The 253762-nt window shown below is 45.6% G+C and overlaps 4 protein-coding genes across 8 annotated transcripts; 1 reads left to right on the forward strand and 3 right to left on the reverse strand.

The window, feature by feature from the left end:
* The first annotated feature begins 14222 nt into the window (after positions 1 to 14222).
* On the forward strand, positions 14223 to 117198 carry PPP4R4 (protein phosphatase 4 regulatory subunit 4). Of its 5 annotated transcripts, none has more exons than XM_045451946.1 (25): positions 14223 to 14504; positions 15920 to 15993; positions 49984 to 50086; positions 69445 to 69592; positions 70095 to 70168; positions 72690 to 72796; positions 73613 to 73720; positions 80629 to 80750; positions 83185 to 83307; positions 84356 to 84525; positions 84862 to 84981; positions 87300 to 87377; positions 88357 to 88440; positions 89032 to 89214; positions 92460 to 92565; positions 94086 to 94233; positions 98071 to 98215; positions 100368 to 100409; positions 100497 to 100571; positions 106670 to 106739; positions 107171 to 107257; positions 107616 to 107709; positions 108782 to 108852; positions 112760 to 112907; positions 116052 to 117198. In XM_045451946.1, exons 1-25 carry the CDS (start codon positions 14385 to 14387, stop codon positions 116074 to 116076), a joined length of 2625 nt encoding a protein of 874 aa, XP_045307902.1. In that variant the 5' UTR covers positions 14223 to 14384; the 3' UTR covers positions 116077 to 117198. The 5 variants fall into 5 exon arrangements, with proteins under 5 accessions (XP_045307902.1, XP_045307903.1, XP_045307904.1 ...); XM_045451949.1 differs by lacking the exon at positions 49984 to 50086 and adding an exon at positions 66100 to 66202 and having other exon boundaries at positions 14470 to 14504; XM_045451947.1 differs by lacking the exon at positions 100497 to 100571.
* A 3599-nt stretch (positions 117199 to 120797) lies between these two features.
* Positions 120798 to 127459, reverse strand: LOC123583752 (protein Z-dependent protease inhibitor-like). Its single transcript, XM_045450843.1, is given in 6 exon segments — positions 120798 to 121054; positions 121056 to 121145; positions 123094 to 123198; positions 125736 to 125999; positions 126557 to 126665; positions 127404 to 127459. Coding segments are annotated over 6 exon segments (783 nt in total). The 3' UTR covers positions 120798 to 120895.
* An 8842-nt stretch (positions 127460 to 136301) lies between these two features.
* SERPINA6 (serpin family A member 6) lies at positions 136302 to 156678 on the reverse strand. The gene is made up of 5 exons (XM_045451951.1): positions 156574 to 156678; positions 148643 to 149271; positions 142159 to 142429; positions 138055 to 138202; positions 136302 to 136725 (listed from the first exon to the last, which is right to left on the reverse strand). The coding sequence occupies exons 2-5, from the start codon at positions 149250 to 149252 to the stop codon at positions 136540 to 136542; spliced, it is 1215 nt and encodes a 404-aa protein (XP_045307907.1). The 5' UTR covers positions 149253 to 149271; positions 156574 to 156678; the 3' UTR covers positions 136302 to 136539.
* Positions 156679 to 204507: 47829 nt separating this feature from the next.
* SERPINA1 (serpin family A member 1) lies at positions 204508 to 213679 on the reverse strand. Its single transcript, XM_045451952.1, has 5 exons — positions 213561 to 213679; positions 208516 to 209174; positions 206867 to 207137; positions 205429 to 205576; positions 204508 to 204761 (listed from the first exon to the last, which is right to left on the reverse strand). The coding sequence occupies exons 2-5, from the start codon at positions 209168 to 209170 to the stop codon at positions 204525 to 204527; spliced, it is 1311 nt and encodes a 436-aa protein (XP_045307908.1). The 5' UTR covers positions 209171 to 209174; positions 213561 to 213679; the 3' UTR covers positions 204508 to 204524.
* Positions 213680 to 253762: the final 40083 nt, after the last annotated feature.

Raw genomic sequence — 253762 nt, forward strand, 5'->3', positions numbered from 1 at the left:
TTAGGACTCAGATCCAGATCCGGCCCATGGTGCCGTGCCTGTGGAGAGGTTTCTGGTTTGAAACCTGAACCCCCATATATATTGTGACTCATCAAGCATGGTGGCCAGAAGGTTCTTAGGTGTCTGCGATGCGTGTTATCACTCCCTTACCGGCCAGCATCAAATGGCCATTGTTCTGGCAGACCCTACCTCTGGGTCAAGATGTGGGAGGGAATAAAGCCAGACCCTAGACCCTACAGGACCCACTGCCTGCCACTCACTGGTATTCTATTAGTATTGCTGAATGAATGCAGGAGTGAATGAATGAATGAGTGAGTGATTCTAATTTCATTCACAGCCGTGGTTTACGCCTGCCATGCAAACTGGAGCAGAACATAATGGTTCCCATTACCCAACACTTGGGAGATTATTTTGCTGTAAACAACAGCACTTTTGCATTGTCACCGGAGAATTGTAAGTTCTCATTGTTTGAATTATTGTTCTCAATAATTATTGTGGTGCCACAGGGAGGGAAATGGAGCTGCCCCCTCTTATGAAACAGTGAGCCAGCGTGAGTCAGGAAGGAGTATTGGTGCGTATTGTTGCAAACAGGTGGCAGTGGACCGCCTCCCTCTGTCTGCCAAGACAGACGCTATCATGGTGCACAGCGTGAGAGATCCTTGCACGGTCTGGCTGAGAAATTGTGTAAAGGCATTTGACACCGGCTGAGTCCATTTCATCCTGAATGTGAGCCATTCTCATGGGGGCTCACTGCTGAGGTGCTCCGAGTCTTTTGGGCCACAGCATCTATTTATAGCCGGTCTCCAAATAGAAATTAACAAAAGCTCGGCTTCATCTCCCCACCCAAACCCTCTGGAAGCACCTCGCTGTGCATTCTGTATCTCCAATTTGTACCTGAATGCGAGATCTAGAGAGACCCTTGTGCTAGCGGACCATTATTCACTGTCTCATTTGTGTCCTTTCATTAAGCGTTTCTATTTTTTTTCTCTTCTGATAGATACTCATCATTTTTTTTTTGCCAAGTGCCAGACACGCTGGGAGATGCAAAAATGAATGTCATTCTTCACGGTGAAGAAGCCCCACTCACGGGACACAGTACCTTTGTCTGGGGGAAGGACAGGTTTTATTTAAGGTTTATTGGCAGAGGAGGGGCCTCTTTACAAATCAGCAAAGCCAACAACTCAACACTGAATATTGGACGTCACTGTCTTTAAAAGTCTTTCCACTATCAGGCCTTGTGTTTTGGCCAGCCCTTCTCTCCCCTTTCTCTCAGAGGGGGAGACTTTCATTCCTACTCCCCAAATAATTCCGGGAATACCTTGGATGGCTAAAGATTCATTGATGCAATCTCCATGAACGGCAAGCATCCACCAGGGGTCTTAATCCCTCTGCTCCCTGTCTTTCTAAGGGGAAGGAGTGAGTAGCATAAAGATTTGATTTACCCATGGATGTAAGTTACACCACACACTCCCCGCCTTTACCTTAGAAATAACTCTTGAGTGGGGCACCTGGGTGGCTCAGTGGGTTAAGCGTCCGACATTGGCTCAGGTCATGATCTCAAAGTTCGTGGGTTCGAGCCCTGCGTCGGGCTCTGTGCTGACAGCTTGGAGCCTGGGGCCTGCTTCGGATTCTGTGTCTCCCTCTCTCTCTGCCCCTCCCCTGCTCATGCTCTGTCTCTGTCAAAAGTAAATAAACATTAAAAAAAGAAATGACTCAGGGCGCCTGGGTGGCGCAGTCGGTTAAGCGTCCGACTTCAGCCAGGTCACGATCTCGCGGTCCGTGAGTTCGAGCCCCGCGTCGGGCTCTGGGCTGATGGCTCAGAGCCTGGAGCCTGTTTCCGATTCTGTGTCTCCCTCTCTCTCTGCCCTTCCCCCGTTCATGCTCTGTCTCTCTCTGTCCCAAAAATAAATAAACGTTGAAAAAAAAAAAAAAAAGAAATGACTCTTGAGTGACTACAATCAGTTTTGGCTTTAAAGCGTATCATCATGGTCATTACATGAAGCTGCATTTAGCGGTTTGCACATCCTGTTTCTCCTCGTAGATCATAAGCTCATCCAGGCAGGGGCTTCATCTGTTTTGCACCCCTTTCTTTCTCTTTTAGCTCCAAACATGGTGTTAGACGAGTATAGAGTTGCTTTCTATGTGTTCCTGTTGGATCAAACACATTTTTCACATTGGGTATTTGAATAAAGGAATCACTTCCTTTTATGCAACAGAGAGGATCATGCAGGAGAGGCACCAAAACCCGCTTTCAACTCTGTTGTTGAAGGAATAAACCCGAGGTAAAAACACAGCCCAGTAACAAATGTGTACTGTGGCCAGCTACCCTCCCACAGGGAGTGACGAGACGAATCAAGTGGCTGGTCCTGCTTCCCTGCGTAGCTTTGAAATCCAAATAACAAAACAAAACAAAACAAAAGATTGTGCTGGCCAGCAAACACAGAACCCCGACCTCAGAAACCAACGTATGAGGGAAACTTGACTTCATACACGACGTATCGGCTTATCTGCTCTGCTCTGCTCTGCTCTGCTCCTGTGCATGTGCTCTGGTGTGTCATCGGATTTAAAAAAAAAAAATTTTTTTTTAACATTTATTTATTATTGAGAGACACAGACAGACAGAGCAGGAGCATGGGAGGAGCTGAGAGAGGGGGGAGACACAGAATCTGAGCTGTGATATGGGGCTCGAACTCACAGACCGCAAGATCATGACCTGAGCTGAAGTCAGACGCTTAACCGACTGAGCCACCCAGGTGCCCCTGAATGTTGTGTCTCAAGCACAGGCCTCATTAACCAAAGCTCAATTATGGAGATTGTTCTGGGACCCAGTTACAATAGTGGGGGCGAAGGGCTTCCCTCATACATCCACCAAGCAATTCTCCGCGGCACCCGCTGAGTGTCCTACGATCCAACTCAGTTCCGACACCGTCTACCTGGCGGTGGCATCAGATCCTACAGGTGAGGGGCTTAGTCCCACAAGACAGTTCTCCACTTCAGACGCCCGTTACGAGTCCAGGCTGTCACAGCCCTTCTCACCGATCAGCTATAAATCGGAGGTTCCCACGAGCCCCTTCTCGGGTTCAATTCATTTGCCAGAGAGATTCACAGAACTCAGCAAAATAGCTTACTTCTATTTAGGGGTTTATTGCAAAGGCATGTGATAAGGGATACAGATGAACAGCCAAGCAGAAGAGGTGAGTAGAACAAGGTGTATGGGAAGGGGCCCGGGGTTTCCAGGCTCTGTCTGGCTGTGCCAGTCACCCTACAACTCCTCCGCCTGTTGGCCAACCAGGAAGCTCTCTGATCCTCCTGATTATGGGATCTTATGGAAGCTTTCTCACCTAGGCGTGATCAGTTGTCCATTTCTATCCTTCTGCCCTCTCTCCGGAGGATGAGGGAAAATTCCAAGCTTCTAACCGTGGCTTGGTCTTTCTGGGGACCAGCTCCCACCCGAGAGCTTTCCAGAAGCCCACCCAGAGTCACCTGAATAGAACAAAAAAGGCTTCTAGTGCTCTTATCACTGAGGAATTTACAAGGGGTTTAGGAGCTCTGTGCCAGGAGCTAGGGGCAGAGAGACCAATGCATATAATCCCTAAGAACTCGCAAGCGTCTTTTAATGGCAGACCGGAATAGAAATATTAGTCTCTCGGATAATTTTTAAAAAGGACCTCTCGGCCCAGAGTTTTAATCTCTTTTTCTTTTATGACATTTGTTCACCAGCTGCAATACCGAGCAGATTGGTTTAATCAATTCTGTTCTTTGCTAGAGAGAAGAGGTCCTCAAGAGAGAAGAGGGCAGGAATTGATGGGACATGAAAAATTCATAGTTGGGGGAAGCAAGTCCCTGCAAAGGAAAGATTAATTTTTGTGGTGTATAGAATTTGATATATTAATAACCACCGGGCTATAATATTGCAGCCCCATCTCGGCTGATTCTCACACCGCTGTGAACAAATTTGTTGGGGCAAAACCACTTCAAAACTTTGAGGGGCTGGTGAGTTGTACCTGCATGCCCTGGGCATTCTTGCGTATGGATGCCAAGGTGAATACATGCCTTGGAGAGAGGCTGGATTACAGTTTTCCTAGAGGGAGTAGGTGGGGAAGACCGATGCCTGAAGTCCCGATTTCCTTTTGCCTCACTCCTTTTAAAAAAAAAAATTTTTTTTCTTAATGTTTATTTTTGAGAGAGGGAGAGAGGCAGAGCGTGAGTGGGGGAAGGGCAGAGAGAGAAAGGGAGACACAGAATCCGAAGCAGGCTCCGGGCTGTCAGCGCAGAGCCCGATGCAGGGCTCGAACACACAGACCGCGAGATCATGACCTGAGCTGAAGTCGGACGCTTAACTGACTGAGCCACCCAGGCGCCCCCACTTTGCCTCGCTCCTAAATGAAGCTCACTGTTGATAAAGAGATGCCAGAGAATCAGGTTTATATCACATGTACATATTCATTCAACCCCTGTTTGTCGGGCGCCTACTGTATGCCAGGCGTTGTGTTGGGTCCTGGGGCTTTGAAGTGAAATTCAGCTAAATCCTCATCCTGGGGAAGCCCTCAGTTTCTCCTGAAATGCAAACCTGGTGGTCGGGATCGGGGCGGGCATGGGGCCCTCCCGTTTCCTGGTGGTGAAATGACCGTGCACGTCCAGAGCCCCCAGATGCTGAAGGAAGTCACTTCGCCCCACAGAGGTTGGTAAGCTAGGAGTTGCCATGGCAACAGATTAACTGGGTGTGCGCGCCCCAGCTGTGAGTATACCGTCTCCTCCTCTGCCTGAGTCCTTGCCTGGGGTGGCATCGTCTTCCTGCATGTGGAATTTGGCTGGAGAAGAACAAGCAGATGGAAGGGGGCTGCCAGGGACGGGAGAGGATAGTGGAGACACTACGGATTGAGACACCACGATAAGCTAAGACGCAGAACACTCATCGCGGGCCAGGCACCGTGCTATATGCTGCGGCCTCATTTCAGCTGATTCTCACAGTCCCGCTGCGTCCTTCCCCCATCGTGGAGGCAAGGAAGCAGGTTTCGACGAGCAGAGCTAACGTGAGCATCTGGGTCTGTCTGATTCCCACGCCTGTGCTCTCAACGCCAAGCGGCGGTGGTTCTGAACCACAAGGGCAGAGTACCTGTGGGCGTGGCTAAAATGCAGATTCCCAGGCGTAGCTCCAGACCTGCTGAATCCGAATGTCTGGTGGCGGTGGTGGAGGGGGGGACACCGGAGAATCAGAACACAAAGGGCTCTTGGAGGTTGCCGGGTCTGCGTGAGGCCCAGAGAGGAAGTGACTTGCCCCAGGTCCCAGGGCCAGTTGGGATTAGGATCCGGGTCTTCTATGCCAGCCTAGGGGTGCGGAGGGGGTGCGTGCACAGAGAACTGGAAGAGGAAACGGTGGGCCCAACCACTGAAAAAGTTGTCCTTCCTTTGTGATGACAAGGTACCATCTGAGCGGTGCTCCAATCAAGACAAGGAAAAGAAAGAGCGAGAAGCCCTAACTGCTGCTTATTCTATTTTCTTTCCAGCATCTCTGCCTGCGAGGCCAACCCACTTCCTAGCCCGGTCACCAGGGTAACCATCACTCCCACCTTGACAGTCAAGTGCGTACACAGCTTCTCGCACCCACATCCAGGGCCACAGGACCCAGCCCTATAATCAGCCTCCCGCTGCCTCTCCACACAGCCAGCAGCATCGGCTCCCCGCTCTCTGGGCCCGTCACCCCATCACAGCTCTGGAGACACCCCTCCCCACGCTCACACGCCGAATTCTGCTTTCCTCGCCCACTGCCTCCCAGGAGACAAATATGCAATCTGCTCTCAGCGTGTATCATCACCTCTGGAGGGAGGAATCTGCCCTCAAGTTGGGACACAACCCAACGCGCACGGCCCACACAGGAGGAAAATCACCCCCTTCCAGAGGAAGGGGGCTGTGGCAGCGAACGCCCTCTTTCCCTCCAGAGACAGCTGAGGGGGCAGCTGGAATTTAGGAATAGTTTCCCAAGTGATGATCAGGAGAGGGGCTGCGGTGGCTAGGGAGGACGAGGGGAGCTGGGTGCCCAGAACCTGTTGCTAATGAAGCAGCTCCCTGCCTACCAAGCGCAGGGGATCTCTGCCTGGGACAACAGAGCCCCCCCCCCCCCCCCCCCCCCCGTCACCACAGACACTTGGAGTCTGACCCTGTGGGTGATGAATTTGGGTGTCCTTCTTCAAAGACCCCATCAGAACAGTTTCACGAGGTGGGGCTGCTGGGGTCTTGGGTCCCTGTTAGGACTTCGAAGGGACCGGTTCCATCCTGGGCTCAGGGGCCCTCCCAAGTGCCCTGCCTGTCAGGCCGAGCTCCTCTGAGCTCCTTGCTCAATTGCTGGAGCTGATCAGTTTCCTGCCAGCTCTATCCTGGCCTCTAGGCCAGACACTCCAGCTTTTTCCCTCCTCACTCATTCCTTCCCTCAGCCCTCCTGTCTCACCTGTCTCCTAGGCTCTGAGCCACTTGCTGAGCCCTAGGGACCAGGGATTGTTGTCCTGATTACCCTCCTTTCTCCTTTCTCTGCAGCCTGAGGCCACCCCCTTCAGACTCCTGACCCATTTGAAGCCTTCCTCCTGAGGGCTTGGGATCTGGCTCCCCCAGAGGCTGCTGAAATGAGCCAGGTGAGACCGTTAAAAGTGCAAGAGAGTTAACTCCCCAAGAAGCCAACTTTGACCAATAGGAAGCAAAAGGCAGGAGGAAGCCTTACTGCCCCCTTCCCATGGACAGTTCCCAGTACCTCCTTCCCATTAACAGTTCCCAAGGTTGGACTTCTGCCCAGCCTGTCCGGAGATGTCCTGGATGGGGCCTTTTGGGCCTCTTTCTGGATTGGGAACCAGCCTGGGGGCACAGTGCTGTCCGTGAATTTGCTTCCCATCTTGTCCCGCCTCACCTGCCTCTCACTCTGGCTGCCCTGAGATTGCACCTCTCAAGGAAGTGTTAGCACTTAGGCATCCCCTCAGACTTTCCTAGGGAATCTGGGCTAAGTTGGCACTAAGCTTCAAATAGAGCAGAATTCTTATTCTATATTATCTAGCCTACTTCCCTCATTTGACAGAGGGAGCCGAGGCCAAGAGAAGGTAGGTAACTTCACCAAGTTTACAGCCAGTTGATGGAGATTCATTACTTTACTATTCATTACTTTATGCCTATTCATTATTTTAACAAGTAATTAAAGAGCCCCCACTAGATAGCAGGCATTATTCTAGGCACTGGGAAAGTGGGGGTGAATAAAATGGACAAATTCTCTGCTTTTATGGAACACAACATTTGAATGGAAGATTGGAGAAGAAAAGAACCATAAATGAGATGAAGACGTAAAACATTCAGAATGTTAGACTAGTAAGTGCTGCTGGTGGTGATGGTAGGTGTTATGAGATGAACTGTGTCCCTCCCCCCAATTCATATGTTGAAGCCCTAACCCCCAGGACCTCACAATGCTACTGTATTTGGAGATAGGGCCATCAGAAGTGATTACATTAAAATGAGGCCATTGGAGTGGGCCCTCATCCAATATGACTGCGGTCCTTATAAAAAGAGGAAATTTAGGGGCACCTGAGTGGCTCAGGTGGTTCAGCATCAGCTTTTGACCTCGGCTCAGGTCATGGTCTCCCAGTTTATGAGTTTGAGTCCTGTTTCAGGTTCCATGCTGACAGGGCAGAGCCTGCTTGGAATTCTCTCTCCCTATTTCACTGTCCTTCTGCTGCTCTCTCTCTCTCTTTCTCAAAATAAAGAAATAAACTTAAAAAAAGAGGAGGGGCACCTGAGTGGCTCAGTTGGTTAAGCATCTGACTTTGACTCAGGTCATGATCTCACGGTTCGTGGGTTCAAGCCCCACATCGGGCTCTGTGTTGACAGCTCAGAGCCTGGAGCCTGCTTTGAGTTCTGTGTCTTCCTCTCTCTCCGCCCCTCCTCTGCTCACGCTCGTCTCTCAAAAATAAATAAATATTAAATTTTTTTTTTAAAAAGAGGAAATTTGGACACACAGAGACAGCAGGGATGCACACACAGAGCAAAGACCATGTGAGGACGTAGCAGGAAGGCAGCCACGTGCAAGCCTCAGGAGAAACCAAACCTGCTTCAATAAACAACAGACAATACATTTCAGTTGTTTAAGTCACTGAATCTGTAGTATTTTGCTATGGTGGCCCTAGTAGACTCATACAGTGGGATCTCAATTTCATAAAAGGCGTCCCGAGCTGGCCTTACCGAGAAGGTGACATTTGAGTAATATCCTGAAGGATGTGATAGAGTGAGTTACCTGAAAATCCAATGGAAGAACATTCTAGGCAGAGGGAGCAGTAGGCTCTGACTTGGATGAGACCTCGAGTGTTTGAGGAAGAGTAAGGAGGCCAATGTGCATGAAGACAGCAGAGTGGGAGGGGGAGAGAAAACAGGAGGACGAGATGAGAGGCAGGGCGGGGGGGGGGATGTGGGAGGGCATCCTCTGTGTGACATGGGGAGTTATTGCAGAGGTTAGAGCAGCGGTTCGGTTCTTAATTGGGGGCGAAAGGGCATTTTGCCCCCAGGGACATGTGGCAACATCTAAAGACATTTCCATTTTCCACCACATAGTGGTGGGCGGGGAGAGGTCAGGATAGGATACTGGCATCTAGTGAGTAGAGGCCAGGGGTGTTGTTAAATATCCTACAATGCACAGGACAGCATTTCCCTCCCTTTCCCCAATGAAGAATTATCAGGGCCCACATAGTAACAAGGTTAAGAAGCCCTGCTTTATTTATTTATTTATTTATTTATTTATTTATTTATTTACTTTTTTTTTTTTAAATTTTTTGTTTTTCAACGTTTATTTATTTTTGGGACAGAGAGAGACAGAGCACGAACGGGGGAGGGGCAGAGAGAGAGGGAGACACAGAATCGGAAACAGGCTCCAGGCTCTGAGCCATCAGCCCAGAGCCCGACGCGGGGCTCGAACTCCTGGACCGCGAGATCGTGACCTGGCTGAAGTCGGACGCTTAACCGACTGCGCCACCCAGGCGCCCCTATTTATTTACTTTTTTGAGAGCGAGCGAGAGAGAATACACAGGAAAGGCAGAAAGAGAGAGAGAGAGAGAGAGAGAGAGAGAATCCCAAGCAGGCTCTGCACTGTCAGTGTTTAGCCCGATGTGGGGCTTGAACCCACAAACAGCAGGATCATGACCTGAGCCGAAATCAAGAGTCAGAAGCTTAACTGACTGAGCCACCCGGGTGCCCTGAGAAGCCCTGTTTAAATTAAAAAAAAAAAAAAGAAAGAAAAGTTTTTATTTATTTTTGAGAGAGAGAGAGAGAGAGAGAGAGAGAGACAGAGCATGAGTGGGGGAGGGGCAGAGAGAGAGGGAGACACAGAATCCGAAGCAGGCTCCCGGCTCTGAGCTGTCAGCATAGACCCTGATGCGGGGCTCAAACTTGCAAGCCTTGAGATCATGACCTCAGTCGAAGTTGGATGCTCAACTGACTGAGCCACCCAGGTGCCCCTGACATCTTTATGTGGTCTGAGGTAGTAATCTCATGCAAATATTTTTCTCATAGACAGAATTGCTTAGTTTTAGTTCTGCTGTTGTAGAAATTACCACCCATCTAAGTGGCTTTAAAACAACACAAATTTATTACCTTAGGGTCCTGGAAGTTAGAACTGGGTTTCAGTGGGCTGAAATCAAGGTGCCATCAGGGATGCATTCCCATCAAGAAGCCTTAGTAGAGTTTCTTTCTTTCTTTTATTCCTTTTCCAGCTTCTAAAGCCTGTCCACTTGTGGGCCCTTTCGTTTTCAAAGCTCACAATGGCTGGTCAAGTTTCTCTTGCACCATATCACTGTGATGCTGGACTTTCTGCTTCCTTCTTCCACTCGTAAGGACTCTTGACCATCACATTGGGTTTAGCTGATAATCCAAGATAATCCTTCTCTCTCAAGGCCCTTAAATTAGGCACATCTTCAAAATCTCTTGTGCCAAGTTAGGTTACAAAATCACAGGTTTCAGGGGATTAGAACGTGGGCTTCTTTGGGAGAACATTATTTTAGCTACCACAAGAATCAACAGATTGAGCATAATTTCCTGAATCTTCTCTGAGCCTGGGTACAGGGAACACTGGTCTCGTAGTAATAATGCTTGCTATGTGCCAGGAATTTCTCTAAGCATTGTGGGCATATTATCCCATTTAATTCATATAAGACTTTTGCTGGGGCGCCTGGGTGGCTCAGTCGGTTAAGCATCCGGCTTCGGCTGAGGTGATGATCTCGCGGTTCCGTGAGTTCAAGTCCCACGTGGGGCTCTGTGCTGACAGCTCAGAACCTGGAGCCTGCTTCAGATTCTGTGTCTCCCTCTTTCTGTCCTTCCCCTACTCATGCTCTGTCTCTCTCTCAAAAATAAATAAACGTTAAAAAAAAAAACGACTTTGTGCTGAGTACTACTTTTAGTCTGATCTTAGAGAAGAGTAAAGTGGGGAATGAGTGACTAAGTACCTTGCACAATAGGAAGTAGGAGAGCCAGGATTCCAGGCAGTTGGCCAGGGCCAATCAGGCAGTTCGGCTCCGAAGTCCATGCACTTAACCACCATGTTCTTGTTGAATGAATAAATGAAATGAATAAATCTAGCTTCTCTTAGCTGTGTGCTCATGCCTGAGCCATACAACTTCTCTGAGCCTCAATTTCATGATCTGTAAAATTGAAATAGTAGTGCATTTCTCCTGTGCTTCACAGGAGTGCTTCTAGGATGCATTGAGACAAGTCGTAAGAAAAGCAGTTCAGATAAGAAAACAGGGCTCCAAGACTCCGCCCACTGCATGTCACTGGCAGGGCTGGCATTGGGACGAAGGTCTCCCGGCAGCCAGGCTGGGGCAGGCTATCTCTCCTACAGGGTGGTAACTACAGCTACAGATTCTAGTCACCAAACTGAACAATTTCCCTTCACCAGTCTCTTAGCCTGTAACAGCCAACATCAAAGCTATGCCTGTGTAGTCAATCAATTTTTCACTGAAGGCTATCAAGTCTCAAACGATGATGGTACAAAATCTAAATAGGAGACGATACTTTGCTGAAGCAGGGTAAAGTTTACAAATCTTATTTAGAATCGGTTGTAAACGAGGGGGAAAGAGGACAGTTTTGGAAATTGGCAGGAAAGGGGGGCTGCAAGGTGCTGCTCAGGAAAATCGGCACCCCCGCGTCTTTGCCTCTTCTCCTGATCTCTTCAAGCTCCGTTTTCCCCTTCATCCCTCCTTCATGTGGAGCAGGGATCAGAATACCTGGGTTTTAGCCACTGGGTAACCACTGGCCATTTTTGCTTTGAACTTCAGAGGCGATATTGAATAAAAAAAAGAGCAAAGCGTGGGAGGATTCATCATATATTAGGACATGCAACAAAAACAGAGCAGTGGAATCAGTGCAGCACCGGTGTTGGAGCAGAGCTGGATCAACAGAGCAGAAACGAGAGCCCAGAAACAGAGACGTGTGTCTGTTAAGACTTGGTGTAGCACAGGGGCACCTGGGTGGCGCAGTCGGTTAAGCGTCCGACTTCAGCCAGGTCACGATCTCGCGGTCCGTGAGTTGGAGCCCCGCGTCGGGCTCTGGGCTGATGGCTCGGAGCCTGGAGCCTGTTTCCAATTCTGTGTCTCCCTCTCTCTCTGCCCTTCCCCCGTTCATGCTGTGTCTCTCTCTGTCCCAAAAATAAATAAACGTTGAAAAAAAAAAAAAAAAGACTTGGTGTAGCACAGAGACGCCAGCACTCATCGGTGGGGGAAAGGACGGATTGTTTGGTGGGTACTGCTGGGCAAACTGGCTCACTATGCAGGGAAAATAACATTGTATTCCTGGTCATGCCATATGTCAGGTGAACTGCAGGTGAATTAAGATGTAACCGTGATAGGTAAAAGTGTGAAGCTATTAAATACGGGAAGATGTAGGAGAATATTCTGAGTAGGAAAAGAGTCTTAAATAAGACCCCCCCCCCAACACACTACACAAGGCTAAAATGAGATGCATTTGTTGACATCAAAATACGGATTTGCCCTACACCATAGGATAGGAAAGGGCAAGCTAAAAGGACAGGTGAAAGATTGGGACAAAGACATACAATGTCTAAGACTGACAGGAGATTAATATTTAGAACAGATAAAAAAAAAACCTCCTTCAATTCATTCAGAAAAATAATAGGAAACCTAGCAGAAAAATAGACAGAGGCTGCAAATAGGTAATTCACAGAAGGAAAACATTTCAGTGGTTCTTCAGTCTATGGAAAAATGGGTAACATCACTTATCAACAAAAAAACTCAATGAAATTACAATGTGATCCTACTTTGTTAAGAAAAAATTTCTCTTTAATGTTTATTTATTTTTGAGAGAGACAGAGACAGAGCTTGAGCAGGGGAGGGTCAGAGGGAGACGGAGACACAGAATCTGAAACAGGCTCCAGGCTCTGAGCTGTCAGCACAGAGCCCGATGCGGGGCTCGAACCCACGGACAATGAGATCATGACCTGAGCCGAAGTCAGACACCCAACCGACTGAGCCACCCAGGCGCCCCTCAGTGTGATATTACTTTGCTGATATCAGATTGATATAAATTAGGACATTGGATAATACCAAAGGTTAGCATACAAAGTGGGAAAACAGAACTCTGTCTTCATGTACCACTGCTGGGATTGCAAACTGGCAAAGCCACTCTAGAAGGCAACCGGGCAGAGTGAAAACAAGCAGTGTCGACTCCATGACCTGGCAATTTCATTTCTATCTTATGCTCTATCAGGGACACGTCTAATACCATTCAGTGTTGTCTATGGTTACAAGGAACGGCTGGCAACCTAACTGTCCATTTTAAAGGAATTGCTAAGTAAAATGAGTTAGATGTACAAACTGAATATTGTTAGTGGTCAGGACTAATGAACTCCTAGTATACATAGATAGCCCCATGGATAAATCTCTAACACATTATGTTGAGAAAAAAACAACAAAAAAGAGTTCTTAGCAGAGTATCTTTCATGATACATAAACGAACAGTATCTTTGGAGGATATATACATATATGGGAACATATCTTAAATATAAGAGAGAGGGTGCAGGGTGCCTGGGTGGCTCAGGCAGTTAAACATCAGGACTTGCAGGGGGTTCAAGCCCAAGTCATGATCTTGCAGGGGGTTCAAGCCCCACGTGGGGCTCTGTGCTGAGAGCTCAGAGCCCGGAGCCTGCTTCAGATTGTGTCTCCCTCTCTCTGCCCCTCTCCCACTTGTGCTGTTTGTCTCTTTCTAAAATAAATAAACATTAAAAAAAAAAAAGAGAGAGAGGATGCATATGGGGGATAGAGAAATGGGAGTGTGGACAGGACATGGGTGGAAAATAACATAAAATTAAAAAGGGGATTTGCTGCTGAAGAGCCTGATCAACACAACTTTTGTCCCCCAAAGTCCAAAAAATGGCCCCGATCCCTTTCCCATGGCTTCCCATTCTTAACAGAATCAAATGCAAGCGACTCAAACGTGCCTGGCCAGAGCGGGGCCTTTCTCCATAAAGGACCTGCCTCTCTCTTCCACCCACTTTGCCAAGCAGTCGCTTCCCCTGCACTCCCAGCTTTACCTCCCACAACCAAAACACGCCCAGACTTCTATCCGAAATGGGCTTACTGTTATTTCTTTAGGAAAGTCTTACTGATCGTTTAAGATTCAGTTCGTTTCCCTTCCGGGAGTCCTTTTTGGGCCGCTGCCCCACCCAAATGTTAGACTCTCCAGGACTGTATTCCCCCATCACCCCATCACCCGGGCACACCCCACGTGGTAACTGCTCATTTTGGGTACACATCCCTCCCCCAGGGCTACAGCTGAGCTAGGATGGTCTCCGAGTCCATAGTTCGCCTGCTGGAGTGGGCGATCACTCGAGTGATCACTCGAGTTACTCCATCACGTTGAACACCACAGCAGCCCACCTCCCTCTCTTTCGCGGTCCGGGTCACCAGTTCCGCCTCTCCGCTCCGGGTCCCCGCCCCCAGCCCACCTCCGCAGGCTGCAGGAGGTGGAAGGCTCTGCGCACGCGCCACGGGGCGGGGCGCGGGGAGAGGAGGGCGCAGAAGGGCGGTGGGGGCGACCACAGCTTGGCGCGGCAGTTGCGTCCGGCTCGCGAGCGCCCGGCGCCTGGGGGGGGGGGCGGGGCCGAGGCAGGCTTGTGGCCCCTCCCCCGCCCTTGGCCCCGCCCCCACAGCCCTCCCGCGCGCCCCGGCCCGCCCCCTCGCTTTGCCCGCCCCGCCCCCGGCGGCCGCGCTCCATCTCCCGCCGCCAGCCAGCCTCCCGCCGGGCTCCCGCGGCCGAGAGCGGGAGAAAGTCCTGCTGGTGGGCGGTCGCGGGGCTGCGAGCGTCCGGCATCCCGGGGCCGCTCTGGCCCGGGCGGCGAGGGGGCCCGGCGGTCCATGCATCCGCCGCCGCCCGCCGCCGACGCGATGGATTTCAGTCAGAACAGCCTGTTCGGCTACATGGAGGACCTGCAGGAGCTCACCATCATCGAGAGGCCGGTCCGCCGGAGCCTCAAGGTGCGCACCGGGGAGGAGGAAGTGCCCGCAGGGCGCCTGGCGGCCGGCCCGCGCCCCGACCCCGTCCCGTCCCGTCCCCTTTTCCTTCCCGAGCGACCCGGGACCCTTTCGGAGTCGGGCTGGCCCCTCAGTCCTCCTCCAGTCGCCGTGTCACCCTAAACCGGCCCCTGCCGGTGCCGGTGCTTCGACGCAGCCCCGGTTCTCCCAGCTCGGACCTCAATCCCCGAGGGACTGGCCCCTCGCACGCACTGGGCTCCCCAGCCCCCCGCCCCGGACCCCTTTCCCAAGCCGCCCCAGGGACGGCCGGCCCAGCGGTGTCCCCCGAGCCGCCCCTCTAGGACAGCCTTGGCCCCTCATCCTTCCGCCCTGCGGGAGCTGCCCCTCCAGCCGCCTCCTGGTCCCCTCCTGAGTGGCCCCCCACCTGTCCCCGTCCCACTCCTCAGTCATCACAGCTCCTGCCCCCCCCTCCCTGAGACACCCCGGATCCCGCTCGCCCCTTCCTCCATCCGAGCAAGCTCGGTCGCCTGTGCCCCCAAGTCAGCCAGGCCTCCCTTCACCTCCCACCCAGCACCCATGCTGGAGTCGTCCTGCTACCGATCTTCAGAGCCCTCTCGACCCTTGGCCCCCATCCTGAGTCACTGCGCGTCCTTTCTTCCCAGCCCCTCCAGGACTCCAGCTGGGACCCTGATCCCCACCTGCCTTTAGGGAGTCAGCCTTCAGTTTTCTCCCCCACCCCGCAGAGTCATCTTGGTCCCAGCCTCCAACCCTCGCTGCTGGCAGACCTACTTTACGGACCACCCCCTCCCCCAGCCGTCCTCTCAATAGCTCCCTTTAGCTCCTCTCACTCCCACCTGCCGCAATATCGCGAATCTTTTGATTTCCTTCCAGCCCCGGAGTTTATTCCCTTCCCCCACTCCACATTTCGTCTTTTTTCATACTCACTCGGCTGCAGTTTGCATCCATTCCCCCTTTGAGCGTTTTGTGGGGTGGAAAATGCTGGAGAAACCGCCTTGGGGTATTAGAGATTAAAAGTACGTATAGATATGCATATAAAATCGAGTTCTAAACTCGATTAAACTCAATTAAACAGCAATGTTCTAAAGCCACAATGTAATTCTCAAGCTTCAGTCTAGAAGCTAGAAGAGTTTAAAAAAAGAAAAAACAACGACAGAAAAAACAAAAACAACCTCAAACTCCACCAACCAAACCCAACAGTTCAAGAAAATTAGAGACCTCTGTGGTTGAGGTCGGCATGTAGAGTCCTTGATTAGTTTTCAGTGATAATGTTTAATTGTGAAACTTTTTCGTTAGTCTCTACTCATGTGGGGTTCCCGGAGGGTCACGGGGGGGAGGGGCGAGACTGATCCATGTTTGTGTGCGTAATTTGTATTTTATTTGTATTTTACGCTTGACAGACACCCGAAGAAATAGAAAGATTGACCGTCGATGAAGACCTCAGTGATATTGAAAGGGCTGTTTATCTGCTCAGGTATTTCCCGAAGTCTTTCTGTGAAATTGTTGCGGTTTCCCTGTGGCTGCGTGGATGAATGCCGTTGTGAAATGTCAGGTTACAGGTTCTGTTCAGATTTACTTGAACAGGGTACTTTGGCATGTGTAGCACTTGATTATGTTATACGGTTTTGGTATGGACTTAACGCATTTGAGAACTGAGATCAAATAAGACAACCAACTTACAGAATATTCCTTGGAGCAGGAGGAATAGAACAGCCAAGGGTTTGAATTTGATCTCATCCTTATTTTCTGGCTTTGGTTGTTCTCCTACAGATCCACAAAGTTTAGATGAGACTTAAAGAATGTCCAGTGATCAATTTTAAGTTACCCATAGAGTAGGACTGTGATGTGCTATTTGCTATATAGAACCCCCCTCCCCCCCCATACGGTAGTTCAATTGGTTGCTCAGGATATCCTGTTTTATATTACTTTTGCTATGTAAGCTTCATCATTTTGTCTGAAAGATTTTAAAATGGAATTGAGCCTACTCTCATTTAAGTTTAATCTCACAAACTCTGCAGAATTGCTCAATGCAAATGGTTATTAGAAATATTTACCAAATTTCAACTGTTTAAAACACTTTGGATTTAGCTTCCTAAAAGCTAATGCAGTGAACATTAATGAATTTAGCTGTGAAAATACTTCAGAAGCAGAAATTTTCCTAAGGTAGTTTGTGTCCATTTGTTTTAAAACTTTTCTTTAACTTGCAGTGACATGTTTTCCCCTTTGGCAAGTGAGTTTTCACTTCTGTTTTTTAGAATCAGATTTTGAAACCTGGTGTTATTTACCTGCCCAGATATTTATCATCCTTGTTTCCTTAGCTTAGGTCAGCTTTGCCAGTTTCAGGTGCTGGCAAGTTTCCCGTTCTCCTTTCTAATTTATAGGTCATGTGTCTGGTCCCATGTTACTCAGTGGAGGATCCTGTCTAAAAAAAAAAAAAAAAAATCCCTCCCTATGTCTTTCATTCTCTTAATTATTCTTTAGCCTTTTCGTGGCCTCTTGGGTTTCTGCACTCAGTCAGAATTGTAGCATGCTTACTATTTAGACGTTCTCTCTCATAATTCTATCACTTGAAAATCTTTCTGGATATTAGACCTTATGTTGGTGTTATTTCCCCTCATTTGGTGATCTTTGGTAGCATGCTGTCATTATTTCTCCCTATTTATTTAAAAGAAAACTTTCATTTATGTATGAGTTAACTATGTGTTTTTGGTGTTTACACAGAATAATTCCATGTTTAACCTTTTTTTGATACTTGATTGTGTTATAGTTGAAGTACTTTATTCCTTAGTAATTAACATGTCCAATATGGTGAACAACAGTTGTAAACTTCTGCCTTTTCCCACGGTTTTTTTGTTTAGAGTAGGTAGACAATCGGTGAGAGTTTGCATAAGCATCTGTTAACATATAGCAGTTAATGATTTGTAATAATTTCCTACTTCTCTCCTACGGAATTCTCTTTCGCATGACTTCTGGCTTACATTAAGAAACGGACAGCCTTGCTCTACTTACTTGTGACAGCAGATACCTTATTCTAGATATCAATGACAAGGCTTCTTTTTTAGGAGCACCTACTTGTACTTGTTTTCTATGTTGCTTTTATTGTTTGCTAGTGAACCGCGGTGTCTTAAGTTGTCTGTATTTCTTAGGCACAGAACGTAAGTTTCATCCAGTTCTGGAATTTACAAAGCCCTTTAGAGACAGATGGGTCCTCTCATTCTTAGACAAAGTTTTAAAAGAGATCTGATGTCTCCTTTAGTTTCTTGTGGCTCATCTACCTTGAAGGAGGTTTGCAAGGTGACTCCGAAGGCGAACACAGGTTTGGTTGTGTATAGGTTCTCCCTCCGACTTCTTGGATTCCTACGGCCTTACCACCCCCTGGGGGAAAGTGGGATTTCACCTTTAGGACAGCTTCTGAAGGAATAACAGCACACTGCCTGAAAGATTTCTTTCTTCCCTAGGATTCAGGGGAGGGTGTGGGATAAGTTCTGTTACAGCCTCATCTGCTTATATTGAGCCTTTTATTTTTTCATTGTACTTTCCAGTGGTATAGAACTTCCTACCGAGACCTGTTTTTTTTTTTTGTTTTGTTTTTTCTTTGATTTTCAGCTTTATTTTCGAGTACTTTACCCTTTGTATTGGATCTTTAATATCCAGATTTTTTTTCCTCCCTCTCTGTCTTTGAATATCAGATTTGTTTCTTCAGCTGTCTTATTTTGTATATTAAAACTGTTTTGGAATATTATGTTACATTAGAATTCAGACAAGTTTGTTTGCATCACACAAGCTGTATAACCGTGGAGGTTCCGGTAGCATTGGGATTGAATCTAATATCTGAAACATTATATACAGAGGACTGTCATCCAGTGAAAAACAAATCACACTGTTCATTATCTTACCCTAAAATATGTTAGATCAATTGTTAATGCAGTTTTCGTAATTAAGTTTAGAACATTACGGTATTTGAAGACATGACACAGATGAATTTGTGGTTTTGCATAAATACGATGCTGATCCATCCATCTGTGGCATTTAGTGCTGAAGCAAAACAGCTTTCCTAATTGTCACAGCTTGTGGCTTAGTCAAAATCCTATCACATCATCTTTTTCCTGTTCTCTGTCTTCTTCGTGATTTTGGCATATATTTTAGAAACGTACTTGAAATATGTGAATAATTTTGCTAGAGAAGAGCCCTAAGTTAGTACACTGTGCTTTCATTTGGTAAATCTTTACTTAAATACCTCCAATTGCCTCCAGATCAGTTCTAGACCCTTAAACTTGGCAGAAGTGGCTCCCTCTTAGCTGTGCAATGTGATGTTCCACCAGGCCCTCGACTTTTTTTTTTAATGGCTTGATTGAGACGCAGTTCATTTGCCCTACAATTCACCCATGTCAAGTGTGCAGTTCAGTGGATTTTAGTGTTTTCACAGAGCTGTGCAGCCATCACCTCAATCAGCTGTAGAACATTTTTATCATCCCCCAAAGAAACAACTATACCTCTTTGCAGTCACTCCCCGCTTCTCCCCCCCCCCCCCTTCCCGCCTTTGGGAATCACTAGTCTACTTCCTGTCTCTATGGATTTGCCTCTTCTGGACATGTCATGTAATTACACAGTATGTGGCCTTTTGTGACCAGCCTCTTTGACCGAGCGTAATGTTTTCAAGGTTCATCCATGTTGTAGCGCGTATCAGAGCTTGCTTTCTTTCTGTTGCCGAGTAGTATTGTATTGTGCGGGTGTATCACCTTTTGCTTGTTCATTCATCGGTTGATGGACACTTGGGTGGTTTCCACTCAGTCCTTTACTTTTTGAAACAGTCCTGCCTCTTCGCTGTTACTCATAGTCATCATCTTCGTCCTTAGCTCTGCTTGTCCCTGTCCTGCGATACCTTTCATTTCACCGGCTCAACGTTTTCCATCCCCAGGATCCAGCTATGATCTTGCCTCTAACGAGAGCCTTTATTGACTGCTGAAACCAAGTGGAGCCCAGGCTTCTGTGAGCTCCCTTATCACTTATTGATGGCTTCCCTCAAGCGGTGATTAATCACTACATTGTATTCCTTAGCCTGTGTGTGTGTGAACATTTTCTTTCATTGTAAGCTCCCAGAGGGCAAGCCGTCTTTTATGTTGTTGCTGTTTCATTCTTTCTGGTTCTGTGCTGTGATATAAACATATACCTCTTCATAAAGTGTATTTATTTATTTTAAGTTGACCAAAATGCCAGATGAGTTAAACAACTTCTGATTTTTTTTTGTATTGTGGATGGTAGAATCAGACAGATTTAGATTATAGCTTATTCTACTATCTATTATCTGTTTGACCAGGAACACATTTTGCGGTCTCTTTTTTTCATCTGTAAATTGGAAATGGCAATTCCTGTTTCCTAAGGTTGTGTAATGTGGGGAGCCCTGATACAGAATAGGTACCCATTTAATGTTAATTTCCTTCTGTCTCTTTTCCCAGTCCTTACTTCCTTGTTACTTAGGTTCTCAAGGTACATTTCAAACTTTTAAGAAAGGATAACAATATTAATTTTGCCATCCAGTAATTTAGTAAAGTATCTGGCAAGTAAAGTATGTCGACTGAAGTTTGTGATAGATACCTATTAACTTCCTTTACTAATAGGATTTATCAGAAACCAGGACCTTCACAAATTCTAATTAAACATTTAAAAATTTTTTTTTTTTTCAACGCTTATTTATTTTTGGGACAGAGAGAGACAGAGCATGAACGGGGGAGGGGCAGAGAGAGAGGGAGACACAGAATCGGAAACAGGCTCCAGGCTCTGAGCGGTCAGCACAGAGCCCGATGCGGGGCTCGAACTCACGGACCATGAGATCATGACCTGGCTGAAGTCGGACGCTTAACCGACTGCGCCACCCAGGCGCCCCTAATTAAACATTTTTAAACTGAGTGATAAGGTCAGCCTGTTTTACAGATTTATATTTTTGTACCAAATGACTCTATCTTAAGCAATGTTTGCTCTTAACATTATGCATAAATTATATTGATTGGTTAATGTACCTGACCTCACTTTTATGTTTCTGTTTTTCCAGTCGCTTTACACTGTGAGTTTTAAAACATTTTGCACTTTGTCTTCCAGGGACAGTCACCTAAAGTGTGCGTCTTTAATTAGGAAATTTTCCCCTTCCTAATCACCACCCCCCACCTTTTTTTATTTTTTAAAGGAGTAAGTGCTCCCCCTAGTGATATCTCAGAGGAGATTTCTGCCGCCAAATCTGGAAATTAACAAAAGAACCAAAGTGCTGTAAACTCTGGCTACCGCTGATCGCATCTGGGAACTCTCCCATTCAAGACCAGAACAGGACAGCAGTAGGATAGGGGGGGAAGAACTTCAGTGATGAGCTTGGCTATGGCTAGGGTTTGACGGTTTTACCTTTAATTTTTTTTACGTTTATTTATTTTTGAGAAAGAGAAAGAGAGACAGAGTGGGAGCAAGGGAGGGGCAGAGAGAGAGGGAGACACAGAATCCGAAGCAGGCTGCAGGCTCTGAGCTGTCAGCACAGAGCCCGACACGGGGCTCAAACCCATGAGCTGTAAGAGCATGACCTGAGCTGAAGTCAGAAACTTAACCAACTGAGCCTCCCAAGTGTCCCTGGTTGTTTTATCTTTCAAAGTACCTATCCTGTTTGCTGTGCAAATGTGAAAAGTTGTGTGAAGAACTCCTTTGTGTGTCCTTATTTCTAAGATCTTCTACATCCCCAGACTTCTTTCATCTTCACTATTAATTTCTTTTTTGGATGCCTTTCTGCGTTTTAGTACTGTTTCAGTGAGGTGGGTGTTGAAGGGTTGTGTGTGTACATTGAGAGAGACTGTGTGTGTATATGTGCGGTGGGCACCTGAATGTCTAGTTTGCTTGCCCAGTTTTCTTGAGTGATGTACAGAAGAGCCTTTTTAATACCTCACAATTGGAGTAGACTGTTGGCTAGCTAATCCAAAAAAAAAATTGGTCAACCTGGGGACTCATCAATGTGGTGCCTACATTCAACGTTTTCTTTTAGGGAAAAAAAATTCGAATTTGTTTACCAGTCTTTTGTTGTATGTCTACTGCCTTTTCTTTGAGTATAGGTCTGATTACAGTTCAGGGTCTACATTTATTTATTTATCTATCTATCTATCTATCTATCTATCTATCTATTTATCTATCTATCTACCTATCTATCTATCCGTCTGTCCATCCATCCATCCATCCATCCAAATTAGTTAGCATATGGTGCAACAATGATTTTGGGGTAGATTCCTTAATTCCCCTTACCCATTTAGCCCATCCCCTCTCCCACACCGCCTCCAGCAACTCTCTGTTTGTTCTCTATATTTAAGAGTCTCTTATGTTTTGTCCCCTTCCTTGTTTTTATGTTATTTTGTTTCCCTTCCCTTATGTTCATCTGTTTTGTCTCTTAAAATCCCCATATGAGTGAAGTCATATGATTTTTGTCTTTCTCTGACTAATTTCACTTAGCATAATACCCTCCAGTTCCATCCACGTAGTTGTAAATGACAAGATTTCCTTCTTTTTGATTGCTGAGTAATACTCCATTGTATATATATACCACATCTTTATGCATTCATCCACCGATGGACATTTGGGCTCTTTCCATACTTTGGCTATTGTTGATAGTGCTGCTATAAACATGGGGGTGCCTGTGCCCCTTTGAAACAGCACACCTGTACAGGATCTGCTTTTTTGTATAGATTACCCCCATAATGCACTTAAAACGTCAAGTTTATGTTTCTTTAAAGCTGAGTGAGAATTCAAAAAGTTGGCTTATGAAGAATTTTGAAAGCATGGTCCTAGATTTTTGTGATTTTCTACTCATCTGCAAGGTGTCTTATTCTTTCTATTTCAATAGCAATTTTCTTTGGGAACTTATCTTTATTGAGTGTTTCTAAAACTTACAATTTAGCTTTCATAGAAATGACTCTTTCGGCATTGTATTTTTATGCGATATTTAATTAAATTACGTAATTGCAATGGCAAGTGAAATTGGGATAAACTGATCTGAGAACAAATGAAATGTAGGTGACTCTTGGTTACAACTCAATTAGATGAGCAGAAGCCTGTGAGCATTCTAGAAAGCAGCCTATTAGCCGTGAGCTTTCAGCCTGCCTTTGACAAGGAAGTGGAGAGTGTTGTTTAGTTGGGAAAATCTTTAACACCATGCCGAGAGAGACACTATCCTTTTTCAAAGCTGGCACTGTGATCACCTTGTTTTGTCCTTGGATACCCAGGCCGTTCCCCTTGTTTCTGCATTCAGTTTGGCCGATGGTCTGGTCTGTTATTCCTTCACTTTTGTATACAAAAAAAAAAAAAAAAAAAATTAGTGAGCTAGGAATCTCAGTTAAAGAAGTACTTTTTCATAGGCATTTTTTTTTAAATTAAAAAATTTTTTTAATTTTTTATTTTTTTTTTTATTTTTGAGAGACAGAAAGCAGGAGCTAGGGAGGGGCAGAGAGAAGGAGACACAGAATCCTAAGCAGGCTCCAGGCTCTGAGCTGTCAGCACAGAGCCCGACGTGGAGCTTGAACCCATGAAATGTGAGATGATGATCTGAGCCGAAGTCTGAGGCTTAACTGACTAAGCCACCCATGTGCCCCTTGTTTTTTAAAACAAACTTTTTGGACATCTGCAGAAATATGCACAGATCATAAATATGTAACTTGTTGAATTTTCACAAGCGAACACACCCATGTAACCAGCACACAGATTAATAGAACATAATCTATCATATTAGCCTCCCTTGTACGCCTGCCAATTTCCTCATATTTCCTGCAAAGAGTAACTACCATCCCTTTAAAAGAATGTATTTTTTTAAGTTTCTTTATTTATTTTGAGAGAGAGAGAGAGAGAGAGAGAGAACACCAGCAGGGGAGGGGCAGAGAGAGAGAGAGGGAGACAGAGGATCCAAAGTGGGCTCTGTGCTGACAGCAGAGAGCCTGATGTGGGGCTTGAACCCGTGAGCCATGAGATCATGACCTGAGCTGAAGTTGGATGCTTAACTCATTGAGCCCCCCAGGCGCCCCTACCATCCAGACTTTTAACATCGTAGATTAGTTTGCCTGATTTTGAATGTTGTATGGTAGGAACCATGGAATGTACTGTTTTGTGCTTAGTTTTCGCTGAACCTTTTCAAAAAGAGATTTGTCCGTATTATTACATGGAGAAATAGATTGTTCATTTTCACTGCTGTAGAGTATTCCATTATAGGCCACAATTTATTTATTCATTCCACTGTTGACGGGCATTTGGCTTGTTTTCAGTTTTTGGCTATTCTGATTAATGCTGCTACAAATGTTCATGTACACATTTCTTTCAGTTACTTTCACAGGAGTAGAATTATTGGTCATCAGTATATGCATATCTCTAGCTTAAACGATACTGCTGAAAAGTTTTCTAAATTGTGCCAATTTAGGGGCGCCTGGGTGGCTCAGTCGGTTAAGCGGCTGACTTCGGCTCAGGTCATGATCTCCCGCTCTGTGAGTTCCAGCCCCGCGTCGGGCTCTGTGCTGACAGCTCAGAGCCTGGAGCCTGCTTCAGATCCTGTGTCTCCCTCTCTCTGGCCCTCCCCCGTTCATGCTCTGTCTCTCTGTCTCAAAAATAAATAAACGTTAAAAAATTAAAAAAAAAAAATAAATTGTGCCAATTTAAACTGCTGTCAGCAGTGTATGAGTGGTCCCAACCCTTATATTTTAGGAAACAAAGTGTCAAACTTTATAGTATGTAAATTTTCTAGCATTTTGATTAAGAACTGCCTGCTTAATAGCCTGAAGAGGTTTCTGTTTTCCTGTGCATGATTTACTTATGCCATTGAACATCTTTCTTTCCTTACAAGAGTGTTTCTGTAAGTTTTTCTAGTTAGTCCTTATGCTACTAGGCTGTTTGGTTAGAAGGTCTTCTAGAAGTACCACCTTCAGTTGCTGCCCTTTTAGTGATTCCAAGAGGTCCCATTAAAAAAAAAAAAAAATTGCCCAAATAATCATCCTCTGTGAAGGTGATGCTCAAATGACTTCTGCATAGAAATAGGAAGCATCTTTACTTCCATGTTTTGGGATAGAGGGATCAGTGTTTCACGTATCAAGAGAGGCATATAATGGATTCCAGCTAAATATATGTCTTACATTATTGCTTAGGCCACATTAGTCCTTGGCAGACCTTGAATTTCCTGTTTTGGAAAAGTACTGGGTCACTGAATATAAGGGGTTTGGTGATTATTTCCATCTCCTTTTCCTTGTCTTTTGTCATGAGAGTAACAGTGGCATCTGCTCTTTTTTTTTTTTTCCTATTTACTGAAGCTTCAGAAGGCTCCCTCTGTGACATCAGTCGAAAGCAGAAGGCTCTCATGGGAACTGTAGAAAAAGCTTTAAAAAAAGTAAACTGGGGCGCCTGGGTGGCGCAGTCGGTTAAGCGTCCGACTTCAGCCAGGTCACGATCTCACAGTCCGTGAGTTCGAGCCCCGCGTCGGGCTCTGGGCTGATGGCTCAGAGCCTGGAGCCTGTTTCCGATTCTGTGTCTCCCTTTCTCTCTCTCTGCCCCTCCCCCGTTCATGCTCTGTCTCTCTCTGTCCCAGAAATAAATAAACGTTGAAAAAAAAAAATTAAAAAAAAAAAAGTAAACTATTGTCATCAATGTAAAAGTGACCCACATCATGTCATTGGGAAGATCTGGAACTGGCTAACATGATGTGATTATGCAAGATTTGGGCCGTGTTTATCTTGTGAAGTAGAGGCCGAGATACTAACAATGGAAAAGATTTGTAATGTAACTAATAGTTACTTGAGAATAAGTCTTAGGAGTTTAAGTTAAAACATACAGAATATTTATTGAGTCCTTGTTATACATTAGGCATCACCTGGGGAATGAATGACATTATACCAGCAGATACTTGTGTTCAGGGAAGTACTCGTTTAAGGAAGCAAATGCATTTTTCTTAGAGTTCAGTAGAAGATAGAGGTCATCCCCAGTTAATAAGTATGTTGGGTGTCGAGAAGGCGGGACATTATGTCAGAAATACTTTATAGTGTCAGACCAGATTTATTCTTGGAAGCTGGGGCTCACTCATTTACTTACTGAGAGACCTTGGGCAAATTGCTTAGCTTCTCTGAGTCCAAGCCTCCTATTCTAAAATGGGAATAATAATACCTACGCTGTAGGATTGTTAAGGTTAGAGGAGATGTATGTAGAAGGCACAATGCTTGGCACAGAGTGGTGTTTAGGAAAGGGTAGTTGTTGGTGGTCTCTTTTAAAAAAATTTGTTTTTAATATTTATTTTTGAGAGAGAGAGAGAGAGAGTGTGAGCAGGGAGGGGCAGAGAGAGAGGAAGACACAGAATCTGAAGCAGGCTCCAGGCTCTGAGCTGTCAGCACAGAGTCTGACGTGGGGCTCGAACTCATGGAGTGTAAGATCATGACCTGAGCCAAAGTGGGACGCTTAACCGGCTGAGCCACCTGGGCGCCCCAGCCATTGATCTGCTTTACAATGTAGACATATGTTTTCATATCTTTTGGATACATGCCTAAACACGGGATGCTGGGTTATATGGTGAATGCATGTATTTCCATTTTTATAGTTTTTTGAGGTATAATTGATTACCAATAAACTACACATATTTTAACTGTACAATTTAGTGAATTTTGATACACACACATATATGACAAATATATAACTATGTATGTATAAAAGAAAGTAACTTTGTGTCCCTTTTTAATACCCTCTCCCTTTCCTCTGATCCCCTCTCTCACTCTAGGCAACCACTGATCGACTTTGTGTCACTATGGCTTAGTTTGCAGTTTTTAGAATTTTATAGAAATGTATCAGAATATCTATTTTTTTTTGGCCTGGCTTCTTTTGCTTAGCTTAATTATTGTGAAGTTCATGTATAATGTTGCATGTGTCAATAGTTTATTTCAGTTTATTATTGATAATTACTCCCATTTTAAGAATATAACCTATTTTGCTTCTCTGTTCATCCACTGATGGACACTTGGGTAATTTCCAGGTTTTGGTTACCACAGACTTAAGTGGCTGTGAACATTCACGTACAGATCTTTGGTGGACGTGTGCTTTCCTCCTCTGGGATACAGCTAGGAGAGCAGTGGCTGGGTCATGTAATAGGTACATACTTAAGTTTTTAAGAAACTGCTAACCTGTTTCCAAAACAATAATTTAACATTTCCAGGCAGAGTATGACAGCCTTTTTAGTTCCAAGGTATTTAGTGGTATTTCTAGTGGTCCAATGTGATGATATTTCATTGTATATTGGATTTCCCAATAATTTGGGATTTGGATTTCCCAAATGACCAGTGGACATTGAACATCTTTACGTGAGCTTATAAGCCAGCCATATGTCTTGTTTGGTAAAGTATCTGTTCAAAGCTTTTGCCTGTTTGTTGGATATATGTTTTGGAGACATTTTTTCCTAGTCTGTGGTTTTTTTAATTTTTGTCAAAAGTATTTTTTAAAGAGGAAAGGTTTTTTTTTTTTTTTTTTTTTTTTTTTTTTTTTTTTTGCTTTGTTGTGGCCTAATTTGATGAGGTCTAATTTATTGATTTTTTTCCCCTTTATAATTGGTATTTTTTTTGTGTTCTGTTTAAGAGATCTTTGCCAAGTTCTAGCTCATGAAGATTTTTTCTTTTGTTTTCTTTTAGCAGTTTTAAGGTGTTAGCTCCTAATTTTAAGTCTGTGATCTATTTCCAGATAAATTTTCCAGATGGTTGAGGTTAATTTGTTTGCACATGGCTATAACGTGCAATAGAAAGGGCCAAATTTGCTATTTGTTAAAAATAAGGGGGTGTGGCATCTGTGTTTGTGGCCGTATTCAAGTCGCTTGGGTTCTTCAGGCGCCGCTTCCCCCTCTTCCCTTCATATAATATAATGGGTTGGGCCTGATAGAATTGAAGGCTCAGTCCTGCTTTAGCCGAGTAGCCTCAATTCTTAGATACAGGGAAGTTGTTGAATCCCAGTTTATTATTTCATCCACTAGGTGGTGCTAATGGGCATCCCTGTGGGGCAGAAACTCCTTGAAGAGGTGAACAGTTTCACAGCTTTTTTTTTTTTTTTAAGTTTATTTATTTTGAGAGGGAGACAGCGAAAGAACGAGTGGGGGAAGAGCAGAGAGGGGGAGAGAGAATCCCAAGCAGGCTCCAGCTGACAGTGTGGAGCCCGACCGGGCCCAGGCGGGGCTCTAACTCACCATCTGGGAGATCATGACCTGAGCTGAAATCAAGAGCTGGGTGCTTAACCGACTGAGCCACCCAGGCACCCCCATTTTCACAGCTTAAAAAAAAAAAAGGGTAACTTGTAAAGTAAATGGCCATGATTCAGAAAGTGCCTGTGTTTCATTAAGGATTGGATGCAATAATATTACAATTAAAAAATACTGTTCATTTTGCGGGACTAAAAAATATCAGAAAATATTTTTTCTCTAAAGAGTTTTGCACATCGTAGATTTGGTTTGAATATGTTTTGGGCAGGATGAGAGTTATATGTTCACATACGAAAAATCAGACTGAGAAGTCTGGCTGACTTAGAATTGTCCTATAAATTCTCTTGTAATAAGTCTATAAACTGTATTTATTTAGAAATTCTCTTGGTAATAAAATTATAAACTATATTTGCTTGAAAAGTGGATGGTCTTAAGAGGGAAAGGATTCACAAAAGTCCACAGCCTGGGCTTGTCGGCGAGAGGACACCTCTCCTTGCTGCTCGGATAATGGTGGGGAGGAGGAGGATAGGGGGATAGTTTACACGTGGATGGTGTATCTGTATACCTCACATAATTTTCCAGTTATTTGGGGGATTTTACCAGATACCTTTCTAGTTTAATTCTGTAGTGGTCACAGAACGTACTGTGTTTGACTTCAGTTCTTTCACGTTTGCTGAGATTTGTTTTACGGCCCAGAAAATGGTTGATCTTGGCGAATATTTCTTACGCACTTGAAAAGCATGTGTGTTCTGCGGTTGGGTGTGATGTTCTGTAAATGTGAATTCGGTCAGGTTGCTTGATGATACTTTTCAGGTCTTCTGTATCTCTAAAGTTATTTTCTATCCACTCATGCGAGTGATAACAAAGAGTAGAGTACTGAAGTCTCCACAGAGGTGGATTTGTCTCTTCTTTCAAATCTATCAGTTTTACTAGTAGCTCAAGTATTTTGATTTCTGTAGTTAGGTGCATATACAGTTAGGGTTGTTATGTTTTCTTGGTGATTTAACTCCTTTATAGTTATGTCATATTTGTCTTTATCCCTAGAAATAGAACTTGAAGTGTACTTTATCTGATATTAATGTACTTGAGCTTTCTTTTGGTTAGTGTTTACACGGTATATCATTTCCTGCCCTTTTGCTTTTTAAAAAAATATACTTTGGGGGAATTACTTTAGGTTTTCAGAAAAGTCACAAAAATAGTTCAGAGAATTCCAGCATACGTTTCACCAGTTTCCTCTAAAAGTAATATCTTACATAACCTTAGTATATTTGTCAAAACTAAGAAATTAACAGTGGTACATCACCATTAACGGGACTATAGACTTACTTGGATTTTACTGGTTCTTTTACTGATGTCCCTTTACTTTAGGATACCACATTGCATGTAGTTGTCATAAGTCCTTAGTCTCCTCTTGGCTTCGACACTACCCCAGTCTTCCTTTTCTTTTCAAGATCTTGATAGGTTTGAAGAGTGCTGGTCAGGTATTTTGTAGCATGTCCTTCAAGTTGTATTTGTCAGACGTTTTTCTCATCATTAGATTGAGGTTATGGGCTTGGGAAGAATACCATAGAGCTGAAATACCTTTCTCATCCCATCATTTCAAGGGGTACATGCTATTAACACGATTTATCACCAGTGATGATAGTCTTGATCGCTTGGTTAAAGTAGTATCTGTCAGGTCCCTCCCCTGTAGGAGTGGTGAGAGAGGACCTCTGAGCCTAGTTCTTGATCTCATGGGGGGAAGGCATTCAGTCTCTTGCCATTAAGTATGATGTGAGTATTCCTAATTTGCTGACAGTTTTTATTATGAATAGGTGGTGAATCTTGTCAAATACTATTTTTTCTGAGTCTCTTGATATGACATAGGGCTTTTCTAACATATTTTTTTTATTATGCTAAATTACATTGATCAATATTCAAAGGATGAACCAACCTTGCATTCTTGGGATGAAATCTACTTGGTCATGATGTAAATATTTCTGGGCCCTGTTTGCTGGTATATTTTTGAGGATTTTTGCTTCTAGAATATAATGAGAGATACTGATCTGCAGTTTTCTTTCTTTGTAACATCTTTTCCCAGTTTTGGTTTTAGGAGAATGCTCATGGAATGACTTGGGAAGTGGTTTCCTATTTTCTGGAAGAGATTGTATAGAATTGGTATTATTTCTCCTTTAAATGTTTAAAAAAATTTTTTTTTTTTTTAAGTAAACTCTACCCCATCTTTTGCCCTTAAATGTTAGGTAGAATTCTCCAGGGAAACCCATCTGAGCCTGAGATTTTCTCTTTTGAAAGGTTTTTAACTAAAAATGCAGTTATTTAATAGATAATAGGGCTATTTGAGTTATCTGTTTCTTCTTGAGTAGGTTTTGGTAGTTTTTGTCTTTCAAATTCTTAACTGTATTTTATCTAAATTATTGAATTTATGGGCATTGAATTATGCTATGCTAGTATTCTCTTTTAATGTTTGTGGGCTCTGTACTGATGTCTTATTTTATTCCTAATATTGATAATTTGTGTTTTCTTGCTTTTGTTTATTTAACTTTTTTCTTGTTTACATTTGAGGTTTATCAATTTTAATGATATTAAATTTTTTTTTTTTAATGTTTCTTTATATTTCAAGAGAGAGAGAGACGGAGACAGAGTGTGAGTTGGGGGAGGGCAGAGAGAGAGGGAGACACAGAGTCTGAAGCAGATTCTAGGCTCTGAGCTGTCAGCCCAGAGCCCAACTTGGGGCTCGAACTCAATGAGCTGTGAGATCGTGACCTAAACTGAAATCAGGAGTTGGACACTTAACTGAGACACGCAGGTGCCCTGATCTTCTGTTTTATTTTCTTAATTTTTGTTATTTTATTTTATTTTATTTTATTTTATTTTATTTTATTTTATTTTATTTTATTATTTTTTTAAGTCTTTCCTGATGCCCATGATCCATCTTTTTTTTTTTTAATTTTAAAATTATGTTTTTAATGTTTATTTTTGAGAGAGAAAGAGAGAGAGAGAGAGCGAGCACAAGTGGAGAAGGGGCAGAGAGAGAAGGAGACACAGAATCAAAAGCAGGCTCCAGGCTCTGAGCTGTCAGCACAGAGTCCGACGAGGGGCTCGGACTCAGACACCAGGACCTGGGCTGAAGTCGGACGCTCAACTAACTGAGCCACCTAGCCGCCCTTGCTTCTGTCTTAATACTTGGATTTTAATGCTATATATTTCCTTCTAGGCACTGCTGTGGCTGCCTAGCTATACAATTTTGATATTTTGTGTCTTCACTGTCATTTAGTTGAAATAAGGAAATTCTCTCAAGACTTCTTTGGCTTATGAGTCATTTAGAAGTGTGTTGAGTTCCAAATATTGGGAGGTTTTCCAGGTATCTTTTGGTTACTGACTTCTCATTTAGTTTCATTACAGTTTGTGAATGTACTTTGTCTGATTTCTGTGACCTCCTCCTTCCCGACGACAGCTCTGATTTCATTTCCTATTCCTTTCTTTGCTTAGTGTGTTAAACACACCAGGTACACACCTACCTTAGGGATTTTCCACTTGCTTTCCTTCTGATTTTAAAATGTTTTCCTCAGATATCTGCACTGCTAGGCCTACTATTTCCTTGACATCTTTACTCATACGTGGGTTGGTTGTTTATCTCAGATACATGGCACCATCATCTGCTTAATGTCACAGGTTAAAAACCTGGGAATATCCTCAATTTTTCCTGTTCCTCATCTCTGATATTTAAGAGATTTAATCTTTCTCTTACAAAATAGAAATATTCACAAGATTTCTGTAGTTTTCTGACATACATATTAAAAAAAGCCCCACATTTGTTTATTCAAGATGGTTCTCAAGTACTGGATTAGTAGAAACCTGCCGAAGGGTCAGAATTCCGGTGTTTTCGTTATTTCTTTTGGTACATTAGTGGGTAAATAGATGTGGCCTTTTTTTTTTTTTTTTCCCCTCCTTCTCCTTCAGGAGAAATTCTCTTAATGTTCTAAAACAGCATATATTTTATTATCTCAGCTCTGATTTCTTATTTATTGTACAGAAATATATATATATACGTATATATATAGAAATATATATATGTATATATATAAAATTAGCCAACACTAGTTTTGTTTCTTTTTATTAGGCAGTGAGAGCTGTAAAACTTGTGTTTTTCTTTTAATCCTTGTTGCTAAGAAACGGTGCAGCTTCTAGCCAGCTGTGTGACCTTGAGAACATCATTTAGCTTCTATTCTCTTAGTGAAGTGAGGGAGATGTACTTACTAGTCATGCTGTTAAGACCCTTTCTTGTGCTGTGACTGTATACTTAATCTAGTGCTCACTGCAGTTACCAACTTACCTCCATTTTTCTACTTCTTCAAAAATATTTTCTTATCTTTAGTTTAAAAAAAGCTCAAGGTATACTAGTCAGCTCTGATTCTTTTGACTTGTATTTAAAAAATATATTAGAGTGTTCAATATGGCACGTTTAAATGTGGCTTCTTTAAAATCCTTTTGTGGAGGTAAACGGCTATAAATTACAATGACTTGTTATTTCATCAGATCGTTATTTTGTGGTAAAAATCATTACATACTGTGCTTTAAAAAGTCCATTTTACTGCTTGTGTCTTGATGATTCTCACATACATACATAGCATGTGGACCTAGTTTATGGACAACATACTAAAATACTTTAGGTAAGCTCTATATCATTATTTACTCATATATATGAGTAAATTGGCTCACATGTATCCATATTTACTCATTCAATTACGTGTGGTATAACTATATTTCCTTAGACAGTATTTTTCTTTCCTTTATTTTTAATTTTTAAAAAATTAATTCATTTTGAGAGATACAGAGTACGAGTGGGGAGGGGGAGAGAGAGGGGGACTATCCCAAGTGGCCTCTGTGCTGTCAGGGTAGAGCCCGATTCAGGGCTCAAACTCACAAACCTTTGAGATCGTGATCTGAGCTGAAAACCCAGGAGTCGGACGCTTAACCCACTGAACCACCCAGGTGCCCCTACAATATTTTTCTTTTAAAATACCTAGAGGACTGGTAATTCATACATTTCTAGAAGGAATGATAGGAATGTCTACATTAATTCTTTAAGGGACAGCAGGGAGAAAATTGACTTTGTTTCTCTCTCTTAAAGAAGAAAATATATACATGAAATTAATTTAAATTAATAGCTATTGAGGAACTCATAAGAAATCCTGTAGGAGCAATAGTTTTGGCTTTGTTTTATTTATTTATTTATTTTAATTTTATTTTTTGTTTTTTAAAATTTACATCCAAATTAGTTAGCATATAGTGAGACAATGATTTCAGGAGTAGATTCTGTAATGCCCCTTCCCCATTTAGCCCATCCCCCCTCCCACAACCCCTCCCGTAACCCTCAGTTTGTTCTCCATATTTATGAGTCACTTCTTTTTTGTCCCCCTCCCTGTTTTTATATTATTTTTCTTTTCCTTCCCTTATGTTCATCTGTTTTGTCTCTTAAAGTCCTCATATGAGTGAAGTCATACGATATTTGTCTTTCTTTGACTAATTTCACTTAGCATAATACCCTCCGGTTCCATCCACGTAGTTGCAAATGGCAAGATTTCATTCTTTTTGATTGCCAAATAATACTCCATTGTATATATATACCACATCTTCTTTATCCATTCATCCTCGAGGGACATTTGGGCTCTTCCCATACTTTGGCTATTGTTGAAAGTGCTGCTGTAAACATGGGGGTGCATGTGTCCCTTCAAAACAGCACATCTGTGTCCCGTGGATAAATGCCTAGTAGTGCAATTGCTGGGTCATAGGGTAGTTCTATTTTTAGCTTTTTGAGGAACCTCCATACTGTTTTCCAGAGTGGCCGCACCAGCTTGCATTCCCACCAACAATGCAAAATATATCCTCTTTCTCCAAATCTTTGGCAACGTCTGTTGTTGCCTGAGTTGTTAATGTGAGCCATTCTGATGGGGTAAGGTGGTATCTCATTGTGGTTTTGATTTGTATTTCCCTGATGATGAGTGATGTTGAGCATTTTTTCAAGTGTCGGTTGGCCATCTGGATGTCTTCTTTGGAGAAGTGTCTATTCGTGTCTTTTGCCCACTTCACTGGATGATTTGTTTTTTGGATGTTGAGTTTGATAAGTTCTTTGTAGGTTTTGGGTACTAACACTTCATCTGATATGTCATTTGCAAATATCTTCTCCTATCCTGCTGTCGGTTGCCTTTTAGTTTTGCTGATTGTTTCCTTCGCTGTGCAGAAGCTTTTTATTTTGATGAGGTCCCAGTAGTTCATTTTGGCTTTTGTTTCCCTTGCCTCTGGAGACGTGTTGAGTAAGAAGTTGCTGCGGCCAAGATCAAAGAGGTTTTTGCCTGCTTTCTCCTCAAGGATTTTGATGGCTTCCTGTCTTACATTGAGGTCTTTCATCCATTTTGAGTTTATTTCCGTGTATGGGGTAAGAAAGTGGTCCAGGTTCATTCTTCTGCATGTCGCTGTCCAGTTTTCCCAGCACCACTTGCTGAAGAGACTGTTTTTATTCCATTGGATATTCTTTCCTGCTTTGTCAAAGATTAGTTGGTCATATGTTTGTGATTCCATTTCTGGGTTCTCTATTCTGTTCCATTGATCTGAGTGTCTGTTCTTGTGCCAGTACCATACTGTCTTGATGGTTACAGCTTTGTAGTATAGCTTGAAGTCTGGGATTGTGATGCCTCCTGCTTTGGTTTTCTTTTTCAAGATTGCTTTGGCTATTCGGGTTCCATACAAAATTTTCTTTTCTGGGTTCTTTTCTGGTTCCATACAAATTTTAGGATTATTTGTTCTAGCTCTGTGAAGAATGCTGGTGTTATTTTGATAGGGGTTGCATTGAATATGTAGATTGCTTTGGGTAGTATTGACATTTTAGCATCCTTTCTTGGTAAAAACCCTCAAGAAAGTAGGGATAGGAGGAGCATACCTTGAGATAATAAAAGCCATATATGAACGACCCAACTCTAATATCATCTTCAATGGGGAAAAACTGACAGCTTTCCCCCTAAGGTCAGGAACAAGACAGGGATGTCCACTCTCGCCACTGTTAATTCAACATAGTATTGGAAGTCTTAGCCTCTGCAGTCAGCACAAAGAAATAAAAGGCATCCAAATCGGCCAGGAAGAGGTCAAACTTTCACTCTTCGCAGATGAGATGATACTCTATATGGAAAACCCAAAAGATTCCACCAAAAAACTGCTAGAATTGTTGTTTTATTTAAATTAGATTCTTGCTTTATAGAGATACTGTCCTGACCCTGACAGTGATACCTGGTTGACTTGAACATCTTCCATAGTCTTTATAGATGTTGGTTTCTTGATTGTCACAGTGTGAGGAGGTGAATTATGTTTCCACAGATTTGGAAATTATGTCCTGGGGGTGATCACTGCTTTCTTTAGGCCCTCTTCACTCCAACATACTCCATTCAGTCCTATCATTAGCATTAGAGAAAAGGCACCATTTCAGGCAGCTTTTGCATATTGATTTTGGGTGGACTGAGGAGCTTTTAAATTTTATAACTGACTTGTTTGTGTTACATTTCCTCCAATTTGGTGCCTCATTTGCTGTAATATCAGTCAAATGAGCCAACAGGAACCCCTGTATATTGTTAGGGACTCTCTTTCCAGGTCATATTATCCACCCCTAGATTTCCGTGATCCTCTCCATGACGTAATTTCCAAATCTGTGGCTGTAGCCTTGGGCTTTTCATGTGAACTATAGGCCGGGTCTCTTTGCTGAGTGTGTCCACTAGGATGTCTCTTCCAGAATGGCCTGCTGGCTTTTCAAACTCAGCATGCCCCAAACTGAATTCATCACCTTTTATCTGAATGTGCCTTCTCTTGTTACTGGAGCCTGACCATCCTTTTAAATCATACTGGAGGGAAACCTGGGAATGATTTTGTACTCTTCCTCAGCAATTGGTTTTGTCTCAAGTCCTGTTGATCTTATTTCTGCAAGAAGCCATTTCTTCTTTTTCCACTCTAATTTAGCTACACAGAATCAGAGTGCTTGGTTTTTGTTGTTTTCTTTCTACTTCCAGAGCACAGTGACTGGCAAATCGTAAGTGTTCGGTACATCTTTATAAATAAACGATTGAATGAATCCCATCTAGCAGGGAACCTTTGAATATACTGTTCCCTCTACTCTCCCTTTTACCTATTTCTACCCATTTTTGGGGTCTCAGCTCTTCAGGGAAGCTCCCCCTTGGCCTCCAAGTTAAGTGATGTTCTCAATAGTACTCTGTACTGTTCCTTCATAGATCTTGACACAGTTGAGATGATTGAATGTTGTTTACTACTTGTCTTCTCTGACTGCGAAGCTCTAATAAGGCAAGGGCCGTGTCTCCTGTACCCACCATATGCCTGTCAGGGCTTTGTTCACTGTCCAGTGTATAATAAGCACTTAATGTTCGCTGTCTGTGGCAAGGCAGAAAGCGTCATTAGGTGATGTTGGAGAATCCGGAACCAGCAGGTCCTGATTATAAGTACTTCCTGAATTATTGAGCATATCAGTCCTCCTGTGTTCTATAGGTTAAGGAATCAGGTCTCTTCCCCTTCCTGTGATGGCTGCTTATCATCTTTTCTTCCTGTAGGTGCCAGGGATTTGGCCTGCTTTTGTCTCGTTTTACTATTCTGTTTTCCCTCTCGGGTTTCTTGCTTACTGGGTTGGCAGCTATATAAACCAGCTGGTTCTCTGCTATCCCTTCTCCCCTGCTCTGTCCTGTTATGTTTATATATTCCTTAAAAGTATTTTTAAAAAGAGTTTTACTACTCTGTTAATGGAGAAGTAGAAAGACCGATTGAAAAATAATTTGTGAGATTACATTGTTCCCAGAAGTCTTTCAAGTTTGTATAGTTATTCCTGAACTCCTATTTTGCATACCTTTCAACGCATCTGCTATAGCTTATTTATTTAGGGCAGACCTTTGTAATCTGTCCTCTGTGGAGCAATCATTTTCTACTGTTTTTTTTTTTTTTTTTTTAACATGACCCATAGTAAGAAATACATTTTAAATTTGTGACCTGGCATGCATACACGTTTTTGTGTGTGTATGTATTAATATATACACATGTGTGTGTGTGTGTGTATATATAAAACTGAACCTAAATTTTAATAATATTTATGTATAATAAAATAAAAACATATCAAAGTTAATGTCATATATAGTCTCGATCTAGTTAATAATTGCCCCTTAATAAGTTCTTTCCCCACCAGGACAAGTAAGGATAATGCTCATCTTGTAAACTGCGTGAGATCGGATGTGGGGTGTGAGGGAGAAGGGGAAGTGAATGTAATCCCAAGATGTATACCTGGGGAGTCAGACGGCTGTTTGTCCCTCTGTTGGTAGACCAAGGGGAAGGGAACTCTGTTGATACATGAAGCTGGAGAGCCACTCAAAAGGAAGTACTCTCTGTAGAACTGGTAGGACTTGGTTCAATCAAGAGAGGAGTTTGTCTCTTCTTCGCACTGAACACGCACCTTCTGCAGGCTCTGTTGATGTGACATTGTGATAGTAAAAGAGAGTGGAAATTGTCAGTTAAAGAATTTATTGTAACATGAGTATTGCTCGGTAAATCACGTGACTTTTTCTCTTGCAGCATTATCAACTTGGAGACATTTTTAGGCTGACGGGTTAGCCCCTTCTTATGATGTGACATTATCCTGGGTCTAGCAGCCATAGGTTAGGTTTGGGCTTAGAAGTCATAGGTTGGAATCTGACCTGGCTCTAATCTTCAGTAGTTGGTTGACTTTGGGTAGGTTGCTTCCCATCCACGGCCACTCCCCCCCCCCCCCCCCCCCCCCCCGCCCCCGCCACCGGCCTCAGTTTTCCTCATTTGTAAAGTAAGGATAGAAATATATTGCTCCTACATCGTGAAGATTATTGTGATTATGTGAAGTGTCTTGCCTGGCACATAGTAGATCCTTAAAAGTTAATTTTACTTTCACTCTTTGTCTGGTGCTATTAAAAAATACAATATGTTTCTATGATTCTAAGCATAATGACTAAGCAAGGTTGAATGGTTCCCTAACTATATAAACCTTTTAGGTTGATACTTTGAAGGTATAACATTATTAAGGATTCAATTTTATGGTGCTAACATATGAAAATATGCCACATTTGGAAGATTACTGATATTGTGGGCTGGTATTGTGCATTTTCTGCTTTAGATTCCTGAGTCATCTTTGTCTTAAAAGAAGGTTTTGTCTTTCTTGGAAGTTTAATTCCCTGAGCTCATCATTTAATTTATTTTGCTGTATTCCTTGAAACAAATCGTTAAATGATTTACCTTGGGTAAAGAAATAATTAAATGTCAACTACGTGAAGTTTACTTTTCATTGCAAACTGAAAACAAGGCCCGTAAGGCATCTGCTTCCTTGTTACAAATTCAAACACATTATCGACAGCTTCTGTGTTATATTTTTGAGTTTGAAATGAGAGCTGCTAGGATTAGGATCACAGACTGTGTATATACAAACCATTTAAGATCCTACACGAAGTTTAACAGCAGCGAAGCTAGAGTTCTCCGATTAATTTCCTCTAGTAGTGACTGATCGTGTTATGTCATCAGTTTTTGGGTAGCTTCCCTTCCTTCCCCTCTCCCTTTCTCCAGTGGTTTAGGATCAAATACACAGTGAGGGTTGGCCAGCTAGGAAAAGAGATAGGAGTTTTTGCTATATTGTCAGAATGCTTAGTGTGTGCATCTGTCTTCCTCATTAGATTTTGAGCCCTTAGAAGGTTGAGGCAAGGTGGTATTGTCAGTCTCCGGATCTCTTCTAAACCTGTGGCTCTATTCTTTGTGGAAGGGTATGGGTTTATTTTTCTTTCTTTCTTTTTCTTTTTTTAAACGTTTATTCATTTTTGAGAGCCAGAGACAGAGTGTAAGCAGCGGAGGGACAGAGAGAGAGGGAGACACAGAATCCGAAGCAGGCTCCAGGCTCAGAGCTGTTAGCGCAGAGCCCGACGCAGGGCTCAAACCCACGAACCGTGATATCATGACCCGAGTTGAAGTCAGACACCTAACTGACTGAGCCACCCAGGTGCCCCAGGGCATGTGTTTCTTAAACTAGCACAGATAGTCTTATTTTTGGAGACCCAAGATAATGTTCATGAAAGTGGTTTGGGCAATACAATATATTAAGAATTTCTGGTCCTTTTTTTTTTTTTTTCTATAATGGTGAGGAAATACATTTTTTTTCAAACTTGATTTTCTCCTATATAACATAAAATCTGTGGGAGATAAGCTTAGGAAACCCCTGGGCTTACACCAGTGGGTTGATAAGGCATAAAGAAATATAAAGTCATAAAATGCTCACACCTGAGTTTAGGTAAACCAGATTGGCACCCCAATAATAGGGGGGTGCAAAGGCACCCCATGAATAGGGACGTGCAAAGGTGCCAGGATTAGGGAGGTGCAATGGCACTCCAAAATAGAGGGGTTGCAGAGCCCCTAAAATAGGGAGAGCCAAAGGCCTAAAATATAAATGGCACAAAGGTGCCCAGTACATAGGTATATGAAATAAACAAGATTAGATATTCAAGATGGAGGTACCCCCAATTTAGTACTAAAGCAGAAAAGCTGCTTTCACAGGAGAATAGGGCCAGGTTAGGTAAATTGGTGAATTGGAGTATGGACCACTGTGCTGCAGGCAAAGCAGCCCAGAGTAGAGATGGTAAATGAAAGAAAAGTTGCCTTCTCAACCCTGAGGTTACTCCTCATATCTGTCTTATCCTCTAGGCTAGCTAAGATAAACAGAAGTGCTGCCTCATGTCTGCTTGCTTTTTTTTTATTTTATTTTATTTTTTATTTTTTAAAATTTACATCCAAATTAGTTAGCATATAGTGCGACAGTGATTTCAGGAGTAGATTCCTTAGTCCCCTTTACCCATTTAGCCCATCCCCCCTCCCACAACCCCTCCCATAACCCTCAATTTGTTTTCCATATTTATGAGTCTCTTCTGTTGTGTCCCCCTCCCTGTTTTTATATTATACTTATCTTTCTCTGACTGACCTTACCCTTCAGTTCCATCCACGTAGTTGCAAATGGCAAGATTTCATTCTTTTTGATTGCCAAGTAATACTCCAGTGTGTGTGTGTGTGTGTGTGTGTGTGTGTGTGTGTGTGTGTGTGTATACTACATTTTCTTTATCCATTCATCCATCGGTGGACATTTGGGCTCTTTCCATACTTTGGCTATTGTTGATAGTGCTGCTGTAAACATGGGGGTGCCTGTGTCCCTTCGAAACAGCACACCTGTATCCTGTGGATAAATGCCTAGTAGTGCAATTGCTGGGTCGTAGGGTAGTTCTATTTTTAGTTTTTTGAGGAACCTCCATACTGTTTTCCAGAGTGGCTGCACCAGCTTGCATTGCCATGGTCCTTTTTTTGATTTCCCACAAATGATCACTCTGTTTCCCTCATCATCGAGGATCAGCTTTTTTTGAAATCATATGTTTTAAAAAGCATTACACAACCTAGTTATGCAGTTTCTCTAGTAATTCTCCACAGTTTAGGGGCAGGAATGGGACGGAGAACACAGATGGATGAGTTTGGTATTGGCTGGAGGCACAGGTTGGAAGAGAGAGGCAGTGTCGTGCGTGGGTTTTGGAGTTGAACAGTCTGGGTAACTCTGTGCGGTAATCTTTCTAAATCCTACTGACCTCATCTATAAAATGGAGCTAATAAAAGTACCTAATCGACCTCATGAGATTGCGAGAGTTAAATAATACGACTGCGGGTGAGGAGCTCATTGACCATAATGCGGGGCAGGCAGAGTATTAGATACTATGTTTGTTGTTGTTGCTGCCAGGGAGGAGGAGAATTGAAGAAGGAGGTGATTGGTGAGAGTGTACGTAGTTGGAGTAACAGCCAGGCAGGTTCAGGCTGGGGAGAAAGAAAGAGACACTAGGAGAAATATTAGAAACTGGAGAATTAGAAGGAATCAACAAGTTAGAAGTGGGATGAGGGTGAAAAATGGATTTAGCGATAGAGATATAGAAAAGTAAGAGTTTATGGGCAGCAAGTGAGATCCCAGGGTTTGAGACTCTCTTAGAGATGAGCATTTCTAGGTAAGGGTATAAGATCCAGCCTGTGACCATGGCTGCTGATGTGAAGTGGAGACAAATTCAGTTTAAATCAACAAATATTTATGGAGATTTTCCTGCGTGCTAGATATTGTGCTAAGAATTGGAGAATGTAAAATTTGGGCGGAACCTCATTGGATTAGAGGGGGTCAAGAACTGGCTGTTTGCTATTCCCCTGAATGCTAAGGTTACCCATGACAATGGCAGGAGCTTGGTGACCAGGAAGACTGAAACTATTACACCAAAAAATGCTTGAGTGGATTGGCTTGTTTTTCATTGGTTGAAGATGGGACTATAAATGGCTCTTTATAATAGGCACATCTCCCAGTGGGACTATGATAATTAGTAACATTAATTTAGAATTTAGAAGATAGCTGTCCTAAATTCATTTATTTAACTAGTCTTTTTTTTTTTTCCTTCCTCTTTCCTTTTTAGCCACTAGTGTATATATTAGATGATTAACCCAGTTCTTTTTAGTTTTAGGGGAATGGTTTGCTGAGTGGGCTTGTGTCCTCTTTGTTTCGGAGTGAGTATTCTAGAAAGGGAACATGTGCCAAAGAATAGTACAACTGGGGCAAGGAGGAACAGCTCATTTTGTAGCCAGGATGATGGTTCCTTGTGCCTTTCAGTTGAAAGTTGTAGGTTTTGAAGTCTAGGAATCTTACTTTGTAAAAAAAAAAAAAAAAAATTATAACATCGATGAAACATTTATTTTAAAATTACATATCCTATATCAATAAACCGAATTTTATGCTGGTGACTTAAATCTGATTGTCTTTGGGCTCGTTCCAATCAGTGAGGCTTGCATAGATCCACGCATATGTGGTTTATTCATCCGGTGACCAAAGTCAGCAGGGGACAGTGGCAGGTGCACAGCACCCAAGACATTTCCAGGCATGCAAGCTCAGTATCTCACTTTAGTATCTGGCCAAGTCTACTCTTGGCTGCGTCTCCTGTGTCTGATCCACATCCCCGTCCCACGCTTCTCCGCGTGCTTGTCTCTAATGCGCATTTGAGTAGACTACATGTTACTCCACGGCGGCTAACTGTTGGCCGCCACGTCACTTGGAACACTCTTACTGTGAAGAGGAGCCCTGGTGCCAGGACTGACAGCGGCGGTGAACAAATTACTCCACATCAGGTGGGCCTTCTGCTTCCTTTGGGCAGACCGCGGCTGTGCCCTTGGTTTATTTCACTCAGCGAGTCTAAAAAATGTGAAGGATTTTGCAGTGTCCTCTTTTTATCGTTACTATTTTTTTGAATTTTTAATTCTTTCTCTATCATGGTAGCTCTCCTGGTTTTGTCTCCAGAGCAGCAGCATCAGCATCACCTGGGAACTTGTTAGAAATCAGGTTCTCAGGCCTCACCAGGATCTACTGAATCCTCATCCCTGAATGGTAGGGCTTAGTTTTTTTTTTTTTTTTTTTTCAACGTTTATTTATTTTTTTGGGACAGAGAGAGACAGAGCATGAACGGGGGGAGGGGCAGAGAGAGAGGGAGACACAGAATCGGAAACAGGCTCCAGGCTCCGAGCCATCAGCCCAGAGCCTGACGCGGGGCTCGAACTCACGGACCGCAAGATCGTGACCTGGCTGAAGTCGGACGCCCAACCGACTGCGCCACCCAGGCGCCCCAGTAGGGCTTAGTTTTAACAGGTGCCCCAGGGGGATTCTGGTACACGGTAAAGTTTGGGAACCACTGCTCTAGCATATTGTGGTTACCAACCCGTACACACTTCCTCGAGGTGTTTGACTTAATATATTCCTGCTGAGCTCACTGTATAAATTGGAAACATGAAATCGCCAGTGTTGGAAGCCAGTAATATCTAATGTTGGCAACCTCGTATGGTTCAGCTAATAGTTACTTTGTGTAAAGTAGGGTTTCTTACACATTTTTCTCCTTGAGCGGGAGAAGGAGCAGACATAAGTTATCTGTAGAAATTAAGTTGAGATTTTATGTGTGTTAGAGATGATGGTGCTTACAATGGGGGGTCACTTTCTTTGTATGTTTTCTCACTTCCTATTTACGGTAAGCAGTGTTACCTGTAGGCTGTTAATTTGGTTTTCTAATACCTCACTGCTCTCAAAATGTAATGGCAATCTGATTTTATTTCTGAGTAACTTGGTGATGTTGCCAAAGGATTTTCTTTTGCTTTAAAGTCCAGTACATCTCAGTGTTGGTTATGCTAGGTTGATTTTCTCAGGTAAATGGTGTGCTCTTTTGAATCTTTTTTTGTTTAAAAGAAGTTTTATAATTTTTTCTTTTTGAAACACATCCCTTACTTTGGATTTTTTCTTTGGGGACTCCTATTAAAAGTAGGAGTTGGGTCTTCTTTGCCTATCTTTTATATCGCTTTCTCTCAAATCTTTTTCATCTTCTTGTACTTAAAAATTTTTCTTCTTTCTACCTTATATTTTTCTGAGGGCATTATCTAATGTATTCATGCACCCTTGTGTTCTTTCTAGTTTAGTGTTTTTTGAAATATTTTCTTTCATTTCTTTCCTGAGTTCTGTCACCTGATTTTGAGTTTTCATAATTATGAATGACATGTTTTTTTTTTTACCCATACCTTACACATTTTCTTTCTTTCTTTTTTTCTTTTTTGCTTGCGGAGAAATAGTAGTTTATAGTTAGCTGTTTGTGGGCATGTCTGTCTTTCACTGTCTTTTTTTTAATGTTTGTTTATTTTTCAGAGTTGGGGGGAGAGGGGCAGAGAGAGAGGGAGACAGGATCGCAAGCGGGCTCTGCGCTGACAGCAGAGAAACTGATGCGGGGTTCAAACTCACAGACCTCGAGATCATGACCTGAGCTGAAATCAAGAGTTGGATGCTTAAGCCGCTGAACTACCCAGGCACCCCTTGGGGTAGTTTTTCTAATTTCAGGATTCTAGAGCTCCCTCATATATTTCTAGTTTGTGTTCAAAATAGGATGCCTTACTTTCTGAGGTTTCTGGGCTCCATGCCTCTATGTTTATTTGGACCTTGTCTTCTCTTTGTGATCTGTTTCTATTTTGTTGAGTTCAGATTCTATTTCCTAGAATTTTTCTTCAGTGTGGGCCTTTGTTCTAGATGTTTTGAGAACTCATAAGGATAAGACTGGGTGAGCTCTTTCAGGTATTATTATGGACACATTGAGCTCATTAGGTACTGGCTATTCAAAATCGTTCATAGTTTTAGCTGCTGTCCATATGTGCATGTGTCTTGGGTTTATGTGGGAAATCTTATCACTTGGTTATGTTGTGCATGAGTTTTTTTATTTTACTCTCCTAGTTGCTCTGTTTTTATGGTGAATTCAGGAAAATTTTAAAAACTGTCTACTGCTGCCGTCTTCCTAGGTGGCCTTCTATCAGTCTTTTTGTATTTATATCCTTTATTTTGTACAGATTTAATGAAGTGTTATTAGCATGCAAAGAACTGCACATATTTAAAATGCAATCTGATGAGTTTTGTCATAGGTATGTGCCCATGAAATCTTCACCATGATCAAGATAATAAAACTGTCCGTCACCCTTGAAACTTTTCTCATGCCCCTTGGTAATCCCAACTTCATTTTTTCCCCCATTGTCCAAGCAATGGCTGATCTGCTTTCTGTCCCTATAGTTTAATGTGCAATCCCTGTAATTTTATATGAACGGAATCATACAGTAGTATGTGTTGTTTTTAACACGGCTTCGTTCATCCAGCATAATTGTTTTGAAATTCATCCATGTTGTGTGTATCAATAGTTCATTCCTTTTTGTTGCTAATAGTATTCTGCTGTATAGATATGTTAGAATTTGGTTATCTGCCTGCCCTTTTAGTGAGCATTTGGGTCGTTTCATTCAGTTTTTGTCTATTACAAATAAAGCCGTGAGAAGTATTCGTGTTCCGGTGTTTCTGTGAATACATGCGTTTGTTTCTCTTGAGTGTAAATACCCAAGAGTGGAAAATCTAGGTTGTTTGGTAGGCGTACGTGTAAGCTTTTAAGAGATTGTCAAACTTTCCCAAAGTAGTTGTACCGTTTCCCATTTCCATTGGTAGTAGATGAGAGTTCTTCTTACTCTTGCCAACGTTTGGTATGTTCAGTCTTTATAAATGTAGTCATTCTGGTGGATGTGCAGTGGTATCTTTTGTGGTTGTAATTTCAATTTACCTAGTGATTAGTTTTGTTGAGCACCTTTTTGATGTGATTGTTTGCCATTTGTATAGTTTCTTTGGTGAAGTTTTGAGACCTTTTGTCTGTTTTTTATTGGATGTTCTTTTTGTTTTGTTTTGGATGTTCTTACTATTATTTAGTTTGAGTGCTTTGTATATTCTAGGTAGAAGTTGTGGTTGGAGATACATCTTGCAGATATTTTATGCCAGTCTGTGGCTTGCCTTTTTGTTTTTGTGACAGTGCCTTTGAAAAGCAAATGTTGTTAATTTTGGCGAAGTTCTTTTTATTTTTTTCTTTTATAATTTATGTCTTTTGTGTCCTATTTAGGAAGTATTTGTCAAACCCAAGGTCACTAAGATTTTCTGCTAAGTTTTCCTTTAGAAGTTTTATAGTATTGGCTCTTTTTTTAAAAATGTTTATTTTTGACAGAGAGAGAGAGAGAGAGAGAGAGAGAGAGAGAGAGAGACAGAGCACGAGTGGGGGAGGGGCAGAGAGAGAGGGAGATACAGAATCCGAAGCAGGCTCCAGGCTCCAAGCTATCAGCACAGAGCCCGACGCGGGGCTGGAACTCACAGACCGCGAGATCGTGACCTGAGCCGAAGTCGGACGCTCAACCCACTGAGCCACCCAGGCGCCCCAGTGTTGGCTCTCACATTCAAGCCTGTAATCCACGTTGAGTTAATTTTTTATATATTGCTTCAGGTTGGGGAGAGTTTCATCATGCTGTACATATGGTTATCCATTTGTTACAACATCATTTGTTGAAAAGATGATCAGTTTCCTCATTGAATCATCTTGTCACCTTTGTCAAAAATCAATCACTTATTTCAATTTGGGTCTATTTCCTGGACACTTTATTCTTTTTCATCGATCTACATGACTATCTTTATGCCAGTGCCATAGTATCTTGTTTATTGTCGCTTTATAATAAGTTGTGAAATAAGATAGTATTAGCTCTGCTACAACCTTGTTTGTATTCAAATTTGCTTTGGTTATTTCAGATCCTTTGCATCTCCATATAAATTTTATTTTTGCTGTAGACGATCATGTTGTCTGTGAACAAAGCCAGTTTGACTTTTTTCTTTGCAATCCATAAGTCTTTAATTTCTTTTTACTGCTTATTGCCCTGGCTCAACACAAACCTCCAACACAATGTTGAATAAACGTGGTAATGTGAACATCTTTCTCTTGTTCCCGATCAGGGAGAAAGCATTCATTCTTTTTCCATTAAGTGTGATGTAAGCTGTAAGGTTTTCATAGATGCCCTTTATCTGAAGGGCATTCTTCCTTTCATAGGATTTTTTGGTTTGCTGATAGTTTTAAATCACTAATGAATGCTAGATTTGTCAGATTTCTACATCTTTTGAGATGCTCATGTATTTAAAGAATTCTGTCGTATCGATTGATTTTTTAAAATAGAACTCTTTATTTTGAGATAATTGCAGGTTTATATACTGTAGTAAGAAATAATACAGTGATCCCCACATACCCTTTACCTGGTTTCCCCCATAGGAACATCTTGAAAAACTATAGTACAATATCACAACCGGGATATTGATATTGATATGATCAAGATAGGTAAGATTTCTATCACTGTATAGTTATGTTCATTTCTCTCCTACCCTATACCCATCTTTAACAAACCCTGGAAACCACTAATCTGGTTCTCCATTTGTATAATTTTTGTCTTTTCAAGAATTCAAGTTACTTTGCCTTTCCATATAAATTTTAGAAATATCTTGTCTACGTCTCCCAAAAATCTTGTTTAGATTTTTGATATAAATTGTGTTAAACTCATACTTTTGTTTTTCATTTTCCAAATGTAATGTATTTATAATTTCAGTGTTCATGTGTTGAATTTGGTCAAATGTTTTTTCTGCATCGATTGATATGATCATGCGTATTGTTCTTCTTTAACCCATTAATATAATAGATTACACTGATTTTGGATAATGAACCAGCCTCGCATCCCTGGAGTAAAACCCATTTGATCATGGTTTATAATTTCTCCTTTTACATGTTACTGTATTTTGTTTGCTAATATTTTGTTAAGAATTTTTGAGGGGCGCCTGGGTGGCGCAGTCGGTTGAGCGTCCGACTTCAGCCAGGTCACGATCTCGCGGTCTGTGAGTTCGAGCCCCGCGTCGGGCTCTGGGCTGATGGCTCAGAGCCTGGAGCCTGTTTCCGATTCTGTGTCTCCCTCTCTCTCTGCCCCTCCCCCGTTCATGCCCTGTCTCTCTCTGTCCCAAAAATAAATAAACGTTGAAAAAAAAAAAAAAAAGAATTTTTGAATCTGAGGGGCACCTGGGTGGCTCAGTCAGTGAAGTGTCCAACTCTTTTTTTTTTTAATTATAATTTATTGTCAAGTTAGCTAACATACAGTGTATACAGTGTGCTCTTGTTTTTGGGAGTAGAGTCCCATGATTCATCGCTCACATAGAACAATCTAGTGCTCATCCCAACAAGTGCCCTCCTCAATGCTCATCACCCATTTTACCCTCTTCATGTCACCCCCCCATCAACCCTCAGTTTATTCTCTGTATTTAAGAGTCTCTTATGGTTTGCCTGCCTCTCTGTTTGAAACTATTTTTTCCCCTTCCCTTCCCCCATGATCTTCTGTTAAGTTTCTCGAACTCCACATATGAATGAAAACATATGATATCTGTCTTTCTCTGACTTATTTCACTTAGCATAATATCCTTCAGTTCCATCCACGTTGTTGCAAATGGCAGGATTTCATTCTTTCTCATTGCCAAGTAGTATTCCATTATACGTATAAACCACATCTTCTTTATCCATTCATCAGTTGATGGACACTTGAGCTCTTTCCATAATTTGGCTATTGTTGATAGTAAGTGTCCAACTTTGATGTCGGCTCAGGTCATGATCTCACTGCCCATGAGATCAAGCCCTGCCTCGGGCTATGTGCTGACCATGGAGTATGCTTGGGATTCTCTCTTCCCTCTCTTTCTGCCCTTCCCTCACTCATGCGCTATCTCTCTCTCTCTCTCTCTCTCTCTCTCTCAAAATAAATAAATAAACTTAAAGAAGGTCTTGCATCTGAAAAAAAGTTAAAAAAATTAAAAAAACAAACAAACAAAAAAAACCAACAGAGATTTAGTCTCTCATGGGTTTGGAGGCCAGAAGTCTGAAATCAGTATCACCAAGTTGAAATGTGGGTGTCAGTGGGGCTTTAAGGAGAATCTGTTGTTTGCCTCTTCCAGCTTCTGGGGGTTGTTGGTATCCCCTGACTTGTGGTGGCATTGTTCCCGTCTCTGCTCTGTGATCAGATTTCTTTCTCCTGTTCTGTCTTCTCTGAGTGTGTCTTTTAAGGACAATTGTTATTGGGGTTATGGCCTAGTTGGATCATCCAGGATGGTCTCTTGGTCTCAAGATCCTTTTTCAAATTAAGATAACATTCACAGGTTCCAGGGTTAGGCTGCAGACATGTCTTATGGCGGGCCACCACTTGACCCACTAGAAGTACAGTTGATCCTTGAACAACACGAGTTTGAACCGCACAGGCCCGCTTATATGCAAAATTTTTTCAGTACATACCTTACAGTACTGTGAATATATTTATCTCTTCCTTAGGAGTTTATGAAGAATATTTTATTTTCTCTAGCTTAATTATAAGATTATAGTATATAATATATATACAAAATATATGTTTATCAACTATTTATGTTATTGGTAAGGCTTCCAGTCAATAGTAGTTATGTTTTGGGGGAGTCAAAGTTATATGCTGATTTTTGACTGTGTTGGGGGAGGGCACTCCTAGCCCTCATGTTGTTCAAGGGGCACCTGTAGTATATGCAACTTTAATTTCCCTTTTTTTGATCTTCTCATCTTGGCCTAGGTCCCCCATTTCACTCGCTACTCATTTCCTTTTTGGTTTTTTGTCTTTTAAAGTATTCACTTTGAGAGCGTCAAGGATAGTGAAAGGATTGTGCTGACCTATATTTCACTCCCATATTGCTACGGGGGGAAAGCTATTCTTCACAATGGGGCAGCTCCGGGTAGAATCAGAATATGCTTCTTCTTAACAGAACTTCTTAAACTTGGCAGCCCATAAATATAATACTGTAAGAAGTCCCTTTAAGAAACCATGTTGAGGTCTTACAGATAATCAAAAAAGTTCTGTTTGAAGAGATAAGTAAAAATCATTTCAATTAAGATGAATATCATGGCATCAGCAATTAATTAACACGTCACTTGGTATCGGGTAAGAAAAAGGGGCATTTCCATATGAGGTGATGCCACATTTACTAGTATCTTTTTAATGCATATTTCAGGTACATGCACATGTTGCTTAGCTAATGCTTTAAATACAAAGACTTTTCTGCACGGAAATTGTTTTTCAGAAGAATCTGAACACCCTTAACAAGCTAGATAGGCCTGTAGAGTGTCACCGAGATTATTTTGGTAAAGGCTTAGTGACCTAATGAATGTTATATTTAAAAGGTACTGTATAAATACATCTCACTGACTTTTAAGGAAACTGAATATATCTTTCAGAAGTTTCTGGCAACTCTTAGTGTCAGCCTAGTGCAACAGTGACTTCACTGTGCCAGAAAAAAGTTGTGTGAATCTGCAGTAGTCTATTTTGTTGCTATCCCTGCTCTTGTTATGGTTAATACTTAACCATGGTGAAAATTTACATCTCTGTATTTTTTTTAGAAAGTAGAGTAAACTGGCAGATCACAGGGAAAAATGAGGTAGAATTTTAAAGTAAGTATTTAAAAATTGCCTCAAGACTTTTAGATTTAAGACATGTATGTAGAGAGAGAATCACGTTTTAGCATAAGCGTGATTAATATCTTCATGCGTTTGTTATAAGATTTGCTTAATGAAATTTCGGTCTGGTTTTCCTTTTATAACTAAATGCTGTGTTTCAAGTTTAAAACTTTGTCAAATGTCTGAGTGTTTATCATGAAAAGCAGATTAATCCCTGCCTTTTATGGTTGTAACCCAGGCATTTGGGTTGTAATTACAAATTTTAAATCTGTGTTTTCTTTGTAAGTGCTGGTCAAGATATCCAAGGAACAAGTGTGATTGCAAATCTTCCATTTTTGGTGCGACAGAATCCTGCTGAGACACTTCGGAGAGTCTTGCCGAAAGTTAGAGTAAGTTGGTACAAAATAAGATTCGAATTTACCGTTTTTCCAGTAGCACAGTTGTCGTTGTCAGGAAATTTCAGAGCTTTGGATGGCTGATCTTTTGTGCCTAATCGCGGAGTGGAGGACGCATTAATATACACATTTTGAATTATGATGACAATATTTAGGGAAATTAACTGATGAAAGCGGGGGAATACAGACCTTAAGTTGTAAATGTTTCTTAGTTATTTTCTCAGCAGAGACATTTTATTTAATAGAGTTAGGTTTTCAGTAGCTCAAAAATACCTTAATTAGTCTTATGAAATCATAGCTGTCTTATTTGGTATTCTGTTGACTTAAATTTATATTAATAGTATTTCTACAACACTGAAAATGTAATTTAACTATTATTCCTAATAGTTACCTTCTGGTGACTTCTACAGAATCACCAAATAAAGATTGAATTGTGGCCATCACATTTTTAGTTTTATACTTACTGCTTCCTATATTCCTTCAGAATTAAGTTTTCCTGCTTTAAACAAAAATCTTTGATCAGAACATTCTTTTCTCTAATATCTATTGATTATTAATATATAATATTAAATATTTGATGCATAGTATTTGTTATTTATCTGTAGCTGTGTGCAAAGTGTTGTTCTTATCTGTAAGAACCCGAATGAGCAAAACAGACAACAGCCTGTATGTCCTCAGGGAGCTTATCTATTCATGGGGTCAGGGAGGCTATATACCAATGGGGACCATGGTTGCTAATAGTGACTTTTGTATACTTTCTTTGTCTTTCTGTTTGGTTATAACTTGTTTGTAATTTTGTAATTAATTTATATGTATTTAAAATACTGCAGTTATTAGTGTATTCTTGAATTTTATTCTTAGGCATATGTAACGTGGTTCTAGTTGCTGTGATTTAGGTCAGGGATATAGCATGTTATTTTTACAAGATGCCCACATTTCTGTGCAGGCAATATGAATTTTTTTTCTGGGTACAGTGGTGAATTGAGAAAATGCTTATTTTGGTTTTGCATGTGATTCAAAAATGAATCAGACTTTTCCATAGCAATTTTCCCCAGAATCATGCTGTAATTTCAGTGGAATCAAGTCTGCAGCATCCCAGTTTAATTTCACATTCAGTTTCAGTGACAGTAACTACCTAAGCTTCTTAGCATGACACCTGGAAGTGGCAACTAAACTATGGTAGAAGGGATCGGGGGGTTAGGTCCCCTGGACTAAGAGATTATTGTAGGTAAGTCAATTAGATTTAAAGCTAAAAATATCAAGCATCCAATGCACTCTGTGTTGAGCATGCTAAATCTGGTTCACGGACAGCATACTGAGCATTCACGGTTTCATAAAGCAAGAATAAAAGATGAAGGGTAGAGAATAGTGACCTTTAGAGGTCTCTAAATTATTTTGAAAAAATACTTTTGTTAATGAGTTCACAGTAAAGTCCTGAAAAATCTTAATTTCGTGGGACTGCACAAAAAATATTGCACACTCATATATGCAGTGTATTTATACAAAGAATCAAATCTGCTAAAACTATATAACTGAGTTATAGAAGGTAAGATTATAATAAGCCTTTAAGGTAATTAAAGTTAATCCATAATATAGAAGGTTAACTGAATAAATGGATATAAAGAAAATGTATACTAATGAATGTGTACTAAGAAATAAGAAAGCCTTTATTTAGTGCTGATTTTATTTAAAAAAAAAAATGTTTATTTTTTTTTTGAGGGAGGAGGAGAGGGGCAGAGAGAATGAGAGAGAGAGAAAGAGAGAGAGAGAGAGAGAGAGAGAGAGAGAGAGAGAATCCCAAGCAGGCTCTGCACCCAACGTGGGGCTCAGTCTCATGACTGCAAGATCGTGACCCAAGCCGGAATCAAGAGCCGGACGCTTAACCGACTGAGCCACGCAGGCGCCCGTTCACTCATTTCTTTAGTCAACAAGTGGCCGTTTATTTAGGACTCTCATTTATCCTGTTTTGTCCTGAAAAAGATACCAAAAGGGTGGTGGACAGTCCCAGATAAGATTCTATGTCAGAAGGGCCTAAAGACTCTGGAGAACAATTAAAGAACAATCATAGGAGACTATTTAATAGTGTGATCCTGACTTTATGTAAAACTAGTGAAGAATTAAGCATATTGGGCTTTATGAGAGCAATAATAATAATAATAATAATATTACTACTACTAATAATTAGTAATAATGGCACTCATTCATTCCCGAGTATCTCCTGAGTCCCTCCCATGTGCCAGGCACTGTTCTAAGGCCTGAGAAAATGGAGGTGAGCAAAACAGAGAACTCGCCCTCAAGGAAGTTACAGTCCAGAGTGGGGGAAACAGACATTAAACAAGTAAGTGACTATGAAAAACAGGGTAAAGGGACAGGATTACCTACTGTGCCTTGGGAGGTCAAAGCAAGCCTCTTTGAGGGGCTGAAAACCAAAGGGATCGGAGGAAGCAGCCATTTGAAGAGGCAGGAATGAATGGTCCAGGCGGAAGAGGCAGCAGATGGCCCTGAGATGAAGGAACTGGTTGGGGCTGGAAGAGGCACACGTGGTTGGAATGCAGTGGGCGATGGTGGGGTGTGACTTGAAAAGAGGTTAGAGAGATGGTCAGCAACCGAGCGCGTAAGAGATGTTCTTCCTTGGGACAGTGGAAGGCCATTGAGCAGAGCGGTGGCTTGTCCCATTTACATTTCACAGTGATCATTTTGATAATCGTGTGGAGAGTGGCTTGGAGCGGGAGAATGAGGACTGTATAGCACTGGTCCTCATGATAGGTGAAGGTGGCTTGGATTAGGCCAGCTAGCTGGGACAGAGGAGAGTAGTGGTGGTGTTTGAGACACAATGATTTAGGTAGAATGAACAGAACAGAACTTCCTAATGGGTTGGGTGTGGGAAGTGAGAGATACCTTCCGGATTTCTGGCTTGAGCATCTGTATGGTTCTGCTGGGTTTGCGTATCTCGGTTGGTCGTTCACTAAATCCACAGGGAAGAGTCATTTACATACTTACTAATATTAATCTATGAATGACTTACTTTTAGAGAATTTAAAGATAAGTACAATAAATATTCTGTGTAAGAAACTAATCATTCCTGAGATTGTTAGCACGTTTGCAACAATAGTATAAACTTTTAGAGCTCCCCCTTTACCTTATCTTTACCATAAAGAGCATCAGATACCGTGATAATGAAGATTTCTCTGGTCTTATTTAATATAACATTTTACCAATGATATTTTAATTTCTTTTTGTTGTATTGCATTTGCATGTCATCCTTACAATAATATATTAACTGCAAAATCGTTTTTAAAATAATTGCTCTTTTCACTGTCTTAGGGATGAAGGTAGGTTAAAAATGGTAGAAATAGAATCAGATTTGAATTGAGCTGATCTGTAGTATTTTTACAGTTCGCTTTGTAAATTTTATCCAAAGCGTACAACAAATGATAATGCTATGAGGTTATTTATCTCAAGGTTAAATTTATGTATGTATGTATGTATTTATTTATGTAGGGATGTATGTTTATTTTGAGAGAGACTGAGACAGTGTGAGTGGGGGAGGGGCAGAAAGAGAGGGAGAGAGAATCCTAAGCAGGCTCTGCACTGTCAGTGGGGCTCGAACCCACAAAGCTGGGGGGATCATGACCTGAGCTGAAAAACCAAGAGTCAGATGCTTAACCGACTGAGCCACCCAGGCACCCCTCAAGGTTAAATTTAAGTAAGAATCCAGAAAGAAAGAGTATTTTGACTTCCAACTTAAATTTCCTAGATTGGAAACACTTTTAAATACAGTTGTTACAATATATTCACGTTATACGACTTAATTCCTAGGGTATCATCTTTTGAAAACCAGTAATTTTTGTCTGCGGTCTTTACTGATTAAGTCTTTTCCACAATAAATTGGGATCTATTTAAATGTTAGATTTCAATATTTGACTTAAACTTCTGGTTAGCTAGAAGTGAAAGAATTTGATTGTTAGGATACATTTCTAAAATGCTCTGGTCCTTTCTAAAATTAAAGTGGTAGTGATGTAATTGCCCCATATAATAATAATTACATGGGCTAATTACTAGTGACTCTTTTTATAATGAATTGTAAAAAATGCCTCTGCCTGTTGAGTTATTGAATTCTTTTGTTTTTCCACTCATTTGGGGACCCAAAAATCTACTGCATAACATTATATGTTAGAAAACGTGCAATATCAGGAACGAATAAAAATAAGTATAGCTAACATTTGCTGAAGTCTTACTGCGTGTCAGGCACTGTACTCTGTCAACACTTTGTGCATTTTTAGTTTTTTGATGACTCCTAGCAATTCTATAAGGATCACTTGATAGAAGAGGAAACTTTCACCTTACTTGACTAACTTGCAGAAGGTCACAGAGCTAGCACGTGGCATAATTGGGTTTGAACAGGAAGTCTGGCTGCTGAGTCCCCCCTCTTAACTGTTACACAACCTCCTCATTAGCTTATCATGATTGCAGCAGATATATAATATATAATTTTACTTCTCAAGCCTCAGTCCGCTCTCATCTGGTTACACATCAGCCTCCTTGCTGGACCTATTGTTTCTACTTTGCCCCCCCCAGCCACTCAGCCATAGAGGCTATTTATTTATTTATTTATTTATTTATTCTGGGAACAATCTACAATATTTTTTTGACAAACAGAATTACATATACAGTGTACCAACGTAATGATTTAATATATGTGTACATTGAGAAATGATTACCACAGTCAAGTTAATTAATACATCCATCATCTCACATAGTTATTTTTGTTTCTTCAGAGAGATCTTTTCAAAGCATCAATCATATCTTCTTGCATGAAAATTGCTTAAGTGGTGTGGTAGGCAGAATATAGCCTCCCAAAGAGATCAGGTCCTAATCCCTGGGACCTAAAAGTGTTCTCTTATTTGGAAAAAGAGTTTTTGCAGATGTAGTTAAGCATCTTGAGATAGGGACATTATCCTGGATTATCTGGGTAGGTCCTAAATGTCGTCACATGTATCCTTGTAAGAGGAAAGCAGAGGTGGATTTGACCCAGACACGCAGAAGGCCATGTGAAGGAGGCGGAGACTGGAGGGATGTGGCCACAAGCCAAGGAATACCGGCAACTACCGGAGGCTGGAAGAGGCAAGGAATGGATTCTACCCTAGTGCCTCCAGAAGGAGCGTGGCCTTGCCAACATTTTGATTCTGGTTAAATAACACTGATTTAGGACCTTTGGCCTTCCGAACTGTGAGAGAATACATTTCTGTTGTTTTAAGCCACCCAGTTTGTTGTAATTTATTACAGCAGCCACAAGAAACTAATAAAAGTAACTTCTCACTTCAGGTTAGAATAAAACTCCTTACCATTCCATAAAATGATCCTGTCTAGCTTTCTTTTCTTTCTTCCTTTTCTTTTTTATTTTTTTAACGTTTATTTATTTTTGAGACAGAGAGAGACAGAGCATGAACGGGGGAGGGTCAGAGAGAGAGGGAGACACAGAATCGGAAACAGGCTCCAGGCTCTGAGCTGTCAGCACAGAGCCCGACACGGGGCTCGAACTCACGGACCGCGAGATCATGACTGGAGCCGAAGTCGGACGCTTAACTGACTGAGCCATCCAGGCGCCCCGATCCCATCTAGCTTTCTGAACTCATCACCTGCCTTTCTTTTCTCTTTCTTCCTTTAAGGGTGGAAACTTTGACAGTCTGATTTATCATGGTACCCCCAGAACCTGCAACAGTGCTTGGCAAACTAATAGGCACCCAACAGTGATTTAAAAATGAGCATTGATTGAACTTCATATTCGGAGACTGTAAGTGCCTGCCTGAAAGACCAATGATATATTGGCCTGATCCACTGATGGCATTCTTGGATGAGAAGTAAAAACAGACTGTCAGTGGAATGGTATGATGCTGCTTTGTGGTCCTGGAGAGAGCTTTTTTGGGGGAGTGGGAGAGAGATGCATAGTAATGAAAGGATAAAAAAAGACGTAATTAATCAGTATGAAATTTAGTCATTTGAGATTAGCAGATGTGGTCTACCAATCTGATTCTCGAAAGATTTATTAGTTTTACTGTTATTTTACATGACATTATTTTCATTAATGGAAATAATAGAAAAAATACAAGTTTCTGCCAATGTGATTATTATTTTATATCTACTGAATATAGGTAGATTTAAATTTTGTTTTAATGTTTATTTATTTTTGAAGGAGAGAGACAGAGCACGAGTGGGGTAGGGGCAGACAGAGAGGGGACACAGAATCTGAAGCAGGCTCCAGGCTCTGAGCTGTCAGCACAGAGCCCGACGTGGGTCTCAAACTCAGGAACTGCGAAATCATGACCAGAGCCGAAGTTGGATGCTTAACCGACGGAGCCACCCAGGTGCCCCTGAATATAGGTAGATGTAAAAGAAAAAAAAAAAAAAGATTTCATTTTCAAAAATTTAAGTGAATCTTTTCTGTGTAAATATAGATGTATGTGAATAAAAAGCTTAGCTTTACTGGGGTCCCTGGGTGGCTCAGTCGGTTGAGCGTCCGACTTCAGCTCAGGTCATGATCTCACAGCTCGTGAGTTCGAGCTCCACATCGGGCTCTGTGCTGACAGCTCAGAGCCTGGAGCCTGCTTCGGATTCTGTGTCTCCCTCTCTCTCTGCCCCCAACCCACTCACATTCTGTCCCTGTCTCTTTCAAAAATAAATGAACATTAAAAAAAAAAAAAAAGCTTAGCTTTATCAAGTCTTATTTCAGGCGGTAGAGATGTGTGGATAGCCGATGATAATTAGAAGGAACACTTTCTGTGGGCCAGGCACTGTGCTTAATACTTTAGGCACATCCTTTTAAACGTCTTATAACAACTCTACATGATATATTTATTCTTATTTCACAGTTGAGAAAATGCAGGCTTAAAAGAGTCAACGTATGACTATGAATATTTTGTTGGGAGGTCTCTAGGAAGCATGAAATTACATAACTTATTTGTACAGTTCACCAAGAAAAAGAGAGTCGTAACTAAAGGTATTAAAGAGGATAAACAGATGATACAAGTTCCTTTTTTCTTTCATTTGCAGCTCGAAAGTAAAAGTACGGGTCTTCCTCACTGTAGGTCATGTTTTCTGAGATAAGTTAGAAGTTCCCTCCTGAGAAAAGCAAAAGGATTTTGTGCAAGCAACACGTTTATAAATAATCAGAACATGGTGTTCCAGATACCGTACAGGTCATAAAAAGCCCACTGTTAGTACTCTATTGACAGGCTAAGGATTTAGGGACACTCTAATGTGAAGAAAGAAAATGAAAGAATTCCTGTAATGGAAGCTGATGAAAAACAACCCATAAGGGTTAGAATTGACCTACCTAGGAGGTTTTATGGGTTAGGAAGCATAAAATTATATAATATTTTTTCTAATTCACTAAAAAAAAGAAAGAAAAAAAAGAGGCAATATTAACTAAAGGAATTAGGGAACATGAACATGATACAAATTACTTTTTCTTCTGTGGTTTGTAGTTCAAAAATAAAAGTACATTGACCCATATGCATTTTGAAAATAATATTTATGTTATGTCTTTTTATCTACTTATGCTTACAGACAAAACAGATTAACGTCATTAATTATTTTACAATAATTAAATTCAGTGGAAACATTTACTGAGTACATAGTTTTTCTGGGCATGCATAAAATGTTATATTAGCTAATATTCCGAATACCTGAAGATATTTCCTTTCAGTGAATTCTGTTGAAGACCAGTGTTCTCCCATGTGCTTCTTAGTCATTCATTTGTTATTTTTACCCTACCATAAAAATCAGCCAGAACTTTTGAAATTCTTAATTAGAAGATCCTTTATTTCTGTGATAGTGCAACCTCTGTTACTACTTGGATATGGTTTCTGATGTAAGGCATTTGAGTGATATGAAGGATCATTTTTAGACATTTTTGTTTACAGTCCTTGCAAAATTATAAAACAAGGCAGGTATTTCCATACTATACTATAATAAAGGTGTGTCATCTTTGATGTAAAGCTTTATGGATTAAGTAACCTTTTGGCAGTGATGAACTAAATATCCTAGAAATTTCTCAAATCAGAACATCTAGAAACTCTAAGGTACAGCAAGCATTCATTTAAATATTTAGGTAAGCTTATAAGAGAGGAAGGACTACTCAGGGCTCAAACACAAAAGCCGTCAGTTCCACTTGTACTTAGGGTGTGGAAGTGCGCAAGAAAGCATCACTCCTGCCCAACAACAATAGCTTAGTCACAGAGTCCATTCAGTCACCAGTTCTTTTGAACCTGTCGAAAGTGGTCACAAGGCAACCAAGAAAACCACATTCAGAAGAGCAGCAGCTCCTCTGAGAAAAGATGGGACACAGGGACACTGACTTTTGACTGACTATAGAAGAAGTGACCACCACATAAGGTTGTTAGAAAAAAAAAAATCAGCTGAAATTGTGACAGGTTTTGAAAGGTTGAGCGTGGGCAGCATATCAGTTTAGAATAACTTGGAGCTCCAGACACAAGGGAACTTTGCACCCACTTGCAGTCTCTTTTCCACAAGCCTCCTTGCCTTAGGGGTCAGGACAGGAGATTGGAGAGACTCTCCCTTGCTGATGCCAGTGTGGTGATGAATGGCTGCTGCTTGGGGAAGGGAACGGGAACACAACACTGCCCATTTCCTCAGGCTATCTGCATGGACACACAGAGAATTTCAGCAGAGATGGAAGCTATAAAATGATCAACTGGAAATGCTAGAAATAAAAAGGATGATGGAGCACCTGGCTGGCTTAGTCGGTGGAGCACGTGACTCCTGATCTCGAGGTTGTGAGTTCGAGCCCCATGTTGGGTGTAGAGATTACTTTAAAATCTTTATTTTTTAAAAAAAGATAACATCAGAGATGAAGCATTCCTTTGATGGGCTCATCAGCAGTTTGGACACAGATGGGGAAAGAATCAGTGAACTTGAAGGTAGAAATTATCCAAACTGAAACACAAAGATAGAACCAAGTAGAAAAAAACAAAACAAAACAGGAGAGAGCATCACATGGCTTTGAGATAATGTCAGGTGGTCTAATATATGTGCAATTGGAGTCTCAGAATGAGAAAAGAAGAACTATTTGAAGAAATAATAGTCAAGACTTTTCTGAAGTTAATAAACAACAAACCAAAGATCCAAAAGCCCAGAGAACCTGAAGCTGGATAAACACACACTCTACCACCACCATCACCACCACCAGGCGCATTGCGATCAAACTGCTGAAAGTAAAACATAACAATCTCGGGAGCAGCCAGAGATGAAAGAAACCTGACAAACAGAGGAACAAAGGTGAGAGTAAAGCAGACTTCTGGCCAGAAATAGTGCAGATTAGGGGACAATGGAGTGTTAGAAGTACTAAAAGCAAGAAAAAAAATGTCAATAAGAAATCTGTACCCCGTGAAAATACCTTTCAAGGATGAAAGCAAAATACTATTTAGGCAAAGAGAGATTGAAAAGATTCTTTGTACCAGACTTATTTTACAAGAAATGCTAAGGGAGATATTTGAGGCAGAAATGATGTGATAAGAGATGGACATTGGGTTTACATGAAGAAATAGAGTACCAGAAATGGTAAAAATTAGGGTAAATGTAAATGAAATAACAATTCCACACAGATTCATTTAGAAAATAGAGGAAGTAAGAACAAGTCATCTTATGAGGCCAGCATCACCCTGATACCCAAATGAGACACAGACATTACAAAACAAACAACTACAGATGCATATCCCTCATGAGCTTACATGAAAACATCTTCTGAAAACCAGTAAATCAAATCAAGCAACATATAAAAAAGGATAATCCATCATGACCAGTTGGAGTTTATTTCAGGAATTTAGGGTTTGTTAAACATTTAAAAACGAATCCATGTGAGTTATCCTATCAACAAACTAAAAAAAAGGAAAAAGAAAAAAAATAACACTACCTTTTAATCAACTCTGTAGATTTAGGAAAAATATTTGACAAAAGCTTAACAGTCATTCCTGAAAAACAAAACGAAGCTTAGCAAAACTTAGCAAACTTAGAGAGGAGCTTCCTTTGAAAAACACATAGGTAACATTATACTTAAAGGTGAAAGACTGAATGCTTTCCCCTAAGTTCAGGAACAAGCCAAGAGTGTCCACTAATACTACCTTGTTCAGCATTATACTGAACGTTTTAGCCAATGCAGTATGGCAACAAAATTAATGAAAGGCATTCACTTGCAGAGAAAGAAAGAAGTAATTGTGTGTTTTTTTTTTTTTTTTTTTTTGTCAGATAACATTATTATCTATGCTGGAATCTACATAAGAAAAATAATGGAATTACTAAGTAAATATAGAAAGGCTGGAGGATATAAGATCAATATACAAGTCAATTGTATTTCTATATTAGCAGCAAACAATGGACATTGAAGTTTTTCTTAAACTATCACAGTAGCATTGAAATATGTAATTCTTGGGGTTCAATCTGATAAATGATATGTAAGGTCTGTATACTGAAAACTGTAGAACATTGCTGAGAGAAATAATATGAGAACTAAGTGAATGCAAAGGTATACCATGTTCATGGATCAGAAGACTCTATACTGTTATGATGTCAGTTCTTCCCATATCAATCTATATATTTAATGTAAAATAATAAAAATTCCACCATGTTAGGTTTTTGTTTTTATTCCTTTATTTTTGATAGGAAATGACCAGCTAATTCTAAGATTCATATGAAAATATAAAAGACCAAAAATAGCCAAAACAACTTTGAAAAAGAAAAGCAAAGTTGGAGGATTTTTTGCTACCTGATTTTGAGACCTAATATACAGCTGCAGCAATTAAGACTATGTCATATTTATATAAAGACAAATCAGTGGGACATATACGAGGAAAAATAAGTCTTTTATATACATTGCCGGTTGATTTCAGCATAAGAGCAAAGGCAGTTCTGTGTAGAGAGGATAGTCTTTTCAACAAATGGTACTGGGTTAATTGGGAAAAAAGTCCATACTTCATACCATACACAAAAATTAACTCAAAATAGATTGTAAACCTGTTAAAAACTAAAATTATAAAACTTCTAGAAGAAAATGAGAAAATCTTTGTGACCTTGGGTCAGAGGTTTCTAACATATGACACCAAGGCATGATCCATAGAAGAAAAAAATTGGTATTTGACCTCATGAAAATTTTAAGCTTTAGCTCTTCAGAAGACACTGTTAGAGAATGAAAAGAGAAGACCTAGAATGGGAGAAAATACTCGTGGAGCACATATATGATGAAGGACATGCATTCAGAATATGTAAACAGGTCTCCAAACTCAAGAATAAGGGAGAAAAAAAAAAAACAATTTTAAGAAATGGGCAACAATTTGAACAGCTGCTTCACTAAAGAAGATTTGTGGATGTCCAGTATGTATAAGAAAAGATGCTTAGTATCATTAGTCATTAGATACATACAAATAAGGCTATACACTTGTCAGAATATTTGCATTAAAAAACCCTGACCATTATCTTTTCAGATATTTTTCTAATGTGCTTCTTCCTAATCCTCTGTTTTTCTTCTAGGACTCTAATTTCACATATATTAGACCTTTTAATGTTTAATCTTCTATGTCTTTTCCCTTATTTTCTCTTTGTGACTCATTTTGAGTGATTTATCCTGATCATATTACAGTTTACCAATTCATTTATGTCTAATTTTGTCGCAGACCAAGAGTGTGGAGTTTTCTCTTGTCCAGCAAGAGAGTGGATGCAGAATTGAATACTAGAGAGGCTAATGTCCGGGAGGAGACAAGAGCCCTGAACAGGGGTTTCCTCTCCATATTTATTGAGCTCTCAGGATCTTACACACGTGGTGAACGTGGAGAAACCAGTCAGACAGTAACTTGTGTAAGAAGCAAAGGCTTTGGGGGGTGGGGGCAAGTGGAGTTTGTGATCAAAGCACAATAGCATATTGGCGCCAGATGGAAAGGAATTTCCTGCAGGTGATATAACAAGTTACTCATTGTAGTGATCTCATTGTAGTGTGTCTTGCTAACTGACCTTGGGTGCATTTGCCCGGTGGTGGAGGCTTTCCACCCTAAGCTTTTTAAACCTGTTTCCCCACATAATCTGATTTTGATTATCTTACTTTTCTGGTCTGGAATTTCTAATCTTTTTTTGAAAATCTACCACGTCCCCTTGAACCAGGTATGCATCAGATCGCACCAATACCCGGAGCGTGGTGCATTTCTGTTTTATATTGCTTCTGCTAGATCTCACTCGTAATTTCTTATCTCTTCATGTGCCTGCATATTATTGATTGTATGTTTGACCTTGTATTTGGTAAATTATTTGTAGAAATAGATTGAGCCTTAGGGTGGTCTCTTCCTCTAGAAAGGAATGTGTTTTCTTCTGGGAGCCACTTAACTGCACTGGCAGTAAAGCCTCAGTTAATCCAGTTTCAGGTACTGGATGTTGTGAAGCCGGGCTGCTCCTCTGGCAAAAGCCAGTCGGCTTCAGGATCACCCTTATCCTGTCCCAGGGGTCTTACTGGGGACCCTCTGCAAGACTGTCAAAAAAAAAGTCACTTAAGCTGTCAGCCTCTCAGGAGTCTTTTCTAGAATTAGCAGATGGCCTCAGAGGAAAAAGAGGCCCCAGATTACATGCTTACCTTTCTGGAATGCCTTTGTCTCTTAGATCTTGGATGGGTAATTAATCTAGTAATGAACAATGTAGGACGGGTAATTATTTAGTTTTGGATGGGTAGCCTTGTTAGTTTCCATATGCTCTTACACAGATGACTTTTGTATTTTGTCCGGTTTTGTAAATTCTCCCCATCAGGAGAGCTGATTAGGATTATCTAGTCTTCCGTTACTGAGAGGGTAAGTTCCCTTTCCTTTTATTTTATTCTTGGTTTAATCTTGGAATGATTTTAGCCCAAAATGCATATACCCCTTCACCGTGGCCTACCATCACCCTTATCCCCACACAAAACAACTGATTGTTTTCTACTCATGTATTAGGAATAATTTAGCATTTTAAATTAAATATTCTGCCAAAACATTTGTGATAGATGTCTTCCTTTAAAACTTTGAGTTCTTCAACTCCCTTATTTTGTTGGGGTAATATTACGTTTACGGTGGCAGATTGCCACTTTTGATCTGTTTTCTGTGTAGGCCATTTCATCTACACCCAGGTCTTTATATATTATCTATATAAATTGCATGTATTCTATGTAAGTTTTCTTATTTACAGCATGCCTTCTCAGAGCATCAGATCCGTGTGTACAGTTTTCTGTTTGTAATCTCCACTGGGATGCCGCAAAGGCCTCTCAGGGTTTACAAGTCCAAAACTCAGTCCTGCTATTTCCCCTCGACACCTCAGGTTCCTTTAGTGTTCCCCTGTCCTAATGTGTAGCACTATCATCCACTTGGTTTCCAAGGCAGGATGTGGGGAGTCCTCCTTGATCCCATCTCTTCTTTTGCTCCTCGCTTATGCAGTCCTGTTTATGTCATGTCTTAAATATGTTTTGAATCCACCCACCTCTCTCCAACCACACCCCCTTCACCCTAGTCCTGGCTACCGTGAGGGTTTGCTCAGATGAGGGTCATGGTTTTCCAAGTGGTCCCTTCCCACTACCTCCCTCCCGTTCCACCCACCTCTCTATTCTCTGATTCACTTTCATCGTAGTGGTCTGCATGCTGTTTCAAAGCATTTAAGACTAAGATTTGAGTGTTCTCTTACTGAGTGCATCTGAGGCCCTGCGTAATTGGGGTTCTTTCTGTTTTCCCCAGCCTCGGCCCCTCCTCTCGCGGTGTGCTCTAGTCTCACTGGCCTTTTGGTTCCCGAGTCTGCCAGGCTCCTTCTTATTTCTCAGTGCCAGAAGCGCTTGCCCTCGTACTCTTCGTGCTTATCCAGCTTTTGTCTTGTTATCTCTTTCTCTTTGCGCAGGCTGGGTGTCACTTTTCCGTGATCCTGTCTCCTTGGGAGAGATCAGGTCCCCTGTCAGGTGTTCTTATGCCATCTGCGCTTCTCATCCTTGGTTCCTACTACAGTCTTAACTGTGGCACTAACAGGTGCACTGCTAGTCCTGCTCATTGCTAAGGCTCTAGAACCTGGCACAGCCTTGAATGTAACTAAACATTTATTGAATGTTTAAATATATGGAAGCAACAGGGGTCCCTCAAAGGTAGGGAACAATGTTTGACTTTTCTCCAGCTTCCCAGTACACTTAGTATGATGCTTAATTAATAAATAGCTGTGAATGAAATTAAAATTAAATTATCAAAATTAGATCTTCATTGGGCTGCTTTAGACAGAGATTAGAAGGGACTAGATTAGGACAGACTGACTAGAAAGAAAGCCCAATTTCCACTTGGTTATAGACATTTGGTGTGCTTTCCAACGCTGATTGCCCCTCCAAGAAAACAGTTTATCATTTTATCAAAATGTGTTCAACTAATTAAATATGGCTACAATGGATCGTTTGATATGGTTACTTTCAGTGCTGTATCGAGCAGATAGATGTTTCTTTGATAAGCATATCTTTTCTTTGCAGTGTTACATATATAGCTTTTTATTTACATTCTCGGCCTAAATCATGAGATTACATGACTCTAACATATTATATGTCAAAATGACTGGGCGGAGTAGTCTAATTAGAAGCTCAGTTTCAAAACCATTGTCTTGAAATGTATTTATTTGTTTGGTGTTGTCATGGTTTTGTTTTGTTTTGTTTTTTTTAAATTTTTTTTTAACGTTTATTAATTTTTGAGACACAGAGAGACAGAGCACGAATGGGGGAGGGTCAGAGAGAGGGAGACACAGAATCTGAAACAGGCTCCAGGCTCTGAGCTGTCAGCACAGAGCCCGATGTGGGGCTCAAACTCACGGACTGCAAGATCATGACCTGAGCCGAAGTCGGCTGCTTAACCGACTGAGCCACCCAGGCGCCCCGGTGTTGTCATGATTTTGCATGGAAGGACACTTCATTGCACATCTACAGTAGTGGTATGATAGTTACCATTGGTATTTCCTTTATGGAAAGAGATCTTTGGGATATTGTTATGTGTACCTCCTCATGAACCTTGCTAATCACTGAAACACAGATTTAAAGAAGGATAAAAGACATCCCTTTTGTTCTTGTTCCTGTCTCCACTTTATTTTCCCCCTTTCCCTCTCGGATTTTGACTTTCAGGATTCCCAACTAGTTCTCCTCACCCTTTATTTTAGTGTAGAGCCTGGCGGTCAGCGATAGGGGAAACAAATGAGGTATAGTGAATTGTTAAAGTATCTGAGTTGGTATGTTCCAGTTATTCACACTTAACTCAGCTTTAAAGTCTTATAAACGTCACCATTTTTATAGTGAAAAGAGCTGCTTACCGTTACTGTTAGTCACTGAAAATTCTCACAGTTGTGACCCTCGGAACCCCAGATATTTTATGTGTCCTAGGTCTTCAATGTTTTAATATTTAAATCCCTATTATTTAACTTCAAAATGATCAGTGATAGTCTCTCTACAAATCTACAAAGATATTTGTAATTTTAGTTCTCCTTTACCTTTAGCCAGTGCCATTTGTGGTAAATATGTTTACCAGTTTAATTCAGTAAGTTTAGTTTCCAAATGTGTGAATCCAAAATATTTTGTTCTTTGGAATAAGCCAGTGATTTGTGTAATGCTTCTCTGTGTTGTATATAATAAAGAGCAATATCTTTTGAGGTATACCATGTGGGCTTATTGGAGACAGAGCAGTTTCCCCCTAGGCCAGGACCGTAACGTGTCGTACAAAACGCTTTCTCGTACCGTTGATGCTAACCAAAGAGAGGACTAAAGTTCATGCTAACTTGAGCAGAGAAGTGTCTAGTACATTTTCCTTCCTTAAGCGGGAATAGTTTTTTAAACTTGGAAATGTACCATTAACTCGTTTATAAAATGTCTCATTTCGTTTTTGAGGAATTCAAGTTGGAATGCCAGCCATACAGTAGCATATAAGAGGAACGTAACTGCCACTAAGGCATTCACTTAAGCAATAGAGGAATTTACTTTTCAGTGTCTTCCAAGGTCCATGAGGATGCACACTTATTTACCCAGAGAGTATGGATCTCACTATGTTTGTCCAGAGGGTGTGACTCTGTGGAGGAGAACACTTACTGGTAAGTATCAAATGCTTATTGTATTATGTTTCAGAAAAATATGCTTAGGAGTCAGTTGATTTTTAGCAGTGATAAAATCTCTTAGTCTGTGCTGGTTTCTTAACAGTGGACAGTCCCAGATGTTGAAGTCAGCACAACAAGAGAAACACCCAAATCCTGATAAGACTTGAGGATTTTTCGAAAGTTAAATGCAAAATAGTTGGGGCAAATGTTGCTGCGGGAGTCAAGACTAAGTAATACAGTAAGAAGATACGAAGTTGGAGAGCTTCCCGCGTTCTTCTTTTGCATAAAGTTTGCATACGTACAAAACCCAAGACTCTAATGACTTTAAGAGGGGGCAGGATGACATCTCTTGGAACTTAAAACAGCAGACTCATGTGAACCGGAATGAACATGGTGGCCCTCACAATACATATTGATATTTCCTTGCAAAGTAGTTTCTGTTGCTAAATAAAAGCCGTGCGTTCTGAAACCTGTAAGTGATGTATACCGGCCACGTCAAATCTTGTAAGAGTGTTTTTACCGGCCACGTCAAATCTTGTAAGAGTGTTTTCCAAATCCAAAATAGTTAGTGTGGAACACGTGTTTGTTTTGGAAACAGTAAAACGAGGGGATATGGGAGGGCTGATTTCAGAGACCAGTCGCTGCTTTTGCTTTACGCCTTATCATTCCCTCTCTTATTCTTTTAGCCAAGAACTCTTAAGATACATAATTGACTATTGGCTGCGGAAACTTGTAAAATAACATTTGTGTGTGTGATACAAAAGTTTGAACGTGCCGTAGGTTTTGTGGGAATTAACCATACCGTTTGAACGTTTGCCACAGTGAAGCCGCTGCCAGGTTTCCCACACTCCCACATGAAGGTTCGGGATTGATTTGAGCCGATGAATGGGATGATGAATGGAAGTGCAGAGTCCATGAGGAAGAGTTGAGTACTTAGCTTTGGCATCAGGCAGAAAAGGAAGGGTTAAGTCTTACAGGTGCCGATCGCTAGCTTGCTGGCCCTCGGCAGGGTACTTGACGACTCTGAGTCGGTTTCTTCTGCTGTAGGATGACATGTTATCTCCCAGAACGATTACTGGCCGTGGTCCCACCATGTGAATCGAGAAGGCTGGATATTTGGTCTGCATCCTGGTTGCACAGATGCTGGGGGAGAAGATGACAGGAACATCCCCTTATGAACAGGATGGAGGGTTGAGAATGCATTTCTAGTGATCTGTTTTTGCTTTGCCTTGTGTCTAATTCTGCCAATCCCTAATCTTTAGGACTCACCTCAGCATCTCTTGAAGTCATCCTTTAGGAGATGTGGAAAATGTGTGTGAAAGGACAGAGCGCCAAGAGCAGAAACTTTAGGTGAAAGGGTAAGGGATACTCAGTCACCTGGCAGTCGCTTCCTGAATGCCTGCTGTGTGCTAGGAGGTGGGGTGCAGCGGTGAGCGCAACAGCCAGAAACTCTTGCAGTCCTGCAGCTTGTATTCAGGTGTGGGAGACGGACCACAAGCATATGAGCATGTTGGACAGTGGAGATGATAGACCTATAATATAAAGGAGGTGATGAGAGCTTGAGCGAGGGAGTGGCTCTCAGTATGAAATCAGGTCTTCAGGGAGGAGCTCCTTGGAAAGGTGATACTTGAATAGAGGCTCAAGAGAGATCAGGGAGCCAGTCATGTGGAAGGTCTGGGAAAAGTGGCCAGTGGGAACAGATCTGGGAAGTCATTGAAAGGACTGACTTTTGCTTTGAGTGGGATGGAAGCCACTGGGGAGTTTGAGCTGCTAAGTGACGTGATCGGACTTGTGTTTTATAAGAATCTCTCAGGTTATTGTGTAGAGACTAGACAGTAGAGTTGCCATGATGGCATCCGGGACTAGTTAACAGGTTCCTGGGGTAACTCAGGCTGGAGGTGATGGTGGAAAGTGGTCAGACTCTGTGTCAGGATTGGTTGGCCATCTGTGGTGAGTGAGAGGCTGAGAGGGGCTAAGGGCCGGCCCCAGAGTTTTGGGGCCGGCGACCAGAAGGGAAGAGTTGTCACTCACTGTTTGTGGAGGTAAAGATGGGAGGAGGAACAGGTTTGGGGGGAGAGATCAGTTCAGATGTGGACAAGATGAGATTCCTATTAGGTGGCCTCATGTAGAGGAGCCCCGTGGATGGCCAGTGGTCATGACTTAAATGCCCAGTGTGCACAAGTTGGTAAGTCGTGCAAGCTCTGTTTAAATGATTTAAATCTCTGAGAAGATGGTACTAGAATTCACATTTTCTAGATTAGGAAATAATACGGAAAGATCAATTTTCTTAAGGTCACAGATAGGAAACCTTGTTGTTCCTATCTGTTCCACGTTATTCTACAAACTTTACTATGTTAGTTATAAAGTAGGCATTTAAGGGAAATTCCCATAATTGACATAACTGATTAAGCAGCAAAGTAATGCTTTTAGCTAACACACACACACACACACACACACACACACACACACACACACGAGCTCTCTCTCTCTCTCTCTCTCTCTCATGGAGAAGTAGAGGTAGTATCTTTGATGAGGTTTAAATGAAAGTTTGTTTTTGTTTTTTTTTGTTTTTACTTTTTGATGTGTTGAAAATTAGTATCTCATGTAGTCTTTAACTTTGAACATATGTTACAATTTTTTTTTTAAGGAGTGGCTATGGATATAATTAATTTTTAGAAACATTCTTCTATTTAAAAAATTCCTTCTTTTAAAAAGAGTTTACTTCATGGTAATTTATAATCTTGTCAGTTATCTAAAGGGGAAGACACATTTACACAATCTTAAGTGTATTCCTTTTTTATAGTAGAATGTTTAATGTTTATTTTTTGAAATAGAAATACAGGTAATGAAAACCCTTGACCTTTGACATTCCTATTCTAGGTATGATGGTGAACTGTACAATGCAATGCAAAAATAGAAATTGAAATCTATCAAAAATCCCTATTCCATTATTAAAAGGTTTATATATATTTATAATTTTCATTTAAAAAAAACAACGGAATGTTATTTTGTGAGTGCCTACAACATTTAAGCTTTTTGATGGTCTAATGAGTTAAACAGTAAGGAGCAGATTCATAATAGTTTTCTTAAAGTAATAAGAGGAAGTGCATATCCTTAAAGGTCAGATATAGTTATTTTGTGGAATCTGACTGTGTTTGGTTTCTATGACGTTGGATTTTTAAAAATTAGAGTTTCTGATCTCGCCTCTGTGTAATAGCGAACTCTTTCTGATTACACAGGAAGTCCTGCATGTGGCGGGAGTGGAAATGCAGTTAACGGCTGCGGTGTCGTTCCGGACCATTCTACAGGAAGAATCAGTGTCAATTCATACATATGCCCACTCCTTCCTCCAAGTCATTCTGCTACATCTGGAGCACAGGGATGCAGGTCAGCAGCCTGGCTTGTTAGTTCTGTGCTTACTGTTTCCTGGAGGTGGCCGTAAGGCCTTTGGGATCTCGTTAGCCTGATGAGCCTAAGTGAATGAGGCTGTCCTGCCCAAGATTTGACCATGAGTATGACTAAAAATAGCCATGGCTGTTTCCTTACAAACCCCGCAAAGTTTAGGATCCTAGAAAGCTGAAGTCGCATTAATTTATCTTATGATCTGTACTTACCTCTTAGAATTTTTGAATTTTACAATATTTATGTTTGTGTTATTGTACAGCAAAAATGACACATTTTGGCTGAAGGGTATTCCCTCCCCCATATTATTTTTAAAGATCTAAATGTTTTCTAGATGTTGGCTAAAGCAAAAAAGAAAATAGAGGAACTTCTTAAAATAGTAATAAAAATAATTATACCCCATTTTATTAAATAGTGCTGTCACTTGATGGCTGAGTTAAAACTAATTTGTGAGACTTTTTTTTTTCTTTTTCCTTGTGTCAATCAGGTGTCAGCAATGCATGGTTGGAAACTCTTCTCTCTGTAATAGAAGTATTGCCCAAAGAAACCCTAAAACATGAGGTAATGCAATACACACACACACACACACACACACACACACACACACACACACATTTTGGTAAGTGCTATTAAGTAAGTCACTCCAGGGGTTTTGTTTTTGTTTTTACTGAAAAGTGGTATTTAAAAAAAAGAATAAGGTCATTTCCCACTCTGAAAGCAACACATGTTCATTATAGAAAGTATGAGCAGCACAGAAAGTAATAGGAAGAAAAATCGTGGTTCTGTACTTAGCCAAAATCTGAAAAATCATTTCAGACTTTTTCCCTGTATATGTTTTTTGTTTGCCATGTTCATAATCATGTTGAATGTATATGTGGTTGTTTTTCACTTAGGATTATTTTCCTATGTTATGTTAAACTCATTTGGTAGTAGCTACAAAATATTTTACTTGTTAAACATTTAAACCTGTTTTCAGTATTTTATTAATAAAATGAGGCATTAGTAAACATCTCTGTAGAGCTTTTTCTGTTTTTCAGATAATTGTCTTTAAAAAAATTTTTTTTTATGTTTGTTTTTGAGACAGAGACAGAGCACGAACAGGGGAGGGGCAGAGAGGGGGGCACAGAATCCAAAGCAGGCCCCAGGTTCCGAGCTGTCAGCACAGAGCCCGACGCAGGGCTCAAATTCACAAGCTGTGAGATCATGACCTGAGCCGAAGTAGGACACTTAACCGACTGAGCCACCCAGGCGCCCCTCAGATAATTTTCTTAACTGTAGCTTCCAAAAAAGTGGAATTACTGGGTCAGAGGGCATTCAGATTCTTAAGGCTCTTACTGCAATATGTGAAAATGCCTGTCTCTGGACTGTTCTTACCAATAGCATTCCAGTGTAACTTGATGAGCCAAAAAATGGGATTATATTTTAATTTGAATTTTTTTTTATTATTGCGCTGTTGAATATTTTCTCATATGTTTATATCAGTTCTATTCTTTTGGAATTGTCTGGTCATATCATTTGATCACTATTTATATGTACTATTTTTCAAGGTTGCCAATCCTTTGTTATGTTTGTTGCAAATATTGTTACTAGTTTGTTTGCTTTTTAATTTTTAACATTATTTAATATGTTCTCATCTCAAAGTTCTAGTAAATTAAAATGGGAGAATAAGAAAGTTAGAAAGTAAATTTATTCTGTAATGAAATGATTTTTCACTCTTTGAACATCATCCTTAGATTCTTTTCAAATATGTCCTGGTTGAAAAAAGTAGCTCTCCGTTGAGGAAATGTCCTCTGTGTATTTCATGAAGTGTTTTCGTCCTTCCTTTGCTCTCGTACAATTTGCGGTCCTATCTCAGTGCCAAAACACTAGCTTGAAAATGGGAAGATTTACCCCATTATGAGGATGTTTGTATACTTAGTGCCAAACATCTCGGTGATTAACAGATATTTAAATGTCGAACGTAATGTTGACATTTGTTGCTTCTATTTTTTGAAGAGTGCTATGTAGTAGAATGCAGTTTTTACTCCCGAATGCCATATGTTATTTTATGTGATGTTTACGATTTTAAGCATGCAGTTTATTTTGTTTCATTCAGCATTTCTGGCTTCTTTGTGGAGAGGAAAAAAACCAGTTGACCTTTTTATTAGAGTCATGGAGTTTCAGAACTTGGAGGGACCTTAGGGTGACAGTTTAATTTCCATTTTAAGTAGATGAGAAATCTTGGGATGAGAAATAAGAAACAGCAAGATTACTTGGACAGATTAAGAGTAGGGGCCAGAATCAGGATCTGATCTTCATAGTTCTTTATAATGTGTCATGCTGTTGAGTTTTTGGGTGCCCGGTGTGTACGCAATACAATATCACACTTGGGTTACTGCAGATGTCAGAATTACTTAATAGAATCTATTTGAAGCTATAATGTTTTGTATCCCTTTAGGGTAAATATAAAAATTAATCTGTATGGAACACAAATTTCAGGCTGTCTGGTAATTTGCTTATTTTTCTTTTGAAGATGTGCATTTCAGTAATTACACTTTATGTGTACACAGATCATTACAGAATTCATCATAAGCTTTAATTCAGGTTTTGTGTACCTGCTTGTTGTTGTTTTTTAATTTTTTTTTTAACGTTTTTATTTATTTTTGAAAGAGAGAGACAGAGCATGAGCGGATGAGGGGCAGAGAGAGAGGGAGACAACAGAATCTGAAGCAGGCTCCAGGCTCTGAGCTGTCAGTACAGAGCCCGGTGCAGGGTTCCAACCCACAAACCATGAGATCATGACCTGAGCCGAGGTCCGACGCTTGACTGACTAAGCCACCCAGGCACCCCTCCCCGTTCCCCACCCCCCCCCCCCCCCCCGCCCCAGCCTGGTTGTTTTTTAATTATGTAATTTATCATCATCTTCCCTTTAATAACGCAGAAGGTCAACAAGGTGATTCTGGTTATGAGACACCTCAAATTATAACTCAGGTTTCTTAAAAACACTTAGGATCTTAAAATATTCCTTGAGGAAAATAGCTGACATTAGTGGCAAGAATATATAAAACTTTGTGAATTTGTTCTCTAAATATTTTCTCTTTAGATTTTGAACCCACTTGTTTCCAAGGCACAACTTTCCCAAACTGTCCAGTCTCGTTTAGTTAGTTGTAAAATTTTAGGAAAAATGACCAACAAATTTGATGCCCATACGTGAGTATTTGTATACAATTTTTTTGTCTACTTTATTCAATTAAATCGATTTAAAATGTATGATGGTCGTGTGATTTACTATTATATTAGACTTACATTATGTTATTCCATACTACATACAAGTTTAGCTGTTTTAACTCTGTAGAATTCTTATAGTCTACTTAGTCTACTATTCAGATGCATTTCTTCTGATCTCATGGCTCTTCAAATCAACACGGTTAACTTTTCCTATTTCTCATCTTAGCCTTCTCTGTCACACACTGAGTGTAGTTTTGAGCATAAAATGGTATTATTCTATAGACGTCAAAAACTGTCCAACCGTACATAAAGATAAGACTTTCTGATTTCTTCCATTATTGTTATAAATTCATTATTTTGGATAATTTCTCTTATTTTGAGGCTTTATGGGGAATGTTTATAATGTATATGCTCCTCTCTGCCCAGATGATAAATAACCAAGTGGAAAGATTGGAATGTTATATAATTATGGCACAGAATAAAATACAAAGTTGAAGAGTATTTTGGTAGATAGTTGCTAGATATTCCACTTGCCTGTGTAACCTTTTATCTTAGCTAAGATGTTTAATTGTGAATCGAAAATTAACCATTATTTTACAAAGATCCAATCATGTATATGATTTGCAAGTAACAGGAGATAACCTCCAAACTTTAATGACCTGTGAAAATCCATTCTAGACGATAAAGCTTTATATTAAAATATATTTGTTATTAGGGTAAGCTAAGATTTTGATGATAACTGTTTGAAAATTTTAGTCTAAAATACCCACTTGCACGTTCCTTTCTTTGCCTTCTAAGCATTAAAAGAGAGATACTTCCTCTGGTAAAATCACTCTGTCAAGATGTGGAGTATGAAGTTCGATCTTGTATGTGTCGGCAATTAGAGAACATAGCTCAGGGCATTGGGTAAGTATCATTTCAATTCCTTGTGTCATATACTTACTTCTGGATAGTCAGACATGCATATGCTGTGCCTGTGTGTTCCATGAAAGCATGCTTATTGAAGGGCTAAAATTTATATGAACTTTAAAAATGATTGTAACAACAAGTACCTCCTGATGTGTCTGGATTAAAAGAGATTAGATTAAAGTGAAGTTGCTTAGCATTTATTTCATGTTAATTTCTTTCTTTCTCACCTTCACTGGCTTTAGTTAACATCCAGATACCTAGATCCGAGAAGGGAAAATGTCCCAATGTAAACCACGCTTGGACTATTGCAGTAGCATTCCTTTGGGCGAACGACATATTATTGGGTCCTCTCAGATGGGCTTACTCAGTGGAAGTCTTTGTTTCCTGTACACCTTGGCATTTCCACTGTCTTTTCTTGCCTTTTGGTTGTGTGAGGTTCAGGAAGGAGATGCCTAGGGCTGATAGTCTCCTCTTCACCCATAAAAACTGATCTCATTACGGTAAGATATGGTATTAAAGGAAGTTTTATCTCAGAACCATCATGGGAAATAGTTTTTTTTTTTTTTAAAGGATCCTAAATTGATAGAAAAAACATTGAGACCTCTTATTTTTTAATAGAAGTTGCACTGTTTTCACCTGGTTCTTTGTGTCACAAGCAGGGACAATCAGGTTGTTGCCATTTATATAGTTCTTAACAACAACAAAAAAATGGGGGCCAGTATTTAAGGCTTTGGGATGACTTCAGAATGTCATACAGATTCAGGTCCTCTGTCCTGTCCACCTTGCTGAATCGGAGGATTTAAGTGTTGTGTTAGAAGCTTAACAATGTAACAGAGTAATCCTTTCTCTAATTTTGATTTCAGAACTAGCTTCTTTCTGATAGATCTTCTTAGGCTAGGCTGACTCTGGATCATTGTGGACCATAAATAATTCAGTCTTGCCCAGTTCTGTGCTCCTTAATCACGATCAGAACCTATCAGGAGAATATATCATTGTCTTTTTGTACTCCACGTTTTGTCACCTGACATTTTGCCACTGTTAAAAACAGGCTGGTCAGATGTGTTCACATTTGCCTTCTGAAAATTAATATAGAATTATTGCTTAAGGATTGATTTACAAAAGCAAAGCTAGAATCTACCTACCTTGTTAACTTAGAATTCACTCAAAAAATTAATTTGTCTGATTAAATTCATTTAATTTTGAATTCTCGTGTACTATTAGAATATAATCATAGGATTTTCATGGTGTCATGGCTAAAAACTACTATGATCTGATTCATACTTTTTATTCTCTCTTTGATAAATATATAAAACTAAAGAGATGTATACAGTTTTTTTCTTTTGGCATTGGAAATTAGGACTTTTGTTCAGCTCTGATAACCACCAACAGGAATTTTCTACACGCAAGGCTAGGAGAAGCCCTGAGATGAGTGAAAGGAGGTGGGAAGAGAGATTTCCGAGACTGCTGCTGATTTAAGAGAGAGGCTGCCCACTACTGTGCTGGGAGTTGTGGTCTAAGGCACTTGGGAAGAGGAAGTATGGGAATAGGGCCCAAGAACAGTACAGACTTGGGTTTGTAGTTTTGTGTTTGTTGTGGCTGGCAGGGGAGCAATTACTGACCACTTTAGTTCAATCAGAAATGAGCGCCAGAAATTGTTCTTCATTTAATAAGATGATCAGGAAGAAAAATTAAGAGATTCTTGTCCAGCTGGCATATCCATAAGAACTGAAGTCTGCATAACACTAGAAAACTAACTATGGATTGTGCACTAGCTTGGGATCAAAGAGGACAGTTCTTAGAATAATCAGGTTAATAGTGAATAGTATAACGAAGAGGTCGTGCACATGTGTTTGCAGGAAAACAACCGTATGGAATAGACCTCTCTTTATACAGGGATGACTAAAGAGAAAAAAGAGACAAATGTGGAATCTACAAAAAGATTCTTCAGTGTTGGAGGGAAGAACATACAGTGCTCAGATAGGAAATAAAGAATATGCTTTTGTAAATGAATTAAAATTTTTTTTAACGTTTATTCATTTTTGAGAGACAGAGAGCGAGTGGGGAAGGGGCAGAGAGCGAGGGAGGCACAGAATCCGAAACGGGCTCCAGCACAGAGCCCGACGTGGGGCTTGAACTCACAAACTGCAAGATCATGACCTGAGCCGAAGTCAGTCACTTAACCGACTGAGCCACCCAGGTGCCCTGGAAGAATATACTTTTGAAGAAATTGATCAAATTTCTGGTGACATGACAAGTAAGATAACCTGAAAATGCCCCCATTATTAACGTATGACAAAATTTCAACATCCGTTCGTGATAAAAACTCTCAGGAAGCTAGGGGTGAAGGGGACTTCCTCAATGTGATACAGGCATGTGTGAGAAACCTACAGCTAACGTCATAATTAATGGTAGATGTTGAATGCTTTTTCCTTAAGGTAAGAACAGGTCGAGGATAGTTTTTATCACTTCTGTTCAACACTGTATGGGATGTCCTAGCTATTGAAATAAGGCAAGAAAACAAAAATCTTAAAGGTCTAAAGATCTGAAAGGAAAAAGTAAAATGATTTCTACTTGTAGATGACGGAACAGTTTACATAGAAAAATCCTCAGTAATTTACAATGATTTCTACTTGTAGATGACATCACTGTTTACATAGAAAATCCTCAGTAATTTACAAAACAACTATTAGAACTAATTAATGGATTTAAAGATGTTTCAGGATACATACAAAAATAAATACGGATAAGTGGAACAGAAGAGAGTACAGAAATAGACACACATATATATGTGGCCAATCGACTTTCAACAGAATGCCAAAGCAGTTCAAGGAGGAAAATCTCTTCAAAACACAGTACTGGGATAACTGGATATTCATGAGAGAAAAAAAAAAAAAACGAACATTAATTCTTATCTCACCCTGTACATAAAGACTAATTTGAAACTTATCACATTCCTGAATATTATCAAATCAACAACCTTCCAATCTCCCATGATATAATACTGCTAGTTGGCATTTACTTCAGAGCTAAACATCTTTAATATGGCCTAGCCATTCTACTTTTAATTATTTACCCAAGAGAAGTGAAAATATATCCATAACAAGAGCTGTGTTAGATACACATGTTTATAGTAGCTTTATTTGTAACACCCAAACTGGAACAATCCAGATGTCTACTGATCGATGAAAGGAAAAATAAAATACGGTATGTCCATACAGTGGAGTACTATTTAGCAAGAGAAAGGAATGCCATGCTGATACATGTAGTGTAACAGCATGGATATGTCTCCGAATCAGTATGTTAAGGGAAGCGAGCCAGATACAAAAGGAGTATATACTGTAGGATAAATACAAACTACAGTGACACAAAGCAGATCCATGATTGCTTTTGTCAGAGGCAGATTGTAGAATTCAGACATAATGGGACTGATGATTGGTTCTTGTCCTCTGCCCATGAGTCTTGTCTTCTGTCAGATTGGAAGGGCGTTGATGTAGGGGAGGGCTAAGCAACTTTATCTTCTTAACAAAGAGATGGAGATGATTGGGTCCCCAGTATTTCTTTCAGCCTAGGCTCCTTAAAAAGGCCGGTGGAAAAGGCACAAACAGATGAGAAGTTTCCTTGAATTGCTGTTGCTGACCTGGCCAACCGTGGAACTCAGGATCATCCTTCATCGGTACTTAGTTTGATCAGGCTGCTACCATCAGGTGGCACCAAATCATGGCCGGCACCTGGGTAGATTTGGATCACACAGCGAGACCCCAGAATTCCAGGTTGGCCATCTGGGCAAGCTTGCTTATTTCATTCATCTTGCTATCCCTCACCCTGTATTTTACATACCCTGCCTTCTGATGTCATGGAAGGGTTAGGTTATAATTATTAGCATGTTGGCTGATAAGACTGGACTCCTACACAACTAATAGAATCAGGCCGTCCCCAGATTTTTGTTCCGAATCCTTATATGCCAAAGGCATTTTTAGTACAAAGGATAATGACCTACAATTCTGCCCTAGCCAGAGTGGAGTTTGCATATGAAGTCAAGAAAAGGATATTCTCATAAATATACCAGCACAGGCAGTGTATAGCCCACATCTGCTTCTTGAAGAAGGTACTCAGCCCTAATCCAGCTTGTTTAGAGGAACTAATGAGAGAATATTTGCATCTTACATGTGTGGGTCTGCCACGATGCCTTATTTTTACTTTTATAATGTGACAAACGGGCAAAGAAAACAAATAATATACTTCATAAAGAAGAAATGTAAGTGTCCAATAAATGTACTCAGTCTCATTGTTCAACCTCATTAGTTGTAGAGAGATCTATGCATTTAATGAATATGCATTGAGCACCTACCATAAGCTGTGGGTTACATATGGATGATGTAATAATGAAAAAGATACAGTCCTGTCTTCCAGGTGCTTGGAGTTTGACCAGAGATGTAGTCAAGTAGACAGACAGTTATTGAATAATATGTGATATTTACAAAACAATAGTGAAATGCTCCTTTTACCAATGAAATCGGAAAAGTTAATGATAAATCTTTAGTGCTAGCAAAGGCACAGGAAACATCTTTGTGTCCTACTGGGAGAAGCATAAACCTAGAATCTTTTTGAATTCTATAATATACACAGAATTTTTGCTGATATTTTACCTGTATTATTCCATTTTTAGAGATAAGTATAAAGAATCAGTGTATATCAAAATTTATGAATAACATTAGTATACACTTAGATAATATTTACCATGTGTGAGACACTCTTCTAAGCACTTGTGTGAGTTTAATATCCTCACAATCATCTGTTGGATGGATAGTAATTGTTCCTTTTTTACAGATGAGGAAGCTGAAGCCCAAAGAGGATGTATATAATAACATCAACAGGATAGAAGCCTGGAGGCCGTACATTATCAGAAACTTTGAAAGTTTCTTTAAGTAGAGGGTTATAGGTTATCTATTTTTATATAGCACTTACGTTTTTTAAAATTTTGATAACATATAAAAGCGCTCTTTTAATACATAGTGCCATAGTGTTTAGTGGCTTTAACGTAGTTGAAAATGAGAAATCCCCGTTGGTGTTGGTAGGTTGAAACAGACATGTCCTTATTACCACTGATGATACACAGATTTGATTTTTTCACTTTGCCTTTTCAGCATTAAGAAATCATTGTGCAGCTATTAAAGACCTTTTGATTCTGATTGTTTTTATCTTTAATACCCAGATATAATTAAGTTGGGTTTCCATCAGTATACCACTCTTGGGGGGAAAAGTCATTTGAAAGATTGAATGGAAGTAACTTTTGTCTGTAAATAGGGACGAGATCTTTATCTTAAACTACCGTCTTTCATTCTTAATAAACTCAAGGTTTTCAACAGCATACAAATACGTCCTGAATTGATATAAAACATATTAGTTTCATGGGTACAACATGAGTCGGTATACATTGCAAAACGATTATCGGAGTAAGTCTGGCTACCCCTGTCCCCTTATGCAGTTACAGAATTTTTTTCTCTTATGACTTTTAAGATTTACTCTCTTAGCAACTTTCAAATATACAGTACGGTATTGTTAACTATAGTCACTATGCTGTACAGCACATCCCCATGGCTTATTTATTTAATAACTGGAAGTTTGTACTTTTGACCACCTTCCCCCCCTTTCATAGATTAATTTCTTAGAAACAGTTTTTGGCTCTCTGATCGCGCAAGTCCTTAGAGCCGGTACTCTCCAATAAGGCAGCCGCTAGCCATGTTTGGCTATTTAAATTCAGTAAAATAAAGTTAAAACTTCAGTTCCTCAGTTATGCTGACCTTATTTTATTTACTAAAAAAAAGAATCTTTTTTAATGTATTTCTGAGACAGAGAGAGACAGAGCATGAGCGGGGGAGGGGCAGCGAGAGAGGGAGACACAGAATCCAAAGCAGCTCCAGGCTCTGAGCTGTCAGCACAGAGCCCGACGCGGGGCTCGAACTCGCAAACCGTGAGATCATGACCTGAGCCAAAGTCGGACGCTCAACCGACTGAGCCACCTGGGCGCCCCTACTGACCTTATTTTACATGCTCAGTAGCCACATGTGGCCACGATACAGTTTGTAAACATTTCCCTCATAGCAGAAAGTTCTGCTTGACAGCGTTCTTTTAGAGTCTTTGTGCTCTGCCCTAAATCTTTTCAGGTTTTCTGCAACTCCCCGTGACTTTCTCATTCTCTATCAAATTATAATTCGTGCCGTCTTCCATCACGTGTCTAGGAAGGACACATGATAATGCATCGCATTATAAGTCTCCCTTATCAGCACGGGTCATTGTAGTAGCATCTCATTTTGGTGAGTAAGCAGTGGCTGATTAAAGTATCTAATGAGAACCATTGGTGACTGTATTATAAATGTTGTATATGTCCTGAAAGCATGGGTATTGTGTTTCATTCTTTCAGAGAGAGCGTCTAGTGTCCTGTATCATTCTTCTCTGTAGGAATTAGTTACCGTAATGTTGTATTTTAGGTGAATGAAAAAATAATGCATCCCTTGAAATCTAGATAAAAAGATTTTGTTAAGGTTTCTGTGGTCGCTACTGTTAGGTTTTTCTGGCTAGTCCAGATCATTTGCTGAAGTTGCTTAAAATGGAAAACTTTTACAATATATAAAGTTTAATATAAACTTCTAGTCATTAAGATCTCTGCAGGTAATAATGTTATCCTGGTGGAAGTAGAATTGATTGAAGTAATTAGACAATTACTGTTAATGTTTCTTATGTTTATATCATGCTTTCCAGCCAGATTGCAAGCTTCTGGAGAGCAGGAGCCGGATCTTTATGATTTTTCCTATTCTCTGCAGTACCTGGCCCCATGACTTTCACTTCATAAGTTCTTGCTATAATTCATTGAATTGATTTATTTTCTTCTATTGCTTCTTGTGCAGGACAGAACTTACAAAAAGCGTGGTGCTCCCTGAGCTAATAGAACTCTCCAGGGATGAAGGCAGCAGTGTGCGGCTTGCTGCTTTCGAAACTTTGGTTAATCTGCTTGACGTGTTTGACACAGGTAAATCTTCCCGCAGACACACCTTTGCTTCTGAAAGCAGTGTTTTCCCCTGTTTTGTAACTGATAGGGAGTGAAGAAAGATAAGGGATGGAATTCCTTATGTTGTTTTATGATGAACATTAAGCCTCCCTTCCTCTCTGTCTCTTTCTGGTTCTTTCTCTTGTGGCACCTTCTCTGTGGCTGCTTTTACCTTCCTGGCACCCTGTGTTACTGCATGTTCCAGACCTCTCTCTTTTCTCTCATCCATGTTTAACTGCCTTGTGTGGGGAGATAGGAATTGGTTTGGTAATTAGCCTTTAACTTGCTTAACTAATTGACCCTAGGAAAGATGTTGACTAAAGCAGTAATATTCCTTCCTTAATATTTTAATGCTAGAAATCTCATGGCCGTGGGGAGGAAAACTTTGGGATGAGGTGTTTGAGTGGGAATGGGTAGGGAGGTATTTCTTCGTGTTGTGCCAGTCAAATCACAAAGACATCACAGAGACAATTAGCTCCTCTGTGAGTATATGACTAGACTTTTGACGAATGCTGGACATTAATTTATCAGTAAACATTAACCATTTTGATGTGGTAAAATTTGGAGGAGTAAATGTCAAGTACTTGGGTGCGAAACTCTATTGTGTAATTATAGGATTATGTTTACTTGGATGAACAACATTTTACCCTGAACTAGGAGAGCCTCTTAAAGATTATTGCAGTGTGGCCAATAATTATGTATGATTGTTCCAGAATAATCATTCAGCCTATATGATGAGCCAGAGGAGTAAGAACTATAGTACGTGAAAATAGATGAGTGAGTGAATCTCCTTGTCCTGATGATGGGGCACCCCTGGGCATTCAGTCTAGGAGCCTTGGCCCCCTCCTTGCTCTCTCCCCTCACTGTCCACACTCGGTTGTGAACAGATCTGGGCGTAACCTATGTTCACGGTTTTCCCTGCCATTCCTTCAGGGAATGTCATTCCAGTACCACTTGTCATTCCCTTAGCACGTGAAATTCGCTCACACCTCCAGCCTTTCTGCATATTCATTTTTCTCCCTGTTTTTTCTCCCTTCTGTTTTCCTCCTAACCAACTTCCTTCAGTGCTCATTGCAAATACAGTCTCCTCTCTGATTATCTCTGTAAATGTCTTATGCCTGGGGTACACCAGCTGTGGTCTGCAGGCCAGATCCTGCTGCTGCCTGCTTATGTAAATAAAGTTTATTGGAACCTAGCCATGCCCACGTGGCTCTGTATTGTCTGCAGCTGATTTTGGGCCCTAGTGGCAGAGTCGTTATGACAGATACACTGTGAGGCCTAGAACGTTTACAAAAATTGCAGACCCGTGCCTTATACCAACTATGAGAATAGCGATCATGTCGTCTTGTGATAGTTTTTGTGTTTGGCTTCTTTGCTGGTGTGAGTTTCTCAAGTTCAGACCGTTTATTACTCATCCCTCTACTTCTACATAGGATAATGCATGTTCTGTACGGAATACAATGAATGTCTAATAAATGTCATTTAGTTAAAATGGTAGATGTGGTCCTGAAATGTAATGATAGTAACAGTCATAATAATACCAATAAACCTGTTGCAGCATTTTGCTTAGTCTTGTCAGACCCTTAATAGCGATTCCTTTCTGACAGTTTAAGAGAATTATGGGAAATTCAGAGTATTTAGAATCAAGATGTAAATGTCGGTGGGATATATGAGAAATTTATAATCTAAGCAGACACACTTAAAATATGGATTAACTTCTTAAAAAAAAGTTTTTTTTAATGTTTATTGTTGAGACAGAGACAGAGTGCAAGCAGGGGAGGGGCAGAGAGAGAGGGAGACACGGAACCCGAAGCTGGCTCCAGGCTCTGAGCTGTCAGCACAGAGCCCGATGCCGGGCTCGAACTCACAAACCGTGAGATCGTGACCTGAGCCGAAGTCGGATGCTCAGCCATCTGAGTCGCCCAGACGCCCCCACAATATCAATGAACTTCTTAAGGAAGTGCCATATAAGTAAAAGTGGAGAAATTCAATAAACAGGATATATTATAAGCTAACAATTTCAGTCAGAAAAAGCTGCCCCCTGGCGTGAGTTACGCGCTAACACGTGAGACCTGCGGCCTGAGCCTGCTGGTCCTCCGTTCACGTCCGCGGTGTTGGGGTTCTGTAGTTATTCGGCCTCAAAGCCTCAGTCCTCAAAGCTCTTTAGCCTGTAAGCACTCTTGACATGTGGTCCCGGTGGCCCTCGACGAGTCCGAGCCTCTGAGCCTGGCGTGAAAAGGTTTTGCCGATCTCAGCCCTCTTCTTGCTACTTCTGCGACCAGGGCTTGCCGACGTGTTCCGTGGCCGTGTGGCCAACCCAGCGACTTTCCTTTCTGGAATCTGTATGTATGCATTTCTCCATGTGCAGCGTGGGCAACTAGATCTAAAGTCTGTTTTGTTTTGTTTTGTTTTCCAGATGACAGAAGTCAAACTATCCTTCCCTTAGTGAAATCATTTTGTGAAAAATCTTTCAAAGCGGACGAATCCATTCTTATTTCCTTATCTTTCCATTTAGGAAAACTGTGCCATGGACTCTATGGTATGATACACCCTGAGAATTTCAAGATCGTGGATAATTTTTTTCCTTTGTCCTCTGCCTCAGCCACTAGACTGCAGCTCCTCAGTTGTGAAACCTATCCTTTAAGGGTGTAAAATCTTAAGAAGTCTTAGATTTTTGGTAGCATAATCTAGAGCACATTTTAGAATGACTTTTTCCCTAACAGAACCTATTTGAAAGAACAGTGACCGAAAGAAGTAGTCATGGCCCTTTAAATTTCTGAATATTTTATATTCATATAAAATATCGTATCGGTTGGCATATGATGTAGTTATATTAACTATTGGTGCATAGCAAGTATACACTTATTAACTATTTGTTGGGTAATTAATATATCATGTGAGCAGTTCAGCTTAGAATTTAGAATAATACTCATAACCTGGCATTTTGAACATATTACTCAGTTCTTAGCTTCCTATAATAATGTAAGCATAAATTAAGTTATAGCCATCTGCTATACGAAAACATTTTTCAGCAGGTATATTATAGACTTTTAATTGGCCGTTGAAAATAAGGTTGGCAGTATATGATGAGTTCCTTGCTCTCTAAGATAATTTATTAATGTGGAACGAGTCTGTGGATCAAAAATATTTAGAGTTTACTTTGCCATCTTTTAGGTTGAGTTTTTAAACTCTTTTCTCTGCAGATACACATACATGTCTTTTCTGCAGGCAATTTTAGAATATTTACCAGAAGTAAATTGCAGTAATGGTCCTTATATATTATTATTGTAGTGACTCATCAGTGGTCTGTAGTGTGATACGTGCTGCAGACATTCAGTCGTCATTCCTGCATTGCATAGTTTATACTGTTAAAATTAAAGTGTTATTAAAATCAACATAAGGTGAAACAATAGACCCATTGAATTTCTCCATAAGAGGTACCCTTTCCTCACTGTTGCTTCTATTTATGGTCTTTAACGGTTTACTTGAGTATTTGGTTCCCGTTACATAAGTGTTGTATTTTGCTTTTCTCTCTCTATTTTTGTTTTCAGCGAAAATGTTGAACAAAGGTTTTACATTTGTTTTAGGAATTTTTACTCCAGATCAACACTTGCGATTTTTGGAGTTTTATAAGAAGCTGTGTACGCTGGGTTTGCAACAAGAAAATGGACACAATGAAAATCAGATTCCACCCCAAATCCTAGAGCAGGAGAAGAAATATATCTCAGTACGGAAGAACTGTGCTTATAACTTTCCGGTAATAGATTATGTATTTGTACTGACAAAAGGTTTTGATGATAACTTTAAAATATCTGAATAGATAGCATTAAAAACCATGGCCATTTATGACCCTGCTGCTTAGCCTTATGTGTGGTGTAGACAGTAGGTCCTGAGTAATATTAGTATAACTTATATTTAACTTTATGTATAAGGTAGAGCCATATGCATGCATTTGGATCTTCCAAATGTGATTTCCACCTAAGTTATTATGTAGAGGACATGATTTCAGTTGAAATGAAATGATTGTAATATTAGGTATTGATGCACGTTTTTCTCTCCTTCCCACTCATCTTCTCCCTTCCACCTCCACCAGGCCATGATTGTTTTTGTTGATCCTAAAAACTTCCACATGGAACTCTATTCTACATTCTTCTGCCTTTGTCATGACCCTGAAGTACCAGTCAGATACACTATTGCCATTTGCTTTTATGAAGTAAGTGTGAAGAAGTATTAGCACTTGACGTTTGTTAATTCCACCTATGTATGCTAGATGAGTTTTGGATATTGTGTACACTTCTGTTTATAAAGGTTTATTATATGATATGGGCTCCATATCGCTTTCATATTTTAGTCCTAACTGTTATTTTAAAATTTCCATAATTCTCTTTTTAGTATGTTGACAGAATTCATTTACATAAGCACATTATATTCATTTACCATTTATTGATCCATTCATTCAGCGTCCCTCTATTAAGTGCTGACTTTAAGCCAGACATTGTGGTGTGAATATGGGTATCTTTGGTTTGGAAGTAAAACCAGGTTTTATATGCCTTACAATATTAATATTTAACTTTGCGTCTAAACTCAAGAACTTGAGAGTAAACGGAAAATCGAGTGACAGGTTATTTATTGCTTTTCGTGCAAATGGATCACGTTTTATGAACATACCTGTTAGGTTCAGCTATTATAACTCTCTTGAGTGGAAGAACCAAAAGTGAATTTAAACATTTCCGATGGATGTAATTAACTTCTTAACCCTAGAGGTTGAAATCTGGATACGTGTCTTGGGTGATCCCAGGAAGCACGTGTATGCTTACATAGTTGCAGTAGGCACGTATAAACTGTAAGTTATCAACTTCCAAATATAAATGTCTCTTTGTAAATGGCACAATAAAATATTTCCTGTCTTCACAAGAGGTATCTAAATATTCTTACTCTCAATGAGAATATTTCAGCCCCTTCCTTGCACTGGGTTCCTACATCAGAGCATTGTTTGATTAGCTATAAGCACACGAGGAGCCCGTAGCATCATGATTATGTTGCTTGAGACTCTTGATTGTTGGGTGATAGTATTCTTTTGAATAACACTTTTTCTGGGGTGAACGAAACGTTCATTGTGCAAAATCTAGGAAATATTGTCTTTCAATGGTGTAACTAATTAAAATACTTGCAGTGTTGCACAGTATGTTTTGGAAGATGGGACGGGACAGAGGGCACTGGCCGGCTGAGTGAAATCTCTGTCTCCAGTGCGCCTTAAGTGAGCATTTAGTCTTGGTTACCGTGCATGCTTGTAGTTATTAGATGAATGGTCCAGAGACGGTTTCATGAGATTTGTGTCTGAGAACACAATGTTTATGTGATATTAGAGTTTTTACTTATTTTTATCTTTATCCCTTTAAAATTTCATCGTTATTTGTGTTTTGTAGTGGACATCACATATTAGCACCAGAGAGAGAAACATCTTGAAATGGGTACATAAAAATATTTCACTGGTAGGAGTGAGTCTGGCAGTTATTGATCTAGCTATTTGCTGGGTGGCTAGTTGCCATGTTCCCTCAGTCATACCATGTGGGTAGGCTGTTCACGATCCTCTATTCCAAAAATGAATTGTTAGTCTGGGTTTGTCCTTTTGAGCAGTGAAAATCCACTGGTGAGTTTAAGTTTTCCTCACAGGGTTGTTGTTAAATTCTGATAATTACTTTCCTATATCCTAACTTTATTCTTGTTTTTCAGAAAAATAGTATTTTGAAAATATTCTGAAAGAGTCAGAAACCCTGTAGAGCAGAGGTTTTTAAAATACTTCCCCCCACCCCCTCCTGCCCATTGAAATCTTACCCAGAAGCCCAATACATAGAAAGAAAGAAAGAAAGAAAGAAAGAAAGAAAGAAAGAAAATAAGAAAGAAAGAAGGAAAGAAGTAGAAACTGGTGGCTTTATCATTGTGAGTTCTGTTTTTGTCTGGAGGAGGAAAAAAACCCACACCTGTTCACAGGGGAGTTTAGCTTAGACCCTTCCAGCTCCTTTTGTGCTGATCAAAGTCTTTGATGGGAAAAGTCTTTGATGTCTTGCTTGCTTGGGACTCCCCTCTGTCCCTGCGTCACACAGACCTTCCGTAGAACTTGCCCTCTTTAGGAGGTGCTGAGCCAGGGCGAATGCTCATGTGCCTGCACTATCCTGGGAGACCTTGTTGGCTGCTGTAAGACTTTAAAATATGAGCTGGAGGCATCCATGGGCTTATTGCTCATGATACGGAAATTATGACTCTGATAAATCCTTCCTACATTTGCTGCGCCCACGTGGGCACTTACTTGCCGATTCTCACGTGTCCACACTCCAGAGTGTCATAAAGGAGACTAAAAGGCTGGTTTTGTATGCAATTAATTTTTCTAGAAATCTAATTTTTATATGTATGTTGTAACCTAGTCTCATTTCAGAAGAAGTATCTAACAGGGATGTATTTTGTAAAATTATTATTATAACCTTTAGATATCTAGTAGTTTTAAATCTGAGAGACTTTATTGCTGCATTTTAGGTCTCTAAACTTCTGAATTCTGGAGTATATTTAATACATAAAGAACTGATAACATTATTACAAGATGAATCACTGGAGGTAATATCTTCTTACTCCTTGGTTTTTACTTCTTTTATGTTAAGTCTGAATATTTCAATGCCCTTTCCCCGCCTTCTTCTTAGGAATTGCATGAATTCTTCTAGCTGGCAATCCCCAAAAGTGTTAAGACAATGTACCATTGTATCATAGACTGGAAATTGAGATCTTTAAAAAAAAATACTAGGTTTTTATTTTTTTATTTTTTATTTATTTATTTTTTTAAATTTATTTATTTTTTTTCAACGTTTATTTATTTTTGGGACAGAGAGAGACAGAGCATGAATGGGGGAGGGGCAGAGAGAGAGGGAGACACAGAATCGGAAACAGGCTCCAGGCTCTGAGCCATCAGCCCAGAGCCCGACGCGGGGCTCGAATTCACGGACTGCGAGATCGTGACCTGGCTGAAGTCGGACGCCCAACCGACTGCGCCACCCAGGCACCCCAATACTAGGTTTTTAAAATACGTACATATATTTGCTTATTAAGGAAAATTTAGGAAATGCCAAAAAGTAGACAGACAAAAGAATACCTTTAGTTCCAGTTACTGTTACTGTTTTGTTGTAGTTTAAAAACTTCCTACTTTTTTCTGTGAAGAGGTTTTTATTTTCCACAATCGGATTCGTACATTCAATTTTATCTCTTTTTCTCTTAGCATTGTTTGGGGAGTATACTTGTGGAAACTTTGCAGTACTTTATGTTGATGATGCATTTAGTATATCCTGTTCACTCAAATGAGTACGGGCTTGTCAAAGCTCAACTCCTCAATATTTAGTCATTGCAGAGGGTGTTATCTAACTTCAGTTGCTTTTTAAAAGTCGAGAGGCAGGTTTTCAGCATGTTGGTTGTGTAGAAGTGGCTGTCTCCGGTCTAGACTATTTGAACAGTACCGAGAGACAGATACAGAGATGGACATATGAAACTAATCCAAGACTAGAAAAACAGTAATTGCCATAAAAGTAACCAATGTCTCTATTAAAAGGTACTAGATGCTCTCATAGATCATCTTCCAGAAATCCTTGAACTTATGTCTACCGGTGGAGAAAGCAGTGTTCAAGAAAATAAGGTAAACGTCCTGTATCAAAGAAGTTCCTGAATGTTACAAACATGATCTCACTCCGCAGAGTTGTTGTAGGGAACAAGGAGAGAACGGATGGAAAATATTTAAAGTAGTGTCTGCCCCATAGTAAAAAGTGCTTAGTAAATGTCTCTTGGAGCTTCAACAGCCTGAATTTCCTCTCCAATTCTTGTATTACCATGATTCTTACTGCCCTTGGAGGTTACGTTCACATTTTCAGTTTTTATTAGCATTAATTATTATTCCAAGAATAGCGTCTGGTGAGGACAGGAGAGAAGGAATTTGGAAGGTCACAATTTTCCAACAGTGAAGTAGAACACATTTTACTTTTGTCAGAGGGATTGTGAGTCCCATTCTGTATTTCAGAATTTCGTTTCCAGTAACTGTTCATTTTACTTACGGAATTTTTAAAACATACTTGAATTTGCCAGATAACGGTCTCCCTGTGACAACCGAGATCCTAAGTTGTGAAGTGAGCGAGATTGTCCCTCTCCCCAGTGTGTTGTAAGACTGAAGAATTTGCTGGAATGCTGTGGTGGATTTATTATCATCCATCCTCTGATGGGCTTTCTTTTTCAGTTGTCATCTCTGCCTGACTTGATTCCGGCACTCACGGCCGCCGAGCAGCGAGCTGCGGCCTCCTTAAAATGGAGAACTCATGAGAAGCTACTGCAGAAATATGCCTGTCTGCCACACATCATATCCAGTGATCAGATTTATTATCGTTTCTTGCAAAGAATGTTCACGATCGTGATGACAAATGTGAGCCCGGTACCTTTTATCTAATGCTTTTGAACTCTCACCTGATTTTGGAGTTACCAGATTCTTCACATTCTCAAAGTAGTACGACAAACTTCATTTATTCCATTTTGTCCTAGAAGGATGTTCTTTTGCCAGGTCTCTGAAGGGGGAACTTAAGTTTCTCTGTGCTTTTCCACCGATGCTTGTTTTTGAACATTGTCTGTATAGCTGGAATGAAGAATGAACAGGTGGTACCTTCACTTACCCTTTGTCCATATGTCGCCAAGGAGAGTGTGAACAGACTCACTTCAAACTTGATGTAGCTCTTCTCAAGAGGCAGGTTGGCAGGAGACTGTGATCTTGACTGCTAGGTACCTTCTGCTCTGATAATATACCTTTTATGTGTCGTGGCCTCAGAGCCTGCCTCAACTATGCCGTGTTGCCAAGGCGTCTTGTAAGCCTCTCAATCTTAGAGGAGTTACTTTTTCTTTTAAAGTATCTCTGAAAGATGGCTATGTAACAGATAAAGCTTATATTAAAAACATGGTGGCCTATGATGGATAGCCTTAAAATTAGAGTCAAAAGCAGGAAAAAAAAGAAAAGATTTGTACTCAAATCCCCCAGAGAGTGAGTTGTTGACCTTTGTTACAAAAATTTCCAGAGAGGTCTGCTGAGCCCCCGGTTCACTGTACATTTAATATGATGTCTTCCTACCATTTTTGAAGTAAAAGAAATTTCCATATAACGTATAAGTTTTAGAAGCTGCTAAAAAAAGTGCTTTATGTTCTCATTGTTCTCAATAAAAGGGAGATAATGAAATCTAATAGCCGTCTCAGAAACCCCAAATCCGTTTTAGCCTCAAAGATTAAAAAGAAAAATAACATGGTCGGTGTCATTTTCAACTTAAGTTAAAAAAAAAAAAATAGACATTTCCTGAACTACCTCTTCTACAAGTTCATTTCATTCATCAAAGCAAAGCCTAGAAGATGAAGGTTATGTTATAGACGTAACAGTCTTAAGAAATGATTTTGGCAACAATGACTCCTTACCAGAGGACAACGCGTGAGTGTGCCACGTAGGAAATTTCACATCAAATTGAGCAGAATTTATTAATTATTTTATTCAGAAATTACTTATTTGAGTGCCTGCTATGTGTCAGGCCCTGTTCCAAGAGTTAGGGATAAAGGAGTGAATAAGACAGAGTCCTGCTCTTAACAGAGCCTGCGTTCTACGGTGGCGGCGGCGAGGTGGATAATAAGACAGGCTGAGTAAACCTATTAACAGGGGCCGATAAGTGCTGTGAGGTTTGATCTTAATTGTTGACCTCAGTCTGATTATTCAGTAGGCATGTTGTGTTTCCAAAGCCAAGAATACATAATTATTCCATAGTTTTAGCTTCTCTTATCAGGAAGGAGAGACGAGTTGCAACATAGAGTATGAACAAACTACTTGGAAGCCTGAGAGATTCGTTTTACTATTTTCTTTTACAAGACAGTAACTCCACACTTCGAAGGAGATATGTGATTATTAGAACACGTTTTCCATGATCAAAGAGGACACGTTATTCTGTTTCAGTATTCTCTGGAGAAAAGAAAGAATTTGTATTTTTAATTCCATAGTAATGGTCATAGTATTCATTCCTTCAGCAAAATTAATTGAGAGCTTACTATGTGCCAAGCACTATTCTGGGTACCAAGATACAGCAGCCAACAAAAGAGATAAGGAACTTATTATCACGGAACCTTAGATTCTGTTGGAGACAGGCGGTAAACAAACATACGTATATAGTATGTCAGGGATGAAAAGTATAGTGAAGACCGGGAAAGCAGGGTAGAGGGTGAGGAACGTGACCGAGGGTAGTAGGATCTGTTGTGGAGATAGCGGTCAGGAAAAAGTCCTCTCTGATCAAGTGTGCTTCATGCAGAGGCTTGAACAAAGTACTGGAATTACTCTGTGGACGTCTGAAGGACAAGTGGTCCAGGCAAAGGGAATAGTGTGGTTGCGTGAGGACGGAAGCCATTGTAGAAAGTGGTAGAGACGTGAGGTAGAGGGGTGGCTGGGTCCACAGCACAGCACACTTTGAGGGCCATGATGTGGAATCCAGGTTGTATTCTCTGAAACAGGGGAAGTCTTTGGAAGGTTTTGAGTAATGACATAAGCTTTTTTCCCCCTACTTTTGTTGTGAAAAATATTTAAAGATACAGAAAGGCAGCAGTGTGCGGTTTTATTCTACTTGAATTTCAAGGATCCCCACTGTAATAGTCTGAACCTTTAATATTTAAATATCATAGTATTGATACATAAGCCAAGATGGTGTACGTGAATTTTATACTGGGCATAATAGATCTGGTTGAGAGATTTTTCTCTAATACGTAGTTGGAACCCAAACCCAGTAAAGACAGATGATTGAATTCATTTAAAATTAATGAATTCTGCCCAGCAGTGTGACAGAAATTCAAAGGACAAAGGAGTATAGAACATTAGTAAGAGTTATGGACATGGTGTCCCTTTGATTCTAAGTTTCATCTGTGGTGTGGACCAGGGATCTCAGTGATGACATTGAGTTCGAAGAGTCGGAAGCAAGCCAGAAGGATTGCAAAGTATATCTGATCATGGGATCTCTAAATTAATATTTTAGAAGTGGCACATTTTTGATGATGTATCTGACACAAGGTATGTTCTTGCAAGTATTTGCTGAATAAATGAGTGACAAGGTCCAGGGAATGGCTAAGAGAATGGGTGGCCGAGATGTATTTGGGGAGAATGTCACTTAAGATGAAGTGGCAAAGAAATGAGAGTCATCATATAAATCAGATTTGGATGATTTGGAAACTGTGCCAAACTGAATTAACTTTGTAATATGATACATTAGTTGATATGCCTGAGTGGTATTGACATTAAATTATGAGGGCACTTCCACAGTGATTTGAGAGGTGGACCACACTGTTCTTACTTTTTTTTTTTTTTTAATGTTTATTTTTGAGAGAGAGACAGAGTACGAGGAGGCAGGGGCAGAGAGAGAGGGAGACACAGAATCCAAAGCAGGCTCCAGGCTCCGAGCTGTGAGCACAGCGCCCGATGCGGGGCTTGTGGGGCTTGAACCCACGAACCGCAAGATCATGACCTGAGCTGAAGTCGGACGCTTAACCGACTGAGCCACCGAGGCGCCCCAACACTGCTCTTACTTTTAGCCGCAATCGAAAATTGGTTTGTGGAGCAAAAGTGTATTATTATATTGGTTTAATTGTCTTTCTTATTTCTTTAAGAATGTCTTACCTGTCCAAAAGGCAGCTTCACGAACGCTATGCATTTTTCTACGTTATAATCGTAAACAAGAACAGAGACATGAGGTCATTCAAAAATTAATTGAACGTAAGTAATCATTGCCTCTCACTTTGAAAAACGGAAAGTAAGCAAAGTGGCCTTAGGTAGTTCTGACTTACTGCATGTATCATTTTGCCATGAATAGTTAGGCTGATGTTGGTAGGTATCTGGAGTGTGTTTGTATTTGAGTTTTCTAGGTTAATTTTTGGGGGTTGTTTTAGAAATCTTTAAGATAGGATTATTCTGTGATGAACAAAAGTAATAATTACTCTGGGTCTGTTTTAGTGAGTTTCCACACTTGAAAAATTAAAATAATGTTTCTTTATGGAGAAAGTCCAGTTTCTACCCTGATGAAATAGCATTTGGAACTAAAATACGAGTTGAGTCTCCATGAATGTAGCATTTTATGTTTTTATATTAAATATTAGCAGAATGCAAGGATTTTTTTTAGTTCCCTTGAATAGAGTTGATGCATATGTGACTATGAATCTGGTAAGCCTATGTGGTTCATAATGTTTTAAAAAATGAAATCAGTTAACAAATGCAAGTTTTTTTTTTAATTTGCTAAGGGCTAAATCGAGACAGAAACCTTTAGTTAATGTGTTAATTCTAGAAAGAGTGTCACATACTTATATATACTTAGTAAATTTTTAATTATTGTATACTTGTTTTGACCATAGTGTCTTAATGCTTTTATTGAACTCTGTTATCCAGCGTAGGTAGTAGGTAATGGGATTTTCTGGTTATTGGACTTCACCATTTTAAGTTGGATCACCATTTTTCAAAAAATTAAGAGTGTATCAAATTCCATTTAAGAAAAATTATGCTCAGTATACTTTAAGCTTTCTCTTTTTGACTCTGTTTTAATTTTCATTTTTCAGGGGTACGACCTCACATTTAGAATCAGTTTTATTTTGAAAGGAGATTCCGCTTGGCTTTAAATATTAAGAATTTTGCTTTTGAACACTTGTGGAATAAGGGAGAAAAACAATCCTTTAAATGTTTACCTGAATTATTGTCAGTAAAACAGTGTTACGTATGACTTTAACCACTTCAGAGCATTTCTATGGAAATGAAGAAAACAACGAATTTGATTGGTCAAATATAAGTTCAGAGTTCGAAGTTACACAGACTTTCATTTGCATTCCAGCACTACGCCTACCAGCTCTGTGACTTTAACCTCTGAACCTCCTCTCAGGAGGATAAATCTATACTTACCCCATTGGATTGTTTTTCGGGATTAAACGTGATAATACGTATAGAGTACTTAGCACGTAATGGGTGATCAAAAAATAGTAGATATAGTTATTTAGTACTTAATAAACGCTTATGGAATAGAATGCAATGTTTAATACATTTTTCTCTGGTTTTTGAGATGCTTTGAGATGTCCTTATTTTTGGGAGTCCACAGATCTTTAGTATTTATGATTTTTTTTCTCTTATCTCTTGTATTTGCTAAGCAAATTGTGGATATAAAAAAACTTGTCACGGGTTTTGCGTGTCTAATTTTGTCACATACAATTTCATGTAGGAAAGATTAAACTTATCTTTTTTGTTGTTGTTTCTAGAACTGGGCCAAGGAAAAAGCTATTGGAATAGACTTCGATTTTTGGATACCTGTGAATTTATTATAGAGATCTTCTCCAAATCATTTTTCTGTAAATACTTCTTTCTACCTGCTATTGAACTGACACACGATCCAGTGGCAAATGTGAGGTATGCTACCAATCCAAGGAAATACTTGAAAAAATTGTATGTTTAAATTTATCTACTATAATTTATCTACTTACCAACTGTAAAGAACATGCAAAATCTTTTTCATAGTCAATCAGAAAACAAGTAAATAATGTATACTTATTTTGAAATTCCTAGTAGTCTCAGTTGATGAGCCTCAGTAAGACTTGGAAGCTTTTCACGGTGTGTCAGGTCTTTTGTTTATTGGGTTGAGAGAGCAGTAGTCAAAGCCAGCCTGGCAGGCTTCTCTTGCCGCTTGGATACACACATTGGCATCAGGATTTGAGCAGATATTCATAATTTATGGATCTTCTAAGACTAAAGAAAAAATAATTCCAAGTTGGCTTGGGCAAAGATCTGTCCATTTTGAGAGGCAATCAAGAGATTGGTTTTTGTTTTATATTTTTAGTGTAAGAAAATACAGAAAATGCCACTGCATTGGCTTCAGTATTTTGTGCATCTTATCTGTGCTAAGTAACTAATGAATCTAACTTGCAAACATGTTGCAAATCGAAGTCGTGGCCCTAGAAAAGCAGCTCCCACTGTGATGAATTGTCACTTACTTATCAAGCAGTTGACAAAAATTATTTGAACGGCAACGAGGGGCACCTGGGTGGCTCAGTCAGTTAAGTATCTCTCTCTCTCTCTCTCTCTCTCTCTCTCTCTCTCTCTCTCTCTTTTTTTAAAACATTCTTTAATGTTTTTATTCTTGGGAGAGAGAGAGAGAGAGAGAGAGAGAGAGAGAGAGAGAGAGAGGGGGAGGGGCAGAGAAAAAGAGGGAGACCCAGAATGTAAAGCAGGTTCCAGGCTCTGAGCTGTCAGCACAGAGCCTGACGCAGGGCTCGAACTCATGGACTGCGAGATCATGACCTGAGCCGAAGTCAGATGCTTAACCGACTGAGCCACCCAGGCTCCCCAGGGAGACACAGAATTCTAAGCAGGCTCCAGACTCCACGCTGTCAGCACAGAGCCTGACATGGGGCTCAAACCCCCAAACTGCGAGATCATGACCTGAGCCGAAGTTGGACGTTTAACTGACTGAGCCACCCAGGCACCCCCTGACTCTTGATCTTGGCTCAGGTCATGATGTCACGGTTCACGAGTTTGAGCCTTGCGTCCTGCTCTGCGCTCACGAGGAGCCTGCTTCGGATTCTGTCTCTCCCTCTCTCTGCCCCTCTCCTGCTCTCTCTCTCTCGCTCTCTTTCTCAAATAAATAAAAAAACTAAAACAAAAACACAACCTGAAAGGAAATGAAATCATCTCTAACCCAGGTCAATGAGACTGAAAGCATAGAGTTGACCCTAAGAGAAAGCAACCTGTCAAGTCAAAAACCAAATGAAGACTAATTGAACATTGCTCTGTGAATTTTGGTTATTTTGGGGGTAAGAGATCATCGCACAGCAATTTGTTTTGGTTTCCACTCTTCTGCCTGGGTAACCGCCAGTCAAACAAACGGGTCCAGCAATACTAATACATATACTAATTGGCTTTTGGAGACGAAAGCATTTGCCCAGCTCTGCAGAGATGTGTAGATAGAACGAAAGCCGTCACAGGCAAGAGTGGTGGGGTCGTGCACTTAGGGCAGGGGTTTCTGGAGCCACACTGCCTGAGCTGATTTCCAGCTCTATCCTACCTGTGTGTCTTTGGGCAAGTTACATGATCTCTCTGCACATGGATTTCCTTAGCACCTAATTCATAAGGGGTCCCAAGGGATAAATACCCGAGATAATGTACATGAAGAATTTAGCTTACCAGGAAGGGCGTGTGATACCTAATCATAAAATCTTTATAATCTCACGGACCCAGGATTCTCAGAGTTAAATCACCACTTCTGTAGCTTTTGTTGAATGTATGTTTTCGAGACTTGCCTTGAGTTATGAAGAATGAAGTATGCATAGACTTCATTGTTTTTGTTTTTCCTTACGTCAATGTTTAAAACTTGCATTCACGGAGCCTAGACAATGTGGAGGCTGGAAAGACCGTTGGTATTCAACGGAGCCTTCCCCTTTGCCAGAAATGCAAATGATTCTCTTTGGGGTAACTGGGGCCCCTTAACTGAGAGAAAGCATCACCAGGATCCGTGGTGAGCTCAAATGAGTTCGAGACCATTCTTGCTATGAATGGAGCTGAATATTCTAGAGGAAGAGCCTCCTTCGCCTTTTCGCCTGAATAGAAAGCAAACTTTTTGTATGTGGAGAATCCTCGACTGCGGGCTCAGCGGACAGGTCGGCCTAGAAGCTTTAGGAATGGGACTTGGTTGTCTCAGGTTTGGCGTAGAAGTAAAAAAAACAGTATCTGGAGAGCACTCAGAGGAATGAATGAATACAGCAGCCCAAACGTAGGCAACTGCCTGGCATCGCTCTGTGAAAGCAGCCCCGGCAGAGCACTAGACTAGTAGCTTAGCAGAGCAGAGCACTTTCTGCACTGCCTCTTCCCGGCAAGGTTTTCTGTACTGCGCCGGATTGCCTCTCACCTCTCTGGCGTTCTTCCGTCTGTGTGTTGCTGCCTTATCCGCGCGGTGTAGACTGGGATGGCGCCTAGGCTCTGTCCTTTTGCCTCTTCTTCTCAGACTGCACTCAATGGCCTTGGCGAGCTCTCCAGTCTCATGGCTTGCATGTCATCTGTGTGCTGAAGTTTCCTGACTGTATGTCTCCAGCACGGGTGTCCTTCCTGTATAGGAGACGCGTTGAGCTAGCTGCCCACTTAGCATTTCCGTGGCTTGTCCAACAAGCGCCTCAGACTCGGTCTGCCCGAAAGTAAATCCCCGCCATGTCCCGCACCCACACCTGCCCTTGCTTCTTCTGAGGTCTTCTCCATCCGTGCACATAACCATCTCCTCTTGCCACCTGCTTGGATCAAAACCTTACCTCCTTCGTGCCACCCCACCACAGTTCCTCCGCACACAGAGCTGCTTGCAAAATACGTTGAATCCAAACACTTCTCGCTGCCTGACTGCTACCACCGTGGTTCAGGCGGCCACCGTCTCCTGCCTGAATGACTGCTAGAGCCTCCTCTGTTGTTTCCCTTGTGTCCTCGACCCTCTACGGTCTGCTCTCAAACCAGTAGTCAGGTGATCGTTCCATCATGTTAAGCCCGATCACTTCCCTCCTCTGTGTAAAACTCTCCACAGCTTCTTACGGTGTTCAAAGTGAAAGCTAGTCTTCGAGCAGTGGCCTCCAAGGCCCTGCACGAGCTGGCCTCCTGTTGCCACTTTGAGGTCTCCTGATGATCTCACCTTTGCTCAGCTCTACCCACTATAGCCTATTTGCCAGTTTGGGTCAATTTGCCAATTTGGGGTAACACCCAAGTCAGGCTCCCCCTATAGGTCATTTGCACATACGGCAGGCTCCTGTCCATCATGCTCTTCTCTGGATGTTCACGTTACTTACTCCCTACTTTTCTTTAATAAGTCTTTGATTAAATATTGTCTCTATAGCGAAACCTTCGCTGAAACTCTCTATGACCTCGTCTTTTAAAACTAACGCCGCTCCTCTGATACTCCCTTTTCTTTTCCTGCTTTAGTTTTGTCCATGGCACTTACCACTCTCTGACAGATACTTTGTTTCCTTATTCTTTCTTCCTTACCCCATGCTACAGGGTGAGCTCCAGGAGAGCAAAGAATTTGGTTGGTCTTTTTCACTGTGTGTCTCAGCACCCAGAATAACGAATGCTTGACTCCCAACAGCCACCCCGTAAGCATTTGCTACAGGCTAAATTCCCAGGCTCTCCGAAGTTTGAATTTTCTTTCCATTTCGCGCCTTACTGTTATTCTTAGTTATTGAACTCATTCAAAAGTAAGTACTGTTTAATTTATTACAGAATGAAACTTTGCTACTTGTTGCCCAAAGTGAAATCTACTCTGAAGATCCCTGCAGATAAGCATCTGCTTCAGCAGTTAGAAATGTGTGTGAGGAAACTCCTCTGTCAAGAAAAAGATAAAGATGTTCTGGCCATTGTGAAAAGAGTAAGTATCGCTCTTGCCACCCCAGTGGCGTTTCTTGCGTGAAGACAGTGTCCATCACAGCTTCCGTGTTTTAGCTTGACACGATAGCAATATGGTAACATAGCGTTGCCAGAGTAGTGTTGGTAACGGACTTGGCTGATGTGTGCTACGGCTGCTAAAGTTCCTTTCATGGGGCAGTTAGACATTCAACTTGTATTGCTAGTAATATAAGCACCATGAGAGCGCTTGGCCCATTTTAGGTGCTTAATAAATACTGTTCAACTAATAATGAATACTTCATCCACCAGACTTGATTTATAAGTGATTATAATCCAACTGGGAAAGTCACACTTCACAGAAATTTAGCCCTGGAAGGGCCGTCAAGATCTGTTTGATTTTGCAGAAACTCTAGGCCTAGAGATAGTAAATGTCTGCTTGGGATCATATTAGCAAGTGGCTGAGCCGGGGCTGGAATACGGATCTCTTATCCCGAGTGCATTCTTTTTTCAGGAATGTGACATCATGTCTTATGGGTTTGTTTGTTTCTTTTGTTTTTAGCATGGGCTCACATGGATTGTTTGCTGATGTTACAAAATGCAAACAGCAAAAATTTGGGGTTAGTGAAGTCATGCCTGAAAATACTTTGTAGTCTTTCAAAACTTTTTGCTGAACGTATAACTCATATTTTTGTAAGATTAAGTCAAATTTAAGTGGTTACTCTCAGTCGGAGTGTGAACTTCAGGATACATAGTTTTCTGAGCATTTCTTTACACTGAGAGGAATTAATTTATTAATGCCTTTTAACTTAGCATTGATGGTGCGGGGAAAAAAAGAATCCTTTATTTTATTTTTTTTTTTTTTTCCGTTTTTTTTCTTAGAGATCATTGCCAGATGTCACATGAGGAACTTTTTAATACAGTGATTTGATAATTTAGTAGTAATTAGTATACTCTTGTTTTACTGAAGTGTGAATTCCTCTTTTACCAGCTAAACCAACCAGAAATACCCAGGGTCTGGACACGCACCTAAATCTAAAAGCATATTATATATAGTATACGTATATACATGTATGTATGTATTATATGTATTTGTTTCTACCAGATATTTCTGTCCTTACCATTTAATTACAGAAGTTTAGGCAACAGAGTTAACTTTCACAATAATAAACATAAGAGCATGAGTGACTTTCTTGGCAGAATGTATTAACTCAAAAGATAAACTAACCCCATAAATAGGCACAAAAATGATTGAATAATTGGATTACTAATCTACAAGACTAGAGCTTACTGTAAGTGTGTGTTACATGAGGAAGTCATTCAATCCCATGAAAATTCTATAGTATAATGCTTATCAAACTGAGGGCTTGGAAAGGGAACCACTGGCTTCGGGATAAAAATGGCATGGCTTATACTAGTCAGTTTTTAAGGTGGGAAGCAATTTTATTTAAAAGGGATAATTTCATGGCATAAATTACAATATCTTCCTGAATTTCAGCATAAAAATCTTCAAATAAATATTCTGTGTGCAACACTGGCTTTGGGCATGAGTGTGTATAAATAGACTTTTATCTGGACCATCATAGAAGTGCAGTCCTCTGTCAGAGTCAGAATGCTGGGTCAGCTGGACCGCTGTTTGATTCAAATGATTTGTTTCAGACTAATGTGCTCTGAAAGAGAAATGCTAAATTGAGAAATACTTTCAGGGCGAAGTCTTCCTGAATGGTTAGAATGTCATAATGATCAAACATTTCTACGGAAAGGAACTAAGGGATTTTAACCCAAACGACAGTTTGCTTCATATATATTTAGCTAAAAGTTCTTTTAAAAAATTCAAAAATTATCTTGTATTTCTGAAGATTCAGAGAAGAGTGGCCCTGGGGTTATTAGAAGTTCGCTAATTTGTGTGTGTTTAGTGTCCAACGTGTCCCTCTAGACTTGCTCTCTTTAAGGTTAAAGTCTTTTACAAGCAGCGTAAATGGAGCCTGGCATTAGGAGGTTGGCTAAAAGTACCATGTAAAATTGGGAAGAATCTGAGAGGTTTTCTAATGTAGCCTTCCCATAGAATGGAGAAGTCTCCTCTTTGAACCTCCCTCTGGAAAAGGAGTCTTTTGGAGAGACGATTGTTTGGCTTAATTTAATTACTGTCGAATAATTTTTCACAACTTTGCTTTTAGACCGTGTTAGAGCTGGACAGGATGGAAATGTCTATGGATGCGGTAAGCCCAGGCTTTACCTTATGCTCAAAGAATATAAAAATTGGCAGGAACTCGTCGTAGTGTTTCGTAACTTCATTTTAAACTTAGTTTCAGAAAAAGTTTTATGAAAAAGATTTGTTGGATCAAGAGAAAGAAAGAGAAGAACTACTACTTATGGAAATGGTACGTTGTTTGCACGTGGGCACACACACACTTCTTTCTGTCCAGTGTTAGCTGTGCTTTGTTACGCAACCCAATAAATAATTTCCTGAGTTTTTGAAATCTCTGTTGTGAACTAGAACGAAAACTACATCAGAGAACCTTTAAAAATCAACTACCTTATTGAAGAATGATTGGCGTACAATTAACTGGATATATTGAAAGGGTACAGTTTGATGAAAACATCACCACAATCAAAATGCCAGCCATTTCCCTTCCCTCAGGCGCTTCCCCGGGCCCCTTGGAAACCATACGTTCTACTCAGCTCCCCCAAAACCATTCATCTAGTTTCTATCTATAAATAGCTAGCAGCTAGAATTTATAGAAGTTTGTTTACAAATAATGTTTTCTGTTCCTGCCTCTTTTTACCAGCATAATTATTTTGACATTTATCCGCGCTGCTGTATGTTCTCAGTCGTTCATTCCTGTTTATCTCTGAGTAGTTGTCCACATTCCAGACCTACCACAGTTTGTTTATCCACCTCTTTTTATTTTAAATTAGAAACCCCTTTTAAAAAGAAATGTTTATTTCTTTTGAGAGAGAGAGAGAGGGAGCGAGTGTGTGAGCAGGGGAGGGGCAGAGAGAGAGAGAGAGAGAGGGAGAGAGAGAGAATCCCAAACAGGCTCCACGTTGTCAGTGCAGAACCCAACACAGGTCTTAATCTCATGAACCATGAGATTATGACCTGAGCTGAAATTAAGGATCGGATGCTTACCTGACTGACATACCCAGGCACCCCGTGTTTATCCACCTCTTATGAGTACTTGGGTTACTTCTAGTTTGGGGATATTAGAAATAAAGCTGCTGTGACCATTTATGAAGACGTCTCTGGGTGGGCCTACGAAGAAGTCTTCTTTTGCAGAAATACCTAGGAATGGAATGGCTGGATTGGATGGTAGGGCTTGCTTAATTTAAAAACAAAACAAAACAAAACAAAACAGTTTTACAAGGTTGCTGTACCATTTTACATCCCCATCGGCTGTGGTGGAGAGCTTCAATTACCCCATATCCTCTCAGCTCGATAGGGCGGGTATATAATCGTGTCTCATTGTGATTTCAAATTGTATATCCCTGATGTCTAGTGATGTTGAACATCTCTCTGTTTATTGCCCATCCTTATCTCTTATTTGATGAAGTCTGTTTTCAAATTTTTTCAGTTTACGTATTCATTTTGAGAGAGCCCATGCCCATGCAAACAGGGAAGGGGCAGAGAGAGAGGGAGGGAGAATTCCAAGGGAGAATCCACTGTGCTGACAGTGCAGAGCTGGATATGGGGCTTGATCCCACAACTGAGAGATCATGACTTGAGCTGAAACCAAAAGTCAGATGCCCAACCGACTGGGCCACTCAGGCGCCCCTGTTTTCAGATATTTAAATGGGTGGTTGTCGTCATCTTATTGAGATGCGAGAGTTCTTTATACGCTCAGTACTACTCCTTTGTCAGATATACATTTTATGAATGTTTTCCTTGAGTCTGTGGCTTATCTTTCACTTATTTAATGGTGAAAGGTTATTTTATTTTGAAGAGCAGTTTTAAATCTTGATGAGGTTCCACTTACCATTTTTTTCTCTTATTGTTTATGCTTGTTTGTTCCAAGAATCCATTGTCTACCCCAAAATTACAAAGACTTTTTGTTGTGTTTTCTTCTGGAAATTTTAGTTGTAGGTTTTACAGTTAGGTCTGTGGTTCACTTCAATTAGTTTTATATGATTTTTCCCATCTGAATATTCAATTATTCTAGCACTATTCGTCGAAAACTTCCTTATTGAATTGCCTTAGCATCTTAAAAAAAAAATGTCCATATACGTATGTGTTTATTTCTTGACTCCCTATTCTGTTCCACTGATTTACACGTTTATCTTTTTGGCAATTCCAAACTGTGTTTATCACTGTGATATTATAGTAATTTTCGAAATAAGGTAGGTTAAGTTTTTCAACTTTGTTCTTTTTTAATTGCTTTGACCAATCTAGGCCCTTTGCATTTTGATATAAAGTTTAGAATCAGTTTATCCATTTACATAAAAAGCCCGCTGGAATTTTTTTTTTTTTTTTAAGCCCGCTGGAATTTTTGTTAGAATTGTGTTAATTATCCTAACAATGAATTTTCTGATCTCTGAACATTGTCTGCCACTCCATTTATTTAATCTTTACTTTTTTCCATGTAATTTTGGTAGTGTTAAGTGTAGAGTTAAAGGAGGTCTTATGTTCAATTTATTTCTGGGCATATTATGGTTTTTGGCATTATTATAAATGGAATTATAATTTTTAATCTTACTTCCTAGAATTTCACTGCTGTCAATTACTGTTGATTTTTATATATTCACCTTGTATTTGTTCTAGAGTTGTTTTTCGATTTAATAGGGTTTTCTACATGAGCCATTATATCCTCTTTAGGTACAACAAGATTACTTCTTTCTATTCAGTGTTTATGCCTTTTATTTCTTACGTCTGGTTGCAAAGTCTAGGACCTGCAGTATAACGAAACACTTCCAATTGAATAAAAATGACAGGAGCAGTCACCCTTGTCATTTTACAGATTTTAGGGGGAAATAGCTCGATCTTTAACCATTCGGCATGATGTTACCAAGAGGTTTTATGTGGGTGCCCTTTATCAAATTGCAGAAGTTGCCTCCTATATCTAGTCCGCTGAGGGTTTTTATGAATGACTATTGAATTTTGTCAGATGTTCTTTCTTCATATATAGAAATGATGTTTGCTTACTCTTCATCCTGTTAAGCCACTGTATTTTTTTTATTTTTAGTTATTGTTATCTTTTTTAAATGTTTATTTTTAAGTGAAAAAGCACGAGTGGGGGGGGGCAGCGGGAGAGGGGGACAGAGGATCCAAAGCAGGCTCTGCGCTGACATGCGGCGAGCCTGACGCGGGGCTCAAACTCATGAACCAAGAGATCATGACCTGAGCTGAAGTCGGATGCTCAGCCAACCGGGCCAACCAGGCACCCCAAATTACCTTGGGTTTTTAAATGCTAAATCAATCTTGTATTTTGGGGATAAACTCTACTTGATGATGATGTATTATCCTTTTCTCTATTGTTGGATTCTTGGCTAGTTTTTAAAGGGACTTTTGCATCTCTATTCACAGTGAAATTGGTCTATAATTTCCTTTTTTGTCATTTTTGGGACTTTTAAGTTTCATATTACAGTGTGGGCCTTATAAAATGAAATGTGTAGTATTACCATTTCCTCTTAATTCCTCTGTTTTCTGATGGAGTTTGTATAAAATTGGTTTTAATTTTTCCTTGAGTGTTTGATAGAATTCACTAGTGAAATTATCAAGGCCCAGAGTTTTAATTTTGAAAAGAATTTTGGTGATTGATTCAACTACTAATAGATACAAAGCTGTTCAGGTTTTTTATTTCTTCTTTTGTAAACTTGATAATTTGCTTCCCATACCCAGAATTCTGTTATCTGAGCTGTCAAATTTGTTCTCATAAAGTTGTTTATACTCTTATATTATTCTTTTAATATATATATACGATCCATGGTGCTAACTTCTGTCTCATTCTTACCTTAGTGGTTGGTGTTCTGTCTCTCCTTCCCCTTTCTTTCTCTCTCTGTCTCTCTCTTTTCTTTCTTTCTTTTTTTTTTTTTTTTTTGAATTGTTTTTTGGTGGTTTCATCGAGAGGTTACGATACACTTAACCCTTTAAGGTCTACTAAGTGTTAATAGTGTACTAATTCATTCAACGATGATACAGAGCTCTCTGCCCTTTATGTTACAGTTGTTACGTGAATTATATTTGTATTGAAAGCCCCACGAGTCAGTGTAATAATCTTTGCTTTAAGTTGTGATCTGTATCTTTGAAGAATTTAAGAGAGTAAACTCCTGTGTTTACTTTCTTATTTTTGCCAGTTCTAGTACTCTTCATTCATTGTTAAGCGTCTGAACTTCCCTCTGCTATTTTTTTCCCTTTGGCCTGAAGAACTGGCTTTGGTTGTTCTTGGGGGGGGGGGGGGCAGGTATTTTGTGGCATATTTTCTTAGCTTTCCCTTACCTGAAACATATTGTTTTTTGCCTTTGCCCCTGAAGGCCATTTTCACTGGGTATGGCATTCGGGTTGACAACCTTTCTCTTACTGTGCTTTAAAGATGCATTCTGGTCTCCATAGCATCCGATAAAATATTAGCTCTCTTTTGGATTATCATTCTGTGTGTAATGTTGCTTTCCTCTGGTTACTTTGAGGATGTCTTTCCTCTTATGCTTTGTTTTCAGCAGTTTGCTTTTGATGTGTTTAGGCATAATTTACTTCAAATTTATCTGTTTTGGATTTGCTGAGCTTTCCGAATCTGTAAACGTGTATCATTTCCCAAATTTGCGAAGGTTTGAGCCATTATTTTAAGTATGTGTTCGCTCTTCTACTTCTGGGTCTTCGGTCCCAGATGTTAGATCTTTTGATCTTGCCCCACTGGTCCATGAGGTTTTGTTCCTTTTTTTTTTTTCTTTCCTTACACTTTGTTATTCAGAGCAAATAACTTCCATTGATGCGTCTTCAAGGCCACTGACTCTTTTCCTGTCCTCTTTGAGCTGCTGAGCCCATCCAGTGTTTTTATTCCCAGTGCTGCATTTTTCAGTTCTCAAATTCCCATTGACTTCTTCCTTATATTTGCTCCCTGTGGAGAATTGTTCTGTGAGATTAAACACTTCAGTGGAGATCTGAAAAAGCAAGTGCAGGACTTCAGCAGCCTTCGGAGACAAAGATTACAGTTCAGGACGGCCAGCAGTAGAAACTGCAGAGCATAAGCAGGCTCTAAACGCTGAGTTTTAGAACTCAGTGAGCTGAACCCAAGACAAAAATCAGGCAATAGAAGAGCCACAGGTGATCCTGGCATCGGAGTTAGCGGACTCGAAGCCAGCTGTGACTAATGTGACCAAGATAATCGAGGAAAAGGTGGGGAAAGTAGCCAACACTACTTGAAACCCACTTAATGACCTTTGTTTTTCAGTTTTACGCATCTCATTTGCACTGCGAGAGTTTCCATTTGGTTCTTTTTTATGGAGACTGGTTCTAAGAAATTTTTTAATTTGTTGTCTGGTTTCTCCCTGCTTTTCATTACATGTGCAATCGAAAAGAATGTGTGTTCTCCAGTTGCCGAGTGTAGTGTTGTCTTTTGGCTTTTGGTTTTTGTTTGACTTTTAAGGAGGTTCCACACTCAGTGTGGGGCTTGAACTCATGAGCCCGAGATCAGGATCCTCCGACTGAGCCAGCCAGGCACCCTGGGTGTAGTGTTTTCTACATGTCAGTTATGCTAACTAAGTTTGCTCAGAACTTGGCATGTTTATTGATTTTCCTGCCTCCTTGTTCTGTTTTGGGGAGAAACTGAGTTTTGGTAACATTTTGTTTCTGGATCTGGAAGGTGGTTATATGTGTTCATTTTGGGAAAATTCACTGAGCTCTTCACTTTCTTTACATATGTTATACTTCAGTAAACCATTAAAAAATATCCCAACACACCATTTCTTTTTCTCTCAATCTTTTAAAGACAAGTATTACTTTGCCACTTACCCATCAGAAATGGAGATGACCATTAATAAGCAACATTTTGCCAATGAGAATTGGTACATACCTTCTAGAAGAGAAAAGCCCATTATAACAATGATACTAAACTCATTGTTTTAGCTTGACAGACCTCCCAGGGCACAATTCTATACCTGTTGAAAGAACTCAAATCTGAAAGAACCTTGACTTCTTCAGACAGTAGTTTGGAAAGAGAATTCTTTGCTAAGGCACTTTCGTGAACTGTATTTGTATCTGTAATGCTTGGAGTAATTTCTCAGAAGAGTGTTCGGGGCACCTGGGTGACTCAGTTGGTTAAGCGTCCGGCCCTTGATTTCTGCCCAGGTCATGATCTCACGGTTTGTGGGATCGAGCCCCACATCGGGCTCTGTGCTAAATGTGGAGCCTGCCTGGGCTTCTCTCTCTCCCTCTCTTTCTGTCCCTCCTGTGTCTCTGTCTCAAAATAAATAAACCTTAAATAAAAGAAGAGTTTTATCAATCTACTTATGCTTACCACTTCCTGCTAACACACTGTTTTGATAACAGGAACAATTAGAGAAAGAGAAGCAACAGAGCGATGGGAGGCCCATGAGTGAGAAAAGCTTTGAAAAGAAACGTAAGTAGTTTTCCCATGTCTCAACCGCTAAGTTACACGCTTGGTGTCGCGTCCTGGCGTGCTGACAGACCACGCCGATTTTCAGAGTTTGAGACAGAAAATTGGTCCACTTTCTCTCATTTTTTAAAAGGTAGTTTTCAAACATTGGCTGTTTCATGTGGCACCGGTTTAGGAATACATGAATAAATGCTGGGAGTCCGTGTGAAGGTTCAGATCCTTCACAGGGAAACTTAAAGTCTGACAACAGCAGTGCTGTTGTGAAATCAGTCACTGGACAGCTGAGATTGAAATATGTAGATATATAAATGCAGCATATTTGGGAAAGAGCGCTTCTAGCTAGTAGGACACATACTCTCTGTGTTGTCTTGCGTGCTTATGGAGATTAAGAGCTCAGAGGAAATTAACAGCATTGAAAACAGAGTTTGTTTTAGGTAGAGACACCAAGACACCGACGACTCTGCCCAAGAGCATCCCCATCTCTGTTCCCGGACCCTCCGGAACCAGCACCCCATCGACAAGTAGGAAACAGCCTCTTTTTGTGTCTCCTTTTCCCCTTTTATAAAATCAGTTATAGGGAAAGCCACGCCACTAGAGGAGATGTATTATTCTAAAACACCTTTTACCTTCTATCATTCAGTGTTTTGGGAGTTCTTGCTGAGCAGTAGGGGTAAGAGATACTCCAGTTAGCTCAACCAAGGAAAGGAAGCTGGACAAATCCGTGCCTCACGAAAGGGGGCGGGGGGGGGGGGAGTTGGCCAGGAGATGGGCGTAGGGCAGCCCAGGATGAACTGCTTTTTCCTTCTGCTTTTTCCTTCTGCTGCGTTTTCCTTCTGCTTTTTACTCCAGGCTGCGTTTTCCTTCTGCTTTTTACTCCAGGCAAAGAAATCAAGAAATCCAAACTGATCCGAAGCCAGTCTTTTAATAATCAAGCTTTTCATGCGAAATACGGCAACTTAGACAAGTGTGCTAGGTATGGCATGTCAGCTATTCATGTTCTAACCCAATTTGATTTTGCTAGTTACCTATCTTTACTTACGTGAAATATTTACATTATATAAAATGAGGGTTAATTTTTTTTTTTTTAATAGGTCAATAGATTGTAAGTGTTCTTCTGTAAAGATTTTATACGAAAAAAATTGTAGCCTGCCAGTTTGTATAACAATAGGTATTCTGGCATTCTAGGAGGACTTTCTGCCATGGTGCCGTATAATAGCATCATGGAATCCATACGCTGTTTTATGAGGGAGGCAGTGCTCTGTCATATGCACCACTCAACTTCTAAGTGGCTGCGGACGTGTCCCATTTGCTAAGTAGAGGTGGACGTCCATTTGCTGTTGATACTGTTTCCTTCTGTAAAGAAGCACTAGTGTGTTTTTGTGGCAAAGTGATCACAACAATTCTTCTGACGATAGATGAGTGTCTGGTTTCCCCTTTGGCCCCACGCACTGAATGATCAACAGTTAAGACGAGGAGAGAGTCAGCATAAATTCCGTGACCCTGACTTTTTATAAATGTTGTACACATACAGTATGTAAGAGCTGCGTATCCGTCAATGAAAGTAACTTTAAGTCAACGTAAATGTCCTTAAAAGCATTTGTCAAGAAAGATAACGTGGCATGGGAAAGATACGTCTTTCTTTTGTGAACGATAGCTTACTCTAGCTTTTCAGCTACGTTTTTGGACGTTCTCAATAGATCTATCTGGACTTCCTAATCAATAGAGTGATCTTGAGATGGACAAAGAGATTACAACTGAAGAGAAATTATTTCCAGGAAAATCGTATCCATATTATCTGTCGTAGTTGAGCATCAAAAGAAAAACTGATTCTGCTGTAGCAAGTTTAAGGAGATGCTTTTAAGGTAAAGAAAGAATAGTTGTTGTGAGGCATGGTAAGCAATAAATTGAGAAGTAAAAGTAGCAACTGTGCTTCCACCAGAGGTAGAGGAAAGCGTTCAAAGAGATTTAAAAAGACCAAGTGCCTAATGACTAGGGTGACAGAAGCCATGTTCTTGTATTTTAAACCAGTTCACGTTCTTTTCTAGCAAAAGTTCTACAGTAGGATATACACCTTCCGTCTCAGGGTTAGGAAAGACTTCTGTGGTTTCACTAACTGGTAAGTAGAAATCTGAGCTCTTTAAAAAAATAGTTGCTAAATTTAATGAATTACTGTTTTCTTTACATGACCTCTTTATTTCTGGAGACAGTGTTCCCCCTAAACTTGTATCTTTATCAAAGGCCTAAATGGTTAAACTTTTCCCTAGCAACTGAGAAAATTCTTGACTATGCCATTTTGTTTTCACCGTCAAGACTCAGAGTTCAATACTTTATTTTTTTTTTTTTATTATTTTTTTTAATGTTTGTTTATTTTTGAGACAGAGACAGAGCATGAACAGGGGAGGGACAGAGAGAGAGGGAGACACAGAATCCAAACCAGGCTCCAGGCTCCATGCTGTCAGCACAGAGCCCCACGCTGGGCTCAGACCCATAGATGGAGAGATCATGGCCTGAGCCAAAGTCAGATGCTTAACTGACTGAACCACCCAGGCGCCCCGGAGTTCAATACTTTTGAAAGAAAGAAAGGGCAATAATCGAGTAGGTTCTTCCGTAGTCTGAGGCCCTCCTGAGGCACAGATTAAAAGTTTTGCAGTGATTTTTAAAGAAGCTAAAAAGAGTAGGGCTTCATGGTGGATCATATGTAGCCAAACATTTACAATATTACATATTTGAATATTTATACCAGGGGTCAGCAAACTTTTTCTGTAAAGGGCCAGATAGTAAATATTCTAGGCTTTCTTGGCCACATTGGTTTCTGTCACAATTACTCAACTCTACTGTTGAGTAGAAGCAGCCATAAACAGTACATAATGGATAGGTATGGTTGTGTTCCAGTAAAGTTTTATTTACAAAAACAGGCAGCGGGCAAGATATGGCTTACAGACTTGTAGTTTGCTTACCTCTGTCTTATATAATAGAACACAATGATACCATGGATAAGGGAAAATATATTGCTAAAAATTGCTGATGACTGTAGAGTTGTAACTTTTTGCCTTAGAAATACTGGCTGAAAGTTATTGAGCTATGGTAATTTTTTAGTGTGAGGAATAGCAAATCGACTCAAGAGGTCAGAAACTTTTAAAAGTTGGGTCACATGTCCTTTTCAGGTTGTGTTTTGAGTATTCTGTCTTCCTCTTACTATGTCTTTTTTATTCTCATGAAGAATGTACACCCACTGGCTGTAAACAGTATTTTTTCATTTCAGAAGAGAAAATAGTCCCAATATTAAAGCACTGATATTCATATACCGTATATGTACTAGACTATGAGTAGCATAAGAAACCTGAAAGAATTTGATAACAGAAACTTGTTGAACTAAAATTACCAATGCTTCTTGAAGTGAGGGCCATAAATAATAAAACTATTCATTACTTTTATCTTTGCAAGTCAGCGATTTCTTTAGGAGATACTAAGGGAACATTAAGGGTTTGTGAACTTTTATTATATATATTATATACATATAATATATATGTTATATATACATATAATATATATGTCATATATATATATGTATGTGCATATATATATATATATATATATATATACATATACACATACATATATATATATATAGAAGTGGTTCTTCAAACTTGCATGGATCCCATCTAGCCTCTTGGAGATGACTTCAGAGGAGCATATTTAAATTTTTTTTAATGTTTACTTATTTTTCAAGAGAGAGAGAGAGAGACTGAATATGAACAGGAGAGGGGCAGAGAGGGAGGGAGACACAGAATCTGAAGCAGCCTCCAGGCTCTGAGCTGTCAGCACAGAGCCCATGTGGGGTTCGAACTCCTGAACCATGAGATCATGACCTGAGCTGAAGTCAGACACTCAACCAACTGAGCCACCCAGGATCCCATCCAGCATACAGCATGACGTAAATTCACTTGTCAGCTCACCTTAGGCTTTCCTTAGCTGTGACGGTTTCTTAGCCTTTCCTTGTTTTTGGTGACATTCCCAGTTTTGAGAGGTACTGGCCAAATATTTTGCAGGACGCCCCTCTATTAGAATTTATCTGCTGTTTTTCTTACAATTAGACTAAGGTTGTGGGTTGGAGGAAGGGTGACAGAGGTAAAGTGCCATTTTCATCACATCATACCAAGGTACACACTGTGACATGTTTTACCACATTTTATGTATTTTATCTCACTGTTTCATGACAGATCACTAGAAATGGGATGTTTGCCGGGGTGGGGGGGATGGGCAAGATGGGGGCAGGGGCGTGGGAGGTGCAGGCTTTGAGGGGGTGGGTGAGCAAGGCACAGAGTCAGAAGTATCATCAGCGACCTTGTAGTAGTGTAGCACGGTGACAGATGGCAGTTACACTTGCAGGGATACAGCACAGCGCATAGAGGAATCACCGTGTTGTACCCTGAAGCTAATTGTGTGTCCACTGTACATAAAAAAAAAAAAAAAAAGGTTTTACGGATGGAATTCTGTGCATTCCTTAAAATGTTTAAGAAAAAAAACCCCACTTGATTACCTAGAAAAATAGTTAAGATTTACGAAATCACAAAGTATGGTATCAAATAGAAGGCACAGGAGGTCCTTATTTGCGTAAGTTATATGCATAGGCGTGCACGTACGTAGCCTGCTAAGGGAAAAGAGACTGAAGCAAATTATATTAGGACGGTTAAAGACTATTGCTTCAGTTGCTAGAATTATGGTATTATAGACAAGTTTTATTTTCATACTGTTTTTGTGTTCTCCACTTTTAAAAACGCTTATAGGTTCTTGTAACGAAAAAATTAACGTGTTATTGCTAATGCTGTAAATCATTTCTTGACGCCAAATGATATGTTACTGTTTATTCATTTTTTAAAAATTTTGTAGACCGAGGACCCAGACAAATACATTAAAGCAAGAAAATACTGATTAAAAAAAAAATGTTTTTAAAGTTCTGAATTGTAGGGGCACCTGGGTGGCTCAGTCGGTTAGGCGTCCGACTTCGGCTCAGGTCATGATCTCACGGTTTGTGGGTTCAAGCCCTGCGTCGGGCTCTGTGCTGACAGCTCAGAGCGTGGAGCCTGTTTCAGATTCTGTGTCTCCCTCTCTCTCTGCCCCTCCCCTGCTCGTGCTCTGTCTCTGTCTCTCAAAAATAAATAAAAAGTGTTAAAAAAAAAAAAAAAAAAAAAAAGAACTTTAAAGTTCTGAATTTTTTTAAAAAAAGCAATGAGGGGTGAGAAATACAAGGAGATAACCACTGCACAGACAGTAAAATGTCTAAAATTAGAAAGACTCACAATATCAAGTGTGTGTGAGGATGTAAAGCAACTCTCCAGAACGCTTATTCGTTGCTGGTGGAAATGCAGAATGGTACAACCACTTTGGGCAACTATTTGGCGGTTTCGTATGCAGTTAAATATGCACTTGGTATGTGACCCAGCAGTTCCGGTCCTAGTCTTTTACTTGGCAAGAAATCAAAGCGTATATCCATACACAGACTTGTACACACTTGTTCATGGCAGCTTTCTTTGTAATAGTCAAAACTGGAAAAAATCCAAATGTCTATCAGCAGGAGAATGTATAAGCAAATTTTGATATATCCATACAATGGCGTATCTGTCACCGATAAAAAGGAGTGAACTCTTGATACACGCAAAAACCAGGATGACTCTCAAACGAATTGTGCCGAGTGAAAGAAGACAGAAATACTGTATGATTCTGTTTACGTAAAATTCTAGAAAATGCAAACTAACCTTTAGTGACAGGAGGCCGATTGCCTGCGGTGTGAGGCGGGGCGACCAGAGTGCGGGAGGTAGGGATCAAGAGGGCTCACTCTTGATGGTGGCGATGCCTTCATGGCTGTGTACGTATGTCAGACCTTAATCTGCGTGGTTTATTGCCCGTAAACTGTATCTTGATAAAATTGATTTTAAAAGAAAAAAAGTCAGCTGTCATTAACCCCAGGTTAGCCTCTTTCTTTGCTTATTCGGTACGTCTGACTGTACTTGAATTCCTTTCAGATGATTCATTCCGCACTCGTAATGCCTGTAGTGCCCCAACCACCTTTTCTCCCAACGCTTCCCTGCCGGGCACCTCCCGTGGGACAGGTAACTCCGTCGATCCAAAGAGCAGTGGGAGCAAAGAGACACCACCACGAAAGGCTACCTTGTAAGTACTCCAGTGCTGTGCGAAGCGTACCATTCTAGGCTTTTCTCAGGCACTTCCCTTCCCACTTAAATGCTTTCCAAACAACAGACAATGTCCACAGTGAGGGAATGGTATAAATTGAAAGGAGTTATTGTCACGTGTGTCTCTGTCGGCTCAGATACTTTATGTGAGATGACTTATATATGGCAAAGACACCGTAGCCTTAGGGAATCAGCAAGAAACTTCAGACGGCTCCCATTAATATCCGAGACGCATTTATTTTTCCGTGAAGTGTTTGCATTTAGGGGATTTTTCTCTGAGGAGACACTGGGTGCTAACTGCATCCCTTTCGAGCAGCCAGCTTACGTACACAGTATTTAATCACCCGGCGCTTCGAAAGGTGGGTACAGCGAATGCCACTGGAGAAATACTACTGCAGCCCGTGATCCAGAGCTGTGGGTCCCGCAAACTGGAGATTTCTACAGACTGTACCTGGCCTTCAGTGTGGTGGTTAGAAAGGGCCTCTGTTCTTCTCCTTTGTGATTCCTTTCTGTGCGCTATTTATATCCGTTGTTTGAATTGTGGAAGCCTTTGGTACTTTCAGTTTAAACATTCAGGAGAGTAGACTATAAAAATCTCCATGGTTGGGGCGCCTGGGTGGCTCAGTCGGTTGAGCGTCTGACTTCGGCTCAGGTCATGATCTCGCGGTCCGTGGGTTCAAGCCCCGCGTCGGGCTCTGTGCTCACAGCTCAGAGCCTGGAGCCTGTTTCGGATTCTGTGTCTCCCTCTCTCTCTGACCCTCCCCCATTCATGCTCTATTTCTCTCTGTCTCAAAAATAAATAAATGTTAAAAAAAAATTAAAAAAAAAATCTCCATGGTGAGACATCACATCAAGGTGGAACGGATTCATCCCAGATGCCCAAACGATCGTTAAGGTGTACTCTTTCATATAAGACACCTGGACCTTCTGAGTGGAATGGACCTTAGCCAGGACTCAGGTTTCCTTTTAAGCGTATCTCACTAAATTCATGAATATTCTCTAACGAAGTTGCTCGAATGCATCTTTTTTGCAGAAACTTCATGCTTTGGTCCCATTTAGGAACTGAACTATATCTTAATTTAGTCTAAATTTTAATTGGCCACTGGTATGTATACGAATATGGATGTATTTAAAATTCATTTAAAACTTAGGAACAAATTTATTGAGTGGAGCTCTAGCAAAGAGTAGGACTGTATCATAGAAGAAAGCAATAGCAAATAGAAAAGGTAATACTGATATCAAAGGGTTTGTTTTTGTTTTAAGTTTAGTTTTGTTTATTCTTGAGAAAGAGAGAGCAGGCGGGGGAGGGGCAGAGAGAGAGGGAGACAGAATCCCAAGCAGGCTCCGTGCTGTCAGCGCACCGCCCGATGCGGGGCTCGAACTCGAACCGTGAGATGATGACCTGAGCCAAAACCAAGGGGCAGACACTTAACCCACTGAGCCGCCCAGGCGTCCACTAATATTACGGATTAGTAGCGCTGATACAAAGGGTACTTTTATTTACGGAGAATGTTCTTTGCCCCAGCAATTACTGCTCAAGCGATTATACTATGGAAATTCCATGTAGAAGTCCTGAGGATAGAGGCAGGACAGGGTAATGGTCTATAGAGAGCATGGAGCTGGAGCCTTGTGCCCTGGTTCCAGTGGCAGCTAACTACTGCGTACAGTTCGTTTCAGCACTCTGGGCCTCATTGTGCCCATCTGTGAAATGGGAGGGTGGACTCGTGCTTCATCACTTAAGGTATCTTCTTGCAGTGCTTGCGCCCTGATCCTTCCTGTCTATCAGCCTAGTCCCTCTTCCTCTCAAAAGCTTGCCCTAGAATTCTTCTATCGAAGAACATACGTAATGATCAGAATGTAATTCATTCTCTTCCCAACTTATTTTTCTAAATGCCATAGACATTTTTTAACGTAAAGATGGCTAAAAGCTAATATTTATACCAGCTCTCCTTTATTTCAGATTACTGTCTTTAGCTGTTCTTTCGTTGTTGAGCATGTTTTTACTTTTTATAGACTGAATTTTCTCTTGCTCAATATATATATAATTATATTTGTAGAATTATATAATCAAATTATATAATTGATGGTTAAAAAATAAATGGAGACACACTCTAAAAAATCCCATCATGTGTTTCCTCTTTTCTGAATGTTCTGAAGAAGGAGGAATGTTGGTATTATAGCTGCTTATTTATTTATTTATTAAAAAAATTTTTTTTAACATCTGTTCATTTTTGAGAGACAGAATACAAGTGGGGGAGACAGGGAGACACAGAATCCAAAGCAGACTTCAGGGTCCGAGCTGTCAGAACCTGGAGCAGGGCTTGAACTCCCAAACCATGTGATCATGACCCGAGCCAAAGTCGGCCGCTTAACCGACTGAGCCACCCAGGCGCCCCTTCAGCTGCATTTTTAGCAGGAGGCTGGATATCAAGTCCGTAACTGTATTTTGGTGGAATGTTCTAGTCTGCATTTTGTCACGAGTGCACAGTGCCGCGTGACTGGAACAGGTGATTGGTGTCTACGCTGGGCTTGTTTTTGTGAAGTGTTATCCACAATTCGGTGCCCGTTGCTGATTCTGGATGAAAATACTCCTTTTTCCTTAAAATAAGCTTATGAAGTGATCTCAGAAGGTATTAATTATCTCAGTTTTGCTTCTCCAAAAAATTCCATGCGGTACCTTCTCCAGCTTTTCAGTGTCGTAGAGATGATACATCTGGTATTTCAGAGTACCGGTGTCTTAAAGGAGGTATCGGGATGCGTCGTATCGTATGTCCTTTAAAGCCAGATAGTTCATATGCTTGGGCCTGTGTTAATTTCCACTGTTGTCCTACAAAAAAAAAAAAAAAAAAAAGGAAAAGCTGTATGAATGGAATTGAATGCTTTGTTAGATGTGCATGGGATTTGGTAATTAAAGATAGTTCCAAGTAATCTTTAATGGGGAATTTCTTTTTCATTTAAACAGAATCCTCATATATTAGATTTATTTAAAGTAAATTACATTTCTTATTTACTTTGTAAGCATTGAACGGGTACAGTTTTTCATGTTTTCTCTTTTTCTCTTCACTCTCTCTTTCCCTCCCTTTCTGTCTCTTCCCCTCCCTCCCTTCTTTCTGTCTTGACAAAGAAAATCGAGAAAATCCAATCCTTAAATCATCCGCTTGATGAAGAAGGCAAAAGAAAGACAACTGGAGATAATGTGATTGACGGACAAAAGCTAAAGCAGTGGCTGGGGCGTTTTTTTTGTTTTTTTGGTTTTGTTTTTTTGGGTTTTTTGTTTTTTTTTTTTTTTTTTTTTTTTTTGGTTGATGAATGGAAAAGAGACCCATAATGGCAGCTGATGTTGATAAATTTTCCGTATTTGAAATTAGATTCCCTAGGTGGTATAATATGTATTTCTTGAGTAATAATGTGGTTACAGAATTCCAATGTCATAGTGAAGTGCAACGAAAACCAACTTTAGGTATCTGCTTTAAGCACTGCTAGAGAGGAGACCAGTCTGCATTCATCTGTGCAGGAAACCAGCTGTTTAATTGTTCTAGAGTTTTAGCATTCAAACATTCTATGAAAGTCCAAATCAACTGAAATTGCTTTAGCTGATCACTTGAAGGGGCCTTGGGAGTAAGAGAGGCACTGCATTTTCTCACAAATCTCCAGGCCCAATTGAAAAGTCACACTGGAAAGGGTATGAGCAGCTGGCCGCGATTTTATTGGTCCCACGGTGGTGGCGACGGTGTTGTTCCTGGACATTCTGAGATTTCCATTTGGCATTGAAAATTCTACAAAGATTTCTGAAAACTTTAGGTTACAACTACCTTAAAAATAATAGATTGATGATTTCATTTCCTAGAAGAATTTATTTTATAAATACCTTGTTTACACTTTAGATTGTACTTGTCCTTACTGAATTTAAAATGATGAACCTAGTTTGAATCAGCTGTTATTCTAAGCTATCATGCTTAAGCTACGTCAACAGCATTCATTTGTACTGATGCTAATATTCCCATCAAAATTTGCCTGTGGAACATACACAATTCTTAATTTTAAAATGTCAGTTCTTGAGATCTACTGTATGAAGCTATTGTCAGCTTCCCTATTTCAAAATGCAATCAGCATCTAACTCTATTGATATTAGAAAATATTTGTTTTTTAAAATACATTGATGTATGATAAAGATGATCTAATTTGTGAATGCATACGCGCGTGTGGTTACTTTTTATAATGTGAAATGATGAATAATGAATTGACTCAAAATAAAACATAGGTTAATGAGATACCTGTGTTTGTGAGAAAAGTTTTAAGTACTTACCTGCAGTTTTTTTGTATTCTACCATTAAGTAGAGTAAGACCGTTCATTTTGAAGGAATGGCTGAGAACCACCCCAGCATCAAGTATAAATTACTCCGGGGGCAGCAACTCAATGTGAGACTTCTCCCAAGACGTTTATTTTCCCTTTTCCTTTCATATGGCCTCTTTGGAGCTAGTTTTAGTGATTCTTAATATCTTTCACTTAAGGACAGTCAGGTAAATGGAATTGTTGAGCTCCTCAGTTTGTCAGGAATTAAAAATCGGGTAAAAACCAGGTTTGAGTGACGGGACAGTATTGACTCAGTGAATTCAGTATTCTTTGTGGATCTCATGTAACTGTTTCGACCTTGACCTCTGTTAGCATCTTAACGTGAACCTGACTACATCACTTGGATTCATACTCGTCATTGACTCTGTTGCTTTAAATAAAATGGAGAATTTCACTTCATTTGTTCAGTAATGACTCCTAATAATAATAGCAGAGTTAGGGGATTTATTTTCCACCATGCATGCGGGAAAAGAGTAAAGTGTTTTGCCAGAGAAAACTCACTACTGGGTGTAAAGTTAAGGAGTGTGCAGAGGTCAGCTGCGGTCTTGGTCCAACTTACAAAACGGTCAGTTAAGGCGGTTAATCAACATTACTTTCAGAAGTACTCTTTTTTTCCCACAGAACATGATTACTAAAACCACTGACATATCTGCTAAACTTATACTTCCAAGGACAGATATGTAAAAAAAATAAATTAAAAAGAAATAAGCGAGTGAAAAAACAAATTGGTGACAGTTACGAATATTCACATATATCTCGATTTACACCAGAAGCAAAATTGATGCTCTTCGTAAAAGTTCTCAGGGTAACAATTCATCAAATAGATCTTTTAAACCAGTTGTATGACATCTGGAGCTGTAGTGATACAGAGATGGCCGGCCCCCTTGTCTTCTTAATTATAGAAACTTGCATTCTTTTTAAAAAAAATTTTTTTTTAATGTTTATTTATTCTTGAGACAGAGACAGAGCGTGAACAGGGAAGGGGCAGAGAGAGAGGGAGACACAGAATCTGAAATAGGTTCCAGGCTCTGAGCTGTCAGCACAGAGCCCGACGCGGGGCTCGAACCCATGAACTGTGAGATCATGACCTGAGCCGAAGTCGGACGCTTAACCGACTGAGCCACCCAGGCGCCCCTAGAAACTTGCATTCTTAAGGACAGGTTCTAAAATTTCACTAGTTAACATTACAAGTGAAATAACAGACCCATAGAACTCGGTTTAGCTGGCAGAAATGGAGATTGGGCTGAAAAGGAGTTTACTTATTAGAGAGGACACAGAGAGTTGTTCTTCTGTAACCTCATACATGTTTGAAAATCATTTCCATTATTTGACTGCCTGAGTTCAGACATCTTCCTGTGGAAGGATGGGTCCGTTTTGCCCTGCAGTCGTGGGCGTATGCGAAATACTCAAACTGAAGGAGAACAGACTCTTCAGCTTGAGTAGGAGTTTTGCAATCAAGATAAAGTGAATTGGATCAATTCAGTAATCTGTTCTCAGTTGTTACAGCGCGTGTGAATGTGGGTGAGTGTGTGTGTATATGTGTCTGTGCGGGAACAGTTTTTAAACCTGACAACTCAAATATAGTGAAGCCTTGTTACAATGTTCAGATTTCCGCCCCCCCCCCCCCCCCCCCCCCCCGCCCCTCGGTTGAAACCGTAAATTTTTTTGTAAGATCTATTGCATTTTTCATTGGTCTGCATTTTTTCACCAGGCATAGATCCTTGGAAAAGCTGAAACCTCTAGTGTCTTAGGAATTTCTTAAAGCATATGTGGCAGGATTATTTAAAAAAAAAAAAAAAGTTTTTATGGAGTAAGGAATAGGGCCATTTTTCTGCTTCTAAGGGTAATGTGTTAGATATAATTATTATGCTGTTACTGTTTTCGACACATATGGGGAGAGGAGGGGGGAGTTTGAGCTGCATGTTATAGGAGTCCTTCAATAATGATGAAGCTTTCAGTAACTGGGTTTGGCCCTATTTATTTCAGAGGCTATGATGTTCTCATGGACTTTCTTTTCTAGGTATCCTCTCTTAAAAGGGAGTCATTTTAACTCCCTTTTATATCTGTTTCCACTATTTTTCTACAAACACACTTGAATGACAGAATACTAGCGAGTCAGTTAAGAATATCAGTTGGAGTTAGTCCTCTATTTTTGCCTCATTCTGGGTCCTAGAATTTCCTGGCCATTTACCAAGTGTCACCCAGTGCTTTTGGAAAGAATGTAGGAATGAAGTAACCTGCAGATTTTAGAATGACGAAAAGTCCGTCTTTAGACTGCTGCTTGATAGTATTACGTTAAGTACAATTCACGTTACTCTGATTTATATTCATAGTCAAGAGGACTAAACAATAAATTAATTTTAGGTATATTTCAACACTGGGTAGCAAACAGATGGAAATCCAATTAGGCATTTAGTCGACACATTGAATATTCCAGATTCGCTAGGTCTATCCATGGTTCTCTGAATTTGCTCCTAAAATATCTTGTCTCTGCAACAGAAAATGACTAAGAAAATGGGGGGGGGGGGGAGGGGCGGTATTTGCTATTTTCCTTTTAACTTTGTGACAAAGCCCATGCTTATGTTCTGTTTAAGCAAAATGGGTCCCAACGGGAAATGAATGCATGCTGCCTGTTTAGTTGAATACTCAGATCGATGAGTAGAAAGAAGGAAATGAGCCAGGGGGTTAGGGGTCAACATAGACAGGGCTCTGGCTGCCGTGCCCCACCACGTGGGTGACCTTGGGCAAGGGCTTTCCTTTCTTGGAGATGAGATTTTTTTTTAATGTTTATTATCTATTTTGCGAGAGAGAGCGTGAGCACGTGAGCCGGGGTGGGAGGCAGGGAGAGGGAGAGAGAGAATTCCATGCAGGTTCTAGAGAATTCCATGCAGGTTCTATGCTGTCAGTGCAGAGCTCCACCCGGGGCTCGAATCCACAAGCTGTGAGATCATGATCTGAGCCCAAACCAAGAGTCGGGTGCTTAACCGACTGAGCCACCCAGGCGCCCCTTGGAGATGAGATTTTTGCCACGAAGGCAAAAGTGCCTGGGGCTTGTGAATGTCATCATGGCCCATGCCCGTGTCTCTGTTCCGCATTTCTTCCCTATGTGAAATGAAGGTATTGAACTCGATCTGTGTCTCACTGAATGCCTCTGTCAAATGATCTGATGCACCATGGAGTAGCCAGGGCTGCGCTGAGGCCAGTGCTGTGGTCAGGACTGACTGCAGCTGTTTTGTTCTCATTTTAGTCACCAAGAAATGATTCTATGACAGATTAAAACGCGGCTCGAGAGGGAAGTAAAGGGAGCGAAGCACATGACTCATGGAAAATGTGTCTTCCTCCCAAAGGCTTCGTCTTGAAATAGTGTTCCGATCTACCATTTTTCAAAGTCCTGATACGTGAGTCACAATGAAAGGTAAAGATATTCTACCAAACCCATCTTGAGTCCATAACAAAGGCTCTGAGAAACAGGCTTAAAATACCGGACGGACTGTCCAGACATCTCCTTAAAATCAGTGAATGTAATAGTCGGATTTCTCTGAGGATGGCTCAGACCAGCAGAGGACGAGGGGGACACTCTCTTCTGCCGCCAGGTGCCAATAACCCATGTGGGCTCAGCTACCTCGGGTCCGGCATCTCCTGGAGCACTGTGTACTCACACGTGTCTGAAATCGTAGGGGAGCTGGGTTCACCACCCTGCCCCGAAATAGAAGCATTCCAGAGGTTTCTTCATAGATCATGAAATGACGTGGCTGGTCTATTCAGATGATGGGGAGGCATGGAATCAGCAGTCGTTTCTAACAGGGTTCCCGTCACTGCCTCAGCTCCTTTTTCATCAACTTCAATCCCAGCTCTTTGTAAAACCTGGAAAAGGAAATGATGTGGGAGACCATTTGTGTGGCAGTGGAGGGGAAGGAGCTGGTTGAGCCCCTTGACATTTTTTGCTACGGTCCCACCCACGGGGTTTAATGGTACAGGGCTCCTCTGTGCCGAGAGGAACAGTCTGAGGTGGTACCAGGGATTGGCCTAGAAGCCCGAAACAATACCGGGAGACCCCAGGGACCCCAAAGTGAGGTACATTGTGGGTGTGCACCCAGAGGACTCTGCCCAGCCAGTTCATGCACACATGCATCAAATACACAAATAGTTGGAGAGCATGTACTTTGTGCTGCTGACTCTTGAGCCGCTGATGCCTCCCCTCAAGAAGGTTTTCAAGCTGCCTGGGACTGCGGGATACTTTGACCTTCCTTTTGGCAGGCAAAGCGGGGGCAGGGGCGTGGTTACTCTTCTGTAGAAGCTTCCCAGCACCTGGTGCAGCGCCGAGGCGGTCCCTGGGGTCCCTCCGGTTGCCCGTACTCCCTCTGCCTGTCATGTTTGGGAGGCCCTTTTGTCCAGAAACCTCCTGTGATGGAAATGATGTACCTACGTAACTTCTATAAGGGAAGATAGTGAAGACATCTGTGGTTAACCTAGAGATTCTCTAATTTCTTGGAGTGAAAATTTACTTTCCAGAGTAAACAGGAGGAGAATATTTAATGGCTTGCGATTTAAACTGTAAAACAGCACACGTCTTCATTTTTAAATGTGTTTACAGCAGAAGTTCTTTGAGGTGCTAGTCTGCAGGGTGGTCGTGTTTATTTGTCTTATTTTCCCTGAGACGGTAATGCCTGATTGCAGGCCATGGTTGGCCTACTGGGTCCTGCTTAAGTGGTTACCTTTTTCTTTTAAAAAAAAGTTTATTTTTGAGAGAGACGGGGGTGGGGGAGAGAAAGCACAAGTGGGGTGGGGGGAGGAGGCAGAGAGAGAAGGAAAGAGAGAATCCCCAGCAGCTCCCGCGCTGTCAGCACAGAGCCTGACTCGGGTCTCGATCTCTGGCCATCACAGGTCTCGATCTCACAAACCGTGAGACCATGACCTGAGCAGAAATCAAGAGTCAGACGCTTAACCTACTGAGCCGCCCAGGGGCCCTTTAAAATCTCCCGCAGAATTGGAAACTGCAGTTGTATGGGAGAGTACGAATCAGACTCCAGACCTGAGAAGGACCGTAGTGGGATGTAGCTGCCGTTTGGAGATGGCAGAACGTTTTCCTGGTTGCGATAACAAGCGGGGGTTACTGCTGGCATTAGTGACACCGGCCAGGAATGCTAACCGGTTACCCGCGATGCACGAAACCCCTCTGAACAACAGCCCCCCCCTCCAAACCAGGATGGCTTCCGTGTGGAAGAGGACTAACCCTGCTCATAGTAGCTTCAGAGTCAGAACTGAGGCCAAAGAGCATGAGTTACTTAGGGAGGAGTTATGGGGGGGGGGTATAACAAAAAAATGTTAGCCATTTGTGGATTGAGCTGCTTTTCAAAGAATTAGTGAGTTCTCTGTCATTGGAAGCATTGAAAGAATGAAAACCAGACAGCTATTTTGTAGGGATATTCTAGAGGGCACTTCCCCAAGGGGTGGGAAATTGGGCCAGGTGACCTCTGGGGGATTCTTTCGTCTTGAAAGTGGTGTCACTCCATGCAATTTTAATGAGTCTGTAACCCAATTTCCATTTCAGGGGGAAATCTTGAGCGTTGGGAGTGTGAAGAGGGAGAAATCCACATAAGAGAAATTAAATTAGTTAAGTGTTTTAATAAAGTAGCTCAAAATGACCAAAATATCCAACTTGAATGCTGTTTCGAGTTTTGTGTAATTTTAAATCTAATTTTCTCCTGCAGCGTGGCATTTAATCGATGTTAAACAGTGTGCAAAAATATTTGTTGGTTTTGATCACCTTTCATACTTAGGGACTGGGCCCTAATGAAGCATCTTGACTTACCTTGGAAACTTTCCAGTTTCTGGAAGCAACGGAGAGGTCACATAGGTCAGCCTGGAGTTGGAAGATTCTTCCAGTTACCATCTGCTCAAGCAGTTCATACATCTCCTACTTTTTATTTATTTTTTAATGTTTATTTTTGAGAGAGAAAGAGAGACAGAGCACGAGCGGAGGAGGGGCAGAGAGAGAGGGAGACACAGAATCTGAAGCAGGCTCCAGGCTCTGAGCTGTCAGCACAGAGCCCAACGCGGGGCTCGAACCCACGAACCACGAGATGGTGACCTGAGTCGAAGTCGGTCGCCCAACCGACTGAGCCACCCAGTCGCCCCATCTACTTCTGATCTAGCTGGAACTTTGGGAAGAAAACTTCCATGTTTCTGTGGTACGAGTACATAGCATGGCAAAATGTAGACGAAAGCCAGAGACTCTGAACACTAAAAAGGTCACGATTTCTCTCTTCCTTCCTCCAAGATTGTTTCCATCCCCAAGTGTCTCTGGGTTGACTGTACACGTGGCTCATTCCATTCTGTTGTAACCGTCCAGCCCAGAGAAGAGATGGGACTTAGCAAACGCGGATCGCTTCAGCCTCAGCCAGCCTGCTCCTGCTTTATTTCCCCGCCGGTGACGCCCACTGGCTTCAGCAGAGAATGACACGCTTTGCGTCCACTTCCGTGTTGCAGAGACAGCTCAGACCAACCGAGTAGCTGCTCCCAGCCATCCTGCAGACTCCAGGATGGTGGCTGTGTGTGATGTCTGGATTCTGCAGGCCCCAGATTCCAGAAGAGTCTTAGGAGTCGGGATAGACCATAGGAGGGCCGTGAAGGAAACTTCAACCCCTGCTACCCACCTTTAGCCACAGAATCTCCGATTCTCCCTCCTTTATGTATCGGCGTTTTCCTTTCAGAATGTTTTGTTTGGCGAAAATGAGTTCCGTGGCTCAGAAAGGAAATGCGTGAGCATACAAATTGATACCAAATTAGTCTTAGGGTCCCAAGCTCTTAATCTGTGAAATATAGCCCAAGACACCCACACCCCTCTCACCGGGCTGTTCAGAGGATTGAATGAAATTGTGTTACGTCCTCTGAACCGCGTCTGATGCTTAGTAGGGGCTTAGTAGGTATTCATCTCCTTGTGTTCTCTCCATCCCCTTTGTTCTCTCGAGGGCGTGGGAGGTGGGCTGGGCTGTCAGACAGGAATGTAGCTGAGGACGTGACCTGCCTCGAAGATCGAGTTCTACCTCGGTGTGTTCAAATGTTTGTTGGCTTATTACGCGCGAGGGCCTGTGCTGAGCGCTAAGGAGGGAAGACAGGAATGAAGGAAGGCGAGACCCTGCTAGGCCGAGGCCTGGCCGGACACAGAAGGCACCGCTCTGGAATCCCCCCTGCCTTGTGCCCCAGTGGGCAGATCAGCTTATTCTGCAAACATGGCGGGGGGTGGGGGGGGGGGCTTCCCTGTGCTCCCGACTGTCCTCTGGGCGCCCGGCCCCTCCCTGGGTCACCCCGTCCAGGGTCCCCGTTCTCATTGAGTTTATGTGCTGGTGACTCCCAAAAGTGCCTCTCCAGCCTGGACCTGGCCCTCAGCTCCGGCCCCAGCTTCCCCTGGGCATCTATAGATCTTTCTTCAAAACATTGTTTTTGTAATGCTTATGTATTTTTGAGAGATGAGAGCCAGCCGGGGAGGGGCAGAAAGAGAGAGGGAGACACAGAATCTGAAGCAGGCTCCGGGCTCCGAGCTGTCAGCACAGAACCTGACGCGGGACTCGAACCCACGAACCGCGAGATCATGACCTGAGTCGAAGTCGGGCGCTCAACCGACGGAGCCCCCCGGGTGCCCCGATGCAGAGAAGTTCGGATCCACATGCTTCGCACTGAACCTATGAACGTGTGCCCAGACCTGTCCCTCCCACAGTCTCTCCATTTCGGGAAACGGCAAATCCAGCCTTCCCGTTGCTAAGGCCCAAAACTTGGCCATCATCTCTGCCTCCCTCTCGCTGTCCCCCACCCGCATCCGCTGCATGGCACACCCCGTCACCTCTAGCTTCCTGCCGGTCCAGGATCTAACTGCTCCTCGTGCCCCTGCTCCACCCACGTGCCCAAGTGTCACAGTGACCTCCTGACCGCTCTTGTTTCCTCTCTCACCGCCACCCACCCCCGCCCCGAGTCTTTTCTCAGCGCAGCGGCTTGCGTGACCCTTGCACACAAGTCACACCGCGTTGCTCCTCTGCTTCGACCCCTCCGGTGGCTTCCCATCTTCCTCAGGAAGGCCAGAGACTCTTCCGGGGCCTGTGACGTAGCTCCTGGACGACTGGGCCCCTGGTTCATCCCTGACCTCTCCCGCCGCTGTAGCCCCCCTGGCTGCCCTGCGGGTCCTCGAACCCACCAAGCACCCTCCTCCCCCAGAACTTTCACCTCTGCCTGTGACCCTTCTCTCCCCGAAGAGATCCAGGGTCACGCTTCATCTTCCGGGGTTTGCTTACGGCTCCCGCCTTCGTGAGCTCTGCCCTGATGGCCCCTGCCCTCCCTGTCCTTCCCTGCGCTATTACAGTGTACATATTGCTTGCCTCCGTTCACTAGACTGTGCCCCCCGAGGGCTGGCCCGTGCACGCATCACAGCACCCGGCACATAGGACGACCTTAAGTAAGTGCCGGGGGTCGGAGCGGACAACAGGACGAACGAGCCCTTGGCCTCCGGGAGCCTGCCACCCGCGGGGGACACGGGCCCTGGACCATGGGGTTGTGAGCACTTGTAAGGACGGGAAGGCTGAGCGCCTGTAGGGCGAGGGCAGAGCGGTCCCTGGTTTTCGTGTTTCCGGGCCACGTGTCCACGGGGGCGGCGGGCAGGCGACCTTCAAGGGCGAGGTGGTCACCCGTTTTCCCCCTAAGGCCCACCAGTATGGTGGCGTTTCCTCCCTAGGGCAGATAAGAAAATTCTTACCAAACGTAGAGGCAAATTGGCCCGCCCTGTACGTCGTGGACTTGACTGCCTGTACTCGTCCACCTTGGTGAAGAGAGCGTCAAAAGCGGGGAGCCGTTTCCTTGGGCGGGTGAGAAAAGAGCTCCCTGCAGAAGCCGCCCACCTCCAGAGCAGCCGGCCCGCTCAAGTAGTAGGGGGCCCGGCTTCTCTCCCCCTAACGGCGCCAACTACGGGAGTCCTGGCCTTCCCCGGCTGGCTTGGACCAAGCACAGGCAGGCGAAATCAGTCCCCCGAAGACCAGCTTTTCCCGGGCCTCTTTCCCCGGCCGGCAAAACACGCGTCCACCCACAGGCCCGACGGCAATCACACACGGAGGCAAGGGAGGGTCTCCCACCGGTCCCTCACAGTTCCGGACCTGAACAAGATCCACTCTCACACCAGCTGCTGCCCTAACAACCCACTTCCTTCTACACCTGCTGCCTGCGGCCCACTCTAGCCCTCCAGAGGGCTGGGGGCCTCTCCCTGCCTCTGCCCGCATGGGGGTCTCCCTGACCGCCGCTTGGTCTGGTGCACGGCCCTGCGTCAGCAGAGACCACAGGGGCACCGGGGCGACCTCCCCCGTCCGCCCGCTGCTTAGGATGTTCTGAGGGCGGGGTCCCTTGCTGACAAAGAGCCGCGGAATCGGAGGAGGCCACTGGTACGCTCTCCACACACGTCGTCCTACTGAACAGAACAGAATGTATGCAGGGGCACCTTCCTTCTCCAGGCGCCAGGGTGCCTCAAGTATACCAAGGGAAGCATCAGCCTAAATAGAACCTGAGAGGTGGGGCGCCTGGGTGGCCCGGTGGGTTAAGTGTCTCTGCCTCAGGTCGCGATCTCACAGTTCACGAGTTCGAGCCCCGTGTCGGGCTCTGGGCTGGCAGCTCGGAGCCTGGAGCCTGCCTTGGATTCCGTGTCTCCCTCTCTCTCTGCCCTACCCCGCTCACACTCTGTCTCTCTCTCAAAAGACATTAAAAAAAAAAAAAGGACAAGAATCTGAGAGGTAAGAAATCAACCACTCACCTGTCACTTCTCAGCCCAGAATGTGCCTGGAGTAGCACCCCCGCCCCCAGCCCTGGAAGGGGCGGGCTAGCTCCCTGGGCAGCAGGGTCCCTGGGAAGAAAGCCAGGGACTCCAGGGTGGTTTGCACAGTGAGTGTTGTGGGCATGAAATCTCAAGCCTTGAGAGCCTCTTCTTCTGGCCACCGTCCCGCACAGGAAGGCCCCTGGGTCTGTAACATGCCTCTGACCCGCCCCTGCCCTTTTCAGTCTAGCGGGGAGGGCTCAGCACTGCCCGACACCCACCCCCTCACCGTGGAGCCCACCCAGAGCCAACGAGAACATCTCTCCCCCAGACCTCACCGGCTGGACCTTTGAAGGCCTTTGATCCACTGGCTCTTACCAGTGAGTGGCCCCATGGTGCCTAAGAAGGCCCTTCATTCAGAGAAGAGACGCAAAAGGTTAACGTTTGCAGTAGATGTTTGCTATTCCAAAGCACGCCCCCCAGTGGACTGTTGCTGATTAACATCCTTCTCGGAGGTGGTGGTGTTTCTGGCAGTGCAAAGACACAGGGACCGGCTTCCCACGTTCCCCAGCTCCTTCTCCAACCCAGGGTGTGACCAGAATCCCCCCACGTGAGCATCTTCTTCTCCACCTAAGGTGGCCCTCTAGTAGGTTCCAGCTCCTTGTGGGATGGAGCTGCTCCAGGGGCTGAGCACCTCCCGTGAAGGAAGGCGATGGTGGGTCCCACGGAGGCCATCTGGATCCCCATCCCAGGGCTGGGCACCACGTGGGAGGCGGGGGCAGAGATGATTAAGACCTGCCCCACCGGTCCCCCCCCCCCCCCCATAAGGTTTTGTGCAGTGTGAGTCAGACTTGGTCAAGTTCCAAATCACAAAATCTAAACCTTCCTCTGATTTACGCGGTGGTTGTCTTCACGGAAAATCCAGCGGGAATGAAAGCCGTGGGGGAAACTGGCGTTTTTGTACAAAATCAAGCATCCCGGAACTGTGAGCATCATTCACCCGTGGGGACTGGCAGTGAGTGGGACATCTGTCATGTGGGACCTGGGTCACTTCATTGCGAGGGACGGTCCTGCGTGGTCCAGTAGGTCTGGCGTCTCTGACCCTCACGCACTAAATACCAATAGCACTTCCTCAAATCTTTGTGAAAACCCAAGTGCCCTGACAAGATTCCACAGCATTCCCCTGAGGCGGTATCTGCTCTGTGGAGAAGTACTGCCTGATGAGGTCAAGGTGAGGGGGGCAGATGGGCTTCTGGGCTTAGCGCAGGAGCCAGCCTTGACCTTCCCATCTGCCTTGTCTTGCAGCAGCAGAGGAAGGGGCTAAGTCCTGCAGACTGGCGGTCAGGGGGGGTGGGGAGTTCAGCTTCGCCAAATGTCTGAGAGAAACCAGCGGACTTGGAGCAGGGTGTCCACGGAGGGCTTCGGACGCAGGGTGGATGTCATTGTATTGCACTTGACCACCCGTGAGGCTCTTACAACGCCTGCCAGGATTTCAGGATGGATCTTTCTTTAGAAGGGAAGGCAGCGGGTGTACTGGAAAGAGCGTGAGGGCCCCCCTACTATATTCACTGGGGAATGCAACTCAGCCGCCCTAGGCTGGCTTCCCACCCCCCTCCCCCCCCCCCACCCGCTGCCCAGTAAAATGGCCCGAATGGCCCTCTGGCCTGTGACTATCTCAGCAGCACCCAGAACCAGCAAGGAGGTGGAAACAGGGAGCTCCGGCCCCCAGGAAGTGCGGCTCAGAAGCTCTGTGTCACCGCCAAGGACAGGAGTCCTGCGCTGCCCCCAGCGGGCCAAACTCCGTGCCTACCACTCTAGCTTGGCTTCCTTCCCAGCTGTGGACCGCCGAGCTCCCCAACCTCACTCGGCCTCAGTTTTCCGATCTATAAAACGGGCTCCCCGCGGTAAGGATTACACAGGGGGTGCCGATGAAGAGCTCGATGCCTGGTAGGAAACTCTGATACACGCTAGTCCTTGCGTGACGACGTTAGAGCCAGAATAAACGTCAAGAGGTCATGCAGCCCCGGGATTTGGACTTTCCAGAGGAGGAAATGCAGCCCCCCCCTCCCCCCAAGGCCTTTCCTGCCAGCGCTGGAGCCAGAGCTGACCTGGTCCCCTAGTGATGAGTAAATTCAGAGGAGACAGTAGCACCTTTCCTGAGCTCCCTCAGGCAAGAAGTCACCCCGAAGGGCCAGATCAAGGGGGCTTGTAAAGCAAACTCATCCTGGCACCCAAGGGGCCAAATGTCTGAAAAACAAGGCAGACCGGTTATTGGCATAACCGGGCTTCAGGAACGCAGTGAGAGGCTGCAGTGAGTGGTTGTGCGTGGATCAGATCACGAGCAGGGCTCGGGGAGGGGGGTAGCACGATGTAGGAAAGGCGCCCCCAGTCCTTGCGACGCGCACGTGCACGGGGCAAGGGTCCCGCCACTTATCCACCTGCTTCTTTACCTCATCCCCATCCGCCTTCTGCTGTCCTGCTTCTGCTCCAGATCGGCTGCCCTGCCTCACCCGGCTGCGCGACGCCTCACAAGATTGCAGAGGGACCCGCTCTGTCCCCAGCCCTGCAAAGCTGATGGCTCAGGCAAGGCCCGCAGCATTGCCCCAAGAAGCCCGGCGCTGCAAGCCGGTGGTCAGCGAGGTGGGAGCCACTTCTGGATAACTAGGAGTTTGGTTAGCACCCGCAGTCACCCCAGCCCGGGAGACTAAGTAACAAGGCTCTCCTTGAGATGGGCCTTTTCTTTGGCGATCTCAAAAGAACCTTTGAGTAGGAGAGAAATAACGTTTTCTTATAGGGCGCCAAGAAACAGATACTCAGAAAGGTCCGTAACCTCGTTCAAGGGCACAGAGCTCGGGATTTGAACCTCGACCTCCGGCCCCAAAGGCAGTGCTGTGTCTCCCAAGGCAAGGTCTTGCTCGAAGCAAGACCACCTGCCGTGGCAACACACGTCAACTAAGAAAATGGTCCTTCTGCCCGGGAAGGACTCAAGCTACTTCCTCCCTGACTGTGTGCGGGCGGTAGGATTTGAACTGGACCCCCAGTGGAGGCGGGATCTCGGGTACAGGCAAGTAGAGGAAGAAAGATCGTTGTCCTCCTGGAGTGCAGTGATCTGGGGGCAGGGAGCACCAGGGAGCCACTGAAGGTTCTAGAGCAGGGGAGAAGTAAGATCAGAAGTGGGCTTCAGTGATCTGATTCTGGTAAGCCCTTATTTATTTTCTGAGTTGGAAATAATGGATCTTAGGTTATGAATGGAAATAAAAAGAAGTTTGTTGATGAGGGACCAGAACAAGGTTGGAGAGGGGAGAAGGGCAGATGGCTGGGCGGGGTGGAATATGTCCTTGCTGGTCAAGGTCACGGACAGACACCGCCCACGTTTCACCAGCCCCACCCCCACCTGCTCCTGGGCAGCTCCAGTCCCAGGTCTCTCCCCAGGGATGTGTCACCTGAGTCTGTCAACCATCCTCTGTGCTGTGATGTCTGCCCCGTGGCCCCTCTCCCGTTCACCACCCTGTCTGCCTTCGGCGAGGTCTCCCGTTGTTTGGGGTCTCTGGTGTTAGATGCCCCGGCACCCCACAGCTGCTGTGCCACCATGGAAACGGGTGCAGGTGCCCAAGTGCCATCTGTAGGCGCTCCCAGAGCTCGCAGTCCCCGGGTGCCACGCAGAGCCGGGTGTCTGGAGTCTGTATGGGGATGCTGCTACCCTGAGGTCCAGCTGAGGCGGGGGGACAACCCTCCCCACTCGGTGCCGTTTGTCGTTTGAGCCTCAACCTCCTTCTCCGCCCGGTGCTTAGAACAGCTACCACCGTCCCTGCCTGTGAGCTTCTGTCCTGTGCCAGGAAGGCAGGCAGATGCTCGTAGCCCACGCTCCTTCACCCTCCTTCTGACCACGCCTCTTTCCCCAGATCGGCACACGCCTGTCAGCTCCAGGTGACCCCGTCCTGGCGTCCTGGCTAAACCCCAGCGGTGGGTCCAGCTTGGAAATGGAGTTTTGCTTGCATTACGAAGCGCACAAACTTGGGAGTCAGGCTGGAGTCAAACACAGGATCTTAACAGCTGTGCAAACAGGCACACATTTTAAATTTTTTTTTTTCAACGTTTTTATTTATTTTTGGGACAGAGAGAGACAGAGCATGAACGGGGGAGGGGCAGAGAGAGAGGGAGACACAGAATCGGAAACAGGCTCCAGGCTCTGAGCCATCAGCCCAGAGCCCGACGCGGGGCTCGAACTCACAGACCGCGAGATCGTGACCTGGCTGAAGTCGGACGTTTAACCGACTGCGCCACCCAGGCGCCCCTGGCACACATTTTAGAATGGAGAGAATCCTAGGACTGGCTTCACGGTCAGGTTGTTCTAAGAGTAAATGGGGTGTCTGTGGCAAGTCCTTGGCCCAGGGCCTGGCATGGCCATGGGAACTGCCGTCGGCATGATTTATGGCCCGGCCCCGGGCAGAGGGATGGACTGATAGCCTGTCCAGGAGTCCAAGGGCTACGTGCAAAGGCGGGGGTGGGAGTTGGGAAGGAATGGTTGCCTAGTTACCGAATGATCTTGAGGGAGCTCGCTTCAGTAGAAATGCAGGCTCAGGACCCCACAGACATTCTCCCCAGGGCGGCTGGAAGTTCCCCATCCAGGGGATGGCTTCTGGTCCAGCCTTCGGCACCCAGGACCCGGGGACACAGGGCTGGACTCTGGGCTGGGGGAGGAGGGAGCTAGACTGCTCCCGTGAATCTGGCCCCTCTCCACCCCCCACCCCTGCACACGCACTCATACCACGTATGTGGGCACGCACCTGTTCTTGACTGTGACCTCTCTGGTTATATTTTTCGGTTATGTTGCTGGCCGTTACTTACTTATTTCAGTTTTTAACTTAAACAATTATTGTAAGTAATTTCAAACTTATTGCAAGAGTAGCTACACGGCCGTTCTGTAACCCCTCACCCAGAGTCACTGAGTTTTAGACGTTTTCCGCGGACGTTTTACGGTTCTCTTCTCTCTCTATGTCTATATCTGCATGTGACCCACCCCCACTGTCTTATACTGAACCATTTGAAATGGTTAGGTATCCCGGAGAGTGAGAATATTGTCTAATGTAAATGGCAGCAAAATGATCAACTCCAAGACATTTAATATTGTTCCAGTACCTGAAGCTGCCATCATACTCCAGTTCCATCGGGTGCCCCCCCCCCCCAACGTCCTTTGTGACATTTTTATTTTCAGTACGGGAGCCCATCAAGGGCTGTCTGCTTTATGCGCCGTGTAGTCTCGGTCTCCTTGAACCTGGGACAGTGTTCCTCAGCTCTCCCTGTGCCTTTCATTATGTTGACATTTTGAAAGGCTCAGTTCGGCTATTTTCCCGGTTCCCAATTTGGGTTGGTCTCATGGAGCCCCTCGATCGGCCTCTGATGATACATTTTTGGGGGCAGGAATATAAAAAAAAATGTTGGGTCCTTCTCAGAATATCACATCCAGAGGCACCTGCTGTCTGTGTGTCCCTAATTGGCCGTGTTTATTTTTTTATTTTTATTAAAAAAAATTTTTTTTAATGTTTATTTTTGACAGAGAGAGAGAGAGAGACAGAGAGAGAGACAGAGCATGAGTGGGGGAGGGGCAGAGAGGGAGACACAGAATCCGAAGCAGGCTCCAGGCTCTGAGCTGTCAGCACAGAGCCCGATGCGGGGCTCAAACCCACGAACCGCGAGATCCTGACCTGAACCGAAGCCCGACGCTTCAGCGACTGAGCCACCCAGGCGCCCCGGCCATGTATATTTTTATAACTTGGTTGAGGTGATGTCCACTTCTCCCAATATCTACCTACCGTGTCTCCTTCTGCAGTAAGTGATTTGTGAGGAGATACTTTGAAACACATTTAAATATCCTGCTTTTCGCCAAACTCCTCCTGCCCCCAGATGTGTATCCGTTGAACGTTCTTGCCCGAATCGGTTATTTTAGGATGTAGTCTAAATCCACTATTCCTTTCCTATTTATTAATATTCTGAGGATAGATTCATGGGCTCAGTTTTATTCCATGCATTTTCATACATTACTGGTCTTCTTATATATGGAGATGTATTCATGTGTGTATTTAGTTAGATGTTCGAATTGTCCCAGGTATACATAGATGTTAGAAACGTACTGGAAATCATGAGTTTATACCTCCAATTCACACCCTAGCCCACAGGATTCTTTCTGCTTCCCCCATTCCATATGTGCACCTTTCTTCTTGCTTAACCCTACAAAACATATACGTAATGTTATATTTGCTATACCCCGCTCCACTTTGAAAAACAAGTGTGGAAAGAAGGCTTCAAGATGTGTTCCTTTTATTCTTCAAACCGGGGGTATATTGTCCAAGTACTGTGTTTGGAAGTTGCTGGGGAGAATCCTGTTTTCTCACCTTCAGTGTGATTATGTTCTCTGTTTGCGATACGTCTGAATTCATTTGTTTTTCTTTTCATTGGCTTTTAGGGCTTTCCTCGTGTTGCTCACTTAATTTTATTTTTGAATATATAGAACATTAACATTATTCCAGTAGTCTAAATCATGTAAGAAGGTCCCCGGAGAGAAGGGTCATCCTCTCGGACTCCTTCCTCTCTGTGCCCCGCCCCCATCCCTTGCAGACACGGGGACGTGTTTCCTTATTTCTTTTTCTTCCTCACCAACTCAATTCCTAGAAGTCCTCATTATTCTTAGTTTTTACAACTTCATAGTTTATTGTTTATCGCTTACTCTATTGTTTATTCAACCAACTGCCTATGTTTGGGCATTTGAGTAGTTTCCAATATCTTGCAATTACAAATAATGCTCCCATCAATAACCTTGTGCAGATTATTTTTCAAAATTGTGAGACGTTTGTCTTATGGTTAAATCCCAAGAATTTCTGGTTCAAAAGCAAATCTGTATATTTGTTACATGTCCTGGGTTGAAGAGTGGTTCCCAAAAAGCTACGTCCAAGTCCTAACTCCGGGTACCTGTGGGGGTGACCTTATTTAGAAAAAGGGTCTTTGCAGCTGTAATTAAGGCAAAGATCTTCAGATCAGATCATCCCGGATTTAGGCCCTAACTCCAATGACAGCCATCCTTACAAGAAAAAGGCCTTCCCGGGGCCTGGAGTCTATTTCCTGCCTTCCCAAGCTACGTCATTGGGCTGCCCACGTATTTATGTACCAGTGCCACAGACTTAATTAGAGAATCATTGTGGTTTGCTGTAATCTCTGCTCGAGCTGGTCCCCTATCCTCCCCATCCCCTGCTCCCGCATATATTTTCCTTTTTAGTGTTTTCCTGGCTATCGCATTTTATCTTTCTCTATGGGCTTCAAGGTCATCTTGTCTATCTCCAGGAAAAAAAAGATTTGCTGTTATTTTTTTGGAATACCATTGAATTGTTGCATTAACTTAGGGAAGACTGATAGCTGGGTGATCTTGAGGCATCTTATTTCCATTTGTTCACGTCTAATTTTGCATCTTTAAGGAGCAGTGTTATCATTTTCTCAGTGTAGATTCTTCACATTTCTTGTTTCTTTCTTTCTTTTTTTAAAAAATTTTTGTGTTTGTTTTTATTTTTGAGAGAGAGAGAGAGAGACAGACAGACGGACAGAGGGCGAGCGGGGGAGGCACAGAGAGGGAGGGAGACGCGGAATCCAAAGCAGGCTGAGCTGTCAGCACAGAGCCCGACGCGGGCCTTGAACTCATGGACTCTGAGATCATGACCTGAGCCGAAGTTGGACGCTTAACTGAGCCACCCAGGCGCCCCTTGTTTATTTCTAAGTGTTGTATTTTTTTGGTTGCTACTGGATTTCCTCCTCTGTTATTTGTTTAACTGGTTATTTGTGTATATGAAGGTGCTTGTTTTCGCGTGTTGATTCTATATCCTGACAGCTTGCTGAATTCTTTTGTTACGTGCGTGTCTTTTATCCCTGATTTACTAGGGTAATGCAGGTACATTACATGCCTTCTGCAAGTAGGCATGGTTTTTCTTTTTTTAAATTTTTTAAAAAATGTTTATTTACTTAAAAATATTTTTTTTAATGTTTATTTATTTTTGAGAGAGCCAGAGACAGAATGTGAGTGGGTCAGGGGCAGAGAGAGAGGGAGACATAGAAGCAGAGGCAGGCTCCAGGCTCCGAGCTGTCAGCACAGAGCCTGACACGGGGCTCGAACTCACGAGCTGTGGGATCATGACCTGAGCCAAAGTAGGATGCTCAACCGACTGAGCCACCCAGGTGCTCCTTTAGTGTTTCTTATTAAGATGATGGCTTGAGGATTCAGGTCTAGATATACCTTCCATATACATATGAAAGGTATAAATATGCATATTTAAGGAAGTATTCCTATTTCTCAAGATATTCCTATTTCAAGATATTCCTATTTCTCAAGATACATACTTATCTATCCATCCTTTATCTATCATCAATCATCTGTCCAGTTGTCTTCTATCTATGTATCTATCTATCATCTATCATCTATCATCTATCTTTTATCTCATTTAATGTTGTTTGCCCCAAACCAGGAGGGTAAACCTCTTCCTCTGGCAACGTTTCTCTAGCGCCCTCTACTGACAAAGCTTAATATCCTGTCCAGATCCATTTTTGCAGAGCCGCGATAAAGCGAGCATTTGGAGTTTGCAGCATTAAATTGGTAACTATTTTTGCTTTTGACAGTTAATTATATTTTAAAGATGTTTAAACGATATTATATATATATTTGCATATTTACCCTTTTGTATGGGTCCAAATTTCCATTTAGAATCTTGTTTCAGCCTAAAGAACTGCTTAAAAATTTTCTTAGCGAAGGTGGCAAACTTTCTCAGCTTTTGTTTCTCTAAACAGTAAAAAAAAAAAAATTCTTGATTTTTGACTTCGTTTGTGAAAGATTGTTTTGTTTGTTTTGCTTTGCTTCTTTTTTAAAGTTTATTTATAAAGAGAGGACGAGAGATCGTGAGCCGGGGAGCGGCAGAGAGAGAGGGAGGGGGAGAGAGAGAATCCCAAGCAGGGCATTCAGGGCTTGATCCCACGACCGTGAGATCATGACCTGAGCTGGTATCGAGAGTCGGACCTTTAACTGATTGAACCACCCAGGCACCCCTCTTTTTCTTTTGTAAAGGTGTTATGATGTGTGTGTGTGTGTGTGTGTGTGTGTGTGTGTATTAGTATTTTAAAGATGTCTTTCTGTTGTGTTTTGGCCTGCATGATTTCTTCTTTTTTAGAAATAATGTCAAACTTACACAAATTTACAAAAACAGTAGTGTTTTCATATGCCCTTCACCCAGCTTCCATGTGTTGCATAACCAGAGCACAGTGATCAAAGCCAGGAAAGTACAGTGGCACAATGTTTCGTTACGGTCAATCCCAGTTTGTCACCTGCCCCACTACAGAAGAGCCTGGAGAAGACTGGGGGGCCCTCCCCCTGCCCAGAGCGTGTCTGTGGGGTCCCTGATGCGCAGAGTCGGCCAGTGCTGGGACTCCCCGGGGGACGCCCCGTTAGGTCGGATTCATAACCCTGCCCAGGAAAAGGCTGCTCCACGTGAAGTGGTCGAAGATCATGACAATGAAGGGCCGGTTGATGTGGACGGCAAGGGGCTTGGACGCCGCGTTCGGCGTGAGCCCGGAGGGGGCAGCCGCCTCCAGGCCGCTCTCACTCAGCTGCAGCATAGCCTTATGGACCACCTGTCGGGGAGGGGGGGTGGAAGGTGGGGGTTGAGCACCTGCTGTGTGTTGGGGGCTTTCCACACCTCGCTTTGAGCCCTCCCACCCTCGGTTTGTGGTGGCAAAGCTGAGGCTCAGAGAGGGTCGCTTGCTGGCTCCCTAAGTGGCGGCCCCAGGATTAGGGCCAACGTCTGTCCACCTCCGGAACCCAGCTGGCACCTAGGCTTCTTCCCTAGAGAGTGGGCAGGTGGAGCCGGCCGCGGGAAGTTTAGGGGGCTCACGGTACTAACTGGACTTCGGTGTCCACATCAGGCACTCCTTCCGGGGTCCTGGGCAAAGGGGGACCTCCCTCCTCCACCCCACTAGTCACATACTAGGGTCCAATTTATGCAGAGTGCTTGGGCCTGCCCAGGGTGGAAAAGGGACCATTGAACGGTCTCTCGTTGTGATCAAAATTAGGGAGAATTTCTGAAGTCAGCAAAATGCTGGAGTGGCTCACATCAGGAGCCTTGGGTGGGTCAGAACTGACTAATAAACAACATCCGAGGGGACAGTGCCTCTCAGCGGCTGGACAGCAAGGAACCGAGGAACCGGAGGCTCTGAGAAGCTCCGTAAATAGGCACACGTAGCTAGGAGGAAGCCGAGCGGGGCCAGGGAAACCCTGGGGTTTGTCCTGGGAAATGAGGTTTCGAGTGGAAGAGACCCTGGGCCAAATGTCACGCCATTATCCACGAGCTCGGTGGCCGTGGGGGGGTGGGCGGGGGTCATCTACCTTGCTCGAGACAGAGAGGCTCCTCCCCCGAGAGATTGGCTCAGGTCAGGGCTGGCTGACTCAATCCTTCACGGTATGCGTTTTATCCAGCACATACTGTGTGCTGGAGGGAGGGGCTGCTGCCTCTGGAGCTCTGTCCTGTCCCCTGTCTGGCTTTGTCACCCACAGGACTGTGAGGTCCCGTGGGGGAAGGGCTCCATCAGAATAGCGCAGGCATACCCAGCGTCTAGAAGTTTGGGGCACAGAGTGGGTGTTCAATACTTATGTTCTGGAGTGACCAGCAGAACACAGAGCTGACGGATGAAGGGTCATGAGTGTAACGGGTAGACGGGCCGATGTGATTTCACTCAGACGTTTCCCATTTCCCTGGTCCCTTCTTGGTACCGGCCGCCCCCAGTCCTGCCATGATGGCTTGGTTTCCCACCCTGTCCCCCTCTGTGTGGCCCGGCGGAAGGGGCACACGCCTTCTCTCAAGCTGGGGCTCAGAGACCCGTTCGTGAATGGGCTCCGTGTTGCTTATTATTATTTGTACCGTGAATTTGGGGGGCTCTAGGGAGACCGGCTCTAGGGACATTTACCTTCGACGCCTTCAGCTGGGCCTCTCGGGTGATGCCGGAGAAATCCGCCCCGTTGTTGACCAAGTCTGCGATGCCCATGTCCCTCAGGATGGCCCTGAGGTCGTAGGCTCCAGAGATGGACACCTTTGGGATGTGTAGGTCCACCTGGCTGCTCGGGGGGCAGGGGGTAAGCAGATGGGGTTAGACTTCCCCTCCCAGGCGACTTCCGTTTCCTCTGTGACCCCTCCGGACCCTGCCTCCCAGCCGGACACACTTTTGGGGAAAAAGAGAAGGGACAGAACAAGAGGCAGGCTTTGTCTCTTTCGCCATCACACGCATGAGCTTCCTCTCTGGGCCTCTGAATTGCTCCATCTTTTCTTCTCGGCTCTTTCTCTGAGTGGATTCCACCTGTGGTACAGCTGGACATTGAAGAAGAGGGTCCCTGAAGAAGTCCTTGTGGTCCCCCAGGCACCCCCTGCAGAAAGGGAGGGGTGGGGGGAGCACCCTGGGAGCACGGTCCTGGCCCCAGCATTGCCACTAATGCTGTGCAGCTTTAGCCAAGTCCTTGCTTGTCCTCATTTAAAGACCAAGACAGCGCAGGGGCAGGGCCGTGAGGGCACTTCTCTCCTAGGGGGGAATCAACCTGGTGGATGTCTTCTAGCTTCTGTATTCGCATCCAATGCGTGTGTGTGTGTGCACACACACACACACACACACACACACACTCATGCAACCTCAAGGAGTTGGAGCCAACATCTTCAGTTTCCAGATGGAGAGAACTCAAGAGAAGCTGAAGAATTTCCCCAAAGTCACACCACTGGGAAGCAGCAGAATTGTGAAGAGGTCAGGACTAGTTGCCTCAAAGTCCCATTGCCTCATGGGAAGAGGGAGAGGGAAGGAGGGGGAGAGAGAGAGAGAGAGAGAGGAGGAGGGCAGAGGAAGGGGGAAAGGGGGGAGGGAGGAAGGAGGGGCAGGGAGGGAGGGAGAGTAAAGAGACAGGGAGGGAGGAGGGCAGAGGAAAGAGGGAGGGGGGAGGGAGGAAGGGGAGGGAAGAGGGAGAGGGAAGGAGGGACAAGGAAGAGAGATGGAGAGAGGGCTCTCACGAGCTGTGTGTGGGGGCAATGAGCCTTCCCTAGGAGGTAGGAGACAGCTGGACCCTGAGGGGTGCTGCTCCAGGGAAGGGGGAGCTGATCATTGGAGGGGTGAGGTGGGAGAGTGGGTGACACAAGCCTGGAGGTGAGGACCCCTAGGGTCTGACTTCTAGGACTAGCAGAGTGTCATGTGGATGGAGTAGAGAATTCCTGCCCAATCAAAATTCTGCCTTGGATGTTTGTTTAAAAAAAAAAAAAAATCTAGAAGAAAATAGTATGTGTTTTTGATTAATGTTTTTTAAGCTGAAGTGTTTTAGTGAAGAGCTTATTTTTGGTGTAAAGAGAAAGATTATCCTTCTCATTTTCAACAGAAAAGGAGCCAGAATTTGCTTGATCCACGGTGCACAACCACCCCCTGGGGCCGCCGTTCCTGAATTCCGGGCTCCCTTGGAAGGGTGGGGGTGGGGCAAATGAAAGGGCGAGGAGGCAGCGAGGGATCCCTCACGTTGCCCAAGCACAGGCTCACGGTCGCACATACTCACCCCACTCCCCCCCCCCCCCCCCCCCCCCCGCCGTGGCCATGCGAAAGGTCAGGTGCGAGGGGTCCAGGACTAAGGACACCTCTGGGGCCCCACGTAGCGCTAGGGCATCTCCGGGAACCACGGAGCTGACCACACGGCTCTTCCCGGCTGGAGTGAGGTCAGACCCCAGGCGTCCACGTCCACTCGCAGAATAGGACTAAACTCTCCAGAAGCCCCGGCCCTGAGCAGCTCTCTGAGGCTACGACTCGAAATAAAAACTTGAAACCATAAAACCCAAACCCCGCACGTGTATTAACGTAGCAGAACTTCTTTCTGGATTTTCTGCCGGCGAAGCTCTTGGATTACAAATTTCATTCAACTAGAATTTGTCTCAGTTTTTGCTGCTGTTGCTGCCTGGCCCTGTGGGTGCCCCGGGACACGGCCTCCTGGCCGGGGTTTGTGCCATTTCCTGTCCCCTGCATGCTCTGGGTGGCCCTTCCGCTGGCTGAACTTGCCCTCGGGCTTAACACACAGTTCAAGTGGAAAGCAATTCCCTCCGCAGCCCTTTCTGTGGTCCCCTGGGGCAGCCAAGCAATCCTCCCTTCCCTCAGCATCGAACATTTACTTAGCTCCTTTCTGGTCCTGCGAGGACAGAACCGACGTCATTGTACAGTATTAATTCCAGCAGAATCTGTGTTTCTGCTCTCGAATGCATGTCTCTGAAGTCCATCTTTTGTCCTATCCACCTTCTATCCTTTCTGCTTAGCCTAGTACATGGTCTAAGCTGCTGCTTCCATTTGTGTGTATTGAAAGAGGGGCGCCTGGGTGTCTCAGTTGGTTAAGCGAGTGACTTCGGCTCAGGTCATGATCCTACGGTTCAGTTTGTGAGTTTGAGCCCTGCATCGGGCTCTGTGCTGACAGCTCAGAGCCTGGAGCCTGCTTCAAATTCTGTTTTCCGCTCTCTGCCCCTCCCCTGCTCACATTCTGTCTGTCTGTCTCTCTCTCTCAAAAAAATAAACATTAAAAAAAAATTTTTTTAAAGCTATGTGTATTGAAAGAGAGAAAGAAAAGAAAGAAAGGAAGGAAGGAGAAGGGAAGGAAGAAAAGAAAGAAATGGCAAGAAGGAAGAAAGAGAAAGAAAGAAAAGATGGAAAGAAAGAAAGGAGGAAGAAAGGAGGAAGAAAGAGAAAGAAAGAAGAAGGAAAGAAAGAAAGAAAGAAAGAAAGGAAGGAAGAAAGAAAGAAAGAAAGGAAGGAAGAAAGAAAGAAAGAAGAAGGAAAGAAAGAAATAAAGGAAGAAAGAAAGGAGAAAGGAAGAAAGAGAGCGAAAGAAAAGAAAGGAAGGAAGGAAGGAAGAGAAAGAAAGAAAGAAAGAAAGAAAAAAAGGAAAGAAAAGGAAAGGAAAGAAATGGCATCTGTTCTGGAAGCCTTCCTGACTACTCCAGACCCCAGTGTCCCCTTCCTCCCCTGCGTCCCCTTTGCCCTTACGGTCTGCACCGCCCCACGCACCGCCAGGGCCCACGCTGATGGTGCTGCTCGGATTGCTTGCACACAGACACAACTGAAATCTCACGAGAGTGAGGATCACGTTCAAGAACATCTATCCCCTCCTCCAAGGTGAGGGCTGGGGCTACACACATGCTTGACCATAATTTTGATTGCCGTCTAACTCAGAGGTGCCTTGGGGGGGGGGGGCGGGAAATGAGTTTGTTCGTTCATTCATTCATTCATTCATTCATCATGCATCATTCATTCCCAGCTCCCATGCTCAGTCAACCCTCCCTGAGTGTGCACCCCTTGCGTGGGCCTCAGGTTGGGCACGCGTTGGCTGGTTGTCCCTCCCCCCTCCCCACTGGCCCGTGGGCATATACACCCGTCACCCCTTTTCCCTTACTCCTTTATTACCTACCTAGGTCCTTACTTTCTTTTTTTTTTTTTAATTTTTTAAATATTTATTGATTTTTGAGAGAGAGAGAGAGAGAGAGAGCCAGAGAGCTGGGGAGGGGCAGAGAGAGAGAGGGAGACACGGAATCCAAAGCAGGTTCCAGGCCCCAAGCTGTCAGCACAGAGCCCGATGTGGGGCTCGAACTCACGAACTGAGATCATGACCTGAGCTGAAGTCGGACACTTCACCGACTGAGCCACGTGTTGGCTCCGGGATGAAGGAAACGGTCATTTTGGTGTATTTTTTATGGGGTCTCTCAGGAGTGGTAACCGTGCTTGATTTCAGGGAAGCAAGATAATAACAACGGGTAAGCGAGGGGCCGGGGGGAGTTGGTGAGCACAGTTTAAGCCAACGGTGCAAAAACGTGATCACGCGGAAGGTAGCTGGTAGCCTCCCAGGGACGGGGCACCTCAGTCTGTGGACCGCCCCAACGTATCTCAGTGTCAACCGACAGGTGGATGAACAGGTGTGACCTCTCGGTCAGAGAACCTCAGGCCGTTGGGGACCCGGCGGACCGGAAAGCGATGAGCCCCGGGGGGGGCGGGTCCAGGGGGAGGGCAAGGGCTTACCTGATGGTCAGCGACTCAGACCACCTCTGAATGGTGTCCCTGCTCAGCGCGGCGATGACTGTGTCCATCTTCCCCTCGTCTGGGAGGATGAAGAAGACGGTCCTGTTGCCCGTGTAGTCCAGCTGTACCAGCTGGCAGGGGAGCACCCGGTCTTTCAGGTACTTGATGGGGCTCGACTGGAACATCGTGGGCACGGTCACCACGGTGCTCTCGTTCACATAGAAGTTCTCCTCCCTGGTGCTTTCCGGGTCGAAGGGCTGTGCCCACGTGCCTGGGAGAGGAGGGAGGGGGAGGGCAGGAGACAGGCCCGTGAGAGTGGGTGGCACGAGAGAGCTCTAGGCCGGGTGGCGGCCCCCACCAGGGAGGCGGGAGGTTCCCGGTAAGGTACGAAATCCCCGGCACTTTTGAGCCTGTTGTGTTCTCCACCTCTTGGCACGGACTGAGGGTTCGCTCTGTTCCTGAGCTGCTAAAAACAGGAGGAGGGAGACAGAGGAGAATGCTGGCCCTTGGATTTGGGGGTCGGATTCAGGAAACCAGATTTTGCCTCCCACCCGAGCCCGGAGTGGATCCCGGATTGGAGGGCTCTGAAATCGTGTCGAAGGGAACTCGGGCTGCGAAGTCGAGGTCAGGAGTGGGGGAGGTTTGGAGCAACGGACTGCCCGTCCCATCCCCGCGCCTTGACATCAGCCACAGAAGCCCAGCAGGCACCCTGGCCCCCCGTGGACCGTGCCCACTCCCCCGAGGGCCACACCCCATTTCCTGCGGGCAAAGTCAGGATAAGATGCCCTTGAGGTCACAGGCTCACACCAGCGGCTGGACTCGAGGCCCTCTGCCATGTTCTGGACGGCATCCCGCAGCCTCTCTGCCTGCCTCGTGATGGGGAGCTCACTACCTTCACGGACCAGACTCTCCACCACTGGGTCAGCTCTTAACGGGAAGAAAATTGCTCCGAGAGCCAAAGCCCGCCTGATCGCGAGGCCTGTCTGCTGAGCCCCTTCGACCCTTCTGGGCTCATTCCAGGCAACCGTGAGTCCTCTCACAGGTGACAGAACTCTGGGTATTTAAAGACGTGGGCAGATCTCGCCAGGGCCTCCGGTGCCTTAGGTTTAGACTCTCCAGGCCTGGAGATGACTGGGGACCCTGCATCCTCGGGGTCCCCGGTGTCTTGGATGCCTTCGGCCTGAAAGCCCCGGCGCCCTTGTGAGGTCTCTGTGTCCCAACTGAGGCTGCCTGGAGGTGGCGGCCAGAGCAGAGGTCCAGGCAGGCCTCTCTCCATCCCGCCGCCTGCGGGATCTGTGGACCACAAGGCCAGAACTCTTGTTCTGTTCAGCCTCAACCTCTCCGTGAAGGGCTCTTACGGGAGGCAGTAGGGAGAGGTGGGCAGAGGCGGGGAAAGGGCCGGGTGGATGCGGGGCCTGGAGCCTATGCCCCGCCCCCTCCCTGGTGCCTGAGTGTGACGTCACAGCCTGGCTGTCTCACAGCAAGCGGGATCATTTGAGGGCTTTCAAACCATCCTCCAGAGGAGGCCTGGGACCCCCTGGACTGAAGGCAGTGGTTCACTTACTAAGTGGTCACTTAGTTCACTTACCTGTCCGACTTCCAGCAAAAAAAAAAAAAAAAAAAAAACAGTGAATTTTTTCAGGGTTAGGTTTTTCCTTGGGCACAAAACAAAATACAGAATGGGGCCCGACCTCTACTTTAGGGGATTTTTTTTTTCCTTGAAAATTCTTGGGCCGTGAGAACTCGGGGTCGGGAAACTTAAGAATTTATGGGGGCGAACTGGGGAGAGCAAGGATGATTCCTGCGGAAAACCTTCTAATGATATTTTTAATGTTCTCACAAAAAAGAAAAAAAGCTGTCGAGAGAGTCCACCAAGTAAGGAACATGCCAGGGACACTTTGCCTGCCCTAAGTTTAGTGACGATAGCTATGCCACTGCTCATTGCTAGTTATTATGCCGGCCTTCTGGAAACATATTAGGGTAGCCCCAGCTTAAACAGGGGCTTGCCACTTAGTTTGGCTGTGTTCCGGAAAATCTGTGTACAACAAAGCAGCACACGCCCCTGTCGGCTCTCGCATTCAGATTTCTATTTCCAAAGCCGTTCGGATTTTATCACCAGGAACTACTCTTTTCCATCAGCTCAGTCCCACTGTGGTCGTGAGAACATTGAGAAAATGCCAGATGACGTCACCAAATGACGTCACCAAATGACGGCTGTCCCACAAGCCCCCTCGCAGGCCCCGGAGCACCCCTTCCCCCATACCTGGGTTTACTACACTCTGCTTCCAAGGAAGTGCTGCCAGAATCTCTTTGCAACCACTATTGAGCTCCTGCCATGTGCCAAGCACTGTGCAAAGGCACTGGGGCCTCCAAAGAGACAAGGGTACCAGGCAGGAGCATACAGTCTGTGGGAGAGATGGCCTGTGGAGTTTGGGGGAGCACTCAGAAACCTTTCTGGGCAAACATTCCCAGAGTCCTTGACCCTCCCGCGATTGAGTGTAAAGAACACGAATGGAAACACCAAAGACCCTGAAGGGCCAACTAATATTTGACGATAGTCTCTTCAATACCTGGTGCTAGGAAAACTGGGTATTCATGCAAAAAAATGAAGCTGGACCCACATCCTACACCACATGCAAAAGTTAACTCCAAGTGAATTAAAGATCGGAAACCATAGGGCGCCTGGGTGGCTCAGTCAGTTAAGCATCCGACTCTTGACTTCGGCTCAGGTTATGATCGCGCAGTTCGTGAGTTTGAGCCCCGCGTCAGGCTCCGTGCTGACGGTGCAGAGCCTGCTTGGGATTCTCTCTCTCTCCTCTCTCTGCCCCCTCCGTCTCAAAATACATAAATAAACGTAAAAAAAATCTGAAACCATAAGGCTAGAAAACATAGGGAAAAAGAAGCTCCCTGAAATTGATTTTGGTGCTGACTTTTTGGATATGACTCCAGAATCGCAAACAACAAAAGGAGAAATAAACAAGAGGGACACCTCAAACTAAAAAGCTTCTTCACAGCCAAAGATACAATCAACACAACGAAAGGCGGCCTACAGAATGGAAGAAAACATTTGCAGACTGCATATTGGATAAGGGGCTACTATCCCCAATATATAAGGAGCTCATATACTTTGATAGCAGAAAGCAAATAATTCAACCAAAAAATGAGCGGAGGCCTTGAATAGGTATTTTCCCACAGAAGATGTACGAATGGCCAACAGGTACATGGAAAGGGGCTCAACATCCCTCATCGCCAGGGAAATCCAATCAAAGCCACATGAGCTATCACCTCCCACCCGTGCGTGTGGCTAGTGGCAAAAAGACGAGAGAGAACAAGGGTTGGTGAGGATGTGGAGAAGAAGGAGCCCTCTTGCCCTGCGGGCGGGAACGCAGATCGGTGCAGCCGATTTTACGTGGAAAACGGTAGGGAGGTTCCTCAAAAAGTTAAAAACGGAAATTCCATATGATCCAACAATCCCACTCCTGGGAATACATCAGAAGGAAATTCACTCACCGTCTCAAAGAGATAAAGACATTATCTGTACTCCTATGTCCGTCACAGCATTATTGACAATAACCAAGATGCGGAAGCAACTTAGGTGTCCACTGATGGATGGATGGATGGGTAAAGAAAACGCGTGCGCGCACACACACACACACACACACACACACAGGGATATTATTCAGCTACAGAAAAAAGAAGGAAAACCTGCCATTTGTGATCATATGGATGAATCTTGAAGGCATTATCCTAAGTGAAATGAGTCGGACACAGGAAGACAAATACTGTATGATCTCACATGTATGTAGAATCTAAAAACCTAGAACTCCTTCCACGTGAGGGGATGTGGGTGTCAGCTCGCCTTATCTTGGGGGTCATTTTGCAGTTTGCGCGTATATCAAGTCATCACGCTGTAGGTCTTGAACGCAGGCAATGTTATAAACTAATTATGTCTCAGTAAAAGTGGAGGGAAAAAATTGCTACCTTGGCCGGGTCAGCCTCACATCCTCCCGGGAGGGACACCGTTGCCAGGTGGGCCTCCAGGCCGGTGCAGAGGACGGAAGACAGAAGGAGGGGGGCTTGACATGACGGTAAGTCTGTCCAGGTAGCATAGAGCTGGGGGGGGGGTGCGGTTGGCTAACGGGGGGCACCGAGTAGGAGTTGGAGAGAAGAGAAAAGGGCAAGTGAGGATTCTTTCTGGAGACTATGATCTGGATGAGCTTTGAGGTTGTTGAGAGATACATATTAAATGTGGTTATTACCTTTTCCCCCCCGTTTCACTTGCATTTCTTCAAACATGACTGGTTAACTGAGACCGAACCACCTGAGCGCAGGCTTACAAGGTCTAACAAGATGTTTGTTAAAAATGAGGTGTGGGAAGACCGTAGGGGGTGCTCACGAGAAGCAAGGATTTGCCTGAGGGAATCAGGGAAGGCTTCATGGAGGAGGTAACTTTTGAGCCAAGATTTGATGAGTGGGAAGAAGTTTTTGGCGCAGGCAGGTTGGGGGACGGCTCAGGGGACAGAAAGAGTATGGGTTTTGCGGCAGGCAGAATGGCCGCCCAAATATGCCCACATCCTAATTCATGGAACCCGTGAATCTGTTATGTTACATGGCGAGAGGACATTAAGGTTGCCAATCCGGCGATGTAGAGAGGAGGAGATCATTCTGGATTATCCAGGTGGGCCGAGTATCATCACAAGGGTTTGCTTAAGAGTGGAAGAGGGTGGTGGGAGGGGCAGGGGCAGAGGAGAGGTCATGGTCATGTGCTAACGGGCTTTAAGAGCAAACGAAGGGCCCAGCAGCCAAGGAACGCAGGTGGCTTCTAGAAGCTGGGAAGGGCAAGGAAGCGATTCTTCCGTGGAGCCTCCGGAAGGAACGTAGTCTTGCCAACACTTTAACCACCGCGTGACCCATTTTGGACTTCTGACCTCCAGCATTGTTAAGATAATAAATCCACGTTGTTTTACGCCACCGTGTTTGTGGTGGTTTGTTAGAGCAGCCATAGGAAACTAATTCAGGCTTCCATGAGGACAGGCGTGCTCCCGGACCGGAAGGAACTCGGTGTGGTTGGACACTGTGCACGTGTGCATGTGGGCGTGGGCGTGCTGTGTGCTGTGTGTGTTAAGGTGTGCCTGCGCGTGTAATTGCTCTGTGTGCACACGTGTGTGTGTACAGGTGTGTGCGCGTGCGCTCACGTGCACGCTGTGTGTGTGTGTGTGTGTGTGAGCGTGCTGTGTGTTGGGAAGTTGGAAGAGGGAAAACGTTGAGATGTGAGGCTGGAGAGGACAGAGAAGCAGATGTCTCTAGGCCAGGGTCCTCAGCCTTGGGATGATAGCCACTCTGGGGCAGATATCATTGTGGGGGCTGTCCTGTGCATTGTAGGAGGCTTAGCGGCCTCTCTGGCCTCTACTTACTAGATGCCAGGAGCACACCCCACTGTACCCGCAGTTGTGACAACCCAAAATGTCTCCAGACACTGCCAAGCGTCCCTGAGGGTGGAAGGAGGAGGCGGAGATTACCCTGGGTTAAGAACCACTGCCGTAGACTAAGGATTGTAGATTTTATTCTCAAGGATAAGGTATCCCTTGGGGCGCCTGGGCGGCTCAGTCGGTTAAGGGTCCGACTTCGGCTCAGGTCATGATCTCGCAGTTCACGAGTTTGAGCCCCGCGTCAGGCTCTGTGCTGACGGCTCAGAGCCTGGAGCCTGCTTCAGGTTCTGTGTCTCCCTCTCTCTCTGCCCTTCCCCCACTCTCACACACACACTCTCTCTCTGTCTCTCTCCCTCTCTCTCTCTCTCAAAAATAAATAAACATTAAAAAAATTTAAAAAAAGAATAATGTATCCCCAAATTATCTGATCATAAATACGATTGGGGGAGGGGGCCTTGTTAAAAATGCAAACTTCTGGGACTTTCTCCCAGCAGTTTTGCTTCAGTACGTCTAGCGTGGGCTCTGGAATCTATAATTTTAACAAGTCCCCATGGTGACTTCTATGAACGAGAACTTTGGAACACCCTGCTCCAAACTGGGGAGGAAGGGCTGGAGTTTGGTGGAGATGGCACTTGGTCAGAGCTGGCTGTGAATTCTGGGGGTGTGTGTAGCCTGGGGGCCATCTGGGGGGAGTTTCTGGGGGTCAAGGGCTGTGTCTGGCTGGGCTTCCAGCCCCTGGCCCAGTGCCTGACTCCTGGCCAGCACTCAGACAATATACGTAGACCACGGGGCGGTCAGACTGTTCACCATTACGTGTTTGGGCCTTGAATGAACCTACCAGAGCTTGGGTGAGTGGCTCAATTCTTCTAGGTGTCGTTTTGAACATTTGTAAGATAGTATCATTCTACTTTCCTAAGAGGACTGTGGTGAAGACAGAGATTCACAGATGAAAATGTGCTTTGTAAAATCCAAGATTTTGCCCAAGAATGCACCCTGGGTTTTGATGGCTCTCACTGTTCTTGGCAATGGGATGGGTGGGGCCGGGGGGGGGGTACCTTTGAAGAAGATATAGTTGACCAGGATGAGCGTGGCTGAACTATCCAGCTTCGATAACAAGTTCACAATGTTCCCGTGGGTCTTATTTTCGATGTACTCATTGATTTGTCTGCTGGCTCCAGCCCAGTCCTCGAAATCTGTAGCCAAGATCTCCAACCCGTAGTAGTGCTTGCTGTCTGCTGAGAACGACTCCAGCAGCTCCAGGCTGCGGTCAAGGAACAAGGCGTTACCCATAGCCATCTCCAGTGTGGCGTCTGACTCCTTGTGGAACCGGTGGAGGTGCTGAAAACCCCGGTGGATCTCCGCTTCGGACGTCTTGGTGAGGTTGAAGCCCAGGCCCTGGAGAAGCTGGGCCCGTGTGTAGCCACGGGCGCCCAGGGACAACATAGCTAAGGCCATGGAGATGCTCATGGGAGAGATGAAGACATTCTCGCCAGGAGCTGAAGCCGCTAGATGCCTATACATGGTAAAGGCGAAGTCAACATTGTTTGGAGCCAAGTCTCGGTGAGGGCTCCTTGTGCTCACATCGGTGTCGGGGTCCTTAGCCTGGACGGTCCGGAGGTCACTGGTGGATAGCCAGAGGAAACAGGTGCACAGGGAAAGCAGCATTGTCCAGGATGGTCCAGCCCTGCCAAATCAGGAACGCTCATTAGACAATGTGGGGCCTCCAAGGCAGTGGGGCATGGTGAAAAGGTGGGCAGAAGACCCCATGGAAGGCCCCATTCAAGCCTCAGTTCCTTCCTCCCCATTGGCTGTGTGACCTGGGGCAAGTCAGGACTCTGGGCCTCAACTTCCTCATCTGAAAGTATGATTATACCTGCTATGATTTATCAAGTACCTACCAGGCGCCCAACACTGTGTTTTGCCTATATTTCTCATTTAATCCTCACTGACAAACAAATCAAGTAGGTATTATTATTATGATTTGACGTAGGCAGAAAGGGAGGCCCAGGAAGGTTAAATATCTGACCAAGTGATACATTCAAAGAACTGAAAGAAGAAAACTATCAACTAAGAATCCTGTACCTGGCAAAACAACCCTTTCAAAAAAATTTTTTTTAATGTTTATTTATTTTTGAGAGATAGAGCATGAGTGGGGCAGGGGCAGAGACAGAGAGAATCTGAAACAGGCTCCAGGCTCTAAGCTATCAGCGCAGAGCCCGATGCGGGGCTCGAACTTGGGAACGGTGAGATCATGACCTGAGCCGAAGTCAAATGCTTAACCGACTGAGCCACCCAGGTGCCTGGGTAAAACCATCCCTTAACAATGAGGGAGAAATCTAGACAGTCCCAGATTGAACAAAAGCTGGGGGAGTTCATTGCCACTAGACCTCACCTGTAAGAAATGCTGAAGGGAGCCCTTCTGGTTGAAATGAAAGGATAAATAAATACCATCTATAGGAAGAAATAAAATCTCTCGTGAAGGTAAATATATGAGCGATTAGAAAAACTTGTATTATTGTCATTTTGCTTTCTTTTTTTTTTTTTTTTTCAATGTTTATTTATTTTTGGGACAGAGAGAGACAGAGCATGAACGGGGGAGGGGCAGAGAGAGAGGGAGACACAGAATCGGAAACAGGCTCCAGGCTCTGAGCCATCAGCCCAGAGCCCGACTCGGGGCTCGAATTCACGGACCGCGAGATCGTGACCTGGCTGAAGTCAGACGCTTAACCGACTGCGCCACCCAGGCGCCCCTGTCATTTTGCTTTCTAACTCCACTTTTTATTTTTGATATGATTTAAAAGACAAATCCATGAAAAGCAATTATTAGTCTATATTTCTGGATACACAACGAATGAAGATGTGATTTGTGACTTAAGTAACTGAACGGATGGGGGTATGGAGCTGCATAGGAACAAGGTTTTTGTATGCTGTTGAAATTAAGCTGGCATAAATTCAAGTGAGAGTGTTATAACTTTAGGGGGTTAAACGTAATTTCCATGGTAACCATACCAAATCCAGACAGAGAACCTATAAAGAAAGAAAACTACAGATAAATATTGCTTATGAGCATTGATGTAAAAATCATCAGCAAAATCCTCGCAACTAGAATTCAGCAGTACATTAACAGGATTACACACTATGACCAAGTGGGATTTATTTCTGGCGTGCAAGGATGGTTCCACATGTAAAAACCAACCAATGTGCTATAGCACATGAACAGGATGAAGAAAAAAAAAAGACCACGATCATCTCAGTTGATGCAGAAAAAGCATCAACTTTGGCATTATTCCACACAGCCTTTCAAGATAAAAGCCTTTAACAAACTAGGACTAAAAGGAAAGCACTTCAATAAAATTAAAAAAAAAAAAAAACATATATCAAAGGCCCACAGCTAATGTAATGGTGAAAGATTGAAAACTTTTCATCTAAGATTTGGAATGAGGCGTGATGCCTGCTTTTGCCTTTTCTACTTGCTCTAGCCAGAGAAATGAGGCAAGAAAAAGAAATGAAAGGCATCCAAATTGGAAAGGAAGAAGTGAAATTATCTCTGCTCATAGGCAACCTGATCAACATCACAGAAACATGTGGAAAACACTAAAGATTCTACAAAAGCTCTGCTAGAACCAATAAATAAATTCAGCAAAGTGACAGGCTACAAAATCAACACACACACACACACACACACACACACACACACTAATCAGTTCTGTTTCCATATACTAACAATGAACAAGCTGGAAAGGAAATTAACAAAACAATTCCATTTACAATAGTATCAAGAAGAATAAAATACTTAGGAGTTAACTAAGGAGGTATAAGACTTGTGCATGAAAACTGCAAAACATGGCTGAAAGAAACTGCAGAAGAGGTAAATGAATGAACAGACATGCTGTGTTCATGGATTGGAGGACTTCATATTCTTAAAGTTGTCAATATTAGCCTAAGACATCTGATTAGACGCAATCCTTATCAAAATCCCAATGATGCAATCTGCAGAAATAGGAAAATCCATTCTAGATTTACAAGAATTCGTAGAGAATCTCAAGGGAACTTGAATAGCCAAAAATAGTCTTGAGGAAGAAGAACAGAGTTGGAGATCTCATACTTCCTGATTTTTACATTTCATATAAAACTGCGAAATCAGGGGCACCTGGGTGGTTCACTCGAGTGTCTGACTCTCAATTTCGGCTCTGGTTAGGATCCCAGAGTCATGGGATCAAGCTCCACGTCGGGCTCTGTGCTGAATGTGGAGTCTGCTTGGGATTCTCTCTCTCTCCCTCTGCCCCTCTCCCCTGCTCGTGCTCTCTCTCAAGTAACAAAACAAAACAAAAAAACACAAAACAAAATAAAAAGACAACAATCAAAACAGGGTTGTATTGGCATGAAGGCAGACATAGGGACCAAATGGAATAGAATGGAGAACCCAGAAATAAACCCGTGCATATACAGTCAAATAATTTTTGATGAGGGTGTCAAGACCATTCAATGGAGAAAGGACGGTCTTTCCAACAAATGATGCTGGGGGAACTGGATTATCCACATGCAAAAGAATGAAGCTGGACCCTTATCTTATATCATATACAAAAATGGACCAAAGACCTCAATGCAAGGGAGAAATAAAACTCAGAAGAAAACATAGAGAAAATACTTCGTGACACTGGATTTAGTGATGATTTCTTGGACATGACACTAAAGGTACAAGCAACAAAAGAAAAATTTGACATACTGGATTCTTTAAAAATTCTTGTTCACTCAATAGAGTAGAAAGGCAACCCACAAAATGGGGGAAAATATTTGCAAATACCATATCCGATAAACGACGAATGTCCAGAGTAGAGAAAAACTCAAGTACAAGAAAATAAAAAAACAATCCAATTCAAAAAATGGGCCAAGATGTTGAGCACACATCTCTTCAAAGAAGGTATACGGATGGCCAACAGGCACGTGAAGAGATGCTCACATTGACGTCATTGGGGAAATGCAAATCAAAACCACAATGAGATACAACTCAGACCCATTAGTGTGGCTATTTCAAAAATTAAACCGAACGCAACAGCCAAACAGAAAACAGGTGTTGGCTATGGAGGACTTGGAGACCTTGTACCTTGCTGGTGGGGATGGTAAATGGTGTAGGCAGGTGGAAAAGACAACAGCAGTGCCTCAAAAAACTAAACACAGAGTTACCATATGACCTAGCGATTCTTCTGAGTACATACACAAAAGAATTGGGAGCAGAGATTTGAGAAGATATTTGTACACCCCGATGTTCACAACGGCATTATTCACAATAACGACAACAAAAAATGGATACAATCCAAATGTCCATCAATGGGTGAAAGGATAAATAAAAGGTGGTTGTATAAAGAAAACACTCCTGTGTTTCTCCTTTCCTCTCGCCCGACTGCCACGCTTCCCTCTGACGCCAAGTATGAGGGTTTTCCACACCCCGGGCAATTCTCCACCACCAGCTGGATGCCCTACAGTGTAACTCAATTCTGACACTATCCACCCCTGCAGGTTAAGGGCTCTCAGTTCCCACAAGACTGCCCACCCCTGACTTCAGGTGCCAATCACAAGTCCCAGCTCGTCACCCTGTACTTCTGACTGGCTGTAAATCAAGGTTCCCATGACCATTTCACCGGGTTTGATAATTTGCTAGACCGGGCTCACAGAACTCAGGGAAACACTTACTTCCAGTTTATTATAAAGGACAGAATAAGGAGTATGAATCAACAGCCAGACAAAGAGATTTATAGGGCGAGGTCCAGAAGGGTCCCAAGCACAGGAGCTCCTGTCTCTGGGGAGCTGGCGTGGTCAGCACACAGATGTCTTCACCGATCCAGAAGCTCTCTGACCCCCAAACTATGGGATTTTTATGGAAGCGTCATCACAGAGGCAGGATGGATGATTCACTCCATCTTCGACCCCTCGCCTCTTCCCAGAGAAAGGGGGGGTGGGGCGGTGAGACTGAAAATTCCAAGCTTCTGATCATGGCTTGCTCTTTCCTGGACCAGCCCCATCCTGAAGCTATCCAGGCACCTATCAAAAGTCACCTCATTAGAACAACAGACACTGCTACCGCCCAGGAAGTTCCAAGGGATTTAGGAACTCTGCATCAGGAACCAGGGGCAGAGACCAAATATTAGAACGTGAGTTGCTCCCGACGCTCTTATCACTTAGGAAATTACAAGGATTTTAGGAGCCCGGTGTCAGCAACCAGGGGGCAGGGACCGATATATATTCTTTCTTTTATTTCACAGTGTTATATGGATGCTGGGAACGGCTGCACAACAGTACGGAGGTACATAATGCCACTGAACTGTACATTTAAAAATAATTTAAAAGATCAATCTTTTGTATATTTTATCACTATAAGAAACTTAAAGAAGGCGCTCCTGGGTGGCTCAGTCGGTTAAGCGTCTGACTTCGGCTCCGGTCATGATCTCACGGCTCGTGAGTTCGAGCCCCACGTCGGGCTCCGTGCTGACAGTTCAGAGCCTGGAGCCTGCTGGGGATTCTGCGTCTCCCTCTCTCCCTCTCCCCCTCCCCTGTTCACACTCTGTTTCTCTGTCTCTCAAAAAATAATAAATAAATGCTAAAAAAAAAAAAAAAAAAGAAAATTAAGGAGAAAAAGACATACAGACCATTCAAAGATGTTTGGTAAGAGCAATTAAAAAAAATGCAGCCAAGGTCAAAACCAGTAAGTGAACGTTCTACCTGCAGGGCTGCTGGTCCCCAGCTCCCCTGTGCTTTAGGGAGCTACCTGTATCCCAGTAAAGAAGAAGGAGCAGGACCCCCTGCACTGCCCCGCCTAGGGGACCCACCATTCTGGAAGGGGGCCGGGAGCCCACAGTGAAGACAGTACCCCCAGGAGAACGTGCTGCACTCTGATTTGGGGACCACTGGTCTGTTCTGGAACACCCCGAGGCCCTGGCATGCTCCAAAACCAGCACCTCGTGAGCGACAGATGCAACTCCCACCCCCACCCCCCTTCCAGGCCCCTCCACACTCCTGCGTGTCCCCCTCCGTGCGGTGGGACAAGTCCCGCTGAAGTTCCCTGCCCTGTGCTCCCTGCTTCTTTCCTTTCCTGCTTTGACAACAGCCCTGTTGCCCTCCCCTCCCTTCTCGGCTGCCTGGCTTTCATTTTCCTGGTCTTGTGGGAGGCCACGCTGCATTAGGAGCCCAGCATTGCTATTTATGAACCAGGTGACATGCGTGGACTGTTTAAACTCTGCCTCGGTTTCCTCGGTATAATTATAGAGTTGGTAATAATACCCACCACTGGCCTTTCCGCCTTTGACCTTCTGATTTGCTGGTATTTGCTTCCTTGTTCTAGTCTCAGAGCACAGTCCACGTCTGGGGCCTGTCACCTCTTCCAGGATTAGCAGCCGCCCCTCCCTGGTGTCCTTGACCCTGTTCCGCGGAGCCCTCCCTCCCCTCTGCAGACAGAGGCAACTTTTCAAAATTCAAGCCATTGGCCATCCTCCTGCTGAGTGGCTCCCGGCTCTTTCCAGGAGGGGTTGGTCCTCCATCACGTGGCCCAAGGGGGTGGTCATGACTCTGTGCCTGGTGACAGCCCTGCCTCAGCCTCAGATCTGGTCCCTTGAAGTCTGAGCCACAGCACTGCTGGGTATCTCAGCGGCCATCCTTCCAGCACATACCAGACCTTCAGCCCTCTGCCAGGGGACAGTTCCATTGTTTGTGGAGCAGGGCTCTGGCCTGGGAGCTAGGGACAAAGACGGACCCGCCCCAGTCCTGCCCCGTGTGGCTCCACTCTGCAGGCCTATCCTTCCCCTGCCTTGCCTGGCTCACCTCCTTTTGTCCCTGGGCACGTAGAGCCCAGCCCTCCTCCAGGAGACCTGCTCTCTATGCTTCGCTGTTGTGGCCCCATCACACTGCAGCGAAGTCTCTGCCTTAGCCCCGTCCCCTCCACACCCGCTTGGAGCCCTCCGGGGCAAGGACCTGGTGCGGGGCGCAGCCGGGAGCGGGGCTGGCTTAGCCCGGTTACGAGTTCTTGCTTCCCTCCTCTTCCTGTTGTTTCTGGGACTTCAGGCCTCATCCCCTCCTGGGTTAATCCTCCAAGGTAAGGATTAAAACTCTACCCACCTCGTGCGATTGTGAGATTGTCGTGAATACCAGTCACAGCTATTATTAGTGCCTTCGTATGTGGCCTCACTCAATGGGTCGTCCTGGGCCCACTTTACAGATGAGAGAATTGAGGCCCAGGGAGGTAGAGTAACCTGTTCAGAGCTGAGATTCTAAGCCCTGCAGCCTGGCCTCAGAGCCTGGGCTGAGCCCTTCTGCCCTTCTCTACAGGAAGCTAAGTGATGAGGGTAAAATAGCTCTCCAAAAAGTGCCCGGCCGCGTCACAATGCAGTGTCCACAATCGTGGTGACTTTCATTTCATGTCTGTCCCCCTTGTCGCTCATGTTTGCAGTGATGCTCCAAGCACACACCCACCGCTTCTTTATTTTCACAAACGCCCCTGTGGGCCAGGTGCCCTCTTGGGGCCCTCTGCATTTAACCCTCAGCACACGTGGTGTCGCGCACAGTCCTGTTCCATCTGCAGTGTCCCTGCCCCGGGTGAACCAGGGGTGGCAGGCGTGTGCGACCCTGCGGCACGCCCGGTGTCCCTGCCCTCATCCCCCGGCAGGGGGCGCTGCCTCGCACCCGTCCAGCCCAGCTGTCACAGTCTTGGGCTATCGGCCGGGCTTAGGAGCCTCGCCAAGGGATCGATGGGAATGACTCTTAGCTCGGCGTCAACCCCTGCGAGCCTGGAGGCCAGGGGAAATCACATCCGCATGGGTGACCCACAGACTCCGCCAAAGCCTCCCAGCGTCACTGCTCCTATAGCCTCGTATCACTGCTGGCTGCCCTAATGCTCAGTGCCCGTTAAAAAAAAATCACAGAAGATGCAATCCTGGCTTCGTTCTGGTGGCGGCGGGGCAGGAGTGGGAGGGACGGACGGTGTTCAGTGTTACTCACGGTCTGCAAAGGGCTGAGGCTGCAACCGCCGGCCTAGTCCCGGGCCCCAGGAGGTGTACAGTAAGCCGGCGGGGCGCCACCGCTAAATCTTGTTTGCCAGCTTCCCCGCTGGTTAATGGTTAGAGGGGGGCCAGTGGCCTTCACCATTTGGTGGTCCCCTCCCCTCCTACATTAACCAATGGGAGGCTTTTCCAGGAAATTTGAGCAAACACAGCAACGCTGCAAGTTAACTGTCCTCTGCGGGCAGTTCCCTGAATTTTATTTTTAATATCAAAATGTGGCCGTGGTTGCGTCAGTGCCTGTGGTTGCCTGGCGGCAGCTGGCGCGGAAGCCGCAGGTGTCCTTAATTAGCACAATGGCACCCGACACCTGTGGAGAACCAGGTGCCAAGCTTGGGCTGGGGATGAGTCCTGCAAGGGTTCTGGCTGCCAGGGGACCTCCGTCCGGTGGGAGAGAGGCATGGAATAAAAGCAGCCGCGTGCTTCCCGCAGATTATCTCACTTGCTCTGCACAATGACTTTATGAAGTGGAGACAGATCTTACCACTTTTGTTCAGATGAGGCGACTGAGAGAGCTTCCCTTGGGATTCTGATCCAAGCCCACTCAACTCGAAAGTCTAGCGCCTTCCCTCTTCCCCACATTTTTATTTGTTCTCTTTTGATTGGAAGTGACAGACAACAAACATTTTAAAGCAAAAAAATAAAAAATAAAAAATAAAAAACACCCCCAAAACCAATATATATTGGGTCTCATGAATGAGAGTTCTGAGGGGGTGGGGAGGGCTTCAGGCTTGGCTGGATCCAGGGCTTCCAGGTTGGGTATCATTTCTTGGTCTCTCTTTTTAAAAAAATTCTTTCTTGGCTCTTTTTCCAGCTTTCCTGCTTTAGCCTGTACAGTGTGGGGGCACCGGTAGCCGCTGCGGCTGCAGGTTATTTGGTTATCACTGAGTTATTTGATATCAGAAGGAGAGAGACACTTTTTTCTCACTGTTTATATCGGTTCCCCAAAGGACTCCAGAGTTGATTGCTCATCCTTGGCCTTATCACAGCGCACAGAACAGGGCCTTGCGAAAGCCCAGCAGATTCCTGTGCCCTCTGCTGGTTGATAACATTATTACTTCCCTTCAGGAATGAGGGGAGCCGTTTCCATGAGTAAAGAGGAAAAGTTGCACCCAGGCCGGGTTCTAGAGTTTTGGGGGTGCTTCAATTTTATTAATACTTTTGGTCTTTTAAACTTTTTTTAATTTATTAAGTCAATTTTGGAATTTATATCTAGGAATTTATTATTTTAAAATGCCTGTCATACCAGTGGTTGTTTCTGTATTTTATTTACATATTTCCTTTCTTATTTTTTTTTTCCCCCTTGATGAGTCTTGTTAGGGAGCTCTGTCTAGTTAATTAATCTTTCAAAGGACCGGCTTTTAGTTTTGTTAATTCTTCATTTTTTTTTTTTGAAATCTATTTTTTATTGATTTCTGCCTTTTGTTTTACTTTTTACCATCTTTTCAAATTCCTTGGCTTTTTCCCCCTGTTGTTCTTTTTCTGATTTCTTGAATGAAATGCCTAGCCAGCTTTCTTACTTTTTAACATTTCCAGTCTCCATATAAATGTATTTAAAGTTAAAAGTTTTCATCTAAATTCTGACTTAGGGATGTCCAACAAAGCTTTGATATTTACTATTATCATTGTCATTTTTTGATGTGTTTCTTAATTCCCTTAATGGTTTCATTTTTAGCCCCGGGTAATTTAGTAATATGCCATTTAGCGTATTTAGAATCTCAGACTACTCCTTTGTTATTTGCTTTTATTTCACTATGGTCAAAAAATATTATCTGTAGGCATACCTAATAAATATTGTGGGTTTGGTTGCAGACCACCACGCTAAAGTACATATCATGATAAAGTGAGTCAAATGAATTTTTTGGCTTCCCAGTGCGTATAAAAGTTATGTTTATGTTACACTGTATGTCTAAAAAAATGTATATACCTTAATTAAGAAATACTTTATTGCGGGGGCGCCTGGGTGGCTCAGTTGGTTAAGCATCCAGCTTTGGCTCAGGTTCGTGAGTTTGAGCCCTGCGTCGGGCTCTCTGCTCTCAGCATGGAGCCCGTTTTGGAACTTCTGTCCCTCTCTGTCTCTACCCCTTCCCTGCTCATGCTCCCACCCCCCAGATAAATAAACACTAAAAAAAAATGAAAAAATAAAATTATCAAAAAATACTGTATTGCTAAAGATGCTAAACATCACCCAAGCTTTCTGCAGGTCATAATCACAGACCACAGATGACTACAGCAAATATAGTAGTAATGAAAAAGTTTGAAATACTGTGAGAATTACCAAAAGGTGACAGCGAGACATGAAATGAGCAGATTCTGTTGGAAAAATGGTGCCAACAGACTTGCTTAATGCACAGTTGCCGGAAACCTTGCATTTGAAGAAACACAATTATCTGTGAAGCTCAGTAAAGCGAAGCCCAAGGAAACGAGGTATGCCCGCATGTGATACCGAACGTGCGGAACTTAGGATTTTTTTTGCAATCGTATGTGCTCTATTTTTATAAACGCTCCATGTTTTCTTAAAAGATAACGGGTAATAGGGGTGCCTGGGCGGCTCGGTCAGTGAAGCGTCCGACTTTGGCTTAGGTCATGATCTCATAGCTTGTGAGTTCGAGCCCCACGTCGGGCTCTGTGCCGATAGCTCAGAGCCTGGAGCCTGCTTCCGATTCTGTGACTTCCCCTCCTCTGCACATGCTCTCTCTCTGTCTCTCAAGATAAGGAAGGAAGGAAGGAAATAAATAAATAAACGCTGAACAAATTGAAAAGTGTCAGCGTCATAAAAGACTGAATGTACTACCTCTCGGAGGAGATCAAAGACGCATGGCATTGTAATGGTGTGATTTCAGATGAGGAGGTGGTGATTCTGGGAGGGCGTCAGCAAGAAAGCTTCTCCCCGGGCTTGGGGTGACCCCTCAAAGACCGGAAAATCATGTCTTACGGCTTCTTCAATGCATCCTCCTTAACTGCGGAAAGGTGTGCTACGAAGGACATCGTGGAGACAGTTGACAAAACTGGGGCGTGAACGGTACGTTAGAAGACAGTGTTGTACCAGGGCCGACTTTTTCGAAGCTGAGTGCTGTGAGTGCTGAAAAATAACATCCCCGCTTCTTAGAAAATATACATGAAGGTATTTAAGAGGAAAGGGTCATGATGTGTAAAACGGAGTCTCAAAGGTTTCTGTACATACGTACACATTTATACACACACAGGCTGAAGACTGCAACCGTGGACTGAGCAGAGCATCGAGCCTGTGGTAAGGTCTCCATCGAGAGAACCAGAGCTAAAGCCGTTATTTTATCTCTTTAGCCACTAAGTACTACTTCGTACTAAGTACTGGCTACTTTAGTGCCTGACAAGAAGACTTTGTCTTTTTTTTTTTTTTTAAGTTTATTTTTATTTATTTTGAGAACGATACAGAGAGCGAGCTGGGGTAGGGGCAGAGAGAGAAGGAGACAGAATCCCAAGCAGGTGCCACGCTCTCGGCACGGGGCCCGATACGGGGGCTTGAACCCAGGAACCGTGAGATCATGACCTGAACTGAAATCAAGAGTCTGACGCTTAACGGACTGAGCCTCCCAGACGCCCCAGAAGACCTTGCCTTTAACCATTAACCTTAGCCCCTTAACGTGGAAAACTAATTTTCTAAAATAAACACTTCCCTTAAGCACTTTTTTTTTTTTAATTTTTTTTTTCAACGTTTATTTATTTTTGAGACAGAGAGAGACAGAGCATGAATGGGGGAGGGGCAGAGAGAGAGGGAGACACAGAATCAGAAGCAGGCTCCAGGCTCTGAGCCATCAGCCCAGAGCCCGACGCGGGGCTCGAACTCACGGACCGCGAGATCGTGACCTGGCTGAAGTCGGACGCTTCACCGACTGCGCCACCCAGGCGCCCCCCTTAAGCACTTTTGAGTCAGATGTCGATTCATTAGCCATGTGTTCCCTGAACACTTGGTCTGTGCACACCGGCTCGTGGCCTCCTGGGGAGTGAGACCCGTTCCCTGCTTACTAGGAGGCCCGGTTCAGCATCGATGCATCTGGGTCTCATTCGGGAATGATCTACTGGTCTTTTAGGGCTCACCCGAAATCCTGGGAGGCGCTCCTGGCCTGAAGCCCACTAAGAATGACCACCACCTCCCCCTAACAAAATCACTCCGGCCCAGATGTGGGTTCCTCTGCCCCAACTCCGCCAACCACAGAAATGGGGACCGGCAGGGTTGCTCAGAACCTTCAGACTTCTGTAGCTCTGTGGAGAAGACAGCGCCGTCTGGAATCCCATCTCTGGGTAAACAGGGCCCGGGCCTCGCCTGGTGTCGGGACAGGACACGTCAAGCCAGGGACCTGCAGTGATAATCCGAACCGCCAGGCAGGAGTCTTGGCTGGCCTTTGCCGAGCCCTGGCCGGCTGTTTACCCTAGGAATCATGAGCTGTGCTGGCAACGCAGGATGCCAGCCAGTGCTTATGGCCAGCGTGGGGGTGGCAGGGGCTAAATCTTGGACTTTGCGGGCTAACCTGAGATGGCCCTTGCTGGTCCCAGGGCCTGCCTTCCGGCTGTTGTGGGCCAGGGGAGCTGACTCCCCCGCATTGCTGGGGCTACCTATCCCCCCTGGGTGCTCATCCTTTGTGCAGTTCCTGGACTGAGTTCCTGCAGTTGAGCAGGACCCTAACCCTGTCTTGGGCCTCCCGCTCCTGGACAGGCAGGAAATCAGCCCAGGGGGGCCATTAACTCACTGGTAAGGCTCTGCATCGGTTGGCCCGCTTTTATTTTTTTTTGCATACTTCCTACCTGCCAATTCCTGCTCTGTTCTGGTTTCACAGCCATGCGGAAAGCACCGAGCATGGGGGCGGGGGCTGGCACCCAGTGAGGACTGCAGCGGGCATTTATCGAGCCCTCGCCGGGTGCCAGCTCTGGTGTTTTATGTATTTTGATCTATTTGATCCTCACAAGAATCCACAGGGTAGGTATTCTTATCGCGCAGGATTCGTGGAGCAGGTCAAGAGTGGGGACCTGGGTTCGAATCCGGCCCCTAGCCGTGCGATGTTGGGCATCTTCCGTAAGCTCTCTGCACCTCAGCCGAGGAACGGAGACCCTGGTATCTGGAGTCTGTTAGGTTGTTGTAAAGAATGCCTCAGGTTATGTGTGGAGAGAGCACAGAGTCATGCCTGATGTATTCCCAGGCATATGAAAGCTGCTGATGATGGAGATTCCCATTTGGCAGATGGGGTGACTGGCGGAGGGAGGTTGGAGGGCTGAAGTCACACAGGCACGTAGACGAGTCAGAATTTGAACCCAGGTACCTTAGCCAGAGTCCTCACCGCAGAGGTCAGGGGCCTCCGGCTTCGTGCGTTCCTTTCCTGCCCGCTCCCACAGCAGACCAGGGGCTGTGGGCCCTCCAGTCTCTAGCATAGGAATTCCACAGGGCAGATTCCTGGGCCCAGGAGGTTGGTGGGGTGTGGGAGGTGATGTGAATGCCCCCTGGTGGTCCTCGTGTGGCCTAGTTCGCAGTCCCAGGAGCAGAGGATGGGGCAGGCCAATTCTGCAGGTCCCTCGCAGGGGCCTGGGGCACAGTCCCCGCCTGCCTCTTGCTCTCTGACCGACTTGTTCTGGGACCTTGGACAAGTTGCCTGACTCCTCTGAGGCTCGGTTTCCTAACCTCCCACCTTCCCTGAGGTCAGCGGAGGCAGGAGATTAGAATCGAGACAGTAAGAGAGGGGGCGCCCGGGTGCCTCCATTGGTTAAGCGTCCAACTTCAGCTCGGGTCATGACCCTGTGGCTCCGTGAGTTCCAGCAGGTTTCAGGCTCCGTGCTGATGGCTTGGAGCCTGGGGCTTGCTTTGGATTCCGTGTCCCGCGCTCTCTCTGCCCCTCCCCTGCTTGAGCTCTGTCTCTCTGTCTCCCTCTCTGTCTCTCAAACACAAAACATTAAAAAAAAAAGATAGTAAGAAGACTGCCAGACCTTGGGAATTTGTCAGACTTGTCTCCGGTGTCACTACAGCAATTACTCGTTGTGTGACTTTGGCCAATCCCTTGCTCTCTGCAGACCTCAACTTTTGTATCCATTCAGCGTGGTGCAGAATTGTGCCTGCCTGGGAGGGTTCTGGTGTTGATGAATGGCAGTAATGTAACGCGTAACACACAGTGGTTGTAAGGGGCCCTCGGACTACTGCTCTGGCCACGTTTGGGTGTCATTGTCACGTTGGCCTCATGGAGCAATTTGGGAAGGGTTCTCTGTTATTCTAAAATCTGGGAAACTTCAGACTTCACATTATTTTTTCCTTAAATGTTTGGCAGAACTTGCCGGAGAAATCATCTGGGCTTAGAGTTTTCTTTGCGAGAAATTGTTTCATATACGGATTTAACTCTTTCCTAGAGAACTATTCAGATTTCTATTTCTTCAAGTAGGAGTCAATAAATTGTCCATTTAATCTAACTTTCAAAACTTATGTATATACAGTTTTTTAAGTTTGTTTATTTATTTTGAGAGAGGGAGAGAGTGGAGGAGGGGGAGAGAGAGAGAGAGAGAGAGAGAGAGAGAGAGAGAATCCCAAGCAGACTCCATGCTGTCAGCACAGAACCCCAAGCAGGGCTCAGTCCCATGAACCGTGAGATCATGATCTGAGCCAAAACCAAGAGTCAGACGCTTAACCGATGGAGCCACCCAGGAGCCCCTGTATAGAAGTTTTTATAACATACCCATGCTATTTTTAAGCATGTTCCAGATGCATTGGAATGGCTCATTTTTCCTCTGTGACCTTGGTCATTTGTGCTTCTTTTGTGTATTTCTTGATCAGTCTCACCAAGGGGTCGTTAATGTTTTTGTGTTAAGCGACTTTAGAGTTTCTCAATCTTATTTTACCTTGCTTTCTATTTCATTAACTTCTGTTGTGTTTATTATTATTCCCTTTCTTCGATATCATTTTATTTGATCTGTGGTTTCTTTTCTAATGTCTTCAGATGATGACCTCGTTGTTTTTTTGTTTTGTTTTGTTTTTTACTGTATATGGGAACATAGGCATTTGAAGCAGCAAAGTTTCCTCCTCAGCAGATAAGATGTATCTGGAAAGGTTTTTTTTTTTTTTTTCGAACAGCTTTATTGAGATATAATTTGTATACCATAAAACTCACCCACTGACAGTGTAGGATTCAATGATTTTTAGAAATTTAGAGTTGTACCAATGCCATCAGTTTTGGAGCAATTCCATTGCTGGAAAAAAAAATCCAATAAAGCCTTTCGCTATCAATGCCTACTCCTTTTTTTTTAAACCTTAGACTGACATATAGGTATGTGTATATATAAATATATGTATATTTTTTTATGAGAGATTGAGAGAGAGAGAGAGAGAGAAAATGTGAGTGAGGGAGGGGCAGAGAGACAGGGAGACACAGAATCTGAAGCAGGTGCCAGTACAGAGCTCAATGCAGGGTTTGAACCCACGAACCATGAAATTATGACCTGAGCCGAAGTCAGATGCTCAACCAACTGAGCCACCCGGGTGCCCCACTATCAGTTCCTACTCTTAAATCCAGCTGTAGGCAACCATTGATCTGCTTTATGGCTCCACATTTTTGCCTTTTCTGAGTAATTTGTATAAGTGGAATCACATAATATTTAATTTTTTTGCTCCGGTTTCTTTCACCTAACATATTGTTTTTGAGACTTAGCCACATTGTAGTATGTTGTCAGATTATTCTTTTTTGTTGCTGAATAATATACCACTATGTTCATAGACCCCAGTGGTGTGTCAGCTGGAGGAGGAAATGATTGTATTGATCTCTATTTCTATCTCTATCTGTGTTCATTCATGTCCATATCTATCATCATATGTGTATGTCTATATATACCTATGCCTAATCCATCCATCCATCTACTCATCCATCCGTCCAACCATCCATCCATCCACCCATTCATCCACCCACCCACCCATCTGTCCATCCATCCATCCTTCCATCCGTACATCCAACCATCCATCTGTCCAACCATCCATCCATCCACCCATCCGTCCATCCATTCATCCATACATCCACCCATCCGTCCAACCATCCATCCGTCCACCCATTCATCCATCCACCCATCCGTCCATCCATTCATCCATCCATGCATCCGTCTGTCCAACCATCCATCCATCCAACCGTCTCTCCAGCCATCCATCCGTCCACCCATTCATCCATCCACCCATCCGTCCATTCATCCATCCATCCATCCATCCATCCATCCATCCATCCGTCCAACCATCCATCCAACCATCCATCCATCCATCCATCCATCCATCCATCCATCTGTCCGTCCAACCATCCATCCATCCACCCATCCGTTCATCCATCCATCCATCCATCCATCCAACCATCCGTCCAACCATCTGTCCATCCACCCATCCGTCCATCCATTCGTCCATCCATCCAACCATCCATCCATGCATCCATCCATCTGTCCATCCAACCATCCATCCGTCCAAGCATCCATCCATCCACCCATCCGTCCATCCATTCATCCATCCATCCATCCATCCAACCATCCATCCGTCCACCCATCCGTCCACCCATTCATCCATCCACCCATCCGTCCATCCATTCATCATCCATCCATCCATCCATCCAACCATCCATCCGTCCGTCCATCCATCCGTCCAACCATCCATCCAACCATCCATCCATCCACCCATCCATCCATCCATCCATCCATCCAACCATCCGTCCAACCATCCATCCATCCATCCATCCATCCATCCGTCCATCTATTCGTCCATCCATCCAACCATCCATCGATCCATCCATCCATCTGTCTGTCCAACCATCCATCCATCCATTCATCCATCTTATAGAAGAAATAGGAGCAGGTTTGCATCCTGATAGAAAAAGTCTAGTAGATAGGGAGGGTTTGCGATTGAGGAAGTAAGGGGCAGGGTTGTTGGTGTGGCGTCCTTGAGTGGGTGAGATAAAATACCACCAATGACATGTGGGGGGGGGGGGAGGGGTGGCCCCAGCTAGGAGCGTGACCAGATGTTCCATTGTGACAGGAGGGAAGGTGGAGGTATGAGCAGAACTGCAGGTGGGTGGGCAGATGATTATCGCCTATATTTTGCTAGTGAATAGGAAGTAACGTCATCAGCCGAGAGTGACTTGGGGCAGGAGGTCTCAGAGGTTAGATAAGAGGTGAAGGTATGAAAGCCAAGTTATGGAGTATGTACTTAAGGCAATGAGAGCATAAAAGTGCTCGCGTAGAGGGAGGCTGCTCCCAGGATCAAGTCCTCTTTTATGGTTTAGTGATCATGAATTAAAAATGAGCCCCATCAGTGCGTTATGTATTTTCTTCTAGCTGTATTCAGCAGGTGGAGTGCAGGCTTGGAACGGGGGTGGGGCGGGGAGGATCGGAGGGTTTTGCCAAGCCGGCATGATAAGGGCAGACAAGACAGAGGAGCTGAGGGTACAGCTGGTCGTGGAATTTAAGCGGGGCAAGGAGGAAGCCAGGGCCCGGGGAAGAGAGGGAGGTGGAAACTGGCAGGATCAGGGGATTGCACATCCCAGTGGGTGCAAGGATGGTTGGGGTTGGATGCCTAAAGGAAGGAGCTGGAAAGAAAGGAGGGGGTGGTCAGAGAGGACACTTGAGCTTTTGACAGGGTCGCTGGGCCGTGACGGGGTCTGTGCAATGACTAGGGAGCGAAGTCCCCAGGGACTCCCACCAGCGTGGAGAGGTTCTTTGACTCCAGTTTGCCGTCCGGCGACACCTCCAGCACCTGTCGCAGTGACTCACATTCCATCAGTACTGGGCTCCTTGACCGTTCGGCTTAAAATTCCACCTGACACGCCTCCCAGTTAGGACATGTACCCACTTGGTAGCAAAAGAGAGTATATTACATCGCTTACAGTTTGTCCCCAGACCAGGAGTGGTGCAGTGGGCCGTGGGCCGTGGGCACCCCCATGACGAGCCCTTTGAGGTTGGGACCCACCTCCTCTGTCTCTTGCAGCCTCAGGACCGTGCCTCGCACACATCAGGTACCCGATGGAGGCTTGCTCAGAGGATTTGCATCGGACTGACTGTCCGATGGAAACTTCTGTGAAGAGCTCAGTGCCTGCTCTGTGAGCCGCTTTCAGAGAAGGAGTCCCTCACGCAGAGTTTCGCGGACAGGGTTTGAAAGGCAGCGCTGTGCTGGGTCAGGCTTTGCAGGAGCAAGGCTGGGGCAGGCCAGTGCTCCCAAACACAAAGTCATATTAAGTAGCTTTTCTGAGCAAAGAGAACTCGAGAAGTTCCCTGCACGCTTTCCTTCTCAGCCACTTGTGGAGAGACCGGAAACCCAGTTGGCCCCTCGTTCGCCTCCGGGCCTGTCGGACGCCCGCAGGTAGTGACGATAAGGCAGTCCTGCCCTCTGTGTCACACAAATGCACCTAGACCGCTCTTGGTGGGTTCCCCAAGTCATGCAGGGGGGCCGCTGGCCCAGTGGCACCAAAGCGATTTCACACAAGGTTGTCACTTGCTGCTTTATTGAGTTGATTGCTCAAAGGAACACAGGTCTGCCACGGTCCAGGTAGCAAGGGCATGAGACAACTAAAAGCAGAGAGAAAAGTCCAGAAACCAGCAGGGGATGTGAAGCTGCCAGGAGGTCACGAGAGTGACACGGGTCTGCAGATCCTCCCGGGAATGTTGGTGTCGGGGCAGTGGGCTTGGCTTGTGAACGTTCCACTGTTCTGGACGTTGGTGTGCTCATCTGGGCCACGGGGATAATGACTCAGAGGGGTTTTGTGCAAAGACCAGAAGACAGACCCACGAGCTGTGGGCTCAGCACGCTCCCGCTTCATTTTCCTTTTTCTTCAGGAGCCCAGGACGGTGGAGGTGGAGGCCAGCGCGTCCTCTGGCCACCTGACTATGCTTTTGCTATGCGATTCGTCACTCTCCCATGGAGAGAAGGCTGTGACCGCCTTCCTTAAACATTAACAGCAGGAAAAGTCTGTTGAAATGAAAGGGGGGGACAGATGGGACCTGGGGAGGGACCGGAGGCTTGAGGCATCCTCCCTTCTTTTCCTCTCTCATCCATGGTCAGCTCTGCTCGGCGCACCGCCAGCGGGGACCGATGTTCTGGGTGCTGATCTCAGCAGGCGCTGCCCCTCCTGCGGGGGTGGCCACCCTGCCACTGGGTCTGGGCGCAGACCCTCTGATTGCCTTCCCGGGGCCTGTAATCCGCCCCCCGGCTCTGTGGAGGCTAGATGCGTGAGCCGGCCTCCCCCGGGGGGGACAGTTTCCTCATCCACAGGGATGGAGGATGTGTCTCTCGCCCTCAGGCTTGGCTCTCGCGGTTGGCCGGCTCTCTGTCCTGCTCTACCCATCCCTCCTCGACGGCACAGTCCCCTCTGCCCCTGCATCGTCTGTGCTCCTGAGATGCTCCCGGCTGGCATCGCTTTCCCCTCGCCTCTCAGAGAGGCACTGGCCTTTCTATTGACTCCTACCCATATTCCAGCCCCAGGAGTCCTGGCGTTTCCACCTCCAAACGCCTCTCCTGCCCCACCCTTCTCACTGTCCATACCGCCTCTCTCGGAGGCCTGCCTGCGTCGTCACTGGCTGTCTCATCCCCCCCGCCACCCTCAGACCCCTCTGCTGCCGTCCCCTTCCCTGGGACATCGGCTTGAGCTCCCTCAAGCTCAGATGCAATCTCGCCCTTGTTTACAGCTCCGCTCCCCCCCCACCCCCAGGTGGTCTTCCTCCCCCAGTTCACAGGGTGACTGTCCCAGCGCCTTCGCCTGTCAGACAAGGCCCCTGTGGAGTCAGATCCCACTCACCACTCACCGCAGACCATCCCCTCTTGCCTGCTCCCATTCACACCCCCTCCACTACCTGCCTTCTCCCAAAGTTGGCTAATATTTCCGGGTATTTCCCCTTCCTACTCCCCAGAGATCCCACGGTGGTCTTAGGACTTCAGGACTCAGTCTAGCGGGAGGCTCACCTCTGATTCTTACGGAACCACGAGGGGATGTCCCCGCCCTTCCGGAGGGGTCAGTATTGCAGAAACGCACCTGGCCTCACGCTGTCCCCAGAGCAGGGGCGCTTGCCTTGGCGGGGAGCCTGGGAAAGGGGGCATTACCCCTCACCCCCAAGTGAGGCTCAGCCCTCTCCTTGGGAGCAGCTGTCCCCAGGACGCCACTGGGGTGTTGCAATTCACCATTTCCACGTGTGACGTCTCCCCCCCCACCCCCAGATGAGGAACCCTTGGTGGCCGGGCCCTGTGTACCCCAGGGCAAGGCATGGGCATGGGCATCGCCGGGGCCCCTTGGTGCATGTTGAATGAAGGAGAAAGGGAGGCGCGTTATAAATGGCCCAGACACCCGGGACGTTTACTTACCCTGGAGATCTTCATGGGGATGGTTTGCAGAGAAATGCCCGTGATTCCTGCGCGGTCATTGAATACACCCAACCGGCCCGCTGAGGGCAGGAGCCGTTCCAGGTGACTGTTCCCAGATAGAGAGAATTTTGGAAAGCACAGCCTCCTCCTGTTACTTAGGGGGGATGAAGGGGGAAGACAGAGCTGAGGTCATGTCACCTAATAAGTGGCCCCGGCCAGCGATCTCACCGCACGTAAGTTAATAGAATGAAATCAATCTGTGTCAGCCATGTTTACTGGGCGCCTTCAATGAACAGACCTGTGCCAGGTACTTTATTAGGTAATTTCGTTTTGTCCTCACGGTGGCTCTGGGAGCTGGGTGCCACGAATGCCCACCTCCCATCAGTGAGAAAATGGGGAGTCCAAAAGGTTGAGTGATTTCCCCGAAGTCACACAGTTTCTGAAGGGCAAGGATCGAACCCAAGTCCGATGCCGTTGCCGCCCGGGCCCTGCGGAAGAGGAGGCTGTGCGTCTGTGTAGCCTTGCCCTGTTGCTTTGGCTGAGTGTGGCCCCGGGGCAGGGCTGGGAGCCCGTGTGTCCTACTTCTCCTGGGTCACCTTACGGTGTCCGCCCCGGAAAAGCACACTGGGGTTCACAGCCGCAGGGAGACCGTCTGCCCTGGGCTTGCTTCCCCGTCTCCACCGCGAGCTGAGCCGACCGTCTCCTAACAGCTGCAGGCGCCTTGCAGGCGGGCCGAGCAACCCACGGGGAGGAGAGCTGAGTCCCTCCGTCTTCTCTGGGGGCATGGCGCTGGGGGCCGAGAAAGTTCCGCCCGGGCGAAAACCTCAACTGTTAGCTCAGTGCGGTTTGCTCCCTGTCTAGTCAGCCGGGTCTGGGGAGGGGATGAGAACACGGGGCGGGCAGGGTGCAGGAGCCCACAGCCCACACCCGGGGTCATCCTGCAGAACAGAGGAGACTTTGTCTCGCAGGGGACATCTGGCAAAGTTTGGAGACGTTCTTGGTGGTCACGAGTGGTGTGTGTGTGTGTGTGTGCGTGCCGGGTGTGCCGCTGGCATCCAGTAGGTAGAGCATCTGGGCATGGGGCCAAACATCGCATAATATGCAGGACGGCCCCCCGCGGGTGAGGAGCGGTGTGGCCCCTGATGTGCTGAGACAGAACGATGGCTGTAGAGACCGTATGAGGGAGGTAGCCCTGGCTGATGTGTAATGACCGGGGATCTCCAAGGTCTGCCTGGAAGCAGTGAGACCTCCCTGGAGCCCAAGTCTGGGCTTCCCATCTGGATGTGAATTCCCTGGGATCTTGCTAAAATAAAGGTTCTAGGGGCGCCTGGGTGGCTCAGTCGGTGGGGCGTCCGACTTCGGCTCAGGTCATGATCTCGAGGTCCGTGAGTTCGAGCCCCGCGTCGGGCTCTGGGCTGACGGCTCGGAGCCTGGAGCCTGTTTCCAATTCTGTGTCTCCCTCTCTCTCTGCCCCTCCCCTGCTCATGCTCTGTCTCTCTCTGTCTCAAAAATAGATAAATCTTAAAAAAAAATTTTTTTAAATAAAACAAAGGTTCTAAGTCAGTCGGTGCGTGAGGGGGCCTGAGATCCTACATTCCCGATGAGCTCCCGGATGAATCCAGCGATGCTGGTCCCTACGCTACACTTTGAGTAGCCGAGGCCTCACGTACCTCGGGGAGCCCGCGAGCTAATCAAGAGCATGGCGAAGAGGAGGGAAGTGCAGGTGGCTGGAATACCACGACCTGGTGTGAAGGGGCCTGGTCCTGGCTCCCACTGGGTCACTCACGGGGCGCGGCGAATGGATCGGTTACAAGCTGGACGACAGCTAGCCAACCACGGCTTCCGCAGCACTGTAGTTTTGTTCACAGGTCTTCTGTGAAAACGCATGTGGTGTGTTCACATCCCGTTCGGGACAGGCGGGGGGACAGCTGAGTGAGACATTGCTCAGTCCTTTACAGCGTCTCCGGGCTGGGAAATCCTAGCACGCACCGTCAGTCTCTCCGAGGAAGACTGGATGTTTTGTTGCGACATGAGGGCACCCCATCGCCCATCTCTTTTGCAGGAGTGTTTGGCTGAGTCCTGCCTAATAATCGGGGTGTGAACTGTCCCCCGCTCTCTCACATCGTGGGCCCTAAGACCGGAGGGGTCACAGCCCTGCCACCCCCAGTTGCAGAGGGTGAGAGGGGGGCTGTTGAGAAGGGCTCGCCGCCTGCGGGAGCAGAAATCGTTGGGCTCTTACCTTAGCGGGAGGGGCTGAGTCCACGTGTCAAAGGTCTCTTCCACGAGAGCCTCTTGGGCCTCCCCGGCCTGGCCCGGGTTGGGCAGAACGAAGACCACGGTGGTGTGGCAGCTGGAGGGCAGCCGCAGGACGTAGCTGTGCAGGTGGCTGGTCGTGTCGGAGCTGGAACCAGCCTAGCCGCTGCATCACGGGCACCAGGACGGTGACCCGCCTCGCTCACCGAGAAGGGTCTGAGCTCAGTGAGCTTTGGGCCACAGAGGACTTTCCATTTTCCTGACAAGAGGAAGGACAGTGCCAGCATTCGTGGCAGGGGGCACTGGATGCCAGACATTTCACTCGTTTGGAAGATAGTTCAGGAGGGGCTACTGCATCGTTCTTGGTGCGGGCGGTCGGGTTGCGCACCGGAGACCGTTGTTGGAGGGGAGCTTACATGGGGCGGGGGTTGCTGAGGAGAGACATAAAGGGAGAGGGAGATAAGAAATGTCAGGGGAGGGGAGTTATCGGTTCACATAAGGTCTCCCTGAGAAGGAGACGTGGAGGAAAAAACTTGACAGGGGGAGGGTGTGATGACACGACAGGGAGAATAGCCCCGAGAGAGGGCATGGTACGTGCAAAGGCCCAGTGGGCAGGAATGGGTCTGGTGTGTTTAAGGGGCATGGGGAAGCCTATGGAGCCGGAGCAAAAGGAGTCAGGGAGAGGGTGGTAGGAGGGGAGGCCAGGGACGGAAGGGGGACCCTCAGTTTCTTCATGTATAAACTGGAGGGATAAGAGCTACCCCACTGGAGATCTGCGAGCATTCAGTGAGATGCTCTAAGCGAAGCCTGAGCCCAATGCCTAGAAAATAGTAGTTGCCCGGTAATTGTTGGCTATGAATTCTACTATTACAGTGCTCACTGCGACTCTACCAAATACGACGCTGTACTCTCCCCCGTGTCAGGTAGAGAAGCCCGAATGCAGTCTATAAGGAAACCGTAGGCTGCAGGGCCCAAGGAGCTTTGTCAGGGCTGGGCTGAGCCCACCCCCTCCTCCTTTGGAGTTGACTTTCTGTCTTCTCTTCTGGCGGCTGAGGCTACTGGACAGAAGCTGAGGGGTCCAGCTCCGAGGGGCCACATGGCCAACCCCGCAGGGCAGGAAGCGCTGAGAACCAGGAAGCTGAATTTCTGAGCGCTGTCATCTTGACAGTGTCTGGATTCCAGTGAGGCAGGCGTTATACGGTGCAATAACCTCTCGCACATGCAGAAGCCCCCGGTCTTGCGGGGATAGAGAGGAGTAATCAGAAAACGACAACGTCACGCGTTAAGTCTTGAGATTAAAGAGAGGAAGTGGTACCACCCCAGACCACAGAGGAGAGATGGGTCTGTCCCCTCCAGTGGCTCTAACCCTCCTGTTGACCGAAGACCCCCAACTCTCTATGCACAGCCCAACCATGCCTCTTATGAGCTCCAGACCCACCTCCCCAGCCGGCCATCTGGTCACCTCCATCCATATGTTCTAGAGGCACCTCACACCCAGCAGGTGGAAAACAAAAAATATTTCTCCCACCGCCACCTACTTTGGGGCACGGTGGGTAGGGTTGCCAGACGAAATATAGGATGCTCACTTACATCTGAATTTCAGAGAAATAAGAAACACTTTTTAATAGAGGTATAACTATGTTTTGTTTCTCAATTTGGAAACCCTAGCGGTTGTTAAAGAAAGCTTCTTGGGGGGCGGTGGCTTTGGAGCCGAGCCCTGAAGGGGGGCGGTTACCCGATGGTGGGGGACATGGAGGGGAGATGGGGAGTAAAGGGGTGAGCGACCTCTGTAGAGACCCACAGGCAAGAGGGGTCACACAGTTCAGGAAAGGGGTGTTGGTTCATGTGACTAGCCTAGGGGGCTCTTGGATGGGGGAAGGGTGTCGAGGGTGACAACAGATGTGGTTGAAGATGTCAGCTGAGAGCAGGTCACTGAAGTGGTCCAACCCAAAGACGTGGAGCATGACCCTAAGTGCCACAGTTGGGTTGGCGTGACTTACAGGTTTTCAGCAGTGGAATTACAAGGTCAAATTTGACTGATAGCATGGTTACCCCAACCGCAGGGTGGAAAATGGATTAAGGGAGGCAAACTGCAGACAGGAAAGCCAGTTAAGAAGCAACTGCAATACTTTTGGTAAGAGATCATGTAGCCTGAATGAAGCCAGTGGCAGTGGAGAGGGACAATGGGACAGACTGGAGAACGGTTAGGGAGCAAACATCCACAGGTCGTGGTTCCGGTTTATAAGTGTGGTGTGGGAGGGAAAGGAGACAGGTGATCGGCCCAGCTAGTGGTTAGACTTGGTTTGGGCAGGTGCATTCGGACTTAGAGGGAAGGAAATGGAAGAAAGGATTTTGAGGGAGGAGAAACAGTGGGAAGAAATTCTTCTTGCTTGGACCATGCTGAACTTAGGACACTTCTTGGACATTTGGGTGGAGGTGACCAGGCAGTCGGTGGGGGGTATGGGTCTGGAGCTCATGAGAGGTTGGCGCTGGGCATAGAGGAGTTGAGGGTCCAGAGTGCAGGAGGGGTAGGGGCCACTGGAGGGCCAAGCTTGCCCAAAGAAGATGACTGAAGGAGAACTCTATGAAATACCATCAACGGGGTTCTTCGTGAGAGGGAGATATGCAAAAATGGCGGAGGTAGGGGAAACAGGAAAGGCATGCTGAGCCCACGAGGGGAAAGTGTCAGGGAGGAGAGTCCACAAAACAGAGTTAAATGTAGCCAAGCTGGGTGGACGCAGAAGGACAGGGCTCCCGGCTTAACGAGGAGGTTTGTTCTTTGAGGGTGGATGGGAGGCAGCTTGCAAAACCATTTGAGATGTGCCCTGGGCCCAGAAGCAGGGCTCGTGTTTGGTAGCATGGAAGGCAGCCTGGGACAGCCACGTGGGCAGGGCTGGCTTCAAGGAGGTGCAACCCAGCTGTCATCAGGGCCCCAAATGTATGTAGCTTCATGCTCTGCGGTTGCCGCCTTGAAAAGTGAGTTTTGAGCAAGGGCCCCGACATATTCATTCACTGTGAAACGCACAAATTATGTAGCGGGTCTGTGTGGGGGTACCCCTACCTGAAACTTTGGTTGCGATGGGGCTATAGCCTGAGAGGGAACTAGAATGTTCAGGAGAAGGTATCGGAAGACGGGCTGCAGGTACGAGAGAGACAGGAGTTAAGGGGTAGCATTCTCGGAGAGGTAGGGGAGAGTGGGACAAGAGACAAGCTGCAAAGGGGTCCGAATAACCCCTAGAGAATGTCTTCCCTTTAAAGAAAAGATAATTGGCCAGAATCAAGACAGTGTCCGGGGTCCATTCCCGGGCCAGCTTCCCGATCTTGCCGCTGGCAAAATGGCGCATCTACTCCCTGGCTACTTGGTTGTTCCTGAAGGGGATGAGGAAGACCTCCGTGTGGGACAGATTCTGGGCGATGTCGACAAACCTGTGTGACAGGTACTGCCTCTGGTCCACAGACAGCGTGCTGCCCGTGTGTGGCTGGCACGCCTCCAGGGACCGCAGCGGGGCAAGGTGCTGCCGACTGAAGTGCTCATGACCGTGCTGTCTGGGACCTGGACGAGGGGCAGGCCCAGACCCTCCGGGACCTGGGTGCGTGCTGCTGGCCTGGCCTGGAGAGCCAGCAAGGCGAGGGGGGGGGTGGAGAAACTCAGCGGGGAGGAGATGATGTTCTTGCCTGGGTTTGCGGCCACCGTCCGCCTGTACGGGCTGAAGACCGAGTGGGAGTTGTTCGGGAAGGTTGAGGGGGCCGACGGGGTCACTGGGGTTGGATGATTTCCTCAGTCTGGAGCCTCTTGGCCACAGGCATGGGGACCCAGCCTGGCCACCAGTAGCCAGAAGAACAGAGTCGGGGGCACCCTCCTGGACAAACAGAGACACAGAGCACCGTCACCCAGTCCAGTAGGGCTTGGGACCCCAGAATGCTTCCCGTTGCTCTCTCCTCCATGGAGCGCCCTGGGGTCAGCTTTAACAGGAAGTTCAAGGGGAACAGTGAGCACTTGGGTGAGACACAGGCTTTGGGATCGGGTAGACCTGGGTTTGAATCCTGACTTTGGAACTGTGGTTAGCTCGATGCGAGAACGTGGCGGGCGAAACACAGTAGGTGTTTGGTAAAACCATAGGCGTTCGACAAAAAGTCCTAGCTGTACCCTGCAGGCTTCTTTAGATTTTAGTTATAATAATCAATTCTATTTAAAATGTAATAGTCACACTATCAAGATTCAGCTCCTGCCTGCTCACTCAATCCTGCTCCCCAAAGGTAATCAGTTTTAAGAATTTGTCGTACGTTGGCCTCGAATTTTTTGTTTGTTTAGGTCTGTGTATGAATTGAATATGTGATATTGACACACAGAACGTAGCTATATGTATGAATAATCGTATGGGCACACTTCAAAACGAAGTGGAATTACATCTTGCATAGTGTTCCATCACTTGCTTTTTTTTTTTTTTTTTTTAATTTTTTTTTTCAACGTTTATTTATTTTTGGGACAGAGAGAGACAGAGCATGAACGGGGGAGGGGCAGAGAGAGAGGGAGACACAGAATCGGAAACAGGCTCCAGGCTCTGAGCCATCAGCCCAGAGCCCGACGCGGGGCTCGAACTCCCGGACCCCGAGATCGTGACCTGGCTGAAGTCGGACGCTTAACCGACTGCGCCACCCAGGCGCCCCGCATCACTTGCTTTTTAATTTGATATACGCTGGATGTATTTTGCTAATCTGTCAGTAGGCGCCCATCATTCCATTATTTTGATGGTTCTATATATTGCATAGAAAGGATACACTTGCTATGTTATTAAATCATCTTTACTGATGGGTGTTGATTTTTTTCAAGCTTTTAAAAATTTACTTCCTTTGAACGAGAGAAAGAGTGAGTGAGCTGAGGAGGGGCAGAGAGAGAGAGAGAGAGAGAGAGATTGAGAATCCCAAGCAGGCTCCATACTGCCAGGGCAGAGCCCGAGGAAGGGCTCAAACTCAGGAACCCTGAGATCATGACCTGAGCTGAAATCTAGAGCCAGATGCTTAGCTGACTTGGCCACCCAGGTGCCCCTGTTGATTTTTTTTCCTGCCGTTTCAACAATGCTGCGTGAACAATGTGAACGATTTTGTAGCGTTCATTTATGACTTTGGCATGCATTTAAATTTCCTAGGTAATACCAATTTGCCATCCACAAAGTCTGAACCCGTTCTGTTCCTACAAACGCTAGGTGAAGCTGTCTACTACGCCATGTTCTTTCTGATTGGATATTGGCATCATTTTATTGTTGACTACGTAATAGATGGAAATAGCCTTTTGTTGTTCCTTTTTACTGTCGTCCAGTTGTCTTTTTCCCCCTGATTGGATTGCAGGAAATTCTTAAGTACGTAACAAATACTGAGCCTTTGCTGGTCATAGATGCTGCGAGTGTTTTCTTTGGCTAGTCTGTCTTTGCCTTTCATCGTAAAGAAGTTTTAGTGTTTTAGGCACTCTGATCTGCCAACAGTCACGCTAATGAAAGACTCTCCTGTCCCAAGATTATAAAAAACCACACACACCCATTCCTTCTTCAAGTACTTTTTTTTTTCTATTTTATAATTCTGTGCTTGTCTCTTTAATCTATTTGGAATTAAATTTGCATTTGGTGTGATGTGAGGATCCAAGTATCCCATTCCTCGAATGAGCAATGGATTGAACTGATAGCTTTCGTGGACTAAACCAAAGTTTCCTCGTGGATTTGAAAAGCCATCATTGTTCTGTAGAAAAGTCCACTTACCAAGGATTTTTCTGGACATTTTATATTGTTCCTCGTACCCACTTGCCTGTTTTTTTCTGCTGGTACCATCCTGTTTTGATTATTGTAATTTTTAAAATACAGCAGATATTTTGCAAGGCAGATCACTTTTGTCTTCTTTTTCAAAAATTATCAGTTGTTTATGTGGGTTCATTCCACCGGATGAACTTCAGAAACGATCTGCAAATTGGAAAAATTCCAGATGGGATTTCAATAAGAACTATTTACTTGAGAGAAAACATCTCTCTTTCTAAAAGTGAGTCTTTTAAACCAGGATGCAATAGAGCTCTCTAACAATTTAGGCCTTTAAAAGTAGGGTTTTTTTCCTATACAGGTCGTTCCCCTTTCCTGTCTGTTACACTTATATTTCCATATTGTAGTATCTTTATGCCCACGTTTTGTTACCATTACAGATTGGCTCCTAGGCATCAGCTTCCCACCCCCCGCCGTGCTGATTGATCTGGAGTTGGGGACCTGATCCAGGACTGCCAGACTCTTCCTTCAGAATTTGTACTTGGGACTGAGCCGGCCTGCCCCTGTCCTGTGGCTGACTTTCCTGTCCTGTGAGCATGGGAACGGTGGTGTTTGTCATTGTGAAATGGGAGAAATGGGAGAAGCTGATGGCCTGGTCTAGAGAGAAAGGGATGGCAGGGGGAGGGTTAGGTAGGCTCCCTGAGAGAGGGAGACAGAGAACTCCTGGGTTCCCCACGCATTCCAGGTCCTACACCAGGAATCAGGGTGCTCTGCCACTCTGTCCGACTGGGCAGGGGTGAACACCAGCCCATCCCCCCATCGCCCTCTGCCGTGGTCACATCTCCCCATCTTTGGAGCCCCCCTCCCCCCCACGCACAATGCTTTATGATTTGGTAAAATACGCACCCTCGTTCTAGAGAGTTGCTAAGGAAAACTTGGGGTTGGCGGTTGGGGTGAGGGGGTCGCTGATTCCCCCCATATCCCTTAAAAATGTCCAGAATCTGAATTCTAGATCAGTGGGAAACTCCATTAAACCAACGTGGAGTATTCTACTGTAGGGAGTGATTGTATGCTCAGGGCTAAACTCTTTGTTGAGCCGAAGTTACATGAAATAGTGTGTGTGCTCATGGCACACAGTAAGTGCTCGGCACGAGTTGGCTGTTCCTCTTTCTGTTAGTGGCTATCTTTTTTTGCACATTATTCTTTGATCTACCGTCTGTCCTTTTCTGCCACGTCCCGGGAGGCTGACCTCTCTGCCCTGTACTGCCAGGCGCTCCTGTCCACTGACTTCTTCTTGGGTGTCAGAGTGGGTGGGTGTGCTGGGCAGGAGGAGAGGGGGGTTGGAGGATTTGTCCCCATTCCTCCCTACGTCAGCTCCAAGCCTCTGAAGCAGCTGTATCCTTCTGCCATCTTGGATGCTTCCAGACAGTGCCTCCTTCGTGGCCCCTGCTCTCACCATTTCTTCCCTTTACAGCGTCAGCTCTGGGCAGGCGAGAGCCCCCTCGCTTTGCTAACTTCTGGGGTCCTCACCAGAGACCCTCGTGTTTTCCCCTCCAACTTTTCCATGCAGTCTCTTCATAAAAGTCTCATCCTTTGAGCCAATACTCTGAGCAATACTCTACTTAATTTTCACAACCAACCCTTGCAACATTTGGAGTCCAGGGGAGGTGAAGTGGCTTATTCAATAAGTGGCTTATTCAGCCAGTGACTGAACCAGCATTCGAGTTCAGGTCTGCTGCCCCCAAAGGCTTGATTTTTATCCTTCACTGCCTCCCTATTTCTGAACGAGGTGACTCTACAATAAGACCCACCTGCGGGTAAGCCCCAGATCCTATGGTTGCTGCTATGTTCTCTTCCCCTACCCTACCCCATATCCCAGCCCATAGCCATGCAGAGAGGACTATTCCTCAAGTACTAACTGGGAGCCATGGGGGCCAGGAATGAAGCTCAGGGAAGGTAAGTTTTACTTACAGGCCAGGTACTAGGAGTCTGATGCACCCACAGCACCCTCAAGGAGAAGAGAGGGTAGTCAACATTAGTAGCCAATTCTGGTGGTCAGGGAGGCAGAAATGCACAGGAAGGTCAGGGTGTACCCTCGTTAGGCAAATGTTCCAGCCCTTAGCCCATGGCACCTACATCTTTGGGGTACGTAATGTGCAGTGCTCACTAGAGGGACGGGAGATGCTGAACCGACTTGGCCATGGAAGGTTGCTTTGCTACATTGTCAGAGAGGCTAAGGAGGAAGGACAGATGCCACATTCTGTTGGCAAAGTGTTTTTCCATCTTCCCATCCATTTACATTCATTTATGCATGCGCCCATCCATGCACCCATCCATCTGCTTCTGAAGCACTATGCTTAACCCTGGGTGGGCATTGAGGGGGGATTCAGAGTGATCTTATTTCTGCCGTCAAGAGGATTGTCTCACTTGAGACCATGGATATCTGTTGTCTCCATACTCAGATACCTCAGGGATGGGTATTGGGGTGTATGCAACTCTGGGCTGGGGAAACCCTGAAGTGACTGACAGAACACTGGGTTGACAAAAGTCACGTTAAACTGACGGAATGTAACTAGAGTTGACTAAGATGAAGCTTCCTCCACCAGACAGAGTCTTGCGTACTCAGTGGATGCTCCTGGAAGAAGGTATACCTGAGCTGGACCCTGAAGGATGGACAGAATCTGGGCAACCACACCGGAGGAAGAAGAGATGTGGACTAAGCAAACTGAGTTGTGCCCCAGATGGGCTCAGATTCCACCGTAGTCACACTGTATTCCTCCAATTTGTTCATGTGCCTTTTCTCCCTTTTGCACTTCTCCAGAGTGTGAACAGTACTTTATTTCCCAAGCAGAAGCCCAAGGACCAGCAGATCAATATAGGTATAGTACTAATAATGATAGCAACACATGCAGGGACGGCTGCCAATCTTATTTATTTGTGTAACGTGTTCCAGGTGGTAGATTAGGTGCTAAAATGACCCTATGAGGAGGTGTTAGTCTTTTTTTTTTTTTTTTTGCAGGTGAACCCTGGAAAGGTTGAGTAACCTCTTCAAAATCAGCTGCTTGTTGAGACTGAGGTAGGCTTGGCATGCAAAAGTATGTGACACCCTGATCTGCCTTCTACTGTAATAGATAGCTTCCTGAGCACAGGCACATTCTGAGGTGGCTGCAGTGGTAAGAAGAGAATTGGAAAGGTGGTTTGAAGGCTTAATTAGAGATGGAAAAGAAAGCTATTCATATGGTATTGGTTTTGAGCTGGTATCTGGTATCCATCAACACACACACACACACACACACACACACACACACAGAGCTAATCTTGGTTTAATAATTTCTTCTGAAGTATCTTCTAGAGTATCTAGAGTATCGTTGGACGTATTTTCTTGCAATGAAGTGGCCAATAGTTTTTACCTGACACATCAAGGTGAAGCCATTGGTAAGGGCTGCCAAAAAGACTGAGTTGAGAAGGCATTAGAGGCTTCATCTTTCTTATGAGAGTGCCTTAATCCATTCACCAGGTCTGTCTTGGCATGGGCAGAGGAAGTCAGTAACTTAAAATAATGGAGTTACCAAAATCTAGGACCCTGGATCTCGGGTCCCCCCAATGTAGGGGAGCGTTGGACATTTGGTCGGGGAGAAGGGGAGCTGAAGGAGAAGGACGACTCAAAAGGTAAGAGCCCAGACGGTGAAGTGTCCCAAATAATTTCCACATGGAAGTCTTGAAAGATGCAAAACAAAGTCATCTCTCGCTTAGAAGGGAATCAAGCTCAGAAAACAGAGGAACCGGAGAAGGCATTTTAGAGATCATCTGGGACAGGAAAATAAATGGTGTCCAGCCGTGCTGCCATCTTGGATCTCTTATAGTGATTCCCAGAATCTTATCTTGAGAAGGATTCTGGAGGCTCTGTCTGAACGAAGATGAAAATAGGGCCGCGGTTGATTGGTGAAGTCTGTGTGGATGTGAGGGCTGGAGAAGTTGCCCATGACTATGTGTTTGTCATTTTTAGTCTAGGCCAACGCCCTCATTTTATAGACAAGGAAGTAGAGGTTGGGGGAGGTAATGGGAACTTACCAGGGGTCACATAGTCGGGAGCAAAGTGAGAATTAGAATCCCTTCTCTTGCCTCATGAGCAAGCATTCTTTCTACGCCAGTGGACATTCTGTCAGGACTGACAATAAACCATAGTCAGTTCTCACGGTGTCTAATATGGAAAAACAGCTGATATCAGCCGAGTATTGATTTTGACATCCACAGTCTTGCCGACCTTCGCCTGCAGCCATTTGTTTATTGTACAAACAAGCCTTTGAGCCTGTTTGTTAGCCCTCGTGGGGCTTATCTCAATCTTATCTCTGAAGTTTTGCCCCCATTTCTTAAGCACTTACTGTGTGCTTAAAGCTCTCCATGTAATCCCTTATTTAATCTTAGCTGCAACCTGTGTCTTTGTGAATGAGAAAATTGAATTTGAGTGGCTTATCCAAGATGATGTAAGTTTGTGAGTGGTTAGTGCCAGGAACAGAACCAGGCTCCAACAACTCTTTTGCCTGGTTGCCATGGCTGGTTGCTTGGGTTCCTGTGGTTTGTTTGTTTGGTTGGTTTTTAAACAGCCCAGCCTTGCGTCTTTATTTGTGGAATAGTGTTGGATGTCAAAAGTCAATAGTGGCAAAACTCTTTGCTTATAGCCCCATTATTGGGCATTACTGTTCTTTAGATGCCAGTGGGCAGTGACTTCCCTTCATCATCACCTCCTTTGAAGGCAAACATTAGCTCATGGTCAGTTCCCAGCAACCCAAACCCCACATTTGTATCTACTCGAGGAGTTCAAGATGGAGATCGGTCTCTGCTAGCCTTCAGGGTGCCTCCCTCAGTGCAGACTAGAAAAGACACCTGCCTTAGTCGGCTAGGGCTGTCAAAACTAAGTACCACAGATTGGCTTCCTTAAGTGGCTGAAATGTATTGTCTTACATTTCTGGAGGCCAGAGGTCTGAAGTCAAGCTGTTGGCAATGTTGGTTCCTTCTGAGGGCTATGAGGGAAGGATCTGTTCCAGGCTATTCTCCTTGGCTTGTAGACTGACCATCTTCTCGCTCACTTCTTGCTGTAGCTTCGTATTGTTTCCCCCTATGCTCACGTCTCCGGGACCAAATTTCCCTGTTTTATAAAGATACCCGTCATATTGGATTAGGGTCCACTCTAATGCCCTCCTTTTAAGTTGATGACCTCTATGAAGACTCTATCTCCAAATGAAGTCACATTCTGGGGGTACTGAGAGTTAGACCTTCAACACAGGAATTTTTGACAGGGGACACAATTCAACCCATAACAGCGTCTCTCTGGCCCCTGCCTAACGTGACAAGGAATGACATTCCACTTTTCCCCGCCTCAACATGTTATTCGGTCAGTTTCAAAATGTAGAGTCAAGTAGAAAGACTTTCACAGCGGACACGTTAAATCTACCACCGAGATTCAATCATTAACATTTTACTACACTCATTTTATCACGTACCCGCTGAAGTAATAACATCTTTATGTAAATGAGAAAGAACACCTGCTATACCAGATGGAAGCCACCTCATGCCAGGGCGCACCACTTGGCAAGTGTAGCGTGGCCTGGATTTCACGCCCCACGCTCCCTCTGTCAGGCATCCGTGGGCAGTGCACAACCTGTCCCCCTGTCCTTTTTGACCCCGAAGACAATCCTCCAAAGAAGCAGCAGTGCGATAGAATGTCTACAGAGCCCTTGCTTCTTTTTCAAGGAAGTTTGTAATGAAGTTATTCACTGAATTTACACAGAACTTACACACAGCACAATGTATAGTCCTGGGTTGGCATGTGGTTGGCATTTAGCACAGACAGTTGGACCAATGAATGATTTACTTAGTATAAGACGGTTGAGTGAGAGAATGATTCGTTGACTGAGTCTACTTCTGTATGAATTCAGTTTATATGAACAATAACTAGGAGTCGAAAAAGTGTCCAGACACCAAAGTCAGGGGGTGCCCACCAGGAAGAAATGTGTTCCTAGAAGTGGCTTTTGTGGCACAATTATTGAAATGCCTCAAGATGACAATTATCCTGAAGCCCTTTGGTTGACCACGCGTGTTGCTTCTACTGGGTTTCTGCTCACATTTAGTTCTTTACCAGGTACCACTTGGTCCCGTGGGGGGAATGTTCGCCAACATGCAACTGTAGGGGATTAGAGCTGCATGTTTATGGGGGACTCAGCAGGATCACAATCTAAGGCCAGGAGAGAATCATTGAAGGTCTAGCCAACAAGAAGAGCAAAACAATATTTGTCAGGGCAGTGACTTTGGAGATAGCTGGCATCCCCCCAGGCTGGAGACTCAGTTAATATTAACAGGCCCAAGGTGATGTGGGCTTGTGCAATCCTGAGCCTGGCCACCTCCTCCCCAGCTGACAATCCTGTTTGTCCACTCTGCCTCTTGCCCCTCAGCTGCCCTTCGGTTAATGCCCAGAGAGGAGGTTGTAGGCTGGGTCTCTGGGCAGCAGCTGATGATGCTGTCACTCTGAACCAAGAATGTCCAGTGCGACTCTGCCCCATCAGTATGTCTTCAGTGGGGGCCACGGAGTGTCCGGGGGCAGGAGCACTGGTATTCAAATCACTGTCTTTCAGCAGAAGGGCGTGTTAGCCCAGAAGGGGCAGCAGGTGTCTGTGACAGGGGAGTATGCTCTCAGACCTCCTTACACCTCATCTTGCCTCGCCAACCAATCTTCCTTGCTTAACAGCCTCCTCACCCGCGGCAACATTCAGCAAAGTGCATTCCACGGAAGCCTAGAGATGATTTGTAAAAAGAAAAACAGGGCTTCAGGGTCAAATAAACTTGAGAAATGCCACATCTTCTCTTTCCCACTTGGATGGTAATACTTGGGAGAGGCTAAGGAATCACACTCGGTCTAGAGTTTTCCAAAGCCATTTCACCAAGGACCCTTTCCCCCCCATAACACAGACTAACATGGGAAGTGTCTTGGCATCTCTGGCCTCTTCTGCTTCTCTATCTTTCATACTCTCCCCTTCTCTAGGCACCCTGCCTTCTTGCTTCCCTTGACCATGCCAGACACTCCTGCCCCAGGGCCTTTGCATCACCACATTCCCTATGCCTTGGCTACTCTTCTTCCAGATAGCTTACTTTCTCATCTGCCTTGGGTTTCTCAGTGAGGCCTTCCCTCACCACTCTGTCTGAGCATGTCTCTCATACCCCAACACTTCCCATCTCCTGTCCCTGCATTATTTTTTGCTGTAAGACTCCTAACTTACCCCTATTCTATGCATGGTATTGACTTACCAGGACTGTTGCTTATCCCCCATGGAGCTCCTGTGTGCAGGGATCTTGTCTGTTTTGTTCACAGCTGTGCATAGTAGATGCTTACTAAATAAGTGAATGCATATGTCCACACGAGAAATCACACTTTGTACACTGTTCTGTCTTTTGCTTTTTACCATCTTTGTTTAGAGATCTTGCCCTATCAGCCTATATAGAGTTAGCCTATGTATGACACTCAAAAGCCTGCATGACATTCTATTAGAGAGATGTCCCTAATTTTATGTAATCAATTCCCTGTCGAAGGACATTTAGGGTTTTGTTGTTGTTGTTGTTGTTGTTTTTTTGCTCTTCAATGCTGCAATTAGAAAGAACTTTTTTCCTTACGTTTGTTGCTTGTAAATATTTCCATGGGGTAAATTCCTCGTGGTGAAATTCCTGAATCGAAAACTAGGGTATTTTTTTTCTACTTTTAACTTTAACAGATGTCACAAAACTATCTTTCCGCAAGATTGCACCCATTTCCATCCTCCCCCCGCCTCTATTATTGAGGAGATCTGTTTCTTCACGTGTAAACAGCAGTGAGTATCGTCAACCTGGCACATTTATGCCAATCTGACAGGTGGCATATGGGACTCTGGTTTGTGTTTTTAAAATTAGGACTGGGGTTGAGAAATCTCTTATATTCCCATTGGACGTTTGTATTTACTTACTTAATTTTTTAAAATCTATTTTGAGACAGAGAACGAGCAGGGAAGGGGCAGAGGGAGGGAGAGAGAGAATCCCGAGCAGGATCCGCACCCTCGGCACAGACCCCGACACGGGGCTCAAACTCACGAACCGGGAGATCACCACCTGAGCTGAAACCAAGAGTCGGGCGCTTACCCAGCGCCCCTGTATTTATTTTTCTGTACTCTGCCTGTTTAAGTCCTTTACCCATTACTCTCCTGAGTTACTTACTGTCTCCTTATAGATTTGAGAGAGTTCTTTAAAATTAAAATGAGTCTCTGTCATATCAGCTACAAGATTTCCCAGCTTGTCCTTAGGCTTTGTTTATGGCATTTATGGCACGGCATTTGCCTACGTATTTTTTTTTAAACAACTTGATGTAAAATTATCATGAAAGCCATAGGATTAGGAGTAATAGCTTAAAATGTCAGGAATTTCACTGACTTCTTTGGAGACCATTGGTCATACAGTTATCGTTACTAGTACATTTAAAGCTAATTTGTATTATGTTGTCTTTCATTGTGGTAAAACATACAACATTCACCATCTTACCACGTGTAAGTATACATCTGGGTGGTACCAAGACATTCCCACTGTTGGGCAGCCATTACCACCTGCCAGCCCAGAGCCCTTTCCATCTTGCAAAACTGAAACCCTGTCCCTGCCAAACACTGCCTTCTCGTCTCCTCTGCCCCTCACCCCCGGCACCCTGCTTTCTGCCTCTGTGACTTCCATACTCTAAGTACCTCGCAGAATTGCAGTCTCACAGTATTTGCTCTTGTGCGACTGGCTAATTTCACTGCCTCAACTTCGTGAAGTAGAAGAGGCCAAAGCAGGCGTCCCGGGCTTGTTCCTGATCTTGGAAGAAAACTTTCAGTCTTTCCCCATTGAGGATGATGTTAGCCGTGGGCTTTCCATACGTGGCCTTGATGCTGTTGAGGGAGCTTCTTCCTATTCCTCTTTTCTTGGAGTGTTTTTATCATGAAAGGGTGTGAAAAATGTTGTCAAATGTTTCCCCTGCATCAACTGAGACAGTCACGTGTTTTGTTTTTTTCTCTTCATTCCGTGGATGCGATGTTTTGTATTGATTGATTTCCATATGTGACCCATGTTTGCATTCCAGGACTAACTCCCGCTTGGTCGGGGCGTATGATCCTCCTACTGTACTGCTGAACTCCCCTTGCTAGTGTTCGGTTGGGTGTCTCATCCATATTCATCAGAGATGATGGTCTGTGCTTTTCTTTTCTTGTAGCGTCTTTGTTCTGGCTTTGGTATTGGAGTAATGCTGGCCTCGTAAAACGAGTTAGGAAGTGGTCCCTCCTCTTCAATTTTTTTGGAAGAGTTTGAGGAAGGCATCTGTGAATTCTTTTTTTTTTTTTTTTTTTTTCTAATACGGTGATAATTCTATCCATTCTTTAGCAGGATGTTCTTTAACCTCCATGCATTTGGAGGCTTCCCAAATTTTTCCTTGCGGTTGATTTCAAGTTTCATAGCGCTGTGATCTGAAAATATGCATGGTATGATCTCAATCCTTTTATATTTATTGAGGGTTGTTTTGTGACCAGTATGTGATCTATTTTGGATAATGTTCTGTGTGCACTTAAGAAGAGTGTGTATTCTGCTGCTTTTGGATGAAAAGTTCTGAGTGTATCTGTCAAGTCCATCTGGCCCATAGTATCATTCAGAGCCATTGTTTCTTTATCGATTTTCTGCCTAGATGATCTGTCCCTTGACAATTCTATCCATTACTCAATGTTCATCATGATAAATGTAGTCACCATGTGTCATTATACAACATTATTGATGAAGTCTTTGTGGTGATGGGGCATTCGTGGGGTCTGGAGCTGATGGCCAAGAAATAATTCTTTTTTTTTTTTTAATTTAATTTATTTACATCCAAGTTAGTTAGCATCTAGTGTAACAATGATTTCAGGAGTAGATTCCTTAGTGCCTCTTCCCAGTTTAGCCCATCCCCCCTCCCACAACTCCTCCAGCAACCCTCAGTTTGTTCTCCTTATTTATGAGTCTCTTTTGTTTTGTCCCCCTCCTTGTTTCTTTATTATTGTTGCTTCCCTTCCCTTATGTTCATGTGTTTTGTATCTTAAAGTCTTCATATGAGTGAAGTCATATGATTTTTGTCTTTCTCTGACTAATTTCACTTAGCATAATACCCTCCAGTTCCATCCACGTAGTTGCAAATGGCAAGATTTCATTCTTTTTGATTGCTGAGTAATACTCCATTGTGTATGTGTGTATATATATATTATATATATATATAATATATGTATATACACAATATATATTATTGTGTATATACATATATTATATATATATAATATATATATATATAATATATATACACAATATATATTATATATATATAATATATATATAATATATATACACAATATATATTATATATATATATAATATATATATATAATATATATACACAATATATATTATATATATATATATACACACACCACATTTTCTTTATCCACTCATCCATCGAGGGACATTGGGCTCTTTCCATACTTTGGCTATTGCTGATAGTGCTGCTATAAACATGGGGGTGCATGTGTCCCTTCAAAACAGCACACCTGTATCCCTTGGATAAATGCCTAGTAGTGCAATTGCTGGGTCGTAGGGTAGTTCTATTTTTCATTTTGTGAGGAACCTCCATACTGTTTTCCAGAGCAGCCGCACCAGCTTGCATTCCCACCAACAATGCAAAAGAGATCCTCTCTCTACGCATCCTCACCAACATCTGTTGTTGCCTGAGTTGTTATCGTTAGCCATTCTGTGAGGTGATATCTCATTGTGGTTTTGATATTTCCCTGATGATGAGTGATGTTGAGCATTTCTTCATGTGTCGGTTGGCCATCTGGATGTCTTCCTTGGAGAAGTGTCTATTCATGTCTTTCGCCCATTTCTTCACTGAATTATTTGTTTTATGGGTGTTGAGTTTGAGAAGTTCTTTGTAGATTTTGGATACTAACCCTTTATCTGATATGTCGTTTGCAAATTTCTTCTCCCATTCTGTCGGTTGCCTTTTAGTTTTGCTGATTATTTCCTTCCCTGTGCAGAAGCTTTTTATTTTGATGAGGTCCCAGTAGTTCATTTTGGCTTTTGTTTCCCTTGCCTCCGGAGACGTGTTGAGTAAGAAGTTGCTGCGGGCAAGATCAGAGAGGTTTTCGCCTGCTTTCTCCTCGAGGATTTTGATGGCTTCCTGTCTTACATTGAGGTCTTTCATCCATGTTGAGTTTATTTTTGTGTATGGGGTAAGAAAGTGGTCCAGGTTCATTCTTCTGCATGCCGCTGTCCAGTTTTCCCAGCACCATTTGCTGAAGAGACTGCCTTTTTCTATTGGATATTCCTTCCTGCTTTGTCAAAGATGAGTTGGCCATACGTTTGTGGGTCAAGAAAGAATTCCTGAAGACATCTTTGGTGCAAAAAGGTGATTTTATTAAAGCACAGAAACAGGACCTGTGGGCAGAAGAGCTGCCAGGGGACCCTGAGGAGAGGCTGGTCATATACTTGGGAGTTGGGGAAGGTAAGTTAAAGGGAAGTTTTCAAGGAGATTTTCAAATGCTAAAGAAGACTCACAAGATCCTGGAGGCCTAGCTATTGTCAAGCTAAGGTTGTTTTCCCCAGTAGCAAAGCATTAGCATTAAGACAGTAGGGGGTTCCTGGAGAAATGTTACACTCTGTATTTGCCTCAAGTATTTGTCTCAAGTATTTGTCAATGGGCTACAGGTTAGGAGGAAATTCAATTTTACCTGCCGTTTCTTTCTTGCCTTTGTTCCCCACACCACTATGGAGGGGTGATGTTGGGGCTCCAGGAAGCTGAGTCTATAGGTTTCTGGAGATTAGGCTATCGATAAGACTGCCTTTTTCTTGTAATTTACTAAGATATTTGTAAATGAAAGGTGACTCAGGTCCAGCAGAACTTGTGATCTCTATCAGTTAACTCATTTGTTTTTCCCCTTTCCTTTGTTCTTGGACAGCCAGGAGTGCCCAAGGGGTGTTTGTGGCCTGTCTGCTTGCCTTATGCTCCCTCATCAATCATTACAATATTACTGACTATATTCCTCCCTATGTTGTACTTTTCATCTCCTTGACCTATTTTATAACCGGAACTTTGTGCCTTTAAATCTCCTTGATCTTTTTCATCATCCTCTTCTCCCCTTCCCCTCCAGCAACAACCAGTTTGTTTTCTGTGTTTAAGGCTCTGTTTGCTTTTGTTTGTTTGTTTTGTGTTTAGGTTCCACATAGAAGTGAAATTATATCTCTTAGTCTTTCTCTGGAAGACTTATTTCTTTTTTTTTTTTTTTTAAATTTTTTTTTTTTTCAACGTTTATTTATTTTTGGGACAGAGAGAGACAGAGCATGAACGGGGGAGGGGCAGAGAGAGAGGGAGACACAGAATCGGAAACAGGCTCCAGGCTCTGAGCCATCAGCCCAGAGCCCGACACGGGGCTCGAACTCACGGACCGCGAGATCGTGACCTGGCTGAAGTCGGGCGCTTAACCGACTGCGCCACCCAGGCGCCCCTGGAAGACTTATTTCATTGAGCACAATACCCTCCAGGTTCGTCTATGTTGTTGCAAATGGTACAATCCCATTCTTTTTATGGCCGAGTAATATTCCATTATATATATATATATATAAATATATACATATATATATATATATACACACACACACTCATATACACACACATTATATATACATTATATAACATAATATATATACATACATATATATTATATATACATACATATATATTATATATACATACATATATATACACATATACATGTATATATATACATATACATAAACACCACATCTTCTTTATCTATTCAGCTATTGATGGACACATTTGGGTTGCTTCCATATTTTGGCGATTGTAAATAATGCTGCACTAAACGTAGGAGTGTATATATCTTCTCCAATCAGGGTTTTCATTTTCTTTGGGTCAATATCCAATACTAGAATTACTGGATCAAAGGATATTTCTATTTTTAATTTTCTGAGGAATCTCCATACTGTTTTGCCACAGTTGGCTGCACCAATTTACATTCTCACCAACGGTGCACGAGGGTTCCCTTTTCTCTGCATCCTCACCAACATTTGTTATTACTTGTCTTTCTGACATTAGCCATTCTGACAGGTGTGAGGTGATATTTCATCGTGGTTTTGATTTGCATTTTCCTGATGAGTGATGTTGAGCATGGTTTCATGTGTCTGTTGGCCATCTGGATGTCTTTTTCGGAAACATGTCTGCTCAGGTCCACTGCCCATTTTAAAATTTAATACATTGTTTTTTGTTTTTTTTGTGTGTGTGTGTTGAGTTGTGTAAGTTCTTTATACATTGTGGATATGAACCCCTTATTGGATACATCATTTGCAAATATCTTCTCCCACTAAGTAGGCTGCCTTTTTGTCTTGCCAATGGTTTCCTTTGCGGTGCAAAGGCTTTTTGTTTTGGTGTGGTCCCAATAGTTTATTTTTGCTTTTGTTTTTCTTGCCCGAGGGGAACTATGTTGCTAAAGATGAGGTCTAAGAAACTACTGCGTATGTTTTCTTTTAGGAGTTTTACGGTTTCAGGTCTCACATTAGGTCTTTAATCCATTTTATTTTTGTGTATGGTGTAAGAAAGTGGTCCACTTTGTGTGAATTCATCTTTAAATGTCTGATAGAATTCAACAGTGAAGCCATGTGGTCCTGGGGGCTTTTTTGTTGGGAGTTAACTATTGATTCAATCACTTTACTAGTTATACATCAGATGTAACTAGTATCATGTGTCAATCTTCTATTTCTTCATGATTCATTCTTGGTAGGTGGTGTGTTTCTAGGAATTTTTCTACTGTATCTAGATTATCCAATTTGTGGGCATTCAGGTTTTTCATAGTATTTCCTTATTATGATCCTTTTTATTTGTGTAAAAGAATGTCCCCTCTTTCATTTCTGATTTTAATGATTTGATTCTTCTCTTTTTCTCTTAGCTAGTCTAGCTAAAGATTTGTCAATTTTGTTAATCTTTTCAAAGAACCAACTCTTGGTTTTGTTGATTTTCACTCTTGTTTTATTTTTTGAAATTCTCTATTTTGTTTATCTCTCCTCCGATCTTTATCGTTTTATTCCTGTGCTGGCTTTGGGTTAGTTTGTTCCTTTTTTTTTTCTTTTCTAGTTCCTTAAAATACGAAGTCGGTTGTTGATCTGAGATTTTTCTTCTTTGTAACGTGAATGCTTACAGCTACAAACTTCCCTCTTAGTACTGCATTCTCTGCGTCTCATAAGTCTTGGCCTGATGTGTTTTTATTTTCACTTGTGTTAAGATATTTTCTAATTTCTCTTGTGACATCTCCTTTAACCCATTGGTTGTGTAAGAATTGTTAATTTCCATACATTTTTGGATTTTCCAGTTTTTCTTCTGCTACTGGTTTCTAGTTTTCTTCTGTTGTGGTTAGTAAAGGTACTTTGTAGGATTCCAGTCTTTAAAAATTTGTTACAGCTTGTTTTGTGGCCTAACACATGGTCTATTCTGGAGAATGCTCCCCGTGCCCTGGAGAAAAAAATATTCTGCTGCTGTTGGTGCAGTGTTCTGTGTATGTGTGTTAGCCCAGCTGGTCTATAGTGTGGTTCAAGTCTTTCTTTTCCTTATTGATCTTCTGTGTGGTTTCCTGTCAGTTATTCAAAGGGGAGCATTGATTCTCCAGTTACTGTGTTGCTACCTCTCCCTTCAACTCGGTTAATGTTTGCTTCACGTATTTAGGGGCACTGAGGTTGGCTGCATAAATATGAGATGCATTAACCAATGCTTTCTTCAAGGACATTGCTTCTTTTAAAATTTTTTTTAAATGTTTATTTATTTTTGAGACAGAGAGAGAGACAGAGCACAACCAGGGGAGGGGCAGAGAGAGAGGGAGACACAGAATCCGAAGCAGGCTCCGGGCTCTGAGCCGTCAGCACAGAGCCCGATATGGGGGTTCGAACCCACAAACTGTGAGACCGTGACCTGAGCTACAGTCGGACGTTTAACTGACTGAGCCACCCAGGCGCCCCCAGGACAATTGATGATTTTTATGTTTTATTGTGTGATCTAACCAGAAGTCCAAACACCAGTATTTAAGGTGGGTGTGAGCCTTTAACACTCTGACTAATTTTGATCCCCACATGAGCGCAGACCCCTTAGCTTCCTCCCTGTTGAGTGATCTGCCTGGCTTGGCCTTGCCTCTTTCTCTCTTTGTCACTCTTCTACTGAAACCTAGGCTATTAAATAGGTGTCCTGTCCCACTCCTAGAGAAGCCCATCTCCTGTCATTTCTGGCTTTCCATCTCTGTTATTAAACTGTGGGTTTCAAGGGCGCCTGGGTGGCTGAGTCAGTTAAGCGTCCGACTCTTGATTTCGGCTCAGGTCATGATCCCACGATCATGAGATCGAGCCCCATGTTGGGCTCCATGCTGAGTCTGGAGTCTACTTCGGATTCTCTCTCTCTCTCTCTCTCTCTCTCTCTTTCCCCCTCTGCCCCTCTTCCCTGTTCATGCTCTCTCTCTCTCAAATAAAAATAAAATAAGACAAAATAATAAATTGTGGGTTTCAGCCAACATTTCATCTTGTCTAGTACAGGGCCTGGACAGTGTGCATGCCCAATGCATGTGAATTAAGTGGATACGTGAACACTTGCAGTGACCTGGATTCTACACATGGAAAGGGAGACCCCGAGACAAGCAGATTAGGAATGGGCTCATCACACTCATTCTTGGGCCAGGTCCACCATTCTTTAATGACGTCTAGGGAGGGGACCCGGCCTGAAAGAGCCGGGTTGAACTCAGGCAGTTATTTTTGCATGGGGTTCACCATCTTTCCCACAAAGAGGGGAATGTTGGTACTCTCATCCCTGATGATGACTAAGAAGGACCTGTTGAACTTGACGGACAGATGCTTAGACCAGGTGCTCCCTTCCGAAGGCGTGGCTCCAGAATAGTCTGTCACATTCTCATCGATGCTCAGCACAGCTTTAGGGCCTTATGGCATGGAGGGGAGAGACACAGGGGGCTGTTTGAGGCAGAGACGGGCTACACCTTCCCCCACCCCGAGTTGGGAACAGGGCCCTATGTGATGGGATGAGAGCTGTCTTGGGGGTTCCAGGAAGGGATGTTTCCGAAGGCCCATCAAGGACCTGGGTCTTTCTAGCATTTCCTTGAAATAAAAACGAAAACAATGGCAGATAGGCAGTATTGCTGGCTGCGTGTCTACCATTTGGGCATTTTTACTAAAGGACGTCAGGACTCACAACTGATTTATCATGGTGTAGTGGAAAAGATACGAATTTCCATCACAAGGATCTGGGTTCCATCCCATTTTCCCCACTAGCTAACTGTGTCACCTCAAAGAGATGACTGGTATTCTTGAAACCTTGGTTTTCTAAATGGGAAAATCAGAGCTATCCAATATGATGTCCCGGGGCCACAAAGGTGCTTCATGCTGGGAGTTTCATTCAGTGTAGGTGCTCATTAGAAGTGTGTGCGTGCGTTTCCATGTGTGAATGGTGTGCATGTGTGGGTGTGGATGGAGACTAGTAAGTGAAAGTTCTTTATCTGGTAATTATGGGCTCCATCAGCTGGCCATGTTACTTACCCAACCATCTTGAGAACACAACTCCTTAGTCCTTTTCTCCCCAGGGGCTGGCCCCTTCTCTGTGCCTAATATACTCAGGCCTCAGCCTCTCCCATCACCTGGCCAGTCCATGACTGTCCATGACTGATGATTTGACTGTCCCGCCCATCATCCCCTGACCTTAGTTGATGGTGGAAAGTATGTCACCTGTTGTGTTTGGGAAATTGAATAACACATGCTTAGTTGCACCTGCCCTATCCCGTCCCTGACCGTCAAAGAAAGTTTACTAACTAAATGTTTAAGAATATTTTTGCATGTTTCCTTTTGAACCAGCTCAAGCTGGGGGTAAAACCTACCATGAAAGAAAATGTAATTCACCAGAACAAGAGCCGTGTCTTTGTCAAGATCTTTGATGAAATCCACAGTTTTCCCTTGGGTTTCCTTTTCTATATATCGGTTGGGTTGATCCATTTCTTGGCCTCTTTGTTGTCTCTGAAGTGGACAGAGAAGGCTTCTGAGGGGTCCAGCTTCCTGACATCCTCCGAAAACGTATGTACTTGCTTCCAATTCTTGTCGATGAATAGTATACTTCTGGCGGTCAGCTGGCATTGGCTGTCGAGACGCTGTAAGCCTTTGTAGATATTGGCCTCAGGTGTCTCCTTGAAGTTAAAATCTAGGCCCTGCAGGATCTGGGTGCGAGTGTCACCGTTGGTCCCCAGGGAGAGCATCGAAAAGGCTATTGCGACGCTCATGGGGGAGCAGATGATGTTGTTGTTGGAGTGATGAGCCAGTTCATGGTGCGAGCCGAAGGCACATTTGGCCAGTTTGGGGGCTATGCTGGGGGAGGGTGCCTGCAGATGGGGCTTGGAAGCGTGTGCAGGGAGCCGGGAACCTGACAGCACAGACCTGCCGACAGGAGGAGGCCCCACGTGAAGGAGGATGGCATTGTCCTGCGAGACAGAGAAGGGGTACCACACCCAAGTCAGGCCACATGGTGAGTCCCTCGGCCACTCAGTGACACCACGGGAAGCATCCAGAGCTTACCGAACCCCTACCGTGTGCCGGCCCAGTGCCAAGGACTTCCCTTTGCCCTCATCATGGAGGACAGAATAGCAGCAGAGGCTCTACAGGGCTCCCCACCTGCCAGGCCCCCTTGTAAGCCCCTTGCCATCTCATCTCTTGGGCCTCTTGTAATGGCCTGTGACCCAGGGCATACGACAATCGTCCATTTACAGATGAGGAGACCAAAGGTCAGAGAGGTTTAAGTCACCTGCCCGAGGCCACAGGGCAGGAAAGTAGCAGGCCCGGAATCAGAGACCCGGCAAGCTGGGTCTTGGCAGTAGCACTAACACCCGCAATGGCTTGTGTGCAAATGCCACGGCCCCTATTTTACATCAGAGGAAACTGAGGCACAGGAAACATAATGTACGGGTGTGCAACCACCCAGGGAGCAGGTCAGATCAAGTGCAGGGATGCCTGGATCTGGAATAGTCCCCCACTGGTCCCCATTGACATGAGGCTGCTGCCCAGAGAGGGTAAGATCTTGCCCAATGACACACAGCCAGAACCACCCCCGCCTCCGACCGTGGCCCAGACTCTCCCTGACTCCATACTTCAACGTCCCTTTTCTCGTAGCTGCTACAGCCGTCATGGAACAGGCCATCTGAGCCTGGAGTTGGTTATTAGCCGACCCTCCAACATTCCGGGCCTGGCGGATACGGCTCGCAAAAGCACTGAGGGCCCTCACCCCTCAAGGCACTCACAGACGTTGACTTACTTCAGCGGCTTGAGGCTGGGAGAGCAGTTCAGGAACATGTTCAAGGCCACACAGCTGGTCAGGCAGAGCTGGCACCAGACAGGTCTCCATGCCCCTGGGCTGGTGCTCCGCACACGGGGGTGCTCACCTGGTAACTTTCTCCCTGAAGCGGGAACTTGGCTGCATCTGAGGGCTGAGCCCACAGGGCGTCAGGGGTCTCAAGTTCGGTACCGTGGACCTTCTGGGCTGGAAAACTCTATGCTGTGGGGGGCTGTCCCGTGCATTGTAGGACGTTTAGACGCATCCTAGACAAAACCTCCCAACTCCCAGGTGTGACGATCAAAAATTCTCCAGACGTTGCGTGGCGTCCCCTGGGGTCAGAGTGCCCTTGTGCAAGGGGGAGGAGGGCTTCAGAGCACGTGGCCCACTTGGGAGGCCTCCCTTTCCTTAGTTGGACAGACTTCTCATTTCAGAGCAGGTTTGGGTCAAGGGAGTCCCAACTTGCTCACTGGGGCCAAAGTACTCACTGGATCCAGTTGGTTTGGGGTGTTCGTGCTTCTTGGGTAGGGGCCCTGTCTGGGGGTCCCAGGATTCTGCTCTGACATGTCATGTCGGGCCTTCAGGAGACCACAGCAAATCTCCTCACCTGTCACTTTGGGAACCCAGATGCTCCTGGGGTCCTTCTGCCACTGGGAGCTTAATGACAAGCTCCTCTGAGTGTGGGGGCTGTGCCCAACACACAGTCACACACGGCGGCAGCCCCTAGAAGCTTTTCTCTCTCTCTTTCTTTCCTTCCTTCAGTCCTCCTTCCTTCCCTCCCCCTTCCTCCCTTCCTCCTTTCCTTCTTTCTTTCTTTCTTTCTTTCTTTCTTTCTTTCAAGTTTATTTATATTGAGAGATAGAACATAAACAGGTGAGGGACAGGGAGAGAGAGAGAGAGAGAGAGAGAGACTCTCAAGTATGCTCTGCATTGTGAGTGCAGAGCCCTACACGGGGCTCCATCCCACAAACCATGAGATCACGACTTGAACCGAAATCAAGAGTTATGCACCTAACCGACAAAGTCACCCAGGCACCTCAAGAAGCCTTTCTTGAGCTGGGCCCATGGTGAGTCCCAGGTCCCAGCCCCCAAATTGTCTTTGGTTCCTGCAGTCAACTCTCCTGCCCTCCCCCCCCCCCCCGGACACTGCCTGAGTCCCAGCCCTATGCCTGGATGGCAGGGGTCTCGGAGACGCTGGTCCCTCCAGTGACAGAGGGGTGATGGGGAAAGGAGGTAGTGAAAATCCTACTTTTTAGCTTCGGGCAGACCTGGTTCTAACCTGCCTCGATCACTCACTAGCAATGGACCCAGCACAAACACTTTTGATCTCTCTGAGCCCATCTTTGAAATGAGATTGTTGGAGAAGCAAACGAAGCCAGGCTAGCCATCAAAACTCATGGCCATGGCTTACATACACCACTGTCCCCTCTCCCCCCCCCCCATCAACCCTCAGTTTGTTCTCTGTATTTAAGAGTCTCTTATGGTTTGCCTTCCTCCCTCTCTGTAAGTTTTTTTCCCCTTCCCCTCCCCCATGGTCTTGTGCTAAGTTTCTCAGGATCCACATACGAGTGAAAACATATGGTATCTGTCTTTTTCTGCCTGACTTATTTCACTTAGCATAATACCCTCCAGTTCCATCCACGTTGTTATGAACGGCAAGATTTCGTTCTTTCTCATTGCCAAGTAGTATTCCATGGTATATATAAACCACATCTTGGGGCGCCTGGGTGGCGCAGTCGGTTAAGCGTCCGACTTCAGCCAGGTCACGATCTCGCGGTCCGGGAGTTCGAGCCCCGCGTCAGGCTCTGGGCTGATGGCTCAGAGCCTGGAGCCTGTTTCCGATTCTGTGTCTCCCTCTCTCTCTGCCCCTCCCCCGTTCATGCTCTGTCTCTCTCTGTCCCAAAAATAAATAAACGTTGAAAAAAAAAATTAAAAAAAAATAAACCACATCTTTATCCATTCATCAGTTGTTGGACATTTGGGCTCTTTCTACAATTCGACTGTTGTTGATAACGCTGCCCTAAACATTGGGTTGAATCACAGGAATCTATCCCCAAAACCAAGAGCACATTGTGTATACTGTATGTTAGCTAACTTGACGATACATTCTATTAAAAGATTAAAGGATTAATGAAAAGTTCAGAAATCAATAATGAAGTCACTTTAAAAAAATCTATCCTAAGAAAATAATCGAATATCAACTAGATGCACAAAATCTCTGCATCCACATGTTTATCATGGCATTATTTATAATAGGTGAACCCTGGAAACATCCAAATGACCAGATATATAAAACTAGTTAAACGGATTACGGTACCATACGTGATGGACTAAGATGTAAGTTTTTTAAGCCATACGTTAAAAAAATAGGGAAATATATAGGAAATCATTGCAATATATTAATAAACGAAATAACAAGTACAAAATGGAAAAAAAAAAAACAAAACAAAAGAAACTCATGGCCAGAGGAACCCGAGAGATAATTCTTAGAGGGGTGAGGGTGGTAGGTTTCGCAAACGAAACCTGTTACAACCAGCGAGGGGCCAACGAGTGGGAGACGGGGCCGTGAACCCAGATAAGAAAGGGGACGAGGTGACGGACAAGATAGCAGGGTTATCTGAGGAGTTAATGAATACACCTCAATCTGTCAGAGGAGGAGGTCCAAGGACAAGACCAAGGCCGGGGTCCACTGTGCAGGAGGGCGGGGCCAGGGAGCAGGGGTGGGGGGACCATGGGCCATCCTTTGGAAATCTGGTTGAGCAGGCTACCATGGGGAAATGCTGAAAGGGCATGTGCTTTCTCCAGTAAGATAATCAAGTGGGCGGCATGGAGTCTGCAGGGCAAGGCCAAGGACTCTGACTCTGGCTGGGGTTTAGAAGGAACCAGGTAAGAGAAGGAGCCTGAAGCACGTTAGAGAAGCGTGTTAGAGAACACGGAAGGGGGCCCTCCAAGGGGACTTGTCCCTGCCACCTGTAGATGGGAGAGACACAGGTGAAGACTATCAGGGCTGCAGGGTCCTTTCCAAGCCTGGGAAGTGGGGGAGAGGGGAAAGTAACCCCCGAGCAGCCCCACCCGCCCATGCATGATGCACCATGACGCATCATCAAAGCGGGCCTACGAGACGCTGAGAGCGTTTGAAGGGCGTGATTCCAGCCTCCCCACTGGCCGTGTCCGCCTGCAAATCCTGACCCTGGCAAGTCGGAGCTGAACCTGTCTGTGCCTCAGTTTCCCCTTCTGCCGAGTGGAGATAACAATCCTGGCCCAGTGGCCCAGCCTCTAGCCAGTGTGAGCTCAGGAGGAGGTGCCGATTCCCCAGAGAGGCTAGATAGGCTGGACGCGCACCCTGAGGGGCCTCGTCTACTCACAGGGCAGCCTCGGGGGCTGGGACGCTCAGTCTTAGGGGCCCACAGCCACCCCCGCTGCAGGAAATAAGGCTGAGAGCCTCCGGAGCGCAGCTGGTGAGTGCCCGATACCATCAAAGGGCCTTGCTGTTCTTTGAAGTGGCCTCGTCCATCGAACGGCAGGCACGAGGTGGGTGATGGGGGCCCCCCGGTCACGCGAGACCAAGAGTTCATTTTGCCTTGATACTCTTCTCACAGAGCTGTCGAGAGGAAAAAGGGGATTACAACTCTCGTAGAGCCTAGAGCTGTGCCTGATACACGGTTGACCTCCAGAAACTCCAGCCACCCGACGTCACCGGGCTTATTACTGCCAAGGTCCCAGCCCTTGGAATCTTCACCTTGGGAGCTGAATCATGTCCTTGGAACCCCAAAGTCCATTTGTCTAGGCACAGAAAGAAGATAAACAGGTACCTATCAAGCGCCCAGGCCCCGGGGAATCATGGGAAAGAACGAGATGGGGCTGCCCGGAGGTAGTTAGTGTCTTGCAGAGTATCAAGACCCAAGGGGCCTTAGTGCTCCCATTTTACTGATGAGAAAAGTGAGGCTCACAGAGAGGCGGTGACTTCCCTAGCTCCCAGGGAGCACATTCGTTCATAGTAGAGCTGCGGCAAGATCCCGGGCCACCTGACGCCCAAGCCAAGGTCCTCCGTCACGAAATGTGCAAATATCTGTAATTCGTCCCTCTTACTTTCCTGCCAGCAAATGAAGAGACAGGGGAAGCCAGCCCCCACAGACCGCTATTTTCAGAATCGGCAGTCGGATGTTGGATATCAGGCAAGAGCCGGCGCCACGGCCGAAGACGCGGCACGCCATCAGCCATAGGAGAAACTTTGAGCGACTTAGGTCTCACTGTCCCCATTTTGCAGGGACGGGCACTGAGGCCCCCTCAGATGGAGGTGCCATCGAAAGCCCTGTTCGTGGCTCCATGCTACTGAGAAGGCTCCAGAATTCTGTGTGCTTTTCACCCTGCCTTGGACATTTTTATCCTAGCATTTTAATGCCGAAAGTCACCTCAGAGCTCTAGGACTCAGGACATATTTCAAGATGACTAGTGATGATGGTCCACCAAAGACATCACTGTTTACTTATACATATTCCTCACTTCCGCCGGGGCCTGAGGGCGGCACCTGATTTCTAGGCCTGTGCTGCACCTGATTTCTGAGTGAGGCACCTGATTTCTTTTTCTTTTTGTTTTTTTTTAGTATTAGTTACTTTCTTTTCACCCCCCCTTATTTACTTTTCATTATTTTATTGTTTTATTTTATTTTAACTAGTGAATATTTAAAAAAATTTTTTAAATATGATTTACCATCAAGTTAGCTAACATATAATGTATACAGTGTGCTCTTGGTTTCAGGGGAAGATTCCAGGGATTCATACAACACCCTAGTGCCCATTGCAACAAGTGCCTTCCTCAATGCCCTTCACCCATTTTCACCTCTCCCCTGCCCCCCTGTCAACCCTCAGTTTGTTCTCTGTATTTAAGAGTCTCTTTTGGGTTTGCCTCCCTCTCTGTTTGAAACTATGTTTTCTCCTCCCCCTCCCCCAAGGTCTTCTGTTAAGTTTCTCAAGTTCCACATCTGAGTGAAAACAGATGATATCTGTCTTTTTCTGCCTGCCTTATTTCACTCAGCATAATACCCTCCAGTTCCATCCACATTGTTGCAAATGGCAGGATTTCATTCTTTCTCCTTGCCAAGTAGTATTCCATGGTGTATATAAACCACACCTTCTTTATCCATTCGTCATTTGATGGACATTTGGGCTCTTTCCACGATTTGGCTATTACTGAAAGCACTGTTATAAACATTGGGGTACCAGTGCCCCTGTGTATCAGCACTCCTGGATCCCTTGGGTAAATTCCTAGCAGTGCTATTGCTGGGTCATAGGGTAGATCTATTTTTAATTTTTTGAGGAACCTCCACACTGTTTTCCAGAGTGGCTGCATCGGTTTGCATTCCCACCAACAGCGCAAGAAGGTTCTCGTTTCTCCACTTCCTCGCCAGCATCTGTAGTCTCCTGATTTGCTCATTTTAGCCACTCTGACAGGCACCTGATATCTAGGTCTTCTAACCTGCTGGACCTTCATTTCCTCCTCTATAAATTAGGGATAATGATTCTTAGCCTGCGCCCTTCAGGGACTGGTTCCAAAGGTCAGACTAGAGAGCAAATACATTTATTTTATTTTATTTTGTTTTATTATTTTAAAAATGTTTATTATTTTGGGGCGCCTGGGTGGCTCAGTTAGTTAAGTGTCCCACTCTTGAATTTGGCTCAGGTCATGATCCCACAGTTCATGGGCTCAAGCCCTGTGTCAGACTGTGTGTTGACATTGGGAGCCTGCTTGGGATTCTCTCTCTCCCTCTCTCTCTGCCCCTCCTCTGCTTTCTCTCTCAAAAATAAATGAATATTTTAAAAAACGTCTATTATCAGGGGGCCTGGGTGGCTCAATCGGTTAAGAGCCCGACTTCAGGTCACGATCTCGCTGTTCGTGGGTTTGAACCCCGCGTCGGGCTCTGTGCTGACAGCTCGGAGCCTGGAGCCTGCTTTGAGTTCAGTGTCTCCCTCTCTCTGCCCCTCCTGCTTGTGTTGTCTCTCTCTGTCTCTCAAAAATAAATAAACATAAAACATTTTTTTTTAAATGCCTGTTATTTTGAGAGAGAGAGAGAGAGAGCATGAGTGCACAGGAGCGGAGGAGGGGCAGAGGGAGAGAGAGAGAGAATCCCGAGCAGGCTCCTCGCTCATCTCAGAGCCCGACTCAGGGCTCCTCCCGGAGGTCCGTCTGACAAGCGTGAGATCACGACCTGAGCAGAAATCGAGAGTCGACGCTTCACCGGCTGAGCCACCCAGGTGCCCCGACAGTGAATACGTCTTAAAGAACAGGCCAAGCGGACGCTTATGTCTGATCCGCACGATTGGTGCCGTGCTCCCGTCCTTAAGGACGAGGTTGCCTTGCTGTTTCTCCCACCCGCGAGCGGGCCTGTGGTTCTCACGGGCCAATGAATCCCCCGCCTGGGGACCCGCAGCTAATGCGAATCGGGTTTGGGCCACCAGAGCCCAGACTAATGTGACGACAGGCCATTCTGTGAAGTGGGAGGATGGTGTGTCTTAGGTGAGTGCCCTTAACTGCCTCCCTTCCTGATGTTTTCCTGGACTCCAGAGTTCCAACGGGCCTTTGCATCTGTCCCCTGACCTCCTCAATACTGGGGGGTGGGGGGGGGGCACGCAGTGCCACGCAGGTAGCTTGCCGTCTGTTGTCAAGAGGGCTGGGAGAGCTCCAACCAATCCGCTGCTCTTCCTCTGGGCTGGACGGTGTTTTCTCACGCAGGCGTCTCAGGCGTGTGGCTGCAGGCCCCAGCATTTCCCACGCCTCAGGCAACAGTTTAGCTTGTGGGTGTCTGGGGGAGGGAGTGTGGGTGAGGTGCTGAGGTTTGCAAGAACAAGGAGAGTTCCTGAAGCCAGTTCTGCCACTGACTGGCTCCGTGACCCTGAGCAAGACAGCCAGCGTCTCTGAGCCTCAGTTTCCTCCTCTGGAGAATGGGCGTATGAGAGCAGAGCAGCCCCACCAGCGGCTGCCACGAGGATTATATAGGAAAATGCTTGACTGGCCCCTCAAGGGGTGCCGGGCTTATAGAAAGAGCTCACGTGGGGCCCCTGGGTGGCTCGGTCGCTTAAGCGTCCGACTCCGGCTCAGGTCATGATCTCACGGTCCGTGAGTTCGAGCCCCACGTCGGGCTCTGTGCTGACCGCTCAGAGCCTGGAGCCTGCTTCGGATTCTATGTCTCCCTCTCTCTCTGCCCCTCCCTGTTCATGCTCTGTCTCTCTCTGTCTCAAAATAAACGTTAAAATAAATAAAATAAATAAAATAACGTTAAAATGAATAAAATAAAATAAATAAACGTTAAAAAAAATTAAAACAAAATTAAAAAAAACAAAAAAAGAAAGAGCTCATGAACGTCACAAATGTAGTCCCTTACATCAGCATCCGGATCGGCTCTCCTGTATTTATTTATTTATTTATTTATTTATTCATTTGAGAGAGAGAGAGTACGTGAGCAGAGGAGAGGGGCAGTGCAGAGCCCGAAATGGGGCTCAATCCCACGACCCTGGGATCATGACCTGAGTCGAAGTCAAGAATCGGATGCTCAACCAACTGAGCCGCCCAGGCGCCCCCTCAGCTCTCCTTTCAAAGCCTGTTTTGAGTACCTGGTCTGAAGTGCACACCAACTCAGAAATCGGTGGTACAACCATGGTGAGGCTGCTGAGACCCAGAGAGGTTCGGTGACTTCTCTGACGTCGCACAGCTGGGACGCTGCAGAGTTTGAACTTAATCTCACTCTGGCATCGCTCCGGGTGTTGGACAATGGTTGTATCATGAATGGAATCTGGGGAGGTTGGAGGTCTCCGGGCTGAGAAAAATCAGAATGGTATCAGACTTATCTGGGAGACAGGAGGATCGTGATTCTGTTGAGCCACGTGGGATTGCACCTACGTGGCCATTTTGACCTCAAAGAGGTGCATTTCCTATGACCACGTAGTTGTTTCGATGCACGTGCGCCCCAGCGAGTGGCTCAGGGGGGCATCACTAGATTTGTACGGGGTGGGGGCAGACCGGCCACAGGACGAGCACGTTCCCGCGAGCCCAGGGCGCTGGCTCCCTCAGGCTGGGGGTCTGGCAGGACTTTCCGACTGCTGTAGCCCTCCAGTGAGGCTCAGCAAGGCAAGAAAGAGCCACATGGCCCTTAGTGAAAAGGGCTGCTCCCGGCAAGGCCACAGCTGTGGTATAGGAGTTGTGGTCTCCCTCAGAACACTGCATGGAGGGCTGTGGGGCAGGCATAAGGCAAGATGGAAAGTGTCCCCTGTCACAGCTTAGCCGAGGGAGGGCAGGTAAGGCTCGTGGGCTTGATGACCTACTTCCTTTGCCATGACCGAGGAACCACTGTGATGACTTTCCAGAGCCGTTCACAACTTGGCCACATGATTAGGTAGAAGAGGACAGAGGTTGTCTTGCGGGGGGGGGGGGGGGTTGGGGGTGCTGGCCGCCCGGGACTAGTCTGAGCAGGTGACACAGACCAAGACCCAGAGGCCCATGTGGGGAGCAGAGCAGGTAGAAGTCCCACCTGCTTCTAGGAGTAATGTTTTCTCCAGGAGCAGAGAAGGAAGAACGAGGGCGGAAGCACATGTTCCCAGTCCGGCCCCGCTGAAAAAGTTGCCAGGAAAGATCGGCCATAGATGTTTGCAGGAAAGAGCTCCGACTGGTAGGAGCCTAAGCCCGGCTCAGGTGGGAGGGCGGGATGAGGGAGAGGAACCAAGTAGTCTCCCTCTGCAGCTGGAGATGCGGCAGCTCAGTGCCCCTGTGTGAGTGGGAGGTTCTGGAAGCAACAGGGAGGCAGCCTCGAGGTTGAGGGGCAGCAGGGGGAGGGGCTGTCGTGGGGGGCGCTGCGAGCACCAGCGGGGCAGGGGGAGCCCAGTGGGAGCTGGGGGCTGGGGGCTGGAATCTGAGCCCTTGCCATCCCCCCTCGGGGACTCCCAGATAAGACTGAAAGCCTAGAGCTTTTCCAGAGTGACCGGGGCAAACATTTCGCCCCGGCCCAGCACCGCTCCCAGACAGTGGGAAGGCCTGATAGAGAGTAAACAGTGGACACCAAAGGTCGCCGTGACCCACATTCCACACACTGCCGGGGGACGGAAGGGGAGACTCAGGTGAAGGATGAAGGATGTCACACACAAGCTTGGGCCGGATCATTCTTTAATGTCTGTCGTCTGGGGAGGGGGCTGAACCCAGAAAGCCAGGTATTGTGTGGGTGGGGTTCACCACCTTTCCCATGAAGAGGATGTTCTTGGTGTTTCTGTCGTAGAGGATGATCACAAAAGGCCTGTTGAACTGGATAGTTGGGGGCATCGACATGGGGATGGCTTCCAAAAATGTGGCCCCAGCGGCTTCTGTCCCTTTCTCGTCGATGGTCAGCACGGCCTTATGCAGCGCCTGCAGGGCGAGAGCACGGCGGCCTGTCCTGAGTGGGGATGGGCTGCCGTCCCCAACCCAGCCCTGGGAGCGAGGCCCAAGGAGGCGGGTGTTGCCCAGGGAGGGGCTTATGTGGGCCTTTCTCCACCTGGCCTGTCCTTCCCCGTCCATGGCCTCCCTCCCTGATGTCAAGCACCCTGGGGCCCAGGACTCTGACGGGGACCTTCCTTGCATCTGGTCCGCACCAGGCACTCAGTTCCCAGCCAGCCTTCGAGCTGCGGTTGTGGCTTTAGTCACCTTTAATTTTCTGAATAAATGGTGTCTTTAGGCAAAATCACTCATTCACCTAGACGCAGTGATTGGCCAATGGCTCCCAGTGTCACAGACGCAGGGGCAAAAGTCCTCTGAAATCCCTGAGCTCCAGCCTGCCTTTGTAACTATGGGTCCATCGAGGCCCAAAGAAGGGAAGGCCCTGGCCAAAAATGACCCAGAGTGTCAGTGCCACAAGTGCGGAGGAGGTCCCTAAAGTGCCAGAAGCACGTGAGGCCACCTCCTCCATTGCCACCTGCCCACATTCCAGTCTCAGTGGATCCAGGGCGCTCGTCAGGAACCTCAGTCTGCAGAGGTGTTTGTGTCCCTTTGTCCCCCACACGCACCAGTGGCCAATGGCCACCAGGGACACACTCACCTTGGACAGCTTCAGGGGACCTTGCTCAGTGATCCCTGAGAGGTCCGCCTCGTTGCTGAAGACCTTGGTGATGCCCATTTTTCTCAGGACGGTTTGCAGGTCGTAGGTTCCAGAAATGGACAGTTTGGGCAAATGTACATTGGCAGACCTGTGACGACGGTTCGGAAACAAAGGCGTTTCACAGCATTGAGCGTTTCATTTCTGGTTGTTTCTCCCTGTCAGTGGCCCTCGCCCTGCCCCCACGGGAGCGCTGGAGGTGTGCACGGGTTATTCCATTTCTAGCTCCTCCACCCCACCCCCCACCCCGGGGTCAGAGGATGTAGAATCACAGGGATGGCTCGTCCTGCAAAGTGTCAGATGCCCCCTACTGCCTCCTCCGAGCAGCCCTCCAGGAAGTCCCCTGGGGAGCGCTTAGCGCACTGCCCTGCAGGGTCAGGTGTCCCCCACACCGGGACCTCCCCAGAGCCCGAATCCCAGGGGACCGTGGGGTGAGCGTGGAGGGACATCTGCTCGGCGAGTCATGCGTGAGCCCACAGGCCGAATGCCCCGCTCTGCTTTTCCGTGGGGCCAGCGTGTGGCCCCGAGCAGGGTCTGCCAGAGCGAGCTGACTGGCACCGAGGCTCCGCTCGACCCGATCCGGATTCGGCACCGCCTTGTTCTGCTTTCAGCCTCTGGCGCAGGCAGCCCAGGAGTGGGGCGTGGGGGTGGGGCGAGGAGGTATTCAAACTGCTATTTTAATTGTATCCTTATGCTCTTTCGTGAGTTTATATTCACTTAAGCACGGATATGCTTATTATGTATTCTTCTGGGTGTCAGTTTCATGTATGAATTGTACTTGATTATTTATATACGTTCCCATTGCTACATTCATACGTGCGTGTATCTTGTCATCGTGTGGAGGATAAAATAGGTCACGAGGGCTTGGGCGTTTTTTGCACTAATTTGGGGTGCACGCTCATGCATTACCTCACTACGGGGACCCAATCAGTCCACACCGGTCTGGTGACAGAGGAGCCCAAACCTTGCTCCAAGGTGCGCCCGAGGGTCCCCCCTCCGGGGCCTCTGCCTTCCCGGCCGACCCCAGGCAGGCTGTCCCCGTCCGGCCCCGGGCGTTGTATGCTCTGACTCCACATCCGCTGCGCCCCCTCGCCAGAAGCCCACCTCTCCCTTCGTGGTCCTCCCAGGGCGCGTGCTGGCACCGGGAAGGGACGGTGTCCCCGGTGGGGAAGCGAGTCCCCAAGGACAGGACTCTGGCCTCCTCACCGCGGGCACCGTCCTGTCACGGAGCCCGGCCGGTGCGGTCTGAACGATGCCAGCCTGGGTCTGGGACACCAGGTCCTGCCCCGCTGTGGGGCGCACGGGGCGTGCGGCCGCCCTCCCTCCCTGGGGCCCGGCCGGACGCGGCGGCTCCCGGGTTGTTCTCTGGTTTGGGAATCACCTGGAATGTCTCTTTTCCAGGGCCTTGGCCAGGATGTCCCTGTTCAGCATTTCCTCCAGCTGCTGCATTTTGCCCTGGTCGGGCAGGATGAAGAAGGCGGTGGCGTTGCCCACGTAGTCCATGAGCAACGACCAGCTGGAGAGCGTGTCGCAGTAGTGGACGTCGAACATGCCCAGGCGGCTCATCATGGGCACCCTGACCGTGGTGTCCTCATCCACGTGGAAGTCCTCCTCTGTGGTATGCTTGGGCTCGAAGGGCTTCTCCCATTTGCCTGGAGGGAAGGGAAGGTGGGCTTCAGCCGGCGGTGGGGGAAGGTTTGGACAATAGGGTGGGATAAAAAAGCCCCGAGTCTCCTTGGTGAGACAACTTCTCTCCGAGCCTCAGTGTCACCACCTGTAAAATGGGACTGCCATGAACGGTCTACTGAAAGGACGTTGGAGAGAAGAATGCAAGCCTGGAGGAGGCTCCAGAAGGTCTATGATATCGAGGCGAAGGCCTGCCAGTCTGGATTTGCAAAGCGAGCATTTTTACTTGTATTTCTTGCTCATGTATTTGAGGGTGGCTTGGGAGATGCTAAATGAAAATTACTGACATCAGTCATACTCGGCACGTCCCTGTGGGAGTCTCCCTGTCCCTTGTTAGCGGGTGGCTCTTATCATTCAGGAAATCGCTCTCGCCCCCACCCCAAGCCTTTCCCTGGACCACTGGGCAGAATGGCGATGCCTGGGTAGCTCCCCTCCACTGCACCGAGAGAGCAGCACTGTCCGGGCAAGGCCCAGAGGGAGGGCGCCCAGGAACCCCTGTGCCCAACTTCCCCATTGCACAGGGATGGAGACTGAGGCCGGAGAAGGGCCAGACCCACCAGAAGTCACACAGCAGAGCTGGGACCTAACATCTGCCCGCTCTGGCCCCGTGCTCTCCATCACACTCTTGCCTCCAGAGCGAGGAGCCCGCAGCGGGGAGGAGGCATCCCTGGCCTTGCTCTTACCTCCCTGCCCCAGGCCATTTCCACTGCCTTGGAGTGCCCTCTGGGGCCTGCAGGCACTCTCCACCGCCCCCCTCCACGTTGCCATCCCTCGGGGAGGAGGCCAGGCTGAGGTTCAAGTTCAGCTGAGCACCTGCTGCGCGAGCATGCAGCCCCATGTTCTTTGTAACTTGTTCAGTCCTCACAGAAACCCGCCAACAAGGGCATGATTATGTGTCCGTTACAGAGAAGAAACCAGAGCCTCAAAGAGGTTAGAGTCAAATAGCTTAGAGTCAAATAGCTAATAAGCGATAGAGGAAAGGTTTGCACCCTGGTGTTTCTGTCTCCAGAGCCGTCCCTCCCTCCACCGCACTGGAGTTGTCAGAAGTGTGTTCCCAGAATGCCCCTTCCCTTCATATGCTCTGCTAAGCCTGCCTGTTTCACCGCCCTCCCTGCTGGGGATTGACAACGTACACTAGGACGTTAAAGGCTCTGAAAAGTCCTGCAGTGAAGAGGATGATTTGACTGTCCCGCCCATCGTCCCCTGACCTTAGTTGACTAACATATGCAGAGGTGCACTGATTTAGTCACCCTGCCCTGCCACGGCAAGTTTAAGTACTGTGTGTTTGAGACTCTTTTTGGACGTTCTCATGGGAGTCAGCTCAGGTGGCTGTTACAACCTTACCTTTAAAGAAAATGTAATTCACCAGAGCAAAAACTGTGTCTTTGTCAAGATCTTGGACCAAATCCACAATTTTTCCTTGGGTTCCCTTCTCTACGTAGTCGTTGATCCGTTTCTTGGCCTCTTGGTTGTCTCCGAAGTTGATGGAGAAGGCTTCTGAGTGGTACAGGTTCTTGACGTCCTGCAGAAACTTGTTCAGAAGCTTCACGCTCTCGTTGATGAAGAGGCCACTGCCGGTGGTCAGCTGCAGCTGGCTGTCTGGCCGGTTGAGGGTGCGGAGAAGCTGCTGGAAGCCCTCGTGGACTTCACCCTCTGCTCTCTCGGTGAGGTTGAAACCGAGGCCCTCCAGGATCTGGGTGCGAGTGTCACCCTTGCTCCCCAGAGACAGCATCGCAAAGGCCGTAGCGATGCTCACGGGGGAGAAGAAGATGTTGGTGTGGTTGGACTCACGGGCCACCTGGTGGTACATGCTGAAGGTGAAGTCAGCCAGGTTCAGGGCGATCTTGTGGCAGGCCGGCCCCTCGTGGTGCTCATGGTCGTGTTGGGATGCAACTGTCTCCTGGACAGCGTCTCCCTGGAGACCCTCAGCCAGGGAGCAGGGGACCAGGCAGCACAGACCCGCCAGCAGGAGGAGGCCCCACGTGATGGAGGATGGCATCGTCCTGGGAGACAGAGAGGGGGCACCACGCCCACGTCAGGCCGCACGCCGAGTCCCTCGGCCACCGACTGACATCACGGGAAGCATCCACAGCTTACCGAACCCCTACCGTGTGCCGGCCCAGTGCCGAGGACTTCCCTTCGCCCTCATCATGGAGGATGGAAAGGCTCTACAGGGCTCCCCACCTGCCAGGCCCCCTTGTAAGCCCCTTGCCGTCCCATCTCTGGCCCTCTTGTAATGGCCTGTGACCCAGGGCATACGACAATCGTCCATTTACAGAGGAGGAGACCAAAGGCCCAGAGAGGTTTAAGTCATCTGCCCGAGGCCGCAGGGCAGGGAAGTAGCAGGCCCGGAATCACAGACCCGGGCAGGCTGGGTCTTGGCAGTGGCACTAACACCCGCAATGGCCTGTGTGCCACGGTCCCTGCTCCACAAAAGGGGAAACTAAGGCAACAATGAGCACGGGAGATTTGTGCACACTTACCCGGGAAATGGGCCGGATCAGGCTCAGGTACGACTGGATGGGAACGGGAACACTTCCGTGAACTCTTTTTATTTACCGGACACGAGGCTGCTGCCCAGAGGGGGCGAGATCTCGCCCAGTGACACACAGCCAGGTCACAAGGGGCCGGGGGGGCCGTCCCCACTCAGCACGCAAGGTGAGCCTCAGCCCCTAGCACTTTTGCCGGAGCTGAAGGACAGCCCCACAGGGGTCTGGGGCCTCGGCCACGTGAAGGGGGTCCAGTCCCTGCAGCCAGCTTACCCGCACATCCTCGCCACACCTCCGTCCCAGAGCTGGGGTCGGCGGTGACGTGGAGGGTCGACATACCGATTTCCCCAGTAGATTAGGGGTTTGTGCGCGTACGTGGGGCAGGGGGGTAGGCGTTGAAAAAGCATTTCTTTTTCCGACGGACCTGAGTTCTCAGGTGGGCTTTGTCACTACCAGCTGGGTGACCAGGACAAGCTACTCAGTCTCTCTGGTTTTCCTGTTGCCTCCTATAGAGAGTGAGCTTGTTGGGAGAATCCGGTGAAGTAAGTCGGACACCAGACTGAACCCTGACGGGTTCTGGCGGCTGGCAGGGGCTGCCAACCAGAGGCCTTCAGAGGGCAGGCCGGGGACGGACATGGGTCCCCTGGCTCTGGGCACACAAGAGGAAGCAGCAAGGCTCATGGCTAAACCAGCTAGAGCAGGCTCTGCCTGGCGCTGGTCAGAGTCCACATCACTCACAGCGACCCAGAGCCCGCCCCGCCCCTCTGAGCTCCCCCTGCCCCAGATGTGGCCCCGCCACGGGCCACCAGCCTGCACCCCCTCAGCACAACCTTCTGTCTTCACGGGTGGGGAAACTGAGGCCCGAGCAGAGGAGGACGTGCCCACGGCCACGTCAGGTAGCTGTTTCTCATGGAACGAAAACCATCGAGCACAAAAAGGCAGGGGAATCCTTAAAGTTGGAATTTGAAACCCGGCGGGGAAAAAGCTGGGAATGAGAAACGTTGGGTCTCGTGTAGCCTCCCCGACCTTTACGGGTGTCTTTGGGACAAACCAGCAAGACCCAGCACAACACTGGCTTCTCTCCACCACCCCTCTCCTGGCCTTCGTGGCTCTAAATAATCCAAACATGACCGACCACACACAGGTGGGGGGGGACATCTGAATGAGTTTCCCCTGCACCGAGGTTGGATTCTCCGTTAGCAGTGGTCTGGGTTTGGTGACGCGAAATGGAGTGAGGGGTGGGGCGAGGGGAGGTGGGGGGTGGGAGAGGCTCCCTTGGAGGAGGGAGCTGCTGGCTGGGGGGCTTGGCTGGGGAGGGGCCGCCGCCATCGTGGGCACAGCCGTCTCAGTGCGTGTAACATCGCCTACTCTGGTAAAAAGTCTGAGGCCCAGAGAGGGTCAGGGCCTTGCCGAGGCCACACAGCGAATCGGTGGCACTACCACTTGAACGGCAGATCGAGACAGCCGTGTCCTCGGGTCTCAGACTCCGTGGGCGTCAGAACCGGGCCCCGGGGGACGCTGACGTGGGGCTTGAGCCTCCTCTTGGCTTCCCTTTGCCTCTCAGTTGCTCCTTCCAACTCAGGGCCCCCAGCCTTCTGCTTTCTCCACGCCCTTCTGTCAAAGGCGGCACTCGGCGCCCCCAGAGCCTGATGCTGGGGAAGATGGTGTCCTGCACGGGGAGGCACTCCCGGAGGTGTAGAGACCGAGCTTTAAACCTCAAGAATGAGGACGTCATGGTGACATTTCCGGCATCCAGGGCAGGTGGGAGCAGTCTGCCAGGGAGGGGGCCCGTGAAGTGAGCCATCTCTTTGCCTAGTCAAATACCATTTCCACCCACAAGCATAAAATGAATGATCCAGGGTGACCCAGTGGCGTCCAGGCGAGCCACTGGGGCATCAACCACCTGCTAAAACCTGGCCCTGAATAAGCCCAGGTGCGATTCAGCTCAACCACCTGTGGGCGATAGCCTTGGGCAGGTGACTTCACTCCGTTGACCCCTGGCTTCCTGTCTGTAAAGCGGAGGGAAGATGCCTGTGCGTGGCAGATGTGAGGTGCAGACGAGGTGACGGGTGAGTGGGCACCTGCCAGGTGTGGACGCCCTCGTACCTACGCACAGGTAGGGTTCAAGTGGAAAAACTGGCAGGTCCCTTCCTGGCCGGTTGCCGTATTGGCCAGGACCAGAGAAGAGGGTCCGTGCTCAGCGATGAACGGCCTCTGAGTTTCGGAGAATTTTAAATTCAATTCTGTGCCCAAACCTGTGCCTCAGCATCACCGTCACTGTCATCGTGTCCAGTAAATACCAGGTGTTTCACTGTCTCTGTGTCATCTAATGTCCCCGACAAAGCTTACCCTACGAAGTGGGAATTACCATCAGCCCCGTTTTAGAAATGGAGAAACTGGGGTCACAGAGGTTACGTAACTTACTGAAAGCCATAGACCTGGTTGCTTATGAATCTGGGATTTCATCTTAACTCAGCATTTTGATTCCGGAACTTGGCCGTCCGTCCTTCTCTGTGTACAAAGCTGAAGCCAGACACCTTGAAACAGGAAATCGGTGCAGTGGTCTGGCTCAGGGAAGGGGGGGAAGCATCGCTTGTGGCTGAGCTCAGAGGCTATGAGGCCAGAAGGCTTGCGTTCAGTTCGATATCAGCTGTGTGACCTTGGGCAAGTTACGTAACCTCTCTGAATCTCCGTTTCCGGGAGATGACCAGCGTGCATTTCCTCATGGAGCGACGGTGCAAATTAAATATGTGCAAAGTGCCAAGAAACGCGTCACACACTGTCAGCTGTCAGGGAGCCTCAGCCGTTACTGATATTGTTATGGACCTTTTGGAGCACCACGTGGGAGTCTGGTGGCCTTGGCCATCTTTGTAGCCTCCGTCTCCAAAAACCGATGACAGAGACATTTTATCCTTTCCGTGCTCCGGGGATCGAGGCTGGAGGGGTGGGGTGAGGGGAAGGAGGGCAAAAGCTGTCTACGGTTTGTCCGAGGGGACAGAGAGGTTGAGCAGTGGTCCAGGGTCACCCAGCATCAAAGAGGCCTCGAGGCCAGCCCAGGCTTCCCATTCCCCAGCTGGCACCCAAGACCCGAGACAATTATGTTGGCAGGGGGAGGAGGTTTGGGAACGTGAGCTCTGGAGTTAGGCGGCCTCAGTTTGAATCCTGCAGAGTGTGTAATTTGGGGCAAGTTCTAAACTTCTCTGTTCCTGACTTCCTTATCTGTAAAATAGGAATAACCTCAGTAACCACCGCAAAAGGCTGCTATGAGGTCTAAAGTCCTGACCGCGTGTAAGGAGATCAGCAGCCGCCTGGCTACAGCAAGGGCTCAGGAGCACAGCGCCGAGCCCCGAGGACGGTGCCCTCCCAGGGTTTTGGATCTTGCACCACGAACGAGGGCGCCCAGAAGCCCACGGGCAGGGAAGCCCAGCGTGGTTCTGATCTGGGCATATCCGCGGAGGATGGAGTGCACGGCTGGAACTCTGGGCTCCAGTCCCACCTGCCTCCCCCAAGCTCCCTATATGAGTCCGGGCTCCCCACTGTCCCTCTCTGGGCCTTATCTTTCTCACCCTTAGAAGCGGGGAGAAGATACACCCCAGGCACAGGGAAGACGGTGAGCCCTGCAGGAAGCAGCCCATGGGGAGGACACAAGAGCTCTGCCACCCTCCCTCCCGGGGTCCCACGTCCACACCACTCACAGAGGGCCAGTGTTCTCTCCAGTAGGACCCGGGGAGGCCCTAGGCAGGCTTGGGAGCAGAAAAGGAGCTCCAGGGCTGCCCTTGCTGTGACGACAGGGGGTCCGGCCCCGGCCTGTGCCACCCTCTCCGCATTCCCGCGGCTTGCCTGGCAGGGCAGGGGCCCCGAGGCCTCTCCGGAGGCTCCCCCAGTGGAAGGCATACTTACGGTTTACTGTCCCAGGCCGGGGCTGGTGACCGAGGCTGAGGAGACAGAGCCTAGTTGTGGTTCGTATTTAAGCAGTGGACCCAGAGGGACGACGTGGGAGGCTGCTGGTGAATATTAACTAAGGTCACCCCAGTTATCAGAGGAGCAAATAGGGACTAAGTCCATAGGCCAGTTCTGAGCTGCCCACTCGCACGGCCCCTGTGTGCTCTGTCTGGACGGCACGCAGCCCTCTGTTCCCTACACGAAAGGGAGTCATTGTGCCCAGCTCATAAACCACAGCGTCCTGCATCCACGGGGGTGGGGGTGGGGGTGGGGGCATGACTCAGGCACTCTTTGGGACAGCATCACTTTGGTGGCTTACCCTCCCCCTGGGGAGTTCTCAGTGGCTGCCCCACTGGTGGCAAGGAGCCACCTTGAAATGCCTCCTGCTGGAGACGCGCTGCTGCCTTGGGCGCGGGCGGGGAAGTTAAAAGCACATTTGGCGGACAGGGACACTGAGGTCCGGAGCGGAGAGGTTGCTCGTCCATAGTCAGCCAGCTAGCCCCAGATGCGAAAACCCTCTCGATTTTCCTGAGGGGTAAACGGGCCATGACCAATGCTGACACAGCCGCTCTGGGCTGGCACGGGCGGCCACAGGCACAGGCCAGGGGGCAGATGGCAAATCGATAAAGAAGGGCTGTGCTGCCTCAGGCAAGCTGCTTCACCTCTCTGAACCAGGAGGGGCTTTTGTCTGCATCGTAGGGGTTTGGAAGTCCGGCTTCCGAGCGGGGGTGTCGGGGGACGTACGCGACCACTTCTGTAAAGTGCCTGGTGTACAGAGGGCTCTTGCGTTTGGCCCGCACAGCCCTCTGCTCAGCCCTGCTCTCCAGGCTTCTCCGGGCAGGAGGAGGCTTAGTTCTTGGCCAGCCTCAGCCTGTTACTGTTTCCACTGGGTGTGGCTCCCGGCAGAGGAATGTGGTTCACAAGCTGCTTGGAGTGTTCTGGGCATGTGGCCCTGTTCTGGGGCTATTACAGCCCCCTGGAGCGCCGCTGGGGGCGGAGATGGTGGGACAGGGTAGAGGCTTGGCAGGGCCTCACTTGACCGTGATCCCTTTAGAAACCTAAGGCAGACCTCACCCCCTCTCTGTGCACCCTGACGGTCCCTGGCGCAGGATAGGCGCTCTACGGGCATTTGTCGAAGGGGCAGATGAGTGGGTGAGTGCGTTTCTGTCCCTCCTCTCGTTCCCCTGGTCCCAAGTGTGGGACTCTGCCAGGCGGACGACCTGTAGTTTCCTCTGGGACACGGGTTCAGGCCCGGGAACCCAGCTCTCCCATTCATTGACTGTGAGATTTCAGAGCAGCTGTTTAACCTCCCCGTGCCTCAGTTTCCCCACCTGTGAAACGAAGATCGCAACAGCACCCGCCTCGATGGGCCGCTGTGAGGATTCAACGCAGTAGTTCAAGGTTAGCTCAGAGCCCAACGTCGGGTGTGCACAGTCAGCCCTTGTGATGGGGGCCCTACCTCGTGCCGGTGGCTTTCCTTGGTGTCATTGTGGGGGAGGGAGGCATTCCAGGACTATCCCCCCAGGCTCTCCTGTCCAGTGCTCTCAGTGACCCTGTGAGGGGAGCACCTGCCACCCCCCATACAGAGCAGAACAAGCTCAGAGAGGGGAAGAAGCCCCACTCCCATCCTGCCCCCCTACTTCCATGATATGGCTTCGGGCTCCTTCCCCTCAGCTGGCTGGCTGGGCACCTCCCCGCTGGGGCTCTACACCCTCCCCCCCCCCCATGGCTCGGAGAGCTGGGCTGTGATTGAGGCGAGGCCTGACCTCCATACGTCCCGAGCATCTCTTCCTCTCCCCGTGCCTCAGTTTCTCCATCTGTACAATGGCCTCCTTCCAACCCCAGCTGCCCGCCCCCCACCTTTGCAGTGAGTGGATGGACAACACCAAGTGTCCCCCCGTGCATGCTCTTGCCAAGCTTGGTCCGCTCGGCCCGGTGGCCTCGGGGCTGGTGGGAGGGACCGCCCCATGCCCCCTCTACCTGTGATCCTTGTGCTGTGCTGGCCTCCACACCTCCTGTGACAGCCTGGCCTCTCTGCCTCCTCTGAGACTCCGTGTGCGCCCGGAGGAGTGCACGGTCTCTGCCAGCCTCGGAGGAAGGAGACTCTGGGTGTCCGAGGCAACAGGTCTGGGAGGGGCGGGGAACTGGGACAGGAAGCCGCCCAGCACAAAGCTGTGGGTAGCCGGGCGGGTGCCAGTCAGGCCTTCCTGGCCCAGGCAGTCCTGCTTGTCACCTACTCTTCTGGCTGTGTCCATAAGCCTCTGTCAGAGGGAGGGTGGCCCTGGGCTCAGAGGGTTAAAGGAGACAACAGGTGTCAGTCCCCCTCCTAGCCCACGGCCTGGCACCAGCATCTCGGTGGGTTTCCAGGGCCAGCCGTGGAGGGGAGGACGGAGCCACCTGACAAATGCCCAATGAGACCCCCACAGAAGCTGAGAAGGGTCTGCGTGCATGGCAGAGGTGTATGTCCCGGACTCTGGCTGGGTGCAGAAGGGATGCCAGACGTCCCAGCAGGGGCTGGGCCACGTGAGGGGCTCAGGGACCCTGTCCCGTTCGAATCAGGACTCCACGCTCAACTCTTCCTTACCTCCCCGCCCTCCTACTCCCCCATCCCCACCGTCCTAGGATTTTCTGCAGCCTCAGCGCTGGCGGGCAGGCTGGTGGCAGAGGGCTCCTGATCCAGGCAGAAGGGGTGGGATGATCCGGGGAAACTGAGCTGGGATAGAATCCTGGTTGGGAGGGGGCACCCAGTGACCTTTCTCGAGGACAGCGGTCCATGAACCAAAAACCATGGTGGGGCAGGTCTGGTCCGCTTGGTTACTGCTGGAATTGTTGATTGCAGCCTCTGAGCTGATGCGCTGGGAGTGAACGCATCCTCGGAAGAGCCCGTGGGCTGGTTTAAATACGAAGCTTCTGGGGTCCCCCTCCCCGTCCTCAGGTCCTGCCTAGAGGTGGGAGAAGCCTGAGCGCTGAGCTGTTGTGTCTGCAGTGGAAAGGGCGTGAGGGGGAGGGTGACCAGGCGGGTCAGGAGAGTGGGGTGTACTTCAGGGGCATTTCGGGGCCATTGGGAGAGCTCCCTGGACTGTGCCGACGGCCCCTTGCAACGCTGGAGCTCTCACGCGCTCTCTGGTCCCCCGGCACCGGCTCCCTTCCTCAGGGGGCAGCGTGGGGTGGTGGTTAGGGCACGGGCTCAGGAGCTAAACACCTGGGTTCAAGCCTGAACTACACCACCGGCTGTCCTTTGCGAAAGCTTCACCGCTTGCCTCGGTTCCCTCATCCGTAATACGCGCGATAAGAGGTATCCTTTGTTGCTTTTTAAATTTTTTTAACATTTATTTATTTTTGAGAGACAGAGAGAGAGAGACAGAGAACGAGCAGGGGAGGAAGAGAGGGAGAGGGAGACACAGAATCGGAAGCAGGCTCCAGGCTCTGAGCTGTCAGCACAGAGCCCGACGCGGGGCTCGAACCCTCGAGCCGTGAGATCGTGACCTGAGCCGAAGTCAGTTGCTTAACCGACTGAGCCACCCAGGTGCCCCGAAGAGGTATCACTTGTCCCAGGATTGTGAGGAATCAATGCGAAATGGGGATAATGGGTCTTTTTCTCAGAGAGGCTCAAGGGAACTGATGCTCGTGGGGTGTTTTACACCAGGCCTGCTCTTGAATGTCACGGAAACCCGTGTGTGTCTGCCTTCTCCCAGCCCGTTCACTTTAGTAGGGTTGGTCGGATGCTCCTGGCTTTCTCTCCCAGGACACGAGTTCAGTTTGCGCCGTGAATTTGCGGCCGGTTGGCACCTTGCAAATCATCCAACTTGCAACCCCCTACTGGGCCCTCTTCCCTCCTGGACAGCACCTCTGGGCCTGCTTCCTGTGTGTGGTTCGGTTCTTGCTTTTTCTGGAAACGTTTGGCTTATCCAGAGCCTTCTCGGCTCGTCCTTACTCAGAGAAAAAGGAGGCCAATGCGTGCGTCGTAAGTGCGTTCTATTAACAGAGTCGGTAGAAGGCGTAGAGCGCACATCTGTAGCTTTAACCCCTACGTGTTGAAGTTAAGAGAGCCAGGGGCGCCTGGGTGGCACAGTCGGTTAAGCGTCCGACTTCAGCCAGGTCACGATCTCGCGGTCCGTGGGTTCGAGCCCCGCGTCGGGCTCTGGGCTGACGGCTCAGAGCCTGGAGCCTGTTTCCGATTCTGTGTCTCCCTCTCTCTCTGCCCCTCCCCCGTTCATGCTCTGTCTCTCTCTGTCCCAAAAATAAATAAACGTTGAAAAAAAAAATTTTTTTTTAAAGAAATTAAGAGAGCCAGTGTTTTTGGTATAACTAACCCTTCCTGCACTTTAACTTTACTCTCTTGAATTTATGGGCCATTATGGCCACCATGGCCTCTCAGCTTTTAGGAGGCTCGACTTATCCTGTTCAACTACGGTGCTATTTCCTTTAGGATGGTCAATTGCCACACGTTGGCCAACGGGCTCCTCTTTTCTCCTCTTAGCGATGCTAGCCGACCTTCGGAAAGCATGCACTTGTATTCCAGCAACGACGCGGTGATCCGGGCCCATTCTCTTCTCTTGTCCCTAGACACGGTGCCAGCAGCCCTCTCTGGGGGAGGAAGGGAGCAGGTGTGGCAAGGGTCTTCCTAGGGGCCCCGGCGAGCACCGGACGTGCAGGACCCGCTCCTGCACGGGGGCCGAGGGAGACCCTGAAGGACTTTGGGACTTGTTTTCCAGAAATTCGAGCCCTGCGTGGGTGGCTCAGATAAAGAGGGCAATTAGGGATCTTTGAACTTACCCAGCTCTGACCTTGGGTGGAAATGGTACGATTTACCTTGTTGTCTTCATTCCTGTTGACATGAAGAGTTTCTGTTTGCTTGGTTTTAAGGAGTCTTTCGCTGCTCTCGTTTTGGGAGACAGAGACCCAGACTGACTCCAGGGTGTGGGCTTGTCACCACGTATGGTGTGGCTGATACTTCTCAAGCCCTTACTGTCTGCTGGGCTCTGTTTTCTTTACTTATCTATATTTTAAGGTTTATTCATTTTGAGCAAGCGTGGGGGGAGGGGCAGAGAGAGAGAGAGAGAGAGAAATAGAGGGGAGAGCAGAGCTCGATTCGGGGCTCAAGCTCACGAACCGTGAGATCACGACTTGAGCAGAAACCAAGGGTGGGATGCTTACCCGACTGAGCCACCCAAGTGCCCCTGCTGGGCCCTGTTTTAATCCTGGATGGTGGGTGGCATATATCCCCTTAGTACAGATGAGGAAACTGAGGCACAGAGCGTTACCCTGATGCTGACAGTGTGGCCAGTCTGCCTCCTTCTCCCTCCGCCATCCTTCCCTTTCTTTCTCTGTCCCTGATCATCATATGGGGTCCTCATAAAAGAGGGACAGCAGGGTCACAGCCAGGGAGGGGGGTGTGGCAACAGAAGCAGAGGTCAAGGTGGTGTGGGGAAGGGGTTTGTAACACGAAAATCAGCGTCCACGTAGAACGCTTCATGGGAACACAGTCACACCGTTCGTTTACCGTTCCCGGCTGCTGTCATGCTGCGGTGACAGAATAGAATGGTTGTGACAGAAACCGCGGGGCCTGCCGTGCCTAAAATTAGGCTTCTGTACTACCTGGTTTTTCCAGAACAAGTTTGCTGATCCGTGCCCGCGACCACAGACCACACCCCCTCCCCTGGTCCCTCTCAGCAGTGCCTCTTTGGGACAGGCCGCCTTGGGACAGGCTTTGGGACAGGCCGCTCTGTCCCGGGAGGGACACCCTGAGTCATCACGTCCGGGGCCCGGATGAAGTCACCGAGGAGCCTTCCTGACCTCCCACCCCCACCACGTGGCCGTGCCCGGGGACGTCTCCCTCCTTGCTGCTTCCACAGCAAGCTTTGGAGTATTTATGGTGAGAGTTGACAATTAGTAAGCACCTCGTGCATGCCAGGAGCCATTCTAAAGCATTTCAGGGAGATGAATTCTCTCATCCTCACGACAGGAGGGAGCCGTTCCTTATAGCTGAGCGTGTGCTGCCCCAGAACTAGCTCACCCACCCATAGGCCTAGGACGTGGGTGCTTTTGTTACCCCCATTTTATAGATGAGGAAACTGAGGCTCATAGAAAAGCCAGCTAGCCCTAGGTCACAGAGCTGGCGAGTGGCGAAGGGGGATAGATGGAACCAGGCCGTGTGCCTGCGGGGCAAGGGCACAGAACCCAGAGCTCAGCCCTGACACCGGGCTGCAGTCACCTGAGGGCAGGACCGCCTGTTTTCCGACTCTGGCTCTGTGCTGAGCACACAACAGGAGCTCGAAGTCTGCTTGGGGAGCCGAGGTGGAGAGAATGAAGAAGCAGAAACTGAGTGTGTCTTTCATCAGATGGCCGAGGGGTCTTGCCAGGGTGAGAGGGTGAAAGCCTATAAAATGCTATAGATGTGTGTGGGGAGCATGCGGCTTCCTAGATTGAAAACCACTTGCTCGTCTATTGAGCTGGAAGTCATCCTGTGGGGAAGCCTCCCCTGGGCCCGTGGCCCAGCCCCAGGAGAGGGGCCGTGGGCTCACAGCCAGGACCTAGAGCGAGGCTGTCCTGCCCCCCACCAAAAGCGGTGGCCCCCATCTGCCACCCCTGTCTGCCCCACGAGAAAAGGGGAAGGGCTCATGGGAAGACGACAGCTCGGGGACTGAGCCACCGAAGGACGGGGATTGTATCACGTCTGCTGTGCCTCCCCCCGTGACTCGGCCTGGCAGGTGCAGGGGCCTCTCTCCTCGGTCCCACTGCCCGGGAGCTGACCCTGCTGCCTCCCCCCATCCCCAACTGCTCACAGTTTAATCCCAGTGAAAGCAGCTCATTCTTTCTCTGGCTGCCGGGTGCCAAACCGTGCTCTTCCCGACAGCTCTGCAAAGATCGTTTCATTATATCCACTTTGCAGGCGAGGCTCAGAGAGGATAAATAGGATGATTCCAAGAAACCTCTCCTGAGCCCTCCCTTCCCTCCCCCTCTCCACTGCTACCGCCTGACCTGCGTGGTCACTGCCTCTCCGTCTTACATTGTATGTGTTTACTTTTGCTGAGGTGTTATTTACATGCAGTAAAACCATAAACCCTCCGCGGAAAGCTCAACGCGTGTTTCCATTTGTGTATATCTGGGTAACTGCCGCTCTGAGGGAGATAAGAGAACAGATCCATCAGCCCGGGAAGCTCCCTCCATCAGTCTTCTGGTCTCCCACCGAATGTCACTTCTCCAACTTCTGTTTCTATGGGTCCGTTTGGCTTCTAGCATGCGGAGAGACTGGGAGGACACACTGTGTCCTTTTCTCGCGTCTGGCTTCTTTCGTTCCACATCATGTTTTTGAAATTCATCATGTCTCTGGCTGAGTAGAGTTCCACTGAATGGGTGTACCACAATTAGTTTCTGTTGACAGATGTCTGGGTGTCTCCAGCTTTGACAATTATGAATAAAGCGTCGGTGAGCACTCAGGTACCTGTTTTCATTTCTCTTGGGCGGACGAGCTAGTTCTAGGGTAGCGCATGCTCGACTCTATAAGGAACGGCTCCCTCCTGTCTCCCTTCTCCCTCCCGATGTCCACGAGGGTTTCCAGGCCTGCAGTGGGGCCGGGGCTCAGATCCCAGCTCTGCCTCCAGCGCTGAGAACCTGAGCCAGTCACTTCGCCCACTGTGTGGACTGGGGATGATAATCTGGACCTCCCCCGGTTCCAGAGAAGGTTACGGGAGACATGGGCCATGGAAGCCCAGGCTCTGTAAATATTATTTCCCTTTCCTTTCCCGCTCCTGGCAATGCAATGCTTGTTTTAATGGCAAGCAAAGAGAAATGAAATAATTCAATGAGACGGCTGGGAACAAAAAACAAACCGGCTGCAGAAACACAGTGAGAAGCCAATGATTGCCATCCCACTTACCCGGGTTCTCAGGGCCCTGTATTCAACTTTCCACTTTGCAGAGCGTTGGGCAATTAAGATAAACAAAGCTAGGTCAACACTGCCTTCTGTGAAGAAGGTCTGTGCAGAGCAAACAATGAGGACATGTATTTTCAGCCTTGCTCTGCCCTCTTCCCTCCACCTGTGGCCTTCACTGGGCTAAAGGGGGAAGCAGGTGGGGGAAGGGTCTGCTAAGCCACTTGGCTCAGGTGCTGGAAGGTGGGGAGATGGGATTAAGGGACCAGTGCCCTCCTGTCGTGGCTGGAGCCTAGGCTCATGCAGGGCGTTGAAAGCAAATGTTTTTGCACATGCACGCACATACACACATTACCACCACCCCAGGAGACGCTGGGGCTCCCCTTTCTAGTATGCAGACCCTTGGAAAAGAGGATGGCCCTGACAGAGTCTGGGACAGTGTGGACTTTGGTAGGAAAGGCCCATGGGATTTGGGGACAGTTGGAGCCAGCCTCCACTCACCGCAAACAAGTTCCTCAACCCCCCGAGGCTTCACTGACTTGATCTGTAAATGGAGATTGGGACTCCAGGGTCTCAGGGTGGTTGTTAGGGTCAAATAAGTGAATAATTGGAAAAGATAGGCAGATAGTAAACACTCAGTAAAAAGAGATTCCTCCTGTCTTCGTCTTTCCCTCTTCTGTCTTGGTCTTTGGTTTGTTTTGATCACGAAGAAGTAAGAGAACAAAGTCATTCAGAGTGTACTGGATAGAGTAAGAGATTACATATGTAGAAACTAAAGTATATGCATAGAAGGTTCTGGAAGGAGAGAAACCAATGATTATTGGGGATCACACACTTCCCAGCTGGCGTGACTTTTGCTTCCTTCTGTATATTCTTCTGTATTTATGTTTTCGCGAGAATGGTTTGCATTTATGAAATGGTTAAAAATGCCTTTTGACTTAACAGCCACACAGAAAGATGCTATCTTTATATACGTGACAGTTTCTGGCAGTCTTTTTTTTTTTTTTTTTCGTGTGACTTCCCCAGAATTTCTCTTTTCCCTCTTTGGCTTTCCTCCCAATGCCCTTGCCTCCGGATGTCAGCCTGACAGAGTGGAAAAACTTCCACGGTGAAGTCAGACAGCACGGGGCTCAGATCGTAGTCAGTTGTTTACTAGCTGTGGGACCTTGTGAAGATGACTTAATGTCTCTGCGAGCCCAGCAATAAAATAGAGATCGTATCTACCTTACCGCGCTTTGGGGAGGTCTGGATGAGATGGCTGTGTAGGTCCGAGCACACAGACGCTTCTCAAGGCAGAGGATGAGCAGCTTTCCTCCTGTGCAATGTGTTAGGTCACAGTCCTCATGGATATGGCCCCTGGCGATCCCACAGCAAGCCTGTGCAATAGTCACTGCCTGCTATCATCTTGTCTGCAGATGAGCAACCGAAACTCTGAGAATTTAAGCGACTTGTCTAGGTTTGCCCTGGAAAATCAGCAGTGCTCCTTCTCCCCTGGATACGACAACGAGAACGTGATGTACCTTACCGCCGTGTCCTATTTTGGCTTTGACTCTGGTGCTGGACATGTTTGAAGGTCTGTGTTTGTCACACACGTGTCCTCGTTCAGTTTGTACTATGTGAGCACCCTCTAACTGGAGATTGGAGGCCCCCCCCGGGGATAGGCATCTCCATGGCTGGCTTTCAAGATTTTCCTGTTAGCCTCATTAACCAGGAAAGACCCTGGAAAATCCACTATTTTGGCATCTAAAGAACATTTTCCAGATGCAAAGCCATCACCCACCAAAATCCTTGTTCAGATCTTTTCTCAAAATTCTTAATTGTGTGTCGGTCATCCGGTCAACTAGGGCAGGTTGGAGCTGTTCTCTTGAATCGAGGGCAGCCATAACTCACAATGACATGGGTAACAAAGGCTTTAATTACCCTAATGGGCTGATGCATCCTGTTAGGAAAATTAAAAAAATAGTACTTCCTTATAAATAGTTATTTATAAGTTATACACATCTGCAACTGTCCTGATGCATTATTGGCCTTGATAAAACAAATAAAAATAGACATTTTAAAAAGGAGAGAAAAATATTAATAAATTTTACACTATTTTCTCCTGTATGCCAATAAACCCATTGGATCCATCCGGGCACCCCTGGATTAGGCAGGGAAAGTCATGCAAGGCTGTAGATGTCCACGGCATCACAGAGTAGAGGAAATTCCCTGGAAATCCACATTGACGTTAACATGAAAGATACAAAAGGTGACCTTACTAAGCTCTATTTGCTCAGAAATGCATGGACACAGCTTAAAGCCGGGGTGTAAGATTGGTCAAATCAATGGTAACAGATTTGAGAGCCTAAATTATTTTCCAGAAATGTGAGCTTGTCAGGGCCCACCTCAGCCTGACCACAAGCTTCCCTTGCTGTTGGAGGATCTAGCCATTTCTCAGAGTTTGGGCACAGAGCCCAGCCTATCAGGACAGCTCTGGTACTCACCTGTGTTGGCCCCTTTGCCTGGAACATTCTCCCCCCCCCCCGGGGAAATCTCATGGATGGTCCTGCATCGCAACCAGCTCCTGCCTCAAATGAGCCTTCACAGAGAAAGCTTTTTTGGTCACCTCCTCTGAAATATCTGCCCTCCTATACTGTGACACAATGTCCTTGACCTGCGTTCTTCCTCATGACACTTATCACTACCGGACATGATGTTATATATCTATAGTTACATTGTATGTTACTATTTGTTTATTGTACTATTCGTCCACTTGCTAATTTGTTTATATCTGTCTCTCCCACTAGACTATGTGGGCACGAACATTATTTTGCCCATTGCTGTATCCCCAGGTCCTGGAACAATAACTGGTATACAGTAGGAGCTCAAAAAATACTCCTTGCATGACTGTCTGAGTGGAATGAAATCGGGCATAATTTGTTTTCAGTACCATGTTTTCCCCTTAAAACCGAGTTTAATTATTTGGGTGAAATCTGAGGTCTGAACTCTAAAGACAGTTGCAAACAGAACATCTTTCTTGCCAGAGTGTAGCCCCCCTGAAAGCAAGAACCGTGTCTGATTGTTCTTTTTTTTTTAATTTTATTTTTAATTTCTTAAAAGTTACATCCAAATTAGTTAGCATATAGTGAGACAATGATTTCAGGAGTAGATTCCTTAATTCCCCTTCCCCATCTAGCCCATCCCCCCTCCCACAACCCCTCCCGTAACCCTCAGTTTGTTCTCCATTTTTATGAGTCTCTTCTGTTTTGTCCCCCTCCCTGTTTTTATATTATTTTTGTCTCCCTTCCCTTATGTTCATCTGTTTTGTCTCTTAAAGTCCTCATATGAGTGAAGTCATATGGTTTTTGTCTTTCTCTGACTAATTTCACTTAGCATAATACCCTCCAGTTCCATCCACATAGTTGCAAATGGCAAGATGTCATTCTTTTTGATGGCCGAGTGATACTCCATTGTATATATAAACCATATTTTCTTTATCCATTCATCCATAGATGGACATTTGGGCTCTTTCCATACTTTGGCTATAGTCAATAGAGCTGCTATAAACATGGGGGTGCATATGTCCCTTCGAATCAGCACACCTGTATCCCTTGGATAAATGCCTAGTAGTGCAATTGCTGGGTTGTAGGGTAGTTCTGTTTTTACTTTTTTGAGGAACCTCTATGCTGTTTTCCAGAGCAGCTGCACCAGCTTGCATTCCCACCAGCAGCGCAAAAGAGATCCTCTTTCTCCGCACCCTCGCCAACGTCTGTTGTTGCCCGAGTTGTTAATGTTAGCCATTCTGACAGGTGTAAGGTGGTATCTCATGGTGGTTTTGATTTGTATTTCCCTGATGATGAGCGATGTTGCGCATTTTTTCACTTGTCGGTTGGCCATCTGGATGTCTTCTTTGGAGAAGTGTCTATTCATGTCTTTTGCCCATTTCTTCACTGAATTATTTGTTTTATGGGTGTTGAGTTTGAGAAGTTCCTTATAGATTTTGGATACTAACCCTTTATCTGATATGTCATTTGCAAATATCTCCTCCCATCCTGTCGGTTGCCTTTTAGTTTTGCTGATTATTTCCTTTGCTGTGCGGAAGCCTTTTATTTTGATGAGGTCCCAGCCACGTCTGACTGTTCTATGCCGAGCCTCCAGCCAAAATCACTAGCTGTTGTGACCACCTCCAAATCCCAGGGGCGTATTACAAGAGGATTAGGGGGTCTTTCTCCATCTCGTAGCTACAGCTTCTGGAACACATGGCTTCCAAGGGGGCAGGGAAAGAAAGAGTTGGAGAGGACACACTGGTTCTTAACAGCATTGGCCTGGGAGCCACACACTTCACCTTGCTCCCTGTCCATTGGCCCCCATCCTGGACATGACCCTCACCTAACTGCAAGGGAAGCTGGGAGGTGAAGGGAAGCAGGTAGGTACTCGTGAGTGCTTACTGTCACAGCCACACCCAGCTTCTAGCACAGTGCTTGGCACACACACACATATATAACAGCCACTGAATAGATATTTGATGAGCGCATTTAAAATCTCTAAATTTTATACATTTCTTGCCTAAACCCTTCTGAAACGATGACTTATTTTCTACCAAATAGTTTGGTAATTCCTTTTTTGAATTGTAGTTTATCCTTTTAAAAAATTTTTAATTAGTTAATTTTTATTTTTGAGAGAGTGCGCGAGTGCGCAAGGGGCAGAGAGAGAGAGAGAGAGAGAGAATCCCACAAGGTGCAGAAAGAGAGGGAGAGAGAGAGAGAGAGAGAGAGAGAGAGGGAGAGAGAAGCCCAGAGCGGGACTTGAGCTCACAAACTGTGAGATCATGACCTGAGCTGAAGTCGGAGGCTCAACCGACTGAGCCCCCCAGGCGCCCCAGGTTATTCTTCCTCTGAGTATAGTTGACACATAATGTTACATTAGTTTCAGGTGTACAGCCTGGTGATTGGACAAGTTTGTACATTATATGGTGTGTTCACCACGAGAGTGGCCACCACATTGCTACTACGATGTCATTGACTATATACTTTGTGCTGTGCCTTTCATTCCCGTGACTTATTCGTTCCAGAACCAGAAGCCTGTGCCTCCCGCTCCCCTTCACCCATGGTGCCCATCCCTCCATCGCCTTCCCTCCGGCAACCATCAGTTTGTTCTCTGTATTTATAGGTCTGTTTCTGCTTTGTGTGTGTGTCTTCATTTTTCCAGATGGCACTTATAAGTGGAATCATATGGAATTCATCTTTCTCAGTCTGACTTAGGTCGCTTAGCCTAATACCTTCTAGGTCCAGCCATGTTTTCACCAATGGCAAGATCTCATCCTTTCTGTGGCTGCATCACATTCCAGTGCGTACACATAGCACATCTTCCTTACCCAACCGTCTAGTGATGGACACTGAGGTTGCTTCCATGTCTCGGCTATTGTAAATAATGCTGCAATAAACATACAGGTTTGGTGATTCCTGAGGATTTCCCTTTTTTGTAATGGCTTTTTTAAAAGGCTTATTTATTTTGAGAGAGAGAGAGAGAGAGTGCACATGCCTATGCGTGCATAAGTGGGGGGGGGCAGAGAGAGAGGGAGAGAGAGAGTCCCAAGCAGGCCCCGCCCTGTCAGTGCGGAACCCATTGCCAGGCTCTGTCTCACGGACCATGACATCATGACCTGAGCCGAAGTCAAGAGCCGGACACTTAATTGCCTGAGCCACCCAGGCACCCTGATTCTTGAGCATTTTCAATTCTCCTGAGCTCAGGGCAGTTTGGAAACCAGTGTCCAGGCATGATTTTCTAAGTCATGATTCCAGACTAAAGTGTAAGCCTCTGCATGTCTGAACATGGAAATGAATCACCAAAAAAAGGCTTTTCGTATTTTCTCCCTGCAACTTCAAGCACAGGGTATTAAAAAACATCGCGTTGGGAAGGAACTACCTGTCTGTGAGCCCCTAGGACTCTACCAGATCGGGCTTCCCGGAGCTCCGGGATTAAGTGGTCTTGATCTGAGGAAGGTGCTGAATAAAATGCCTTCCATCTACAATTTAAGATTTTCTATGTCTTGCCCCAATTTCTTTCTTCTTTCTCTTAAAATTGGGGTTAGTAAGAGCCCCTGAAGGAAGCCAGTTTATATTCTTGATCATTTGTCTAGAAATGTGCAGAAAGCGTGATCAGTAAACCTCTCAGCATATCTTTCCGGATGGCTTTCCCCCTCGGATGTCAGGAGCGCCACCTTGACCCTGTGATTGGCACAAACTTTTCAAAAATTATTTTACCCTTTTGAAGTGTACTGCTGGGGTTTGTTATATCTGTTGTGCGTACGTGACAATTTGAAATATTCGCTCACCCTAATCTCTGTGGGTGATCCCACCCTTTCATGGGATGTGAGACATTCAGGAAGGGTTCACATACTCAGCGTGTGAGTACGCACATACATCCGCACAAACACGCACGAGGGGTTGGCACCTGACATTCTGAGGGCCTTGGAATCCACAGCCGCTCTGCCTTTGTAACGAGGGAAAATGGGCCTGCTTCCCAGTAGGGACAGTGGGGAAGGGTATGATGGAAGAAGAGAAGTGACTTATTGTTCTCCCAAATTCCCTCCCTCTGGGTTTCATGTCAAGAACATTAGCAGTCGCATTATGTTAAGTGAAATAATCCAGACGGGGAAAGACAAATACCGTACGATGTCACTTATGCGTAGAGTCCTAAAAAGGCGAACTCATAGATCTGGAGACTAGGACTGTAGTTACGAGGGTCTGGGGGGTGCAGGAAATGGGGAGATGTCACAGAGTACACACGTAAGTTCGGGGCTACGGTGCACCACATGGTGACTAGAGTTAATGACACTGTATTGGGCACTTGAAATTTGCTGAGAGAGCAGATCTCAAACGTGCTCACCGCCCTCCGACCCCCCGACAAAAAGATAACTGTAACTCTGTGAGGTGACGGCTGTGGTGATCATTTCACAATGTATGCATCCATCCCAGCATCCTGTGGTATACCTTAAACACATGCCATTTTTGTTCGTCAATTACACATCAGTAAAGCTGGAAAAGTCCATTTTATTTATTTATTTTTTATTTATTTATTTTTTTAACATTTATTTATTTTTGAGACAGAGAGAGACAGAGCATGAACAGGGGAGGGTCAGAGAGAGAGGGAGACACAGAATCTGAAACAGGCTCCAGGCTCTGAGCAGTCAGCACAGAGCCCGACGCAGGGCTCGAACTCACATACGGCGAGATCGTGACCTGAGCCGAAGTCGGACGCTCAACCGAATGAGCCACCCAGGCGCCCCATGGAAAAGTCCATTTTAAGAAAGACTAGGCCATTTCAGTGAGTCTTATGTCCTGCAGAGACTATAAACCGACCCTAACAAAGAAGCTATTGATTATTCACAGAGGACCAGCGCCTTTTCCTTGGGGTGCTCCAGAATCCCAATGGCAGTCCACAGATGACTGAATACAAGCTTCCAGAAGAGGGAGGACCAAGTTGAGCGTGGAGACCCTACTAGAGGTTCCGACGTCTGGTCTCCTTTTCTTCTGGGAGGCAACACTTTTCAGTCAACTTGAAGTTCAGTGGGTCCGTGTTCTGGCCCAAGAAATGTAGAAGAAATGCTGAGCATCCCTTCTGGACCGGGGGAGGGCAAAGCCTCTGAGTGATTCTAGAGTCTGTTTTCTCCTCACAGTGGTCAATGTGGGGGCCTCACGCTGAGATGGGAAGCCACGGCAGCCTGGATCGCTGGATCACTTTGTGAAGGACAGACGCTCTGGAGAGTTCCTTACACCGAGAGAAATGTTGTCCGTAAGCCACTACAGTTGTAGAGGTTGTTTGTTGCTGAAGCATAGCTTAATCTCTCCTGACTCATACAGTAAGACATAGATACTTTGCTAATGCTACTTCATGCTACAGCCTGGTTCTTCTTGTGACCAGAGAATTCCTGTTATAGAAAGGGCCACATTAAAATAGTAAATCTCTTCTTTGCCCGGAAGTGAGTGGGGTTATTACTTTGGTTTGCAGCAAACCAAAAGTGGGTACAAGAATCCCGTGTGTTTAATGTAAGATGAGATTGTAAGCCTCATCGGTCCGTTCGTGGACATATGAAGTCAGCTTTTACCTTTTTAGATAAGACTCAACGTTCTTATATCTGAAGGTGAGATATTTCAACTTTCCTGCATGCTAGTTACAGATGACATGGCTGAAAATGTGAGCAATTTCAATCCCTCTGGCATCTCCTGACTGTGGTTCCCTCAGTAACTGGAAGCCTCTCATAAGGCAAGGGGCCTGCTCAGCTAACCAGGGAACCAATCTTGGGGAGAGACGTGGTCACCCAGGGACCCTGAGGGCAGACATGGCAAAGATCGGAGACACCTGGGCGGGGGGGGGGGGGTGCCTGCTGTTGGTAATATGCCAGCGGGTTGGTATCCCATTTTTTTTTTTTTTATGAGAGAGAGACCATGCAGGGGAGGGGCAGAGAGTGAGGGGAAGAGAGGGAGAGAGAGAATCCAAAGCAGCCTCCTTACTGTCAGTGCAGAGCCTGATGCAAGGCTCGAACCCATGAACCATGAGATCGTGACCTGAGCTGAAATCAAGAGTCAGACACTTAACTGACTGAGCCACCCAGGCGCCCCGGGGTCGGTACCCCATCCTGTCCCTGAACTGAGGTTACACATAAACAGCATGGAGTGAGATGCTCTGGGATTTCAGGGACTGGCGTGATCCCTTCTCGTCAAGGCGGGGCTTGGAGTCAAACGCCTCATACCTTTACTTCCATTTACTATCCAGAGTCATTGTTTAGGGTCCCCGCACGCTGGGATCTGATCACTGCAACACTCCTTGGGCCTCGCTTGTGTTTGAGACATAGATTTTGCTGATGGGTGTTGAGAAACCTGTCTTGGTTATTTTTTTGATGAGGGCAACTCAGTTCCGGGCGTGACGTGTTTTCTGTGCACGACTAAGAATAGAGATACTTTGCCCCCAGGGTTCAGACTGCCACTGGGTGGCTGGTACCTGAAGACGGATTTGGCCAAAGGCTAGCGCTGCTGGAGGGCCAGCTTCTAAGCAGATGGCCAGTTGGGGATGTTGGCTTGTAGCCCCTGAACTGTTACTTGTAAAATAATTGAGCAAACTGACAGGGAAATATCAACTATACATCTTACGGGGTTACTTAATCAACTTGGCTCATGATTAACGTCCTACGACGTGCATGTAAGAACCGTGTAGGGGGCGAGCCGATGAATACCCACTGGCATTGTTCACAGAAATAGGGAAAAGCAGTTGTCAGGGAGGGAGAGGTGAGGTCAACAGACTGCAGTGTAAATCAGGAATCAGTAACACGGCATTTAAGCCAGCCCTCTCTTAACTTTGGCCACTCACCCTGCCTACATTAGTGATTCCTAAACATCTGCTGCTGGTTCGGGTGCATGGCAACCGGCCTCAGTTGGAGAGTTGCTGAATAGATCCTCTGTGACTTTTCCAGGAGCCACCTAACCTCAAGTCCGATATACCAGAGATGTTGGAGGGAAAACAATAAATTAATAAGCCAGCATGCAGGAAAGTTGAAATATCTCACCTTCAGATATAATAATGTCGAGTCTTATCTAAAAAGGTAAAAGCTGAATTCATCTGTCCTTGAATGGACAGATGAGGCTTACGGTCTCATCTTACATCAAACATCGGGGATCTTTATACCCATTTTTGGTTTGCTGCCAATCAAAGTAACCCCACTGGCTTCCAGACCACCGAATCCTCAGAAACACCAGAGGGGCGGCAGGCCTGTGAATACCTCTGCTCTGCATACGTCCTCCTAAGGGGGCTGCCATACCTGCCGTTTCCTGCTCCTCGGATCCAATGTGCATAATGTCATCAGTGTGGTGGACCTGAGCGATTATGTTTCCGATAGTCCAGAGTCATCGTCCAACATCGACGTGACTTTTGCACAGGCCGCGCAGGTGAGGGACCGGGCCTGGAGTCACAAGGCGAGGGTCCCGGTTCAGCTCTGACGCTAGTTCTGCGGGTAACCGTAAGCGGGATGCTTCCCCACACTGGGTGCGGCTTTAGTGGTTACGTCCAACTCTGTTTGCATGGAACAGCGTCCCCTGCTGGAGGGATGAGGGAAGCAGAAGGTAAACATCGCAGGAAACTGGCTGGGTAAGGACCACGCTACCTGGATTCTAATAAGACAAAAAAAAAAAAAAAAAAAGTGCCAGCACCCACCCCTGGTCGCCGTTTCCTGAATTCTGGCCTTTACCAGGAAGCTCTTCTTTTCCAGTGTCATCCCTCACCCCTGGGCCCCCTCCACACCTTCGAGATTCTTTGCCTTCTCATGTCATGGGTTGTTGGCTGGAGAAGATCTGACCACGGTGCATACAGTAGGAAAGGCTGCAAAATCCGAAGAGCCGGGTCCCACTTCCCTGGTGGTGGGATGTCAGGCCTTAGTGACAGGACAGGAGGAAGGTTTTGAGCGGTAGGTGTCTTCGCAGACCAAATCTTCTTAATTCCCACCCCTCCCCCCCAAAAAATGGTTGACTGGTTCCTTTGCGTTCCCTTCGCTTAACCGTTTGTGTATGGGGTGGACAGCGTGGTCAAGGACCCTAAAGAAAATCTAATGGACAATAACATCTGGCCCTCTGTCCAGAGAAAGACGTGTGCGTGAGCACAGGTGAGAGATCCAGACGCCAGCTGGCGTGTTTCTGTCCCTCGGGAGCTGGGGACAGCCGTCAAAAGCAAGGTTTGAATTTTGGGAGGTTGGCTCACATCTTCAGAGTAAAAGAAGCTTGTGGGTTTGCTGATTCCTCTGGGTTTTTGGTTTCTTACCCTTTTGTCCTGGCAATTAATTTATCATCTATTTGATACTTTTAAGAATTATCACCTATTTGATACTTTTAAGAATGTCGTTTAAAACCAGGCTTCCTAGCTGTCGTTAAGGGCAGGGTTGATTCACATAAACAAGCTGACCAGCACCTGGCAACAGGTATTAATTTTATCAGTTGCCTTTTCACCAGTGAATGCTTGTGTTTCCCCTTAGTTACCAGCTGCGTGGAAGCAGGTGCCTCATTCCTGTTGTATCTCTTAGTCCCATCCGTGTACCCAGCAAAAAGCTTTATACCCAAGCTCGCTCCCGGCTGGTCCTAAAGCAAAGCCTGGCCCATAAATTCACTGCATGCAGATTTTAAATAACCTTTTAATTTTCGAATAGTTTTAGACTTACAGAAAAAGCTACAAAGGCTGAATTCCTATATTCCCCGCCCCCTTCTCCTGTGGTTAAATTCTCACATGAGTGTGGTATCTTTGTCAAACTGAGCAACCAGAATTATAATATCGCTATTAACTAAATCCGGGACTTTATTCCAACGTCCACAGGTTTTTTTTAAAGAAACTAATCATCGATATTTACAACACGCGAGAGTTTTCATTTTTGTTTAGAAAATTAGAAGGGGGGCGCCCGGGTAGCTCAGTTGGTCAAGTGTTTGACTTTAGCTCAGGTCGTGATCTCACGGTTTGTGAGTTCGAGCCCCGCCTTGGGCTCTCTGCTGTCCGTGCAGAGCCTGCTTCAGATCCTCTGTTCCCCTAGCTCTCTGCCCCTCCCCCCATCTCAAAAATAAATAAAAAACGTTAAAAAAAAAAAAAAAGAAAAAGAAAATGAGAAGAACGGGCAACACGAGTGTATCCTATCTGGCGACGATCGACTGAGCCAAATTAATAATGATAATAACTATAACTATGGCAAACATTTACTGAGCACTTATTAGGTGCCGAGTTCTCTCCTAAGAGAATTACATGCATTAATGCATTTCACCTCATTAGAAGTCTTTAGGTGATTACTAGGGTCATCTGTTTTTACAGAAGGGGAAGCTGAGGCACTGCGCGATGAGGGAGAGTGCGCGAAGTCACCCAGCTGTGATGTGGATGAGCTGGGGTCCCGTGTTCCCTGCCACCGCCGGGTACGGCCTCCCTGGCCCTTTTGGACTATTGCACCCCATCGGACTCTTTTATTCTTTTGCGTTTCTTTCCAGAGCTCCGTAGACATTTGGTTTCAGAACGTCTGCTTTTTGGCAACCGTCTCAGGCAGCCCTTCACGGTTTATAAACCCAGCCCTTCATAGATCTGAAGCAGGCTCGCATCAACCACCTCATCTGATCCCCAGCAGTGAGGCGACCCCTCTCCCTGGGGCATCTCCCTCGTGGCCGAGGGGCTAGGATGTGGGAGAGTAGGGAGACTAGAATAATTGCCGGTGGAGTTTGTGGGGCGCCTCAAACGTCCCACTCCCTCCACCTGGCTGCGGATCCTTTTCCTGCTGTGGGGTGGCAAGCCTCTGAGCTGAAAGAATGTTCAATGGCACCCCGGCCTCCCGCAAGACCCTCCTGGGTCACAGATGGCAGCTGTAGGAGCTGGCCGCGCACGAGGAAGGCCAGGCCTGCGCACAGGCACAGCAGGCTTGCTCTCACCCCAAATGTCCTCCATTCTGCACAGCGTGACCCCCGCCCGCTGGACAGAGATGGGTGTCGCCCTATTGCTTCTCTGTTATTGGAGACACAGCTTCCCCGGGCGGTGTGGACACCGCCGAAGGAGATTCACACCAGCCTAGCTTCCTTGTTGGGCTTCATCCCCCCCGCTTCTGCACACTGGGCGTCATTCATACCTTCTGGGCCCAAGACCTGGCCGAGGCTAAAAGATTTCCAAAGAGTCTATTTGGATTCTTACGGACCTGCTCATAGGCTGGATGCAAGGCAGAGAAAGATGCATATCAGAGAGCAGAGAAGACACCGTCGGCCGAATTTAAACTATTATGTACGAATCCAGCCGTTCTGTCCTCGCTGTGTCCCTTTGTTATAAAGAGGACCCCGAAATGCCCGTTTCTGGTAGTGTTTGTTCATGGCTTCACTGTGAAGCAGCTAGAAGCAGTCAGGAAATCATCCCACTTTCTCAAGGAGGGCACCCAGGTCCCCTCCGTATGGTCTCTCAGTTCGGGGTTTGGCTGAAAGGGAGGTTGGGTATTGAGCCCACGCCACACCCCGTCCCACTGCAGCTGTCTGCTTCGTTTTGTGTATCGTTGGAAACTGTGGTCTCCTTCGGAGCAGCTCTGCAAGATTATAAGCCCTTCCCTTTGGAGGCCGTCTGTTCTGCCCATTCTGTTAAGAGTGTGCTCGCTTACGCATTCCATGCCCATTTCTTCTTATCTAGCTTGTATGGGGGAATAGATTTATAACTGGGAGCAGAAGATTGAAAAGTTCTGGAGAAAAGAATAGAAGCTGTGCCAGAAACTGGAAGGGGATGTGCAAGACAGTTGGTCACACAGAATTACAGTGTGTGGAGTGAGTCCAAGGGGGGCGTTGCAGCCCCATGGTCAGCCAAGGGTCCAGAGGAAAAACTCAAGAGTCTGTAAGCTAATGTGTCTCCACCATATTGATCATCTTGGCTCTGGTGATGACTTCCCTTGGGTAGCAAGTTTTAAATAAATGTTTAAAAGGTCTTTAATACCTTGCTAAGAATGGCCAGAAATCGTGCCACCTGCCTAGCTGGTCAGGTTTGGTGTCTATAGCTTAATGCTTTGAGGTAGTGAGGTCTTTGGGAAGAACACATCAATGAGGGTCCACCAAGTATTAATGGCATCAGGTTGCTATGGATTGCCCTAGATCCAAAAAAAAGGAACAGAAATGTTGACCTGACACCTGCCTCATCCAGCAGATTAACCATGGATGCTGTGCCGAGAACAGTTTAGGTCTGCCAGGAGAATCCCTTCTTCCAAGTTTGCTTGGCTGGACATTGCTCAGAGCCACCTGGGTCATCCCTTTTTAGACTTTGTCATCAAATCCCCCCAAGCCGCAGGGGAAAGTGGGTATATTTCCCTGGGATCTGGGATTGGGGGGGGGGGGGCTCCAAAAGCATGAGTTCCTTTGAAAATTTGGCAAATTTTGGGGCGCCTGGGCGGCTCAGTCGGTTGAGCGGCCGACTTCGGCTCAGGTCACGATCTCACGGTCCGTGAGTTCGAGCCCCGCATCAGGCTCTGTGCTGACAGCTCGGAGCCTGGAGCCTGTTTCGGACTCTGTGTCTGCCTCTCTCTGACCCTCCCCCGTTCATGCTCTGTCTCTCTCTGTCTCAAAAATAAATAAACGTTAAAAAAAAATTAAAAAAAAAAAGAAAATTTGGCAAATTTTACCTTTTGCTCTATAACAAGTCATGTTTGTTTTGACATGAAAACAATGTTTTTAATCAATTGCTATTGAGTAAACTGAGGCTCTGGTTATCTCAAAGATGGTTTAGGACTTGGTACACACTGTGGGCCATAAACCAAACACACTGATTTTTTTTTGTCAGCGTGCAATCCATCCCCCGTCTCCAGTCCCCTTTCTTTTTCCAGAGAATCCTTGGTTACTTCCGCAATTAATGGGATAGAGAGGAATAGGGACCGTCTTCCCAAACTGCTGGGTTTCCCAAAAAGAAATTGACTGTGAAACCCTGTCCTCCATTAAAATGCTGGTAAAACTGCTGTATATTCACAGGACAAACATTCAGTCCCCAGCCTCTGAGCTGCCATTCAGTCCTTCCAGCTGACCTTCCTTTCCTGTGCTCTGAAGCAGCTCGTTAAAGCTCTCCGTGCCCTCCTGAGGCCGTCCTCATCCCGTGTGCTTGGTCTTAGCAGTCAGGGTCACCCGCTACCTCCATGACAGATTTGCATAGATGGGACAGGATGGATCTCATCTCCCCACCCTTATTCTTCCGAATGTCACTACATTCATGCCTCCCTTTTCCCCCTGTGGAGACCTCTGTATTCTTGAAGGGTATTTTCTTTGACTCCAATTCTGGGTGGAAAATTTTCCGACAGCAGTTTAAAGATACCATTCCGCAGCCTTCTGGCCTTCGTGCTTCCGATGAGATGTTTGTGGGAACTGTGATGTTGTCTCTGGCCATTTTCAAGGCTGTCCCTGAATTTTGGTTTTCAGCAGTGGGACTGTCATGTGTCTACAAGGACTTCTTTTTTATTCTTACTTATCCCATTTAAAGTTTGCTGAACTTCCTGAAGCGATACATTCACGTCTTTGACCAAGTTTTGACCGTTACATATTTTTTGCTCTGCTCGTGTTTGCGCTCTCTTGCTCCCTCTCTCTCCCACTCTTCCCTACTTTTGGCACCCTGATTGCTGATCTCTTAAATCTTCTGCTCTTACGCAAACCTGAATTCCGATTATTTTTCTACCTCTTCTTTTCTTTCTCGTCATCAGATTGGACACTTTCTATTGATATATGTTCAAGTTCACTGGCTTGTTCCTCTATCATTTCCATTCTGCTACAGGGTCATATCTTGAATTGTAATTGTAATTTAATTTAATTTAATTTTAATTAACGAATTAATTTTTATTTTTTATTACAGTTTTTTTAATGTTTATTTATTTTTGAGAGAGATAGAAACAGAGCGTGAGTGGGGGAGGGGCAGAGAGAGAAGGAGACGCAGAACCCAAAGCAGGCTCCAGGCTCTGAGCTGTCAGCACAGAGCCCGACGCGGGGCTCGAACTCATGGACTGTGAGATCATGACCTGAGCTGAAATCAAGAGTCAGATGCTTCACCAACTGAGCCACCCAGGTGTCCCTATTTTTATTTTAGCTGGTGTATTTTTTCAATATTAAAATTTCCATGTGGTTATTTTTTGCATTCTCTTTTTCCAGAAACTTCCTGTTTTTCATTCATTGTAGGTAAATTATCATTTTCCTCGTTGAGCATTATTATGTTCACTGTTTTAGAGTCATTGGCTCTCTGTGTTGTGAGTGACTTTGGATTGTATTCTGGACATTGTGAATATTACGGCATGAAGAGTTTGGATTTTGGTGTATTTCTCTGAGAAGTGCTGGTGGGTTTGTTTTAGCAAGCAATTACCTTGATCAGATTTATAACAACGTAGATGAACCTCAGACACATAACGGTGAATAAAAGAAGCTGGACACAAAAGGTTACATATTGTGTTATTCTGTTTATGTAAAGCTCAAAACTAGCCCATATGATCTATGCTCTTAAAGTCAGGATCCTGGTAACCTTTGAGGGAGAATTAGTGATTTAAATGGAGCACAGTGGGGTGATTGGGGGCTTCTGGTCATATTCTGTTTCTTTTTAAACAACTTTATGGAAGTATAATTGACATACAACAACTGTACGTTTTAAAGCATAAAATTTGGTAAGTTTTGATGTATGTATACACCTCTGAAATCATAACAATAGTCAGTGTAATGGATATATACATAACACTCTCCCCTAAGTGTTCCAGTGAAATTCCCTCTCAGCCCCGCCTGCCACATGTCCGGTGACAACTGATGGGCTGTCACTATGGATCACTTTGTACCTTCTAGGACTTTTACAAATGGCATTTTATGTAACCTACTCTTTTTTGCTCTGGTTCCTTTCACTTGGCACCTGTGTATCTACTTTGGTGACATGTCTTGAAATATTTTTTGCTTATTTTTTTTAAATTGGGATTTTTTTTTTTTTTTTGGTTTTCTCATTATTCGGTGTTGAGCGTTGTTATATATTCAGGAAAGCCCTTTCACAGATATGTGATTTGCAAATATTTTCTTCCACACATTGTCCTGTCTTTTCATTCTATTAACAGTGCCTTTCAGAGAGAGAAAGTTCTTAATTTTGATGAACTTTGATTGAATTGATTTATTCTTTATTTTAAATTGTTTTAAAGTTCACTTTTGAGAGAGAGAGAGAGAGAGAGAATGTGAGCGGGCAAGGGGGAGAGAGAGAGGGAGACACGGAATTGGAAGCAGGCTCCAGGCCATGGAGCCTGGATAGCCTGAGCTGTCAGCACAGAGCCTGATGCAGGGCTCGAACCCACAAACTATGAGATCATGACCTGAGCCGGAGTTGGACCCTTAACAGACTGAGCCACCCAGGCGCCCCCGAATTGATTTATTCTTTTATGGATTGGGCTTTTGGGGTCATGCCGAGGAAAATTTTGCCCAACCCAAGCTTACAAAAATTTTCTTCTTTGTTTTCTTTTAGCAGTTGGTGGTTTCAAGATTTAGATTTACTTCTACAATAGATTTTGAGTTAGTTTTTGTATAAACTATAAGACATGGATCAAAGGGTTTTGTTTTGTTTTTCGTTCGTTCTTGGTATCAGGTTGTCTTAGCACCATTAGTTAAAAAGAATATCCTTTGGTCTATTGAATTGCCCATGCAACTTTGTCAAAAATCGATTGAGCACGCATGTGTGGGTTTATTTCTACGCTTTCTGTTCTGTTCCTTTGATCTATTTATTTGTAGTTGGGCTCTTACCACATTGTTAGTATAGCTATATGTTGTAGCTTCACACTGTAGCTTTATAACAAATCTTGAAATCAGGTAGCATAAATCCTCCAACTTGGTTCTTTTCTTTCCAAGTTGTTTTCTCTATTCAAAGTCCTATGCCTTTCCACATGGATTTTAGAGGCAGCTTTTCCATGTATCCATTAGCGCACAGTGGGATTTTTATTGCCATGCATTGAATCTTAGATCTATTTGGGAGCATTGACATCTGAGCAGTATCGAGTCTTCTGATATATGTAGCTGCTTCTATGAAAAAAAAAGAAAGAGAATGACACAAAGGGACAAAGTCTGAGTATGGGTTTCCCCAGTGGCCTTGAGCATGTCACTTCCCCACTCTGAGCCTCTGTCTCCTCTTCTATGATTGAGGGGAGAATAGGCTCTGGGAGATGAAGCCAGATAATGATAGAGAAGCCGACGGCGTTCCAGGGATAACACGAGCTTTTCACGCGCTGTTATTATTATGCACCTGGTGAGTTTGCCAAAATAAATGTCCAAGAGAGAGCGCGTGGCGCTATTTGGATACAAATTATGTTCTCTTTCTCCTCGTCATTATAATCACGGTGAACATCACCATCACCCAGCGTTAAGCCTTCCAGGTGAGGCCCCACATGCTCATGGAGACAGCATCACCCTTGTCTTGTGATCACTCCAATCTGATGTCCGTTAAACGGCATTCACATCATCTCCTCCCGTTTAAAAGGCTCGCTGTTTTTCAAGTCTGACAATTTCCTTCTACATGCCGCCAATTTTCTGGCTGGCCCTGTGGACTATGGTTTCTGTCTTTCTCTTTCTTTTACCTACCTCATGTGTCGTTTCCAGGGGTCACTTGGGCTAACTCCAACATTTATTCTCTCATCACCCTGGGTTTTGCGTCGCTCACTGGCTGCTGGGACCAGGGGGTCTTGGAACAACGGTCCTGGCCATTGCCTGTGACCAAGCCCTGGCCAGATCCTAGCACCTGTCTCTGGTGCCCGTGGATTCTTTCTCGTGCATGTCTCAGCCTGTGACAGCTGTGAATCTGAAACCAACCTGCTCCTGGCAGTGACTTTAAAAGATCTGGCAAAACCATTCTCATTTCGCTCTCTCTATCACTTCCTGGACTCAGGTGTCAGATCCTAGATGTGCCAAAACCCAGCCTGATATATTCTATTTATATGTAACGAATGCCTGCCATTTTAGGGTTTACATTTACATTGTCATGTGCTAATTTTTCTTTTTTTTTTTAATTTTCTTTTTTCTTTTTTTAAATTCACATCCAAATTAGTTAGCATCTAGTGCAACAATGATTTCAGGAGTAGATTCCTTAGTGCCCCTTCCCCAGCTAGCCCATCCCCCCTCCCACAACCCCTCCAGAAACCCTCAGTCTGTTCTCCATATTTATGAGTCTCTTCTGCTGTGTCCCCCTCCCTGTTTTTATATTAGTTTTGTCTCCCTTCCCTTATGTTCATCTGTTTTGTCTCTTAAAGTCCTCATATGAGTGAAGCCATATGATTTTTGTCTTTCTCTGACTAATTTCACTCAGCATAATACCCTCCAGTTCCATCCACGTTGTTGCAAATGGCAAGATTTCATTCTTTTTCATCGTTGAGTAGTATTCCATTGTATATATAAACCACATCTTCTTTATCCATTCATCTGTTGATGGACGTTTGGGCTCTTGCCATACTTTGGCTATTGTTGATAGCGCTGCTATAAACATGGGGGTGCCTGTGTCCCTTCGAAACAGCACCCTTGTATCCCGTGGATAAATGCCTAGTAGTGCAATTGCTGGGTCGTAGGGTAGTTCTGTTTTTAGCTTTTTGAGGAACCTCCATACTGTTTTCCAGAGTGGCCGCACCAACTTGCATTCCCATAATTTTTCTATTTAATAGTCCTTTTACTCTCCTTTCTTGCTCTGGTTAGGATTATTTATTTATTTATTTATTTATTGAGAGTGCTGTGAGTGGGGGAGGGGCAGAGGGCGAGGGAGAGAGCGAATGTTAAGGAGTCTCCACGCTCAGTGTGGAGCCTGATGCAAGGCTTACTCTCACGACCTGCGCCAAAATCAAAGAGTCGGATGTCCAACCGACGGAACCACCCAGGCTCCCCAGGGTTGATATTTTTATTATGTTATTTTTCCTTGCTAAATTGGAAGACAAACACTTGGACTACTTATTAGCACTCGTCCTAAAACTGGAGCATGTTGCTCGATTTACCGAGGAAAAGCACTAAGTAGTACTTGGACCCTCCTCCTGGATAATACAAGGGACTTAGAACGCCTGAATTTCACAGACCTCTGTCCTAACACACCAGCTGTGGTTGTCGTTGTGTACCTGCAAATCCATGTAAACATCATTCAGTTATATTATTCTTATTGCACACAGCCATGTTTACTTAGGTAAGGCCACATGTTTGCTGGTTTGTCTTCTCCAGTCCTTCCCGCACTTGACCTTCCCCCTTGCTTATCCTTGCTCTTAGTGGGGTTTGCTGTTGGCAATTCTCTCTGCTTTTCCTCCTCGGAAGCCATTTGATTTCACCTTCATCCTGGAAGGATATTGTGACTGGTTGAGAGGATTCTCCTTTCTTCATCAGCGGTTATTTTCATGACATCCTCTATCTGTTCCCATTGCCTCCTGGTGTGCACAGGGGTCCTTGAAACACGCGAGGCCGGTGTCCTCTTGAAAATAAGGGGACCACACCACCTGGGCTGCTTGAAAAAGTTATCTTTGTGTTTGTTGCCTGCAATTGAAAACGATGCTGCACTTGTGTTTGGATTTCTTTTCTTCTTCTTGTTTTTGAATTTAATTCTCCTGGGGATTTATTAGGTATCTTCAATTTTGCAAGTGATGTCTCGCATCACTTCTGAAAGATTCTTAGCCATTATTATTATTTTTAAAAAATTTTTAATGTTTATTTTTGATAGAGACAGAGTGCTAGTGGGGGAGGGGCAGAGAGAGAGGGAGACACAGAATCTGAAGCAGGCTCTGGGCTCCGAGCTGTCAGCACAGGGCTCGAACTCACGGACCGTGAGTTCGTGACCTGAGCCAAATTCCTCTGCTTAACCGACTGAGCCACCCAGGCGCCTCAATTCTTAGCCATTATTAAGACCTGCTTCTGTCCATTTTGTCTTTTCTGTCTTTCTGACTTCAGTCATGTGTATCTTAGCCTTTCTGATGGCACTGTTTATATCCATTGACCCCTCTTTGTATTTTTAGCTTTATCTCTCCGTTCCGAACCCGGGAGACTTTCTTCTGACCTATTTTTCAATTCCCTTAACTTTCTCTCCCGTCTTTTTCAGTGCTATAACATTATTTTAGTATTATCCGCCCAAGATTGGACACGTAGTAAAGATGCGACGAACATATCATCAGTTACCATCTCAGGTGAAAAGCATCAAAATACATCAATTAAACGCTCTACCTAATCTTCTCAAGCAACTGCCTGAGGAACAGACAATGGGCTGCTTTTCTAAGAACACTGTTGTGGGAAGACCTCGGATGAGTTAGATGAATTTGTGCTCGGGGGTCGTGTCATGTAACATATCCCTCATCGTCTCCGACCGGTTCTTCCGCAGAAAATCTGCTTGTGAAATTACCACACAACCTCCAAATATCCACAGAGAAAAATGCCTTTCTCCTGTCATGATGGCAGTGAGCTGCCCTGGAGTAAGCCGAGATGCTTTCTGCTTCTACGATGTGATTCTCTCTGCGGTCTGCAGGACGGTCTTTGGTACCCATCTTCTTTGAGGGGATTGTTCCCGAGAGCGTTGGCCAGTACCTTCCTGCACGCAAATCTCCGAGTGTGTTTGCTAGGGCCCTGAGCTGCAGTGGTAAGTTATGGAACTGTCTCGAGCTTCTGTTCTTTTACCTGTAAAGGGGAGGTGCTAATCGCAGCTATGTCCGAAATTATTGTGGGGATTAAGTGAGATACTGCATGCAAAGTGCCTGGGAAAGTGCCGGACACACTTAGCGCTCAAAGGAGTCCGTTATTAGGACTGTTAATAAAACAGAGACATTATTATACCCATTTTACACGTGAGGAAAACTGAGGCTCAGAAAGTTTAAGTACCTAGGGCACCTGGGCAGCTCAGTCGGTTAAGTATCTGACTTCAGCTGAGGTCATGATCTCACGGTTCGTGGGTTTGAGCCCCTCATCGGGCTCTGTGCTGACAGCTCAGAGCCTGGAGCCTGCTTCGGATTCTGTGTTGCCCCTCTCTGCCCCTCTGCCACTCGCCCTCTGTCTGTCCTTCTCTTTCTCAAAAATAATAAACATTAAAACATTTTAGAAAGTTTAACTTTCCAGGGGCGCCTGGGTGGCTTAGTCAGTTAAGTGTCCAACTTCAGCTCAAGATCATGATCTCAGGGTTTGTGAGTTCGAGCCCCACGTTGGGTCTTCTGCTGTCAGCACAGAGCCTGCTTCGGATCCTCTGTCCCCCTCTGTCTGCTCCTCCCCTGCTTACGCTCTCTCTCTCTTTCTCAAAAATAAGTGAACATTAAACAACAAAAAGGAAAGTGTAAGTAATTTTGCAAAGTTACATAGTAAAGAGAGGAGCTGGGATTTAAGTGTTATATATGAGTGTGTACGATTATATATATATAACACACACACACACACACACACATATTTTGCAAGCATAATTTGTTCTGGAAACATGCTTGCAATCCAAAGCGCTCGTATATCAGAGTGAATTTCCCCATAAGAAATAATGGAAACTCAGATGATTTGTTTCTACAACCCAAAAATATTCGTAGAAAATGATAGAATACTGTAATATAAATAATAAATAATATCAATAATAAATATAATAATAAAGAAATATAAAGAATAAATAATAATAATAAATAATAAAGAAAATATAAAATACAAAGAAAAATAAACAAATGAACCTGCACTTACCTTTGAAAACCTTCATGGCTGGTGTGAGGGAGACGAGAGAGAGGAGGGTTATTGTGTAGGACGACTTTCATGATCACTAACGGAATCACTGCCATCTATCAGTGGAATCTTTCTATCTGGATAGATAGGAATCTGCTATCTATCAATGGAATCTTCTTCTGTGTGGGGGCCGTTGTATACGCTTGCATGGGTGTTGACTACAGCACGGTGTTAATAAACTCTTGTCATATACTGTGTTTAACGTAACTGGCAATAAGGCAGCAGAGGAAAGGGTCTCTATCTGCAGGCAGCCTGACCTAGAATGAAGCAAAGCATCCCTAAGCTCACTCTTGGATGGAAAAGCAAAGGACTGTCCACAGGTGCTTTGAAGTGACAAAAAATAGACTAGTGCCTGTTGTGGGCACCTTCCAGCGTTCTGAAAAACTGATTTCTGATCACTGATTTCTGCCAAGCACCGCGGCCTGAGACCAAGCAACCGAGCATGGGAGATGATCACCCACAATGCTGCGGTGAGAGAGACGGAGAACCTTTGGCTCAGTGGTGATCATGTGACATTTGGCATCATGTACTACTCGTATTGCAAGACATCGCTCATTTATCAAGCTGAAGTTTATTAGAAATGTTTGATCGTCTTGTGGAACACTCACAGAACAAGTTACTCGCAATCCAAGCTTTTACTGTGTGTGTGTGTGTGTGTGTGTGTATGTATATACATATGTGCATTTATATATGTGTGTGTGTGGTTATATATATATGTGCGGTTATATATATGTGTGTATATGTGTGTGTGTATGTGTGTGTGGTTATATATATGTGTGGTTATATATATGTGTGTGTGGTTATATATATATATGTGGTTATATATATGTGTGTGATTATATATGTATGTGCGGTTATATATATGTGTGTATATGTGTGTGTATATGTGTGTGTGGTTATATATATATATACACATACACATACCCATACATATACATATACATATACACACACATATATATGAGTATATATACCTGTGTGGTTATTTTTTTTCTTCTACTACTTTATGTCGCCTGCTGTTCTTTAGAGCCAACATAGAAGTCTGGGTAGAAGTTTGATTAGACTAAAAAGTTTGTGGAGGAATGTGGGAAGGGCAGAGAGAACCTTGTTTTTGAGCTTACGATAAACGTGTGACAATCAGCTTCAAAGAGGTGGAGAAGGCCTGGAAATACAGTAGATCTGTGATAAAGGCTTCTATGGGGTTGAACTGAAAGGACGGTAAATCGCGGGAGCAAAAGAGAACTATTGTTCGGGACTGCCATTCGCATGGCAGAAACTGAAAGAGTTGAAGCAGCGTACTTCTCAGAAATTTTGATGGTTTTCAGTTATTTTTAACGACTTGCCCAATTCTTAGAACTGGAAGGAAAAGCCATGCGTTTTTGTTCTCTAGACAATTTGCACACTCTGCATGCCGCTTTTCTTTTCCTTTTTCCACTCCAGGATAATGGAAATGATGATTCTTTTTGTAAGGGATTCTCTGGAGCTCCTCTCGTTGAGAGTAGAAGGAACGGACAATGAAAAGCAAAGTAAGAGGCCCTGGCTGTAGAATTGGGAACCAACAGAAAGAAGCAGGTGGGGAGACAGTATTTAAAACATCAGTCGGGGTGCCTGGGTGGCTCAGTCGGTTAGGCGGCCGACTTCGGCTCAGGTCATGATCTCGCGGTCCGTGAGTTCTAGCCCCGCGTCGGGTTCTGTGCTGACAGCTCAGAGCCTGGAGTCTGCTTCATATTCTGTGTCTCCCTCTCTCTGACCCTCCCCTGTTCATGCTCTGTCTCTCCCTGTCTCAAAAATAAATAAACGTTAGGGGCGCCTGGGTGGCGCAGTCGGTTAAGCGTCCGACTTCAGCCAGGTCACGATCTCGTGGTCCGTGAGTTCGAGCCCCTCGTCGGGCTCTGGGCTGATGGCTCAGAGCCTGGAGCCTGTTTCCGATTCTGTGTCTCCCTCTCTCTCTGCCCCTCCCCCGTTCATGCTCTGTCTCTCTCTGTCCCAAAAATAAATAAACGTTGGAAAAAAAAAAAAATTAAAAAAATAAATAAATAAATAAACGTTAAAAAAAAATTTAAAAAACCCCCAAAACATCAGTCATGCCAGGTCTCAACACCCAGCCCCCCGAGCGTGATTCTTCCAAGATACTGCGGCCTGAAATCTCACCGTTGTGTTCAGGTAGAACAAGATCCAAGCGAAAATTAGGGAAAGCCTCCTGGTCTTGAACCTCTTCCCGCTCTGTCCGAGACCCCACAGACCACTTAAAGAAAGCAAAGCTTCACATTGACAGGGCACATGGTGGAAACAACAGACAGCTGTCCCGAGACACACCCTGGGGGCAGGAGGGGCCGGGGAGCTCAGCGGAGCGCAGCTGGGCATCCTCCATCTGGAAGGGAGGGTGGCTCTCTCAGGACAAGGGGCAAGGGGGCTCAGAGGCTACCAGAGTTCATGTGATGGGGGAGAAAAGGAAAGTGTTAATCAGGAGTTCTTTTGTGCACAAAAAATCACACATGTCTACAGGTGCAGATGAATCTACAAGACTTGGAGTCTTTGGGCCAGGACAGTAAAAAATTCAATCTTAGAACATTCCAGCCAAGGCTACCTTTTGCTGAGATAGCTGCTCAACTCTGCCCCCAGCCCGTTTGCAAATCCAAACTTCAAGATTCTTCCTTCCACCTCCGGCCCTGAGCAGAATACACTGGGCGAGGCAACAGAATACTCATTATGTGCAGACGCCGTGCGTTATCGTGATGGCAAAGCCAAGAGAAAGCCTGGAAAGTTGTTGGATGCAGTCATCATGTTCAAAATGTTCATGGAGGTGGTCAGTTGAGATGTGAGCCTGTAGTTTTCCTGTATATGGCATAAAAGGCGGTCATCGGATGGAAGAAAAGGTCTTATGCACAAAAGCAACAAAACGTACAGTATGCCCATGGATAATAAGAATAAGAAATGTGCAGGAGTTTTAGGAAAGAAAGAATCAGCATAAAGAAAACCTCAGCATAAAGATAGGGTAAGAAGAGCTTCTTCTTGTTCTTAGATGGGAAGAATCTACATGTTATAGGGTATAAATTTCTTCGAGATTGATTTATGGATTCAATATAATTCCTATCCACATTCCAGCAGAACTCTTCCTGGGTTCTGACAAAAGGATTCTAAAATTTATCTAGAAGGCTCATTTTGTTTTTAAGAAATCCTAGAAAAATAACACAGGACACTTTGCTCCATGAAGTAAAACCACCGTAGTAGCACGTAAGGTACCAGGGCTCAAAAACACAGACGCTTCATTCTAGCCAAGAGATTCAGGAAACAGACCCATGTGTATATAGAGTTCAATTTACAAAAGATCACGGTTCAAACAGCCTATGGCTATCCAGTCGATCTGGTGACAACTTTCGGGGAAGGTAATCTGAACAAAGATGCTTCGGCATCCTATAATCTGCATGTCCTTTAAGTGAGCAACTTGAATTCTACCTCCAGAGTTAAAGGGTATGCATCTTGGTGTTTTTAGAATTTGGAAACAACAGAGAAGCCCATTCAAAGAGAATTTTCAAACTAAAAACTTATGGCACACCTAAAATTTGGAAGATTATACAGTTATTAAAACAATACATTATTATGTCTAAAAAATGTTTAAGGAGCAGTGTGTCTAGAAGGGGTCCATTTCAGTGTGTGTGTGTGTGTGTGCATCTATTTCAGCCTGAATGTATTTACATAAGAAAAACATATAATAAAAGGCTAATGGGACTCAGTCTGGGTGGTGGGTTTTTGAGGGACTACATTTTATTTTTCATATTGCTTTTATGGCTTTTATGAAGTGTGTATAATGGGCATGTATGATTCATGGAACTAAACATTAATAAAGGCAGCTTTTGTAGAGGGGCTTGAAAAGCCTATTGTTGGCAGAGCAGCTCTGTCTGTCTTCTCCTTTGCTAAACCTACAATTGATGACATTAAGTGTCTTACTCATCTAGCTACAGGGCACGTTAGTCCTCAGGAAGAGCCCTCTGGGGGAGCGGAAGTGTCTTAGTGGACACTGAAAAATCTGCACCCCGATTTAGCTTCCTATTTGTCCCGATCACCTGAAACCTGAACTTCAAATTCAAAGCCCCAATTGTTCGGACGGTCTTATCTCATCACGCTAAGTCAGACATCCGTGGTGTACCCTTGATCTTTTTGGAGCCATTGAAGGTGTCACTCACTTGAACAATACTTCTGTGTCTTTTAAAATCAGAACAGAAAGAATGGTGCCAATATAAAGCCCAATTCAATCAGAGCTGGGTTCCAGGAAGAGACGATGAAAGCGTTTTATGCCCACAAACATCCATGCTGTCTCTTGTCACTAACAGCTATGTAGGTCACATATTTCCCTTTGCTTCAAGAGCCAAGGTCTTCTAACTGAATTCAGTGCACAGTGTGGATGATATAAATGAGTGCCAACATTTATTTCTGCATTTTTCAGACTCTTTAAAATGGCCTTTCTTACCATTATTTTTCATTTTGAGATACCTTCTTTCATACTGTTTCGTTCTGTAAACAGCCTCAAATCTTGTCGGAGGAAGCTTAGATTTGGAGCCCTTTCCAAGGAGGCCAAGATGACAAGGAAACTGACCTTCAGAAACAGGTATAGCCCCACAGGCTTGGAGGAGCCCAGTGCTGCAGATGGGGAATCAGCCCCTAGGCTGGTGGGAACTGGAGACGGGGTGTCCTGCGGGTTCTGTCTGGTTTCTCTCAGCATGAGGCCTGGAGGGAGCTTCCTGAGCGCTCCCAGCCCCAGGGACTCGGGCTTCAGCCTGGGGGGTGACCCCAGAGAGAGGGCGCTGCTGTGGGTGGAGGCATCTGAGCCAAGCATGTCTCCTGCAGCACGCGAAAGGCGGCAGACCCTGACAGCGAGGCCCAGTGGTGGTGGCCACGATGGGGACGCTCACTCCATCACTCAGCGACAGGGCACTTGTGGCTGCGTCCCTGTCCTTCGGGCCCAGTCCTGACTCCAGGGGCTCTGATTCTCCAACAGCGCCCCTGACTTCCGGCCCATCTGCCAATTCATTCAACCTGCTCTGGCTCGCGAGCGCCCCCTGCCCCTGGGGACGCGCCTCTGTATCCCCGGTGCAGAGCATCACTGAGCATGCGCGCAGAAGAGTCTGGCCGGATGCAGAGTTGACCTTCCCCAAGAAGGGACTCTGTCCCTCTTTGGTTTCCCTTCTCCATCAACCCGGAGGATTCTCCCGCCTGCCTCTCAAACCCCGTCATATCTCAAACCGGTGCCTTTCACTTAATGCAGGGCAGAGGTGGCTGCTGTTTTAGTTTTCCTATGTATAGGGTGAGCGTTTCTAATGCTGCCTGCTAGTCTATGCTGGGAAGGCACCAGGCTTAGTCCGGGTTTTCCCGTGAGTCCCAAGTGACCTTGGGCAGAACCACTGTCTTTTGGCCTCAGATGTTTCTTTAAAGAAAGTGGGTGGAGGGAGGAGAGAAGGAAGGAGAAAGAAAAAAAAGAAGACTCTAGATACAGACAACGCAGACCACAGAGTGCCATTCCTTAGAGTGGGTCACAGAGAGCACCCAATCTGTGGGATGCAAAGAAGTTTGATAGGAAAAAAATATTCCCGTGATCCAATGTCCTTGGTAAGTACTGGACTAAAGAAAGCAAAGCAAGTTTCTTACTGCAGGACTTATCTGTGCCTTTGACATGATTATGCATTTAAAATCTTTTTTTTAATTAAAAAAATTTTTTTAATGTTTATTATTTTTGAGAGAGAGAGACGCACACACACAGAGCAAGCAGGGGAGGGGCAGAGAGAGAGAGAGGGGGAGACACAGAATCGGAAGCAGGCTCCAGGCTCCGAGCTGCCAGCACAGAGCCCGACACGGGGCTCGAACCCGCGGACCGCGAGATCATGACCTGAGCTGAAGTCGGCCGCTCAACTGACTGAGCCACCCAGGCGCCCTGCATTTAAAATCTTTAAGAGGGAGGTACCTAATGAGGTGCCCCCCGAAGTTATTTAGATTTAAGCTTTTCATAGAGCTCCTTAGGGGACCTGTGTGTCACACAATCCGTTTTGGGAACATGACAACAGTGCCCTATTTTGTTCTCCCCTACAACCTTGGGACCTCCAGCACTACCTGGCAAATGGCAGGTACTCAATGAGTAGTTTCTGAACAAACGATTGAGTGAATGCATCATTGACTGAACGAATACGCTGCCTATGCACATTAGGAGCTCAAAACATATTTTTAAGTTTAATTGATTAGCTGAAGTCATTCCTAAAATGCAATTCTATTATGAGGGATTTGACATGGCCTCTCCTCAACTATTTTCAGTCCATAAACCTGAATTCTTTATGAAGCAGAATTTGGGAGGCAGGGGCCTAGTCTTGGTCTGGTAGGTATCCCCCCGGTAATGGGGTTACTGCAGACAAGGAAAGTCAATCAGTGCAGAGAAAGGAACCGGCGTTGAGGCGGAGCTCGAGCAGGAGACAAGGTTCTGGCGTGAGGGTCTTCAGCTCCCTAGACCCAGAGATCACCAGCAAATTTCGCTGCCAGTGCTAAGTGTGAGAAGGGCCACTCTCTCCCCCTTCTCTCTCCTGGGCCACTCTGCGTCTCTCTGTGAGTCTACTCCGTTTCTTCTAAGCATCCTTCTGCTTTTCCATGGCCTTTAGAGACCCATGACCTTGCAGCTCTAACCCACAGCGCTCTGACAAATTGCCAGGAAGGCCTTGATTGGTCCAGGCCGCACTACTCATGGGCAGTCAGCCAGTGGAGCGTTGGTTGCCCTTGAGCCAGGTTCTTTCCCTGGCTGAGTTGGCTTTCCAGGGCTGGAAGATTCCTGAGATGGAAGGCATGAGCAGGGACCTCAAAACCTGCTGTGTCAGTCCTTGGGGAGAGGACTGGGGAGAACTCAGAAAATTGGGGCTCTCGGACCCTCAATCTGTCACACTGTCTTCTCCGCCTGGAATTCCCAAGTCCCATCACCCCCCCAACACCCCCTCTTTGCGTTGGTCACCTATGCCGCATAACAAACCATCCGGGAGTTAGCTCAGGAACCTGCAGGCCAGCCAAGCGGTTCTGGCCCCGGGCCGAGCCGGGCTGACCTTGGCGCAGCTCAGCATAGACAGTCAGCTGGCGGGTCAGCTGGGCTACTGGTCTAGGTGGCCTCACAGTTTTGTAATAGGCTGGCTATCAACCTTGGTGTTGGTGGCCCCTGAACCAGATGTCTCCAACCCCTTAGCAGACCAACCTGGGTTCACTTACACAGCAGACACCGGGGGGCTGAGCTGGAGCCATCTCACAGTTTTCTCTTCTCTGAATCCTCTTTTTTTTTTTTTTTAATTTTTTTTTCAACGTTTATTTATTTTTGGGACAGAGAGAGACAGAGCATGAACGGGGGGGGGAGGGGCAGAGAGAGAGGGAGACACAGAATCAGAAACAGGCTCCAGGCTCTGAGCCATCAGCCCAGAGCCCGACGCGGGGCTCGAACTCACAGACCGCGAGATCGTGACCTGGCTGAAGTCGGACGCTTAACCGACTGCGCCACCCAGGCGCCCCTCTGAATCCTCTTTTAACCAAACTCACTGCTCCTGCCACCCCGGTGCCCTGGCTAGCCTTCCCTTCAACTTGATGAACTTTCTTTTCTTCTGACCCTCCCGTGAGTGTGGACCGTATATACCCTTCCCTGGGTGGCCTGATTTACAATAAAAATATAGGGCCCCCTGTTCAAATAACTTGAGTATTACATACACAACAACAAAAATTTTTTTAGTGGAAGTGTATCCCAAACACTGCCCGGGATATACTTATACTAAACGAGTATTTGTGGAAATTCAAGTTTATCTGGGTATCCTGTAGTTTTTCTGGCAACTCTCCCCTCCCACAACTCCTGAGCCCAGCCTCAGGAGAGAAGAGGGTGCACGGACGTGCTCCTAGGGTGCGTCTAGGACCCTCTGTAACCAGCAGGGGGGCGGGACTGGCCATTGACGATGGGGGAGTAGGTGTGGGATCAACATCTTTCTCTCTCACTGCTTCTTTCCATGTAAGTAGTGGGTGATAAAATGTAGGCTGAGGGTTGCCATGATCTGAGGGGTCCCAATTCATTTGAGAAAGATTTCACTCTCAAACGTGGCGTTAATGGAGGCACCGGCAGGGGTGCGTAAGAGTCAGTGTCGCCTCATTCGTTGCACTCTGTCTGGTACTGACGTGGGTGGACTTCTCAGCCCGGGGTGTCCTGCTGTTATTTGGACATTTAGGAGCCTGAACGTTGGGTAATATTTCAAGCTGGTGGCCCACAAGCTGCGTTCGGGACCTGGATCGGGAACTTTGCCCATGGGCGCAGACCCCGTGGGTTAAAATGTCAGTCGAAGGATGTGCTGTCATCTTTGGCTCTCCGTCCACCCAGGAGAAGGCTGGACTACCACACCTACTTTCTAACGACGTTGTGTGAGTCCAGGAGTAAGGGGGTCCAGGGCAGAGCCCTTCAAGCAGGCTTTGGTCACCCCTTCTTCTAACTCGGGGGGAGGGTTTTCTTGCTGACGTGGACAGCCAGGGCAGGACAGTGCCCCTGTCACACATTCACATGAGGCACTGGGGCAAACATTTGTCCTAGAAAGTAAGTCCTATGGGCTGGGCTTACTGTTTGCTCTGTTCACTGCTCTGTTCCCGGGCCTAACTACAGGTGCCTGGCACACAGCAAAGCGTTCAGTAGGGCTCTGAGGGAGCAGGGAGTACGTGTGTCCCAACAGCCCTGCGTGTAGCCAGGAAATAGTTGCCCACGCGCTTTAATAGAAGTACTTGTCCAGAGTCTATCTCCCCTGGGAGTCTGGGAGCCCCATGGCATGAGACCCATGTTCATCAGGTTCTCGACTTCACTCAGAATCTTCCAGAATGTCTGACCTGATATAAAATGGTCGATTCAGGAAGCTCTTCCTTTAACATCTCTGACTTGCGTGCCCCCAGGAAAATTAGTCACTTACTTCCACAGGAGCCAATTCCACAGTTGGAGAGGGTTTTGGCAGATCCTCAAGCGTTTGAAGGTAGCTAGTACTCAATGTCTAGTTCAAAGCAACAGAAAGATATGGCGTGTGTTAGATTGCCCAGGGCAGGGGGTGGGCTCTCTGGGATTCCTTCCTTTCTAATAAGAGAAGTCGTGTCCACAGGACCAATAGGCAGGGAGTGTAGGGTGGGGAGGTGCCGAGGGCCACAGGGGTCTGGCTGGGACAGGGGACTTGTGTGCTGGTGGTCTGTCAGAGGAGGGATATGGGCCAGGACAGGGCATGTGGTCGGGTGGACCCCGGTGCGGCATCTTCCCTGCCGGCCCCCACCCTGGTCTCACCACCCTGGGTCTTATCTACACTCAGCTCTCAGATGATTTTCGCAGTTACACTTTGTCCGCATCCACATCTGCTCGCTGGCCCACAGCTATTCCCCACCGTCTGCAGGACGAAGTCCACGCTTCTTATCTGGCATCTAAAGCCTCCAACCTTTGACGCCAAATACCTCTCCGGCATTACCTTCCACTGTCACCCTTCGTGAACTTTCTATTACTGCAAAACTGGGTCTCTCTCTCTCTCTATTTTTGATCAGAGCATACCCTTCCCTTCCTTTCTTCAGGGGCCCTTACCCATAGAGGGTCTCCACCCTCCCCCAGACTGTCTTACCTTCTTACCTTTTACTTGTGGTTTGCCTGGTTTTCAGGATCCAACTCAAGTCTGACCTTCTTAGGGTGTGGATGGGAGTCTTTCTTCCAATGACACTTGTTGTGATGACTCCTTCCTAGATGTGAACCACCTGCAGCTACCCTCTAGGTCTTGGTACCAACTTCACTATGGGGATGAGTATTGTCACATGCGTGGCACATACGTGCAGCCAGGTTGACATCCTTTGGGTTCCCCCAGTAGATTCAGACAGATGCCTCCTTGAGACTGGAGGGGCGCTTGTGGCGGTGGAGGGAGCCTCCAACCGTTAAAGGTGCTCCATTGCAACTGGTTATGGCTCCCCAGTGCATCCCACAGACCACGTTTGTGCCCACCCGGCCATGTTGACCCTCGCACTTTCTTTCATCTTGCCCTTGGGCGTTTGACCTCCCATGCTGCATTGGCCCATTATCGCACTGGCCATCCCCACCCCGCCCC

This window comes from Leopardus geoffroyi, chromosome B3 (assembly GCF_018350155.1).
Source record: "Leopardus geoffroyi isolate Oge1 chromosome B3, O.geoffroyi_Oge1_pat1.0, whole genome shotgun sequence".
Classification (NCBI taxonomy): Eukaryota; Metazoa; Chordata; class Mammalia; order Carnivora; family Felidae; genus Leopardus; species Leopardus geoffroyi.

Coding starts and splice junctions, on each gene's coding strand:
- PPP4R4 (XM_045451946.1), top strand. CDS start 14,385: ATGCATCCGCCGCCGCCCGCCGCCGACGCGATGGATTTCAGTCAGAAC. Junction 73,721..80,628: donor AACATAGCTCAGGGCATTGG/GTAAGTATCATT, acceptor CTTCTTGTGCAG/GACAGAACTTACAAAAAGCG. Junction 100,572..106,669: donor AACTACTACTTATGGAAATG/GTACGTTGTTTG, acceptor TTTTGATAACAG/GAACAATTAGAGAAAGAGAA.
- SERPINA6 (XM_045451951.1), bottom strand. CDS start 149,252: ATGCTGCTTTCCCTGTGCACCTGTTTCCTCTGGCTATCCACCAGTGAC. Junction 142,430..148,642: donor CAACTATATCTTCTTCAAAG/GTACCCCCCCCC, acceptor CTCCTCTCCCAG/GCACGTGGGCACAGCCCTTC. Junction 138,203..142,158: donor TCTGAGTCGCTGACCATCAG/GTAAGCCCTTGC, acceptor CCCCCCGAGCAG/CCAGGTGGACCTACACATCC.
- SERPINA1 (XM_045451952.1), bottom strand. CDS start 209,170: ATGCCATCCTCCATCACGTGGGGCCTCCTCCTGCTGGCGGGTCTGTGC. Junction 205,577..206,866: donor CTGGAAAAGAGACATTCCAG/GTGATTCCCAAA, acceptor CCGTCGTCACAG/GTCTGCCAATGTACATTTGC. Junction 204,762..205,428: donor GTCCCCTGAAGCTGTCCAAG/GTGAGTGTGTCC, acceptor CTCGCCCTGCAG/GCGCTGCATAAGGCCGTGCT.